The following is a 254105-nucleotide window of genomic DNA, read 5'->3' on the forward strand; positions in this document are numbered from 1 at the left end:
CATTAAATTTTATACATAAAGGTATTAACTCATATTTTCTCTTATTAAATCCTATATTTAAATTAATTTTCACCAATAAATGGTACTAATTAGATATATGTCAATATTTTTAATAATATAAATCCATATATTTTAAGACTAGCTAAAAAACAAAAACATTCTTTATCCAAGTGATGACAGGGCGTTAGATTGCACTTTTCAGACGTCTAAATCTAAAAACGTTGCTTTTCAGACCTCATACTCGTTTGATTTCTTATCTTAAACTTGATATAAATTTTGTTTTCAGATCTAAAAACTTTAGAGCGCAAGCCGACTCTTAATGTGCTTAGACGCATTTCAGAGCCGGTGAATAATCGAAGCTACCCTTCCAATCTTTTGGAAATGATGCGCGCTACCCCTGATTAACCCCAAACTCAAAAAACCTAGTCATTTTCGTGTTTTCTTATGGAGGAAGCGCTACTCATGAATCCAAGCTCCAGGAAGAATGCCGCTCTCTCTCTCTCTCTCTCTCTCTCTCTCTCTCTCTCTCTCTCTCTCTCTCTCTCTCTCTCTCTATTGTCTTCCTGCCACCATCGTTGCAACGACGATTCAGTGAGTAATAATAATAATTATAATTAATTATTTTAATATTTTTATTAAATATTAATTATTTTTTATTAATTTTACTTGTATTATTTATTAATTATTAATTATTTTTATTAACTAGTAAATTTTAATTACTTCATTAATTTTTATTTGTGTAAATTATTAATTATTTTAATATTTTTATAGTCATTAGTTATTTTTATTTTAATCATTTCATTTATTAATTTATTATTTTTATTTGTATTGTTTCAATATTATTTTGAGTTTAAAAAATATTTCTTATGAGATAATGCAAATTTAACTCAAAATTTCCAAATAATATGTTCTAGGGGTAAAAGAGTAAAATCAGTAAATTTCAGATGGTAAAGGGTTGATTCAACACAAACTAACTTTTCGGTCATGAGCTTCTAAAAAGTAGAAAAGCACCTATGCTTCTTTTCAAATTTCAGGCATAAAAAATATCTTTTTAATTCTTCAAATATGAAATTTCAGATTTATCAAACGCCACCTAAGCAATTCAACCATTCAAATCAAATTGATAAACCTATAAAGTCATAGTTAGGTAATGAAATTTTTAAATAGAAATAAATATAAAAAATTACAAAAATGTATAAAAAATTAGACACATTTTTATACCTTTATTAATTAAATTAAAAAAAAGGAAATTGTCTAAAATTCACCATGACTTTTCAGCATTTCTCTTTAACTCACCATAACTTTTCAAAATGTCCAAGGAACCTCATGTCATTAATTTGACCTTAAATAGACTAATGGGTGTTACTAGATTGCATTTTACCCTTTATAGAAAAATGTAAAATACACACATATATATTTTAACTAAAAAGACATGAAAAATGGAAAAAGGTTTAAAAATATTTTAAAATATAAAATACATAAAATCACATAAATTGCAAAAAAAATTAAAACTATAGAAATTGCAAACAAAATAAAATTATTGTTAGATTATAGAAACCACAGAAATTGGCAAACATAATCAGAAAATAAAAATTGTAGAAAAACACAAAAAAGTATAGAAAACATAGAAATAAAAATAAAAATAAAAATACATATTTATAATAAAAAACAAAAAGCATATAAAAAGTGTAGATGTAGTTTGAAAGACTTTTTTTGATACATTATTACTATCATTATCATCATCTAGAATTACCACATGCAAAACACATGCACACTTACTAATCTAATAAAAGAAACAAAAGATAAGCTTATTTATTATAAACATACATTAAAATATATAGGCTGATTTTGCCTTTTAAAACATTCACTTTCTTGATCATTAATAAAAAACAAAAATAATATAACATGCATTATTCTTTTAGCCCCACCAAATAATTAAAAAGTTTCAATCTGGTGACCAAATCAAGGGTGAAATTTAGGTAGGTTCGAGTTAAGGATCTGTTAAAATTTGCATGGTTTTAAAAATTCAATCGAACAGAACTGTTTTGTCCACTGGTTCTCACTTCTCAGGTCAAATGGTACGACCATCTAGTCTGAAGCCCAATCATACATTTTTGGGGTTCAAAACTGGATTTGGAATCATAACCATTTCTTGGGCCAACCGATCGTCTGGTCCAGTCTAGTCCAATCTGACTTTCAAAACAATGAAAATTTGAATGGGCTTGGCCAAAAAGTCTAACCTCGTTTTTGTGTAATTTGTTTAAATCAAGAATTTATGAGCTTTTAGTCCCAAATTGTTTAAATTTTAACAGATACTCAACCTAAGCTCACACCCAAACCCTTGATTCTTGGAGATGTTAGTTGGGTTGGGTTGCCTAATTTAAAAATTTTCAACTACATTAGACTCGGGTTTAAACCTATTGAGATTTAATAAATTTCCAATCCAACGCAAGATGCGCCTCTAATATCTCAGGTGGAGATGTTCAACGTTTCCATTCATGAGTATGTACAAACCGTTAGATTATACAAAGTTTTTTGATAAGTGCGATCAGAAGTTCAGAACCAAATAGAAGGAGACAAGTATTTAGCAGATAATAACACAACAAAAGGATACCCACCAAACAACATCGTCCGACCTGGATGGTAGGGATAAAACACCACCGCATAGTTGTCAGTTAAACATAAAAATCATAAAAAAAAGGGATAAGTACAGATACACATGATGCAGAATTCTAAATTCCAGCCCCCCCCTACTACTAGCCCTCTTCCCCCCTATAAACCACATCCTGCCCGTGAATTTGGCATTCATTCACGGTTAGAATGCATTCCCCCTGTACTTTGGGGCTATAAAATTCTGATCTGAGCTGATTGGTCATTCTCCCTAAAAAAAATCGAGATCGAATATGGTAGGAATATTCTTTGAGCATACCAAGTACATGATCATTTTGTTGAAATATGTCTGGGTTAAAAATGGATTGGATCAATAATTTGGTAAAGGGAATATCCAATTCGAATTCTGATTGATCCAAATTTGATAATAATTTATCAGATTATTAAAATTATGATTTAAATTTTAATCCCATTCAATTCGAATTGTAATAAAAATGTTTGGTGATATAATATAAATAATGTATCATATTATTTATATAACATAATAATATATTTTAATATATATAGTTATATAAATAATATATTAATATATTTAGAATATAATATTTTATAACTAACGGATCAGATTATATCGTGATGGGATAAATCAAGGTACATTCTAATTTGATTCGTTCTAAATTAGTCAACTTTTTCGATTCGATCCAAATTGTTAGGATCCAGTGAGGTATTTGAATCAGGCATTATCGGATTGAATTTGGATTCAAATCGGTTCTAAACCAACTAATTTAAACTCCAACTTATATTAACCACAAAGCTCCTTCTCACACATACCCACAAGACACTACAGCCACAAAAAAATATCTCCCCATAACATCTGAGATATTCCCAACATACTATCTATGGTTTTAAAAACGGCATTGATTGGACAACCAGACCATTCAATTCGGAAACCGGTCATGGCTTTGGGTCGATACCATTTTTAAAACTTGTAGGTATCATCAGATCCGGAGTCTGCTTACTCAGTTTCGTTACCAAATGTGTGCATCGGATCCAATTTTGAAAAAACCGGGATCCAGAAATTTTATTAAACCACCGGTTTGGTATAGGTTCAACCAAAAAAGCTAATCCAAATGTAGAAAAAACCATAATCCGCTCACATCCTTGTGATGAAGAGATACGGTCCAAAACACATGTTTCTAGGGGTTTCGAACCCCAATTTTTTGTAATAATAAAAAGCATGCTAAAAGCTTTCCAAAAAACCAAAATGTGAAAAAAAAAACTAAAAAAAAAGTTTTAGCCGTTTGATTCGATACAACTGAAACTCATATCGTATCGATACTTTAAACCTTGATCAGAATTATTTTATTGAGTTTTCAAAATTAGAATTGATGGGGGTGGAAGTGACCTCCAATAAGAGTCAAGCACATGGCAACATTAGGAACATCCATGACTTCGCCTATTGAATGACGCTACCTCGGACCTACGTAGGGCACCCAAGCCGACCTCAATTTAGCAAGAGTTGATCTCGTCTCAGGTGAACTACTGTTGAACCATCACAAAGGGTAAAAGACAACTCAGCCAATGAGCCCTATACGCACAAAAAAGCACAGTTCACCCAGACGAGCTACGCTAAGAAGAAACACACCCTGGCAGCATCGCCTGACAGTCTCATCATAACATATGCCCATCCTATTAATCAATGGGCCTGGGGCTACCTCCACACGTGAATAACATGATAGATGCATTTATTGAAAATTTATTGAAAACTAGAATGCGAATGTATGTCTTTATGTTGATGACATGTTTATTATTGGCACTAACATAATTGGCCTAAATGAACCAAAACCTACTTATCCTTTGTTATCAAGATGAAAGACTTAGGAGAAGTAGCTACCGTCTTGGGAATCAAAGTTAAGAAACATAGTAAGGTTTGTGCACTAAGGCAATCACATTATATTGAAAAAATACTTGAGAAATTTAGACACTTAGGATTTAAAGAATATAGTACACTATATAACTCTAGTATAAAGTTAATAGAGAATTCTGCTAGAGCAATTGCACAACTTGAGTATGTTAGTATAATAGGAAGCCTAATGTATGCTATGCTTTGTACTAGATCTGATTTTACATATACAGTAAGTACAATTATTAGGTTTACAAGTAATCTCAATGTAGAGCATTGGAATGAAGCTTAATGGATTAAGAATTTATTATTAAAAATAAAATTGCGGCCTAATCCTATGCCTCTAATTTCCACCTCTTGTGATAGTGAAGCAACTCTATCGAGAGCCTATAGTAATACCTAAAATGGTAAATTTAGACATTCAAGTCTAAGATACAAATATGTTAAACAATTGATTCAGTATGGAGTTATCACAATAACTTATGTGAAGTCAAGTAAAAATTTAATTGATACTCTTACCCCTAGGGAATTAGTAAGAACTATAACTAAAGATATGAGATCAAAACCCTTTGCCTACTCACCAGTAATGGTAACCAAACCTGAACTGAAATTATTAGTATTAGGTTTAGTAATAACAAATTACTACAATGTGACTGTTAGCATTAACATTGAGAGTTTTACCATCGCAACATAAATAGTGTTATCTGTTACAATGATAGGTGAGTTAAACTCTTAATGAAATTATAAAATGTGTCAAGTAGCAAGACATATATTGGAACTTCACCTATGTGAATATAGAAGTGGTGCCGCTTCTCATGATAGTTTTGGTTTTATAGAAATAGGACATTTTATGTGTATTGGTATTCACAGTCTATCTTCAAAGTAATTGTTTTAAGGTCTTATGACCAATGATTTTGACAAAACTTTGAGATATCTATGCTAATTGAAAGTTTAAGTAATAAAATACCTTCTTGTATACATAACCATATCACAATATTTGGATTGAGAGATACCCATGTAATTGGTCAATCAAAGTGGGGGATAGTTGGACGTTAATCTCACTAGAAGATTAAAAACCAGTGGGTGTTTGATTGATAAATTAGTTGGGGACATGATAGATTGCATCTTTTACTTAATTTGTCCTGGGATTTCTCTTCTCTTTCTTTGATTTTTTTTACTATCTTCATGGAATTTTTGTCAAAACTAAACTTTTGTTCTCATGACCATGTTGCCCCAAGTTTGGATGGAGGTGGGTGAGTATTCCTCAAAAGGACCCTAGGGTAGGTAAAAGGGTAAAAAGCAAAATATTTTTTGAATATTTTGGGGTTTTCCTTTTTTTTTTTAAGAAAGGTTAAGGTTTTCGAAAAGAAAGAATAGGTCCAAAGTGACTTGCAAGGGATTAATGATGTGATAATTGGTGGCTTAGGGTAAGTGTTGGGCCAAGGGTGGCCTCCTCTTTTATGGATCCCTTAGGTTGCCCCTTTTTCTAAGATATAGGAGGTTAACTCAAAGAATCATTGACTCATGATTTTTTTTTTCTTTTTTTTCCATGCTGTTTAAAGAAATTGAGAAGGTAAACTACCCAATTTAGGAAAGAGATTTGGGGTCAGATTTCATGGATCAAGAAGGAATGGGCTTAGGTCCACTCATGGGTCGCAAGTGGTGAATGTCTGAACATAGGTTGCTTAGTGGGGTGATAATTGGCCCAAGGTGGTCTCTCTTTTAGTGAACCTTAATCAGCTACCTTGCCCCTACTCTCAGAAGAGTTAGAAAGGGATGGAAATGACATTTTTCATTAGTTTTTGTTTTTTCTTTTTTTCTCTTCCTTTTCATTTTTCTAGGCACTTTGAGCTTTGGAAGTCCATTCATACGTAAATTGATGACACACCTAGCACTTGCTGGATATGACTATCTTGATATGTCATGCTAAGGAGTAGCACTAAGAGTTGATAGGCTAACATGTCATGTTAAGGATCTCACGATGTTGATCTATCATTCTGATCAAATGTCTTGACATGATGCGAACCATAGTGACTTGTCATGCTAGTGACTTGCCTTGTTGTGGACTAGGACTTATGATTGATGATATGCCAAGTGTTGATGAGTGTGCTGATGATGACTCTGTTGACGATGATCAATGATGTTGCGCTTTTGTTCTTGCAATGATTCCAACACTTGGCCAACTTTCCTTAGTAGGTAGCCGTAGACTTCAACATTTATTAGACCCATTTGATCTTGAGTATGTAGTTTAGCTTTGCATGTCAATAGGTTAAAAACTTGCTTCTAGAGACAATGAAATCCCAACTTCTTTTTTCGAAATAAATGAATGAAAGCTCTTTTGGATTTTTGAAGTTTTTTATTTTTTTTCTTTTTGGTTTTTGAGGATTTTTCTTTTTCCTTTATTTTGAAAATGTTTTATTTTTTTATTATGAAACTTTTTTATTTATTTTCTAGTTTTTAAGGAAGTATTTGATTTTTTTTTGTTTTCCTTTTGAAAAATAATTCTAAGAAAAGTTATCCCCTTTTGAAGAATGTTAACCACCTGGATCAAAGATAAGATAAAGAACCCCAAAGATGGATGTTTAAGGAAATTCATGCACTTTAAATCAAGAAATGAGTCTCTAAGGTTGAAGATGAATGTACTTGGAGGAATAGTTGACTCATTATATCTAATGGGGGATCCTGGTTGAATTAAGTGAAAAAATGCAAAAAAAAATTGAATATGAAAACTGTTGAGTAGGCCACATAAAGGGATGAAAGTGAAGATGAAAAACAACCACCAAAAAAAGGGGATCATGCATGACTTAGTATTTTGCTTGATTGAGAGTGTTGATGTATTGGGTGAAGTTGATATAATTAGATCATGTTTTCTTTTTCTGGTAGTGTTTTCATCCTGCAAAATGTGTAAAGGCTCCAAACATGGGCCAGAGTTTGTAATGGATCGTTGGTCGGACCGCTTCATACTTAAACAATGGGAGTTTTGCTTAAAGTTCAGATGTACCTAGAAGCTGTGTGGCCCTAGATTTGGGCCTATGCCTCAGATGAGTTGAAGATTAGCCCATGGTGAGTCAAGCAATTTTGAAAATTTGTGAGGCCTTTTGATTGAGCCAAGGACAAATGTGGGCTTAAGTCTAGCCCTTGGTGGATCTAGTGAATCAAGTTGTTGCAAAAAATTGTGAGGCCCTATACTAGGGTCGAAATCAAATGTGAGCTCAGGAATAGCCCATGGTGGATCGGGTGAACCGAGTGATTGTGAAAACTTATGAGGCCTTTGGCTCAGGCCAAAGTCAAATGCGGGCTTAAGACTAGCCCATGGTGCATCAATGTTCAAATTACCCGTAGTTAGATCGGGAAGCAGGCAACCTTGCTCAAGTATAAGGAGTCTTGAGGCCTCAGACTTTGTTCTTGACCAAAGATGGACTTGGGTATCATCCATGGTGTGTCAGGAGGCTTGAGAAGCATACCTTGTTGGTGATCCAAGAGTTCTACCTTGATGTTTGGGTTAATGGCAAGATCTGAATCAGTCCAGCCTAGGAGAAGCTTGATTTGCTTAATTTCTTGTAGGAGATCCATGGTCATTTCTTCTGTATTTGAGTCATAGATGGGTTGAAGATCAGACTAATCCAGATCATGGCTATCCCATTCTACATGATGGATCCATGTTGCATCTCTAGACTCAAGTTGTCAGTAACCCCCAAGTGAGATCGGTCAGGGCCATGGTTAACTTGATCTTTGTGCTGCTTGCCTTCTAATTTTTTGCCAATGGTGGGGTTTTGGTCAACCCAGTTTTGGCTTCTCTTGACTTGTCTTTTGCCCTGCCGATCTTTTATTTCTATGATGAGGCTAGATTTTGGATTGTTCTATTGAGGCTCTTGACTTACCTGCCCTGTGTCATGCCAATTTTCTATGTCTGTGTTTGAGATGGGCTCTAGGTCAGCTTGTTTTGGCTCTATATTTTACTGTCTTGCACCATTCCAGTCTTCTGATAAAGTGATGGTGTTTTGATCAACCAGATTTGAGTCTTGCTCCAATTTCCACGTACCATGCCATATGTCTATGTCTTGCTTCATACCATGTTGATCTCCTATACCAAATACAGAGGTGGCCTACTGAGATTCTAAGGTAGAACTTTGTCCCTGGTCTAGACGTGTACTAAGATTTTCTTGCCTTCAATTTGTAGGAATCACTTGAATTGATGCAATATAACCTTATTGTAAGTCTAGTTAGTCAGATTGCACATTATGTTCTTATTTTTGAACCGGTTCGTTGATGTCTATTTGCTTTATGGACTTGATGAATTGAGTTGGATCAAATGGTTGATCTTCTTCAATTTTTTGCTACATTACAGTGATAATGTGCATTACCATTTTGGGGGGTTCTTCTCCTGACCATTGAATCAGCTTGATGAGTTTTGTCGGATCGAAAGCCTCATCTTCCTTGTTTATTGATAACACCTTCATAGACTGGATAGGCCTAGTGTACTTGGTGGGATCAAATGGTTGACTCTTTTGAGGTATGGTGCTGACCTGATGATTTGTTAGGGCTTGTTGCTACTTTATTAGGCCTTGACGATTGACTTGATACTCATCTTCTAGGGCTTGGGTCAACTTATTCTCACAGATTGTTTGTTGAGGTTTACTGTTTGGATGTGATGCACTATACATCGCTCACTCCCTAGTTAGTCCACCTCATTCTAATGGCTCAACATCTATGATTTGAATTGGCATGATGAGTTGGGCTAGATCAAAAGCCTTGTCTTCTTTAGCCTTTTATGCAACTTCCACTGATTGGATGGGCTTGATGTACTTGGTAGGATCAAATTGTTGGCTCTTTTGTTGCATGGTGCTAACATGATGACTTGGTAGCGCTTGTTGTAGCTTTGCTAAGCCTTGAGGATCAATTTGATGTTGATCTTCTAGAGCTTGGATCAGCTTATTATCACATATTGCTTGTTGAGGTTAATTGTTAGGAGGTGATGCACTATAGATTGTTGCTTGAGTTCGAAACTCACTCCCTAGTTGGTCCACCTCAATTTCTAATGACTCGACATCTATGATCCGCTCATTGTTAGATGAGATGGCAATTGCTGGTGATACCTCGATGGTGGATGCATTATCGGCTATCAGAGAGTCTTCCACTTGGCAACCTACACTAACTAAGGCCTAAAAAGTAGGATGGTGAGTCAAAGTCAACCTACTGGCATATTATTTATTCAATCTCTTTAATACCAATGAAATTTGGTCATCCTCACTAGGACTCTTAAGGACTTGGGCTTCTTGGGCCCTCCACCTAGTTATGAAGTCTATGAGTGATTCTTCTAGTCCTTGCTTGACCAATTCTAGTTTATGCCTTGACAATAGGATGTTTATGTTATACGAGTTGTGATTCACAAATGTGTCAACTAGGCTTGGCCAAGTCTTTACTAGGCTAGGGTCAGTGTTCATTAACCAAGTTGTAGCATGTCCAGTTAAGCACCTTAAGAATGATTGGGCTAGAAGCTCATCAGTTAAGCCCATGGACCTTAGTAATTGTTGATACATTTTGATGTGGGCCCTTGCGCATCCTATCCCATCATATTTGTCCATGTCAAGCCACTTAAATCCTAGAGGTAGCTTATGTCCAGTAGTCAAGTCAATGTCTGCTAAGTCAAGGTTGTTGCCTTGCAACTTGCTTAGCCTTTGCTCTATGCGGTCTAACCATTGGTTTAACCTTAGGTTGATTGAGGTAACGGGCAAGAAGGTTTCCCCTTGCAAGGAATTTTGGGTTGGTGGATGTGTTGGAGCATAGGACCAGGGTGTTTGGGTTTAGATTGGTTGGGCTATTGTTGTCCCTTATATTAAGACTTGGGCTTCATTGAACTAGGCTTGCCTAGACTAGATTGGCATTGGTGAGGGATGGGTTGGATAAGAATACCCTTGGATGGGTTGCATTGGGATTGTGGCCCATGATGGTTTGGCTTGCCTTGGATGGAATTGAATGGGTTGAATTGGCATTGATGGGGCTTGGGAAAGTTGAGCTTGATTGTATTGCCCCTGGTTGGGTTGACCTAGGGTCCATGATGGTTGAGCCTGTGTATTTTGCCCCTAGTTGGGCTGAACTAGCATAGATGTGGCCCATGATGGTTGGGCTTGAGTGATTTAACCTTGGTTTGGCTGAATTGGCATGGATGAGGTCCATGATGGTTGATATTGAGTGATTTGCCCTTGGTTGGGCTGAATTGGAAAGCATGGGGACCATGAAGTTTGGGCTTGGTATATAGCCCTTGGTTGTGTCGGACTGACATAGATGTGGCCCATGATGGTTGGGTCGGGGCTTGATCATTGGACCAGAGCAGTTTGACTTCACTCTTGAACAAATCTATTTGAGTTTGAAATTTTTTCATATGGTTTTGGCGGCACATCTATTCAATAACCCTTAGGTATTGTGAGAAGTCCATACTTGGGTTAGGTTGACCTTGGATTGTAACCATGGTTTTGGGTTGTGTAGGCTTTTATTTGAAAGAAAATGAAGAAGTGTACCTGAATAAACCCACAATTGCTCCTATCTGCTTGCTTAAGCAAAATCAAGAACAAGAGTACAAATGCAACAAAAAGATAGATGCAGGATAGCAAGAATGCTAAATGCAAGTAAAAGACAAAAGCAAATAAGTACCAATGAAGTAAAATTCATAGTTGGGACTTCTAAGGACAGTTGCTAAGACTCTACATGCAATGGAGTGGGTTTATTTCTATAGGCTCATAAGGGATATAAGGGAACCTTCGTCAGGTCAGGATACCCATATACCTCAAGACAAGTCTTGGGTACGTTGTCAAGGCCTCACCTCATTTATCAAGAGCCACCAACCTTATTCAAGTAGTGGATGGATATGCCAGAGGTAAGAGAGAAGGGTCCTCCCCTTTCTAGGATAGTTATCCCTAAGCAATCATAACGGGGGCTACCTATAGTCGAGTCAGAAGGACAAAATGCAATGCAACATGAGTGATGTGTGTGCAACATGTGTGAAAACCCAAAACTAATTAAATAATCCTTGGAAATTGGTTTTTTGAGTTAGGTCCTCTTAGAATGTCCCTAGTGGAGTCGCCATTTATGGCTACCTGACCTGGAAGGAGGGACGGATTTGGATATTGAGTTTGGAGTCGCCACCTAAAATTTTCAAATTGGGAATTTATGAAAACTCGGGATTTTTCAAGAAAAACATTTTATTTTCTTGGTGAATCGTTACCCAATGGGGATGAGATTCTTAGGGTCTGGGGACCAAGGTACGGTGCAGGAAGGTGTTAGGCACCTCACACACTCCCGGTTAAACCAGCCTCTACTTCACCAATATTGCAAGGATTATTCATAATTTTGGACTTGAAATTTTAATTAACACACACACACATATAAATTTGTCAAGATGTGAGAGAAATGAAATTTACCAAAAAAAGCTAGAAATGAAATAAATTGAATCCTGGAAGAAGAGATGAATAAATTACACAAACAATTAGCTAATTTGAAGAAGTTGTGACTGAAACAAAACATTATTATTACAAGTTGAAATAAGAAAGGATGTGACATGTTGGAAAGTGGTGTGCTGTCATAGGCACCCAAAAATAAACCTCTACTCGTAAAGATGGAATGTAGCAGTGCGAGTAGGGATCGTACTCCCATAGGGAGTATCTAACCTAAATTATGTGCTACGTGAATCAAAGATGGAGGGGGTGTATGTAATGTAAATCAGATTTAAAATAAAGAAAATAAAAATTAAAGAGAACGAAAATTTAAATCTCTTATCTTTCTAGGATTACAATTGACAATTTAAATCTGATAAGACTCTCTTTCTTAAGATTACATTCAACTGCTATTCTAATGGGACTCTTGGTTCTTGAGTTTGAGTTGGGCTTCTTTGACAACTTGGGATGCTTCCAGGCTCTTCTGCGAAATGGACATCAGTTGTGAAATGGGCTTTGCTGTGAAATTTCTCCGACTTTGGGCCTGAATTCGTCTTCGATTCAAGCTGAATCCGTCAAAACCCAAAATATGAAAGTTGTGGGTTTTTTCCTTATCTTTCTAGTTCTTTTTGAATTATCCAAATCGGAGTCTGGAATCGAGAGTTATGCCCAAATCACTGAATGGTGCCGAAACTGTATAAAATCATCCGATTAGCCTTGTTTTGCACCAAACGCCTTTTTTCGTGCCCTAAACCAAAATATGAGAATAATGAGTGCATTTGGACATAAAATAAATATAAAATAATAAATATTAATTGAGAAAAATATGATATTTTTTGTTTTCATCAAATCCCCCACACATAAACCTTGCCCGTCCTCGGGCAAGTCAAAATTCAGGCAAAAACAAAAACACGGACAGACAAACTATCCAACCAATCCTTAAACTCAACTCTCTTTCACCTTTCTCCACAAATATTCTAGGTTAACTATTGCAAACTATTAAATCAACACGACCGAGTTATACATGACTCATCTATCAACCAATCCCTTTTTTACTATTACAAACCAGGTAGTAAACTAGGGAAAACATTTTTACTTGCTCACTCCCTTTTTTATTTTATTTTTTGTGGAAGTGAGTGCATTATATGCTCCATCTCACTTTTAGGACTTAGTCAGTGGGTGCATTTTATGCTCCATCCCACTGTTAGGATTGCTTGGTCAATAAGTGCATTTTATCCTCCGTCCTACTGATTGAATTGTTGGCTACTAAGTGCATTTTATGCTCCAACTTACTATTGAATTGTTTGGCTAGTAGGTGCATTTTATGCTCCGTCCTACCAATTAAATTGCTTGGTAAAATATTTATTCTATTTACTTAAACCTAAATTTAGGACTAGCTTAAGAGGGATGGCTTCAGATGAATGGTGTACTCCCTGATCATATTTTTTTACTCAGTTCACAAGAATTTTCCCAGAATATTATTTCAATTGATTTCAAAAGAGTTGAGTTTTTTTTTTTAAATGTAGAAAAACACGACCTAAATCAAATTTTAAAACATAACCTAAATCCCCTCCCCCACACATAGAACTTTCATTGTCCCCAATGTGAGATGAGATGCAAAGAAAGGGCAGAAAAACTAAACTAGAAATGCAAAAACAAAAAATATATATATATAAAAAACAAAAAGAAAAAGAAAAAGGAAAAAACAAACTTCCCTATTTTTAAGCATTACAAACCAGGTCCTCTAAGTCCAACTGTTCCACATGCTCTTCCCGGAAGCCTTCATAGAAATGTTTGAGTCTATGGTCATTCACCTTGAATGCTTTGGAAGTTGCTAGACTTTGAATCTCAACTACACCATGAGGAAAAACATTAGTAACAACAAAAGGTCCAATCCACCAAGAATGCAGTTTACCCGGAAACAGACGAAGCTGTGAATGGTAAAGAAGGACTTTCTGACCAACTTTAAACTCCTTCCTGGTGATCACTTTGTCATGGAAGGCTTTCGTCTTTTCCTTGTAAATTCTTGCACTTTCGTAGGCATCATTTCGAATCTCCTCCAGCTCTTGTAGTTGCAACTTACGGTGTTCCCCACATTCATCCATCCTCATATTGAGACACTTAATAGCCCAATAAGCCTTGTGTTCCAGCTCGACTGGAAGGTGACATGGTTTCCCAAACCCCAATCGATAGGGCGACATACCAATGGAAGTCTTGTATGCAGTCTTATATGCCCACAAAGCATCATCCAGCCGCAAACTCCAGTCTTTTCTACTTGGATTGACCATTTTTTCAAGGATCGACTTGATCTCTCGATTTGACACTTCCGCTTGTCCACTAGTTTGCGGATGGTAGGCGGTTGACACTTTGTGGGTCACATGGTATTTTCGCAGCAAAGCCTCCATAGTTCGATTACAAAAGTGAGTGCCTCGATCACTTATCAGAGCTCTTGGGATCCCAAACCTGGAGAAGTTGTTAGTCTTGATAAAACCTATTATAGCCATAGAATCATCAGTCTTGGTGGCTTTGGCTTCCACCCATTTCGAGACATAACCGACAGCAAGTAAAATGTAAACATAACCGAATGATACAGGGAAAGGTCCCATGAAATCGATGCCCCAATCGTCAAAAATTCCGCAAAACATTATGGGGGTTTGTGGCATCTCATTCCTTTGGGATATATTACCTGCCTTTTGACAATGTTCGCATGACTTACAGAAAAGATACGAGTCTCAAAATAACCATGGCCAATAGAAACCACATTCGAGCACTTTTCTTGTTGTCCTCTTATCTCCAATGTGACTTCCACAAGCATAAGAGTGGCAAAAGGTTAGAATATAAACAATCTCATTTTCAGGTACGCACCTTCTTATCACTTGATCTGCATAATGCTTCCATAAGTATGGGTCATCCCACACATAGTATTTGGCATAACTTTTGATCTTATCTCTTTGGGTTTTAGATAAATCGGATGGCAAAGCATTAGTGACCAAATAATTTACAATGTTCGCATATCAAGGTGTTGTCTCATTCACCGAGAATAATTGCTCATCAGGGAACGTCTCTTGTAGAGGAAGTTCATCCTCCACATGAACCAAACAACTCAAGTGATCGGCCACATGATTTTCTGCACCCTTTTTGTCCTTGATCTCCAAATCGAATTCGCTCAAGAGTAGTACCCATCTTATTAATCTTGGTTTCGCCTCTTTTTTCATCATCAAGTAACAAAGAGCTGCATGATCATAATAGACAATGACTTAAGTACCAAGCAAATAAGACCAAAACTTTTCTAATGCAAAAACAACAGCTAAAAGCTCATTCTCAGTGGTGGAGTAATGTTTCTGAGCATCATTCAAAGTTTTCAAGGCATAATAAATGGCATGAGATGCTTTCCCAATTCTTTGACCCAAAACGGCGCCTACGGCATGGTCACTTGCGTCGCACATGATCTCGAAAGGAACATTCTAGTCGGGGGGCTGAATGATTGGGGTAGAAGTCAATAATTCTTTCAGCCTATCGAAGGCTTTCTTACATGCCTCATTAAACTCAAAAGCCACATCCTTTTGTAGCAACCTGCATAGGGGTAATGCTGTTTTGGAGAAGTCCTTGATGAATCTCTTGTAAAAACCTGCATGTCCAAGGAAGGAATGAACTCTCCGCACACTAGTAGGATAAGGTAAAGAATAAATAATATCAACTTTAAATTTATCTACCTCAAATCCCCTAGATGAAACAACATAACCCAAAACTATACCTTGTTCAACCATGAAATGACATTTTTTAGAATTCAGCACAAGGTTAGTTTCTATGCATCTTTGAAGAACAAGTGTAAGGTTATGCAAACAGTTGCCAAAGGAGTCTCCATAAACTGTGAAATCATCCATAAAGACTTCTATGATGTTTTCAATGTAATATGAAAATATGTTTAGCATACACATTTGGAAAGTGGCTAGGGCATTCCAAAGGCCAAAGGGCATGCGGCAGTATGCAAAGGTTCCGAATGGGCATGTGAACATTGTCTTTTCTTGATCTTCTAGAGCAATTGCAATCTGAAAGTACCCTGTATAGCCATCAAGGAAACAATAGAAAGAATGACCAACTAACCTTTCAAGCATTTGATCAATAAAAGGTAAAGGGAAGTGGTCTTTGCGGGTTACAACATTCAATTTTCTATAATCTATACAAACCCGCCACCCATTTTGGATACGGATGGGAACCAATTCATCATTTTGATTTTTCACCACAGTTATTCCTGTCTTTTTGGGGACCATTTGAATCGGGCTAACCCAACTGTTGTCCGAAATGGGGTAGATCACACCATTTTCAAGAAGTTTGAGGATCTCCTTCTTCACTACATCCATCATGGGCGGGTTCAACCTTCTTTGTGGTTGATGGGAAAGTTTTGCTCCTTCTTCAAGCAAGATGCAGTGCATGCATGTGGACAGGCTGATTCCCTTGATATCTGGAATCGTCCAACCGATAGCCGTCTTATGCTCCTTAAGAACTTGCACAAGCTTCTATTCCTATGGTGCGTTAAAGCTGCTAGAGATGATCACCAGTAATGTCTCTCCATCTCGAAGGAATACGTACTTGAGGTGACTAGGGAGAGGCTTAAATTCTGGAATGGGGGCCTGCAAAATAAAGGGTAAAAGTCTCTTATCAAAAACCAACAACATAATATTAGGAGCATTACCTAACTACGATAACTTCGGGGAATTATCCAATGCTGCAATCGTTTCCTACAAAACAACATTCAACATTGGCTCCTCTTTCTCAAGGTGCTTACTAATGGAAACTTCTAACTCATCATTCCCTTCAAGTTCAAAGACCTTCTGTGCCAAAGAGTCAATTGCGTCCACAGAACAGATAGGATCATCATCAGTTGGATATTTCATGGCATCATAAATATTAAAGTTAACAATTTCACCATCAAATTCCATGGTGAGTGTGCCACTATAAACATTTATCTTAGTCTTGGATGTCTTCAAAAATGGTCTTCCTAACAAAATAGGAGTGGTTTGATCATCATTATCCATATCAAGCACATAGAAATCAGCTGGAAAAACCAAATCATTTACCTTTACAAGAACACCCTCAACTACACCCTTAGGATAGGCATTTGATCTATCAGCTAATTGGATCACAACACCAGTTTTATTTAAAGGTTCAAGTTTTAAATAAGCATATATGGAATACGGCATGACATTGATAGAAGCTCCTAATTCTAACATGGCCTTCTCAATTCTAGTGTTGCCTATCACGCAGGGGATAGTGAACATACCTAGATCCTTGCACTTTGTAGGGAGTTTTTTCTTTGAATAACTGTAGAAACATTCTCCCCTACTCTCACATTTTTGCATCCTTTTAGTTTCTATTTCCTCGTGTGTGCACAATTCTTTCAGAAATTTAGCATAACGAGCCACTTGTTTAATAGTGTCCTAAGAGTAGAATGTTTACCTCGCATCTACGAAAAGTTTCATAAAATTCTTTGAACTGCTCATCCTTCCAAGTCCGTACTAAAGCATTAGGAAAAGGAGGCACTGGTTTATAATCAGAAAGAGGAGAAAACTTGCGCTTAGGTACTTCATCGTTATCGGGAATGATGTCTTTCTCCTTTCCTTGATTCGACACTATGGGGACTGCCCTTGCTGGAGTCTCCACCTCTTTACCACTTCTCAAAATGATCGCACTTGCATTTTCTTTTGGGTTCACAACCGTTTGAGAGGATAATTTCCCTGAACACTATGCCTCTAACCGATTAATTGTCGTCGCCATCTGGCCCATCTGATTATCCAGATGTTGGATACTGGCCCTTGCCTCTTGCTGAAATTGTTTCATCTCCTGTTGAAATTGCAAGGTGTTAGTGGCAAGAGATTTAACAATATCCTCTAAAGACATACATGTATTGGAAGTTTGGGTTGGTTGTTGTCTAGGGGGGTGCGGCTGATATGGCTGAAAAGTTTGGCGGTTTTGGGGGTTCCCATAGCTGAGATTGGGGTGATCCCTCTATCCTGGGTTATATGTGTTTGAATAAGGATCATGTTTCCTTTGCGGTTTCCCTGGAAAACCACCTGTCGCATTCACTTGTTCAACGGTCTCCTCTTGAAGAGTTGGACATATATCAGTTGGATGCCCTACTACTAAACATATCCCACAAGCCTTCACCGTTTGCATATTACCTACAGCCATTTGATGGACAAGAGAGGTCAGACTTGCAATTTATTGTTCTAAGGAAGAGATGTTTACATTGTTAGCATGCTTTGATGGAGGGTTAAGCCTATAGCCGAACTGCTGAGAGTTGGCCGCCTTATTTGTAATAAGATTTCTTGCGGCCTCGGGGGTTTTATCTACTAAGGCCCCTCCACTAACAGCATCGATCATGCTCCTATCAGTAGGTTGAAGTCCCTCATAAAAATACTTAATAAGTAGTTGCTCGCTGATTTGATGATGGGGACAACTTGCACATAATTTTTTAAAACGTTCCCAGTATTCATGTAGGGACTCCCCGTTGTATTGCCTAATACCAAAAATTTATTTCCTGATGTTGGCCGCCCTTGAAGCTGGGAAGTACATTTCTAGGAATAGCCTCTTCATCTCGTTCCATGTGGTAATACTCCCAAAGGGTAGATAATAGAGCCAATCCTTAGCCGAATCCTTCAGAGAAAACGGGAAGGCTCTCAATTTGATTTGCTCTTCAATTACCCCCATGGGTTTCATGCTCGTGCATACCACATGCAGCTCCTTCAAGTGCTTGTGAGGATCCTCATCTGCAAGACCATGAAAAATGGGTAAGAGATGTATCAATCCAGATTTTAATTCGAAATTAACATCAGCATCTAAAGCAGAGAAAGTTATGCATACTACATTGATGTGCCGCCAAGTTGGTTGGAGTGGCCTGTCTCAGCTACCAGGGTGAGACTTGAGGTACATGCAGAGCAGGTTTTCTTGAAACCCTGAACCGGACCAGAATTTCAGTATTGCCCTGGACCTTGGAGATTGATGGGCAAAACTGGAATGTTACACCTGACCCCTAGACTTGATTATGATACTGCACTAGGTGTCGGATTGGGCTGTCTTTGATATGCCAATCAGTGAGATCCTTAGAGGGGGTCAAAACTTGGGTATGTTCGGACAGTTTGAGAATTCATCTGAGTGGGTGATCATAGTGACAGGATCAGCCCCTTTGTCGGACAAAGTGAATGATCGGGGATGCACTCTCTCTAATGGAAACCAAAGCTGCCGACAGCCAATTTCAATCGTTGAAATTTGTTTTTGCAAAATATATATATATATATATATATATATATATATATATATATATATATATATATATATATATATATATATATATATATTATGGTTTCAAAATGTTTGCAAAATGTTTTAATTCCCGGGATCCATGTGAGTAGAGAGTGCAGCACTGTTCCTTGCAGCCGAGGGAGAGGTCATCTCTTGTCGGGCAGTGTTTGATCATTATGGCTAAGAGGTTAAGTGTAAGACCATTGAGGGTAATGCCTGATGGGCCAACCTTACGGTCCTTGGGTTTTTATAAGGTGGCTTAACCCAGGGACCACTTATTGTAAGTGTTGGGCCCATTAGGAGCCTATGGTGATGGGTCAGAGGTTTACTGTTTCCTATAGTGAATTCGGCCAGGCCTTGTAACAGAGGCTAGGCTGAACCCATGTGGCTGATGTGTAGATCAATGTTTAGGTCCCACGCCATACAAGGATACCCAATTGGGCAACAGTTTGAAGGAAAAGTGAGCACGTGGATTTACTGGGCCTCAAATCGAACTGGTTTAATTTGATTAATTAAAGATGGGCAGTTTTGGGATTTAGATCAGCAGATAGGATAGGGAGTTATCCCTATCCACTCAGAGAGTCTAGATCCAAATAAAGATTTGGATTAGGAAACTCCTAATAAGATTATGAGAGCTAATCTTTATCTGCAGATAAGATAAGGGTTTATCCTTATCTCTTAAAGAGAGTCTAAATCCAAATAAGATTTGTATTAGGAAACTTCTAATGGGATTAGGAAAAGCTCTCTTTAAGGCTATAAATAGAGGAGGAGGGTGAACCCCAATACACTCAACAAGATTACAGACTCAAGAGAGAAGACAACTCCAGTAAGATTGACCCCATCTTCTGCTCTTGACTCCTTCTATTGCTGCTGCCATAGCCAGTTCGATCTCCACCTGTAAGAGCGATCAAGAAGCGTTCTTGATATCATTTTTTTGTGAAAAACTGATCTGAAGTCATGCTCACTCACCCTCCATCGAATTATTGTTGAAGAGTTCGGTTCTTGCTGAATAAACACCTGCTGATTCTGTTCCACCCTACGTTGTGTCATCTTCAGTGGGAACAGTCTTTGGCATTTTCCTTGGGCGTGAACACCTTCGTTGGGAGTTACTGTTACTCCGTATTAGGTACGTCCCTCTCCTACCTTTTGGTTTTAGATATGGTCTGGTTTAGGGTTCAAAATTGATAATTGAAAATGCAATTTTCTAAAACAGGGAATGTGATTCCCATATAGGAAAGAGCAATTTTTGAAATTTCGTCCTACCTACCTGCAGGGTTCGGCTATCCATTTGATGGATCTCTTATCCCTTCATTTATAGATTTTTTGAGAGAGAAATAGAGGGTTGAGATGGGAGACAAGGGGGATCAATGGCTGAGGTTTAAATGATTTTTGAAGGGAGATTGATTGAGAGAATGGCCTATCAAGATAGCTTTGTGAGAGATTCTCTCAATCAATCAAGACCAAGAGTGAAGATTTCACCAATTTACCTAAATTGGGCATTCCAAGTTTAGGTGATTGGCTTGACTGATTGGAAGCTATAGCTAGTCGAATCTTAGATTTTTAAGATGTTTCTAGAGGCTGAGGGAAAGTTTTGGTCGTGGAATGACCTAGGTTTGAAGTTATTGTGAAGAGGATTGTAAACAGATGGTCCAGATGGAGTCTAACTTCGAGTCTCAAAATGGAGGGGTTAACAGTGTCGGAATTAGACGATCTTGGTGCCGTTGGACTCAGAATTTTGAGCTCTACCTATCTATAGAATTGGATTTTAGATTTTATGGGGGATAGGATTTAGGATCAGAGATGATCCCAATTGGGCGATCAGAACCAGTTCTGGCTTCAGGTCTTGAGACAAAGGGGTAAGAGGTGTCGGATTTGGGTGATATTGGTGTTGTCGGACTTGGATTTTTGAGATATACGTACCTATGGTGTTGGATTTCTGATTTTATGGGGGATAGGATTAGGATTAGAGATGATCATGATCAGACGATTGGAAACAGTTATGGTTTTGGGTATTGAGATGAAGGGGTAAGCGGTGTCGGATTTGTATGGTCTTGGTGTCATTGAATTTGGATTTTTGGGCTCTATGTACCTATTGTGTTGGAATTCTGATTTGGTGTTAAATGAGGTTTAGGATAAAAATGATTACAATCAAACGATCGGAATCAGTTTCAGCTTTGGGTCTTAGGATGAAGGGGTAAATGGTATCAGATTTGAGTGATCTTGGTGTCATTGGATTTGGATTTTTGGGACCTATAACCCTTGGGACCTTTTGTGAAAATAGTGGGGCAAGGCATTGGGCACCTAAAACCCTTAGGATGCATAGATCTCAAAAATTTACCCAAAAAAAAAGGATTTGAAACATAGATCTAGAAGTTTGCATACATGTTTAATGTACAACCTTTGACTCGGCCGTTGAGTCAAATGAGTCAATGGTCCAACCAGTCAGGTCGGATGGTTTTTTATCCTGTTCAATGATTTTTTATAAAATTTTGGTTTTACAAAAACCAGGCCTGGAATTATGGCCAAGTTACAATTCAAACGGTTTATCTAACCGAGTCAATGGTGGGTTGAAAACACTACTTGAAGCATAAGACAAGGGTATGCATACATACATATATATATCCAATTAATTGCCCATTAAACCAATAAGGAAACAACATAGGCTAAACTATCTCTATCCCCCACTTTCTCCAAAATTATCTCTAATTCTTATTTTTCCTCTCCTCCACATTTAACAAATTATTAGTTCATTGCTAATAAATAAAAATAATAACTAACGATTGGTATTTAATAATACTTAAACTAGCAAATAAATTAGTAATGATTTCACAAGTACATTAAAAATATAATAGTTTTCAAAAATATAAATAAATAAATGTTAACTATTATTTAATTAACTAAAGCTACTAAATCAAAAATTAATTTAACTATTCAAATAAATTAATAATTAAATTGGCCTGGTCAGGTTGGGGAGTCGGTCACCCGAAATTGACTGACTATTAGTGAAAACTGGCCAATTTGGATTGTATTTAATTTGGATTGATTTTCAATTTGGTCGATCAATTCAATAGAAAATTTTAAATTTAAATTTAAAAACATATCTGTTTACAAATGGCCAAATCGAAATTGACCCAACCTGGTCAGGTTGGGAAATTGCTGAAACAAAGCCAAGAGGAAAATACTATAAAACTGACCAATTCTTCTTCTTTTTCTTCTCCTTCTTCCTACTCCTTCCTCTGTTTTCGTCTTTATCAGTCACCACCACTGCTTTTTGCAATGGCGGTTTCTCCGCCTGCCCGCGCTCCCTCTCTTTCTTCTCTCTCCCTTCTTCTTTCCCCTTTCTTTTTCTTTTTCTTCTTCTTCTTCTTTTTCTTCCTCTTTCTTTTTTTTTCTTGGATTCACTCTCTCCTGTTACTTCCCGCTGTTGCAGCTTCAAGCAGCGGTGGTTGCACCGTTCATTCTTTCCCTTCTCCATCTTACCATTATTTTCAAGACCAAAAATCAATCAAATCCACCATCGACCCTCTCTCCCTTATCTAGATCAAACCAGCATTTGCTCATCTTTGAGACGGCTACTGCGAGCAGAGGTTTCAACATCGAGTAACAGCGATGACTACTCTCTCCTCCAAATCAGAACCTCTATCTCCCACCTAATGTCTCTGCGACAACCTCCTTGACGTGCATAGGGGCTTCCTTCTGAGCCCTTCAATTAGGTTGCCTCTGAGCCGTCTGAACACATAGGGATTTTCTCCCCGATGATTCAATCGCCCCAGGTTGTTCTAGGATCGAGGTAGGAGTGGATCACGACCTCCCCTTTCACTTGAATCAGTTACAGAACCTAGAGGTCAGATTGTCGCCATCTGATGAGCACAAGCTTCCAAGTCGCCTTAGATGCAGAGAGATAGCAGCAACACCGGCACAATTATCACACCCTCTTGAGTCCCAACGGTTATTTCTTCCTTCCGACTCTCCCAGTTGTAGCAAACTTTCCTGTTTTAGGCCAAAATACAAATCAGGTAACCCCCTTTTTCCTCCTCTGTATTCAACTCTATATCCTCTTATTGTTTAATTGTAATTGGGAGTCATGAGTGGGGAAGAGCCGATGAAACTAGTTTGTTGAGTTTCTGTAAGATCTGTACCCTCCCTGATTCTACCATCGGTTTTGTTAAGTTCATATTCTATTATGATTGTTGTCTTCTCATTGCTGATTTCTTCAGTATCTGACGGATACAAGTAGGGTAGATTATTTTATCTCAACCCTGTCGAGTGATTGGTAGAATGGTATTTGCTAAGACAGAAAACTTTTATGTTGATCTTGAATTATTTCATTTGTCTCTGCCATGCCAAAATAATACAAATGAATTAGTACGTCCAATCCTCTAATGCATGTTTTCCCCTCTTTCCTATCTTCACATCTTCTTTCTTATCATAATACGGATAACATGTTTACCCTCTCCTCTAGTCGAAATCCAATCAACTAAAGATTTAGGTTCTGTTTATTTCTATTTTTATTATGTTGGATGCTTTTTATTCCATTTTATTTTATCCTTTTTTTTATCAATTATGTTTGTTTGATCTGATAAATGGTTTTGTTTCTAATCTGCCTAGCACGGTGAATGATAGTTAAGATGAAAGATTTTCTAGGGAGATGACTAGACATTGTTTCTCTTGCAATTTATTTCCTTTAATAATGTAATTTTGGTTTGTGAATATTTTGGGCTTGTTAGGAGTACCTTTTTTAGGTTTACTTGCATTTACTTTTAGAACCCTGTGTCGGCCCCACCTATTGGACCCGGGAAAGGGGTGCCTAACCCCTTTCCTCTCCCATCCAAGTCTTAACCAGGCTCGTTAGCCGGTGCCTCGGGCTATTGGAGTCACCATTGAACCAAAATGATTTTGATACCATTCTCGTAGGTCTCATCACCTCCATTTTCTTAATTGATGGGTGGCGACTCCATTTCCAGCCCAAGTGGCAAGTGAGCCATTTTTCGACTCTCACAACTATTTTAAGACATAGAAAACACTTTATACAACTTCTCCTTGAAATCCTAAATCTGACGGTAGTAGAATTATTTGAATCCTCAATGAATGATCCATTTGTGTTGGAAGTTAGACACCATGTTATAAAGAAAAGAAAGAAAAAGTCATTTCCCTTAATGTGATGTAAATTGTTTATAACAAAGAGATTAATTACAAGTGATTAATTGGGTTGTTTTGACTTAATTATCACATAATGGGGTGATCCAATAACTTAGGCCTTTAGGATAGTAAGATTCTATGTGTTTTTAAGTGTTTAGACACTTATTAGGCCTAATTAGTTAAGCCCATAACAATTATGGTCAAATCATCCTATAAAGGATAATTAAAATGTTAGTGTTGGCCCCACCGGCTTGTACAAATCAGTGACATATTGGCTCTCCCATTGAATTATGGGCCCCACACCATACAAGTTGTAATCTCCTAATTGGATAAATATCTTTTAAAAATAAAAAGTGATAATAGATAATTAAGAGTCATACATAGGAGTCCTAGTCAAACTATGCGTTAAATAAGTCTAATAAGACTCAGATTTGACTAGTTTGACTAGTTAGATGGATTCCAGTCTCATGGCTGATTTAAGAGAGCTAGACTCTCTCTAATTTTATCCTAAATGAATTAGGACTTGTAAATATATTTGGAGATGGACCTTGTAGCCTCCCAAGTCTATAAATAAAGAGGAATGAAAGGGGATCAAATAATGCTTTATTTTCTCTACTAGTTGAATTTGATCCCCCTATCGTATGACATTTAAATTAGGTTTTGAATCCCATTCGACTAAAGCTTATATCCATTGGTTTAAGCATTATTCCAGTATGCTTTGGGTCAAGAAAATTACCTAAAAACGTGACAAAGGTAGGAACCTTGCTGCTATACATTCTAGAGGAGAAATCCAAGACTACAAATATACAATTACACCATTTTCAACTTGTTATAGTGTTATTAGGAGGATTCAAGCTTGGGTGTGAACACAACATCAAATTATGCACTTCTAGACTTCAAAATCAGGTAATGCACTCAATCTTTATCCAAAAATATCTGATATTTCATGGTGCAAGAACAAAATCGGCCCTATGAGAAAAATCAGTTTTCTCATATGTACAATTTCATCACTAAGGTTTTGTGAATTTTTAAAATCCTACCTTTCTCGTTGTTGGGATTTTTGGCACAACATGATCATTAGATGGTCATCTTTCACATTTAGTGTCTTGTTGGCACCTATGTTAAGTACAACTATAAGGTATTGTAGGCACTCGGAAGCCCTGTTAGTTTGGGTCTTATTAGCAATTGTGTAAGTCCAACTAGTTTAGGTATTGCAAGCACCTGTGAAGTCCCATTATAAAGGTTTGGTTGGCACTTAGGAAGTCCAATCGATTAGTGGAAATCCTCAGTAGCAGTCTGCGGTAGAGGACATAGGCGGGGTTGGCCAAACCTCTATAAAAATATTGGTGTGCCTTATGTTCATTGTTTCTTTGCTTTTCAAATTTGTAGTTCATTTCTTTGTGTTTATTCTTCTCGTAACTAAAATACTTGATACCTTGAGATCTTGCAAATTTACACTTTATTTATTTTTTCTTTTCTTTTACATCTACAAGATACAACAGTAGGTTGTACAATTACTAAGTTTTAACTTAACTAACCCCACTAACTGCACTAATTTTACTAACTACTGCTTTTATTGGTATGTTATTTTCATTTATTATTCATTTACATTTTACTTATATTTACTTTTCTATAGTTAGTTTTGTTTACCTTGGTGGCTGGTCCATCTCTTAGCTATCTAAGTGTAGTAGGTCCATTTCTCTGTTACTTGTTAGTGGTTACTCCTCTTTCTCCTACTACTAAGACACACACTACCAGGTACAACTGCTATTTACATTTGAGTTTATTTATTTTCAATTGCATGTTACTTTCTACAACTATTTACATTTATTATTGATTACTCTTTTATTAATTGTAAAACCACTAACCAAGATAGCAAGCTGCAATTCTTTATTGTTTAATTTATCTTCAATTGCTATTTTCTTGTTAGTATTCTTTATTATAGTTGCTTTATTGTTGAATGCTAATCTATGTAGCTTATACTACTATACTTATTTGTTTATTTTGTAGCTATAGGTTTCTTAGTTCAACAATAAAGTTATAAATCTTGATTAACTACTAAACCTAACTAACTAAGCCTTCAATCTTCTACTACATGTTATTTGTTATAATGCTTAGATTTAGTTTGAGGGGAAGGGTTTTGACATTGATTGTCAAGAGTGTAAGGGTTTGAATTGAATTCCAAGACAAGCAGAGTTTTACCCAATTCACCCCCTCTTGGGTAAGGCCATTGGTCCAACATTCATTTCTTTTGGGATATGCTTTCCTATATTGGTAATAGGTGTACAAAACCCCCACGAAGATGTTTCTTATGACACTAATAGAGGACACACTATAATTGTTGTTGTTGATTGTCTTAGTTGGTTTTGCAATGTTGTCACCGAGAGTGGGAGGTTGCTAGATTTGCAGCAATAGCGAAGTGGCATCTTCATAGTGGAATAAGATGAATAAAAGAGGGGCTAGAGAGAGAGGTCAATGGTGGAAGTTAATGCAAAGTGGTATCTTCATTGCAGAAGAAGATGAACATAATAGGGTCTACAAGAGAGAGAGAGAGAGAGAGAGAGAGAGAGAGAGAGAGAGAGTATGTGAGTGAGTGAGTAAGTGAGAGAGTTGATGGTGGAAGTAGGGATGCAAACAGATTGGATCGGATTTGAATAAGGGTATATTCGAATATGATCCAACACTGTTCATGTCAGACCCAATCCGATCTGATAAGACTTGATTTGAATTCGAATCCCATCGATAAGTCAGATCTTTTGATTTGATCCGATCCGACTTGCTTTCTTTAAAAATTAATAAATTATTAAAAGAAACATAAAATATACAAATTTTAATAAAGTAAAAACAAAAAATACAAATATTTTTTAATTATTTTCATCATATATATACATGTTTTTTTTATAAAAAATAATATAACAAATTTATAGAAATATAATATAAAAAATATGTTTATAAATAAGCATATAACTTATATATGCATATAAATATATAATATATCAGATTGAATAGGAGGTGATCCAAATCCAAAGATTCAAACAAGGTAATCTAAATTTGACCAAATAGGATCGGATGGGATCACAGTTGCACCCCTAGGTGGAAGAAGCTAACTCACACGGGGAGAGGAGGGTGGAGGTGGAAGAGAAAGGGGAGAAGAAGATAGTTAGGGCACGAAAAGGAAAATAGAAATAAAAATAAAATAAAACAAATGCAAAAACTAGTCTCCTTAGAATTTGCACATGGGATAGAATTAAGGGTTGTAAATAAATAGAGCGACAAAATTAAGGGTCATTATCAAAACATCCATTATAGTTTGACAAAATTGCTAAACCCTGCCTTATAATATGCATTTTTCTAAGGAAAGACCTATGGGAAAGACATGCCATTGAAAGAGCTTTGACTAAAACACCCCCTGTGAATTGACATATACCACCTAATTGGTTATCACTTTTATGATACCTCTTAATTGATTATAAGCTTTTTTGGTATCATAATCGAACCCTTTAGTAAAACACCTCTTATATTTTGCAACCAATTTACTTAATTCATCATGGAAAATGATAATTTTAACCCTAATATCATTTGAAGAGATTTAATTAAATGGAAATGTCATTCTTGCCTTCCTAGGTTATGTAAGTTTATATTGTATTATATGGCCTTCCTATTAGGTTATGTGGTTATGTGACTTTCCAACGGCAATACAAACAGTTAACAGAAGGTTGTTTTGGTAAATATATGAAACTAGGGGGGATGTTTAGTTAAACTAATTCTAAAATCAATCCCGAGCCTAACCCAAACTTCAACGGAGACATCAGTTGGCCCATATTTCTTCAAATTCAGACCTTCAACCTAGACGGGGCCAGACGCCTCTTTCGACCAGCTTCCTTTCTGAACCTGAAGCTGAAGGCAAGGACCCTGAACCCGATAAAGAGGCCCTGAAGCTGAAATGAAGGCAGAAGGCATTATTTAATGCAGATAAAATGGCGATTTCTCATGCGACAAGCAGATTTTCCCGTGTACAACTACAAACTGCGATGTAGTTGATGACTGTCTCTATCGACTGCTGCACAGTGAATGCTCGATTAATCCCCTGCTCCCAAGTCCCAACTCCCAACTATCGAAGTACATTCAAGCTTGTCTGAGAGGGGGACGCTAGAAAAAACAAAGAGCGGATAGCGTGCGGAAGAATGGGCGGCAAGAAGAAGAGTGACTTGACGCAGCAGCAAAATGAGGAGGGCAACACCGCCATCGGAGGCAGCGCCGGCGGCGATGGTGATGGAGCAGCGGCACCAGCGGAGCCTCAAGATGAGGCTGTGGCTGGGGTAGTGGAGCAAGAGGAGGAAGAGAACGACGAGGAGGGAGAAGAGGAAGAGGAGGGCGGTGAGGAAGGTGCTAAGGGAGGAGTAGAAGCTGAAAGGCCCAAGCTCGCTGATGGCTTTTACGAGATTGAAGACGTCAGGAGGAAAAGGGTTCGTAAGGTACCCCACCATTACTGGTTGTCAAACCCTACCGTACTAGTCTGAGCTCTTCCTTTTTTGTTCTTGTCTTGTTTGATTTTGAATCCCTTTCGGTTTTGTGTTGCTTTCTGCTGCTGTGGATGGTTGGGGCGAAAGGGGCAAACCCAATATCTCATCAAATGGTGAGAATCGGAGCTTTATTTACTATTGTTTTTCTCAAGTATCACTGGCGCACCACTATATCTGCGTTCTCTTCTTGCTGTTAAAGTGGCATTTCTGTGATCATCTTTCAGGCGTGGTTGGCCGGAGACAGCAAATACCTGGGAACCTTTGGAGAATCTGCAATCCTGTTCCGACGTTATCGAAGCATTTGAAGAGAGGTTTTCTCCCTTGATTTTCTTTTCTCTTCTTCTCAAGTTCTCCTTTTTTTTTTTTTATTGTTTCAGTATCGTGTTTGATTAGAAAATGATTGAGGTGGATCAACGCTCTAGTGTACTTATTTCTTTAAGTGTTTTTGTTGGGTTATAAAGTCTGCGTTCGGGCAGGAGTCGTTCTTCTCGTAAGCGTAAAAGGAAGTATGGAGGTCCTCATACTCAGCCCAAGAGGAAGCAGCGCGTGGGTGTTCTACCTGGTCTTAAGTTCAGCGGTGAACCTCCACCTCTGCCCTCGGATCCTCTTAACAAGTCAAACCTTGGCAGTCCTACGCCTCCTGCTTCTGATGGAACAGAAGCGGGTGAAACAAGCCAAGGAAAGCATTCCAGGGATGAGGGAAAGAAGCAAGGAGATGCCATGAATGTGGCGGGGACTGAGCGCCCAACTAATAATGGATCTGCAAACATCTCCATTGAACCTAAACTAAACAAAGAAGTAGATGAAGCTGATCCTAAATTGAGTGAGCTTAAAGGAACAATGCCTGCAGATGAAGCAAATGCTAGGAAGTTTTCAATAAGTTTCCCTGATACCAAGAATACTGAGGAAGATGGTCCTATGAATGGGATTTCAAAAGTTGAGTCTGTGGAGCCTGCTCAGAGCAGTCGTTTCACGGGTGCTAAGAAGAGGAAGTCTGGGTCTGTAAGGAGGTTTAAACAGGATTCAGCCTCAGGTGAACCTGATGATGCTCAAAATCCGATGGCAAGAAGCACACTTGAATCTCGTGATAGAGTCGAACCACCAGGGATGGATGATGCCGAGTCCATGGGGAATGATGTGGGTAACAAGAACAAGTTAGACGATTCAACAAATCCATATTCTATTACAAAGATCATCAAACCTATTGGATATTCAGCTTCCATATTAAACGATACCCAAGATGTGTTGGTAACTTTCTTGGCAATGAGGTGATTTTCAACTCCACCTTCTTTTCCTTTTCCAATTTTCCCTCTTTTGACTAACTTAATATCTTTCCTTTAATTGAAGTGAGGATAATGAAAAAAAATCTTATTAGAAGTTGCAGTGTAATAGATTTAAATTCTGATTTATGCGTTTTTAAAATTTCTTGAAATACTCTTCTTGATACATCCTACTCAGTTAACATTTATCATGAAGTGACTGACTTAAGAGGGGATGGTGGTGGTTTGGGGGGAAGTACAGGCAAACTATATGTAGGGATTACTGGCCTTTATTTGGGGATATCCTGTGTTACTTCAAGTTCAAAGTTCAAACATCTGTCTGTCCTCATGCTAAGATAATGTCAAACTTTGTTCATTTTGCTAGGCAAATTTGGAGATGGGGGTAGGGAGGGTGAAGGCATGAACAGGTCAGTGGCTCTTATAAGCACCTTATCCTAAAATCATATTTCCCCGAGAAATTCAGTTCCTACTTTTTCCCATTTTTGAGTAAAAAATAACTTAAATTTTCTCTATATCTAATATCATTTTTCAGGATGAAAAAGTGTCAGTGAGCTCTCCCCTACTCTCAAATCCCAACTCTTAGGTTCTTGCCTCCTGCATCCTTACTCCTACAATGCCATTAATCATGAGCACTCATTGATGTTTACCTCTGGAACCACAGCAGATGTCAAGTAACCTCCCTCTCCCCCCTCCCTTCCTCCCTCCCTCCCCCCAACACAAAAGATGCCAAGAACCTCAAGTTCCTATTTACACACTAATGCTACTGCTGACTTAACATAAGATGGTCAACAGGTGCTCTGATACCCAATTAATGTAAGGCAATCTTATAATGATCAAATATCCCACAAATTAATAATGAAAAATATAGAAAATCAATTCATTAAGTGAAGAAGATGATAGTAAAGGTAGCGAAATCACATTTCTGTTCCTGAATCAAGCATGGAACTATTCTAACTTAATACAATGCTTTCCATGGAGTCATACCAAAGAAGAAAAATTCTTGAGCATCACATCCAGAGAAAAGAAACCGGAAGACAAAATTTTGTTCTAATTCTCATAGCCCTCATTTGCAGTTATTTATGGAACTTGTATAGACTTATTTCTTTAATATAAAGACTCATAATCAATTTCTAACTCATAGCTATAATTGGAACAACTTAGAAATTGACTAGAACTTCTAAAAATTCTTAAAAATTTGACTTTTTCACCCACTAAGAGTTTGGTAGAAATTTCTGGTGAGGAAAAAATGCTTCTCAAGTTGTCATTTTCCAAAACAAAAGCTTCTCAAAGAACACCTATGACTATAATCATTAGAACTTGAATTCAAATATTCAGATGACCCAAAAACTGGAAATCTCGTTATGGATTAATGGTTCTCCACAAATCATTCAGGACTCGTATAATTGATACTGCACAATTATAGTCTTTTTGGATAGGTAATTGAAAAACCTATCTAATGACACTAAAATCAAATCAAACAGTAAATTTTCATCCTTCAAATTTAGGCCACAAGTTGGGTAATGGAACTGAGTTGGTTCTTTCTTGGATTTCAAGTTGAGGTCTATGTACATCATCTATGAGTTTGAATATCATCTCCTTTTGGCCTTTTATCATGATTCCAAATGGCTTCTTTGTATCTGTGATTGATTAGAAGGTTTCATGGGAAAGTTTCATTGTAATCACTGACTGATGGTATTACATATGTTGGCTTTATCAGAGTAGAATTAGCACTTTAGGCTACGTCTGTTTGGGGTGGAAAATTGAACCGGGGTAAACTTTACACTCCGGTTCGATTTTACTAACGTTTGGTAAACATGTAATTTTGCATCGAAAATTGGTGTAAAATTACATTTTAATTTAAATTTACATAAAGAATCGATGTAATAAATACATCGATATTATTACATCGTTCTCTCTTTCTCTCTCTCCCCTCCTCTCTTCTTCCTCTCCTTCTCTCTCTCTTGCTCGCTCTTCTTCTTCTTCTTCTTCTCCTTCTCTCTCTCTCTCTCTCTCTCTCTCTCTCTTCTCCTTCTCTCTTCTTCTGTTCCCCCCCCTTTTTTTCTCTTTCCACCGCTGCCACCAGCCACAAACTTTTCTTCTTCTTCTTCATTCGTGCTCTGGTTTCTCACAAAACCAAGGCATGTGCCACCGCTGCCTCGCTGTCAGCAATGGTTTAATCTCAACATTCAGTTCAGTCGTTTACGTTCCTCAAATAGACAATATTATTATATGAATACGATTTGACCAACCGGTACGACTACCATTGCTCATTTGCTCTAAACAGATTTATGGAGACGATCGTAGAATATAGGGGGGAAGTGGGGACGGACCGAGCGTCAATGGTCTGAGTGTGGGAGTCTGGTTCCTGGTAGGAGCAGTTGTTCATTCTCTCTTTCTCTCTTCACTTCCTCCTTTTTCTTCTTCTTCTTCTTCTTCTTCTTCTTCCTCTGCTTCCCTCCTCCTCTGCACCATCTCCCGCTACAACAAACCAGAAAACGTAAACTCTATTTACGTTGATGTAACCAAACAGGATGAGTGTAAATCAGCACAATGGCCGGTTCACATTTTACACTCTCACCAAACCATTGTGTCTCAACTCCATTAGTGTAAAAGAACATTTACACGGAAAACAAATGTAGCCTTAGTATTTATTGGGATTCCATTAGTAGAATATCTAATAGGACATTCAACAAGTTTTTCCCAAACTAATTTCAATGTAACCTCTTGACAGTGTAGCCGGCCAGAGATAAGTGGAAGAGGAGAGAAGAGAAGAAGAAGAGGAGAGAAGAGAGAAGGTTTGCAATGTAACATTACTGGCGGCGCCAATGTTTATTTTACTTTATATAGGACGACAAAAATAACAAGGGAAAAGACCCTTGTGCCCTTGAGTACAATAACAGACATAAACGAAATAAAAAAAACACTTTAATTAGCCAAACAGGCCCTAACATATGCAACTAAGTTATTTTAACATTATTCCAACACTCCTCAAGTTGGAGCATAGATGTCAATCATGCCCAACTTGTCACACAAATCTTTGTGCCGCACATGATGAAGACCTTTGGTGAAGATATCTACAAGTTGCTCTTCCGAGCTGACATATGGTGTGCACACTTCTCCACTTTCAAGTTTCTCTCTGATAAAATGCTTGTCCACTTCAATGTGTTTCGTCCTATCATGCAGAACTGGATTAGTAGCAATATTGATGGCAGCTTTATTGTCACAGTAGAGTGACGTAGGATTGCTTACTGTGAAACCCAGTTCACTTAACAGATTTCTTATCCACATGATTTCCACAACCCCATGAGCCATCGCTCTATACTCTGCTTCAGCACTGGATCTAGCCACCACACTTTGTTTTCTGCTTCTCCATGTGACAAGGTTTCCTCCTACAAAGGCACAATAACCACTGGTAGACTTTCGGTCATTGACTGCTCCTGCCCAATCCGCATCAGTATATACTTCCACTTTTAAGTGATTGTGTTTCTGGAACAACAAATCAGCTCCAGGAAACTTCTTGAGATATCTCAAGATCCTCTCTGCAGTCTCAAAGTGAGTTGTCCTCAGGCTACGCATGAATTGACTAAGGACACCCACTGCATAGGCAATATCAGGCCTGGTCATAGACAAATACAGAAGTCTCCCCACGAGTCTCTGGAACATCTTTACATCTTTCAAAAACTCTCCCTGACTTTCTCCCAGATGGTGATTAGGTTCAATAGGTGAGTCAGATGGTTTTACCCCCAACTTGCCTGTATCTTCTAGTAGATCTAGTACATACTTTTGTTGGGAAATAAAGATGCCCTTGTGAGAGTGGGCAACTTCAATTCCAAGAAAGTATCGTAAGGGGCCTAGATCCTTCACCTCAAATTTAGTGGCTAAGAATTTTTTTAGTCTCTAGATTACCTTCACCTCTTTTTACAAACAGGGTATGATCTGACTGGCATTGTTTGAATCCCATCTGTTGGACTGCTAAATGGAACTTACTAAACCAAGCCCGAGGTGATTGTTTCAACCCATATAGGGACTTTTTTAACCTGCACACCTTTTGTTCACTGCCTTTGGCACAGAACCCTAGGGGTTGGGTCATGTACACCTCCTCTTCCAAGTCACCATTCAAGACGGCATTCTTGATGTCCAATTGGTGAAGATCCCAGTCAAGATTTGCTGCCAAGGAAAGGAGAATCCAGATGGAGTTCATCTTCGCTAGTGGAGCAAAGTCTCTGCATAGTCCACTCCATCAGCTTTGTGTTTCACTGTGAACACCCACTTGCACCCCACTGGTTCCTTCCCCTCAGGAAGATCTACCAACTCCCACGTACCATTTTTGTGTAAGGAATCAATTTCTTCCTGCATTGCATCTGTCCATTCAGGTTTTGACAAAGCTTCTGCCACGGTCTAAGGGATGGGAACACTATCCACAGAAGAGAGAAAGGCACCGTACGAAGGTGAAACATGCTCATAGGACACAAAGTTAGAGATAGGATGATTAGTGGTACACGATCTAACACCCTTTCTCTTAGCAATAGGAATATTAAAATCATTGGGGGACAGGTGAATCAACATTTAAAGGAGCAATGGGAGCAAGTGTACCTGGCTGATGAGACGGATCTGCCTCAGGTGAATCCGATGATATTGGTTGCATAGTGTCCGGCTCCACGGCTCTTGAACTCTGCTGGCTCTTATGGCGACGATGAAAAACCCGGAACGAAGGAGGATCGAGTAAAGGAGGTAGTTGAATCTGAGTCGTCGCCTGTTTCTCCTCAACCCTACTCTCCCCCCGAGGAGAAACCAAGAAGAACGGTTGACTCTCAAAGAATGAGACATCAATGGAAACATAGTACTTGCGGGCAATTGGATCATAGCAACGATACCCCTTTTGAGATGAAGGGTAACCAAGAAAAACACAAGGAATAGCCCGGGGGTCAAGTTTACCACGAGTAGGTGACACGTTGTGGACAAAACAACGACACCCAAAAACACGCATCAAAATGGTGGACAATGGGGCTGTAGGGAACAAGAGCTGTTGTGGGGCCTTATACTCTAGTAGCCGAGAGGGCATGCGATTGATGATATATGTCGCACACAATACTGCATCCATCCAGAGCTGTTTTGGCACATTCATATGAATCAACAAGCCACGAGCAACTTCGAGAAGGTGACGGTTTTTTCGTTCAGCCACACCATTTTGTTGGGGTGTCCTGGCACAAGAGCTTTGCTGAAGTGACCCACTCGAAGCAAAGAACTTCGTGAGATCACTATGGAAATATTCCTTTGCATTGTCCGACTGGAAAATATGAATTTCCGTTTGGAATTGAGTGAACACCATGCTTTGAAAATCTTTCACAATTTGCGGCACTTCATCTCGAGATCGCATAGGGTAAACCCAAGTGTATCGAGAATAATCATCAATCAAAGTAACAAAATACTTATATCTAGCCGCAGTAGGTAGAGTAGCAGGGCCCCAAACATCAGAATAAACAATATGAAATGGAAATTCAGATCTTTTATTTCTTAAAGGTAAAGAATTTCTACAATGTTTTCTCAACTGACAAGTTTGACACTGTAACTAACTCACTGACAAGGACTCAAACAACTTTGGGAACATAGCTTTTAACGACTCAAAAGAAAGATGACCTAAACGACTATGCCATAAATAGGCTTGACTCTCACTCGACGAACTTGTGGACTCAGTCGCCATTAGACCAGCATTATTCTCCATCACGTAGAGACCATCCACCATGCTTACTCTACCAATCGTCTTCCCCGAGGTCGAATCCTGAAACACACATGAAGACGGAAAAAAGGTGACTGAGCAGTTCGAAGAGTGAGTAATACTACTAATCGACAACAAATTAATAGGTACTTTCGGAACATGCAGGACATTAGGAAGAGTAAGGCCAAGTGGGAGAGATATGGTGCCTCGGCTAGCTATGGTAGAAAAAGAACCATCAGCCAGTCTTACCTTATCTCTCCCAGAGAGAAGGTTATATGTCTGGAACAAATTTGACTTACCGGTCATGTGATTTGAGGCTCCGGAGTCAATAATCCAAGGTGAAGCAGTTAGTATGAGATGACACATGGAAGGCTGTGGCATTACCTGATGTAGACGCAAATGAGGTAGAAGGAGTAGGCCCAGAATCCACCTGGCGGAGAGTCCTACCATACAATTCCAAATGTTCACAGAAGGAGTTGATAATATCTTCTTTAGGGTCAGAACCGAGATGTCTCTTGAGTTACGGAAGGAGTAGTCTTTGTCGATGCCATATTAGCTGAGTTACACCTTTTTTGATTCTGCTGGCCTAGTTTTTTGCCCTGATCCGGTGCTGACTTCTTACCCAGATCCTGTGCCCATTTAGGTTTTCCATGGAGATCCCAGCATGTATCTTTAGTGTGTCGTGTCTTCTGGCAGTGAGTGCACCAAAGCTTGCTTTTATCTTCTGAGTTTTTCTGAGTGTCACCCCTTTTAAAGCCACCTCCGACATTTGTATTTGAATTTCCCCGGACCGCTAGGGCAACTGACTCCCCTTCTACACCATTCATCACACTTCTTCTGCTTTCTTCTGACTGCACCAAGGCATACACCTCCTGGACTGATGGCAAGTCTTTACTACCTAAGATCTGTACCCTGATGGACTCATATGACAAATTCAGCCCTAGGAGGAAGGCAAACACGCGTTGCTGTGATACAAGTGACTTATAGGCCTTTGCATCTTCATCACACTTCCAATTCACATTCTAATAGTGATCAAGTTCTTTCCATATTGATGTCAAATCAGAATAGTACATCGAGAGACTCCTCTCCCCCTGCTTGCAAGTAGAGGATTCAGCTTGTAGTTGATATATCTTGGCATAGTGTCTCTGTTCTGAATAAGTGGACTTCGCTTGTTCCCATATCTCACAAGCAGTTTCAACCCACATAAAAGTCTTCCTTACTTGTGGCAGCATTGAAACCAAGAGCCAAGACATCACCATACTGTTCTCTTGGTTCCACCTATCATGCTCAACACTTCCATACTTCGGTTCCTTTATTCTCCCATTGGTGTATCCTATTCACCCCCTAGCAGTGATGTAGAGTTTTATCCCCCTAGACCACTCAAGGTAATTCAGACCATCAAAGGGAATGACAGCCATGGGAAAGCTCATATCCATTCCCCCACTCACACCATTGTAGCTCCCTGAGATCTCTGAAGTAGCAGAATTCTCAGTCGACATGGTCAAGCAGTTAATCAGTCCCACACACCGGACTTAGGACCCCTCCTTACTCCACAAAACAATGCTCCACTCAGTCCACACCCACACACTCGGGTTTACCAACCAGATTGAGCACAAACAGTATCAAATTCCGGACAAAAACTGAGGTAATATTCAGCAGATTTCAGACCTGTATAGTTTTATCAGTCCCCACCTACCAGAATTCCAGAATGTCTAATAGCCACTAATCAGCAGGAGAGATCCTTCTTACTTATAGTCAACTCAAACCATTGAGAAGACAGGTCAGCATTGACCTACAGTTGTCTTAACACATGAACAGGATCACACGATCCAAGAAAAGTAGGGTTACACAGGTTCGGCAGCATTCAACCGCCCCAGATTCATAGGGTTTTCACTCGGCACATGACCAAGAAGAGTAAAGAAGAGAAAAAATAGGTAGAACTGTACCAGTCGTAGTTATTCTGTAGTCCAGAATCAGATTTCTTTTCTGCTAGTCTGTTCGATCTGTTCTTTGGGTTGGTCGATCTTCTTTTGACAGTACGGTTAATCGATCTGCTCTCTTTTAATCAGCATTCCCGCTCTGATACCATCTTGACAATGTAGCCGGCCAGAGATAAGTGGAAGAGGAGAGAAGAGAAGAAGAGAAGAGAGGAGAGAAGAGAGAAGGTTTGCAATGTAACAGTACTGGCGGCGCCAGTGTTTATTTTACTATATATAAGGCGACATAAATAACAAGGGAAAAGACCCTTGTGCCCCTGAGTACAATAACAGACATAACAGAAATAAAAAAACGAAATAAAAAACACTTTAATTAGCCAAACAGGCCATAACATCTGCAACTAAGTAATTTTAACATTATTCCAACATAACCCAAACCACAGCAGACCGCCGCAGCATTATCTTGCCTAATCATTCTTCATGACTGCTAACTCAATCTATTGAGGACTGAAAAACAATTATGGAGGACCAAATAAGAGATAAATATATGTAATTCAGTCACCTAAAAGAGTGGGTAGAAACCATAGTAAGAAAGCAATAAACAAGTTAGGATCCCTGATATCAAGTGTCAGGTTTAAAGCTAAGAAAAAAATAGAGAACTAGTCTAGAATATTGGGGTCCTAAACTCCTAATATAAGATAGGCATAGAAACCCTTCCCCTAGCCAAAGTATATGCCAGTAAGTTAGCTGAGCTCTGGTCTGTGTTTGGTTTGGTAGAAAATAAGAGAAACAGAAGGTTGGGGGAAAGTTCTTAAGTATTTTTTTGGAAATTCCTTAAGAACTCCTCAACTTTCTGTTTTCCTCTTATTTCTATCAAAACAAACATAACCTTAGATTATTGATCAATATATATGAACAAGATGCTCACTTTGGAGGGGAGGTTTCATTTCTCTGATCCAATGTCTTACAATCCAAGGGCCCTGAGACCCATCTTTGCATCCACCCAATAATAACTCAAGAGTCCCCATCAATAGAAAACATCAGATGAAAGCTGAATATATTACATGCAGACAGAAAAAATTGTGGCAATGTGTGAGGGGTGCTGTGCTTTGGGGACTCTGGAATGAGAGGAATAATAGATTTTTTAATGAAAAATACAAATGGGTGGAAGAAGTGATTGAACTAACGATGATAAGGACTGTGCATTGGGCTTTGATATGCAAAGAATTTAATGGTGTTACCATCAAAGATGTGCTAAGAGGATGGGATATAATAGCGGGTTTTCAATCTAGGTGCCTCAACAAGTAGTGGAATGGTCCCCTCCAGGAGTAGGGAGATGCAAATTAAATTTCGATGGGTGCTGTTTAGGGAATCCTGGAGAATCTGGAGTTGGGAGTGGTTAGGGATTCTGGAGGCAATTTAATGCAGAGTTACTCTGGTCCAGTTGGGCATGGAAATTCATTGTGAGCTAAATTATTGGCCTTAATTCAAGGACTAAAGTTGAGCCTGCAACAGGGCTTGGTGTCTTTAGAAGTAGAGGGGGACTGTCAAACAATCGTTCAGTGGATGAATTCTCAAGATTATCTCATGGCAGTTCAGATATTTGGTGAGATTAGCTCACTCTTTAGGTGTCTCTTTGAATGCCTCAATCAACTGGGGGTCCCAAGGAGTGCTAATTCGTTTACTGATTTGTTGGCAAGAAGTGGAGTAGGTAGAGATAGTTTGGACTGGGGATGCCCAGGGCCAGCTTGTAATTTGTAAGTCTTTTTTTCTTATTGTTGTTTTTTGGATTTGTTGGTGCTTTAGGCTTATGGGATAAATCAGTTCATATTGTGCTCATTGCTTTGAGTCATATTTTGTTCCTTATGTTTGTTGTTCTTTCCTAATGAAATTTCCTGTTGCTTCTCCAAAAAAAAAAAAAGAAAAAAAAGAAAAAGAAAAAAAAATCAGATGAAAGCCTTAGAATGAGAGAATGATAGAGTTGTTAATAAAAAAAACCTTGGAACAAATCTCAGCTGTAAATGGATCACCATCAACAATCGGACCTGATTGGGGTGAGAACAAATAAGATGCACAATCATTGATTGAACTAATTAAGGTGAGAATAGCTCATTGGGTGATGGCTGTAAGAGTTTAAGGGGTAACATTGGATGAAGTGATAAGAGGTTAGCAAATATTGGTGTAAGTACATGGGATTGGGTACTGTCCTGCTTGTGGTAAGTGGTCCTCTGAGAGCTGGCATGGGTAGCCAGCGCACAGATAGAAATAGTACAATAACACATCGGGATGGTCACAATGATTTCCCAGTGCAGACACTTCCTACAGATGCACTTATTACCCTCACAACTCCTAGTGCAAAGAGACTGGCAATATGCCATGTCATGATCACCCAGCGCATCTTCTAGATGTAGAGGGTGTTTGGGAAGTCTTTTTAAGGGGTCTTTCAGGCTTTTCAAAGCTCAGAAGACCTTGTACTGAGCTTTTTTGTTTGGCAACCACAAGATAGAAAGCCAAAAAGATAGGCCTCCTAAAATGCTCGAGAAAGCTGAAAATTGTACAAAATCCAAAAGCTTCATTTGAGGCTTCTGGTCTTTTTTGGCTTATGAGATCTTTCTTCATTCGAAAAAAAAAAACCCTTGTTTCACTCTCACATTCCACCACCGAGGAATCTGAACACATAGGCCTCCTAAACGAACGAACCTCTGCACATTTGTATAAACCAATGTGTGGGTGGGGCCCATAAGTGTTAAATACACATTTGAATGCATTAGTGGGTCCAACACATGACATTTCCAAGGTGTATTTCCATTTAAATGCTCAACACTTATTTGTTGTGCTATATGTGTTTTCTAATGATCTTTGGGTCTTTTTGCTTTTAAGAAGATCTATGAAAAAAATTGCAACCAAACAGTCTTGGGTCTATGAAGATCTACCCATAAAAGCTCATGTCTTTTAAGGTCTTGAGCTTTTGGAAGATCTTAAAAAGACTTGCCAAACACCTCCGTAGTCTACACCACAATTGCAATCTTGTGATGCACCACTATGCCCTGATCCTGCATCATAGGATTGTCATAGTCCTGTGGCAAGAATCTCTTCCCTCGTAGTGCAACTCCGTAACCTTGCCCTGTGGACACACCCTTCGGCCTCACTCCTTAGCTTCTCCCTTGGAAGTACCGGTTGCAGATAAGAACTCCAACACTGTCCCGTGGAAACACTTAGTGGCCCCATCGCATAGCTTCACCAACACATAGATGTTTTCAGGCCAATCTCTAATGTCTCCCATAGTGCACATGATTGGATTTCTAGAAGGGGAGTAGCTGTACTCATGCTCACATGTGGATACCAGGAGAAGTGGGAAACATTGTACCGGCATAACTGCAAGGATGCATGGCAAAACCCCAAACCTATTGCCAATCTCAAATCCAATAAACTCGGAACTGCTTTCCCAAAGCAGATAAGTTTCCCTCCTTTCCTCGAGGAAACCTCCATAAATAAGAGACATCACGCAGATCCATTACTAAAGTTCTGCATAAGCTCTACTACTCTGAAACCCTAGCCTCCTTCTCTCTCCCGTTCTCAGTCCTACAGAAAACCTCACCACGTCTTTTAGGAAGACACTCTCTGTGCCCCTCACCACAGACCTACAATTGGCAGGTGTATCTAGAAGGAAACAATCACGAGTTGAGAAGTGGGATCCTGTTTTTTATGAAGAATAGAAATAAAATTTTATTAAATGAAAGAGAAACAGAGAACGGGCGAAATAGGGTGATGAGAAACACCCAAACATACAAAAATAATGACCAACATCCAACAGCCATACTCAAAGCATAAAAAAAAAAGAGAAACAGTCTTCCAGAGTTACATCTTCCTTAATCATGTCCTTACAGTTCCTCATTCCCATCACCTTCCTCATTCCGCACCTCACCTCCATCCCCTGCTACAGAACTCTTCAACCTCTCTTCCCGTTTACTTCTTTTGAATACTTCATAGGTCCTTCTAGCAAACTCTTCTCCACCCCAAAAGGACAACCCCAAGCTCCTGCCAACTTTAACACTCCTGTCCGCCAAATCCTCAATCCTCACTCTGCCTTCCTTGTCCTTGCAAGCTGATTGAGACTTCTCAGAGTTCCCCTCTAAGTCTCGGGTGCCCTCCTACTTATCCTCTGACCCAGGTTGCCTTTCCAAACTATCTCCATGAGAAACGGACATTTGCTCATTCTCCCCAACTGAATCATTAAGTTCTTCTCCTTGCCCCTCTAACACCTTCCTTTCAAACCTTTTGTTTTTATCCTTTTTTCTTATATAACTCTCTTATATTTATTTGTTGGACCAGCCCCAATCAAACCATCTTTTAACCTTGAGAAAACTTTTGATATATGAACAATATGGGGCGGACTTGAGTCTCTCGCTATCTTAACTTTCTCTGAAATAACAGCCACACCTTCCTTACTCTCTGTTTTTCTTCTTTGGCCTAGATCAATTCCGAGCCTGCCAACTGTTACTTCAAAAATTGAGTATTTCTCACCTCTTTCAAAAATTGAGTATTTCTCACCTCTTTCAAAAATTGAGTACTCCTCTTCAGGACAAACTTCCACCTTGTTCTCAACTTCACTCGCACAGAGTTTCTCTCCTATCCCTCTTTTTTAATTCCCCCATCCCCCTGTCATCTTCCTCCACTCCTTCCTCCGGATCTGCCTCCTTATCTTCCTTTCCCTCCTTCTCTAGCTCAATCCTCACATCAACCTGCTCAGACTTATTGACCCTCCCCTTCTGCGATGATTCAGGAATAACTTAAATAGCAAAGCTCCAAAATGAATCACTTTACCCACCTGCTCTTCTCCCTCTTTGAGCTCCTGTCACTCTGCGCCCCTGACTCATCCTTGTTCTTGCAACAACCAAATCCTCCTGAAGATGGTGGTTTAGTTTTGATGGGTTTAGTCTTGGCAACCCGGAGAATGTGGAATAAAGGGTGTGGTAATGGATGGAGGAAGAATATCATTAGCTTCTCAGGACCAGTAGAGCTAGTCATATCTTTAAGGCTGAGCTAATGATAGTAACACGAAGCTTAAAACTGGCATCTCTAAATAATTGAGGAACATAATTGTAGACAGAGACTGCCAACTATTAATTTCATGGCTGTGTTTAGAAGTTGAAGTTCCTTGGAGTGTCAGATTTACGGTTAGAGAAGCTTAAGCAGTAAGAAGAAGTCTGAACTTCTCATTCAGATGGATTCACAGGTCTGCAAATGTTCTAGTGAATTTTCTAGCAAAATCTGGGGTGTCAAGGCAAATCTTGGTTTGGGGATACCTAGGACCTGGAAAAAAGAACTATCGTTGTGTCAACTTGAAATTATTTTGTATTTGCTCTTGGTATCTAAAATTTGGATAGCAAGAACTTCTGATAATGAGTATATCTTATATTGTTGACTACCACAAAAAAAGGACAACATTAAAATCTCTCGTCTGTGCCTTTTGAATGAGTCTCCAACACTTTCACTTGCAGTTTGCCTGAAGGGAATCTTCAAAAAACTGAGCTTAAGAGCTCCTTGTAATGGAGTTTCCTGCTCCTGAAAGGCATAATGGATCCCAATCAATGATCTCACTGTGGATCTATTTCTCCTTCTAACTAGTAAGTTGTTGATAAATCCCAAATCCATCTCCTCGTAGGTACTCCTTAGGGTGGTTACATTCTTATTCTAGAGATGCATAACCATAAGGACCCACCAATTACCTTGGGGCCCTCAGCTTGTTATTGAAACTTAGCTTAGGTTTACCCAACAAAAGTAGATGGACATGTACAAGGTTTTAAAAGCGAACCTGGATACATTACTGTTTTGGCCCCCGGTTTCTGGGTCAGTGGTTTGACCGTACGGGTTGAAAAATTGAACCCTTAGATTGGAATATTAGGTTAAAATGTATTACATATATATTTATGTATGTATGTATCATTAGTCAAAGGAAGGAAGAAGGACGAGGACGAGGACGAGGACAACAGATCTGAGATTTCTCTCTCTTTGATCTTATATCTGAGATCTTATCTCAGTCCCTCCCCCATCTCTCTCTCATCTTTTGCTCTTTAATCCTCCCAGCAAAAAAAAAATCATTAAACCGTGAACTGTTGTCTGGGTTGAACGGTTCAGCGGTTCAACCATCTGGGTCAGCAGTTCTCTGACCAAATCAACATTTTTTTTTCTGAAAAAGCGGTTTAGGCTAAAACCAGACCCAGAGATATGACCAGTTCCCAGGCCAAATGGTCTGACCGTCTGGTTTTCAAAACACTGGACATGTATTATATCAAAATCAAGAAAAATAAAGGAAAACAGATGTGGCTAGAGAGAGAGAGAGAGGGAGGGAGGTTTTAGGTATATATACAATAATTATAAATAAAAGCTAGATCAGCACACTGGGTGAAAACATTGAACCTCTTTAGAGATGTTTCTACAAATAACATTATGGAATTGGACTGAAGTGGTACAGACAAACATACATAATGAAGATTCATAAAAAAAAAAAACATACATAATGAAGTAGTGAGAATGGTTTGGAAACCACCAGAGGTAAATAAGCTGAAGTTAAATTTTGATGGTAGCTCCTTTGGCAATTTGGGAAGGGCAGACATAGGGGGAGTTATCAGAAACCATCAAGGAGTAGTAAAAGCCCTCTTCTCCGGACCAGTAGGCTTTGGAGACTTGGTTCTGGCTGAAATCACGGCCCTGCTACAAAGTTTAAAAATAGCTTCGCAACTAGAAGTTAGAGATTTGGAAGTGGAAGGAAATGCTCTTTTGGTTATTTCTTGGGCAAAGAATATAAAGTCAGCACCTGGAAATACAGATTTGTGGTCAGGGAGATTGATCATCTTGCAAGAAAGGTTAATGCAAAGTCTGGATGGGTAAGAAGAACAGCAAACAGAATGGCAGATGCTTTAGCAAAACAGGGGGCTGATAGACCAACCTTATTTTGGACAAAGCTGTAATTGCTGCAGTGAAAAAGAAACTGGATGGCCTATGTACTTGAAAGCTTTTGTTTCCTTGTAATTTGGACAACTCTTCAGTAAAAACAATTCTAAGCTTACTCCAAATTAATAAATAAAGTTTATTTGCTGATCAGAAAAAATGAAAAATTATTAATAGAAAAGAGAATACATCTGATAGTGATGAGATGTCACCAGAGATGCAAAGCCACAGAAGAGTACAAAACCAAAACAAAAGAGTACACTCAAAGGAGCGAGAAGATCTACAAAAGCCAATAACATGAGAAACTTTTAAACCAACTCAAGAATGTTCCAAAATCCAGAACCAAGGTCTTCTTTTGTGACTCCTTCAAACTCTGGGAGAATGAGAACCTAGTCCATTATCCTTTTACCACAAAGTAGTATATAATTGCATGTCCCTAATTAAGTTGTAAAATAGCACATATAGGAGCTTTCTTCTTTAGACAAGTAAAATATCCTACATGCCTATTTTATTGATGAACTCTAGTTCTTCCTCTCAAATTGGAGCATATATGTCATATATCTCTAGCTTATTAGAAATGTGACCTATCCCTTGGATTCTTTTTCTTTTTTTTTTTTTTTATCAGCAAAGAAATTCATTGATTGATTTGAATCTGAAATTAAGATTCAATACTTTCCAAAGCAAAGTAGTTTACAATACTGCCCAAAATAAAGATGGTCTATTAGCTCCCTGCTTGTCTAACACATCCGCTAACCCATTAGCTTTCCTTTTAACCCAATTGAAAGTAGAGTTAAATCTCTTTGCAAGTTGGTCAATCTATCTAAAAGTGAATCTTAGCTTCCAAGGTACTAACTCAATTTGCTTTGCCCATGTTATAATTTAGAAGCTTCAGTCCTTGCCATAGAGCCTTTGATTCAGCTTGAATCGAGTCTGCAAGCCCGATTGGTCCTGAGAACAAGGCCAGCACTACTCCATGATGGTCTCGAAAGACTCCCCCTACTCCCGCTCTTCCTGGGTTGCCAAAGGAACTCCTATTGAAGCTTAGTTTCAGTTTATTTTCCCCTGGTGGTTTCCACTCCACTCTTATGGTTTCTCTATGTGGTTCTGAGAGTGCCACTTCTGTCCAATTTCTTAAGAAGTCATCCGTGGGAATATCTTTGAACAATTACAAGGTTTTGACCCAATGTACTGATCTGATTTTGATGGCTTCAATCACCTCCTCTAAGGATTTACTTTTTCCATTGAAGATCCTCTGATTTCTCTCTTCCCAAATAGACCAAACCACAACAACACGTATTGTCTTCCACATGCATCTTCCCCTTTTCTTCTGTTGACTTAGGAAGGTTGGGTTGAAGAGACTCACTATGTCTTGTGGGGGGTCCATCTGCATCCAAAAAGAGAACAGAAATAGTCCCAAATAAAAGAAACAAATGAGCAGGAGAGCAGTAAGTGAGAAAGGGTTTCACCACAAGCCTTACAGAGAACACACACATGAGGAGAAAGGCACATGTTTGGCCTTTTTTTCTATAGCATGTCACAGGTGTTTACCTTCCCTAGAAACATTTCCCAGCAAAGAGCTTGTACTTTAGGAGGAATTGGTTTACACCATATTTCTCTTACAGGAAAGTTTATCCCCACGCTAGCCGACTGAGCAAGTATGTTGAAGAAAGAACAGGAAAATAAACCATATGAAGCTGGATGCCAAATTCTATTATCATGGCTATCTTGGTCCAGGTATACCACTTCCAACTTTGACAAAAGGAGAAGGTGAGAATCAAACTCATTATCCCTCAACCCCCTTCTAAACCCTAAATCCCAGTTTAACTTTAACCCACATTCTGAGGTTGTAGCTACTCTTGCCATAGGTTCAACCTTTAGGTTTGATAGAGCGTAGAGATTAGGGAATTGCAAGCTAAGAGGTTGGTATCCAAGCCAAAGGTCTTCCCAAGTAAGTTTTTGTTCCCACACCCAACATCAATATGAATGAAGTTAGAAAACAAAGGTAAGATTTCACAGATTTCTTTCCAAGGGGAGTTAGAAGCTGCATTAGCTACTACTTTTGCATCCCAGCCATTAGCTGCTATGCCATGAATGTTTTCAATGACCTTGTACCACAATCTATCTTCCTCATGGGAGAACCTCCATAACCATTTTCCTAGAAGGGTTGTATTCCTCTTCACTAAGTTCCCAACCCCTAGTCCTCCCTGCTCTTTGGATCTACAAACCTGTTCCCATTTTACTAAATGGTCCTTTTTCTCCTCTCCCAGCTCCCATAAGAAGTCCCCCATTATCTTCCCTAGCTGCCTAGCTATTTTTGCCAAGATCCTAAAGGTGGACAAGAAGTAAGTGGGCAAGTTTGCTAAGGTGAACTTAATCAAGATAATCCTTCCCCCCAAAGAGATGTAATTTCTTTTCCACATGTCTAATTTCTTGGTGAATCTTTCTATGACAGGTTTCCAAAAGCCCTCATGTTTTGGGTTTCCACCCAAAAGGCAAACTAAGGTACTCCAGTGGCCATCTTTTCACCTCACATCCAAGTAGTTGTGCCACTGATTGGCTTTCATCCTCTTCCATATTAACTCCTACCACACAACTTTTTCCACAATTTACCTTTAATTTAGAGATTTTTTGAAATTCTTCCAACAACACTTTCAAATTCCTCAAGCTATAATCATCAACCTCCTTACAAAAAATGATAATATCATCTGCAAATTGCAAGTGAATTACCACCACCTCTGATTTCCCTACCCTCCAACCTTTGATAAGACCTTCTAGATCAGCCTTTATGATTTTCCTACTTAGAACCTCAGCCACAAATGTGAATAAGAAGGGAGACAGAGGATCTCCTTGCCTAATTCCTCTTTTTGCTGGGAAAAAAATCTTTTGCCACTCCATTGATTAGGATTGGAAATGCACCGAACTTAGACAGCCTTTGGTCCATTTTCTCCATCTTCCTTCCAAACCACTTTTCTCTAACAAACATAAGAGGAAAGGCCAATCCACCATATCATATGCCTTCTCCAAGCCCAGTTTACAAATAATGCCTTTCCCTCCCTGCTTTATCTTTGTTGCCATGCACTCATTTGCAATTAGGATTTGGTCCACAATTTGTCTCCTTGCAACAAAGGTCCCTTGGTTTTGGGAAACTACTAAGGGTAAAACATCGTTTAGCCTTTCTGCCAACACTTTTGCAATGATTTTGTAAAGGCTACTAATAAGACTTATAGGTCTGTAATCCTTGGGGGTTCTAGCATCTTTTTTCTTGGGAATTAATGCTAGGAATGTAGCATTTGCTCCCGGTGAGATTTTCCCTCTATGATGAAATTCTTCGATTACAGCCATTAAGTCATCCTTTATGATGTAGATTTATCTTACTAAACAAATCAGCAAACTGGTCTTTAGACTTTGAATATGATGTAGATATAGCAAACGTAGCATTTGTTCTCCACTAACCTTTTCCCTCATAAAGTGGCTGTCTAGTTCAATATGTTTGGTTCTTTCATGGAACATTGGGTTAGATGCAATGTGTATAGCCATCTGATTATCACAGAAAAACTCCATGGGTCCTACAATTGGAATTCCAATCTCATGAAGTGCTTCAACCGCATCAACTCACAAGTGCTACATGCCATCGCTCTATATTCTTCTTCAGCACTGTTTCTTCCAACCACATTTTGCTTCTTGTATTGTTATAAAAAAAAGAGATACAAACAAGAGCCTTTAATAGCTGAGATGTACGAGTGACTACAGATTGTGTTAGCAAGAAATTAGCAAAGAAACAAAATTGATCTATCAAAAATCTGCTGTGCTCTTAAGGATTTGAACTCCTTGTTGATAGACAGCCAAGAGCATAGCCTTGTCTCCCTGCTTATTGGTTCCTTGATTGTGGAAGATCCTAATATTCCTCAGTAATTAAATAAAAAAAGATCCTAATGTTCCTCTCCCCACACACCAAAGCAAAACCAAAGGCATCAAATCCCTTACAATTCTCCCCCACTTGCTCAATCCACCTATCTGCCAGCTCTGCATGAAAGCCAAGACTGGATATGGAAAATGTCCTACCCATCCAAATATAGCCAGAAACATTCTCCATATTTTGGCTGTATAGGAGCAGTGCAGAAAGAGATGTCTTGCTGTCTCTATCTCCTAAGTACACATAACACTCTTCATCCCATCCAAGAGCATATCTCTCCTCTGCAATTTGTCACAAGTCAAACACTTCTCCAAGACTGCTGTTCAAGCAATGAATTTAACTTTGGATGGAGCAGCAGAGCTCCAAATCTTAAAAGCATGGAAGTCAAGGAATTCACACTGATTCAACTGTCTGTATAGGAGAGCTTTCTTTCTCCCTACTAGCAGGTCCCTTATTCTGTTTCATTTATAGAAACACTAGTGAATGAGGTATACTCTAGTATATTTTTCTTGTAAAAATACACCAATGAGTTGCTTGTAGCTTTTCAACACATTTTTTATTTTATTACAGGTACTTCTTTTGAATTTCTTCTCTAGGATTTTATTGTTGATCATTCTCTCTTGTAGCTTTGCTTTCATCAAGTCTTATTCTTATACGCTTCAGTTGTAAATTGGGGATAGTTTATTTTTCACCTTGAATATGTTTTTTTAACAACCACTCTGTAACTTCTTTTCAGAAGGACCTATTTTTCTTGAAATTTTGCTTAGTTGTTGATATTGTAATTTGCATTGAAATTTATAGGTCAGATGGTAAAGAAGTGGTGGTGGATAGCAAATTTCTGAAGACAAATAATCCCCTCCTGGTATTTGCCCCTCTACATTCATTTAGGATTACACAATTTCAAAATACTGATATCAGAACTAATGTCTTCTTATGAGTTTTTCTTATTTTCCAGTTAATAAGCTTCTATGAGCAGCATCTCCGCTATACTCCTACATGAAACAATGTACTCATAAGGTATGGAATCTATGGATGTATAGAGTTTGAATCAACAACTTAAAGGACTACAAAGTATGGATTATTGGTTGATGAAAGTGAAAGTGATTATTGAATTGATATTTAGCATGTCAGTTTGGTAAAACCCAAGGCATGTCCTTTCATTTGTATGTTTCAGTTTCAGGACACTTGAAGGAGGCTTTACAGAAGTGCTCTATTGGCTGGAAGGTCACAATTAATAGTCTACCGGCAGGCCAAGTTTTGTTTATCTGCATGTGTGCTTCTTAAGGTGCCTCCTGTGCAGTACTGTTTTGCTATACCATAATTAGAAACCTACTCAAACTTACACAAGTTTCATCAGTGATGCACTTCATCCCTGGTGGCTACTTTTGTTGTAATATGTTCCTTGGCTTTTGCCTTCTTGTATTCCATAGTTTTGATTATTCCCATTAAACTGGGATAAATCTTCACGACGATTGTCATCCTCAACTATGTAGACTTTATCATGAGCCTTAATACCGTTCTACATGGGAAATAAGATCTCGTGGAGGTTCAATTATGTCCCTTGAGAACTTGAAGGAGAGGAAAAATAGGATATTTGAATTGAAATGCATTTCTAAGGAAGCCTTGGGAAATAGAGAGAACAATGAGATCAGCAGTGTCTCATTTTGAAGGAATTCCATGGTGGTTGTTTTGTTCAGCATAGTAATCATTGGAAGGATTTTCTTTTCAATGAAACTTTCATTGTTAGGTAACTTATGTATTTCATAGGTATAATTTTATCTAATTAACCTTTCCATGTATTTCTGAGGTGTGACCCCTCCTTTTGCCTCTTTATTAATAACTTTCACCATTTATCAAAAAAAAAAAAGTTCTGTTGAGAATGCAGTGATTTTAAGCAGATATGATTTCATTAGTTGCATTTTTATCGTTAACAGATCAGAACAATTTAATTGCAGACAGTGAAATGAAAATTTGAGCTACAATTAAAGGAAAGAAAATAAGAAAAAAAAAAACTAGGCTGGATCAAGCTAGCCTCCCCATGCACCCCAAATCCAGAGAGAGAGAGAGAGATGTATTTCTTCAGTAAGGCAGGCTCATATGCTAGGTTGAAATTTGAATACCTCGTTAAAGTGGATTCCTAGAAGTGCCAATAGCTTGGCTGATGCATTAGCTAAAGCTGGAGTAGTTAAGGAATTTTTGGACTGGGGTGAACCAGGGATGGGAATCAATCTGTAACTCTGTAATTCAATTGTATTATTGACAAGCTATGCTGGCTTTGTACTTCTTGGCCTGCTACTCTATATGGGTAATTCGGAATTTTCTTGATGAAATACTGTTATTAAAAAAAAATAATATCACTCTTGCCAAGTTAGGTATTGCTTGGTTTGCTTTTTAATTGCTCCAATATCCCACTTGGGGTACTGATTTTGGTGCTTTAGATCATATGACTGGGTGGTCACTTATTTGTCTCAGTTACCTACTTTCCAGTCTATTACTCTTGCATAATTAGTATCTAGTACATGCAGCTTATTATTTGACTCATCTTTATTATATATTCATATATTTCCTAAGTTTCCTTTCGGTTTGATTTCTGTTAATAAATTGATGAAGTCTCTTAACCACTCATTCACCTTCCCTTCATATTGTGTTTTTTAGCATCTCAAAATGGGGAAGATTAGTGGAGGGCATGAGATTGGGGAATTGTAAGGTCTGGGTGAAGGTGTAACATAAACAGTTCTTCAGTCTTCTCTTACACTGTATCAGTGGCATTGTAGGCTGGGGCGTCCCTCAATTCGAGTCTTGAAGTGTTTGGTTTTGTCTTGAATTTAGTTTTTACTTTTTACATTAAGTTTAAGTCTTGTGAACTTAGCATTAGTGTGTCATTTGTTCCAGCGTTGCATGGGCTTGGACACAGGAGTCAGAACCTGATATATCCAGGAGTCCAACTTGGTGAACCAAAAAAAAAGTAGGATTCAAGAATGTGTCTCACAGAAATAATATTTTATTTTATATATATACATGTTAAATATTATGGTTTTTAATATTGTTTGAAAAATTCATAGAACTATAAGCATAACAACTTAAATAGTCAAACTATTTAAAATATTTTTACAATTGACAAGTTACTTACAGCCTTTGTTTATTTCTCATCTAGCCACACTAGTTGTTTTTTTATTGTTTTCCTAATTTTGATGTTAATTGGAAAAGATCCAAATCAAACATTGGCCCGTTAAGTTATGTGTAAATTGGAAAAATACAAATACTAGAGTGCGGATATTTTAAGTGGTTGGACCATTGTTACAGTAGAGGTGTTTAAAGTGAGGATTCATAATTTTTAGAGTCAAGAGAGCAGCATTTTGGTAAATCTGTCTAATTCGCATTGTAGCTGAGTCTGTAATGTATTTTAGAGAATCATTTTAAATAGTTGGGCACAATTATCAAGGAGATGCCTAAGAGACAAGTTACCCTTGGATGGTTGCCTCACCCAAGCACCTACATGTTTCTGTATAAGGTGCCACATAATGTTTATATATATATATATATATTTTATGATATGTTAATATTAGAATAGAGACTTGCTATCCAAAGCTTTACCTAGAGTTACCTCTGACCATTGTCCCATTGAGATAGGGCAAGAACCTTTCAGGAGTGGACCCAAACCCTTTAGATTCGAAAATATGTGGTTGATACACCCAAATTTTGTAAAAAAGATTGAGGAATGGTGGAATCGAGAAATGAGGGGGGTGAAGTGGAAAGGGGTAAGGTTTCATAAGAAGTTGAAAAGCTTGAGGGAGAACTTAAGAGAATGGAATAAGGACATTTTTGGGAGAATAGAGGAACAAAAATCCAATATGTTGACCCACATAGAGGACCTGCATGAGAAGGAATCTCAACAAACCATGAATACTCAAGAAAGGGAATTAAGGTGGAGGTTGAAAAAGGAATTAGAGGAGGTTCTTTTGTGAGAAGAGACATCTTGGAGGCAGAAATCTCTGCATAAATGGATAAAGGAAGGTGACAGGAATACCAAATTTTTCATGAGATGGCCAATGGAAGAAGGAAAAACTTGGTGACTAAACTTGAAGTGGATGGTGTAGAGTTGGACTCTCAAGAGGAAATAGCCAATTGTTTTGTAATGCACTTCAAATCTATATTAAGGAAACCTCTAGCTAGTCGAGTGGAGTTGGTTGGGTTGGATTGGCCTACACTATCTGGAGAGATGTAATTGTGGTTGGAAAGCAGTTTTGAGGAGGAAATCTGACAAGCAAATTTTTCAATGGATAGATCTAAGGCACCAGGGCCAGATGGCTTTTCTATGGCTTTCTTTCAAGACTGTTGGAACATAATTAAAAGAGACTTGTTAGAAGTTTTCAAAGAATTTGAGGAACAGTCTGTCATTAGCTATGGAATAAATGCCACTTTCCTAGCCCTGGTCCCTAAGAAGAAAGAGGCCAAACATCCCAAAGACTTTAGGCCAATCAGCTTGGTAACAAGCATCTAAAAGATACTGGCAAAGGTCTTATCCTTGAGGATCAAAAAGGCTCTTCCCCCCATCATAAGTCAAGCTCAAGGTGCTTTTGTTCATGGTTGGAAAATAGTTGACCAAATTTTAATGGCAAATGAAAGTGTGGAAGAGATGAGAAGATTGGGTAGGCAAGGTTTTGTTTGCAAATTGGATCTTGAAAACGCCTATGATTTAGTGGATTGGAGTTTTCTGCTAAAGGTGCTTAGAAAGTGTGGTTTTGGGGATAGATGGTGGAAGTGGATAGGTGATTGTCTGACGTCTTGCCATTACTCAGTTATAGTAAATGGAGAGTAAAGGGTTTTTTCCCTGCATGTAGGGACTTGAGACAAGGTGATCCATTGACCCCTTTCCTTTTCACATTGGTTGTTGATGTTTTTAGTAGACTTTTGTCAATAGCAGATAGGGTTGGATTGATAAGAGGATGGAGATTAGGAAGAAATCAAGTTCCGCTTACCCACCTTCAGTTTGCAAATGATATCATAATCTTTTGTGAGGGATGTGATTTGTTGAGGGAAAGGAATCTGAGAAATCTAATAACCCTCTTTGAGAATGTCTCAAACCTGAAAATAAATCTTGAGAAGAGCTGTTTGGTGGGGCTAAATGTGGAGGGAAGGGAGTTGGAGTCTATTGCTGCCTGCTTAGAATGCCCTATTTCTGCTTGGCCCTTGACCTATCTAGGACATCCCCTAGGTGCAAATCCAAAGGAAAGTAGGTTTTGGATCCTATTGTGGATGCTTTTGTTGGAAAGAATATAGCTGCAGACAGCAGCAGTAATGGGCGTTAGACTCAGTGTTCCTATCTTATCTTATCTCTTAGCTAGATTCAGTGTTCCTATTAATTAGGCAGTAGCATTATTATTTCCTATGTCTTTTAGAAAGTTTCTTAATGTTTCTTTAGAAAGTTTCCTTTTAGAACGTTTCCTAATGTTTTTTAGAAAGTCTCTTTTTAGAAAGTTTCCTTAAGAAGGACTCTTGTAATTCCTATTTAAAGGAGCAGATGTTATTCAATAAAACTATCGATAATTTCAGTCAAGAAAGAGCAGAGGAGAGTTGGTGATCTCTTTAACAAATCACCATAAAGGCGCTAAAGATAGGTTCCTCGAGAAAAGGGAGAAACAAGGGAAAACAAGAAGTTTTCCCCGTTAACCGACCTGTGACGAGATCCTATTCGCGAGCCCTTAATAGATCCCAGTGGTAGAGAAGTTTGAAAAAAGGCTAGTGACTTGGAAAAAAAAGCTATATCTCTTTAGGGGGTAGAATAACTTTGATTAGGGCCACATTTGCAAACTTACCCATCTACTTTTTGTCTACTTTTAGGATATCTGTTAGGGAAGCCAAGAAGATAGAAAAGTTGATTAGGGATTTTTTGTGGGAATCGGGTGCAGAGAAAAAGGATCATTTGATTAGATGGGAGGTGGTGAGTCGAAGCAAGGAACAAGGGGGCTTAGGGTTAGGGAACCTAGTAAATAAGAATGAAGCTCTTTTGGGCAAGTGGTTATGGAGGTGGCCTTTGGAAAGAGAGATTGTGGCATGAGGTGGTGGCTAGTATCCGTGATTGCTTTGAGTCTGGTTGGGATGCCGGGGTATCTCAACAGGCCACACTCACTACACCTTGGAAAGCGATTTTTGACATCTTCCCAAAATTTCTCAAGTTTGTAAGGTATGATGTCTGCAATGGTAATTCTATGCTTTTTGGGGAAGATGTTTGGGTGGGCAACCAACCATTTAAAGGCCTAGCCTGTTTTGAGGTTTCTTTCTCCCCCCATTCTCCCATTGTCTCTTAATTGGGATTTTGGGTTCCATAGAGGGTTGAGGGATGAGGAATCAGTTTCTACCTCTGAGCTCTTACTTTTACTTGATTCTGTTTGTTTGGACCCTCCTAAACCAGATAGAAGAATTTGGTCTTTGACCTTGAATGGCTCCTTCTCTTGTTCTTCCTTCTTTAAGTCCCTTTGTTGTACTCCTTCCCCTTTGTTGTTCCTAGTTAAAGAAGTCTGGTCATGGCCAATTCCACCTAAAATTGCTGGTTTTTGTTGGGAAGTGTGTTATAGTAAAATTAATATTGTGGACAATGTACAATAAAAGAGACCTTGTTCATGCTTATCCCCCAATTGGGGCATTTTATGTAAAGTGCAGAATGAGGATTGTTATCACCTACTGATTTCTTGCTATTTTACAGTAAATATTTGGAATTGGGTTTTTATGCTGTTTGGGTACAGGTGGAACCTGCCTCCTGAAGTAAATCTGCTTTTTGATTCGTCTTTTTTTGGTTGTCCAACAAAGAGAGGGAAAGTAATATGGAAATGTATTAAGGCAGCCCTCTTATGGACCATTTGGGAGGAAAGAAATGCCAGGATTTTCTAGGAGAAGGAGAGAAGGAGAGAAGCATTGCTGAAATAAAGGATTGTATACTAACAAGGGCAATCCTTTGGCTAAAAACTACTGATCTCTTTGCGGATTACCCTAGTGATGACCTTCGAAGGAGTTGGGCAGTCGTGGCCTCCACATCATCCAAGAAAAATAGAACACAAGCAAGTTGGTTACCCCCTCCGGAAGGATTTGTAAAGTTGAACCTTGATGGGAGCAGTCAAGGCAATCCAGGACCTTTGGGTATAGGAGGGATCTTGAGGAATAAGGATGGCAACATTCTGTCCTTGTTCTCAGGTCCAGTGGGTTATGGAGACTCTACAAGGGCTGAGACATTAGATGTGGTACAAGGACTACAGATTTCCAACCAACTTGGAGTGACTAATTTGATAGTTGAAGGAGACTCTTAAGGTGATAGTGGGATGGATGTCGAACCCAAAAACTGTTGTTTGGGGATACAAGGACATCATCAAAAAAGTCAAATGGCTTACGAGAACCATGTCAGTTAGCTTTCAGTGGATTAGTAGATCGGCAAATGCTTTGGCAGATTCTTTAGCTAAACAAGGGGCTTCAAGGGATTCTCTGTTTTTGGCTAACTTGTAACTGCAATCTGAAAAGAGTTGGGTTTGGAACCCACCCTAAAGGGTTTGGAACCACCTTTAGTGTGCTTCATGCTTGTACTATTTCTATCTCTATTTAATAAAATACCATCCCTTCATCAAAAAAAAAAGAATAGATATTAAACTAAATTAGAATAGATGTTAGACTAAAAATAATAACGGAATAGATATTATTGCACTAAATTATTCATTTTGTTGGTTTATAATATTTTTGTTATTCTTATACTAGTCTCTTTTATTATTTTCTTATTTGTTTGGGTTCAACTGACATATGAGTTGGTGTTGTACGCTTGAACCGTAAAAGCTTCAAAACCTGTAACTGATAAGAAAAAACTCAAGATTTTATCCAATCAACACACAAGAGCACGAGTGTAGGGCTTAGCCTCTATACTTTCTATATTCTCTTCTTTTTTATTTTTCTCCTCATAAATATGTTGATTTTCTATGTTTTGATATGAGGCTTATACTTATTTCATGAGGTTTATGGTAATTGTTAGCTAAATATTATCGCTAATTACTATGAGATCTAGGGAACTACCCTAGGATTTATAATTTTTTATTAAAAAAACCGTTTCACCTACTAATAAAAAAAAAAGAAAAAAAGAAAAATAAAACTTAATACCTAGGTGACACCTAGACAACTAGGTGACCCCCCCCCTTTCGCCTGGTTTTGCTTGGCACCTTGAAAACCATGTCAGATACTTTGACTCGTAAGTTCCCTCCAAATGTGGGGTGGGTATCAATGCAACATTGATTTGTTCCTAGTGTAGAAAATAGGGTGTTGAGTCTTTCATCATGTTCATTCTGATGTTTGGGGTCAGAGTTTCAGAGTTGAGTCATTTCATAAAATGGGTTTTAAGTATTTTGTAATTTTCACTGTTGATTATTCAAGAATGACATGGATTTATTTACTGAAGAGTGTTTATATTATAGGCTACATTTTAATATTCACATGCTGAGTAGAAATCAATTTGGCTTTTGCATTAAAATATGTTGATCTAATAGGATACAGGAGTATTTCCTTGGTTTCTTTCAAATTTGTTTAACTCAACATGATATTATCAATCGGATTTCATTCTCTTACAAACCACAACAAAATGGTGTGCTAGACTGCTAGTGTGGAGAAATCATCATTAAGTGAATGTTGCTCACTCTTTATTAATGTAGATTCAGTTCCTATATTATATTGGATTGATATATTTCTTGCATCTTATTATCTTATAAATCAAATGCCTAACATTGTTATTTCTACTGTATTTCCCTTGTATCATTTTTGTTGTCCACCTCAGGTCTTTAAATACTCTAGGACCCAAAAATGTTGTAATTGTTAGTCCTACATCTGATACACTGTTGATGTGCCAAAATTTTACTTTCTTTGAGTCTGTTTCATTTTTCTCAAGTGACCATTAGTCATTAGATTTAGACTTCCTTCATATTCCATTACCTCTTTGTGTTAATCCAATATTGTTTCAGGAGTTCCCATCCTTTTGCCCATTGAGAGACCACCTATTAAAAGAGTGTAAAAACATTGCAAGGTTACAGAGAAAATTCTTTCTCCACCAGCATCTTCTTCTCCATTGACAGATCCAATGTTTTATTTTTACCCAAATCTTCCAGTTGCTCTTTGCAAAGGTAAACCGTCCTATTTAACATTTTATATTTCTTCTTTCTCATTGACAGTTTGTGTCACCATTATTTGTTCCTAGTCCTTGTTCTATTTAGGAAGCCCTTGCCCCCTGGATAGAAATAAGCTATGGAAGAGGAAATTTTTCTCAAGTCAGTATTGTATGCAATTAAGTGCTATAATTCATAAGTAATTGGCTACTGTACGTAATTTTCTTCAGTAGCATACTAAGAATATGGTATACAACTTGATGTTATTCTATTCATTAATGAAGTAAAGATGGAGAAAATGTCATAACTTAAAAGTGACAAAAAGGCAAGTTGGGGTTTCTGGCTCATCATCTGAGAGGAAGGTCAAGTGACAATTTCATAGTGGCAAGGGTAAGTTGGTTACTCATAGTGAGAATTGAAATTAAGATAAGTCATAAAACCAAGAATTAAAGAGAGTTGCAACCCCACCAACAGCATCACTGTACCTCTGTTGTTTGGTTAGATTTTCACCTGGGATAACCTTACAATCCTCACATGTTAACTATTCTATTCTTCTACTTAGAAAAGAATCTTTTTAGTCACAACCAAGAATTCAAGACAGACAGTTGCAAGCCCACAAGTTAATGATATCTTTCTTTCTTTCTTTCTTTCTTTTTTGACAAATAAGTTAATGATAGCTTCTTCCGAACTCCTTTTCTTCTCAAAAAGATGAGAATTCCTTTCAGAGGGATCACTGCCCAGGTTGCCTTTACAATCCTGTTAATATCCAGAACATATTTGCTGTTAAGATTTGCGACCAGAATTAAAAAAAAAAAAAAAAAACTTCCACCAAAGTAGGGTAAGCAAATTTGCCACTGGATAGCATTTGGATAACGAGTTCTAAGTCATAAACAGGTGATCAGAAGACTCACACTGCTACACATAGGACACATCAAGTTGCTCAGATCCATACCCCTTATCAGGAAAAGAATTTTATTTTTGATGGAGCCACAATGCCCCAGATTTCCTTATCAGGAAATTCAGGTCTTCCTACCACAATCAAGTTTCTGTATAAGGATTTCACAGAGAAAACCCCAGAATTGTGCCACTTCCACTTCCTCACATCCTTGATCTGATAATCTTTCATCAAATAAATATGAACTTCATATCAGAACATAAAAATTCAAGGTATTCATGTTCCGGAAAATAAGAAAGAAAAGAGAGCTTAGAAAAAATAAAAGGCTGACCCCTATTTTTGTCCTAGGAGAAGAAGAATCTTGTATTTTGATTGGATAAAATCTTTCAGTTCTCACTTATTGGTTCAGGTTTTGAAGTGTTAAAGAGTTCAAGAAGGCATGCACTGATATGAAAATGTTGTAAACCCACAAAATGAATAATTTAGTCTAATAATGTCTATTGTAATATTATTAATATCATAAAATAAAAATATAAAATTTTATATGACACCTTGTTCAGAAATATCTAGGTGCTTGGGCGAGGCAACTCACTCTGGGTGCCTTGTCGCTTAGGCATTGCCTTGACAATTATGTTATTCAATTAGTCTATCTAGCAAAATTTTCTTCAGGCTTTCATCTATCCTTTTGAGGTGCATAAACACTAATTATGTCAATAATATCTTCTTCTGAAATGAATTTTATCGATATAATTCTATCTGCTTTTTGTTCAACTTCTACTTCATGTTTTAAATCTTTGTATGTTTTAATATTCTCACTCCATTTTTATCAATATCTCTACTGAGTTCTATTCATTAATCTCCTACTTTTTTAACTTCTCCATCTTCTAACTTGTAAACATTTTATGTGAATTTATCTTATTTTTTCATTCTATTAACTAGGTCTGTGCTTATACCAGTCAAGGTTCTGAGGATCCATGCTATTATATGAATTGTCTTTTGGACTAATTTCTTTACCTTACCCGTTGAAGTGCAAGAACCCTTCCTTATATATCATTACAGCACAGCATACACATTTATCACTGCAGTCTGTGTTGGTGAAATGTGTCATCAACTGGAGAATACCCTAGCATTGCACAAATGATTCAAGATCTGTATTCATATTGGATTGTCTCAAGGTCAGCTGCCAACCTGACACAATCCTCTTCCTTTATTTGAGCTTGGGACCAGCAGTGTATGACAAGCTGCAATAGTGGAGTTGTGCTTGTGCATTACCTCCACATCCTCATCTTTGATGGGTTGGGACCTACCCAGATGACTTTCGATAGAAACCGGGTTTGGGGAGAAGCCATAGGGCAAAGGGCTAAAGAGGAGCTGAAGGAACTAAGAGGAAAGCCTCTTCCAAACAGGACAGAAGCTTAATTGCTTCTTTCACCATATTTATGATAATGAGTATTCCTCCTAAATCCAAAATTCCAATGGAGACCCTTGGAAGGAAGGCAAAACTGGAGGTGGGACAATTCTTGATAGATGAAATGGAGTAAATTCTATGGAGCTTTTATCTTTACAGGGATATTTACAAATCTCCTCAATACCTGTAGCAGACCAACTAGATTTTGAGATTAGCAGCTTAAAGTCAGACATGATCCATGTCTCTAATCTCTATACAAGGACAATGAGACTTTATTTTAACGTCTTTGACTATCCCCTTGATGCTCAAAACATCAGGTCAGCTTAAGAGTTGTCTAGTTTAACACCACTTAAATACTAGCTGTACAAGACCCCAGTCCGTTAGTACACTATAGCTCATTATTACATTACTTGTTAGCATCTGTACTTAGATGCCATTAGGCATACTACCCATCAGCATTTATCATGTTTGTAGCTATGACTTGTGTCACTCAGCATTAACCGACTGCAGTCTGTTACTCATTTGTGCCTAACTATCGCCCTCGATGTAGTCGCATTCACTTCGTGGTCATTTATTCTCATGTTTTATCGGAAAACATTTCGTTATTTCGTATAATCGTGCATCCTTTGCAGAAGGCTATCTGCCGGTTAACTTTCATACTTGACAAATGACATTTGCATTTGATAAACCATCTAATCACATTTTGGCAAATCTTTTCAACTGGTCTACATGCTAATCCTTTCAGCCAGAAGGTAATAAGAATCCATTTTAATCAGAAACCCACCTTGATTAAGCTGGTCGATTTACCTAGCATCTTTCATGGCCAACCAAATGGTAAGAGTTTCATCTTGATTAAAGCATTGGAGTCAAATTCTCAAATCAACAGTTTGCAAAATATTTAGGATTTTATGGAAGTTATTCCTTAATTGGCATGTGCAGAACTGAAAATGTGACGGCAGGCTTACCAATGATTTGTCAAGCTTCGATTTGTTAAAACAGGACAAGTGCACTGAGAGAGAGAGAGAGAGAGAGAGAGAGAGAGAGAGAGAGAGGAACAAGCATGCAGTTCAGCAGCTTGCTTGTAACTTGTTAAACAGTTCAAATTACCATTAGATCATGGAAAATGGAATTTGCATCGCCTCGGGAACGTGGTTTGATTTTGAATGTCATTTTCCTTCCATCTTTCTTTGATAAATCCATTGAGAAATTAAAGGCATTGCTTGGCAAGTTTTTTAGAAAGATCTTTCAATAGCTCTTAAGGCCAAAAGACGTATTTAACTTTTGGAGTCTCGTCTTTAAAGACAAAGACTTATTGGTAAGCGGCTTGGCCTATTGGGCTTTTAAAAACCGTTTAGAGGTTATTTATCACGTGAAAAGTTTACAAAGTTCCATTTGAAGTTTTCTGAAAGTTGGCGTCTTCAGTCTTTTTTGGGTCTTTCCAGCTTTTGTTTATCAAACAGACAGAAAAAAAAAAAAAAAAAAAACTGATTTTTGGTCATTCAAGCTTGAAGGCCAGAAAACCACATGGAAAGAGTTGCCAAATGCTGTCACAATAATCTTGATAATCCATACCACTAAGCCATCTTCCTTCTTATGATAATAAGTGAAATAAAATAACTTTTATTAACTTTAGTATTTACATGTAATTCAAATAAATAATACTATTTTAACAACAACACTAAAAATTTAAAAAATAATATTCAAAAAAATTTAAAATAATATTTTTTTAAATTAACATTTTATAAACTAATGGAATAAATAATCTAACAAATCTATATTAAAATCAAAATGTTTGCAAAATATCTGAGAATATAATATTAAATTGGATCTATCTAATCTACATTTATATCAAAAAATGATTTCTATTTTTAGAAAAATTATAAAAACAAAAACATTAATAATGGAATAAACATTTTAGTAATTAAAAGTTATGAATTTGCATATGATATGTATTTTAGAAATTTTAATAGATTTGATATATTTTAAATTGAGATGATATGCTTTTATAAATTATTAGTTGACATTTTGATTTACGTTTGAGAATTTAATATTTGGTTGATTTTTTTAATAATGTAAAAAAGTAAAAATAGTAAAATAAAAAATAATTGATATAATAGTTAAAATATAATATGTATATATGTTTTGTGCTTAGGACTCTTAATTGATGCATTATCAATAAAATTGCATGATATATATGCATCCTGCTATATTAATTGTAATATAATTCATATACACCATTAAAATATATATTTTTTATGTATTTATACATTATTTATGGTTGTTTGATCTTAAATTGAGTGTTATTGATATGGAATTTGTACTAGTTTTTTTAATGTATTTAAGCATTTTCATATTTTTGTCCATACCCATGTGTTTCCAAAATGTATCCATATCCGTATCCATATCTGTATTTGAGTTCCAATATGATGCCTGATACCGATACCGATATTGATATTTTGATCCTTGTGAAGACATGAACTAATCAAGGCTCCCTTTCTATATAAGGGCATAAAACCTAAGGCTACATTTGAATGCAGAGTAAATATAATTTTACACCATTGGAGTTATACACTGAACAATTTAAAAGTTAGGGCCTATTCGTTTCCTCTTAATTCTTATTATTTTAATTTTAAGAGAAAAATGGGTGTTTATTTTCTCTTATTTCTTATTTTTTAAAGTGCAATCATATAATTTTTTGTTTTCCAATGATACCCCCAAAAAGACACAAAAACTCTCATATATGGGGTCAAAATAGATATTTGATAATTTTTAGAATTAGGAATTCAAAACAATATTTTTTGCATTTAGAGTTCAAAGGAAAGAAAAATTCACCAATGCCAATGTAATTATTGCACTTTCAGATGTTAGACTTCAAAGCAAATGAATAGACCCTTACACTCAATGTAAATGAAACTTGAGATTATCGATTTAAATGTTTACATCGTTTTTATCAAAAACAATGTTGACATTGATTATCAATGTAAAACTCAACGTGAGTGGAGTTTTACATCAATTTTTAGTATTTAATTACACTTCATCCAAACAACTACAAAACCATACCGGAATGTAATATAACACTAGTCCAATATTTACACCACAAACAAAAGCAGCTTAAGGTATGACATGGTAGAACACCTTACCTCATACTTACACTCTACGAGCTCATAGTTTTGCCTTCCTCTGCTCTTCCTCTCCTTGTTTGACTTGAGCGCTCATATCTCACCCCAAGGAAAGAACTCTGAGGTCTCTAACATTGTTTTGTGCTTGTAGGTTGCTAGAGTCAAAAGTCTTTCATCCTTCTTGTTGCAAATCTTAGTAACAAATGGTGTTGTTTATGACAAATGATTAATATAATGCTCATGGCACCTAGAACACAAAACACTTAGGCCCCGTTCGCTTTTTGATAAGTTACTAATCCGGGTAAATGCAGTTTACCTAGGTAAGTTTTTCTTAGGAAACACTTACCCTATAAGTGCATTTACCCATGTTCTTTTGTTTCTCGTGTAAACAAGGCAATGACCATTTTAACCATAAAAATCCATTATTAAAAAGGGCATTTTTGTACCATTCAAGTGTTGGCAACTTTCCCCTGGGTGGAAAAGTTATTTACCCACCTAGGAGATGGGTATCACTTACCCCTAGGAAAATAAACTTTCCATGATCCCCACATAAATCTGAAAAAAGAACATGGGATTCTTGGTCAATGGGAACCAAAATCCCATTGACCAACTGTCCCCCCTCTCAAAATCCGAAAAAAGAGCACCCCCTTAAACCTAAATGAAGTCACAAAGAATGGCCTGAGCTGACCTGCAAACAGTTGTCTCGCATGTGGTCAACCTGTGTGACAACATCCACAAACAACCAACAATGTCCATAAATGGCCAACCTACTTGACAATGTTTGTGAAAGGCCGACTTTCAAACAACCAACCTATGTGACAATCAAGGTTTGAAGTATCGATATGATGCATTTGATACATCAATATATCTATTAGTATCAACTATAACTGACATGAGATATGCTACAATTGGAGGTGTACCCTACCAGTCATCATATATATTGGAGGTGTATCCTACCAGCCAAATTGGCTGGCTGAACCTAGACCGACCTGTTAGCCCAAAAAGATAAATGGACTACTTGGTACTTCTTTCAGCCATGCCAAAATTACTGACTTGACTGATGAGGAATGAAGAGATTAGCAAGGGACACATGTTTATTGTGGACCATGATAACCTAATAATGGAACCATTAGTGCGACCATTTTGGGAGAAGACTGAGCCGATTAAGGCTCCCCTTATATGAGGGCACAGGACCTAAGAAACAATTAGACATGTTCATGAGCCGGGCTCGGACTTGGCTTTTGAAAATTTGGATGAGGCTGGCCCAAAGACCGAGCCCGATATAGTGTAAGTCAGGCCCGAAGCCCTACCCGTAAACAGGTCTAGAAATGACATAGAACACCTCAACTCGTACTTACACTCTATGAGCTCATAGTTCTACACTTCTATCTTTCTTTGTTCTTCCTTATTCATCTAATTAACTTGAGTGCCGGAGAGCCCACCTCAAGGAAAGAAATCCAGGGTCTTTGACATTGTTTTGTCTTTACAGGTCGCTAGAGCCTGAGGACTTCCAGCCCTCTCCTTCGTTGCAGATCTGAGCAGCATCCACCATGAACTTCAAGACTTGGTGCTGGAAATGTTTACATCGCTAGATTCAACCACTGATTTAAGAGAACCCATTCCAAAGAAAACAATAAAAAATAACTTGTAGAGCTAAAACCGTTTCTCTTGTGCTTCATTTGGCCTGCACATAGTGAATTTTCGTGAAATAACGTTTTTTGTTTAAATCCTATATTCCTGCAGTGAAAAAAAAAAAAAAAAAGCTTTCATCTAGGTAGGGGTGCCAATGGACCAGTTTTGGATTGGACCCCATCCAAACCAAAATCAATTTAGACAGATTGGACAGACCAACAAGATATATTGAATTGGATCAGTCCAGACTTAATGTTACAAAGTATTTATTGGATTGAATCAGACCCAGCCATCCTTAATAAATTTATACTAGAATTGGATTGAACTGGTCTGTTGATAGAAAATAAGAATATAGGTGTCAATGGATCAGGTTTGGGTTAGAATCAATCTAAATTAAAACAAATTTGAACAGACTAGATGGTCCACACATTGAATTGGGTCGGTCCAAAATATTCATTGGATTGGATTGGACCTGGTCCATTTGTAATGGACTGACATTGGACTGGATCAGATTGGACCAAATCGAGTCCAATTGACACCCTTACATCTAGTATTTTCTCTAATTTTGTTGTTATTTTCTGTTTAGAGTGTTACTCTATAACAATTAACAAGCTACAAATTTAATCTTGTTTATGCATGTTGTAGGATTGAAAGTGGCAGCAGATCTATCTAAATGAAGATATCTTTCGATCTTTGATAAACTTTTTTTATTCATTAAAGCAAATGTTGTTCTTAATTATTAGAATCCACTACCCTTAAACGGTTTTTTTACAGATCTCTGATAAATCTCTTCTATTTAATTTAGGGTTGGATTATGATGCCAAAAAGACATGATACCAGGAAAACTTAGGATCAACCAATGGTATCATAAAAGTAGTAACTAATCAGGTGGGTTTTCGTCAAAATTTAGGGGAGTTGTAATTGGTCAAAGCTTTTTTGGTACGCATCAGAGATTTTCCCATTTAATTTAATGGTTTAACTATGATGCCGGAATGATATGATATCCCAAAAACTTATCACCAATCAACCAGTTTCATAAATGTATTAATCAATTAGATGGTACTATTAAAATTCATGAATGGGTTTTCATTGGTCAAAGCTCTTCTAATATCATGTCTTTCTAGCATCAGATTTTCCCTTAATTTAATAAACTTTCATCGTCCTTCTTCCAATCTTTGATAAATCTAATAGAATGGGTTTTTACAACCATTGTTCTTTTATTTCATTTATCAAAATATATGTTCTGAAAAACTATTTCATTTATGGTCAAATTCAAATCGAATATTCTATTATAATTAAAAAAATTCGAATTCAGTTATAATTAGTTTTTACGATTCATCAGATATCCACTCATATTTGAAAAACTATTTCCTTATCGAATTTCAATTTGTCTTGATTCGCTTTGAATTCCCTCTGTCTACACCTCTACGGTGGTCTGAAGTTGGTATGCGAAATTTACAATATTATGAACTAAAAAAAAATAGCCAAAGCTAAATACTAGATACTAGAACAGACTGAGATGCATGGGCTAGTCTTAAAAGATGCTCATGTTCTATAAGAGAGTGATTACATTTAAGTGATGTTTGGCATTAATGCCAATTTTTCCTTAGGCTGTCTTTCGTGGTTGTACAAATCTATTTGCACTAGTATAAATGCATGGGAGTGCAAATGTAAAAAATATAAATTCTTGTTTAATTTTGTTTTGGATTTTACTTTATTCTGTTTTATGTCATAATTTATTTCATATTTACTTCAATCAAACCAAATAAATTAAAATTTGAAACAAAAATAGGTCAGAATTTACACTCAAATCATTTGCACCGCCATGATTTTGCATCAGTGCAAATTTATTTGCATTGCAACGAAACACAGCCTTTTGGATTAATTGGTGTTTGGTATCATTTCTGCTTTTAAGGGCCGATTATTTTTGCATTAGAGTTATTATTCAATACCATGTCAGATGCAGTGTCATCCTCAAAAAAATTGGAATCAGCTGGAAATCGGATAAATTACTAAAAATAGTGATCCTTGAAAAAGGATTGCTTTCAAGAATCAATTTTTGGCCGATTTCCCCGAAAATCACCTAATCAGCCAACCAAACAGAAATTAGTTCCAACATGACAGTGATTTTCAGGACCATGTTGTTAAACACCTCCTAAATTGGTTGTGGGTAAGTTTAAATAACCCCATCAATTTTTTTTTTTTTAATTTCGCAAAAATTACAAAATTCTAAGGGGCTGGTAAGCAACGCAAGAAGAGAGAATAAGCCGACAGACAATGTGTTTTTATGTATATAGAATAGAATAGGTTCTACAGGAGAGAAGAAAATATTCATCAACTCAGCGATGGACAGTGGCGCAGTGTGTGGTTAGTCAAGCTTGTGAGATAGGTCTTCGGTTGTCTACCCAACCCCCAAAGCTTAATGAAGGAAATTACGTCAACTAAGAAGAACTTTCCACTATAGTCTATATATGGAGGATGATCTAACAATCAATTGTTTAACAAAGGCAGGATTCCATGACAAGAGGAGCGATGGGAGGAGTTTGAAAGAAATCTTCTGCAAGCCTGCAACTCATTAGAATTTTTGTTGAATTAATAAAACAGTAGTACTCAGTTGATCTCTGTAGATTGCAAGTTCCACATGTGATGATTCCAAATGACCCCTCCACAAGGCTCTCTCAGTTCATGTGGTGTTGTTAAACTGTTGAATCAAATGATGGGTAACGACTGATTACCCTTCTATTAGAAGACCAGCCAAGCAACAGCCCTAGTGTGTATCAAGGTTTTAAAAACCGATTTGGAACTGGAACCATTCTGGCCACTAGTTTAATGGATAGCTCATTTCAACTTAAAAAAATAATTAAAATAAAAAACAGCTAAAAACCCTTGAACAGGTTGAACGGGTTGACGGTTCAACCACCTGGGTCAGTGGGTTACTGACCAATTCAACAGTTTTTGACCAGAAATTGGGTTTAGGGTAAAATGGAACGATTCATGGGCCAAACAGTCCAACTGTCCGAATCAACGGTGATTCAAAAACACTGGTGTGTATCATATTGGTCTTTCAATAAGAATCCTAAAACTTACCAAGAAAGATCAGAGAGCTCTTTAACTGACAAAAAAAAAGAAAAAAAAAACAGAATAATTTGATCCCAATTATTTTGAAACAATGGGTACTTATACCAACCTCATTGGTTTAACTTAAATAGTATTCTTCTTTTTATTCAATACTCCTAACACTAAGCGATCAGTAAAGGTTGTTCCGTGTTTGTCAAAATGGACAACTCTTCTATTAGGAAACAACATCAATTCTGTTTTCAGAACAAAAATAAGAAACTTTAGAAAGATAGGTCTTCTACAATGATCAACTTACATTGATTACCAAAACATGTTTCCTAAAGTGTGCACAACATAATATTCCACAAAGGAAATGGCCTGTCCAAGGTTCAAAGTATCAGCATTGCAAAGAGTATAAGAAAGGAAACGCTAAGATACCTATTAAGGATACCCTAATGCTGTGTTTGGTTGCAGTGCAATTTTATTTATATTAGTACAAATGCATGAGAGTGCAAATGTAAAAAATACAAATTCTAGTTTTGTTTTGAGTTTTATTTTATTCTGTTTCATGTCTTAATTAATTTCATTTGTACCGCAATCAAACAAAATAATCTGAATTTTAAAATAAAAATAAGTCAGAATTTACAGTCAAGTCATTTGCACCATGATTTCAAAACCGGACCGGAAAAATGGGGAACCGGGTCAGGTGACCAGTTCCTTTTCTCCCCAAAACCGGATTTTCTCAAAAAAAAAAACATTGATTTTGGTCAGCAAACCACTGAACCAGGGTGGTTAACCGTTCGAATGGTTTTGACCATTTTTTATTTATTTTTGTCAGAACGGGCCGACCATTTGACTCGGTAACCAAACCCCTGACTGGTTCAGTCTCCAAGTCGATTTTAAAAACCATGATTTGCACTGCCATAATTTTGTATCAGTGAAAATTTATTTACATTACAACCAAACACAGCCTAAGGATCATGAAGTGATTAGGATATGCATGAATATAGTAGATAAATTCATACAAATCCCCAATAACACCAAATCTAAGGTTCAAAAGACCAAATCAGGTATAAACACATATTCTAAGAGTTTATGTGAAATGTGAACCGTTGATACTTATAAGATGCCAATTTTAATGATTACATGGACAACTTATATTAATGATCACTAAAAGTGATCTAACAGAAATCTTAACCGAATGTGAGTTTTGGATAATAAAACTTACTTACCAGGGGCTATCTAGAGGTTTTGAAAAGTCATAATAAGTTTTAGATAATATCATTTTTTTCTTTTATTTTCTAATTGATATGAAATGAGTATTTATCCATATCAATCAATGCCATCTCCAACAGGGTTGAGGGGTTGAGCTCAACTGCTCAAATCTCCCACCTACACTGCTCCCACATCCATACTCACATGACACTACAAGCATACATTGGGAATATCTCCATTGTCATTTACCAGGAAATGTTCCCACATACACAGCCATAGTGTGTGAGTGGCAGCCATATTGTGGGGCAGTTGGGTAGCCTCATGAAGCCAAAAAAAATTCTGAATGTGTCCCAAACCCCCACTTATACCATATTGCCTCCTAAATAGATTCTCTCACCTGTCACTTTTTTCAACTATATAAAAAATTTTATGACGTGGAAAATTAAATAATAACACCCCCAAAAAAGAAAATGCTCATAAACGCTATAATACCTACCGATATGATTCAGTACATACTCTATGCCATATTCGTTGCATCCCTTAATATAACAAAAAATTAGTCCCTCATTTGTGATTTGTGGCATACATCCAAAATTTAAGCAATCCAACAAACCAATGTATTGTGTTAAAAGGTATAAACAAGGTAAAAAAACCGTGGTTTTCAAAATCGGACCGGATTAGATGGTTGGACCAAAAAAACTATGAATTGGTTGGGTGATCGGTCTCGTTTTTCCCAAAAATTGTTGATTTTGGTCAGCAAATCGCTGACTTGTGCGGTTAATCGTTCGAATGGTTTTGATCGTTTTTTATTTTTTTGTCAAAACAGGCTGACCATTTGGTTCGAATGGTCGTACTGTTCGACCTAGTAACCGGACCCCTGACCGGTTCAGTCTCCAGGTCGATTTTAAAAACCATGAAAAAAACCACCATGTTGGTTTCCACTTTACCTTGAGGATTGAGAGATTAAGTATGGCAAGACATGATAATTCTATCAACAAAAATAAAATTGAATTTAGAGATCCTACAGCAATCAAGAAAATATCAAAAGTAATTGAATTTCAAAAAAAAAAAGTATTTAATTATACTAAGAATTGAAACTATGAACTCAAGTCAGATTCATTGGCAAAACTACAAATCACATCTGCCAATTTGGCTAGAGGAATATATATACTATGATGCAGGAAAAAAAAAAGACATGGTATGGAAAGAGTTTTGACCAATCAAAACCCACCATGAATTTTGATAAATAACACCTGATTTGCTACCACGTTTATCATTCCAGTTGATTGGTCATACATTTTTTGGATATCATGTCTTTTCCATATATATAATCCTTCACAAGAATGTTAAAATAAAAATAAAAATATTAAAAAGAATGAAGCATTAATTAATCGATACACATCAATGTCCAAGGTGTTGACATCGTGTGTATCAATATTTTGATCTTTGATTGAAATCACGGACTCTGTGTGCTAGATCTCATATCTGAGTTCATGTCTTAGATGCTCATTTTCTCCCCTCTCTACAATTTTCTTAAACCACGAACCACTGTCTAGATCAAACGAGTTGACGGCTCGACCGCTTAGGCCAGCAATTTTTTTACGAAGTCAAAAGTTTTTTACCCAAGAATGGGTTAGGGGTGAAACAAAACCAATTGCTTGGATGGTTTCCAAGCTGAATGGTCCGACCGTCCGGGTCAGCGACGATTCAAAAACATTGATGGAACGTATCCCCCTTAGGCTATTAAAATACAAAAATTAAAAAAAAAAAAGGAGAATATAGTCAATCAATATTTGATGCATCAATATCTAAGGTGTTGGTTATCATGTGCATGGTTTTCAAAATCGGACCGAACGGTCAGACTGGAAAAACCAGGAACCAATCAGGTGACTAGTTCTGTTTTACCCCAGACTGTTATTTCCCCAAAAATCGTTGATTTGGTGAACAAACCGTTGACCCGAGCAGTCAAACCATTCGAACCATAACGATTTGGTCATTTTTTCTGTCAGAACAGGCCATCTATTTGATTTGAACGATCGAACTGTTTGACCCAGGAACCAGACCCCTAATCGGTTTGTTGTATGGTTCAGTTTTAAAAATCTTGATCATGTGTATTGATATTTTGATCCTTAATTGAGAGCATGAAGTTTTGGAACAAAACTATTCCCCTCATCAACCACTCACTCTACCATTCTTCCATCACTCATACATACAATTTTTTCCCTGTATCCAAGGTCACGGAGACTCGTGGATTCGTTGAAATATTGAGTTTGAGGCAATGTTTTAAAAGATCGATGAGTCCCACCCATTTAGTTGAAGGGATTAGAGATCCATCATATGGATGGCCAAACCCTGCAGGTAGGTTGGGCGAAATTTAAAAAATTTTCTCTCCCCTCATTTGTGAATCACATTCCCTGTTTTAGAAAATCTGCATTTTCAATGATTAATCTTGAACCATAAACCAAACCAGATCTGAAACCAGAAGCAAGAGAGTGATATACCTGATACAGAGAAGCAGTATCTCCCAATGGAGGTGTTCACGCCCAAGGTAGGAACCAAAGACTGCACCCACTGAAAATGGCGCAGTGTAGGATGGAGCAAAATCAACAATGTTCGTCCAACGAACCGAATCCTTCACAAGAATTCGCTGGAGGCTGTGAGCACAACTTCAGATCAGCCTTTCCCAAAGACTGATATCAAGACGCAATCTTGATCGTTCCTACTAGAAGGAGGAAATCGAACTGGCAGTAATGGCGGCGGCAAGGAGAAAACAACTCAGTCTTACTAGGTGTTGTGTTCTTTCTTTGAATTTTGAATGTGATGATCTTCTATAGCTACCACCCCCTTTCTCCTTTTATAACCTTAAGGGGATCAGCTCCTAATCTCATTAGGAGTTGCCGATCCAAATATGAATTCCCTTTAAGAGATAAGGATAGACCATTATCTTATCTGCAGATTAGATCAGCCCTCTCCTAATCTTATCAGGAGGTTTTCATATCTGAATCTGTATTCAAATTTGGACTCTCTGAGTGGATAGGGTAAGACCCTATCCCATCTGCTAATCTAATCTCAGATTCGCCCCCTCTTCAACTGATCAAATCAGCCCAGTTCGAAGGGGCTTTAGGCCCAATAAGAGTATGCGCACACTTAGTCTTCCAAGTTGTTGCCCAGTTGGGCTTCCTTGTATGGCGTGGGACCCAAGCATTGATCTACACATAAGCCACAAGGGTTCGGCCCAGCCTTTGTTACAAGGCCTAGCCGAATTCACTAGAAAGCCCAGTGAGCTCCCTGAGCCCATCACATGAACTCTGTGGGCCCGACACTTACACTAAGTGGTCCCTGGGCCAAGCCACCTTGTAACACTAAGGGACTGTGGGTAGATGCAAGATTAGCTCATCAGGCATTACCCTCAATGGTCTTACACTTAACCTCTCAGCCCATAATGATCATACACTGCTTGACAAGAGAGGACCTCTCCCTCGGCTGCAAGGAACAGTATTGCACTCTCTTCTCACATGGATCCAGGGAATTAAAAACTTTTGCAAACAAATTGATACCGTAATATATATACTTTTATATCCGAATATTAAATATATTTTGCAAAACAAATCTCAACGATTGAAATCGGCTGCCGGCAGTCTTGGTTTCCATCAGAGAGAGTGCATCACCGATCATTACCTTTGTCCGACAAAGGGGCTGATCTTGTCACTATGATCACCCACTCAGAGGAATTCTCGAACTGTCCCAGCATACCCAGGTTTTGACCCCCGCTAAGGATCTCACTGATTGGCATATCAAAGACAACCCAATCCGACACCTAGTGTAGTATCATATCCAAGGTTCAGGGCAATACCGGAAATCTAGTCCGATTTAGGGTTTCAAGTAAACCTACACTGCATGTACCTTGGGTTTTATCCTGGCAGCTGAGACAGGCCACCCCAACACTTGGCGGTACACCAGTGTCAGCCTTAGCAGGATAAATCTCCCCAGACTTATCCAATGGCTGTGAACATTCTAAACTAACATGAGTCTCATTAAGTGTCCAATTTAAGGGTATTACACAGAAACACACCACAAGAACATGAATCAAATATGCATTTTATTCATTTACAATAAATGCCATAAGTACATCAAACTGATTGGAGCTAAGGGCATACAACTGTCTAACAGCTCCCACTTGCACTTAGGTCCAATCTGGTATAAACCGGAGTCCCATACTTTCCACGTGTTTCTCAAACACTTTCTGTGTTAGTGGCTTAGTCAATGGGTCTGCTACATTCTCCACTGATGCTACCCTCTGAATCAGGACGTCCCCTCTACCAACAATCTCCCGTAGTACGCGGTACTTCCTCTCAATGTGCTTGGACTTCGAGTGGGCTCGTGGCTCCTTAGCCTGAGCAATCGCTCCATTGTTGTCACACAACAACGGGATGGGTGATATGTTGGACGAAACTACTCCCAATTCGTGAGCAAACTTTTTCATCCACATGGCTTCTTTGGCAGCTTCACTTGCGGCAATGTATTTGGCTTCGGCTGTGGAGTCTGTCGTGGACCCCTGTTTGTTGCTTTTCCAGCAAACAACACACGATCCTATCATGAAAACATACTCAGATGTAGACTTTCTATCATCTGGATCCGATTGGAAATCGGCATCAGTATACCCCTGGATCTATAATGAGCTACCATTGAATACCAGACAAAACTCTTTTCCTTCGAAGGTACTTAAGTATATTTTTCACAGCGGTCTAGTGCTCTTGCCCTGGGTTGGCCTAGAATCTGCTTACCACACTCACCGCCTAAGCAATGTCAGGACGAGTGCATAGCATGGCATACATGATGCTCCCTATGGCTGAGGCATAGGGAACGTCCTTCATGCCCTCAATCTCCTCAGAAATCTTGGGAGACATCTTCTTGGAGAGAGTGACTCCGTGCCTGAAAAGAACATTTCCCTTCTTTGAGTTCTCCATGCTATATCTCTTGACAATTTTGTCAATATAAGCAGATTGGGATAATCCTATTATCTGCTTCGATCTATCTCTATAGAGTATTTAGTATGCCTTTGAAAGTATGCATGTATTTAGTATGCAACCCGTGACCCATTCATCGGATCGAATAAGTCAATGATCGAACCGACCGAGTCGAATGGTTCTTAACCAAATCAATAGTTTTTTACCATTTGACGGGTATTGATTTGACCAAACCCGAAATTCTAATCGGGTGACGGTTTGAGCGGCTCAACCGGTTAGGTCAATGACAGGTTGAAAACATTAGTCCATTCCATTTAATACCATACCCATTGTTACATAATTGATACTTAAATCATTTCTTAGTACTTTTACCCATCTAAGAAATGATACTTAAATTATTATTAATACTTAAATCCTATTTCGCCAGTCCATGCCACGTCAGATAGCCTCTCCTTGCTCCATTGCCCCAATGAAGCAATTCTAGAGGGGGTTCAAAATTGCCTTTAGAAGCCCAGGGAGTTGCCACCTCAGCATGACTTATCTCCCTTTTTCCTCTCATTTAATTAAGAAACTAACTATCCCCAACTTTCTCCTAAATTATCTCCATCTCTAATTCCTATTTATTATCTCCCCCACTTTTCATCTATATCTATCTAAAGAAAGTTTCAATTAAAAACTTTAACAATTATTTAAGCATTATAACAAAATTATGTAATAACAATAATTCTAAAATATTTATTAAAAACATAAAAATTAATTATAATATATTTAATAATATTCATATTATTAATAACTTTATATTTTTATGAAATTCATAACGAAATTATGTAATAACAATATAGATTATAATTTTATGGATTACTCAGTTAAATAGTATTTTAAAATATAAATAAAAAATTATTTAAATGTTATTCAAATAATAAAAATTAAAATTAGAAAATAAAATATTATTTAAATATTTCAATAGCTAAATAATTGTATAACAAAATATTTAATATTAGGTAATAACTCTAAAAGAAATAAAATTTAAATATTTTACATATTACTAAAATATTTTAACATAAGCAAATTTTAAATAGTTAAAATAATGAAATTATTTAACAAATTTAAAACATTTCTTCATAGTAGAAAAATAATTATATACATTTCATAATTTTTGAATTAATAATAATTTCATATTTTACAAAGTTAATAACAAAATCATGTAATAATAGTATAAATTACAATTTTGTGGATTATTAAATTAAATAATTAATTAATATTTCAAAATTTAAATAGTAATATTATTTAAATACTTAAACAATATTGTAAATAACTAATATTTAAATACTTTAAATATCAAAAAAATAATAACTAAATCATATTTTATATATTATTTCAAAAACAAAAATAGATTAAATAATGAAATCATGTTATAACTTTAAAAAATGATCAAAAACACAAAAATAATTATAATAGATTTAATAATATTTGATAATAAAAATATAAAATATAAATAATTTTTAAAAATAACTAAATAATATTATAAATAACTAATTTTTAAATGTTTTAAATATAAAATAATTAATACTAAATCATATTTTAAGTATTATTTACAAAGCAAAAAGAAAAAAAGATTACATAATAAAATTATGTAATAACTTTAAAACTTTATTAAAGACAAAATTATTGGAGTGCTATTAGTTTTTTATTGTATTTTCACTATAATTTTTCAATAATTATTGAAGATTAAACTATTGTTATTTGCTAGAGATTATACTATGAATTTAGTTGAAATTAAGAGTGATCATTAGGTGGTTTAGTTCGGAAGCAAATTGTTTGGCCAACCAACTCAAGTTGTATCAGTAAATGTTTTAAAAACCAACTAGACAACCGACCCACTTTTGCATCTGGGTCGTAGTCATTGGTTCAACAGTCCTAGACGAATGGGTTAGACCATTCCACATCAACACTCTATATATTTAAATAAATATATATTTATATACATATATAAATGTGCATATATGTATGCGTGCAAATGCATATTTTATCAATAAATAGTGTATAATTATGTTTTACATATAATATATGTATTATTTGATATTTTATTTATATTTTTAGTTCAATTTAAATTTTTTGTTTATAGAAATATTAAAAATTACGATTTGATGATGAAAAAAGGGTTTTTTTTCACAAAAATAGCGGGGCAAAGAACCCACAACACCTTAAAACACATAAATCTTGAAACGTTACCCAAATCCAAAAACAAAAAAAAAAAAAAGGAATCACTTCAAGTGCAAAGTTATGGCCTCCAAAAGTTTGCACATGCATTAAGCATGTAACCTGTAACCCACTAACCGGATCAAATGGATCAACAGTTAAACCCTCCAAGTCAGGTGGTTCAATAAAACTAGAATCAAAATCAATGTCAAGTGATGGTTCAAACGGTTCAACCGGTCATGTCAATGATAGGTTAAAAACATAGGTATCTTAAAAAAATAAATTACATTTAAAAAAATACAATGATATTACTAAAAAAATAAATTTAAAAATTTAGGTTTACAATATAAAATATTTTAGACTAAGAAATATGAGAATTTTCCCACTTTCATGTATTAAAAATATATATTTATAATCGGGTCTGTTCAGTTTTGGTCAATTTATAAATAACCAAGCCAAAACTAATCTAAATTGGTCAGGTTGGGAAATTGTTGAACCAAAGCTGCCAGAAATACTAGAAAGTGACCAACTCAGGTCGAGTTGGGTCAATTTCATCAGTTTAATGAACATCCCTAGATGAAATTAATTATTGTTATTTTTATATTGCAAAAATAATATATAAAATATAAATAATTATTAATTATTTAAAAATTAAATTATAAAACAATTGTCTACTCTTATGTATTTCTATTATTTAACTTTCACTTAACAAAGTTTGTGGTCCCTGCTAATTTCTTCTAAGGTCTAACCTTTGCCCTTCTAACCCCTTCAACTTATAACAAATCAATTCTTATGAACATTGTTGGACTTTTATGTCCTTAACCAAATTTTCTTCATCTACTTTCTCTCATTTTATCACACCTACTAGAATCACCCTTAAGGGCTTATTTGTTTAGTCTTAACTCTTATCTCTTAGGAAGAATCTTTTAACTTTAAGAGAAAAATGATTGTTTGTTTTCTCTTATCTCTTAAAGTGCAATCATACAATTTTTTGTTTTCCAATGAAACCCCCAAATAGACAAACAAAAATTCTCATATATGAGGTCAAAATGGATATTTGGTCATTTTCAGAATGCATATCAACATTCTCTACATTCAAAATTCAAAGGAAAAAAAAAATTACCAATACCAATATACCTCTTAATATAATTATTGCACTTTCAGCCCTAAGTTCCTACAAGTGATTTCATTTCTAATTAATCCCTTCTAATTTTTCCACTGATCAATCTCGGCAAATGCATTTCTACCACTCATTTTCAAGACATGCCAACTGCTCAACACTCTTTCATGTAACATAGATGCAAGCCTTACAATGGTTTTATAGGTTTTCCTTTAAGTCATTAATGAATGAACAACCCGGATAAGTGTTATTGATCAAAAAAGAAAAAAGAACAAACCGGATATATTAATGAAAATGGTGAGAGAAAGGGCCAAGGACACAGAGATATAGATATAAATTGACAAAACCAGATGGCATGATCAAACAAAACACTAGCAATGTAGTAGTACATGTGAACCCCACCCCCCAAAAAAATCTCCATACAAAATTCACCCTGTTAACTCCTTTGACATCACAATGTTTAGATGGGATCATCACTCCAAAGTAATTTTGTCATACATCAAATCCTAATGGGAATAGGAGGGCAATGAACTCTCCAATGCTCGCTTTCAGCAGTGGAGGTTCACCGAGTTTAGTTCACCAAAGATGAATAAAAAACCAAAAGCAGATGATCAAAGAACGTTACCCAATGAATCCACCAGCATATTGTGTTTCTAGATATTCTGCTCATATTTAAGGGCTTCCATCTTCAAGTCACTAAAGACCAAGCCCCCAATTTCCTCCCAGCCTGCAAGTCTGTTCCAGTCAAGGAGATTTTTCCAGAATTCACCATATCATCCAACATCTGGTCTACTTGACCATCAAGTATGAATGTGATATTATTAGGGATAAAAAAAATTGCTTTTGTATCTAAACAGAACACCTGCTTTGCAAAACCTCCAAGGCCATTTACCAAGCATACATTATTGAATGATTAATAATCCCTTATCCTAACATCACCTTCTCCACCAAGTGATGTGGAATTCTTTTCAAATCATTAAGTGCACTGAAACATGTTGAAACTAACCCTTCATGATATCAAATTTGAGAAAAGCAACATTTAGAGGAAAAGGTGAAAGATTATTTCCTGTTTTAAATGAGTACTATTGTTTCCTCCATGACATCAATTTCATATGATACCTTCTCTATCAGTAAAATTCATTTAATATCTCTACTACCGAATACCAAAATGATGTTGAACAATAAGATTCCTGGACTGATTAGTAGATTTTCTACCACCACCTTTCTAGCAAGTTCGTCAATCTACTGGCCTTCAATTTCCAACCACACTAATTATTTCCATTTAGTAAATTGCCTATTTTCTGCACAACAACTAATGTTATAATGTTGATTGAAACTTCTCTTTAGTCCTGCAATATTTCCACTTAGTAAATCAACTAAGTTTTGCACAGCAATAAGATATAACTTAATTGAATCCTTCCTTCAGTCCTGCCATGAATTAGATCCATTCTCCTTTCTTCATCCCATTGTGGACACACCTTAATAAAATCCATTAGAAACTTTGAATTTTATAAAGTTTTATGATTATTTATTTTACAATTGCACCTAATCCATCATCTAAATTGATGAACAGTACCAAGTACCACATAACTTAATAATGGCATATGCTGATAAAAAACAAAATTCTGCCATGATAAACCATTACAATAGAATAATTGTTACAAGAAAAGCCATCACAAAGACCTGCTATATTAGGTGCAAATTACATTGCAAAGTTGCCCATATTATCTTTTCATGGTTTTGCTACTAGCTGACTGAAGTGCAAACACCAGAAATCACCCAATCTGAATGCATGTCAAAGAAACAGGATAAAAACAACAAGACTTTAGGTACAACTGGAAAAATGGGCAGCTATATATACCATAAAAAAAGATATGTTGATGTAGTTCATCAAAACAAATGCTGAAAAAAAAACCACTAGTAATGAAAATTGCTAGCAAAAGATAGTGATTGCAATGAAAAAAAAAAAGTCAGAATTATATGAGATGGCGATTAAAAGGTTAAAATAAAATTTGTATTTTTCAATCTGAAAAAAAAAATCACTCTGAAATAGTTCGGTTATACTCCCGCCCTGTTGTGGTAGAAACACAGTTTTCTGCCCCTTCTACATTGACAAGGCACAGCCTAAAAAATGCCAATAAATAAAATTCTTCTTGGTACAAGAGAATGTGTAACCACAACAATTTATGGATGTAAGAACTGTATCTACAGATTACAATACAAAGAAAGGTACACATAATACATGTTCAAGTGCTGAAACAGACACAACCATCATTATAGACACCAAAGAAAAACCTCGTTACAGCTTTAGAAGGAACATCTGCTAAGCCCTCCTCAGTCCTCTCCTAAGATTTGCAGTCCCACCACAAGAAATAAGAAGGGAAGTAGCGAGTTCTAACACACCCAAAACTCCTAATACACTTGATAAAAGAGAGAAAATAAAAGAGAAGCAATTAACTAAAACAAAGAAAAAGCTTCTCTCTATTTCTTAAAACTGCCACGGACACCGGGGCGTGGCTTAGAGGATTCGACGACATGGCTTGCGTGCAAGTTGATGAGCTTCGCCTCGTCGAAAGGCGTCTTAGGGTGCTTAGCATCGTGGTGTATCTGCATAGATTTCACATCAGGAGCAGTAGTCTTACAGTGGGGGCATTCATATTTGGCGTGGCCACCCTTGCCGACCCCAGAACGGTCGGCAAGACCAGCTTTGCCGCCTCCTCTGTTTGTAGTGGCGGCGTCGACCTTCGCAGCAATCTCTTTGGCGGTGTGCTTCTTGGGCTTCGCTTTTCCGGTCATGGCTGGCTCTCTACCCTTGTATGACGATCGATCACCTGAAAACCCTAATCATAGATCAGAATCCAGAACCACGAACTCATGGAAGAGTAAGAGAGGAACCATGTAAAGGATATATAAGTGAAATAACAGGGAAAAAACAACCAAAAATAAAGAAATTCACCGAACACCCAAATCAGCTTCAGACCATCAATCATCTGTTACTCCTCTCAATCCATGGGTCGGCCGGTTATCCATCAAAAATGAAAGCTAAAACAAAAGATATAAGAAATAGGGAAAATACCGATATTTGCCGAAACTCAGAGGAGAGATATGAATGTTCTGAGCCGCAGTGAATCCGTCTAGTTCCGAGGTTGGAAGCCGGAACGCAAAGGTAGTGCGATCGCGAATTCGAGATAACCACCCACCACCAGCAGCTTCTCCGCCCCGCGGCGCTAACTCGTTAAAGCTTCTGGTTGGATGGATATGAGCTTAAAGAAGAGTCCTGAAGCGCCAATAAAGGGAAACGCAGGGGCAGAGAAGAGAAGGGACAACTCTAACCTTTATTTATTATAAAGCGTCCAATCTCTTTAATATTTATCATGTCTGTAGTCCGTATGTGGTAGCCCATTGTGTTTAGGGAGAATGACCAATCAACCCAGATCGGAATTTTAAAACCCTAGAGTACAGGCGAATGCATCCTGACCGTGAATTGATGTCAAATTCACGGACAGGATGTAGTTTATAGGGAGGAGAGGGCTAATAGTAGGGGTTGGAATTCACCTTGTTTTTATCCTGATGGGATTGATTCTTCTTCTTTTTTTTTTTTATTGAACGATACATGGTGAGATTGATTGATCATCCATTCATCCACGCAATGGTTTGGGGTTTTAGCTATTTGATATTGATTGATCATCCATTCATGTATCAATGTTGAGCATGCGGTTGATGGTCGAACCATCGACTTGGTTAAAATTTGTTGGACCCAGGTGGTTTGGCCGTTGATCTGCATTATTCAGTCATTAAACCATGAATTGCAACTCATAGCATATTGAAAACTTTCAAATGCCATAAGTTTGTATTTGGTTCTTTTACTGGGGTTATCTTTCTTTTATTTCGATTTTAGGTAATTTTTCGAGATCTATACTTTTTAAGGAATCAAAGGTGTCTTGTCCTACTTTTTTTTTCTTTTGTCAAAAATATGACTTTTGGGCCTTAAATTTCATTTTTTTAGTTTTTTATAAAAAATAAAAACTATAAAAAATGACTCGGTGGCTGAACCGTTTTCCCTCCTAGTCATGGGTCAACAGATTAACGGTCTGAGATGGATCAAACTGTGACACATCATCATGTGTGTGTATATGTATAAAAAATTATATAGAATAAATAATAGGGCCATTTACTAGAACACCCCCTATAGTTTGCAATCAAATCGGTCTTCTATTAGATAACAGTGGAAAATGATAATTTTGACCCTAATGTCCATTTGAATAAATTTAATCAGAAAAATAAAAATGAAAATACTATTTTTGCCCCTAGTAAGACACCATCAACCACTCTATTTGGTCAATTTTGTTTTCTCTACAAAAAAGTGTTAGAGCTACTTTTGGAATAAATAATCATGGGCCAATGCCCTTGAACATTTTCCACACTAAGTTTAGGTGATCATGTTACCATTTTCATATGGCAAAACAAACACTTCTTAGGGAAAGGTCAATTAAGCAAAAAAATTATACTACCTATAAAAGAGCAAATGTCCCTTCCTTCTGGAATTTTCATTGGACGTTTTCTACCCCTTATCTAAGCATTATACAACGGGCATAAAGAGGGCATATTTGTCCTTTACTCTCACTCCAAAAACTGTCCACTTATAAACTGTCCACTTATAACTCTTCAAAAATTGCCCATGAATTGTATACTAGAAAGAACAAAAAGAAGATCACACCAATGGAATAACCGAGTGCAAAGTTATAACTTTGGAACTTTGCATATTTAAATCAAAACTTGTAACCCATGACTTATTGACCAAGTCAAGTGGATCAACAATCAACCACTTAGGTCAAATGAGTTTTGAACAAGTTAACATTTTTTAGGTTGCTATTTGAGGTTGACCCAAATCAAAATTATGGTCAAGTGATGGTTTTAATGGTTCAGTCGACTAGGCATCTGTTTGGCATCTGATGAACCTACAATTTATCTATATTTTATGAGGTTTTTGCATGAAATTTTTTGCTGGTTTAATTAGATTTTGCCATATTTTAGCTTGATTGCAAGAAAGATTTCAGGGGGCGCCAAATCAACAAAAAGAAGGCAAAAGCAAGAAAAGAAAGCCCAAAATTTATCAAGTTCAGCCCGGCCCAGCCATGAGAGCAAGGGAGTTTCATTCGGCCCAAGTAGTGCAAACTAACTCTTTGGAAAACCCAAGGGAAGAAGCCTAGCAAGAAGGAAATTTCGGCCCAGCCCATTTTTAGCCCAAATAACAGCCTAGAGTGTAGCCCACATGAGCTCAAAAGCAAGCTAAGTTGTAGCCCAAATAGCAGCCCAAAGGGAGCTAGGGGCGGCAACTCCTAGAAGTTTCTTGAAGAGAAGGAGGGAGCACTCTAGAAGGTTCATGAGGGGTGTAATACACCCAATTCTAGAGACTTCAAGAAGGGGCAAGAGCCCCCTTGAAAAACTATATAAGGAGGCCTCTAGGAGGGGGGAGAGGTGTTCAATTGCTTGAGAGGAAGGCACTCCCACTCTTAGAGGTTCGGCCACCTTGAGAGAAGAGAAGAGAAGAAGGCTAGGCGCAAGGAAGAAGAAGAAGAAGGGCTGAAGGAAGTTCAAGACAAGCAAACTAGAAGAGAAGGTGAGTTCGAATTGAGGGTTTGTGATTCAAAGATCTTTTGTAATAAATCATTTGTAGTTTCATTCTCTTTTGATTTGAATTCAGTTTCTTTGTTATATTTTCTTTCTTCTTTCTCCTTGTTTCCATTCTTCCTTGATGTATTTCAGCTTGTAAAATTTCAGTTCAGCAATCTAATTCTTTTTTATTCATTCAAAGGGTCATGAATTGTACTTGAAGTTTCTTGAATAAGGGTGTTATTGTAGATTAATTCGGCCAACTAACCTTCAAAACTCATATCTGAATTCTCAGATCTGAGATTGCAAGATCTGAATTGCTTGAAAGAGAATTCAGATCTGCAATTTTCAGATTGGCCGAATGGATCTAAAGCTTGGAATTCCTAGAGTGCTTGAGAGAGACTCTAAGAATTCAGATCTACTATTCAATAACTGAATTGAGTGCAAGGTTAGAGATAACTTGCACAATTCAGTTGGTGATCAATTCAGACTTGAATTGATGCCTCGGAAGTGTTTGAAGAAATGCATGCATGGGGATTAGATTCTTGCTAGAGATAGAAGAACCGTCACTCATGCATAGGATGAACATGCGCTTGAGAGAGGCTGTTCATGACCTTGGGGTTTCACCAACCCAAGGCTCAATCATGATTTATTCGAATGATCCAAATTGATAGATTGCTGAATTCTGAGATTGACATTTACTGCTTACTCTTCTAACCTGATTTGAAGGCAATTGGGCCAATGATTTAGATAGATTTTAATTTAGAATTTTTTAGCTTTCATTAAAGTTTTGATTTATTTGTTGAACAGATAAGAAGTGCTCAATTTAGTATTGGTAATTGTTTCCTAAATCCTCGTGGGAACGATACTTCACTCACTACTTTATTACTTGAACGGCTAGTGCACTTGCTAGTGTCACAATGAGCCACACATCATCATCATTGCCATTGCTCTAGAAAATGGTGACACATTAGCACCACGTTGGAAAAAATGGTGCTCCAAGAAGTGCTTGTTTGTTTGGAACCGTTTTTCCATAAAAAATAGCGCTCCAAGCCACACCTTGGAAATCGAGAAGACGTGGTTCGAAGTAACACCAAATTTGGCATTTTCTGGAGCTGCAGCTCATTGTTGCCAACAAGGACATGAGGTGACAGTGATAGGGACATGATGTAGCACTGGATAATAGGTACCAATGTTGTAAACGTTTCCTAGAGCATTGGTACCAAACAAAAAACGTTGTTGTTGCTCCAAGAAACGTCCTACCTGGTAGCAATTTTTCCAAACAAAAAAAGACACCTTTTTAAGAAAACGGTGCTTCCAACCAGCACATCAATAGCATCGTTTTCTGATATGCAGCATCGATGCCAAACATATACTAGGTCAATGGCAATTTGCAAGCACTAGTCTTTAAGTATATGTTTGGCACCGATGTTGCTGATGTGTGGTTGAAAGCACCGTTTTGTTAGAAAATGGTGCCTTTATTTTTGTTTGGACTGCCAGGTAGGACATTTCCTGGAGCAACAACAACTTTTTCTGTTTGGTACCATTGCTCTAGGAAGCGTTTTCAACACCAGTACCCATTATCTAGTGCCACATCACTTCCCTATTGGCAGCAACGAGCTGCAACTCCAGGAAACGCCAAATTTGGCGTTACTCCAAGCCATGGCTTCCCAATTTCTAAGGCGTGACTTGGAGCACCGTTTTTTATGGGAAAATGGTTCCAAACAAATTCCCATTTCCTAAAACACCGTTTTTTCCAATGTGGTGCCGTTGCTCTAGGAAATGGCAATGATGCCAAACAGCCCCTAAGGGAGCCAATGATCAATCCAAACTCAACATGACCTATCCTATTGGCAACAAGGGTGTAATCATGGTTTATGCCGAGCTAGAGTTAACACCTATAATAAGGGCCAAGCTAGGCCCAAGCTTGGGCCTATGCACACCCAAGTTGGGTTGAGCTTAATTCTAGGCTTATGAATTTTATGTATAAAATTTTAAACATATATAATATTTCATATTATGTGCCTTATAATATGTGTACAAAATTAATTTTATATATTATGATATATTATATAAATTAGTTGGGACCCGTGCAATGCATTGGTTTTGTTAAAAGAAATTGTGGCATAAGGATCATTGTGATAGTAAAGTTGGTCTAAGCCCAATACAAGAACTTTTTTTGGCTATGTTTTTTATCACAATCCAAGTTGCACCATCTTTTATTAAATAATTTTAAAATTTTATTAATGTAATTTAAGTGAACAATAAATTGATTAAAATTAACTTTGATATAAATAATTTTTATTTTATTAAATTTTCTTAATTTGTATTATTTTTTAATGAAACTTACATAGTTTTGTAATTTTATTAATTTTAGTAAATATAGATTTACTAATATTATTAATTAATTATTATTATAGTTACATAAACTTATGTGAATATTTATTATACTTTAATTTATTTTAGTTTTTACTAATTATTAATTTATAATTTTATTTCTATTGGATCAGATTCAGATATACCCCAATTTCGAATCCAACTTTGGCATATACGGGTACCGAAGTGATTTTGGCTCCAAGGCGACCGAGCACCCGAGCTTCCCGATCTACTAACATGGCACTTCGCTCTGAGTTGTCGTCCTACTGGCAGGCCATGTCCACATGTCCTTCACTTACTAGATCGGGCCAAATCACCCCTCATCGGGAATCAAATAAAAGATTATATAGCACCTAAATTTAGCCACAGCAATTAAAAACAAAATGACTCACCATTCAGTCCCTCCTCTTCCCATGTGCCCCATCTGTAACCAAGCAAAACAACCTACAAAACCACTACCAAACATACCAAATACCACATATCGTTGTGTTGATCCATATATTTAGAAAAGCTTACTAAATGGCTTCAAATCTCCATCTTCACATGTCAGAACTTGACTGAATGGCTTTAAACCCAACCAAGAAAAGAATTAGGCCACGTTCTCTTTTTGGTAAGTTATTTACTCAGGTAAATGCAATTACCTAAGTTTTTCTTAGGAAACACATACCTAGGGAAGTGTATTTATCTATGTTCTTTTATTTTCTAAGTAAAAAAAGGAAATGACCATTTTAACCATAAAAATTCATTACTAAAAGGGCATTTTTGCCCCATTCAAGTGTTGGAAACTCCCCCCCCCCCCCCAAGTGGGAAAGTTATTTACCCAGCTAGGAGATGGGTATCACTTACCGAGAAAAATAAACTTTCCCTGGTCCCTACATTAATCTGAAAAAAGAACAAGAGATTCTTGGTCAATGGGAGCCAAAATCCCATTGACCAACTTTTCCCCCTCTCAAACCTTAGATTGATACTTGGAGAAGTAAAGTAATTGAAGGTGCCAAGATATCCTCTTTAAGTTGTTTGGATAACAAAGGATATGATCTCAAGAGATGAAATCCCAACAAAGTCTTTGCAATTGTTCCAAACCTAGTTCAAGCTTTGGAACTCAAAAGATTGGGATATTCGACTCTTTATTGTTTTTTCAGTCTCAACCCATATGATTGTAGTTTAGAGTCCAAAGCTTTTAGCTTTGGAAAATAACCCTTGTTAATAGCAAAGAGTTATTGCCTTAGAAAACAATCCATCATTTAGTATATGGAAGCAAATAGATTAGAAGGCATTCACCTACAAAGGTGGGTTGACAATAGCGTGAAAATTATTCAAGCCATTTTCAGTCATCTTCTTTGCCTGATGACAAAATGGGTCCTATGAGGCTGTGATGACTCGTTTTGTTCTCTAACATTTTTTGAATGTATTGAAGCTTTTTTTTTTCATTTTCCAATCATTTCTAAACATTTGAACTGCTAAATAAAAAATTGCAAGGTTTAAGGTCTCAAATTTAACCATTTAAGCTATTAATGGTTTGGACCATTTCATTTTACTAAATAGAGAGATTTGAAGTTGTTTTTTAATCATTTATATAGATGGTATCTAAAAAAATGAAGTTTAAGCTTCTACCTCTGTTGTAGTTGATTGCAAGCCTTAATCTACACTTGATTACATTTGGAAACTTTAAATAAACCAAACAAAGAAGTGAGAAGCTGGAATGACTAATGGACTAAGGCATTTAGATATATAAGAACCTAAACATTTGGAGGAGAACCTATTGAAGCAAAAACGAAATGAGATCAAGGATGAATATGGTGAGAAATTTTTTATTGCAGAACTTGCTTACCTTATACATGGAGATTGGTCGAAAGTTGAGAAGAATAGGTTGAGTTGAGCTCAAAAAGAAGGAAATGTTTTGCTTTCCTCCTATTCTTATATTTCCAACGCAGGAGACATTTAGCATTCATCCTTCGAAGGCAAGTGTCTCCAATGAGCTTTTGATGCTAACATGGAATTTCTAGAGAAGAGAAAAATAAAAAATTCAGAAAACCAGAAAATTGGAAAGTGACAACTTGGATCTTTCCATTTTAATATATACATATAGATTATAGGTGTCATGTTTAGATATATATATATATAAGGTAGGATAAGATGATGTAGTTACCACTTTATATAAAAAGGAATTGAAGTAGGAGGAAAGGGATGCAAATTTTGCACTAGTTTTTGTCATGCGAACTTTGCACTACCAATGAGTGAAAAACAGATAAACATTACAAGTTTTATATTAGGTCAGAATTCAAATAATAACTATAAATAAATAGTGCAAAATTGAACCAATACAAAATTTTGGACATGGTCAAGCTTTTTTCTTTACCCAAAAAACTCAAAACTCTCATTGGAAATGAATACATCATAGCCTTGGAGAACTTGAGGGCTTTGAAAGTTATTTTCATCTTTTTTATATGTATTTTATGTTATAGGCCCACGAGGCAGGCTATTTCACTTAGATGAGGTGATCTTATTATAATCTTGCGAGGTACCTCATGAGGTCAAAGTTTTGCGAGGCCATTTTTCGCAAGATAAGGTTTAGTTTGTTGGTAAGGTGGATTGTTACAATTTGGTGAGGTGATTTGTGAATCATAGTCTTTTTGAATTGTCATTGACTTGGATGGTCAAATCATCCAGTCTGGGAACCATCTAAGTAACCAGTTCCATTTCACCCTTAATCCGGTCCTTGGCAAAAACTCGTTAACTTGGTCAACGGCCCATTGACATAGGTAGTCGAATCAATGACCCATTCAACCCAGACAACAGTTTTTGGCTATTTTATTTTAATTATTTTTTTTTTATTTTTTAAGTTGGAATGGATTGTCCATTCAAATCAGACAATCGAACCGTTGACTTAGAAATTGATGGCCGAAGAGGTTTTGGTTTTGGATCGGTTTTAAAAATCTTGTGAATCCAACCCAATATTGCTTCATGAGGCAATTTCCACAATTTGTAAGTCCTGCTCGCTATTGCCTTGCGAGGTGACTCATAATTGATGTCTGGTATTGCTTCACAAGGTGACTCATGAGTCCCATCTTCTACTACCTAGCGAGGTGATTCTCGACTTCCATTTAATGTCACCTTATGACATGAATCATAGTAGTATTAGAATATTTCCTCTTTATAGGATTGAGTCAACTTCATTCCATGTGTGATGTTATGAAGTGTTCGTTATCCTCATCATGTATTTTGATGAGGATTTACTTCTTTGCCTCGATCGAGACACATACTATCTTATAGTTGGAGTGATAAATCTCAAAAATTTCTTCAAATTTTTAGTACTAAAATGGTCATGCATAGGCGTTCCCATTCCTTGCAACTTGAGCAATCAACAATTGGAGATAGTGGATCTAAATTCTAATCTATGCAGCAATTCAATTGCTTTGGTCTTTGCACAAATGGGTTTGTTTAAATTCGTTGTTTCTCAACAAATGACTATCAACTCGTCTTAAAACTTTCATTAGGAATTCAAAAAGAATTTACAAAAAAAGAAAAGGTAGAATCTCATTCTAATAGGAGGTATACATTTTCAAATAGCAAAACATAGAACACCTATCATAGGAGGAGTTCAAATTTGTGCCCCACAGGCACATCTCAACGTGCATTGGGAACATTTCCCGTAGTTGTTCCTAATATATGGTTGGGATGTATTGTGGGGCGTAGATGCAAATTCTCGTAGGAGTTGGCACCATCGTGATTAGAATTCAGTGACGACAATTCAAACATACATAACCTAGTTCAACAACAATAAACAACCAAAACCAAAAGAACATTCAAACCAAACACCAAACCCACACTTTAAGCCAGCGTTACTTTTAGATGGCGTTTTTCCCTTCCATTCATTATTCATTTAGGTGATCTTGACCTTAATGGTCTTGGGCTTATTGGGCTCCAATGGAGGTTGCTTTTCAGCAGTGAAAGTAAGCACACTGCCTGAGAGATAGCAAAGATGGCATCAGTGTTGGCATTCTCAAAGATCATGGACTTTCTTATGAACTTGTTGTTGAGTTTTATTTTGAAAATTTGAAGAACAATGATGGGCGAAATCCATCACAAAAGGGTAGTTTTGGAATTAAGAGAAAATATAAGTCATGTGATATCACATGCAAACGAATTGTAGCTACAAGGAACGATTTTGTCAATTATCATAAAACTTAAAGAATACTTTAAGTGATTTTTCAAATAGTAGAGTAAGTTTTAGTCCATTTGATAAACATAGTGTAGTGGTAGTTTAAGTATTTTACCCTAAATTATTTGAAGAGGATGACATGGACAGGATGGGCTCCCCACAAAGCATGCAACATGCAGACCCCACAGTCCATCCCTTTGCAAATTAGGAACATCTCCCATGATAGGAATGGGAGATGTTCCCAGTGCACATGGAAGATGGGTCGTGAGGTGCCTGTGGGGTGCGCTCTATGGGGAGCCCATATGATCTTGTAGTAGACAACCATTCAAACATCTAACTAACTATTGGCTTGGGTTCCTTAAGCTTTTCAGTTTTTCACTAACATAGCTTAGGATTTATATGTTATTTGAATGTCCGTTTGCAAGGGACCGAGGGCTACCTCAAAGCTGCTACCCTATGTAGTGGTGGACACGAAGCTTAATTCGGTTTGTCTTAAACCAAGCTTTAAGCCCCATATATGGGCTCATTTGCTAATTTAGCTAAGCTCGAGCCTAATAAAGCTCAACTTGTAAGGCTTGCAAGCCTAGGGGTACAAATGGATCGGATCATGATCTAATCCAATCCGAAGTTTGATCCTTTTTTTGGATTCAAATATCCCCATTTCAGATTTTCAGATTGGATCATGACCCCTATTCGATCCAAAAGGTCCACTTGAAGTTTGAAGATGAAGAAATAGCACACAAGCAAGGGGTTCACTTCTATTATGTCCTCAGTTACTGAACCAAGTCCTAAGAAGTATGGTCCTTGGATCTTTGCCCTCGATAACCTGAACACTCTAAGAAAATAATATTACTCTCCTTCTGATTGGAAGAACAACTAGATAGGGTTCCAAAATGGGGTTATGACAACATTAAACTAGGTCAGACAACAAAGAGGAGAAGAATACAGTAGTTTGTCACTAATGGGAACTTCCCCGTTGACTACTCCAATCAAGGCCCTCATTGGAGACGAGTTAAAATGGGCTCTTGAGATTTTGAATGACATGATAGGACCAAAACTTTATGTTTCCTAAGGCCTATTGACTTCCACCAATCACAAAGGAAGTAAGCCTTTTCAAATCAGAACGTTTTAAAACATTGGAGTGTATATCAAGGAAAATCATAATGCAAGAGGCTCGATACAGGTTAGCAACCTTAGACGAGATAGAATTGGCATTGAACTTTCCAAGAAGATAGCAAACTCTCATTAGGAGCCAAATATTCAAACAAGCAAAATGGGGAGTAAGCTTCAATATGGAAACCTTCCTAAAACCAATAGTACAGACAAAGGTAAAAATGTTCTACAACATGTGGTTCCTGAAGAAACTTTATCTGGGAATCACCCAAAAGGGGCTAAGGTGGCAAGTAATGGACATATATTTGTGGGGTTAGGAGAGGTCCAAATAAGAGGCAATGGACCCAAAAGAGCTGATGAAGGAAATGTTTGGGGAAAACCCAAGCCAATGAAGATTGATGGGCTCTCCCCTAAGAGAGACACAAAGTTAGCACCAAAAGCAAATCCAAGAAGCCTAGCTAGAACCAGACATGCTCTGGACTTCACAACAAGTGGAAGTATGGAGCTTGTGCTAGAAGCAAAGAAGTTGAAGTTGTTCATGGTAGATGAAAGTGGTGCTCCCTAGTCAAAACATTTGGAAAATTTGCCAAATGAAAAATTGTCCTCTAACCAGGTACTTTTCCTTTTAATTACTAATAACAGTGCTTCATTCATAAAAAAAAAAAAAATCAAAATGGTTTTACTTCCTTTAACTCTTGGGTGAATCCAAAGGAAGTCTATAAGGATCAGAGAATGGGGGTGTTTAAATTTAAGCTAAGAGCACAATCTATGCTACAAACACCAATGTCCTTGAAGACTAAGCACAAACTTGAACATGTTTTATATTTGTTAGGAGTGTTATTTTCCTCCCTCACTGCATCTGTAGATTCAATGTGTTGGGAAATAGTCCCTCAACATTCCCCAAGTGATCCAATGAAGATATTGGCCTGAAACTACCAAGGAATGGGTGATCCTTGAGCAGTTCATCTGTTACGGAACCATATCCACACCCATCATCCAAACACCAATTTTCTTTCAGAAACCTAGGTTGAAGTACACATTGTTAGGAAAAACTTAAAGTTCATGTCTGGTTGGTCATGTATTGGTGTAAATTCAAAGGGAAAAAACTGGTGGCCTTTGGTTGGCTTGGTAGATTGACATTAATATAGAAGTTATTGGTTTAAACTGTTTTGGCATTAACATCCGAATTATTGGACATGAATAGAGATAATTCTTCTATGCTCTTGTTTATGGAGGTCTAAATGATTGTAGAAGATCAATTTTCTTTTACCATATCAAAAAAATAGTAGACTCAATCCATGCCCCTTGCCTCTATTTTAGGGATTGGAATTTCATCAACTTATGATAGTGATAAAAGAATAGGGACTTTTAACAATAGAAGATGGATCAAAGAAGGCCGTTGATTCTCTCATCAACAAAAGTGGACACATAGATATTAATTATATTGACTATCTTTTTACATGGCAAGGAAAAAGAAATGGAAATCTGGTAGAAGAAAGACTAGATATATGTTATGCTAATGCTGAATGGCTCACCACTAATGAGAATAGCGTGGTCCATCATTTAATGCTAGCAAAATTAAACCATCCATTTTGATCGATACCTCATTCCATCAAGTGTGGAGGTCACATCCCTTTAGATTTGAAGAAGCCTGGACCTAACGTAATGATTGTGAAATAATTGTTCAATAGGTGTGGGACAAAGGGAGAGGGAGTGGTCAAAGAACCAAGCTTGTGACCTAATCAACAACCTAGCACTAGCAATGAAAAAGTTGAATAAATTAGTTTTTAGAAATATTCAATAGAATATCAAGGAAGCTAGGGAAAACCTTGGGAGGGCCCAGGCCAACCCAGATTTGAACTCTAGTCTTGGTCTAATTCAAGACTTGGAAAAGAAACTTGACACCCAACTTAAGAAAGAAGTTCATTGGCATCAGAAGTCCAGAGTTAATTGGATAAAGTGGGGGGACAAGAACACTAAGTTCTTTCGTGCTTCAACAATTTCTAAAAGGAATAGAAATCAAATTCAGGGAATCTAGAATGATCAATAGAGATGGATTACTTCTAATTCTAATCTTTATAATCATATTAGTAACTTCTTTTTAAGGTTGTTCATTAGTGAAGATATTGATTACATTGAGGAAGTCTTAAGGCCTGTGACCTCAAGAATCACAATTGAACAAGCGGCTAGGTTGGAAAGATAAGACACAGAGGATGAAGTGTTGACTACGCTTAACTAAATGACTCCTTCCAAGGCTCCAGGCACAAATGGGATGCCAAACCTTTTTAATAAAAAACACTAGCATATAGTTGGTAGTGTAATGGAGGCAATTAAAGAGTTCTTTAATATCGACGCATTGCTTGCTAAATTGAACAACACCTTATTTGTTCTCATCCCCAAGGTTGATAGGCTTAAGGTTGTTTCCCAATTCATACCAATTAGCCTTTGCAACACAACTCATAGTGAATGTTTTAGTAAACAGATTGAATGAAGTTATCTAGATCTAATAAGTCCGATACAGAGTGCCTTCATTTCAGGAAGGGTTATCTCTGACAATATTTTGATTGCATATGAGACTATGTACCACATGAAAACCTCTAAGAACCATCAGAATTTTATGGCCTTGAAGCTAGACATGATGAAGGCCTATGATAGAGTTAAATGGAATTTTATCAAAGCTATACTAGAGAAGATAGAATTTGGAGAAATTGGATTAAGCAATGTGTCTCCACAATCTCTTATAAAGTTTTGGTGAATGGCTCTCTGGGGAGAGAAATTATTCCCTCTATGATGGAGACCCTCTCTCTTTACCTTTATTTGCTTATATCAGAAGCCCTTTTAGCTAACATCCAAACCAACCTTTAAGAGGGAAACCTAACGGGCATTAAGGCAAGCAGATATGCACCCCAATAACCCATTTGTTAGTTGTTGACAATAACTGTATATTTGACAAAGCCCCCCTCCTGAGTGTAGTGAAATTTTGAAAATCCTAGACAAGTATAATGTAGCCTCATGTCAAAAGGTCAATTTGCTAAGTCATAAGTTTTCTTAAGTAAGAACACTCCTTCCAAGTTCCAAAGAATTCTAGCTAGCATGCTAAAGATGAAAAGGGTAAGCAAGCCTAGTGTTTACCTTGGACTACCAATGGAAATTCAAAGATCCAAGGTTAAAATCTTTGACTTTGTAATCAACATAGTGGCAAGGAGGCAAAAGGATGGAAAGAAAAATTCATCTCTCCAGCTGGCAAAGAAATCTTAATCAAATTAGTGATGGAGTCACTACTAGTTTACTCTATGTTTTTCTTCCTTCTTTTCCAATATGTTTGCAATTCAATCTCTAAACATTAGAAATTTCTGATGGATTGGGTTTCAAGGATCCCCACGTATTTAATCTTGCTCTTCTGGCTAAGCAAGCCTCATCCTCACCAATCCATCCTCTTTATTGGCCCAAGTTTACAAAGCCAAATATTTTAAACATGGAAATTTCTTGGAAGCCAATGTTTCAAAAGGAAACTTTTGGGGATGGAGGAGTCTTTATATAGGCAAGGAAATTCTTTAAAAATTTTGTTATTGGAAAATTTGAAATGGCGAGAAGGTAAATATTTGAAAAGACCCTTGGCTTCCAAACTCTCCCAATTTTTGGATTTAGATGGACCAACTAAACGGCATAATTTGGATTGTGCTGCTGATCTTATACCTTAAGAGAATAATTCTTGAAACCTCAGTGGTCATAGAAATTTTCCTGCCCTAGATAATTATAAAAAGCAGTAGAATTTATATGGTGTTGGGTTTTGGATGGAAAGGGTAGGTACTTTGTTAAGGTGACTTATAGAGTCCAAAAGAATATAGTGGATGGTTAGTTCGGTCTTTCAGATACGGACTCTTCTACTCAAAGATCCAATTGGTCTTTCCTTTGGCACCTTAAAATTGCCCCAAAAAATTAAATCCTTATTCTAGAAGCTCTCCCACAATGGGGTCTTTGCAATGGAAAATTTGGGAAAGAGGATAATTGGAATTGGAAATCTATGCCCTTTCTATGAGATTAGGGTAGAGTCAATAAGTCATGCTTTGCTTTATTGCTTTGTAGTAAAAAATATCTGACTTGCCTCTCCTTTGGGACTCAAACTAGATGGTAATGAACCTAAGTCTGCTTTAGATTGTGTTAAAAGTTGGATGGTTGATACTTCTATTTGTAAACAAGATACTGACAAGAATTGTGCTTTATTTATCACTTGGTCTATTTGGATTAGATGTAATAGGAAAGTTTATGAGAACAGTGTTTTCATGCCTTTAGAAACCATTAATTTTGCTTGCAAGATTTATCAAGAGTTTTATGAAGCATTGATTTTGGGGAAGCCAACCTAGCCAAATCTAATTCAGCCAATCAGACGATATGTAATCCGAAGTAGGCTTGATCATGCACGTTTTGCTAAAATATGGATGGATGGTAGTTTTTTACAAAATGGTCAAGTTGGTTATGGTGTGCTTATCACAAGCTCAGGTGGTGGATTTCTGGTGGCTCTTTCAATTTCAGACATGCCTAGGTTGACAATCTTATTGGAAGCTTTTGCACTGCTTCTTGGCTACTAGTTAGCTATGAATCTTGGCTTGCATTTTGTGGAGGTCTTTAGCGACAACAAAGCTTTGATGCAAGCTTTGGATGAAGAATCTTTAGATATCCCCTCAGATATTTGGACTTTGGTTTCTTTTTGAAGATATTTTACATTTAGCTAGTTTGTTTTGTTTTATCAATTGGTGCTTTTCTAAAAGGTACTGTAATGGGGTGACTCACCTCCTAGCATGTTGGAATTATCAAAATGGATTCTGGTTAGGGTCCCCCCAAGATGGTTCCTTATCCAGATATCCTGTAGAGGGGCAATTGGGCAAGGGAAAGCACTCGCAATTGTATGAACTCCTTTGTTTTTAGTAGTAATGATAATGCATATTTTCCTCTTTACAAAAAAAAAAAGTCTAACCAAGGAAAGGTTCAACAAAGGTTGTGTTGTGTACTCCAAAGGTGAACACTTGAGAAATTCCAACTGGTTGTTGTACTTTATTTAAAGAGAAGCTACCAAAGTATTGTGTTGCGTAACCCATGGAGATGCTCAACATAGGGCGGTTGCTTCCATCAAATCTCTCGAATACATTCCTTTAGTCATAAATAGGAAAGTGACTTGCACTTTTGTTTGTCAAACACACAAGCGTAAGTTATCGATTTTCCTATTGGTTTATTCCCATATATAGTCTTGATAGTTTTGGTTAGGTTTGTCAATGGTACTCAAAAATCCGAGTTTCGATCCGACATCTAATCCAATTATCTCGGATTTAGATGATGTATTTATGTAGTCGGATCAGATTTAGATTTAACCCCATCCAATCCAATTATAATCCAAATATGATTATATTATAATATTTATTGATTTTAATATATAAATTTTATATAATTATATTTAAAATTATAAAAAATATATTCTATATGAATATATATAATAAATTCAATATGCTATATTTGCATTAATTTATTGTATATAAAAGTTGAAAAGTAATTAAATTTTTAATTTTTTTGGTATTTTAAAAAATTAAAGTGAAATTGAATCCAATTCCAAGGTCTTTAAATCTGATTAGATTCAGATGTAGGTTTTCAGTAGTAAGATCGGATGCAAATTTTGTTGAATCCAATCTGATTACAACCCTAGTACTAGTATTGATTAAAAAGGATGTCACTCGTCGAGTCTGAATGAAAATGCTATAGAGATTGTTGTCACGTGATGAGGAGCTTTAGGGAGTGGTTAAGAAATAACTTCAAGAGGGAAGAGGGATTGCAACAAAAGGAAGCAACCATCCTTGTCATTCACAGTTTGACACCATAATCAAGGGTATTTTAGGAATTTTTAAAAATATATCAGTCACGTGATGTCACATGTGAACGGAGTGTGATGGAAAGTAAATGGCAAGGGAGGTTTTAAACAATTGCTAGAAAACTTAATGGTACTTTAAGACAATATGTAAATAGTAAGGGTAGAGTTAGTTAATTTCTTAACCATAGGGGTACTTTAAAAAAATTACCCTAATAATAATAATAGTTTATTATAAAATAGTAAATATATATGTGATGAAAATATTATATATAATATTTTTAGTTTTTATATGTATAGTAATAACTAATTTATACAATTCTTAATTATATATATATTTTTTATTTTTATAGAAAACTTGGCTCTCTCTCTCTCTCTCTCTCTCTCTCTCTCTCTCTCTCTATATATATATATATATATATATATATATATATATATTAAAACTAGTCCTGCCATGTCAGCATAGCTTTCCTTTGAGATAACTATTTATCCATTTTCTCCTTTATTTGAATATTTTATTTTTTTAATTCCATGTCATATATATATATATATATATATATATATTAAAACTAGTCCTGCCATGTCAGCATAGCTTTCCTTTGAGATAACTATTTATCCATTTTCTCCTTTATTTGAATATTTTATTTTTTTAATTCCATGTCATTTTTTAAACAACCAATGAGATACATTTTCCCAATAACCTAAATAATCTCTTCTCCTAAAATTTCTTTTAAACTACCTCTCCCACTATCCCTCACTTTCTCCAAAATTATCTCTAATTCTTATTTATCGTCTAAATTATCTCTAATTCCTATTCATCGTCTCCCATACTTTTTATCTATATCTATCTAAAGAAATTTTGGATTAAAAAAATTAAGAATTATTTAAATATTCTAACAAAATTATATAATAACTTTAAAATATTTATTAAAAACACACAAAAAAATTATATTTTACAAAATAATATGTAATAGCTTTAAATAAATAAAATTAAAATAATAAAAACTTTAAATATTTTATAGATTATTTAAATACTTAAATAACTAAATAGTTAAAATAACAAAATTCTGTAACAAATTAAAAAAAAATTCTTCAAAGTAGAAATATAATTATAACATAATATTCAAATTAATAATAATTTAATATATTAATAAGGAAGTCTAGAGCCCACCATCACTTTTCACAAATTCTCTTAAACTCACCATCACTTTTCACAACGTCTAAAACTCACCATGTAAGTGAGATAATGGTAACTTGACTAAAGAGCATTATTAATTTACTATTTTACCCTTCATAACCAAAAAGACAACGTTATTCACAACTTATTTCTGTCTTTCCTAAAGTCATATACGAACTTCACACTACTCGATGCCACAGTTCCTCGAACTAGAGAAGAACCAAGGACTTTCCCTCAATCTGACTCGATTAGTGAGGTGATCCTCGGATTTTTAGACACGAGTATCTGGCCTGAAAGCTTGAGCTTCAACGACAAGGGACTCGGACCTGTCCCTAGAAGTTGGAAAGGCGAGTGTGATCGAGGGAAAGTCACCAGAACGAATGGCAATGAATGGGGAGGAATTGGTGGCGAGGCAGGATTTTAGCGAATACTGCAACAAATTGGGAAGAACTGGTGACCGACACACACCTGTTGTTGACGACTATAGTGGGTAAGAAAACTAGACACAATTACACCGATGGTGGCACCAGGTGTGAACAAATTAGATGGTTGGTCTAGCGCGGTAGAAACTACTATTGCAAGGAACTACTGCTATTATCACCAGTGGTGGTAGCCTTCACGTGCGACACCATGGATACGCAAAAGAGTTGCCACTGCAATTAGAGTAACTACTTGCTCTTGCGTGGTGTGAACTGCCACATGAGGAACTACCGATTTTATCACCGGTGGTGGCATCTTTCACGTGCAATGCCATGGATATGCGAAGGATCTGCCTCTATGAGGAGAAACTTCATGCAGTCCCGTTTGACACCCATAGAGTGGAGGAACTATCGCTGCGACCACCACAGTGAAGTATATGCAGACATTGATGAACGTGGGCACTCCGGTGACGTATAAGGTGTTTGTGGCATCGCAGGTGGAGTTGGTAAAGATCTTGGTTGAGTCGAATTCATTGGCCTTCAGTCAACCAAATGAGAAGAAAACGTATCCGATGGTGTTTAAGGGGGGTTCAATGCCATCGGGGACAACTAGCTTTGCTTGTCTTGAGTAGTCGGATGGGAAGCATGTTGTTGAGAGAAAGAACACTCTGGGTTGAGAGAAAGAAAGATTTTCAGAGAGGAATTTCAGTCAAAAAACAACTGACTCACCATTAAGGGGCAGTTTAATCATGAAAAATGCATTTAGATTGATGCGGCATTGAATTTTAACGGTGTTCTAACGGATGGTGGATTTTAGAAAATAAAATCTAACTAATATAGTGAGTTTTGGACGTTTTGAAAAGTTATGGTGAGTTTAAGAGAATTCATAAAAAGTAATGGTGGGTTTTGGACAATTTCCCTTTCCTAAAATTACTCCTAAACTTCCTCCCCCACTTTCTCCAAAATTATCTTTAATTTCTATTTATCTTCTAAATTATCTTCAAAATTATCTCTAATTTCTATTTATCTTCTAAATTATCTTCAAAATTATCTCTAATTCCTATTTATCCTCTCCCATACTTTTTATCTATATATATCTAAACAAAGTTTGGATTAAAAAATTTAAGAATCATTTAAATATTCTAAAAAATATAAAATAACTTTTAAAATAACTATTAAAAACACAAAAAATAATTTTACATTTTTACAAAATATATCACGAAAATATGTATTAACAATTTAAATTATGTTTTTTCAGATTATCAATTTAAATGTTTTTTAAATATTTAACAATATGCAATAGCTTTAAATAAACAAAATTCAAATAACAAAAAAACTAAAATATTTTATAGATTATTTAAATATTTAAATAACTAAATATTTATCATAGCTAGATTTTAAATAGCTAAAATAACGAAATTATATAATAAATTTAAAAAAATTCTTCAAAGTAGAAAAATAATTATAACATAATACTTAAACTAATAATAATTTAATATATTACAAAATTAATAATGAAAATATGCAATAATCATATAAATTATGATTTTATGGATAATTAAATTAAAAAAATTAATATTTAAAAATTTAATTATTTTACATATTATTTAAGTATTTAAATAACTAAATATTTAACATAACTTTATTTTAAATAGTTAAATTAAATAAATTATGTAATAAATTTAAAAAAATTTTAAATAATAAAAAATAATTATAACATAATATTGAAATTAATAATAATTTAATATTTTTTACATAATATTGTAAATAATTAATTTTACTTATATCAAGTAATAGTTTGAGAAAATAACCTTCAAAAAAATAATATTTATTAATAGTAATTTTAAACTCTTAATCTATGTTTATTATATAATTATATATACCGAAATTAATATTTATTGTCTTTTGTGGTAAATGTATTTCCAATGATTATGTATAAATTTATGTTGTTTTGTTATTTAATAGAAAACTTTCAATAATTATTGGAGATTAAATTAATATTATTAAAAATTTTAAATTTAATTTGTTGTATTTTTGTTTTAAGTTATTGATTAATATTTAGTAGAGATTAAACTATTATTTGAGATTATACTATTTATTGAATAAGTTAATATATCTTTAGTACTTATTGTATTTTTGTAAATATTGTATTTTTCATTATCAATATATTTTCAATAATTGTGTATTTTTGTTATAAATTTTCAATAACTATTGGAGATTAAACTATTGTTATTTATGAGAGATAAGATTATTAATTTAGTTAAAATTATGAGTGTTCATGAGTTTGTTCGATTCGGTCGTAGGCTATTTGGCCAACCAAATTGACCTAGTTAGTTGGTCAGCTGAAACCGATTAACCTTTTATGAAAATCGATCCACTCAAGTTGTATCTATGGTAATGTCGTTCGATTTTGGTTGATTTACAAATGGCTAAAGTGAAACTAATCCAACTTGGTCGAATTGGGAAATTTTTGAACCAAAGCCAACCTAAAATACTAGAAAACCAACAAACTTGAATCGAGTTAATCGGGTTGGTTGGTTTCATTAGTTTGATAAATAAACCTAATTGAAATTAATTATTGTTATTTTTGTATTATAAAAATTTTATTAGAAGACACTATAGGGTAGATTTTAGTAAATCCATGAAACTACAAGGGATATTTTAATATATGACCCTTTCTATTATTTAGTTTTCTCTTAATAAATACCGTGTATCTCACGGATCCCGCTAATAATCGAATTTAAGCCTAATTGACCTTATTTTTTATACGTATATATATATTTTAATTTTTATAAAAAAGGTTTTGGCTTACTCGAATTGAGCTCGAACTCAACTTGAGCTCGAACTCTAGTCTCGTGAAACCAAGCTAAAATTGTCAAATATTCGGCTCGAATCCACCCCCTGCGCCGTCACCGAGCACTGCGGAAGAGCTGAACCAGAAAGAAGGAAACGGAGGATTGTAAAATTTAATCGGACTCAGGTAATCAGATTGGATGTGGTTAAGAGACTCACGACCTCATGAATCCCGATCTGATAAAAAGCCTGGACCGGTATCGGGTCGATTATCGGATTTTTGAACTCCGTTGACAGCTCTAAAAAGCGCTGATATCTGCGTGGAACCGCGGAAGAACTGAACAAGAGGGAAGGGGAGAAGGAGAGGTAATCTCAATATATAATACTTCTGTGATTTGTTTGATTATACACTCAGTTTTTGACTTTTTCTTGTAGAATTGATTCTTTTCCCAGTAAAGAATCACTTATGTTAGATTCTGGGTTAAACGAAACTTCCAGGTTTGAGGCTTTCAGCTTGGACTGTACATTTTTGAGGACCTGTCTCTTATGATGAGGGACGATAATGGAAATATCTTGAAATTTTAGATGTTCATCAGGATAATGTATTTCTAATCAATTGTTTACCATGATTATTTTGTGCTTGTTATTTCGAGAATTGAGACAGAATAGGAAGTTGGGGTAACTGGTTCTAAATGCCATTTTACTTGGATTCTTTACTTTAAGCTTTCTTTCTGAACTAACAGTGGTGTAGTAATTGTGAGCAAATTGAAGAATTCTAGGGTAGCTTCCAGTTGTTTCTTTATTCAACGAGCCGTTTGATCATTATTGACACCTATCTTCTTTAGTTCCTAGGAAGAAAGGGGTGGCGACTTTGATAGATTGCAGGCCTAATTGTGTTGCCTTGATCACATAGAAGATAATGGCTAAAGTTCTCTCTTGTTTAAAATAGGTTTTAAGATTTGTGGTGGTGCAAATTAAGGGGCTTCAATGAAGAGTCTCCACATACTAGATATTGTACTCATAAGTAGTGAATTTTTCATTTTGTACTCCACAAATTAAGGGGCTTCAGTGTGATTTTTTTTTGGGTAGTGTGTACTTTTCATTTTTGGATGCACCAGCATTACACATTTTTTTGATGTTATCACTTATCAGTAATAAGGAAAATTTTCATCAATCATGAAAAAGTTATACAATTTTAAAGAAGCAAGGAGAGCAACAAAAAGTGAGGAAGTGCATCTCTGAAAGAAAAAATGAAAAATAAAAAGACGCCCCTCAAAACATCAAAATAGTTCTTGTCAATATCAACCTTTCTGAACCTTGTAAGTTGTCTTATAACTAGGGCCTGATTACACCCATAGAAATCTTTGCATTGACTTAGCTTCTTCTTCAAAAATCCTTCTGCTTCTCTCTGTCCATTTCCCTCATGAAAAATGCATCTCTAATGGTTGGTTAGGCATGTACAATCTCTTTGAAATAAAGAAAAGATAAAACTCCCTGAATGCAGCTAGCAATACAACAATAGATGAACTAAAACACCTTTTTTTGGGGCACATCATGCACATTTGCATGGTTGTCATCTTTAGTTGCCTTTTATTCAGGTTCTTTCTCAATATTGTTATCCAAGTTAAAGCTTCCACTTAGTAGGAACTGAATTTCCCCAAAATTTCTCAAATACCCCATTGTCAATTTTTTGGAGATTGAAGAGGCTGAGAACATGCATTTGTAATACCTGCACCCAGTGTTACTGGACTCTGACATGGGTTTTGGAATCTGACTTGTGTCCAGGAGTTTGGCTTTGCAAGATGAAGCAACAGGTAGTGTTTAGAAAATCAAACTGGATTGGCCGGTTGGCCCAGTTGAACCATGACCCGGGGACCTTGGCTGGTTCGGTCATACCCCAATAACCGCTTTAATTAAAAAGCTGGTGAAAACCGGCTGACTGGCCAGTTTAACTGGAAAACCGGTGTTACCATTAGTCCACCTCTTATCTTGTGTTAATTAATGACTCTTTATTGTACATATTACCTTATTACACATGTATTTTAAAGAAAATATAAATTAAGAGACTTGAACCCTAATCATTTGCTTTAAAACATAAGGACCTTGCCATCAATACACCATATTGCAGTATATTAAAAACATTAGCAACAAGGGCTGTCTATGACATCCATTGAAAAGTATATACTGTTAAAATAGTCTTATATATTTTAAAATTTAGCATTATCGACCTATAGAAAAAAATGTCATATAGAAGTTTCTTTCAAGAATTCATGGAGTGTTGGAGTCCAGTACCTGATCAACATGAACACTTCATCCATCTAGGAGGGTCCATGCAATACTGCCAGCACCACCTCTTAATAAATAAAAATAACATAAAATGGAGAAACAATGAGAAAGATCACTTAAAAGAGTGGAGGGCCTCCTTCATCCTCAACAAGATCTGTTTTTATGGTTAAACTTTTCAACACCTAAAAGTCAAACAGCACCTACAATATCTAAGAGAGTGCGATTCCTAAGCCTAATTTCTGTATCAATCTATTACTCAAATAAGACTCCTACCTAATAAAACTACTAATTAAATCATAAATGAATCCATGAAATCATAATCTTACTGTATCCATGTTCACACACTATTATAATTTAACTAAAGATACCGATATCTAATATTTTTGATGAATACTCCATTCATCAAAAATAAAATAAAATAAAATTTCTGACCATAAGGTCCATAACATTCTGGCTTCATTAACTTACACCTTTCCATTACTGTCCCAAATCTCCAATTGGCATTTCTCAAAATCTTTTTAGCAACATTAGGCACTAATGGAGTACTCATCAATCTCCCTCCTGTTATTTAATTGGTTAAATGCGATATTATTAAGAAAATAATTTCCTAGTTGAAATAGTCTAGACTCTAGATCAGCCATGTGTTCGATCCCCATTACAGTATAATTCATATTCCCTGCATTGTATTCACATTCACCAAGTGATGTTAGCTGCCCAAGGTCTTGTTCTCCCCTCAACTTTTCTGGATATGTGCCAAGGGTTTTGACACTGAAATCCCTATAAACAAAAGGTGGACAGAGGATCATGTGGGGCCCTTTTGGGCTCCAACATCTTGCAAATTGGAAAATCTCCTGGATGATTTAGGTTTCTTTGCTTAAGAACTCAACTAGTAGACCTGCTCCCAAATTTTTATATTTAAGTTTGTAGTCCAATATCTGTCATGTACATGCCAAACACATCATCAACAATTACCACGATAACATATGCAAGCATTTAATATTTGGGAAATAACATGAGCTTCATTGTTTAACTTCATTAGATTCAATCATAATGGTTGCTACATTATTTCTGTGTTTGTAGTTTGTACAGATAAATGATTAGAATTTTATAGGTTTTGGATTATTTAGTAGTTCCTTTTTCTTTTGATTTCAAGGTTCAATTTCTCATACATGTTTCCTTGTTTTTGCAGCCTGGGATTCATGGCAGGGTTGGGGAGCTCCATGCTATACTCATTTTTGCTATTTTCTGTCATTCTCTCACTTCAGGAAACGTATAGGAAGAAATTGGCATCTTCAGAGTTATTTACCATACTTGGAGGCTTCATTAGCTCTCTCATTTTTGCTGTATTGCTAACAGTAAGTTCTTAAAATCACTCAATGTCCTACTATACTTTCCTATTATGTAATCTTTTTATTTATTACAAGCTGTCTTAAATAATTTGCTGTTTGTGATCTATTTTAGTTTTTCTCATGGGCAACAGTTAGTTGTTACCATATGTAGAATGTCTTTGAGGATAGTTTCTGGATGTACCACGGCATAGATGTAATGCTCAGCATCTTGCAGAAACAAGGATACTTTACCTTATTTTATACATATATACATGTAACTTTATATATTTGGGTCCTGAAAGAAAATGTAACAAGGATACTTTACCTTCTTCCAAAAAAAAAAAACAAAAAAAAAAAGAAAATGTATGTAATAGGGATTCTAGCCTTGTGTGTGCATAAAAATGTCATTGTGGTATACTAGATTGAATTGAACTATAGATTTCTGCAAGATTTTGCAGCTTTGCTTTTGTCATGTGTTATAACTCCATTCTTTTGTTGATGTACCTCCAACATCAGTCCGTGCAAGGTGGGCTAAGCTTGTTCCAGATCTCCTTAGAACTATCTTATTCATAACTCTCTATTAATTTATCTTTGTTTTATTACTATTTTATAACATTGGCCATGGATATTCCATTTTTCTCCAGTGAAAGTTTTTTTTTGCCATCCCTGTTAAATCCCTATTGATCACTACTTTCCTTTCCAAACCGAAACAATTGGCCAGCCTTGAAGTCACTGACCATTTTCTAGCTGTCAGCCCCAGTCTTGTGTATTCCCCTGGGAATTGGTTGTTGGCTAATCAAGATTTATCTCAGTTATGTACTGGTTGTTTATTGTACTTTTCATGTATTTGTGTATCGGTAGGAAGGAGACTTTAACATTGTCTTCTCATGTCTGCTTCCTTTTTAAGACTACTAATCACCTTCCTATCTTCTTTGAATATCAATATTATCAATGTGGTGAAGCAATGACTAATTGCTTTGCGCTGTTTGGTCAATACAATGATTAGTCAACCAGAAAGGATATGTTCTTGTTGAATATTAACTATTAAGGTGTGTTATGGTTTTCTTAATTATGTTATGCAATTAAAGGTTTGACTATAATTTGCATTCTATTACCATATTGATCAATGAAGTAAGCGATCAGATTCTGAATCACACCCTTTCTCATGCACACAACTCTCTTTTCTTTCTTTCTTCTAATCCCCATTATTGTAATAGTTGGTTACTCGTGTGGGCGTTTATTTTATGTTATTGTATTGGCTATTTTCTGTGTTGTTGGGCCGTAGTTCCTTTTGTTATTAGTTAAGTGGCATTGGTGTCGAGGAAAGCACAGTACTGGAAGAACACCCTCAAGAAGAATGGAAAGCTATCCGTAGCTGAGATGAGATTTAACGAAGGTTTTTAAAACCAAACCGGACAATGAACCAGTCAGGGGTCTGGTTCCTGGGTCGAACGGTCCGACTGTTCGAACCGAATGGATGGCCCGTTCTGACAAAAAAAAAAGGCCAAACCGTTGGACGGTTTGAACACTCGGGTCAGCGGTTTACTGACCAAATCAACGGTTTTTGGCGAAATAGCGGTTCTGGGGTAAAACGGGACCGGTCACTTGACCGGTTCCTAGTTTTTCCAATCTGACCATCCGGTCCAGTCCGGTTTTGAAAACCATGGATTTAACTCTAAGGGCTGGTTTATAATGTTAACAGAATGGTTTAGGGAGGGGAGAAAAGCAGTTGGTCTTCATTTCCTTGGGAAAACAGAGTAAGTGACGGATTATGTTCATGGAAGCCATGCAGGAATTCCTTTGGAGAGGAGGTGTTCAGATGACCCAAAAGATACAAAATTGCAAAAGCCAATCGGGGAAGGAGGTAAATGAGGAGGCAGGCCAGGAAGAAAGACAGAGATACTTGGAATGACATAAAAAATTTGTAGTCTACATTAATAGACAAGTGAATTGCTGGAATTGTACTGCTGAGGCGATCAAAACTAGGCTAAGCCTTAAAGTTCCCTTCGATTTATGTTCATTCCAAGAAGGAAAGGCCCTACTAGAAATGAGAGATGAGGAGGAAATACATGTGTTACCAATCTAGACTTCAGAAGGATTAGTGGTGATCAGACAGTGGAGTCTGAGTGCAAAAAGGTGGAATGGGAGGGAATCCCTCGGTTAAATGTGCTAGGGCTCCCCTTTCATGTTTGGACTCAGGATACTTTCAAAAAGTTAGAACCTTTGTGTGGCGGAACCATGGAAGATCTGGACCTCTCAAACCTCAATGAAACTTCCTTTAGACTGGTTGGGGTAAAGCATGATGCTGTATACCCAGAGAGGTGAAGATGGAGATCGACGGAGAAATCTACATGATCTGGTTAAGATGGAGATTGACAGAGAAATCTACACAACCTGGTTGCTTTGGTCCATAGAAACTCGGCTATGGAAAGGGTTGCAGGAGGAAGAAGATGTTGCTGACGTGACAATGGTCAAAGGGGATGGAGACTTGAGGAAGAAGATTGAGTCGACAGCTTTGGAAATCGAACGGGTCAAGAATTTTGAAAAGGCGCCATTAAGAGACCCGACGAGTGAACTGAAGAAAATGTTTGGTCTGAGTGAGTCTAAACCTAGGTTATGTGACCACTTAAAGGGTCAGGTGGCTGGTTTAGTCCAAGGGGCAGGGGACACTACTTACGGTCTATCATCTTCTCAATCGACCCCAAAGCCCCTTGCTGATGCAGCAATGATGCCTACTACCAGGAAACCTCCCAAAGCTTTAGGTAGATTGGTTGAAGCAATTGTGGCCTTAGACTGCAATTGGGTGTGGAAACCGGTGGTGTCTAACAATGCTACAACCCTAGACAAACCCAACCCAAAGTTTTATAGGGAGGAGCCGCAGGAGCATGATGACTTTGAAGAAGATAGTGACTGGAAGGATCTAAGACAGGAAGAAGACTACGGGGTAGACCAAATCCCTAGCATTGGAAGTGTTGATACAACTAAAGTTTGCAAGGTGTGGGATGATGAGATTTTGGAAATGGAGCTCCTATTTGTAGACCCACTTAGCAAGACTTATTTGGTTTCCAGAGAAGAGGGTTTCGAATTTCCTAGGGCATTTCTTGAGGTGGACTCAAATGTAGCTGAAAGAGATCTTGGAAAACAATTAGAGGTGAAGAAGGCTCAGGGTGTTCGTACTTCGGATCTTGGTCTAAACACCAATCCTAGTAAAGAAGCGCTAGGGGAATAGTCAATGGATGCCGTACCTGTGCTACCTAACAAGGATCCTTACTTGGTGGAAAGCTCACAAAGGAAGGCTTATGATAGTTAGGAGCAGGGAGTCACTACCCCTTCCCCCCCTCTATTCTTGCCCCTGTTTTTGTTTTGCCTCATATTGTAGATTCCTCTAAAGGCTCTAACGTTATTCCCCTTGCCTAGCAGCCTTGGCATTAGAAAAGGAGTCAGTGGGGCTTGATATAGACCACCCTTCCTCCCAATTTCAGGACCTTTGTCAAAATCCGAATGAGTCTCAGGAGGGCAAGGCAAAACCAGATCAAGAAAGGAAAGAAGGGGTAGGGGAAAGGAGAGAAGGGGAAACTAAAGTTTATTGGAGGAAAAGTGGTAAGCAAAGGAAAAAGAAAGAGGAATGAAATTGAAAAACTGAAGTGTGGTATAAACTATGGAAAGGAGGAAAGCAAGAGAAAGGGAAGTTTTGAATTTGACATCTTTATAGGGACTCTCTATCTGTTGAAATGAAAATAATAAGCTGGAATATGAGAGGTTTAGGAAGTGCAAAAAAAAAAGAAGGCTAATCAAGGAAGTCTTCAGAAAAAAAGATCAGACATGGTTATGATTCAGGAGATCAAGCTGTCAATGCTAGATAGGAAATGCATAAGAAGTATTTGGGAAGCCAGGGGTCTCAGTTGGTCCTTTGCACCCTCATGGGAAGCTTTAGGGAGGATTCTTACTATCTGGAAGAATGAGGAAATGGATTGTATGGAGGAGCTAATTGGCCAATATTTAGTTTCCCTAAAAATCAGAAGAGCGTTAGATGTTTGAAAGTGGGCTTGAACAAATGTTTATGGACCTAATTCGTATAAAGATAGGGCCTTGTTCTGGGAGGAGTTATTTGCTGTTAGGGGTCTATGGGAGGGTCCATGGTTTGTGGGTGGTGATTTCAATGTTATTAGATTCTTGGAGGAAACAAATAATACTAATCATGGAATCACTACTAGCATAAGGAAATTTAATGAATTAGTTGGCTCCCTCGAATTGAGAGAGCTCCCATTGTTGCAAGAAGATTTTACCTGGTCAAATTTCCAAAGCTCCCCTAACTTGCTCTAAACTGGATAGATTCCTCTTTTGTCATGAATGGAAAGAAATGTGGGCGACCCTAATATCATTGTCCCATTTGCATTGAGAAAGAAGTCTCAAATGGAGGTCCTTATCCTTTCAGATTTTAGAATATGTGGTTTGAAATAAGAAGGTAGTGTCCTTTGCCAGAATGCCAAAGAGATTAAAGGAAAAAAAAATAAAATTTTGGAGTAAAGAGCAATTTGGAAGGGTAGAAGGAATCAAGGAGAAACTGATCTCAAGGATTGAGGAGTTGGATAGGAGAGAGAGGCTCTTAGAATTTTGTCAAAAGAGGAAAGAGAGGAAAGATGGAGCCAAAAGCAAGAATTGAAAAAACATCTTAAGGAAGAAATTTGCTGGAAACAAAAAATGTAGGTGTAAACGGCTTGTGGAAGGGGATGGTAATACCAAGTTTTTTTTCATTCACTTGCAAATGGTAGAAGGAAAAACACCATTCATAGGGTGGAGGAGAGGGCCAGGAGATAAGAGAAGGTCAGGAGATTAGAAGGGTTTTTGTGAATCATTTCAAGGCTCTCCTTTCAGAATCAACTAGGGTGACATCAAGATTGCTAGTTGTGGATTGGGACAGAATCTAGAGGAATAACCCTTGATATTAGAAAGGAATTCCTCCATGGAAGAGATAAAGGAAGCTATCCTCTCAATGGAGAGATCCAAAGCCCCTGGATTGGATGGATTTTCATTGTCTTTCGACCAAGAGTGTTGGGATGTTTTGAAATCAGACCTCCTGGAAGTCTTTGATGAATTATTTCATAAAGGGGAGATTTCACCTGGGGTAAATCCTACTTTTATTGCATTGGTGCCAAAAAAATAGAGGCTAAAACCCCAAATGTTTTCAGACCAGTAAGTTTAGTTGGGAATCTCATAAAATCATTTCAAAGGTTCTGTTGAAGAGGCTTAAACAGGTGTTACCCTTGGTGATCTCACCCTTTCAAGGTGCTTTTGTGGAAGGTAGGCAAACTGTGGATCAAATTCTGGTGGCTCATGAATGTGTTGTAGAAAAGAGGAGGAGAGAAGTGTTTGGAGTTTAGTGGACTTGGAGAAAGCGTATGACCTAGTGGATTGAAAAGTCCTTCTAGAAGTACTAGAGAGGCTTGGTTTTGGAGAAAAGTGGAGATTGTGGATTAAAGGGTGTGTCATCTCAGCTCCATTTGTTACTCAATTCTTATCAACGGTGTGGCAAAGGATTTCTTCTTGGCCAAGCGAGGAATTGGGCAAGGAGATCCCCTATACCCTTTCTAACTTTGTGGGCCCGACTGGTTTGAGGATTAATTGGAGTAAAAGTGGAATATAGGGATTAAACTAGAAGAGGGTGAACTTTTGGGGTTTGCTGAATTATTGGAGTGTGAGGTTAGAAATTGACTGGTTACTTAGGAAGCTAATGACTGGGATGCTAAAATTGCTCCCTACTCTTCCTCAACTTCTCCTTGGAAAGCTATTCTTGAAGTCTATCCTACTTTTCTTAATTCTAGCAAGTTTGATGTGGGAAGGGGTGATAAAATATGGTTCTGGGAAGACATGTGGTTAGGGGAGACTCCACTCAAGGACCAATTTCCGAACCTCTTTGCTCTCTCTACTTTTAAGGGTAAAGACATGTGGTTAGGGGAGACTCCACTCAAAGACATGTGGTTAGGGCAAGTGTTCCTAGATCCTTCTCTTGAGGACTCTAGAGTTTGGTCAGTTTCACTGGATGGTCTCTTCACTTGCTCCTCTTTCAAAATCCTTGCTTCGCCTAACCTACAAGGGGTGGATTCCCAGTGAAAGACATTTGGAGTACAAAAACTGATTTATTATAATAATAAAGAAAATGTACAAAGGGGATAAGGGGAGAGATAAACTCTCTTAACTCTCCCAAATACAAACAACAAAATTACAATATTGCCCAAAATAAATGATCCCTTCCCACCCTTGCTTTGCTAATGTGTCAGTGAATGAATTAGCATTTCTTTTCACCCGCTGCACATTGATTTCCATTCCTCAAGACAACCAAGTACTCCTTTTCTTGTTAATATGGCACCACCATCCAGCCTCCTCTACCTTCTTCAACCACTCAATAATTAACTTTGAGTCTCCTTCAATTACTAGCTTCTGAATGTTTAGCTCTGTAGCCCTTTGAAGACCTTTCATCATAGCCATTATTTCAGCCCTCAAAGAATCTCTACACCAATTGATCCCAGTTAGACAGTAATGGTTCTTCCTTCCTCATTTCTAAAGACGCCCCCTATGCCTGAGGGATCCGGATTTCCTTGACTACTCTCATCACATTGAGGAGGGGACCAAATTGGTCTTACTACAGCCTTACTAGGAGCTCAGTCAGCAACCACTATCGAAAAGATCAAGAGACTTCACCCAGTGGATCACCCTAATTGTAATGATTTCAATTAGGGCATCCCTACTTCTCTGCTTATCAAGAAAGGTTTTTTGATTCCTTTCTTCCCATGCTGTCCAACACACAACCGCCTTTGTACATCTCCATAAATATCTTCCCTTGTTCTTTGGCCAACTAACAAAGTTAAAGGTAAACAAGCTTTGCACATTCATATATTGATGAAATAAAATGGTAGGAGATTAATAAGTGGTAGCAAGACTCACCATCAGCCTTACAATGAGAACACCAGTTAGGGGATAAGCACCAATTTGTTTTTTTTTTTTCTGTGAAGAAATTTGGAAGTGTTGACTCTCTCCAAATAGGCTTCCCAACAAAAAGCACCCACACAAGGTGGGATAGGCTTGCTCCAAACCTCCTAATAAGAAAAGGCATCTCCAAACTATCCCCTGGTTGAATTAAGGCTGAAAAGAAAGTGGCACAAGAGAATGACCCAGAAGAAGTAAGAGTCCAAATTCGACTATCCCTTCAACCTTTGGAGAATAGACACAACAACACTCATTTCTGACTCACAAAGCCCTCTCTTGAAGTCCCAGTCAAACCCAAACGGCAAATAGAAAGCATAGTGGAAGAAGAAATGGGCTTATCCTTACGATTGGAAATAGGATAAAGAGAGGGAAATTGCTCCATCCAAGGAGAATTATCCAACCACACATGATCCCAAAATTTGACATAATTTTTAGAACAGGTGTTATACCTGACAAATGGCAAGAGGGATGGTAAAATTGTATGGATGGACTTCTAGGAGGGAGAAACTCTAGAGGCCCTAGCCAAAATCCGGGAATCGCAGCCATCAACCGCAAACCCATGAATAGTAATGATAACTTTTGCCCGCAACTTTTCTCTATCCTTAGGTAATCTCCACAACCATTTCCCTAACAAAGCAACGTTCTTCTTTTGGATGTTCCCTAACCCTAATCCACCAAACTTCAAGCTAATTGCTGGGAAACTTTCCTTGATAAGGTAAACACTTGTGACATGTTGCAAATAAGAAGGCCTTATACTTGCCTTTCTCCTCACTAGTGTTTCTTATGTAGGTAGTCTTCTCTAGGGGCTGAGACCTAAATAATCTATTAAGACTCAAGCCTTCTCACTGGATGTGAGGGCGGAGTGAGGAAGTGAGGGCTCGAGCCTTGGCAGTGCTGTGAGGGAGTCGGAAGATGAAGAAAGCTGGTGTGAAGATCACTGTGGATGTCAGGAAAGTAGGTAAGATAGAAGTCTGATAGGATGAAGGTTCTTCACGCAAGTTTGATAGGAAGAGTGGTGGGAAGAGAGATGGAGACTGAAAACATTGAGACCTTTGTGGCATTAGAGTGGGGGAAAGAGAAGTTGATGGGAGTGAGAAGGTTGAATGCAGGTCTTCTTCTTTTTATGTTTCACAATAGGAAAGCAGCAGAATGGGTATTGGAATATGGGAAGACAAATGAGAGGGAGTTTGACCTAAGATTAGATTGGTGGTTTCCGGCGGCTGGAGAGCTAGTTGCTGGGAGAGCGATGTATTCGATTTGGATTGGAGTGGTCAGAATTCCTCTGCACGCTTGGAGCATCTTGGCGTTTGAAGAAATTGTTGGGGCTTTTGGTAGATTTGTGAATTAGGATGATAGGAATAGAACTTGGGAGAAGCTCGATATGGCGAGGATTTTAGTCGAAGTCAGGGGCTTTGTTGATATTCCAGATAGGTTGATATTGGAATTCGCAGGTGAAGCCTATGAACTGAGATTGATTGTCAAGGGAGCTGATGTCTCTGTTCAGCAGCAAGAGTTTGTGAATCAGTCGAATAATTTGGTCAGTAATTATTATGCTAGAGAAGTGATGACAACAGAAGAAGTTGGGGAATCAAAAGGCAGGGATACGCAAGAAGTCAGAACAGAGAGTATGGCAGAGGGGAAGGAGACAAAAGGTCAGGTGGGAGAGAGAGGGGATGATGAGTTGGCGGGTTCTAATAGCGGTGATGTACATGTGGACAAAGCAGAGATAATGGGGCGGGGCAAGAAGGAACATATGGTGGGAGGGAGGTTGAGCTGGAGGGAGGGCAAAAGTCTGAAGGGAGGGAGAAGGTTTGAAAGGTTTCGGGGAGAGGAAGAGTTCAAGAAATACTAGAGTGAAGAAATAGGGTGGGGACCACCGCCTCAATCGGTTAGCGGTTGATTTTAAAAGGAGGTTTAAGAAGAAGAAAAGGTAGTGGGTGAAAGGCAGCAGTGGAAAGAGGTTTGCCTGTTCGAAACAAGGGGAGTGTAGCTTTTTGAAAACCATTCGAGCAAGAAGCTTTGGGGATGTAGTCGAAAAAGAATGGATCTGGGTGGTTATATACGAGAAAGGGAGGAAAGTTGCTGCTCATGGTGAAGAGAGAATAGAGGGATCTTCTTCCAGTTCAGGTGATAAAGAGAATGTGATGAGCTCTGCAACGCCGGTGGTGAACGAGGGCTCCAATCCTACTCTACAGAGAACTAAGGACTCAGGTTTTGTGTGCTGCACTCTATCCCAAGGAAGCCTGATAGCGTTGATGATGGAACTTCGAAGGAGGACTTTGGGTTCCCTTCCGAGCTGGCTGAAGTGAAAAACAAGGCCCTCTCTGTTATCCCCACCGAGACGGTAAGTCTGGAAACCCTGTCTTTCCCCTCCTCCCTGCCCTCTGTAGTTCCTGCTTCCCCTTCTTCTCTTGGAGCTGGAATCTTGAAGGTTGTTGGAGCTGGGGTGGGCAGGGAGTCTGAAGATGTGGGAAGGAAGGGAGTTATCCGGAAGAGGAAGAGGAGTGGGGGAGAAGCTCACAAAGTGTATAATAGAAGGCAGTATGTAAAGAGGGAGAATTCAGAGTTGAAGAAGGGTGGTGAAGGGTTGGGGGAAGGAAGAGAAATTTCAGCGGAGGTTGAAGAAGGGAAAGAAAAAGGGGAAGAATGTTCTGAGAGAGGGAAGGTAGATATTGGTAGCTTGGTGGAGAGACAGGTGAAGGTAGGTAAATCTCTCAAGCTGTTTTCCCTGGGAGGGGAAGGAACAGTGAGGAGAGACATAGAACAATTAGAGAAAATAGAAGGGAAAATCATAAAAAAAAATAATTGTTTCAGGGGAGGGGGGAGAGGTGTGGAAAGAAGGGGAAAGGGAGGGACGATGGTTTAGTCGATAAGGACTGACAGGCATAACCACCTTTTAGGGTTCGGGGGGAGAGAGAGGTTTCAGAGAATGATTCTGGTTTCCTGGATTGTGAGGGGGCTGAGATAAGAAAGAAGAAGAATAATAGTCATGATTGTATTAAGAAAGTTTGCACTAGGTGTAAATCTTCTGCAGGAATCAAAGTTGGAGGTGTTTGAATTGAAATTAAAGATCAATTTGTGGGGTACTAATAGTGGGGATTGGGCAGAGGAAGCTTGAAAGTTTGGAATATTAGGCTTTTAGCCAGAATCTGTTGCGGAAAGTTTTCCTTCACGGCCAAAGTTGAGGGGAAGCAAGTAAGCTAGATTGCTCTGGAGTCGTATCCCGCTTGTAGGTTGCTGGAATGTTTGAAAGAAAAAGAATCGAAGAATTTTTGAAGACAAGTATGGGAATATAACTGAGAAATTAATAGAGTACAAAACTTATCTTCAAGCTTTACCTTATTCTGATCGTTCAGAGGGCGATCGCGGAGTCACCGAATGAAGTCCTCCGTTTCTTTCGGAGGTGCTGACCCTCAGGGAGGCAGAGATGACTAAGTGACATATGGAATAAATATGGCGACGACAACAGCATGTCGTAGAAGGAGATAACAAGTGGAGCCAACGACCCACCAAGACTAACGTATCTACAACTACATCCCCGAGCGGCAGTCAAACGGGGGCGTGAATGAGAGATGCCAGCGGAATGATCGGCCGGACAGAGGCTAGGGCTGCTTCCTTCCCACCGCGTCCTTCCTTGTGTGTCGGAGATACAAAGCGAGTGCACCGGAAAAGAATGGGAACTGGGTTGATCTATTCTATGGCGAAGCCATCATTGTGTCTAAAGACGTTGAGAGTAAGGCCGCCCCTAACGAGTAAGGTAGCGTGGCGCAACAAGATGTTGTTCTCTGATGCTGGATACGAGTTCCCTTAGCTATAGACATAACTTGGTGTCTTTGTCCGAGGCTGACGGGATGGTAGGTCCGCCTGGAGAGGTCGTCCACAGAGGCGTTGAGAAAACACTTGCTCTTCATAGCGCTCTCACTCATCAGTCGCTTCAACCATTCATTCCATTTTGCTTTTCCTCGTTCCTTGACTGAGCGTAGCGGGCTCCGCGCCCTAGCTTCTAATGAAACCACCTATTATTGATTCCTCTCTTGGCTAAACAGAAGGTTAGGCTTCTTTGTTCTGTTATAAACTCATCTACTGCTCGTTCGGTTCTCAAATGATTGAATAATACTGTATTCAACAGCTCTTGGCCGAGCTCGCACTGTCTAAGTGCCCCTTTTCAAAATTCCCATAAAGTATGGCCAAAATATTTTATAATCCATGGAGTCTCTAATCATCATGCTTAGTCATTTCGAGTATTAAGAGCGATTCGTAATTCAGACATCTCTCTTTAGAATTCCCCTTCCTTCTCAACCTAACGGGAGGCTCACTAGGACGACTTCACTTTGTTATTTCCTTTGTCTATCTTTCTCCCACGCTTTATGTTGGTCAACAACCAACCACAACTCTCGTTTAGACTTCACTACTCGGACAGGCGTCCAGGCGTCCAGAGGGAATCATTTTTTCTCAATCAAGAATGCCTCAACTGTATAAATTCACTTATTTCATCTTATGGTCATGCCTTTTCCTCTTTATGTTCTACATTTTAATTAAATTAATTTTTCTTTCCTGTATTACAAAATGTCCTTCCTCTCGAGTGTTGCACCTAATAAGTACACCGTTGAAGGATCGCTTGTACAAAACGTCCCCTAGCATGACAAAGCGACGTGAGAGGTCACGCAACGCTCTCCTTTGTTGAGGTGTGGCAAAATCTGGGATGAACTTGTCCTTCTGATAATTCTTGATATCGTAATACCAAGGGTTCCCGGCATCTTCATATTCTTCCTCGGCTGGTCCCTCTGCTAGGGTCATAGTCGAATTCTTTGCCTCCTCGCCCTTCTTTAATAGGGCTCTTCTTTCGAGGATTATTGTTGTTTATAAATTAAATACTTAAGGATGTGTTGATGTGAAAACTGGTAATTGTGGTTATCTGGTGTTCATGATCCCCTTTAAATGGATCTGGCTTGGCATTTGGAAGATTAGAAGGTAAAGAATTGCAGAAAGTAGGGTTAGGATGCTAATGTTTGCTATTTCTGTTGGGGGTAGGATGTTGATATTTGCTGTCTGGTGCCATTTTCCATGATATGATACTTTGTTGTTGTTAGATTTTTGGTAGGCAAATGGGCTAGACAACAGGGGTAGCCCTCCTCAAAACCCCAAGCCCCCCAACCTGGGTGAAGACTTGATTCTAGGTTTGCTACCACCACCCATAGACTTTAATAGCAAGCTATTCATTACCATAAGGATAAAATATCCTTTTAGAGCTCAAGGATGATTAACCTGACTTAATCATATATTTGGTGTAGTTAATCTTTAGAGGCCATTACTTGGTGTAATTGTAAAATATGGGCTGCCAAGCATGAGAACACAGGTTCAAGTCTGTGGGTGGCCACTTTGTGTAAAAAATGCCAAAGGTTAGGACTGTACCCTTTCTACCCCTCCCAAGACCCCAGATAGCTGGGACAAACAGTGGGCATTGTCCTTTTTAGTTAATCTGTACCTATCAAAATGTTGAATGAATAAAAATAAACTAACTTCAAAAGCTCAAGCAGGACATTATAAATCGGTTTGCTGCTCATGGTATTGAGTTACAACAAAACTAGGATGATCGCTAGTATGCATTGTTATCCTGATCATTTGTAAATTAAATAGAAGTCTACAACAAGAAAAGGCAGGTCATGTGGGCTGTGCTTTTCTTGTTAGACCTCACTTACATTGTATAGTATTATGCATTATGCCATATAGAACAATTTGTTATTATATGGATGCATTTACATGATCAGTTAATTGGAATACATTACTTGTGCCAAGGGCATTGCTGCAGTTTGATTTCAGTTGGCTGCTTATCTTGCAGTTTATAGGGAATTTCCAGGAAACATGTGGCATCAGAACTGGATGGGGTTCTGGTAAGTGAAATTTGACTTGTTATTTTCTTTTACTCCTTCCCCTCCTAATTTAAATGAAAAATATCTTAATTTAGCATCCAAAAATTGCCATTAGGAGTGGTATACAAATATGCATAGGCATATAATGTCTATTAGCTTTATTTTTACTTAAGAATTGCATTTTGTTGATTAAGAAGGATGGAAAAGGCTGGGATAGAGAGTGATAGAAAGCATATTAACAGTGACCGAAAGATCTAGAATATAAGGGATTAGGGACCTAAACCACAGGTATTCATCCCTCCTTCAGGCTTATGCAAGAGAAAAAAGAGTATTTTATCCATCCAAAATGAAGTTGCTCATGTAGGAAGAGGATGTAATTGTTGATTAAACGGTTGAACTCAGCAATCAATTCCCTGGGGAGAGGCTTAACAAAAAAATTGCCTGTGGGGAGAGTAGTTAGAAGATCAACAAAAGTGGCTAGGTTTCCGAGATACTTTTCTTGGGGGAAGAGGACCAAGTTTGTGTTTAGGCAGTTGGAAGAAAGAGAAAGTTATTTGCAAATGAGCAAGTGAGGATGCCAACTGATGCTGATGCGTTTATGACATGAGTCAATATTTATCTTGCTGAGAGGTTTGGAATCTCTGAAGTATGATGTGGTAGGGACTCTAGCATTTAGGGGGAATGACTGACAGAAGCTTGAGGAAGGGTTTGTTGAAGGTTCTAGAGGCAGGGGCAGAAGGGGGAAGGTACAGCTTGATCCCTTCAATAAGTTTATTAGATTGGGAAGGAGGGGCATTTGGGGGGTTAATTGTGTTTTTGGTTTGCTGGAGGTGTTTCTATGCTTTTGTGTCTCTTATTAGATTTTTGGGGCTATTTGATAGGTTGGGTTGGAGGGTTGCTATTTGATATTCTTGGTGGAGTTGTCTAGCCAGTAGGGGTCAGAGGGTTGGGGTTTTTCCCATCTGCTGTATAGAGGTTATTGTACAGGGCATGTGAATGTCTGAGTGTGGCTTCCTTTTACTGTAGGGGGTGCAAGTCGGGCACTTGGGCTGGGTTAGCTGGGATTTAAGTAAACTCTAACCCAAGCTGAGCTGTTGAACCTCCAATCCTAACCCTAATACGACCCATGGTTTTTGGGTTGGGATTGGGCTTGGTTCAGATTGAGTTTTGGTTGTCCTCACTTTTCTACTTCCTTTTGTCAAATGCTCTTTTTTTCTATACTCGAGGGTTGAAGTCAATTCAGTTTTTTAGCATTATTATATATAAAATAACACAGTTATCATGCTTTAGTAAAAGAAAATTTGCCTTTAAAGTTACAACTGTTGACATGCATATAATTCATCAAAAAAAAAAAAAAACTGTTGACATGCATATAAACACTCGTACGCATATTTATAGATGCATCGTGCATAGTTTCATATATATGTACATGCATATAAACACTCGTAAACATATTTATAGATGCATCATGCATAGTTTCATATATATCTACATGCATACATGCATATAATAATTATACATAGAAATATGAAATTAAGTTGGGTTCGAGTTGGCTAAGGCCTCAACCCTAACCCAACCAGAATAGGGATGCAATTGAATTGAGCTCTAATCAAATAGTTTGGGCTCGAGTTCGATTCTAATTGAGATTGAATTGAGTTTGAACCTCGGGGTAAGCTCAATTAGTTATTCAAACTCAAGCTCGACCAATAAAAAGTTCATCTTGAAAGCTTGCAAGCCTGGCTCGATTAATGTAAAAATATATTTTATAATACATATTATAAAAAATATTTTTATAATCTATGTACAATATAAGAATATCCTATATATTATAAAAAAATATATCATATATATTTATAAAATATAAAAATATATTCATTTTCGAGCTTTCCAGCCAAACTTGAGCTCATCGAGTATTTAATCAAACTGAGCTCAAACCAGAAAATATAGTTTGAATCGAATTCAAACTCGAACTCGAACTCAAACCTAGTAATATTTTAGTCCAAGTGAGCCAAAATGCCAAAGTTCGGCTTGGCTCGGCTCAATTGCACCCCTAAACCTGAAGTTAAGTTGGGTTCATACTTTCAACCCTAACCCTAACCCAAACTTCAAGTCGAACAGGCATGATACCTAAAAAGATGATAGCCAATCAACCAGTATCACTATCACAGAACTGGTATTCATCAAATTTCATGGAGGGGTGGGTGCTTCTGATTGGTCAAAGTTCTTTGGTGGTATACCCTTCTGGCATCATAGAAATTTCCATATATAATATAGATTATACACTCAAAGGGGCAAAATTGTAAAATAGGCATTATTCAGAGAGGTTCCAACATTCAGAATATTGAGTGGATACATAACTTCAGATAAGCAGAAACATTATTTTTGATGGTTGAGAAATCAGAACTGTTCTTAAGAACTTTTTTTATTTTCAGAGATCAGAGATCAAACTTAGCGAATGCCACCTAACACTGTTATAGATCTATCCTTAGTCCTGGCCGGCATTCCCCATTCTAAAGCACTTCTGTTCATACCAATCCTTGCAAAATTATCAGCCAAGCTGTTGGCCATCCTTGGAATCCACCTCAAAAAATTCTTGGATCTTTACCAGTAAAAGCCTAAAATAAACATAAGTAAAATTTATATGATAGGATGTCTCAAAACACATTAGTAAGAATATTACAACAAGGTGCTTGCCTTGTAATTTTTGTTACCTAGGTGTCTCCTTATTACCTAGATGGGTGTCTTTTCAATAGAATCCATAATGTTTAGACTAAGCACCTTTGGTATGCCTTGTTGCCTAGGCAACATGTTGGCAACTAGGTCATCATCTGCTATATCTTCAGCTTCAAACCTTATTCTTCTTTACTTACACTTTAAGGGTTAATTAAAAAGTATAATAAAGATCATAGGTTCCAAAGATTTCCAGTAGAGAAGATAAAAACCATAGAATCACTTACCAAGTTGGTAGAAAGAAGAAACCACTCAAATTCTCATTCATCGATTTGTGAAATCAAAACAAGCATGTATTTGTGGATCAGATCCTAATAGCTAATGGGTGTGTGGCAAAGAAGAAAAAGAGGGGTGGAAAGGGCTTTTTGTAAGCTGGACCTAAAAAAGGCTTATGATATGGTGAATTGGTCATTTCTCCTTGGCATTATGGAAAAAATGGGGTTGGGAACCCATTGGAGGAATTGGATTAAAGGTTGTATTAGCTCTGTACACTATTCAATTTTGATAAATGGAGTAGCTAGGGATTTTTTCTTAACAAAAAGGGGCTTGAGACAAAATGACCCCATATCCCCTTTACTTTTCACACTATTTGCTGAAGTTTTAAAGTATGTTGATAGTAAAATTGACTTGGCAAATTCCTTTAGTGGTTGGAGGGTGGGAAGGAATGACGTAGTTGTGAGCCACCTTCAGTTTGTAGATGATATAATTGTGTTTGTGATGGTTGTGATGAAGGAAGCTTGAGAAGCCTAAAGGAAATAGTTAATACCTTCGATAGGGTTTCTAATCCAAAGGTGAATTGGGGAAAAAGTTATGCTGCAGGACTTGATATTAGCGAGGTTGAGGTTCAGGCAGTGGCAGGGATCCTAGGATGTGAGGTTAGAAACTGGCTTGTAGAATACCTTGGACTACCTTTGGGAGGCAACACGAGGGCTGAGAGTTTTTGGAAACCAGTGGTGGAAAATGGCTGGGATGCAAAGTGGCTCCTGTTTTGGGAATATTTGTGGCTTGGTGAATTCCCCTTGAAATTGCAATTCCCCATGCTCTATTCTCTTTCTACTTATAAATTTGAACTTATCTCAAAGTTTGGTCCTGCCTCCCTTCAGGGTTGAATTGGAGGGGCTTGAGGGATATTGAATGTGGGGCTCTTGTATTGTTATTAGCCAAGCAGGATAATATTTTCCTGGATCAGAACTTAGAGGACACTACAATTTGGGCTCCCTCCCCTAGTGGCACCTTTTCTTGTGCTTATTTCTTCAACCTTCTCATTCAATTTGGGCTCCCTCATTTACTTATTTTGTGTCCCTTTGTGTTTTATATTTGGGAGTATCTGCTCTCTCATTGGTTGCAAATGGGTTCCCCCTCAAGATGTGCTAAGCCTATTCAGTCCCAATTTTGTGAGGCAGCCAAAGAAAAGTGGGAGAATTATGTGGAAGGTCAAGGTAGTACGGGCAGCAGTAGTCTGGTCTATTTGGGAGGAGCAGAACCAAAGAATCTTTTTGATTTGAGCAGAACCAAGGAGGAGTTGATAGAAGGCATTACAATAAGATTTGGACATTGGATAAAAACCTTGGACTTCGTTCGATCATTCTGTCATTGATATTGTAAATTCTTGGACAGTAGTGGCACAAACAGGAAAAAGGAAAAGGTGCATATGAATTGGACTCCCCCAGCTGACAGCAAAATAAAATTGAACTTTGATCGAAGTTCCATGGGTAATTCGGGCAGAGCAGGTATAGGGGGTGTATTCAGGAATCACTTGGGTTAGGTGATGGCATTGCCCCCAATTGGTAATGGTGATTGAGTTAGAGCTGAACTACTGGCACAGTTGCAAGGACTAAAACAAGCAAAACAGATTGGAGTCCAAGAGCAAGTTGTGCATGGGGATTCAAAATTAACTATCTTGGACAAGGGAAATTAACTCAGCTCCTTAGATGTACATGCATGAATTTAGGGAGATTTTGTACCTCTCAAGAGAACCCAATGCTACCATTAGTTGGGTAAGAAGAACTGCAAATGGAATGACTGATGTAATTGCTAAACAGGGAGTTAGGCTGCATTTGGAATTCCTTATTTTAAGGACTTATCTCCTTTTTGCAGTTAAAAACTCAGTGTTCATAGGGGCATTTTAATTGCAAAAAGGAAGTAAGTCCTTAAAATAAGGAATGCCAAATGCAGCGTTAATAGACCTCAGTTGTTTTGAGCAAAAGTTTAAGTTTTGACTTATGCCTCTTAGGTCTTGTTGGAAAGTTCCAAACCGTTGTACTCACCTTAATTTTATTTAACGATTAATGAAATTCCTTGCTCCCCTTACACACTTGAGAGGGATTGGACAAGGGGACCCTCTCTCCCCTTTTTTGTTTACTTTGGTTGCAGTAAGTGTTGGGGAGATTATTATCCAAAGCAGATTCTAGGGATTCAATAAGAGGATGGAGAGTTGGAAGAGACAACATACCACTTACACACCTACAATTGGCAGATGATACAATCCTGTTTTGTGAAGGAGGGGATATCAATAGGATTAGAAACCTGAAGCTCGCTATACAACTTTTTGAGCAAATGTCAAACCTTAGAGTAAACTTTGAGAAGAGTTGTATGATTGGAGTCAATATGGGGGAGGGGGAGGTTTGTGAGTGTGCATACATTTTGGGGTGTGTAGTATCTAATTGGCCCTTAAACTACTTTGGTTTACCATTGGGAGACAATCCTTAGAAAAGTGAATTTTGGGCCCTTGTGGAGAGGTTTGAAAAAATGACTTGCCAACTGGAAGAAAAATTATTTATCTCTTGGAGGGAGGATCACTTTGATTAGGTTTACTCTTGCCAACCTTCCTGTTTATTTCCTATCAGTCTTTAAGATTCCGGCTAAGGTAGCTAGCATGCTGGAAAAACTAATGAGAGACTTTCTTTGGGATCCGGGGGAGGAGAAGAAGGACCATAGGGTTAGGTGGGAGGTGGTATGTAAATGTAAGAAGGATGGGGGTTTGGTAATTGGGAATATAAGGATTAGGAACTTAGCACTACTAGGGAAATAGCTGTGGAGATTTTCATTGGAGAAAGAAAGACAGTGGGTTAAGATGGTGGGAAGTATACATGGACTGGCAGACAATGGATGGGACTTTGGGATCCTAGAAAGGACTATAAGAGCTTCTCCTTGGAAAGCTATTCAAGCCATTTTTCCCTTGTTCTATCCACAGGTCAGGTATGATTTACACTCAGGTAATCTCATTAAATTTTGGGAACATGTGTGGGTTGGGGACTCCTCTTTGAAAGATCAATTTCTAGGCCTCTTTGCTATTTCCACCCTTAAAAATGAACCGATTTCCTCTTTCCTAGTACCTTCTAATTCACCTTTTGGATTCGGTTGGAATTTGAACCTGAGAAGAGATGTTAGGGACACAAAGTTAGCCTACATTTTAGCCTTACTATCCATTCTTGAAGGGGTCTTCATTGAGCTATCGAAGTCAGATAGTAGAATACTAGAATATGGACACTCACTCCCTTGGGATCCTACACTTGTGCCTCTTTTTTCAAGGCCCTTTTACCCCCTTCTCCTGTTGGACTATCTTTTCCTATTAAAGAAGTGTGGTGTCGACCTATACCTCTAAAGGTTGGGAGCTTTTGTTGGGAAGCCTTTCTGGAAAGAGTTAATACAGGGGATCTACTTCAGAGAAAAAGACCCAATAGTTGTTTGTCTCCTTTTTTTTTGATCAATAACACTTTCATTAAATCATCAATAGAAGATTTACAAGGGGAAGACAAACACACTTATCTTCCAAGAGCAACAAAGAACCTCAAGAAAAGGAAAAAAAAAAAAGAAAAAAAAAAACACTAAAGTTACAGCTTAGCCCAAAACAGTGAATCCCTTTCTGCCCCTTGTTTAGCTAAACCGTCAGCTAGGGAATTAGTCGATCTTTTAACCCAACATGTCTTAACTTCCATCTCCCGCACCAGCCACTTGAATTTCCTCCTCTCATTGTTGTACTTCCATAAGCCATTGTGATCTTTAATCAGCCACCCTATCACCACCTCTGAATCCCCTTCAATTATGAGTTTCCTGATGTTCAACTCCTTAGCTTTCCGGACTCCTTCCATAACTACAAAGATCTCAGCTTTAAGGGAGTCACCCACTCCAATTGGGCCTGAGAAAATGGCAAAAATGACCCCATTTTCATCCCTAAAAACACCCCCAATCCCCGATTGTCCCAGATTTCCCCTACTACACCCTCAAAGTTTAATTTCAAGAATCCACCAGGTGGAGGGGTCCAAGCCACACTCATTACTGTCTTGGTCTATGTGCAATTTGTAATTTCACCCCACTTCCTCAACATGTCATCCACAGTGTAATCTGTGAATAGCTCCAAAGATTTCAACCACTGTATCGCCCTAATATGTATGAATGCCCTCAGATCTGCTGCTCCTCTCTCAGCTTCTGAGAATATCCTAGAGTTTCTTTCTTCCCAAAGTGTCCAACATACTGCAGCCCTTAATCCTCTCCACATAGTCCCTCCCTTTTTTATTCGCCACCTGAAAAAAGAAGGGGAAAAAAGACCTTGCAAGTCTGATGGAGGATTCCAGCTACATCCAAATAGGGAGATCACCAACTACATCCAAGTAGGTGAAAACCAGTCTCCCCATCCGCTTTACAAAGAACACACCATTGAGGTGACAAGCAAGTATTGGGTCTCTTCTTTTGGAGTAGATCACCAGTGTTGATTCTTTCTAGATAGGCTTCCCAACAAAAATTACCAACCCTAGGAGGTATTGCTTTGCACCAAACCTCATCAACAGGGAAAGGGGGGAAAGTAGGACTGGTGGACTAACTTAAGACTTTGAAGAAAGAAGCACAAGAAAAGATGCCATTGGGGGTAGGTGTCCAAATTCTAGAATCTACCCTAGTGGGGTCTAAGACAACGTTATCAAGAAGTGCAATAAGGCTCGAAATACTGTCGAAGTCTTAGTCCCTCAAATCCCTTCTTAGACCCAAGTTCCACCCAATCCCAGAAGTGGAAGAGGACGGGGTGGTGAAAGACGAGATTGGCTCATTTTTCAAATCAGAAAGAGCATACAAAGAAGGAAACTGATCCTTTAGAGGGGCACTCCCCACCCAGGTTTTTTCCCAAAATTTTATGGAGTTACCGGAATTCAAATCATACTTGATATTAGGGGAAAAAACTAGTAGCATGTCATGAATGGCTTTCCAAGGAGAATTGCTTGTGGTCCTAGCTCTGATTCCAACGTTCCATCCATTGTGCTCCAACCCATGTATACTTGCCACTATTCTATCCCATAGCTTCTCCTTCTCCATAGGGAACCTCCACAACCACTTTCCCAACAGAGTCATATTCCTTATCCTAATACTCCCAAGCCCCAAACCACCACAAGTCTTACTCCTACACTCTATCTCCCAGCTAACACTATGATCCCTCTTCTCCTCTCCCGGCTCCCACAGGAAATCTCTCATTAGCTTCTCCAATCTGTTAGCAACCTTCACTGGGATTTTAAACACCGACAGGTAAAAGATGGGTAACTTAGCAAGCGTGGCCTTAATTAGTGTAATTCTCCCACCAAGAGAGAGGTAGTTCTTTTTCCAGGATACCAGTTTTTTTCTGAAAGCTGAATCATTGTAGTCGAAGTAGTAGAAAAGAGGAGAAGAAGAAGAGATGCTGGAATGTTGAACTGTACTAGCCAGTTGACCATGCTATTATTTATATTTGAATGTAGTACAAGATACAAGAAAGTACTGGAATGCCCCTGATTAGTGATGGGACACCCAGTTAACTTAAAACATTAAATAGGCTTAGGCCCATTAACACAGGCCCAGTTACATGATAACTTAAACTTAAGTATGGGCTAATAAGAACTCTTATCAGCCGAACATTCATACAAAGAGACATCATTCTAACATTCTAACACTCCCCCTCAAGCTAAGCATGGATATCAATCATGTTTAGCTTGCCAAGTATGTCCCTGAACTTTGTTGTTGCAGTCCTTTAGTCAATACATCTGCAATTTGCATCTCTGATGGAGTATAAGGCACATAGAGTTCTCCTGAAACAATTCTCTCTCTGACAAAGTGTCGATCAATTTCAAAATGTTTTGTCCTGTCATTCTGCACGGGGTTGTTGGCAATGTTGATAGTAGCTTTATTATCACAATACAGCTTGAGAGGACTCTCAGCCTTAATACCAAGCTCATTAAGAAGAGTTCTGAGCCATAACAGTTCAGCAACCCCGTGTGCCATAGCTCGATATTCTGCCTCTGCACTTGATCTAACCACAACATTCTGCTTCTTACTGCGCCATATGATCAGGTTTCCTCCCAAGAATGTACAGTAACCCGAGGTTGATTTTCCGTCTCCAACAGACCCAACCCAATCAGCATCAGTGTAGGCTTCAATTTCAAATCTGCTGTTTTTCCTGAATAGAATTCCTTTCCCTGGTCAAGTCTTCAAGTATCTGGGAATTCTTTCCACTGCTCTCATATGAGGGATCTTTGGTGAGTGCATGAATTGATTGACAACATGCACTGCATAGGCAATGTCTGGCCGAGTAAGGGATAAGTATATCAGTTTTCCTACCAATTTTTGGTACCTCTCTTTATCACAGTATTCCTCACCCATTGATTCTTGTAGTCCATGGTTTGGTTCTATTGGAGTGTCTGCTGGCCTGCACCCCATCATGCCTGTTTCCTCTAGGAGATCAAGCACATATTTCCGCTGACATATGTAGATTCCTTCTCTTGATCTAGCAACTTCAATCCCAAGAAAATATCTCAGATTTCCCAGGTCTTTGATCTCAAATTCTGAAGCTAAGAACTCCTTCAGCCTCTTCATCTCTTCCACATCATTTCCAATAATCACCATATCATCCACATAAACAATGAGAGCCGTAAGTTTGTCATCCTGTCTCCTTGTAAACAATGTATGATCTGCACTGCTCTGTGTGTACCCCACTTTCTTCATGGCCATACAAAGTCTCTCAAACCATGCCCGGGGAGACTGCTCCAAACCATATAATGCTTTCCTTAGTTTACACACTTTCTTTCCAACATCATAGCCAGGAGGAGGTTCCATGAATACCTCTTCATGAAGATCACCATTTAGGAAAGCATTCTTCACATCTAGCTGATGGAGATCCCAAGAGAAATTTGCTGCTAGTGACAGTAGAACCCTGATTGTGTTGAGCTTTGCTACTGGAGCAAAGGTTTCCTTGTAGTCAATTCCTTCCTTTTGTGTAAATCTCTTTGCCACAAGTCTGGCCTTGTACCTCTCGATTGACCCATCTTCCCTGTGCTTTATTGTGAATACCCACTTGCACCCAACAATGCCTGCTTTCATTAGGGCTTTCATCTCTTCATTCATAGCTTCTTTCCACCTTGGGTCAGATGCCGCCTCAGAGTACCTGGAAGGGACACATACAGAGGAAAGAGCAGACACAAATGAGTGATAAGCAGGAGATAAGTGTGAGTAAGAAACATAATCAACAATGGGATGCCAAGTGGTACAATAACGAACAGGCTTACGGAGAGCAATAGGAAGGTCCAAATCCGAAGTGAGTGAGTCAGAATTACCTTGGATTGCAGAGACAGATTGATCTGAGTTCAATTGGTTGCAATCATGAGATTGAGGGCCCTTCTTCCTTCTATTGTATGTAAGTATCTCTTTCTCTTGCCTACTAGAACCTTCAGGAGCATCTGCTGTATTAGGAGAAGTAACTGGCACAGTGGGAGCCTCACTAGGTTGACCTGGAATGTCATAGCTAGGAGTAGTGGAAGGTGATGAAAGGGGAACAAAAAGGAAGGGAGAATGAGAATCCTCTTCCAACCTACAAGTCTCCCCCTGAAGAGGATTCTGGGAAGACTGGAAATAGGGTTGAGACTCAAAAAAGACTACATCTCTGGTGACATTTTTTATTGGAGACAGGATCATAACACTTATACCCCTTTTGTGTAGGAGAGTACCCCAAAAATATTCCCTTCGTAGCCTTGGGGTCCAACTTGGTTTTCTTTGGAGCCTTCACATGTATGAAGCATGTACAACCAAAATCCCATGGTGGAAGAGGAAATTCTGGAAGAGTGGGGCACAAAACAGAGAAAGGAGTCTTCATACCCAATACCTTAGATGGCATCGATTTATCAGGTATGATGCAGTGAGTATAGCTTGAGACCAATATTGCTTAGGCACTTTGTGCTGGAAAAGTAGGGCTCAAGTTGTCTCCAATAGGTGCCTGTTCTTGCGTTCAACAACCCCATTTTGCTGAGGGGTGTAAGCACATGATGATTGGTGTAACATGCCTGCATCTCCCATGAATGAGTTCAGGGATCTTTCAAAGTACTCAGCTGCATTGTTCGACCGAAATTGCTTAATCTTCTTCTCAAATTGTGTTTCAATCATCTTGCAAAAAATCATGATTATCTGTGGAACTTCATCACGTCCTTTTAATAGATAAATCCAAGTGCATCGAGAATAATGGTCAATAAAACTGATAAAGTAACGGAAGCCATCAATGGAAACAATGGGTGAAGGTCCCCAGACATCAGAATGAACCAAATCAAAAGGAGCTTGAATTTCATTACTAGAAATTGGATACATTGTTATACATTGTTTTGACATTTGACACACATCACAAATTAAACTTTGACTTGGAATTTCCTTACATAATTCTAGAAACAACATTGCTAAAGAAGAGAAAGACACATGACCTAGCCTAGCATGCCACAGGTGCAACCTAGCTATTGACTCCACACTTTCCGGACTAGTAGTAGCAGAAGCTTGTAGGGCTGAGCTGATGTCTGCATCAAAATAGTAGAGGCCCCCATACTCATGACCACTCCCAATCGTTCTCCTCGTCAATCTGTCCTGGAAAACACAATGAGAGGGAAAAAAAGTTATACTGCTGTTCAATTTTTTTGTAAGCTTTGAAACAGACAACAGATTTGAGGTAAGACTAGGAACATGTAGGACTGATTTGAGTGAGAGATCTTTGCTTAGGTCAACCACCCCCTTTCCAGAGATGGTGGAGAGAGACCCATCAACCACTCTCATCTTATCCTGGCCAGACAACAAATGATATGAAGAGAATAAGGAGGACATATGTGTCATATGGTCAGTGGCTCCGGAATCAATCACCCAAGAGGTAGAATTAATGGAACTAGTCACACTAAATGCAGAGGCTGTACCTGATTTGGCAAGAGAGGTGGAAGCTAAAGGATTGTTCTTCAGACAGGCTAATGCTTGGTTGAGAACCTCTACCTCACTAGCTGTGAAGCCCAAAGTACTTGGTCCAGAGGAGTCGGCAGCCTACCCTGTGGTGGAAGAGGACACTGTCGGAGTGCTCTGTGAGTTGTCACTATTGTTGTTGGTGGCAAGATTCCCACTTGCTATGTGACCCTTATGTTGCCTTTTGTCCTTTCTCAAAGCAGCTGGCTTCAGATGAGGATACAAGACCCAACATTTCTTCTTTGTATGTTTCTCACCACCACAATGGGTACACTTGAGGGACTTCTTGTCTGAATATCTATTTCCCTTAGCTAGGGCTGAATGTTCTCCAGATAGTCCAGTTGACTGTGTCTAGGAGTCAACTTGTGTCTCCCTTCTCCTGACTTCTTCATTCCTCACCAGGTAATAGACATGGTGAAGCTCCGGTAATTCGTCTCTCCCTAGAATTTGTGACCTTATACCCTCATATACTGGGTCTAGGCCAGCCAGGAACTTGAAGGCTCTGCTCTCTTCAATTTGCTTATCATGTCTCTCCTTGTCCCTGGCATTTTCCCAATCTAATATCAAGTGGTGGTCAAGTTCTTCCCAAAGACCTTCCAGAGTTGCAAAGTATGTTGCAACTGTCATATCACCTTGCCTTAGGGCAGCAATGTCTTGATTCAATTTGTAGATTCTAGCATTGTTTTTCTTCTGTCCATAGGTCTTAGACACCTTTTCCCAAATCTTGGCTGCTGTAGGAAAGTGATGAACAATCCTGGCAACCCGAGGAGTCATAGAGGCAAGCAGCGAGGACATAACTATGGCATTCTCCTTGTGCCACCCAGCATAATCTGCACTGCCAACGTCAGGTTCCTTCTTGCTCCCATCTAGATAGCCTGCGAGGTCACGGGAAGTAATAAACAACATTGCAGAAACGAACCACTCCCTGAAGTTGTATTCGTCCAGTAGTACACTTGTAATCTGCAGGCTGTGCAGATTAGGATTTTCCACATTTGAAGACCTTGCCGCAGGTCTGTTATCCCTAGAAGAAACATATCCAGATATTGAAGACATCTTGACTGCAACCTCTGTGTGGATGGCACTAATTTGAGACTAGCTGAAGCAGTTCTGAAGGTTCTGAATCAGTTCTGATGCAGGTTCTGATTAGCTGAAGTAACCTCAGCAGGCCCTGACAGCTCGCCACACAGTTTCAGACTTGCCGAGACTGTCACAGTTCTGAAGCAGTTCAGTTACAACAACAAAAGGTGTTCTGGGCTGGTAACCGACCTGTGCTATGCAGACTCCACTTGAACTTCGAGTATTGCAACTGGAAAGGGAGTTCCCCTCCTTATGGACAACACTAGGACTGCTGAAATCAGTCCTCAACTAGGTCTGTCCTATACAGACCTCTTCTTAGCAGCCGAATAGCTGCTAACTACTAGAAACTAGTAGGACTCTAGCTTCAGGGTCTTACCTCCCTTGCGCCCTACAACCAAGGGAAACCCTAGGTCGAACCTTGTGTTGTTCTCCTGCAACCCTAGGGTTTCACAGCAGCAACCCAGATAAAAAAAGAAGAAATACCGCAAGAAAGAGGAGATGGCGTCGGCTATAACTAGGAAGGTGCTCAATGCTCTAATACCATGAAAGTTGAACCACTGTAGTCGAAGTAGCAGAAAAGAGGGGAAGAAGAAGAGATGCTGGAATGTCAAACTGTACTAGCCAGTCGACCATGCTATTATTTATATTTGAATGTAGTACAAGATACAAGAAAGTACTGGAATGCCCCTGATTAGTGATGGGACACCCAGTTAACTTAAAACATTAAACATGCTTAGGCCCATTAACATAGGCCCAGTTACAGGATAACTTAAACTTAAGTATGGGCTAATAAGAACTCTTATCAGCTGAACACTCATACAAAGAGACATCATTCTAACATTCTAACATTTTCAAACCTTTCCACCACTGGGTTCCAAAAGCTCTATCTCATAGGATTATCACCTAATGGCAACCCTAAGTAGTTCAAAGGCCACCCCGAGACTTCACACCCCAACACTTCAGCACTCTCCCTGATCTCTCCCTCCTCCAAATTCACCCCCACTGTAGCTTTTCCCAAGGTTAACCTTCAAGTTAGACATTTGCTCAAACAGTTGTATCACCGACTTCAAGTTCCTGATAAAGCTCACATTACTGCCTTCACAAAACAAAATCGTGTCATCAGCAAGCTGTAAGTGAGTGAGAGGGGTTTCCACTCTCCCAACTCTCCAGCCTTTAATGAGCCCCCTAGAATCTGCTCTGTGAATCAGTTTCCCCAAAACCTCCACAATTAGAATGAACAAGAAAGGAGAAACGGGGTCTCCTTGTCTTATACCCCTACTGGCTGGAAAGAAATCTACCACTGTCCCATTCACTAGCACTGAATAATGACAATTCCGGACACAACCCATGATCCACTTACACCATCTAGCCCCAAACCCAAATTTAGTCAAAACTTTCCTCAAGAAATCCCAGTCCACCAAGTCATAAGCCTTTTCCAAGTCCAACTTACAGACCACTCCCTTCTTCTTATCCCTCTTAAAGTTCTCCACACTCTCATTAGCAATTAAAATCTGATAAGTAATTTGTCTTCCACTCACAAAAGCTCCTTGATAGTGTGCAATGATATCTGACAATACCTTCTTCAGCCTCAAAGACAACACTTTTGCAATGATCTTATACAAGCTATTAACCAAGCTAATTGGCCTAAAATCCTTCGAGTGGGATGCATCTTTCTTTTTTGGAATTAAGGCTGTAAATGTAGAGTTCACACTCGGATTGACAATTCCTCTCCTGAAAAACTCCTCAAACACCCGCAAAAGATCATCTTTCAAGATATCCCAACAGTCCTGATAAAAAGCCATTGTGAACCCATCCGGCCCTGGAGCTTTTGTTCTATCCATAGAAAACACAACCTCCTTGATCTCTTCTAAATTAAAGCTTCTTTCCAACCTTCTCCTGTTCTCCACCCCTACATCTGGCCAATCCAATCCTTCTACCCACACCCTTCTACTCACAGGCCTTCTTAGAATAGATTTGAAGTGCTCCACACAGGCCCTGACAATCTCCTCTTGTTGTACTAACTCACTCCATCTACTACCAATTTGGAGATAAAGTTCTTCTCCTGCCATCTGCTAGAGAGTGGAAATACCTAGTGTTTCTGTCTCCAGCTTGCGACCGTTTACATTGAGATTTTTGCCTCCAGCTAATTTCCTCCTTGTGTAGGTAGTCTTCTAACTGTCTTCTCAAATCTCTCATGAGATCATTGTCTTCCTCTCCAAATTCTCCCATTTCTTCTTTAGAGTCAAGGCTTTCAATCTTATCCATCAGATCTCCCTTTCTTTCTTCTATTCTCCCAAACTCCACCAAATTCCACTCCTTGAATTTTGCTTTCAAGAATTGTAGTTTCTTATGGAATCTCATCCCCTCCCATTCCACCAGTGGGTTACACTTATACCACCACTCCCTCACTTTGTTAGTAAACCCTGGATGAAGTAACCACATATTTTCAAATCTAAAGGGGGTAGAACCTCCACACCTTCTTTCCTTCTTACATAACACTATGGGCCAGTGATCCAAGGTCACCCTTGGGAGAGCTCTAGAAGCCAAGGTTCCCCAATCTTCTTCCCAATCCAAAGAGAACAGGAATCTATCCAGCTTAGAGCAAATGGGTCTAGATTGGAGATTTGACCATGTAAATGTCTTATGGGCTAGGGGAATCTTTTTAAGCACAAAGGCATCCACAAAACTGTTAAACTTCCTCATGCTTTTTGTCACCCTCAGATTAACCTTATTGGATTCCTCTGAGAATCTGATCACATTGAAATCCCCACCCATGCACCAAGGCCCATCCCACAACCCTCTAACATCAGCCAATTCCTCCCACAACTCCTTCCTCTCTTTGTAGTCATTCGGTCCGTAAACATTTGTGAGTACCCACATATAATCATCCTCTTGCTGCTTAAACTTCATAAAAACCGAGTACTTTCCGGTCAACTCCCCCAAACCTTCAACCACATTGTTACAATCCCCCCGGAAGCACCCCACGAGGGGGCAGCCACCCAGCTAATCCCCCTGGCTTTCCATAGCCTCCTTGCCCATTTGTTATTAAACTCCATTCTCTTAGACTCTTGCAACAACACAATGTTTGGGTCATACCGTCTTATTACCTCTTTTATTGTTGCTCTCTTCCTTGCACTCCCAATTCTCCTCACATTCCAACTAAGAATCTTCATTCCGCTTCTTTTCTAAACCCCTTGCCACTTACCCACTACTTTCCCCTTTCCTTCTATCTCCTTTTACCCCGAGCTTCTTGTCTCCTTCTACATCTCTCTTCAATCTCTCTACTTCACTCAATCTCCTCTTCTTTCTTCTGATCTCCTTCTTCCTCTTTTGTAAGCTTTTTTTCAACACATTCAAATCTTCCAACCTACAACCCAACTTCCCTACAAATTTTGCTATCATGTCTTCTCTCACCAAGTCCTCCACCCCTACCCTTCCTACAGAATCTCCTCCATCTCTGTCCACCTGCCCTTTCTTCCTCTCCTCTGGTCTCACCTCTGTACTTTCCTCTCCATCCATCCTCCCTCTCCTGTTACCTCCCTCCTTCCCTGTTCTCTCCCCGTAATCCTCTCCATCTCTATCCTCATTCCTTTCCCTCCTCTCCACTAACCCCTCCCCTCTTCCTTCTTCCCCTTCCCTCCTCCATATCAACTTTCCTTCCACTTAAACACTTTTTCACTCCTATACCTTCCTTTCCGCACCTTCCCACTTTCCTTCCTTCCCCTCTCCCTCTCCTCGGAGAGCCCACCTACTAGCTCGGCTGCATATTCATGGGCTATAGGACTTGGAGTGGAAGACACAGGAGACACATTAGTAGCACAAACCGAAATCACTTGGTTACTTGGGACTGATGGACAAGCTAGAAAAGGACTGCTCCCGACCTCCCTTTCTTGTTCCAGAGGTTGGTAACCATCTATCTCTCTGAGTTGGTTGGGAAGTACTTCTATCCTTTGGTCATCCTGGTGATCTTTCCACTCTACCCCTGGTTCACCCCTAGATGGTGTGTTCCTGCTCTGCTTCCGGTTCTCCCAGTTTGCCCCTTCTGATAATCGTTGCACACTCTGTAGTCTTGGGAATGAGTTAAACCGATTGCAATCTTCACCCTGAAATAAGCTTGCAATATTCCACCCATCCATGTCACCTCCAGCACAACTACCTTCGTCGTTTACACTGCCCATGCTAGTACCATCAACAGAAAAGTCCTCCGGTTCTTCATCTCCTTCACTGCACTGCACCCAACCTTCATCCTTCTCTTCCCTCTCTTCAGTTCTTTCCCTAGTGTATCTTGGATTCGGCTTCTCTGAGGAGCGTCGCAGGGGGCTAAGCTTCTCTAGACTTCGTCGGGAAACCCACTGCAAATCCAGCTTCTTCTCCATTTTCCGCCGCTGTGCGCATTCCCCCCCCCCTTTCTCGCAACTTGGGACGATGATAGACCATTAACATCGTCTATCAGTGACCCAAGAAGAGTCCCCATACCCCAACCCACGTGACATTTTAAGTTATCACGTGGGTCCTTCAAGTGGAGCCTCCTTTCAGTGTTACACCCACTCGACCCACTCGTGTGACCTTTTAAGTTGTCACATGGGCCCTTCCAACGCTGTCCCGACTCAACCTTCGCCCCACCTGACCCACCCGCCACTTTCAACGGCTTGGACCAAACCTTTCGGCTCCCCAACCCATCCTGCCTCTTCGCCACATCAGCATAAGAAGAAGAGCCCACCATTAATTTGTTTAATTCAAACCCATTTGAATTAGTTTCCTTAATTAGGTTGCTTGTCGTTTGGTTTTCCCCAACCGGCTCAGTAACCCCAAAAATATCTTTCATCTGCTCCACCTTTTCATCTCCCAACCTCTGCCCTCCACGTGTCCACCACCCAGCCAACTCATCATCTTCTACCTTAGGAGCACCTTCCCACCACGACCGTTCAACTTCGTAAGCCACCCACACCTTGTACCAGGCTTCATCCGAACAGATTTCCAAGAACCTCGGCATGTTCTCATGCCTTACACCAGCTACTTGTAACTCCACGGCACCCAGATTTCGTTTATCAGCTTTCACCAAGATACCTCCCAGTTTGCACGATGTGCTCAAGAACAGAGTCTCGCCAGAGGTGAAATGGAAGGTTTACTGGTGTCCTTTGTAAATCTGATGGTGAGTCTGGATATCACTTATTAATTTCTTTCCACTTTGTTAAAGTCATTTGGGAATGGTTTACTTCTTTGTTTGGATGTAGGTGGACTCCACCTTCGAATGTGCAAATCTTATTTACTTCCATGCCTAACTGGTCAACCAAAAGGGCCAAGATCATGTGGAGATGTGGTAGTGCTGCAATGTGTTGGACTATTTGGGAGGAGAGAAATTCAACGGTATTTCCAAATAAGGAGAGAAGTTTGGAAGTAATCCTGGAGACTATCCACATTAGGGTGATTCATTGGTTGAAAACCTTGGAATTGTTTGCAGTGTTCTCAGTTGATGAGATGACCAGAAAGTGGAAGGAGATTGCAGAGTTAAGCTCAATCAAGAAGACCTCAAATTCCTGCTGGACACCTCCACCTCATGGGTTTACCAAACTGAATTTTGATGGTAGCAGCATGGGCAATCTAGGGCCCTCCGGAGTGGGGGGGAGTGATAAGATAAGAAAAAGGGAATTTGTTAGCTATGTATTCTGGCCCAATTGGGGTGGGAGATTCCTTGAGGACTGAGATCCTAGGAGCTCTTGAAGGGATACAAAGGGCCAAGGAAATGAACTTTAAAAAGTTGATCATAGAAGGTGATTCTGAAATTGTAGCGAATTGGCTAAAAGAAGACAATTCTATGCTCTGGAAATACAGCAATGAAAAGAGGAAGTTCAAGTGGCTCACCAAGGATATTGAAATTCGCTGTACATGGATAGTGGGAAGTGCTAATGCAATGGCAGATGGTCTAGCTAGGTCAGGGGTGAACAGAAACTCTATGTTTTGGGCTGTTTTGTAATTGTTCCATGGTTGGGGCTTATAGGATATTAGGGAGTTAAGATTCTTTAGCTCCTTACCTTGTAATTCTGGTTTTCCTATCTATTAATAAAATCCATTGTTATTGATCAAAAAACAAAACAACCATGTATAGAGGCTCCAGAGTCGGCAATCCCTATTACAGATTGTATGAAGGGTTATATTTGTTTCTATAAAAGGCCATATTTGTTTCTATATGAAGGAAAAGTAAAAGAACTGTTGGTTATTCTCTTTATTTGTTTCTCTCCTGCAGTTTTAGTAGCAGAAGCTATTGCTTTAATTGCAGCTGGCACTGTTCATCGAGTTTGTGTCACAACATGGTAATGTTATTTTATATTATTCTGATCTTACCATTTATTTCTGGGTTGGTATTGTATCATGTTTTCAATTTAATATTAGAAATTTAGAATCACCTATCATTATTTGGTTGGCATAAATGTGTGGTTTTTCTTTTCTTTTTTATATTAAAAGATGTGTTCAAGTAAGTGCAAAACCCAAATACCCAGCAAAAATTTTTCATATAAAAAGGTCTGGTTTTGAGGTTCAATTGTTCATGTTCTCTCTTTTCTTTACAAAATACACTAAAACATGACCTTTGTGGCTGGACTTTGGATTCATAGTAAAATTCATTTATAAACCATTATAATTACTCCATTGAGAGCCTTTCATTGAAAAGGAAGTAGTAATAAAATAAAGAGATGAAAAGCTTGTCAAATGTTGAAAAATAACTTAATGCAAAAAATTCATTTTCTTTCCTGATTGTAGACTATGGATTATTCAAATGTCTCTGGATTATTGATTTGCTTTTCTGTTTAGTCGTAGCACCAAAAGATTTACTCTTTTGGGTATCTTCTTGGACTGTGAATGGAGGTATAAGTGTTGGAGGGAGTGTTTCCTCTCTGTTTTAATGGGGTTCAGATCTGAGAAGTGTTTCTTCATTCTGGGGTTTTGATCTAATGAACCTAGTACAAGGGTATCCTTGGTGGACAGCAAGTGCTGCTGGTTGGGTATTTAATCTGCACTGCAAATTGATTGCATCTGCATTGTGGTTGTTTGGACTGCGAGGGTTGGCTGCATATTTCCTTTTTTGTCTTGGAAAATCTCTTCAAGTACATGTTCTAGTCTGAGGCCAGGTTGTAACTGATGTGTTTTGGAAGTTTTTTTTTTTCCCTACTCAAGTATTGCTGTGATAGGCTTGTTGAAGGTGTTTGATTGCTGGCCTGAGACAACAGTAGTAAGTTATTCCTTCCTCATTTCTGGTGGTAGTAAGATTTAAGTTAATGCTGTTTGAGTTAGTGGTTCTCATACTTTGACCTCAGTATGGCTACAGAGGATTCTGCTATTACAGGGATTTAGAGAGGTCAACCTGTTTTCAGTACTGGTGCTGGAAGTGGAAATTTCCCTGTTTCTATCACCTCTTTGGATGGACTAAATTATTTTGAGTGGACTAAAGGAGTTAAATTGTTTGTTGGTGGTAGAGGAAGTTTGGGGCTTCTAACCAGAAGTGTTGTTGAGCCTAAAGAAGCAGGACCTACTTGTGATAAGTGGGACCAGGAAAATTATATGCTATTGTCTTGGCTTTTATCCACCATACAGCCCACTTAAAAAAAGATTCATGTGGGATAATATGGATAAAGAGATTTGCAACCAAGGTAGAGCCACTTTTTTTTTTTGAACAAAGAATTGTGCTTATGAAATATTGGGAAGCAAGGAACTTCACTGTCTTCAGGAGGTGTATTCTCTTGTTGAATTTAAGGAGTGGGAGGATAGCTATGAATAAGGAGAATGAAGAGGTTGATAAGGAATGGTGGTAAGAAGTCTGAGGTGAATGAGGAGAATGAAAAGGTTGATAAAGACAAATTGTGGTACTCTCATGGACTCATTGTGGCCAATCTCATTATACTGAGGAGACTCGTTGAGACTTTGTAGGGAAGCCTAAGAATTTTCAGAAGAAGCCAAAAAAAAAAAAAGCAAATGAATGCTCTCTAGGTCCTGCACCAAAGTAGGAAATACTAAATGCATTGAAAGATCAATTGGATGAATATGGTAGGGCACTTCGTCATCTAGAGGAGACCTTTATTATTCCCTCTATGGCTCTACCTCCTATGCAACCAGTTCAGGTAACCAGGCCTTTGTCTTCCATGTATCCGCTACATCTCAAACCCCTTGGATCATTTATTCTGGGGCTTCTAACCATTACAATCAGTAATCCAAACTTGTTCACCTCATACCATTTATTTTCTAGTAGGGATAACGTGAGGTTAGTAAGTAGTTCTCATTCTACCATTGCTGGCCAAGGAACTGTCTCTCTCCTAATTCGAATCAATTTGGACCCTATTCATCATGTTCCTAAGGCTCTGTTTGGGAAGAGTTCAAATGCTGGTTCAGTTTTGCTAGTGTTTGGTAAGAGTGCATTTATGTCTTGAAAATGACAGCAAACACATATATCAAGGCATGGTTGCATTCAAAATAAGAGCTTTGGAAGAGGTCATTGACGACATAAAACCGAGAGTAGCATTGTGGATAAAAACCTTGGACAGTTTTCAAGTTTTCTCTGTAACTGACATCCAAAGGGCATGGAAAGAGATAGCACAGTCCTCTAGGGGCAAGGAAACTATAAGAGTCAAGTGGAAACCACCAGAGGTAACCAAAGTAAAACTGAATTTTGATGGAAACTCTATGGGCAACCCGAGAGTGGCAGGAATTGGGGGAGCAATCAAAATGAAGAATGCAAGATATTGGCTCAATATTCAGGGCCAATTGGTATTACAAACTCAACAAAGGCTGAGTTATTGGCATTATTATAAGGCCTCCGATTGGCAAAGCAATTGGGTTTTCATCAAGTGGAAGTGGAAGGGGACTCAAAAGTTGTTATCTCTTGGGCAAAATGCAATAGACATGTCCCATGGACCCTCAAGCATATCTTCAGAGAAGTGGAGAAATTAGCAAATGATATAAATGCTGATTTTAGGTGGATCAGGAGGAGTGCAAATGGGTTAGCAGATACTTTAGCCAAACAAGGGGCTGCAAGGAAGCAACTATATTGGGCCTCATTATAACTTGGGTTGTAATCCTTGGGGATGACTATTGGGTCATCAATTTGTAATTAACTCCACATTTTAATTAATGAATCAATCTTTTTTGCAGATAAAAAAATGAGAGCAAAGTTGATCAATGTTAAAAAGATGTATTTCAATATCGGGATTTGTGTTTGTACCTATCACAACCAAAAATCATTTGGCAAGAGTACAAAATTATCTTTACAAAACTAAACCAACTTTGTATTTTCATGAACCAGACATATTTGCATTTGTACTGATCATTTTTGTATTTGCACTCTTTCCAAACAGAGCCTAAACTTCTCATAAACCTTTTGTCTATTAGTTGCATCATTAAATCCTTAAATTGTTGTGCGACCTTCTTTGATTTTTGTGTGTTCTAGGGTTTGACTTTGGGGAGAACAATTGGTAAAGGACATGTAGTTGGCAGCCTGTACATATTAGGAGATGAAGCTGTTTTGAAGGCAAATAAATCTACTAGTCTCATGAATCAGTCTGTTAGTCCTTGTAATAAAACTCAGATATTATTATGGCATTGTTGTTTGAGTCATTTCTCATTTTCTTTGTTAAAGGTGCTGTTTCCTGAGTTGTTTAAGTCTATTTCTCTGTATTCTCTTCAGTGCCTTACATGTCAAACAAACAAACATTGTAGAACAAATTTTTTGCCAAGTAATAAAAGAGTGGATTTTCCTTTCTATGTTGTCTATTCTGATGTTGAGGGCTCCACATTTGTACTTGCTGAGGGCGGATATAGATATTTTATCAGTCTCATTGATGATCATTCACAATATACATGCATTTACTTGCTTGAGTTGCAAGATGAGGTTCCAAAGATAATACAAGACTTCCATAGAATAATTTTCATGCCATTTCATGTAGATACCCAAATTTTCCACTCTGACAATGCTTGAGAATATTTTAGAGGAGATGTGAATCACTTTTTTTGTTGAGAATGGGGCAATACATCAAACCTCCTATCCTAGAACACCTCCACAGAAATTTGTTGCCAAAGAAAAAATAGGCATCTTTTAGAGGTTACTCAAGGAATAATGTTACATGAGTGTTCTTAGGAGACTTTGGGTAGATGCTGTACTCACTATTGCATATTTGATCAACCACATGTTAACACACATTCTCCAGTGTTCTTAGGAGACTTTGGGTAGATGCTGTACTCACTATTCCTCAACCCTTGTTGTTTTTTATTCCTATTGGGACTTTTGGACGCTGTTGCTTTGTTCATTACTTAGCTGTCTTGTGGTAAGCTTGATCTTCCTATACCATGCATTTTCCTTGGATATCCTACTACTCAGAAGGGGTAAGTGTTATGACCCTGCTTCTCAGGGAATTTATATATCCATGGATCATAGTTTTCATGGTACCAAGGTGAGGCTAGGTAGGTGACAGGGGAGCACCTTGTTGCCTAGGCGCTGGATTTTTTTAAGTGAAAAACATATATCCTAGGGTAGTTCCCTAGGTTCCATAACCATATTTCCTTAATAATTATCCATAATTTTCATAAGAAAAGTATAAACTTCATGTTGAAGTATAGAAAATCAACATGTTTGTAAGAAAAAGAAGAAAGCAAAGAAAATTCAAAAAATATGGGGTCTGAACCCCTATTTTCTTATAGGAAAAGTAAAAAAGAAATACAACATTTAGCAATGTTTGCGTTGTTTAAACCCTAACAAATAATAAAATAATAAAAAGAAATTAGTATATAAACACACAAAATGAATATTATACTTTAATAATGTCTATTTTATAATTATATAATCTCAAAAAACTAAGAATATAAAAATATTTTATAACACAATGCACAAAACTGCTTGGCAATTAGGCGAGGAAAACCTCCAAGGGCCTCTTGTCACCTAAGCATCACCTTGACAACTATGCCATGCGTGTGTCTAACTTCAAGCCTCATCCCATTTTTTTCTACCTTAGGGGGAAAATAATAAACTTGAGGAGAGAGAGGCAAACTAAACTCTCAATAGTCTTTCCTCAATCCTCATCTCAGCTGTTTGATCCTTCTATTTGTTGTGATTCTATTCCTAGTGTGCTGGTCCTATATCAAACAATGATCATGTGAGAAAGTGACAATATGGCCATGTTCAACAAGTTGACCAACAGATATTAAATTGGTAGTAAGCTTAGGAACAAATAAAATTTGAGGCATTTGAAAGGGGGAGAATGAGAGGTAGACAAGAATAGATCGTTACAACCCTCAATATCAATTTTCTCGTTATTGGTTGTAACTATATGCTTACTAGAAGGGAGGGGGTAAGAAGACTGACAACTGGTCCCCATCATATGATTGGAAGCACTAGAATCTATGATCTAGAGATGACTAGGGGATGCACAATAATAGGTACACTCACCAGACAAGCCAAAAGCAGAAATGAATTGTTGAGGACACTCACCGAATCTTCTCTTCAGTCATAACATTAGTAGTGTCACTCTTGATCTAAGCAATGGAAGATGATGCATTATCTAATCCCTCAACAATAGTCTAGTAGGCCCTGCGCTGATTTTTCTTTCCTCTAGACTGGTTTCCCTTAGGTGGCCTAGTAGGACATTCGGTAATAATATGTCCATGCTTGCAATAAGTGTAGGTGTTCTTTCTACAGTGAGATATCACATGCCCAAACTCCTTACATTCATAACATTGTACTTTTGATAAGTCCTTCGATTTGGACTCATCTGTTGCTATTTGCTAAAAAACATAGTCTCCACACCATCAATCATAGCATTCATTTCCAACTGAGTGATCATTCTAGTTTCTTCCTGAAGCAACTCACAAAGGATAATATCAAGGGTCGGTATAGTGTCCCTACATAGAATATTTGATCTTACTATTTCATATTTAGGATGGGGATGCATAAGAAAGTGCATTACTTTTCTCCTGTCAAAAGTACTCCTTTAGTGCGAACAAGTTCATACTCTGTCCAAATATTAACAAACCCAGTAGTGGTGCCATCAAACTTAATGGGAAAGTACATCATCTCTTTCAGAAGCCATTGAGAGCAATAGAGTGAAGAGGACAATCACAGGAAGGCTGAAAATAAGTGAAAGTCCTTTGACAATCCAAAAAGGTAAAGTTCTCAGAGAAATCAAACAAGAGAAGGGATCATAACCCTAGAAAAACAGATCTAATCTTCACCAAAAAATAGGGGCTGAAAGAGCAGCCTAGGATGACACAAGATCTCGGATCTTATCCCAAACTGATCAGCCACTTGAGAGAAACCAAAAGAATATTGACCTAAATGGTGTCCTGGTCCAGAAAAATCAGATCTTGTTGATAGAAACAGTCCAAGAAGATATGCTATACCAGTGCAATTAAGCAAAAAAGAGAGACCTGGTCGATGCTTAACAGAAAAGAAAGAGGGTTGAAATCAATAGCAAGAGAATTGAACCTACTCTGATACCATGTTAGTGTAGTTCGAACTAGAGAAGATGAACAGATTTGAGGTGTGTCTGATGGGTTGACCACACCAAGAAAATAATGTTTATATTATTGTGAAGTAAAAGGACAATTCTTTCCCTAAAATACAAGAAGTATGATACAAAATAAAAAAATGAAAGAATATGTACAACAAGAAGTAAAATTACAACTTTAACCCTCACTGTCCCTGTCTCTACATGTTCATCACCCTTAGCTTTTGAATTCCCAAACCACCAACAATTTTAGGAATAAAAATCTTGTCACATTCTACCAGATGGAATTTTATGTTGCTCCCTCCACCCCTTACAAAAGATTTTTGTTTGTAACTTTTTCTAGCCTTTTAGTCATTTTTTGCAGGTAAGGGTAATATAGATAAAAATATGTGGGAAGTTTCGTTTCCTCCCTTAGGTAATTTCCCTTCCACAATGATAATCTTCTTTCTAAGTGCTCAACCACTATATCTCACAATGAAGTTGAAGTTCCCTAGGCTCCTAATGGAAATTGACATGTTTGACACTCAACTGACATATTTCTAAGGGAGGAAATGTAACTTTCCACATATTTTCTACAGTGCTTTCTCAACTGACATGTTTGACACAAAAAACAAAGTATAGACGTTTAAATAAATCTAGGAATAACTACTTTAAAGACTCAAAAGACAAATGACCAAGTCAACTATGCCACAAATTGACTTGTTTTTTATTACATTGACTCATGGACCAACTTCAAAATAGAGGGCTCAACTATATTTGGATCAATTTTATTCTCCAACATGTAAAGGCCATCAACCATGTTCCCTCTACAAATTGTCCTCCCCGAGTCAAATTCTGAAAGACACAAGAAGTAGGAAAGAATGTTAAACAACAATTCATTATAATACTACTGATAGAAAAAGGTGAATGAGTAACTTGGGAGCATTTAGAATGTGTAAAAGGTCAAGGCCATGGGGGAAGGATACAATTCCTTGGACTGCAATGGTGGAGAAAGAACCATCTATAAGTCTACTTTATCCCTTCCTGAGAGAAGACTATATGAGGTAACGGAGTTGGACTTACCAATCTTGTGATTGGATGCCCCTAAGTCAGTAATCCAAGGGAACTCGGGTCTCGGGGGTAATAGAGGACAACGAAGGATAGAGGGATTTTTTTTTTTTCTTTTCAATACATTGTAACATTAGAATCTTCTCTTATTCTTTTGTACACTATATACACTTTTTGTACATTGGGGACTGAATGGCCCTTTCATCATTTAATGTAAATACTTTTCTCTGGGTGTTGACTGTCACTTTTTGACACACCCAACACTTACTGTTTTCTCCTTCTCTCTGTCTCTAGATCTGACTCTGACATTGCAATGGTGGAGAAAGAACCATCTACAATTCTAATTTATCCCTTCATGAGAGAAGACTATATGAGGTAAAAAAGTTGGACTTACCAGTCTTGTGATTGGATGCCCCTAAGTCAATAAACCAAGGAACTCGGGTCTCAGGGGTAATACACATTGAAGGCAGAGGCAATATTACTTGATGTAGATGCAAAAGAGGTAGAAGGAGGAGAAGATACTCCCTCCAACTACCACAAGGCTCTATCACATTGCTCCAACTGCTTTCTCAGATAACTAATGATATCTTCCTCAGCGTTAGAATTTGTAGGGTGCTCTTGAGAGGAACAAGTAGAACCACCACCACCTTGAGACTCTTGGTAGCCACACTACCTGCATTGAACTTCTAAGGGGCTTGGTTCTTTCCAGGTTTCTGTCTTCCCAACAAGGTTCCGGCATGTTTCTCTAGTATGCCTAGGACACTTATAATGACCATAAAAAGGCTTGTCCTTTTTGGTCTCGCTCAATCTTTTTGCTCCCATCACTCTTCTTATAGCCACTATTACCACCCTTGGCTGCCAAGGCAATCTACTCCCCCTCAAGAGGATTCATAGAACTTTGTTTGCTTTCTTCAGACTGAGCAGGGGCATATACTTCTTGGATTGAGGGTAGCGCCTTACTTCCTAATATCTGCACTCGAATAGGTTCATATATAAGGTTGAGACCAGCCAAGAAAGCAAAAGCTCTATTTTGTAATATTTGCTTCTTGTAAGCCTTTGCATCCTTGTCAGTTCTCTTTCATTCAATAGTCTTGGTCCATCACTTTTCACATGGAAATGAGAATCGAGTAATATGCAGATAAGCTCTTCTATCCCTGCTTGCAAGTAGAAGATTGTGCAAGTAACTGATATACTCTAGCATAATGTCTCTGCTCAGCATATTTAGCTTTCACTTTCTCCTAGATTTCATGAGCAGTCTCTGCCAATATAAAATTCTTTCTCAGCTGGGGTTGCATAGAGGAAAGCAGCCAAGTCATGATCATGCTATTCTCCTAGTCCCACTCCAAGTAGTTTAAGCCATCAAGGGGTATGATGGAAGTAGGAAAACCAGCATTATCCATACTGCTATTAGGTGTGAAGGATGGGAAAGTACCCCCAGAAGCTGCTACCAAGTACCACGAGCCCTGGAAACTAATGCAGCTCAATACAAATAGCCCCCTAGCCCCCACAGGCCTTAAAAAGGAAATTCCAGAACTGAAATACAGCCCCAACAGTTCAGCCAATTACTAAAACAATGTTTGTAACACCAACCAGCCCTTATCACACTCTATGTTGCAGAAAACATACCGAGAAACCTTCTAAAGGACTTCGAGTATACACCTCTTTGCCCAAATCTTATCATACAATCCACGAAAGGAAAGAGTAGCCAGACAGCCCCCTTATACCACCATTATAAACCAAGGAGAGAAGAAGAAAGGGAGAAAAAAGAGTTTCAGATTAGATCGAGACTCTCCTCTGATCACCAACCAAAAAAGGAATGCCCAGTTGAGGGAAGAAGGAAAAACCTTGATCACTTACAGTCCCTGCTTTGGTACCATATAATCCAGCACAACAATCAAAGAAAGACAAGAGGAGAGGAAGATAGAAGGATAGGAGAAACAGCTTATTATTTATATTAGGGTGGTCTGACAGAATATAACAAAAGTTAAAACAACTAGAGTACCCCCTATTGCTATTAGTACATGTTACAACTTATGTATTTTACAATTTTAATTAAATTAAGCAAGACATAAGTTTTAAGAAATTGACATTGAACTCCAAAAGTTAATAAAAACGTGATATTAGCATTCTTTATTGGATAATGTACCCATATCTGTGTATAGGATTTTAGGAAATTGATAGTCATTCCTGTTTCTTATATTTGTTTCCGTGTCAATATTTGTGTTTGGGTATCATAACTCAGAAGTCATTGTACAAATGGAAAGACATCTTATGATCCAAGTTATGAATAGATGAGCTCTTTCTTTCCATCATTCCAATGATACCCTGTGTGTTTTTGCACCTTTCATTTATAAGAACTTGTTTGAACTTGGGATTACTCGTTATTAAAATCCACATTTTGCTTCCTTGTATTGGTCTAATTCCTACTTCCAGTGCAGTATGCATCTAGAGCTTCCATTTCCATAAGCATTAGTACCTGTTTCACTTGGGTTGAGGCAAAGCTTCAATGAGATTGGTAGCCATAGGTACAAATACACTAGTAGTAGTAGAGATGAACTCCTTATGAGAAAATAGAGTACTCTTAAGAGATTGTAGCATGGGCAGCAGTGCTGTATGGACATGGACAAGGGTGTTGGAATCTGGTGCATATCCAAGAGCCTTGACTCAGCAAGATGAGAAAGCATAGACTCGTGGACACATCTATGGAAAATGTTTTTGAATTCTAACATCATAAGCCTGCAAAAAATGTTGCCTTTGTTACAAGTAACATTTGATATGAATAATGGTGTTCATCTTGTACATTAGTTGTCATTTATGTCAGATAAGTTAGGAGATAAAAAGGGATTGTTACATAGGAATGTCCTCAAGAATTCATGGTCTGAGGCATGTTGGACATTGACACATCCATTTGGCCAGTTCATGCAACACTGATGAGCTGTCATGTATGAATTAACTAACTTTTCATTTAAAAATAGCTCCTGCTCCTCCAAACAAGGATCTGAATTACATTGGGTAGATATTTTACCAGAAAATCTGCTGGCACCACCTTCTCCTTTGGGAGATCAAAGGTTGTATTTGCCTCTTGAACCTTAGTGGGTTTTCTTTTTCTTTTTTTTTTTTTCTTTTCATTATTAATATGTTTCTAGTTTATCCATTTTTTGATATTGCACAAACATGCACAAGAAAATGTTACTGATGATTATATTATGACATTTATAAAAGAACAATGTTACTAATTGTTCCCTTTTCCCTCTTCCAATACAGTTTTTTGTTCTCTGCCGGACTTCTCTATGAGATCAACAAGCTCTCGGGGATGATGCTTTTGAAAAATGAGGTTAAAACAAGAAGGCATTAAGTAGAATACTAATGTATTAAGTTTAAAATGTCAGCCTTTACTGCTTGTGAACTTCTTAAAGATCTCAAATTCAAAGGCTATCGAGAATTAAATACTGCCCGATTTTCCTTCTGCTGTATAATTTTGTTTTATCATACTGCTATAAATTTCATAAGTAGAAAGAATTGTTTTAGCTGAAGCGTGGTATCTCTTTTGATGAATAAATTCTAAGAGTACAGGAATTTGTTTTTTAATGAAAATATAGGGCATGTTTGGCTCCATTGTCTTTTGAACTTGAAATACTGCCACATCAGTACCAGTTAGGCATTTCAATGCCAATGGCTAGCTTCTTGCTAAGAGAGTCTTTTAGTATTCAAAACATTAAAAAAATCAGAATGCTTGGGCATTTCTAGCAATGAACAATCCTACTTGGCATGAGCTGGAGTCTGATGCGGTGGTGATGACATGTAAATGATCTGGTGCATTGCATTGCTGGGCTTCCAGTCATGTTGTCCAACTTGAATAATTTGAACTATATCGAGTTGGATTAGGCTTCAGACCCGTCGAAAATTTAACAAATTTCCAATCCAAACCCGACCCAAGTTGCACTCCTGCATGGCACCGGATGCCACACAACACCCATGACTCAATTAAAGTATTGAATTAAAAAATAGGGATATTTTAATCCAAAAGGGCTTCACAAGCTCATTCATACCTTTAATGGCAAGGATATATAGATAGTCTTTTTCAATTTGTAATATTTAGACAGCTCAACCTAATTTGTAAGATCTCATCTCCAAGTGGTTGTTATTGATGCTGACATTTTATTGTTTATTTATTCTTCTCACCATACACATTTACATGTGTAGTTGTTACTTGTTAGTTGTTACTAATACCCTACATTCAGGGATTTGGGATCTCCTCCCAACAACTATCCCAGCATGATTTGCATCCACACCGCACCGTAAGACTGGGATCCCCCATGTATGAGATGTGTGGACACAGCATGTTGAATGTGTTGGAACTTTTTTTTGTTGGGTGGAAATCTATGCAAACAATCTGGAATTTTTAGGACATTTTTTTGTTGCGACTGGGACACAATTCCATCTCATCCTATTCCTATCTTGCGCCCCAATGTCTTGTGACTCATTCTCATTTCGCACCTCACTCTCACTCTGATTTGCATGCTTATAATGTTTTGCATCACTACCTCCTTACATTAGCTCCTTGCTCAACATTTAACAGTAACGCCTGATATTGAGCATCATTTAATTGTTAATTGCAATTAATAACTAAAAGGTAAAACTGCAATTTTATGCTCTTTTCTTCTTTTTCATAGTGTGCATTGTTTTTTTCTGTACAACTTCATAGATATTTTGGAGAAAGGATTCTAAGATAAGGGTCTACATGCAACTGTATAAGAAAGATGGAGAGAGGTGATTACAATTGCCAAACTTAAGAGGAGGTTTAATATCATTTTAGGAAAACAATTGTGCTTCTACCAAAAAATTAGGAACTAAATAGTTTCTACGTAAGCGTATATCAAAACAAGGCAACTTTATGACTCTTGAAAATAGACCCCATAAAGGGTCTTTATTTAGGGGACGTTGGACATAGCCCCCAAGCTTTCCCAGTTTTTGATCGTTCTGAAAATTAGCACCATATAAGTTAACTTGAATTGTCAAGAATCACAGAATTAACCCCAAGGCCTCTAAGGTTTTATTTAAATTAGCCCTCTTATTATTGCCTTTTCTTTTGTTGATTATGATTTGTTGGGGAATGGAAATATATTTAAATAATTAACATTTTTTCTGCCTTTTTTTTGGTTGGGGGGAAGGGGGTCTGGCATCTTTGCACAGACGAAGGTTGCAGGAAGTTAGGAACATCCGTCCCTCTTGGTTACAGCATAGCATGTAGGTTGACCAGAACCACAAGATCCACATATACAAGTTGCCAATATCATCTAGGCCATATTAATCAAATCTAATTGAAACTTGACCAGGTTTACTGCTTACATATTAAGCCCCATTGAAAGGACAGGTGAAACATCGTCAACTGTCTTCATCGTTTCACAACAGTTCAATCTGCGTCATCAGCACTGAAGTCAGGTTCCGGAGGCTTCTGCAGCTTCACTAATTCTCTGGTACCCTTTGAATTTCGAAGTCTATGGACCCCTCGCATAGCGTTAGCTGCAAAACGAGATGCAAAAATTGTCGCACCAAGACTGGTTGAACCCACAGCAGTAGCACTCTCACTACCCGCCCCATCTGACTCTTCATCTTTACGTCGAAGCTCTGCAAGTTTTCTCTTGGTATAACGACGCCATGCTGCTTGTATAAAGCAGGCAGCCCATGTCCTCCATTGCTGTGAGTAGAAACGGAAAGTGTGCTGAACTTGTCTGCTGTGAAGGCGTCTAAACTGACTAGCAACAAATTTCAACTCTTCTGCTATCAAGGCAAAAGCCTCCACCTCCGTCAAAGCCTTGACTGTACGGGTAGAGGATGGGAGGTTAGAACCAGACTTGGGATCCAATGCCCAGGTTAAGAGCTCCTCTCCACAGAAATCTCCCTCCTTCAGTAGACTACGGTTAAAAAACCCACTCCTCCCACCATCGGTAGTCACACTCTCCAGGCGACCGCGTATGATAAAGAGCATCTCATCCACTGGATCACCTTCCCGGACGATGTAAGTTCTCTCAGTGTACAAACTTGGTTTCAGCCGCTCACAAATGGCATCTAGTAATCGCTCATCCATTTTCTCAAACAAGGGTACCTGACAACATGCAAACACAATGAATGCGAGATAATGACAAATAAAGTACTTGGATTAATGTTCCAGCCGTCCAGGTAATATAGGGTGTATAATATATGTATAAAAATGCTATAATTGTATAAATACAACATTATTAAATAACGGGCACTTAAATCATATGTTATAATGTGTATTATATGGTGTATAACATAATAGTTGACCGTTTTGTTCTGTCTAATGTCATGTCCATTATTAAATTGTGGGCACTTAAAACATTTTAACTACTACAATCATCCTTCTTAGAAGTATTGTTGGTATGGTCTTTGCACATGACAAACCAAACCATCTTAGTCTACTTTCTCACATTTTATTACCTATTGAGTTACTCTTATGTTCTTTCAAATGGCTTCATTTATAACCTTATCCTTTCTAGTTTTTCCACTCATCCATCTCAGCATACACATCTCTACCACTCATATTTTGGACATGTTTTTTCTTGACTGCACGACATTTTGCTCCATACAATATAACTGGCCTTACAACCGTTTTATGATTTTTTCCTTCAATCTAAGTGGTGTTCATCTATCACACAAGACTCCAGATGCACCCTTCCATTTTACCTGTCCCGTACTCATTCTATGGGCAACATCCTCCTCAATCTCTCCCTTGTTATGAATTACTAAACCAAGTTATCGGAAAATGTCACATTGTGCTATCTCTTGATCTCCATTCTCCAATCCTAAGTGTATCCTCATTTGCACTCCTATTATTATTAAAATCACATATCATATATTCCGTTTTAGTCCCACATATTTTAAAACCATTTGTTTCTAGGGTAAACTTAAAAAATGTTTTTTTATCAATAAACTTAAAAACCGTTTTAGTCCATTTGCATTTAATTCTTCATTAGTTTCATCAATTAAAACAATGTCATCAACAAACAGCAAGCACCATGGGACCTCCTCCTAAATATGTTTAGTCAATTCATCTACGATCAACGCAAATAAATAAGGGCTAAGTGCTGAATCTATGGAGATCATTCTTCTCTCTGAACTTATCTATCAATCGTCTCAAAGAAAAATATTTTCTATTGTTGATCTCCCTGGTATAAGCCTAAATTGGTTCTTTGATATACTTGTTTCATGATATAACCTTTGCTCAATTACTTTTATTGATCAGCAAAAGAGATATTTTATTATAATTGCTTATAGATTAAGATTAGTACAAGCAGATGAAGGACTGTCATCCCATAAAATCAATAACAAAATTACATAGAAACCCAAAACAATTACTCAATTATTCTCTCCCAAAGTTTCATAATATGATTTATGAGCAAGGTTCAAAGTATCGATACATATTGCCCATATCGGCTGATACGTTCATGCCGGTGGATTCCCGATACGCCCCTACAGGGGGAGTATCGGGGTTCTGACTGGTTCAGGGGGTGAAGGAGCCTTAAACCGCCCCCCCCCCCCCTGAACTGGTTTTGAAAAAAATAAAAAAAGGCAAAAAACAACTACCGATATCGCCTGATACGCCAGTAGGCGTATTGGGTGTATTGATATTTTGAACCTTGCTTATGAGGGCTGTTCATGTGTCAGTTTGGTTCAGTTTCACTTAACATTGCCAACCAAAACAAAACTATCGGGTTGATTTAGAGGTCAACTGAAACTAATCATTCCAAAGTAAAGCCAGCTTTAAAATTTTAATTATTGACATAGGTTTTGTCAGTTTGAATTAAACAGAACTGAAGTCAGTTGTTGCAGCTTTTAATGCTCTATCTTGGGAATACAAAAATTGACTTTAGCATTTTCACCTACTTAATAAGGGAAGGGGACTCCAAATCTCCAAGACATTGATTAAGGAAAGAACCTTGATTCTTGAGCCCTGTTTCTTCAACAGTTCAGAGTCAGCTTATCTTATGGTGGAGCACAGTGCAAAGTTTGTCTTTAGAATTTTTCATTTCTGATTTCAGTCCTTTTTAATATTATAAGTTTTTGGATTTCAACTTTTTGCACGTCAGAAAAATGGGTACAGCAGGCTGGCATCTAACATTTTCCTAACAGAAACCAACTTCTTTTAAAAGCAGACTGTCTCGGGTTGAATCGGTCCGGTTTGGTCGGTTTAATTGGTTTGTAAAATTTTGTTAATAGCCCTAGTTTAATTCCCTGGTAGTTTTTACAACTTTATATATCACCTTTGTTCTTAACTATGGGCACCATACTACTCTTTCTCCATTCATTTTTTTCTTTTATTATCTTATTAAATAGCCTAGTTAGCCATAATAAGCTTGCCTCTCCCATACTTTTCTGCACCTCCATTGGAATACCATCTTGTCTTAACACTTTTCTCTTCTTCATCTTATTAGCATCTCTTTTACTTCAGCAATTCTATTCTTAAGAAGGTACATGTTATTTCCAACACTATTAGTATGACTAACCTCTCTTCTGCTAGTGCTCTCTACATGTTCATTTAATAATTTTTCAAAATAGTTTTTCAATCTTTCCTTGATTTCCTCATCTTTTTTCCAAGTTTAATCCCCTTTGTGTAAATATAAAATATCATATAATATATTTTACTTGTGATTTTATAATATTTATATATAACTTGTCATATAGTATAAAATAAAACAAATATATGCATGTATATAAAGTTTATATATGTAGTATACTAGTATATAAATATATAGTAGGCCAAGCCTGGCCCTGAAATTTGTGGAACAGGTCAGGCCAGGCTAGAAATGATCACCCATACTGACTACCCCCCTCCCCCCCAAGAGAGAGAGAGAGAGCGAGCGAGAGAGAGAGAGAGAGAGAACATGAAACAGTTACCCTTCTAACTAAAGCCAAGCAAAGATGCCGTTTGATATCTCTCCTAAGGTCCTTTGGTAGGCTCTGAACCAAATTCTCTTCATCTACCCCTCGTGTTTCTAACCATTTGTACTGATCATACCGTCTAACTCGCTCACGCAGATCTTGTGGCAGCAATCGATGATGCATCCACTGTTCTGAATCACGCCTTTTGATTCTCATCTCCTCAAGCCGAATTGTAAGAGATTGAAGATACGTCTATACAGTAAAGCAAGTACCAATATGAGCATCTTCACACAACAAAAATGTTGAACAGGATAACAGTTACTCCATAGATGACAAGTAGACATACAATCAATATAATGACTTGTAAGCATACTTTCAGTAGAGCCTTAGAAAATAAAACAGTATTTATAGCAGAACAATTAACAACACTTTGCATGAATGCTGATATACCCTTCACTTACACCACCTCCAAAGAAAAATTGAAGAAAATAGCCAATAGATTATATGTTTATTTCTAAAACAAATCCCTTGAATAATACATTTTATTTTCTTGTTAATTAGACCAGATGTGATATGTAAATCTAGAATATCTCCAAAGCAAAATAAAAACTATGGTTGAAAAGAACAAAAAAATCTTCTGAATGCCTTATTGCTTTATCACTGGATATCCATGTAAAATGTGACAGCGAAAAAAAAAAAAAACCAAAAAAATGTTGAACAGGATAACAGTTACTCCATAGATGACAAGTAGACATACAATCAATATAATGACTTGCAAGCATACTTATAATGCATAATTCAGTAGAGCCTTAGAAAATAAAACAGTATTTATAGCAGAACAATTAACAACACTTTGCATGAATGCTGATATACCCTTCACTTACACCACCTCCAAAGAAAAATTGAAGAAAATAGCCAATAGATTATATGTTTATTTCTAAAACAAATCCCTTGAATAATACATTTTATTTTCTTGTTAATTAGACCAGATGTGATATGTAAATCTAGAATATCTCCAAAGCAAAATAAAAACTATGGTTGAAAAGAACAAAAAAATCTTCTGAATGCCTTATTGCTTTATCACTGGATATCCATGTAAAATGTGACAGCGAAAAAAAAAAAAAACCAAAAAAATGTTGAACAGGATAACAGTTACTCCATAGATGACAAGTAGACATACAATCAATATAATGACTTGCAAGCATACTTATAATGCATAATTCAGTAGAGCCTTAGAAAATAAAACAGTATTTATAGCAGAACAATTAACAACACTTTGCATGAATGCTGATATACCCTTCACTTACACCACCTCCAAAGAAAAATTGAAGAAAATAGCCAATAGATTATATGTTTATTTCTAAAACAAATCCCTTGAATAATACATTTTATTTTCTTGTTAATTAGACCAGATGTGATATGTAAATCTAGAATATCTCCAAAGAAAAATAAAAACCATGGTTGAAAAGAACAAATAAATCTTCTGAATGCGTTATTGCTTTATCTGGATATCCATGTAAAACGTGACAGCAAAAAAAAAAAAAAAACCCAAACCGAAAGAGGAACCCACAAATGGAATAGTACTAACAAATGTTCACAAATAAGCAATAATCCACTCACAGCATTGAACAATAATCCATTGAAATAAGAGACGGTAAGCATCTCTTCACAGGAACAACATAAAGAAAGGACCTCAACTATTGATAAAAAAAAGAACCTCAGCCCTATCTGATTCCTTCAAATGGACGTGAGAGAGAGAGAGAGACTTATTGCATTGTTTTTATTGATAAAATAACTGAATAATATTTGAGTGTAGTGGTCGACCCAACTTCAGCTTCAGCCATTAAAGAACTCACAGCCTCCTTAGTCTCAAAGACAAAACAATGCCATTCAATTTAACCACTTCTATCAAAAGCATGGTTTAAAATGTCCCTAATTTCCCTAATATTTCCATGGAATATTTCCATTTCCATGGGTAGCGACACGAAATTTTACAGGAATCAACATTTCCCCAATGAACACAACCAACACTATGTGGAGTACAGCAAATAGTTTCTCCATTTCCATGGGTAGCGACATGAAACTTTACTGAAATCAACATATTTCCCAGTGAACACTACCAATACTATGTGGAGTCCAAGAGATAGTATTATAACACAAGTTGCTACAATATTGTAAATATGTTAAGTAACAATTTTATTGTCTGCCTAACTTACATGATTACCACTTTGAGCTATTTCAATATTCATTTCAAACATGAAGTTAAATATTAGTTTTTTGTTTATCTATTACAATCATTTACATTTTCTATGAGTTAAAATTTTGCTTTAACTCATTTTATCATGAAGCTCTGAATCTTAAAGTTTACAGGGCAACTTCAGAACGTATTCTTTTGTCTATAACCTTAGTTTCTTAGCTTTGTTTAATGATTTGCAACAAGATAATAATTTAAAAAGGTGTTCCCATGTTTCTTTTATCATTTCATAAAATATTTTTCTATATGTTGCATATTTTAAAATGTTTCCAACATGTCTATAATTTTTACAATATTTCCACACGATATTTCCGACATTTCCCACATGTTTCTTATATTTGTATGACCGATATTTCCACCGACATCAACATTTTAAACCTTGATCAAAAAGCCTCTTGGTAAATCACAAAACTGTCCCAATACTCAAAACATATACTTCAACACATCCCCTTGAGATTGTGAGTATGTATCATGTAATCCTTCCAACAAATAAAATCTACCTAAGGATGAATCAAAAGCTTAGTTAAAGGGAAAAAAAATCTGCCAACTAATTGTCAGAAGATATATGTAGTACATCCTTGTCAAGCAGCTTCTCAAGAACATAATGACAACCAAATCTGCCATGTTTCATTCCATAAAAAAATGGATTAGAAACAATGTACATACTAGCCTCATTATCACAAATATAAACTTCTTTTTATCAATAACTGTGAAAATTTATTAAGCTAAAAACAATTAAATACAAAGAGGCATGGAAAACGAGAGTGACAAGCTCTCTTAACTCTCCCCATTTAAACACTCAAACAAGTTATAGTAGAGCACCAAACATTTGCTCTCTACCCACTCCTTGTTTGGCCAGTACATCAGCAAAAGAATTAGCACTTTCTAACCCCATTATTGTCTTACTTCCATATCTTGTCTCTGCCCTTACAGAGAGCCATCTACATCAATTGGACCTGAATAAAGAGCAATTGTTCTGCCCTCCTTGTTTCTGAAAACACCTTCTATGCCTAAAGGACCCAGTTTCCTTGCACTGCTACCATCAAAGATGAGTTTGATAAAACCATTAACTGGCGGAGACCAACTGGGATTTGTTAAAAGGTACTAAACCTCCCACTTCCTTCCAGCTTTTATACAAATCAGCCGTTGGTATGTCATCAAATAAATCCAAGAACTTTATTCAATGGATCGCTCTGATGGCGATAGCTTCAATAACTGCTTCTCTCCTTGTCTGAAAAAGTTCTAAGGTTCCTTCCTTCCCATATAGTCCAGCTAATGGCAAATCTTGTACATCTCCACACTATTTTTCCCCTTTTATTTGGCCAATAAAATGTTGTATTGTCAACCAAGCTTTGCACATTAACTCATACATGGTGTGTTGTGTTTTATACCCTAGTATTCAGTTTCCGCACTTAACCCAGCCACAACACTCAACTTCTTATTCTTCCATGCTTTTTTGAAGATAAATAAAAAAAGATATTTCATTAATGAAGAAAGTAGATACAAAGGGGTTGGGTGACAAGGCACATCGCTTGTAGCTACAAAGAAAACCACAAAATAAACAATAAAAAACAAGCAAAACAACCACTCTTAATACAATTAGCATAGATCCAAAGTGTTCCAAAAATCAGAACCAAAATCTTCTGTTTTGGGATCCTCAAAATTTGGAAGAATCAGCATCCAGTCCAACAGTCTTGATCCAATGTCAACACACAAACCCTCTTTCTTTCCCCCATCAATTGCTGGCCACTGCTTAAAGATTTCCTTAGGTGACCGGGGTGCCCACCCTTCCACCTTAAAGTGTCGAAAGAAGAAGATCCAAATACATCTAACAAAGATGCAATCAACCATCAGATGAATTACATCTTCAGATTCAGACACGCAAAGGACACATCTACTTGCCAAATAAAAATTTCTTTTCTATAAGTGATCATGGGTAAGTATGCTGTCCATGGCAACCAGCTAAGCAAATGCTTCAACTCTAGGAAGAATTGGATTGCCCCAAAGACCTCCAAGGAGATGTCTTTCCACTTGATTTCAAGCCAGAGCTTTATAAGAGGACTTGACTGTAACCTGCCATTTTTACTCTCCTATCACCTCAATTGATAGGAGCACAGCTAGGCCCATTACCACTGTTCGGCCCAGCAGTATGATACCCATACAGCCTTATTCAAAGACCTACGTGAGAGGACCATGCCAGCCAGTTAGTAACAACTGAATCATACCCATGTGATGTAATGGGCTATAAATAGTAGAATAGCAATAAAGGGAATTACCTTTTGAGCACCAAAAACCATCTTCTCTTCCCTTCTCTTCTGTAGGATGCCTGAGCTCCCTCGAAGAAGCTCTTGAGGTAGGCAGAAACCTACCAAGTGGCATCAGAGCCCAATCTTGGGTTGACACCATGGTGGGGACGAGAGTGTCCATTAGTGATGAGCGTATCGAAAAACTAGAAGGAGATATCATTGAGATCAAGGCGGCACTATCAGTGGTCTTGGCCAAGCTGGAGAAGGTGACTGTCAGCGAGAACACGGAAGGCGAAGGAGAAGGTAGCAGCCAGCCCAGCAACCGGTCTGGAGGAAATGGAGTGTTGCGGCAGACCAAAATCACCTTCCTGAACTTCTCAAGTGAGGACCCTGTACTGTGGATTTATAGGGCTGAGAGGTGCTTTGAGTACCATGAAATACTAGGAAATTAGAGGGTTTCAATTGCCGCTATCCATCTGGAAGGAGAAACAATTCTCTGGTTCCAGTGGTTTCGCCGATCACATCCCCAAGTGACTTGGGCGGATTTCACCGATGCTATATGTGTGCGGTTTGGACCCACTGGATTCAAAAACTACGATGAACAACTAGCTAAGTTAAGACAGACTGGTACAGTGGGAGAATATCAGGTGGAATTTTTGAGTGTTTATCTTCAAGGGTACAGGGGTGGTCGGAAAATGCCCTGTTGGGCAGTTTTATCGGAGGGTTGAGGGAGGATATTTGAGTGGAGGTGAAATCCATGCAACCCCCGACGGTCATGGATGTTGTAGGCCTGGCCTGGCTTTATGAAGAAAAATTCAACAGACTCAGAAGACCATTGAGTTGTCTTCAGGGACCCCTCTTGAAGACACCTATGTTGGAGTGTGGCCCTGAAGACAGAAGCGGCCCAGACTTAGTCACTACTGGACCCGCTAAACTAGAGAACCAAGTCTTCAAGCCCAACGTCCCCTACAAAAGGCTGACATGGGCCGAGATGCAGGCCTGTAGGGATAAGGGCCTATGTTACAACTGTGACGAACGGTTCGGCCTAGGTCACCGATGCAAGGCCCAACAGGCTTTCCTGCTATAGACAAATGGGCCTGAAGAGGGAGAGCAGGCGGTGGAGGGCCTTGAAGAAGACAACCCAACTAACCTTGATATGATATTTGGGCTTGGCCCGCCCGAGATTTCCCTGTAGACCCTCACAGGCCTCACGTCACCCCAAACCATGCGTGTCATGGGTAGACTGAAGGGCTGGGAGGTATCTATTTTGGTGGATAGTGGGAGTACCATGAATTTCATTTTAGATGACTTGGCCATCCAAATGGGGGTGACCATTAGACCTACCTCTAAGTTCAATGTCCAAGTTGCCAACGAAAGTCAGATACCATGTGAAGGGGTCTGTAAAGACATGGAGCTAGTCATCCAAGGGAGGTATTTTGCGCTGATTTGTACACATTGACCTTCAGTGGGGTCGACATCGTGCTTGGGGTACAGTGGTTGCAACAATTGGGTCGGTGGTTTGTGATTGGTCCAAATTGACCATGGAATTTCAAAGGGGAGATCACACCATAACTCTAAGCGACTCCAGGCTGTTGGTTCCACAACCAGCTACCCTCAGCTCTATAATCAAAACCAATTGGGACCTAAACCGGCCCACCTTGATGCTCTTAGGGGCCTGGACTCCTGGCCCACATCTGAAGCCCACGATCAATGAAGGTAGGATAGGCAGTCCAGATCCACGACTGCAAGCAGTCTTGGTCAAGTACCCTGACGTCTTTCAAGAACCACAAGGGCTCCCTCCTGAGAGAGTTCATGACCATCGGATTCCCATTGTACTGGGGGCAGCACCAGCAAATGTACAGCCCTACCGGTACCCATACTATCAGCACCAAGAAATCAAGCACTTAGTCCAAGACCTACAAAAGGGGTTCATACAACCCAACAATAGCCTATATTCCTCCCCAGTTATACTAGTGAAGGACGGATTTTGGCGGTTTTGTGTGGATTACCGAGCATTGAATTCCATCACCGTTAAGGACCGGTTCCCAATTCCCTTGATCGATGAGCTACTAGACAAACTATGGATCTCAGGTCTCTGAGTCAACAGTGACGATGTGCATAAGATGACTTTCAGGACTCACAATGGCCACTACGAGTTCTTAGTCATGCTGTTTGGTTTGTCCAATGCACCATCAACTTTCCAATCACTCATGAATGGCATATTCAGACCGCCCTATCTTCATAAGTTCATTTTAGTATTTTTTTGATAACATTCTTATCTATAGCTCTAATTGAGAGCAAACCTTCTACATTTGAAGCTAACCCTGGATGTGCTAAGACAAAATCAGCTTTCGGCCAAGCCCTCCAAATGTGTCTTTGGGCAGGGTCGAGTACATTATCTTGGTCATGTGGTGGAGGAAGGGGAGGTGAAGCCCGACGCTTCATCATCAGAACCGATCTACAGTCCTTAAATGGCACATTTGGAGGGCACCGCTACCTCCTGGGTCGACGTTTCATCATCAGAACCGATCAACAGAGCCTCAAATATCTGTTGGAACAGCATCTCCTGACAGAAGAACAGCAAAAATGGGTGTCCAAATTGTTGGGGTTTGATTATTTGATAGAATACAAAACTGGAGCTTCTAATCGGGTAGCAGATGCCCTGTCAAGACAAAATGAATTACACTTGATGGCAGAATCTAGACCCATGTACCCACTATTGGAGCTACTCAAACAGGAGATATTGAACGACGAAGAGTTGGCGGCTATCAAAAGAAGATGGGCCGAGGACCAACCGAAACACTGGGCTACATCATGAAGACTCCCTCTTGTACTGTAAGGGGAGATTGGTCTTACCTTCATCGTCCTCACACATAAGGAAGCTTCTACAGTTATTTCATTCCTATGTTGAAGGCGGTCACTCAGGGGTACTAAGGATTTGTCGGCACATTGCAGCACACTACTATTGGAGGGGAATTAGGAAGCATGTGCAGGCCTTTGTGGCCGGCTTCCCAACCTGCCAACAGCAGAAATATGATACTCAACAACCAGCTGGGCTCCTTCAGCCCCTTGAGATACCAAATCAGGTCTGGGACGATGTCACCATGGATTTCATCACCGGCTTGCCACCCTCTCAAGGCAAGACAGTGATCATGGTGGTGGTAGACAGACTTAGCAAATATGCCCACTTCTCAGCCTCGCCACACCCATTCACAGCAGCACAGGTAGCAGATCTGTTCGTGAGAGACATCACAAAACTGCATGGAACACCAGCCTCCATCGCATCTGACCGCGATCCTCTATTATGGGATGATTTTGGCAGGAGTATTTTAAAATCCAAGGGACACACCTAGCTCATTCCACAAGCTATCACCCCCAGTCTGATGGGCAGACAGAGGTAGTTAATAGGTGCATCGAGACTTATTTGAGGTGCTTCGTGGGGCAGAGGCCAAAACAGTGGTTGAAGTGGTTATCTTGGGCAGAACTGTGGTATAATTCCACCTTCCATGTGACTACCGGTATGACACCTTTCAAGGCCTTGTATGGGAGAGAACCACCCTGCAATTCTCCCCTACGAGACAGGCTCCACTACTGTAGCTGCAGTAGACGAATACCTCATAAACCGAGACTTAATCTTGCAGGAGCTTAAGAACAATTTGCAGCGGGCTCAGCAGGAAATGAAGGATACATATGACTGCAAGCACCATCCCTTGGAATTTCAGCCCGAAGACATGGTCTACTTGAAGCTCCAACCCTACCGACAAACCTCAGTAGCCAAGCGAGCAAGGCAGAAACTGGCTCCCAGGTTTTATGGACCCTTCAAAGTCTTGGAGAGAATCGGGTCAGTCGCCTACAAGCTAGAACTTCTACCATCCTTCAAACTCCACTCCGTCTTTCATGTATCCCTACTCAAGAAACAAGTGGGTCAAGGGACAAAACTCAGGCAACCCTCCCAGCCTTCACTGATGAGGGAGTCATGGTCATGGAGCCCCACAAGCTGGTAGACTTCTGTTGGGTACACAAGGGAAGGTACTACATAGAAGAAGCTTTGGTAGTGTGGAGCAGCCTGCCAGAAGAAGAAGCCACCTGGGAGGAATACTCTTGATTGAAGCATGAATTTCCCCACATCAATCTTGAGGACAAGATTGATCTCAAGGTGGGAGGAGTTGATAGGAGCACGGCTAGGCCCATTACCACTGTTCGGCCCAGCAGTATGATAGCCATACAGCCCTATCCGAAGACCTACATGAGAGGACCACGTCAGCCAATTAGTAACAACTGAATCATACCCATGTGATGTAATGGGCAATAAATAATAGAATAGCAATAAAGGGGATTACCTTTTGAGCACCAAAAACCATCTTCTCTTCTCTTCTCTTCTGTAGGAGGCCTGAGCTCCCTCGAAGAAGCTCCTGAGGTAGGCAGAAACCTACCATCAATTGTGAGCTCTCTGGATGAATCTCCACCTCTAGAAGTCTAGACAGCAGCACCACACATTCTTCCACCTCCCTATCAAGTAAAGACATTCTGAAACTGGGACTCCAACAAATCTCTCCCTGCCTCCATTCAAAGCATTGGGCTATTGTTACCTCCTTCCTACTTAACCTGTATAATCTTGGACAAAGCTCACAGAATCTTCCCACATTCAGCCACTCATCCTCCCAAAATCTAATGCTAGACCCATCCCCTGCCTTCGAATAAACAAATAGTTTTACCAACTCCTAAAACTTCATGTTCCCATTCCAATTTTCGAAACACTTGTCCAATAAGACGAAGTGACTTCCCAAGAATCCCACCCAAGAAACAAATGGTTTTACTGTTTCATGTACTAGATCAACACCTAAAAATGTAAAATAACCTGGCATAGATTGTCTAAGGAAGAATATGCTCAATCAATATCAGTGAAGCCCAAGATCCTCAACCTGAAGAACCTTTCAAATACCTTAATATATGATAAACTGGCTAAAGATCATGATAGTAATGGTCAACTATAAATGAAATATCATGATAGTAATGGTCAACTATAAATGAAATATCATGATAGTAATGGTCAGATAATTTAACTTTTCAGCCAGCCAATACATGCTAGGGTCATCAACTAATTCCTCTTGGCATGCAACAAATTTAACACCAGGATCTATAGGAGTAGGGCACAACTTGGACCCTAGATCTTTGTCTCTAGGAAATCAAGAAAAATTTACATGTTGATGTGAGTTGAAACCCTAAGAAAATATTGCCACTTCCAAAGTCTTTTTATGTGAAACCTCCCCTGAAGAAGAGACTAAGTTCATTGATATCATATTCATCATCTCTTGTATAACAATATCACCCATGGAACAACCAAGATGATCTGGTCAGAAGAAGAGCTCTTATAAAATACTAAGTTATTTGATTAACACTTCTTCAAAGAAAAACCAATCACATCTTTACTAAATTAGGCAAACTAGAAAGCTAACATGGCATAGGGGGGAAAGGCATTTCACAATGGTCTATGCCATATATTTGTGTAAGCCCATTGGCAATTTGATGAACCTCTAAATGCTCCAGAAGATACTTGACAAATATAAACCCAACGCAACAAACAAGGTTTTCTTTTTATCTTTTAGAAGATAACTAAAGAAAGAATTTCATTAAATATAAAATAGATAATAAGAATTTCTGGTGACAAGGTGTCACCAAACCATCACAAAAATTCAAATATTTCTTTAGAACATTTTACATCAAGTAATATTCATAGTACTCCTAAAATTCAAACCAAAATCTTCTCTTTTAAAGCCTTCAAGTTGAGGCAAAATTAGCACTCAATCCATTAGATTTGCTCCAATGGTTGCACCTAACCTCTCCTTACTCTTCATTTTTCCTTCAAATTTTTTTCTATTTCTTCCTTTCTAAACTTCCCAACCTTCTTATATTTGTTTCTTTCCAAACAAGTGTCTTTTTTTTTTTTTTTTTTACCTAGAGGAAGAGACAAGTTCCACAGTATAATTTTATTGTAAGGTTGATGTTTCTTCCTATATCATTGTCCTCTAACCTGTTTTAGATATAGGCTAGACTTCCTAAATAAATTAAAAAATAACAATAGATGACAAAGAAATATAAAACTACAAATAATAAGAGAAAGAAGCACATAAGAAACAAATTAATGAGTAGTATAAGCGGTAGATGACCTTTTACATTTACGAAGTAATAGGTAAATCCAAACTCCTAGACACCAACATAAAAGATGGATCCATAGACTCAAAAAATGTTGAGGAAGGACCAATATTATTTTGTTGCCAAGTGTATACTGGAGTGATTGGTTGCTTAGGAGGCTACTACACATCCAAGAAAGAAATAGTAGGAGGAACATGCAAAGGAAGCAAGAGGAAACGAATTTTCATTAGAAAAGGATGAAATAGATTCAATGAAAGGTGCAGTAGCACAGATGAAATGGCAATAACACTTATACCCTTTTTTATGTATGAGAGTAGCCCAAAAACATATACATCCAAAGTGGCAAGTTGGAAAATGAAATAATGGAGTACTAGTAACACAAGTGATTTGACCTTTAAGAATGAATAAAGCCATTCAACTTATGAGATAACATACAATAAGGATAAAATCACCCCAATATAATTTAAGAACCTACATATGAAACATTAGAGTACAAGCAACCTCCAATACATGTTTCACAACTTCAGGAACAAGCCTTTTTATGCTTGAGGATAGCTGCTGACCAAAACATATAAATCTGAAGAGGGAGGAGGAAGACAAAATAAGGGAGTATTACGCAACAATGGAAATTAGGAATTTAACCTTTAAAAATGAACAAAAAGACGTTTACTTTTCAAAAAAAAAATGAATGAACAAAGACATTCTATTTATGAGAAAAAAATACAATGAGGACAAAATCACTCTGACACATTGGAGCACTCATAATTTGACAACGGATAAGGCACTAAACAGAAAGGAAAAGTGAAACAGGGTTCATGTAGCCAACCCCATGTGGTTGGGATAAGTAGATGACAATGGATGAGTAGATGACGGTGATGATGACATATGAAACAAGCAACCTCCAATAGGTGGCAATTATTTCTTTCAGCCACATGATTTTGCTAAGGTGTTTTAACATACACAGTTTGGTGTTTTGTACATTTGCATCAAGATAATCATTAAAACATCTAAGATGTAGAGCTCAGCAACATTATCAGATTGTAATACACAATTAGTAGAAGTAAGTTGTTTCTGTACTATAATAAAAAAATTAAATATGAAAAGCAATTCAAAGCTATCTTTCATTATACATACCTGTCATTCAAGAATGATCATCTACAGAACAGAAGTAACAAAATAATGAATTACTAAATAAGAAGTAACACACATTGAACCACAAATGTCAAAATAGACCAACTGAAACAACTTGGACACATGACTATTGAGTCTAGGGAAAATGATACAGAATGCTTATTAAATTGATATGCATCAGGCCAAAAAGACTCTAAACTACAAAGAGAAGGAACCAGCAACTTCAAATTTTGCAACAATGAAAGCTTCCAAGCAACAATGATGCTAATGTAGAGATTAAAATAAAGATATACTGCAAACCACCATCAAAATAGTAAAGGCCAACTCATACTTTCCTATATATTGCTTTATCTTTAGATGTTCAAAGACACAGAAAGTGTGACAAAATGTAACCGAACAACTTAGAGGGACTTGATTGGTTTGCTAATAAACACGAGGCGAAAAGGAAACTGAGGAACATACAAAACATAAGAAAGATAAATTAAAAGTTGGGAGATCATGGAAGAGAAAAGAAGTTCTCTCCCAATCAGCCCCAACTCTTTTTTAATAGAGTCCACACTTAACATGAACCAACCACTAAATAAACAGTAAATTACAGGTTTACAGCAACCAGAGGATGGGATTTTAATGTCATCAGGTTTATAACTGAAACAAGTAACCCCAACCATAGGATCACCTCAAGTATGAGGAAGTTCAACCGTTGTGTGGATTCTTTTGAATTGAGGGGGCTACCACTGGTGCAAGCTGATTTTACCTGGTCTAATTTTCAGGAAGAACCACTTTGTTGCAAACTAGACAGATTTTTATTCTCTTCAAATTGGGAGCAAGTATGGGGTGGTTTGGTGATGAGGGCACTACCTAGACCTACGTCGGATCATTGTCCAGTTAGACTATCTCAAGAAAGACTAGTAGGTGGACCTTGCCCCTTCAGATTTGAAAACATGTGGCTGTTACATCTAGACTTTCAAAAGAAAGTGAAAGAATGGTGGGAAGATAATCAGGTGGAGTTTAGAATGGAAGGGATATAGATTTTATAAGAAGCTACAAAAGCTAAAAGCCAAGATCAAAGCTTGGAACAAAGAAGAGTTTGGTAGAATTGAAGACAGAAAGGAGGCTATTAGTAAAAGGATTCAAGAACTTAATGTTGCTAAGGCAGAGAGGATTGAGGCGTGAAGAAAGGGAAGAGAGATAGAAGTTGAAACAAGAGTTGGAGGAAATTCTCAGAAAAGAAGAGATAAGCTGGAGACAAAAATCAAGAAGCAAGTGGTTGAAGGAAGGAGATGGTAATAATACAAGATTTTTCCATAACTTGGCAAGCGGAAGAAAGAGGAAGAACATAGTGGAAAGTTTGGAATGGAATGGGGCAATGATGACAAGAGAGGAAGAGATTGCAAAAGCTTTTGTGGAGCATTTTAAATCCATTTATGACGGTCCCAGTAGAGTAAGAAAGACTCTAACCGACTTTGAGTGGCATGCTGGAGAAAGGGAATTGTTGGAACCACTGGAAAGACCGTTTGAGGTTCAAGAAATAAAGGAGGCAGTTTTCTCTATGGAAAGATCAAAAGCCCCAGGCCTGGATGGATTCACTATGGCTTTTTATCAAGACTATTGGGACAACTTAGGTGATAACCTAGTAGAGGTCTTCTTGGAACTCTTTGAAAGAGGAAAAATAAATGCGGGTGCAAATGTTACTTCCATAGCTTAGATCCCTAGGAGGGTGCCTGCAGTTCAGCCCAAGGACTTTAGACCAATCAGTCTGACTGGGAGTCTGTATAAAATCATTTCTAAAGTTCTTGCACTAAGACTCAAGAAAGTCCTTCCTTAATCTCACCGAATCAAGGGGCCTTTGTGAAAGAGAGAAATTATTGATTAGATTTTAATACCCAATGAATGTGTGGATTAAAAAAAAAAGAAAGAAAAGGGGTTTGATATATAAACTTGACTTAGAAAAGGCTCATGATTTGGTGGATTGGGATTTCTTTCTAAAAGTGTTGAAGAATAGAGGTTTTGGGGAGAGATGGTGTAAGTGGATGAAGGGTTGTATTACCTCTTGTAACTTCTCAATCTTAGTGAATGGAGTAGCTAGGGACTTCTTTCCTGCAAAGAGGGGCCTTAGACAAGGAGACCCTTTGTCACCTTTCCTCTTCACCTTAGTAGTGGATGCCCTAAGTGTCTTGATTTCTAGGGCTGATTCAAGAAATCTACTGAAAGGATGGAGAGTTGGGAGGCAACAAGTGATTGTCACTCACCTACAATTTGTGGATGATATCATTCTCTTTTATGAAGGGGAAATTGAGGAGATGGATAATTTGAGATTGGTGGTGATGCATTTTGAGAGTCTCCAATCTGAAAATCAATTGGAACAAGAGTTGTGTAGTGGGGGTGAATTTACGGGATGATGAAGTGCAATTGGTAGCTAGGGCTTTAGGTTGTGAGGTAAGTGGTTGGCCTCTGGTATATTTAGGTCTGCCTCTGGGGAGAAATACTAGAATAGAAAACTTTTGGTACCCAATTTTAGAAAGACTCACTAAATTTAGGGGGTAGAATCACTTTAATCAAGTCCACTTTGGCCAACCTTCTGGTGTATTTTTCTGTCTACCTTTAAGCTTCTTGCCAAGGTTGCCAATAAGTTAGAAAAGCTCATGAGAGGTTTTTTGTAGGAACCGAGTGACTCAAAAAAGGACCATTTAGTGAAGTGGGAAGTAGTTTCTAGGAAAAACGAAGTGGGGGGTCTAGGCAATGGCAATATCAGATTAAGAAATGTAGCTTTATTAGGAAAGTGGTTGTGGAGATTTCCTATGGAGCAAGACAGTTTGTGGCACTTGGTGGTGGCAAGTATTCATGGGATGGCAGCTAATGGATGGGATGTTGGCGTCGACCCTAGGGCTTCTCATTTCTCCCTTTGGAAAGCAATTGTTGGAGTCTTGTCTTTCTTTCAGCCTTTCATCAGATTTGATGTGTGCTTAGGTAAGAAAATTTTGTTTTCGGAGGACCTTTGGATTCGGAACACCCCCCTTAAGGATAGATTCCCGGTAATGTATTCTCTTTCCCTAAATAAATTCAAAACCATCTCCTCACTTCGTGTGTCTGAGGGGACTTGGGATTTGGATTTGAGAAGAGGGTTGAGGGATTCAGAATTGTCTTCTGCAGATAAGTTATTCATTATGTTGAATTCAGTTTTCCTAGATCTTTCCTACCCAAATAATAGAATTTGGAAAGAGTCATCTTCAGGGACTTTCTCTTGTTCATCTTTTTTCAACGCCTTAGTTCAGTCTTCTTCTGTGTCTGTCTCTTTTCCTAGTTCAGTCTTCTTCTGTGTCTGTCTCTTTTCCTGCTAAAGAAATATGGTATTCTCCGGTGCGGCCAAAGGTTAGGGATTTTTGCTGGGAAGTGGCTCTTTAAAAGATCAATACTATGGATGTACTTCAAAGAAAAAGGCCAGACTGGAGCCTTTACCCACATGTTTGTTATCTTTGCTTAAGAAATGGTGAGACAGTGACTCATCTTTTGATTTCTTGTCCTTTTGCTTATTATTTGTGGGATTGGTTCTCTTCTTTGTTTGGTTATAGATGGAATCCCCCCTCGGGTGTGCTGAACCTTTTTGACTCTAGCTTCTTCTGACAACCAAGGAAAAGGGGCAGGGTAATGTGGAGAATAACAAGAGCTTCCATCCTATGGTCAATTTGGGAAGAGAGAAACAATAGAATCTTCCTAGGGAAAGAAAAATCCAAGGAAGCACTTGTGGAGGTTGTCACCATCAAGGTTTGCACTGGCTGAAAGTACATCACATTTTCAAGGATTTCTCCTCGGCGGACTTAATTAGAAATTGAAGTGCTAAAGCTATATCCTCGCCTTCCTCCCCTATGGTAAAAGATTGTTGGGTATCACTTCCTCAGTTTAGGTTGAAGCTAAACTTTGACGGAAGCTCCTTGGGTAATCAAGGTCAGTCGGGAATCGGGGGTGTGTGCAGAAACGAGGAAGGAAAAGTTTTGGCCCTTTACTCGGGCCCAATTGGGGTGGGAGATTCACTAAGGGCAGAAGTAATGGCCTTACTTCAAGGTTTGAAACTGGCGAAACAATGGGGAATGCAGCAATTAGAAGTGGAAGGAGACTCTAAGCTGGTAATAGGGTGGATGCAAGCTAGAAACCTGGGAGTGTGGTCTCTTAGACAGCCTCTAAGAGAGATTATTAGCCTAGCAAGGGAGATTGGGGTGCATTTTAACTGGGTAAGAAGGTCAGCAAATGGAATAGCTGACACTTTAGCTAAGCAAGGAGTTACTAGTGAGCATGTAATATTTTCAATTATCCAATGAAAGTTATTGTTTCCTATCAAAAAAAAAAAAAGGTTTACAGCAATGTCCTCTTTACTAATGCCCTTTCTAAACTATAAAACTGTCCCAATGCTCAAAAAACGTACTTCAACAGCATTAAAATGTTGCAAGGAAAACTTCACCATTTATATGGAAAGCTTGTGGTTGTAAGCAATAGAAGTTCAATTTAATCAGTAAAGAAATTAAAACTTCAAATTAAAAAAAAGTTATTTAAAAATTTAGTCCTTACAAATAAACAAAATCAATTCCAATGGGAAAGATCTCTAACCAAATACTAATTACCAATGAATGTGTGGAGGATTTCAAGAGATCTGGGAGAAGGGGCATTGTTTGTAAACTAGACTTGGAGAAAGCCTATGATTTTGTGGACTGGGAATTTTTTATTCGAGCACTAAGGAACTGTGGTTTTGGAGTTAGATGGTGTAATTGGATCAAAGGATGTTTACAATCTTACTACTTCTCAGTGTTGGTCAATAGAATAGTGAAGGATTTCTTTGGTGCCAACAGGAGGGGTGAGACAAGGGGGCCCACTATCCCCTTTCCTATTCACTATCTTAGAAGAGGTGCTTAGTAGACTGAAATCGAAGGTGGATGAAGTGGGATTATTAAAGGGTTGGAGAGTAGGAAGGGAGAGAGTGGTGGTAACCCACCTCCAATTTGTAGATGATATATCATTTTTTTGTGAAAGTGGGAATGAGTCAGATGCAAGGAATCAAAGGATGTTGGTGAACCTCTTTGAAAAAGTGACAAATCTGAAGATGGACCTCAATAAGAGTGTGGTGGCCGGGGTCAACCTAGACCAAGAAGAGGTCAATTTGTGGCCAGGAGAATTAGATTGCTTACAAAGTGAATGGCCAATGTTTCTAAGCAATCTAATTTTTGAAGAAAAGAAGATGCAAGGAAGAAGTAACAGAAAGGATTCTGGTAAAGGTAACATCATTGGTAAAGTCACTGAAGTTGTTTTCAGACTTTACAATGAATGACATAATTAGGAATTGGAGGGAAGTTGCTTCATCTTCAACCGTTAAGAAGGTCTTAAAGGAATAGGACCCCCCTGAATCAGGATTCCTCAAACTGAACTTCGATAGAAGCAGCCTTGGCAATCCGAGAAGATCTAGAATTGGAGGGGTATTTAGAGATGACAAAGGAACTCTAGTGGGGCTATTCTCAGGCCCTATTGGTATGGGTGATTCCATTACAGCTGAACTAAAAGCAATGGTATTTGGGATCCAAAAAGCTAAGGAGATGGGGATGTAAAGCTTGTTGTGGAAGGTGACTCCAAAATAGTGATAAGCTGGCTAAAGCAAACTGGAAATATACCCTGGTTGCATAGAAATGATATCAAGAAGACCAAAAGCCTCTCCACAGGACTTGCAGCTATCATTTCAATGGACTCAAGGGCGGCAAATGGATTTGCAGACCAGCTAGAAAAACAAGGGGCAAACAAGGATCAATGTTTTTGGGCTCAGTTGTAAGAATGAGAAATCATAACTGATAGGTGGCAACTTAAATTTTAGTGGGGTAGCTGAGGCTACTCATAATCTGTAATTCATATTTTCTTATATTAAGGAAATTCTTTTTACTTATCAAAAATTTAAAAAAAAAAAGTCAATACCCAACCTATTATCAGGATGGTTATTAATGGAGGCCCCAGCCCAACCTCACCCAGCAATACCTCTGCTCTAGGCTTTCCATTATGGCAAAACAAAGCCCTTCTCCCTGGTGAATTTTCAAAGTAGATCTTTTGACAACCCAGCAGGCCAGAAGACACTGAGCTTTTTGGATCTTTTCTTTGAAGACCAAGACTATTTGGTAAACAACTTAATCTACCAGGCTGTTAATAACAAATTTGAAGGCTATTAAAATCGTGGAAAAGATCAAAAGCTTCATTTGAAGCTTCCCAGTTTTCGACTATTTTGGTCTTTGCACATGCTCATCTTTGGGCCTTCCAGTCTACAGGATACCAAACGGAAAGAAGACATTTCTTGGTCTTTTGAGCTTCCTACAGACCAAAAAACACACCTATGATGCTTGTTGAGTATAGAACCAATGTGGACCAACAGACAGCTAATCTATGGATACACATGCATGAACAGACTCATAGACATATACCATGGTTGAGAATCTATGGTAAACTAGATAGTGACATTAGGGTAAACTGTTCAATTAGAGTAACTAGGGTAGCACATTATTAGGCCTGGGCAGTTTGTACCCCTACTAAATAGTGTTCTAGACGAAGGAATTAGTTTCCAGATCATGTGAAGTCCATCCAATTATTCCAGTTACATCTGTGAAAACTATTATGTCAAGAGCATTCTTGTCCTTGAGAAAAAGACTTGTTATTAATGGTGAAATAACAGGATAATGTGGGATGGTCACTTTCCCATTCTACCTCTGTTTCAAGTATTGATTTCTTATTCTCTTTTTCTTCATCTTTTTCATCATTGCCTGATGTCTTCTTCTATCCATTTTACTAATCACAAACAACCTTAAATAAAATAAACAAATAAGTCCTTACCTGCATGTTACCAATCAGAAGCGCAAATAGGATAAGTCCAAGAATAGCCAGTGCAATGGAAAAGATAACCTCTCCAGGATACGTACTAGTTTCTAGGCCCTGGCCAAGAGTGCTGTACAGAGTAAAGGCCAATGAAGTTAGTGTTAAAGACTGAAAAATCAAGCAGACCTAGCACAATATGAGTTTAACTAGTGACTTATCTTCATACCAATAAAATATCAATGGGTTGATGAAGACAATAACAATAAAAAGTACAACTTCATATCAATTGACAAATTTTAAGCAAATGAAAAATGGCTAGAAAATTTGTGCATGCAATTTGGGGGAAACATCATCAGAAATAATCAGTTGAAGGCACGAGTTATGTTTAGTGAAAAAACAATGTTGGAAAAGTAAATGTTGATTGGATAAGCAACAACAATTAAAACATTTTATATTTGGAGAGTGATTTGAGCAAATCTGATTTTTGATGTGGGGACTGGAAATTCAAGGTGATACTGGTTAAACTTAATCTGATCACTTCATACAACTCTAATGTCAAAACCATGGACATTAAATGCTTCGAAGATTTTGAAACTCATTTTCTTTATCTTGGTGTTCAATGCCAGCCTCTCGTGGATATCCGAACCACGTTTGAAACAGTTTTATCCACCTTCAGGTAAGAGAAGGAAGATATGTGACATTATAGTTAGGCAGCTCTTTTACATGGTATGAAATGAAAATATGTATGAAATTAAGAGCACTCTAGGAAATGGAGATTCAACAATAGACACTGATTGACCTGATTACATTGAGGGTTATTCATTGGCAGTATGTGTCCAAGGAATCATCCAGCAGGCAAACTGCCCCATCAGAGATGACCCCCCCCCGGCGGCAAGCATCAAGGTGACCCTAAAGTGAAGCCTAGAATTTTATGTTTACTATTGAACAATTTTTAGAATTTCTAGTCATAAGGGTACTTTGGCCACTTCACATTTTTTGATATGGGTTCAGTCATTGTTAAATTAAGGCATTACCAGAATGCATTTAGACATAAGGGTACTTTGGATTTTCTTGCTCTTAGAACTTGTGTAGCAATTCTTTCCCCAAGCCCTGAGTTTCTTCTACTTCTCAGCAAGGTGGCCAGAGTTACTGTTGCCATAATTACGAAATTGCCACTGCAAAACACAAACCCAATTATTTTGAATCTTTGAACCAACCTCACAATTACCTAACAAATAACTTCCAATGACTGGACCCTACATCAAAATGTGTTAGCGTAGGGGTATTTCTGTCTTTATACCTTGATTAGTGCTGCTGATCTGTAAGGTTGTGTTGGAACAAGTGCTCTTAACTTAAGTAAGGGCACATAGGTCTTTTCAGTTATGTTTTAATAATAATATAAATACTTACTGGCCGACTAGGAGAAGTCAAGTTGACTCTTTCAGTTCGAACCAGAATTCTCTCTTCTCTCTTTCTCTCTCTCTCTCTCTATCACCTTTTCTTCTTCTACAAAACAGAACTCAGTAAGGCCGAACTCTAAGGCAGACCTGAATTTCATCATGGTATCAGAGCATCTTGAATCTGCCTAGATTTCTGCTTGCCTAGGGTTCATTCTCTGCGCACCCTATCTAGGGTTTTCCTCTTTTTTTCTGTGTTCGATTGGAGATAAGGGAAAGGGCTGGAAAGGAGTGATCGCCCTCTTCCCTTGGAGGTCTCTATGCCTCCAGTCAGGTCGTATGTGGTCGGTTGCTGTGATTTCTGAGATCGCCCTCTCCTAGTAGAGGAAGAATAGAGGGCCGAACAGTGTGGGCAGTGGCTGTTGTGTGTGGTTGTTGTGTGTGCAGCAGCTGTTGTGTGTGGACTGTTTTCCTGCTCGTATGGGTGTTACTTCAGCAATAAGGTAACGGATTTCAGTGCACGATATCTGTTATGGATTAAATAGGAGGTGTGTTTCAGACCATATGCTAGGGTTTCAGCCAGTAAGTTCTAGGGTTTATGCTGGTTTCTTTGTGCATTTTGAAGGAAGAGATATGATCATATAGTGGTGAAATTTCAGGTAGTTGTAAGAGTAGGGTTTGTGATGTGAGCACACTTTTCAGCAACAAGTGCTGAAATCAGTGTGACAGGTTTGATCTAGGGTTTGTGGTGTAAAGAGCACACATTCCAGCAACAATAAGTGCTGCAATCAGTGTGACAGGTGTGACCTAGTGGTATGTAGTGTGCAGATCTCAGTGATAATAGAATTCAGCAAGTGTGCAGAATCGGTGATAACATAATGGGAGACAATAATGATTATAAACCTAGTGTGATGGTGCCTACAGACTACCTGAATGTTCAGATGACCTCCATTAAATTAAATGGAGAGAATTATGTGCCTTGGGCTAAATCTGTTTAAGTCTTTCTGAAGGCAAAGAAGAAGGTAAAACACATCAGAGAGGAGAAACCCTCCTCTGACTCTCACGAGTATGAAGACAGGAAGCAAGAGGATGCTCAGATCATCACATGGTTGAGGAACAGTATGGAACCCAGGATTAGTGTGAACTTCATGTTCCTTGATACTGCCAAAGATGTGTGGGACCATGCGAAGAAATTGTATTCGGGGCAGGACAATACAACCAGAGTTTATCAGCTTTATCAATAGTACTTTAACCTGCAACAAGGCAATCAGAGTCTTGAGGAGTATTATGCCAACATGAGGAACATACGTAATGAGTTGAATGTCTATCATCCTCTCACTTCTGATGTCATGATTCAGCAACAACAGAGAGAGCAGCTTGATGTGACTAGATTTTTTGTGGGACTAAAGTTTGAATATGAACCAGTACAAGCCCAGATATTAGGGGGATCAGCTCTTCCGTCCCTAGAAGAGGTATTTGCTCGACTCCGGAGGATTTCTATCGGATCTACTAAGAACTCTAATATCTCAGATAGAACTGCCTTTGCTGCATCGAGAGGTCGCGGTGTTAGAGGTGGAGCTCGGGGAGCTCAGTCTGGCCGTGGTGGTGGTAGTGGTTCTGCATATGGCCGAAGCGGCAATGGTGGGTCTACTCATAATCGTGGTGGTGGGAAGCAAGTTGTTGGTTGTAAATGGGTTTATACGGTTAAGTATATGCCTGATGGTAGTGTTGAACGCTTGAAAGCGCGATTAGTTGCAAAAGGGTACTCCCAAACCTATGGTATTGACTACACAGAGACCTTCTCACCGGTTGCTAAGATAGGGTCAGTTCGTGTAGTGATCTCTCTTGCAGCCATGTATGAGTGGCCACTATATCAGCTTGATATCAAGAATGCCTTTTTGCATGGTGACTTACTCGAGGAGGTCTACATGGAGCAACGTCCAAGGTTTGTTGCTCAGGGGGAAGATGGTAAGGTGTGCAGACTAAGGAAGGCTATATATGGGCTTAAACAGTCTCCTCGAGCAAGGTTTGGTAGGTTCAGCGAGGTGGAAAAGAAGTTTGGTATGAAACAGTGCAAAGTTGACCATTCTGTATTTAGTCATGACTCTCCGGGAGGAAAAATACTGTTGGTGGTGTATGTAGATGATATTGTTATTACTGGGAATGATAACATTGGTATTGACAGGCGGAAGACTTATCTGCAGGATCACTTTCAGACAAAGGATCTGGGTAAACTGAAATACTTCTTGGGGATAGAGGTAGCGAGATCCAAGTATGGGATTAACCTGTGCCAGAGGAAGTATGTGCTTGATTTGCTGGAAGAAACAGGCCTGTTGTGTGCCAAACCAGCTAACACACCCATGGACACAAATATCAAACTAAGTAGTGATATGGGTGAAGTCTTTGAAGACCCTGGCAGATACCGACGACTTGTGGGCAAACTGAACTACCTAACCATTACCAGACCAGACATCACATTTGCAGTTACTGTGGTAAGCCAGCTCATGCAAAAACCTCTGATTCCTCATTGGAATGCAGTTCTGAGAATTGTGAAGTATCTAAAAGGGACTTCGGGTCGTGGCCTGATATACAAGAGTGGGGGAAAACTTGAAATATAAGGGTATTCTGATGCTGATTGGGTTGGGTCTATGTCTGATAGGCGGTCTACTACAGGCTATTGCACATTTCTGGGAGGTAACCTGGTGACATGGAAAAGTAAGAAGCAGACGGTTGTGGCAAGAAGCAGTGCAGAAGTAGAATATAGGGCTATGGCGCACACCGCTTGTGAATTAGTGTGGCTAAGGAACCATTTACAAGAAGTAGGGTACAATACTAACACTCCAATGAAGCTCTATTGTGATAATTAGGCTGTAGTTCATATCTTCTCTAATCCAGTGTTTCATGAAAGAACCAAGCACATTGAGGTTGACCGCCACTTTGTGAGGGAGAAGGTGTTGAATGGAGAGCTAGACACTGCACATGTTAATACAGGAAATCAGTGGGCTGACTTATTTACAAAAGGCTTGAGTCGGGGAAGAGTGGACTACATATGTAACAAGTTGGGAGTATATGATAAATACTCACCAACTTGAGGGGGAGTGTTAGCATAGGGGTATTTCTGTCTTTATACCTTGATTAATGTTGCTGAACTGTAAGGTTGTGTTGGAACAAGTGCTCTTAACTAAGTAAGGGCACATAGGTCTTTTCAGTTATGTTTTAATAATAATATAAATACTTAATGGCCGACTGGGAGAAGTCAAGTTGACTCTTTCAATTCGAACCAGAATTCTCTCTTCTCTCTCTCTCTCTCTCTCTCTCTCTCTCTCTCTCTCTCTCTCTCTCTCTCTATCACCTTTTCTTCTTCTACATAATTGAACTCAATAAGGCCGAACTATATGGCAGACCTGAATTCTATCAAAATGTAAAATTACAAAAATTACCCATATGGCTCAAACTTAAAAAAAAAAAAAAAAAAAAAAAAAATTACGACCACTTTGATGCCTGAAGTATTTCGAGCAAGAGTAGAAAAGATATGAGAGAAGACAGGAAGAGAAGAGTGAGAAAATGGGGTGGCAGTTTGCTCCCTGTCCAGCCCAGGATAGAATTTAAATGAAACTTAAAACATGAGAAAGTACAAGATTGCCCTTTATTAGGTGGGCTGCATATAAACAGTCTTTAAGAGAAGAATAACTTAGGCCCAGTAGACCCAATAGGGAGTAAAGTAAAATAAGAAACAGCCCAGCCCATACAACATTAAGACTTACAAGTTACAACACTCCCCCTCAAGTTAAGCAAAGATACCGTTATGCTTACCTTGCCTAGTAATTCATGAAATCTTGATTTGGGCAATCCTTTTGTAAACATATCACCTAGCTGCTTTGCAATAGGTAAATAAGGAGCATACATCCCTGGAAATGATCCTTTCCCAAACAAAATGTCTATCAATTTCAAGGTGCTTGGTCCTATCATGTTGGACAGGGTTATTGGCATGATTGTCATTTGTCACAATATAGCCATAAGGGGCCATTAGTTTGAATCTCCAACTCCCTGAGTAGAATCCGAACCCACAAAAGTTCAGTCTTCAGTCAGACCATGAGCTATAGCCCTATACTCAGCCTTTGCACTGAACCTAGCCACAACTATCTACTTCTTGCTTCTCTAAGTAACTAGAATTCCACCACAAAGGTACAATATCCTATGGTAGATCTTCTATCCCCAATAAACCCTATTCAACCAGCATCTACAAAGCTTTTTTATAATCATTTTATCATGTTTCTTGAACAGCAGTCCCTTTCCTAGACATGACTTGAGGTATCTTAGAATTCATTCAATTGCTCTCACGTGAAATTTTGGGAACATATGTGTTTTTTTTTTTTGATCAATAACACCATCTTCATTAAATTAAAAGAAAAGAGGGAATATGGATAGGGAATATGGATACAAAAGGGGAGATAAAATAACTTAGCTCCCCAAAAACAGAAAACAAAGGGAATGCAAAGAAGAAAGATTAAAAACTAGCCCAAAAAACAAACTCCCTATTCACTCCTTGCTTGGCCGACCCATCTGCAAATGAGTTGGCACTCCTCTTCAGCCAGCTGTACTGAATCTCAATGTCCCTACCCAGCCATAAGAACTGTTTTTTCTCATTGTTAAAGTTCCACAAACCACTGTCCTCTGTCTTCAACCAACTAACCACCACCTTCGAATCACCTTCTAGGATCAAATGGCTGATATTTAATTCCTTTGCTCTTCGAATTCCTTCAAGCGCTGCAAGGATCTCAGCCCTAAGAGAGTCACCTTCTCCAATAGGGCCAGAGAATAAAGCAGTAACAATCCCTTCCTCATTCCTTAAGACTCCTCCAATCCCAGAGGGCCCTGGATTCCTTACACTGCTGCCATCAAAATTCAGCTTTATAAAGCCCGAGGGGGGAGGGGACCAAAATGGACAAAGAGTCCTCTTGCATCTAGCAATGGAAGGAATCTCTTTCCAGTTTCTTAGCAAGTCATCCACAAGAAAATCTGAAAACAACTCCATAGATTTTAGCCAGTGGACAGCCCTTAAAAGGATTTGATCTAACAATTCTTCCAATGTTCTTGCCTTGTCGGAAAAAATGTGTGAATTTTTTTCTTCCCACAAAGACCAGCATATTGCTGCCCTAATACACCTCCACATAGTCTTCCCTCGCTTCCTAAGCCAACTGAAAAAAGGAGAAAACAAACCTTGGACAGTCTTCGGAGGATACCAAAAACACCCAAAACGGGAGAAAACCCACTCCCAAACAGTTTTAGCAGCCTTACAAGAGACCATGAGGTGGTAGCCAGATTCCCCATCAACTTTACAAAGAGCACATCTATTAGGAAGTAGACAATAGTTGGGTCTCTTTCTTTGAAGCAAGTCTAAAGTGTTGATTCTTTCCAGGAAAATATCCCAACAAAAATAACCAACCCAAGGAGGAATAGGCCTGCTCCATATTTCCTTAACTGAAAAGGACAACCCAAAGAGGATAGGAGGCTGAGTTAAGGTTTCAAAGAAAGAAGCACAAGAAAAGGTACCAGAGCTAGAAAGGGTCCAAAATCTGGTGTCTTCCTTAGCAGGGTTTAGCAAGATAATCTCAAGGGAGGCTAGCAAAGTTACCAAGCTATCCATGTTTGTATCCCTAATTGCCCTACACAGGCCAAGGTTCCATCCAAAGCCAGAAGTGGAGGCTGAAGGGACCAAGAAAGAAGATATGGATTCATTTTTCAAGTTTGATAGAGCATACAAGGAAGGAAACTGGTCCTTCAGAGGAGAATCCACGACCCAAAGTTGTTCCCAGAATTTTATTCGGTTACCAAAGTTTAGACCATATCTGATCCAAGGGAAGAAAACTTGAAGCAGATTGTGAATGGATTTCCAAGGAGAAGCAACTGAAGCCCTTGCCAAGATTCCAGAATCCCAGCCATTGTCTTCCAGCCCATGAATGCTAGCCACAATCTTAGTCCACAATTTATCCATTTCCAATGAAAACTTCCACAACCACTTCCCCAGTAGAGCCATATTCATTTTCTTGAAATTACCAATCCCAAGACCTCCTAGTATTTTACACCTAGTGACCACCTCCCAACTCACTCTATGATCTCTCTTCTCCTCTCCAGGCTCCCAGAGAAAGTTCCTTATTAATTTTTCTAAAAGATTTGAAACCTTTAGGGGATCTTAAACACTGGCAGATAGTAGACAGGTGGGTTAGCTAGGGTAGACCTAATGAGAGTGACTCTCCCACCTAAAGAAGGATAATTTCTCTTCCAGGTCGCCGGCCTCTTCTCAAACCTCTCTGCTACCGGAGCCCAAAAGCTAACACTCTTAGGATTATCTCCTAAAGGGAGGCCCAAATATGTCAGGGGCCAGTCCGAAATTGCACAACCTAGCTCACCTGCAAATTCCCTTAGGTCCCTTTCGTTCACATTCAATCCCGCCAGACAACTCTTATCAAATTTTACCTTGAGGTTAGATATCTGCTCAAAGAGTTGTATTGTCAACTTTAGATTCCGGATCCAATTGAAGTTCCCTCTTTCACAGAAAAGAACAGTATCATCTGCAAACTGTAGAAGTGTTAAGGGAACCTCCTCCCTTCCTACTCTCCACCCTTATCAAATTCTTCGAGTCTGCTCCATGGATCAATCTCCCAAGCACATCAACAATCAGGGTGAAATGAAATGGGGAAAGAGGATCTCCTTGTCTTAGACCTCTCAACGCAGGAAAGAAGTCAACCACAGTCCCGTTCACCAGGATAGAATAATGACAAGTCCTAACACAGCCCTAGATCCACTTACATCACCTGTCTCCAAAACCAAACTCCTCAACACCTCCATCAAGAAAGACCAATCAACCAAGTCATAAGCCTTCTCCAAATCCAATTTGCAAACCACTCCCTTCTTCTTTGACTTCCTAAAGCTATCCAAACTCTCATTTGCAATGAGAATCTGATAGGTGATATGTCTTCCCTCCACAAAAGCACCTTGGTTGGGTGCAATAATAGAGAGGAGCACCTTCTCTATCCTGAGAGAACACATTTGCAATGATTTTGTACAAGCTAGTTACCAGAGTAATAGGTCTAAAATCCTTTGGTTGAGAAGCATCTTTCTTCTTTGGGTCTAAAGCAATGAAAGTTGAGTTCAAGCCCAGGTTTATTACACCCCTCCTATGGAACTCCTCAAAAACTGATCTAAGATCATTCTCCAAAATATCCCAACAATCCTGGTAAAAGGCCATTGTGAACCCATCTGGACCCGAAGCTTTTGTCCTATCCACTGAAAATACTGCTTCCTTTACCTCCTCCATATCAAACCTTTTTTCTAACCACTCTCTCCTCTACACTTAGAGTCGGCCTATCCAATCCCTCCAACCACACTCTCCCATTCATAAGCCTTCTAAAAATAGATTGAAGTGGTTTACTATAGCCTCTGCAATTTCTGTCAGATGGGACAACACTGCTCCATCAACTTCCAAATTAGAGATGAAATTCTTCTTTCTCCTCCCATTTGCCACTGAATGGAAAAACCTTGTGTTTCTCTCTCCCTCCTATAGCCACTTACACCTGGATTTTTGCCTCCAACTGATTTCCTCCTTAACTAAGATGTCCTCCATCTGCCTCCTCAAAACCCATCTCAACTTCCTTTCTTCCTCTCCAAAGGAACCTCTCTCTTCCTTCAGGTCCAAATCCTCGATTTGCTCCACCACAACTTGTTTTCTCTCTTCTAATCTTCCAAACTCCAGCCTATTTCACTCCTTTAATTGTGATTTTAAGTATTGGAGTTTCTTGTGGAACCTCATTCCCTCCCAATCAACTACCGGATTAGCTTGCTCCCACAACTCTCTAATCTTCTCAATGAAACCCGGATGAGTCAACCACATGTTTTCAAACTTGAAAGGGGTAACCCTAACTCCTCTTAATTCCTCCTTGACCAACACTATAGGTCAGTGGTCTGAAGTAAGTCTTGGGAGAGCCCTAGAGTTAATATTGCCCCAATGTTCCTCCCAATCTGTTGAGAACAAAAAATCTGTCCAACTTAGAGCAAATTGGCCTTGATTGAAGGTTGGACCAAGTGAAGTTATTATTTAGGAAAGGAAGTTCTTTGAGTTCAAAAGGATCCACAAATTGGTTGAACTTCCTCATACTTGTTGTCACTCTCTGTCTGGGGTTGTTGGTTTCCTCTGTAAATCTCACTACATTGAAATCCCCTCCCACACACCAAGGTCCATCCCAGAGGCCTCTAATGTCACTCAATTCTTCCCATAATTTCTCCCTCTGCCCATAGTCATTGGGGCCATACACATTTGTTAGTACCCATTCATATCCATCGTCCACCTGTTTGAACTTTAGGGAGACAGAATGATCTCCAATTAGCTCCTCCACACCTATGAGTAAATCTTCTTTCCACAGGATCACAATCCCTCCTGAGGAACCCCACGAGGGAGCAGCCACCCACTTTATACCCCTAGAACTCCACACACTCCTTGCCCATCTGCAATCAAAATCCATTCTTTTGGACTCCTAAAGCATTACCACATCCGGATTAAACTTCTTAATTACCTCTTTAATTGCCGCTCTCTTCCTAAGGGTGCCCAACCCCCTCGCATTCCAACTTAGGATTCTCATTGAAAACTCTTAGCCTTAACCCTAACTCCTCCAAGAATTATTTAGACCCTTTTCTTCTAACCCCTTTCACTTCAAACTTCTTGCCCCCCTCAATATCTCTTTTTAATCTCTCCACTTCACTCAGCTTTCTAATCTTCATCTTGCTGTCCTCTTTTTTTTGCATGTAGGCTTTTAAATCATTCGGGTTCTTCAACTTGCACCCCAACTTTTTCACAAACTCTACAACTGACTCTCCCCCACTAGTTTCCTCTTTTTCTAAAGATGCACTCTCCTCACTCCAAGGAAACTTCTTGTTCCTTCTCACATTACCTCCAACTACAGCCCTTTCTGTCCCCTCCAAGCTCCCTCTCTGCAATTCCTTCCTCTCCACTTCACCCAAAAGGCTCTCTAAGATTTCCCATATTTTTGTCTCTCTACAAGTTTTCTCACCCACTTCCCCCCCTTGTAGATGCACTGTGGCTTTTAGACCAAGGGCCTCTGACTCTTGGTTGGGAAGAGAATCTGGAACAAGGGACACAGAGCGCCCATCATTAGCCAAAACTGAATTGACAGAGTTGAGGGATTTACTTGAGGCAGAGAAGTGAGGAGAGAGCATAGGCGAAGGAGTGGTAGTCACTTTCATTTTTGAGAAATTAGATCACTCTACCTCCCCGAGTTAAGGGAAGAAAATCCCTATCGTTGCATCAACACAAAGACCCCTTTCTGTACCCAAGTATGTACCTCTCTGTGAGGTACCCTTGTTCTGCTCTGAGAAGACCCGAGCTACCTCCTTTTCGGCCTCTTGCAAAGCACTAGAACTAGGGGAGGGCTCAGCCAAATTTGGGTTAAGATCATTCACCCGCTCCTCCCCCTCCTCCTCTCCCTCCCCCACCGAACCCCCTATGAATAAACAATCCAGGCTGAAAGGATCCCTGTTCTGATCTTTAGATAGAGCTTCATCAGCCTCTTCCTTCTCTTTTGTTCTACCTCTCGAATAGCGTGGGTTCGGGCGATCAGAGACGTGTTTTTGCGCGTAGTCGGCTGTCCGTCGGACCCAGCACAGAGGACGGAATCCTTATGCCTTGCTCGCCATCTTAGCCCCTCCACAGTCGAGAGGGCGAGACCTAGACGATGATAGATGAATGTTGCCATCTATCGTCGCCCCATGCCTGCCCCGCCCCACGTGATGACTTAAGTTGTCACGTGAGCTTTTAAAAAAACAACCCGAAGCCTGCCCCGCACCACGTGAAGGCTCACCCACTGACCCGTCCGGCCCAACCTTCCTTAAAGCCGGTTCAGACAAAGACTTTGAGCACAATCGAACCTACCCATTTTAGCCACGTCAGCATAGGACGGGCCACCCTCTTTAAACAACCCAACTTCAAAAAAAAATGAATTAGAAGCCTTAATAGGAAAGCTTCGAGACTTGGGGCACCCTTGCAACTGTTCCCCTTCCTCTGTAGTTTGCCCACACGCACTAGGCTTTCCCACCAGCCCCTAAAGGCCACGTGTACACCAACTTGCAGACTCGTCAGCTCCTTCAACCTTTGTTCGTCTTCCCCAGAGTGAGGCTTCATCTTCTGAACCTAACTAGACCTTGTACCAAGCATCTTCTGAGAGAACTTTGAAGGCACGCGACAAGTACTCCGACTTGATCCCAGCAACCTTAAGTTCCACAGCTCTCAAGTTTCTTAAGTTAACCTCCAACAGAACTCCACCCAACGCTCTGACAAATTTCCTTAGTATTTGATCATTCCAAAGGTTGAAAGGAAGACTGAGAAGTTTAATCAAGAAGCTACCAACTCTAGATTCAACTTCGTTGCAAACTGGAGCCCAGTCCTGGACCTGAATCAAACTTCCCTCTACAAGGAAAGTACTGAAGATCAGTTTCTTATCTCCAGTATCTAATAAAGCTTTCTTTTCAGCAAAAGACAACAACACTACATCTTCATCTAAGCCCAACCTCTCTACAACTACTTCTAAAACTTTCGTCCAATCTTCTATCACCCTGTCTGCCACTAGGACTACCCTCTTCTCCCAGCTCCCACTCCCTTCTTCCAAGGCTACTCGTCGGAGGACAGTCGAGCTAGACACCAAAACTTCAAGGTAATGCTTAAAGCAGGGCACCTGATTACACAAGACAGAATGATTACAATCCTTCAAGCCAGGGGCTTCTTCCACTCTCCCTTCGACCTCCAAAAGAAAAGCATGAAGATTAAAAGCGAAGGAAGCCCACCCTCTCCGCTTCTGGCCGTCCGGAATACACAACACTTGCCTTTTGTTATTACCAAAGAGTTCGGTAACCATTATAAACCACCGTTTCCCTTCCTCTTTAGCACAGATTCGAACCTCTTACTCTCACAGGTCAACAAGTTTCTCCAACCTTCTTCCCGTAAAGAATTAACAGTTCCATCTACAAAACCTTTCAACCACACACAAGCCTCCTCTAGTAGGAGAATCATCGCCCTACTCCCTTCTCTGATTTTCAAGTGAGCCTTCCCCTTTGTCCTTCCCTGCTCGAATAGGAAAGATTTGGCTTCACTGATCAACTCCAGTCTCCATTTCCCCGCCAGCTTGAACTTCCTCTCCTCTCCCATTTGGCTTCCTAACTTATTTTCACCTCAATCTCGTTGTTGTAGTGGAACATATGTGTTTTGACTCACAATGTGAACAACATAAGCTATATCCAGCCCAATAAGAGATAAATACAGAAGTTTACCTACCTACCAGGCATTGATACCTCTCTCTCTATCATTAAACAACTAATCTTCTTCACTTTCTTGCAATTCATGGTTTTGTTCAATTAGAGTATCAACAGGTCTACTCCCCAACTTTCCAATTTCCCTTATTAAATCCAAGGTATATTTCCATGAGGCATATATAAATCCCTTCCCTAGATCTTGCAACTTCTATTCCAAGAAAGTATCTTAAATGGCAAAGGTCCTTAATTTCAAATTCCTATGCCAAAAAAACCCTTTAATGTTTGAATTTCTTATGTATCATTTCCCATGATCACCATATCATCAAACACAATCAAGTCAGCTAATTTCCCATCTTTCTTCTTATAGAATAAGGTATGGTCAGCATTGCTTTGCTTATACCCCAATTTTTTCATGACTTTGCATAGTCTCTCAAACCATGCTCTTGGAGATTGATTTAATCCATACAAAGCTCTTCCTAACCAGCACACCTTTCACTTCATGTCATACCCTAAAGAAGGATCCATAAAAACTTCTTCCTAGAGACCACCATTTAGGAATGCATTCTTGACATCAAGATTCCCAAGAGAAGTTTGCACCTAAAGAGAGAACCCGTAAGGTATTCAGCTTTGCAACTAGAGCAAATACCTCCTTATAGTCAACGTCCTCTCTCTTCACCGACCTATCTGACTTGTGTTTTACTATGTAAACCCACTTGCAACCCACCATTTTCTTCCCATGTGGCAGATCCACTTACTCCCACGTGCCAGCTTTCAAAAGAGCTTTCATTTCTTCATTCATTACTTCTCTCCATTTGGGGTCAAGAATAACTTCTGAATACTTGGAAGGAGTTGTAACAAAAGACGAAGTAGACACAAATGAATAATAGGTGGGAGAAAGATGAGAGTATGAAATAAACTTAAATTTTTGTTTTTTTTTTTCGATTAATTGAAAACAAACTTAGATATTAGGTGCAAAGTACATGGGCAAGTTTGCTTTACATAGAGCAATGGGTAAATTCAAATCAGATTTAGGAACAATACCTTTACCAAGTTGAGAGCCACCCAACTGGTCATGGACTTCAGCTGGAGGATCTCCATCATGGGGCTGATAAGTAATTCTTTTATACACATTCATCTCCATTCCATCATGCGTGATGGGCTGAATGGAAACAAGGTCAAGAGCCATAGAAGTCTTATCATGGCAAGACAGATCAAAGAGAGAAGGTGGAGAGCATGAAGGTGAAGAATCAAGATGAGGCTAAGGTAAAAAAGGATTCACCTCAAAGGAAACCTTTTCCACCTTACTAGCCTCCCCCTGAAGAGGATTCTGGGAGGGGGCTCAAAGGATGATTGAGATTCAAAAAATATAACGTCTTTGGTAACAAATTTCCTTCCAATATGAGGATTAAGATACTTATATCCCTTTTGAGTGGGAGTAAGAGAAGGTGGAGAGCATGAAGGTGAAGAATCAAGATGAGGCTAAGGTAAAAAAGGATTCACCTCAAAGGAAACCTTTTCCACCTTACTAGCCTCCCCCTGAAGAGGATTCTGGGAGGGGGCTCAAAGGATGATTGAGATTCAAAAAATATAACGTCTTTGGTAACAAATTTCCTTCCAATATGAGGATTAAGATACTTATATCCCTTTTGAGTGGGAGTAAAGCCAAGGAAACACCACAAACAGCCTTGGGTCCAATTTAGTTCTCCTGGGATCTGTGACATGGATAAAACACAACCACACAGCTTGGGTGGTAGACAAACCTTAACCTGAATGGGGTCTACATGTCCAACACCCTAGATGGCATCCTATTTATTAGATAAGAGGCAGTAAGCACTGCATGTGACCAAAACTTCTTTGGAACCTTGTGTTGGAATAATGAAGCACAAGCAGTTTCAGTAATGGCAATTTTTCCTTTTTGCAACTCCATTCTATTCTAGAGTATCACTACAAGATGACTGATGGAAAATTCCTTCGTCTTTGAGGAATATAATCAAAGAACTCTCGAAGTACTCAGCTGCATTGTCTAACCAAAACTACTTTACTTTCTTCCCGAACTGTGTCTCAAATATATCCATATACATCAAGAGAAATGATCAATAAAACTAACAAAATAGCGATGGCAATCCACAAAAACTAACAGAGAAGGAGCCTACACATAAAAAATGTACTAAATCAAAAGGATTGAAATTTTCATTTATAGGTTCCCTTACAAAGCTTTGACATTCAATAGCCTTCACAAAAAGAATTTCTAATGAAACTCTTTCAAATAGCTCAGGAAACAAAACTTTCAATGAAGAAAAATACAAATAACCAAGTCTAGCATGCAACAGAAAAACTTTAGTGTCTAACTCTTGACTATTGTTGTTCCCACCACTTTTTGTGGGAAAAAAAGTTGCACATCAGTCTAGGTCTTTGGTAATTTTAGACACAGACAACAAATTAGTAGTAAAGGCAAGAGCATGCAACACAGATTTCAAAGATTACCAAGCATAATGTCCCCTTCTCAAAAATACTAGAAAGAGAGCCATCAGAAATTTTTACTTTGTCCTGACTAGAATAAGGACAATATAAGTTGAACAATGAGGATACACTATTCATACGTCCCAAGGCTCCTCGGTCAATACTAGAAAGAGAGCCATCAGAAATTTTTTACTTTGTCCTGACCAGAATAAGGATAATATAAGTTGAACAATGAGGATACACTAATCATATGTCCCAAGGCTCCTCGGACAATCACCCAAAGGCAGGAGGAAGAAGGGAGAAAAACATTAAAGCTAGAAGCTATACTCGTCTTAGCAAATGAAGAAGTAAATGAAAACTATTCAAGCCGAGCCATAGCTCAATTAAGAAGATCAACCTCCTCAGTCATAAAATTAGGGAGACTGGAATAAGAAGTAGAAGTTTGTCCAGAATGGAAGGAAGCACTTGGAGTAGTATTCTTTTTACCACAATCAGCCACATTTGAACTTGCAACATGGCCAGCACCATTAGGACCTTCAGATGGCTTCTTATCATTCCTTAGAGCTAGGGTATAAGGTGGGGATACAAAACCCAACATGTATCTTTTGTATGTTTCTCTCATCCACAATGGGAACAGTTCAAATGTTTCTTGTCTCCACCCTTATTTCCTTTACCCGGAGCTGAAACAAGGGCTGATTGTTCAGTTGGCTCAACCTGAGCCTCACTCCATCTATTTTCTCCTCAACTCTTCACTCCTTACCAGATAGAAGACATGTTGAAGATCAAGTAGCTCATCCCTTCCCAAAATCAAAAGAGCAAATGCTCTCATAAGAACAATTCAGACCTACAAGAAACTTGAAAAATTCTCCCTTCTTCAACTTGTTTGTCATGGTTCTCTTTATCCTTGATACTCTCCCAGTCCAATATTAAGTGATGGTCAAGTTCTTCCCAAAGGCTTCAAGGCTTGGCAAGGTGCGTTAAGTAAGTTCTCCTTGACACATGGCTGCAATGTCTTCAGAAATTTATTCTAATATGCAGTACCATGGTGCTGCAAAGTCCTAGTAATCTTAGGTGTCATGGAATGGAGAAGCCAAGACATCACAATGGCGTTCTTTTTTTTTTTAAGAATAAATGTAAAATTTTATTAAAATAAAAAGAGATACAATAAGCAAGTGATAAGATATCACCAAGAAAAGAAAGACAACATTAACAACACTTTGAAGACCCACTAACCACACCACTAACTAAACAACAAACACCCAATCAATTCCACACAGAGAACGAGGAAAAGACCCCTTACAAATCCCCATTGAACATAAACCAACAGCTCATTAACTGACTAAAAACGCAAACCCTCGTTGCCACAGCCAAGACTCCGGTCTTCATCTATGTGCGTGTCATCCTGATTTGACTCATCCTCATCCCAATGAACTCTTTTGTTCAATTTCTCTTCCTTTCTCCTCCTTTCAAAAACCTCAAAATCCCTTCTAAAAAAACTCCTCACCAGCCCAAAAAAGACCCAAGCTTTTCCCAATTGTGACCTCTCTATCCACTAATTTCTAGAGGGTCACCTCACCTGGTTCATCATTATTACCATCATTATATTGCGACCCCTGTCTCAAAACGAACCACTCACTTTGTTCCATGATGCTCCTTCGACGTAAGGGAGATTTTTTTTTATAGATTTCGGTGTAAGGGAGATTGGTGACTGAACTTGCATCGACGCCCCCCTGATCATTACCACACGTCCTGCTGCCTCTCAATCTTTTCCTTCTATAAACCCATCTATATTTTTTTATAGGTCCTGCTCCTGCAAATACTATGATTTCTTGAACCATGTGGTTTCACGCTAATTATCTCATTAATCATTTTCTCCTTCCTTGTCTTCAGGGTTGTTCCTTCGACCCAAGTCAACACCCAACCTTCCGATCTTCACCTCTTCATAGTGCAAAGCTTTCTCAATGTAGCTTTAAACATGGCTCTCGGTCACTTCACTATCCCCTAAATTTTCCACACCTCCAATCTCCCCATCACTCTCAACTCCCAACACCAGCACAAATATTCCTATTTCCACCTTCCTCGACCCCCCCCCTTCCAACCTCTCAAAATCAACTAAGACATTCTTATCCAATATCATTGAAATTGGATTTTTAGATCCAAATATGAGGCCTAGTGTCACCAAATCTCAAGCCCCATGATTGGGGAAGGTGCAAGCCCCATCCGAACCACCTCTATTCTAAGGTCAATCTCCAGACTCTCCTGTTGCCAATGAAGTCGTACCATTATCGAAGATCTCTCCTATTTCATCAACAATCCTCTTCTTCTCGCTCTTATCAAACTTAGAAATCACCCATATCCACCCTTCTCCCTTTCTAGCTTTAATCTCTGTCGAAACACTCCTTCCTTATGTTCCACTTCTTTTAATAATTGGTCTATTAATCCCTAAAAACCTTATCTGAACAACTTTTCTTTTCCTCACCTGATTTTCCTAGTTGTCGTTGTGCCCAAAGCCATTGCAGTTTTGATCTTCATTCAAAATTCCTTCTAGGCAAGCTTAACACATCGGAAAAGCATGCTGAACTGAGGTAGATGAAGACCCTTTTGCTCAAGTGCCATAAAGCTTTCAAGAATTAATTGACCAGGTTTTGCTCATCTGTCCCATATCTCGAGTTGGTTCCAACTATTGTCCTCAAACTAGTTCAGACCATTCCCAGCTCGAATTAATATTAACTAGTAGTCCCGATGACTAAGATGACATGGCTCCACACAGTACAGTCTCTACGTAAGACTTTTTGTTTACCCCTTGAGAACCTCTTTCAATGGATTTTGATTTCCAATCTACCCCGCGTGCATCCTCCTCATTTTCCTCCAACGGTTGGCAGATAGCTCTTGACCCTTGGCCTTTCTTCTCCTTTCCACGTGTAATCCATCCTTTCGAATCCCCATCGTCTTCTTCCTTGGTACACTTCGCTCACAGAGACGCTTCAGCTTCCATCAGAATCCAGAACTTGAGCCAAACCTCTTCTACAAGCAGGTTTAAGCATCTAGGAACTTCTTCAGGCTTCCGCCCCACAGTTTTAAATGCTATTAGTGTTCCACCCATTGTTTGGATCAACTTTTCAAGGGTTTCCACATTCCATAGGTTAAAGAGAAGACCCGCCAATTGAAGAATGATGACTTCTTCAAAGATTGGAATCTAGTTACAAGACATGTGCCAACATTCCACCCTTGCCTTACCATTTGAGAATTCCACGGTTTCCTCGGTGGGAAGCATAACATCTTCGTCTAATCCAAATAACACTGCCTTTGAATCCTCAAAGGGCTTAATATTCACTGAACCTTTCAGACTAAAACGCTTTACAACTGCTTCCAAGATCCTTCCCCAATCTATGGTTTTTTTGGTTGTTGTTAAAATAACTTTCTTCTTCCAAGCTCCTTTTTCCACATCTATCAACATCCTTCGACTTTTGGTTTCTCTACACACTATAGTTTTTGGAGCTCCTTTCTTTGAAATTACCTTCTTCGAGCCTTCATGATAACGCTTTTTATCACTGACTTCTGGACCATTGCCTTGTTTTGGATTATGTCTTCCTTCCACCTTCAATAGAAACTCCTGTAATATGTCTGCAAACAATCTCCAACCTGATCACTTTCTGCCCTCCGGCACACATAACAACTGTTTTTTTTTGTTACCAAACATTTCCATTATCGCTACAAACCAACCCTTCTCGTTTTTCCCCATCTCCACTTCAAACATTTCCCATCCGCTCCCATTGCACCCTTCCTCCCTTGTTTCTTAATGGAGAAAGTCGTCCCATCCATGAAGCCTTTCATCCATCCAATCACCTCCTCAGCTGTGTAAATGGTGGTTCTTTTTTCTTTTCTGATCCTTAGTGACCACCTACCCTTGTCTCTTCCTTCTCTGAAACTTAACTTCTTAGCTTCAACATCTACTTCTCTTCTCCATTTCACTGTTGATGAAAACCACCTACCCTGAAGATTGTCAATTCCTTCAAAATCCATGACCCTTCATGCAACCATAGTGTGATGTAGGAATACTTTGCTAAAGTTGCCTATGATGCAACCTGGTATGCTTAAAAGCAAAAACTCCGAAAGGTGTACTCATTATGCCAAAGTCTAGCTGAAATGGTCCACTCTGCAAAGGTGTACTCATCCAACTTGATGTTGATAATATGTAGGGTAAGGTATTCAAGATTGGGAAGGCCCTCCCCTAACATGGTCTCCTTACAAGAGACCTTACTATTAGAAAACATCTTTATAATGGAAGTACAACTCCAACTCAAAACACCAGCAGCTCAAAACAGCGCCCCAAACTGACTGCCTACCTTAAGAAGGCAAGAAACAGTACGAACAACAAGTTTGACAGCAACTGTAATCAGTCCAGAAATCTAGAACAACTGATAACAGTACCAAAATATCTAAATAACAACTGTAAATAGCCTAGGAATCAGTTCATACAAATTCTGTGTGCAAGAACAGCAGAACATAGAGCTTCTTCACCTTCTAGTAGGTCTCCTAGAGTAGAACTTCACTGTCCAGCATCCGCCAATGCATTTCCTTCTACTGTACAGTGTTTTAAAAGCACAAGGGGCGCAAGGTGTAAGAATAGTTCAGTCAAACTAGGTTCAGAGATAGGAAGGAGAGAGAGAAGAAGAAGAAGAAGAAGAAGAAGAAGAAGAAGAAGAGAGAAGAAAAAGAAGTGTCAAACTGAGAAGTCAAAAAGACTCCCTGCCGACCATGTATTTATATATCAAAACAGTGTACAAAGTAAAATGTGCCCCAACTTAAGTATGGGACATGTAATTAACATAATACTTTTTTATCAATAACAAATTCATTAATTCAACATAAGAATAATTACAAGGAGGAAGACAAACTTTCTTATCTTCCAATTACAACTTGAGCCCCCAAGAAAAGACAAGAAAAAAAAAGAAACAATAAAATTAACTCTGAGCCCAAAACACTGATTCCCACTCCACCCCTTGTTTAGCTAATCCATTAGCAAAATAATTAGCTGATCTTTTAACCCAACTAATCTTAACTTCCATCTCTCGCACCAGCCACTTAAAGTTCCTCCTCACATTGTTGTAATTCCATAAGCCACTGTTGTCTTTATTCAGCCACCCTACCACCACCTCCGAGTCCCCTTCAATTATGAGTTTTCTGATATTCATCTCCCTAGCTTTTTGGACTCCTTCCATAACTGCATAGATCTCAGCTCTGAGGAAGTCACCCACTCCAATTGGGCCTGAGAACAAGGCAGAAACAACCCCGTTCTCATCCCTAAAAACACCCCCAATCCCTGAGTGTCCAGGATTCTCCCTACTACTCCCATCAAAGTTTAGTTTTAAGAATCCAACAGGTGGGCGGGTCCAAGACACGCTCATTACTGTTTTGATTTAGGTACAGTTTGCAATCTCACCCCACTTCCTCAACATGTCATCCACTGTGTAATCTGTGAATAGCGCTAGGGATTTCAGCCACTGTACAGCCCTTATATGGATTAGAGCACTCAGTTCTTCAGCACCTCTCTCTACTTCTGGGAAAATCCTGGAATTTCTTTCTTCCCATAATGACCAACATACTGCAGCCCATCCTCTCCACATAATCCTTCCCCTTTTCATACGCCACCTGAAAAAAGAAGGGGGGAATAGACTTTACAAGTTTGATGGAGGGTTCCAACTACACCCAAAGAGGGAGAAAGCCCACTCCCAAATTGACTTTGCAAATTGGCAGGATACCAGTAGGTGAAAACCAGTCTCCCCATCAGCTTTGCCAGTGAGGTGACAAACAAGTATTGAGTCTCTTCTTTTGTAGCAGATCACCAGTGTTGAATCTTTCCAAATAGGCTTCCTAGCAAAAACTACCAATCCTAGGACGAATTGGTCTGCACCAAACCTCATTAACAGGAAAAGGGAGGGCTACAGGACTGGTGGACTGGCTTAAAACTTTGAAGAAAGAAGCACAAGAGAATGAGCCAATGGGGGTGGGGGTCCAGATTCTAGAGTCCACCTTAGTAGGGTCTAAGAAAATATTATCAAGAAGTTCAAGGAGACTCGAAATACTGTCGAGGTCTGAGTCCCCCACAGCCCTTCTTAAACCCAAGTTCCACCCAAACCCAAAACTGGAAGAGGAAGGGGTAATGAAAGAAGAATCTGGCTCATTTTTAAAATCAAATAGGGCATACAAAAAGGAAATTGGTCCTTTAGGGGGGCATTCCCCACCCAAAGTTGTCCCCAAAATTTTATGGTGTTACCTAAATTCAAATTGTACCTTATAAGAAGGGAGAAGACTGGCAACAAATCATGAATGGCTTTCCAAGGTGAAGCGCTTGTAGTCCTGGCTTGGTTTCCAACAACCCATCTATTTTGCTCCAGCTCATGTATGCTTGCCACTATTCTAGCCCATAGTTTCTCCTACTCCTATGGGAACCTCCACAACCACTTCCCCAGAAGGGCCATATTCATTTTTCTAATGTTCCCAAGCCCCAAACCACCACAATTTTTACTCCTGGTCACCACCTCCCAGCTTACTCTATGATCCCTCTTCTCCTCTCCCAGCTCCCAAAGGAAATCTCTCATCATTTCTCCAATCTACTAGAAACTTATACTGGGATTTTGAACACTGACAAGAAATAAATGGGTAAGTTTACTAGAATGGCCTTAATCAATGTAGTCCTCCCACCAAGAGAAAGGTAATTCTTTTTCCAAGAGACAAGTCTCTTTTCAAATCTTTCCACCACCGGGTTCCAGAAGCTCGCTCTCATGGGGTTATCACCTACTGGCAACCCTAGATAATTCAATGGCTAGCCTGAGACTTCACACCTTAGCACTTATGCACTCTCCCTAATCTCTCCCTCGTCCAAAATCACACCCACTACACAACTTTTCCCAAAGTCCATCTTCAAGTTTTAAATTTATTCAAAGTGTTGTATCACCAATTTCATGTTCCTGCTGAACCTCACATTACCTCCTTCACAGAACAGAATCGTGTCATCAGCAAACTGTAAATGGGTAAGGGGGGGTTTCCTCCCTTCCAATTCTCCAACCTCTAATGAGGCCCCTAGAGTCTGCTCTATGAATCAATTTCCCTAGAACATCAGCAATTAGTGTGAATAAGAAGGGAGATAGGGGGTCTCCTTGTCTTATACCCCTAATGGCTAGAAAGAAATCTACCACTGTCCCATTCACTAACACATAATAATGACAATTCCGAACACACCCCATAATCCATTTGCACCATCTTGCCCCAAACCCAAATTTGCTCATAACTTTCCTCAAAAATTCCTAGTCCACCAAGTCATAAGCCTTTTCCAAATCCAACTTACAAACCACTCTCTTCTTTCTATCCTTCCTGAAATTCTCCACACTCTCATTAGCAATTAGATTTGATCAATAATCTGTCTTCCACTCACAAAAGCTCTTTGATTTGGTGCAATGATATCTGGCAGTACTTCCTTCAATCTCAAAGATAATACCTTTGCAATAATCTTGTACAAGCAAATTACCAAACTGATTGGCCTGAAATCCTTTGGATGGGATGCATCTTTCTTTTCTGGAAACAAAGCTAAAAAGGTGGAATTCACACCCGAGTTAACAACTCCTCAAACACCAACAGAAGGTCATCTTTCAAAATATCCCAATAGTCTTGATAAAGAGCCACTGTGAACCCATCCGGCCCTGGAGCTTTTATTCTATCCATAGAAAACACAGCCTCCTTAATCTCTTCCAAATCAAACCTTCTTTCCATCCTTCTCCTGTTAGCCACCCCTACATCTGGCCAATCCATTCCTTCTACCCACACCCCTCTACTTACAGGCCTTCTTAGAATGGATTTAAAGTGTTCTACAAATGCCTCGGTTATCTCCTCTTGTTGTGTTAACTCAACTCCATCCACTTCCAATTTGGAAATAAAATTTCTCCTCCGTCCATTTGCCAAAGAATAAAAAAGCCCGATATTTCTATCTCCCTCTTGCAACCAATTACATCAAGATTTTTGCCTCCAGCTTATTTCCTTCTTATGTAGGCAATCCTCTAGTTGTCTTCTCAAACTTCTTCTTTGTTCCTTGTCTGCCTCTCCGAATTCTCCCCTTTCTTCTTTAGAGTCAAGGCTCTCAAGTTGGTCCATCAGAGCTCTCTTTCTTTCTTCTAACCTTCCAAACTCCAATTGATTCTAGTCCCTAATCTTTGCTTTCAAAAATTGTAGTTTCTTATGAAACCTAATCCCCTCCCATTCCACCATTGGATTACACTCATTCCACCACTCCCTTACTCTTTTGGTAAACCCAAGATGGAGCAACCACATATTTTCAAATCTAAGAGGGGAAGGTCCTCCACTCCTTTCCTCCTTGCATATCACTATGGGCCAATGATCAGAGGTCACTCTAGAAAGAGCTCTAGATGCTAAGTTCCCCCAATGTTCTTCCCAATCCAAAGAAAACAGAAACCTATCCAGCTTGAAGCAGATGGGACTAAATTGGAGATTTGACCAGGTAAATGTCATGTGGGCTAGAGGTATCTCTTTGAGTTCAAAGGCATCCATAAACCTGTTAAACTTCCTCATGCTAGTTGTCACCCTCTGATTAGTATTCTTGCTCTATTTCAAGTTCTCCCGATTTGCCCCTTCTTTTGCACCTTGCACATTTTGAAGTCTTGGGGATGGGTTATTCCCATTAATGTCTTCAGCCCTACTTGCTTCAAGAAGTCTAGGTCTTCTTCCATCACCTGTCTGATCTTTCCGGTCGTCTGTTTCACACCTCCACTTTTCCTCTATGTCACCCTAAAATAGGCTTGCAATGTTCAACATACCCATGTTGCCTGCACCGTAACCACCATCGTCGTTCACACTTCCAATGCTGGTACCAAAATCGAAGCAATCATCTGATTCTTCATCATCTACACTACATTGCACCCACCATTCATCCATATCCTCCCTCTCTTCAGCTCTCTCTCTTGCATACCTTGTGTTCAGTTTCTTTGTGGAGCATCGCACTAAGCTAAACTTCTCAAAACTTCCACGAGGTATCCATTGTAGAAATCCATGTTTATCTTCTCTCAGCCGCTGCAACTTCCCCTTCACCTAACTCACTGAGTTCGAAGATGATAGACCGAAGGTTCGATCAGCTGTCGTAGCTTGTTTCAAACTCTTGCCCCGACCCACATGAGCCTTTAAGTTATCACGTGGGTCACAAACTATATTGGGCTTAAAACATGGGTTGTTAACAGCTGAAGAGTGTTTCAGGCCCATGTCCCGACCCACACGAGTCTTTAAGTTATCACATGGGTCACAATCTGTATTGAGCTTAAAAAGTGGGTTGTCGATAGCCAAAGTGTATTTCAGGCCCATGTCCCAACCCACATGAGTCTTTAAGTTGTCATGTGGGTCATTAATTTGCACCCGAGTTTGGTAGCCGGCCCACCCAACCATTTAAGTGGCTCAAACCAGGTGTTTCTACTATTAAGTCCTTTTAACTTCCTCGCCACATCAGCAGAAGATAGATGGCCCGTCTTAACTGTGGTTAATTCAAATAAATTTGTGTTAAGTACATTAGCAGGCATGTTTGTCGTTTGGTTTACCCCAGACAACTGATTAAATGCCAAATTAATTTCTCCCTGCAGTTCCTTTTCGCACCCCACTCTCTTCTCTCTACATGTCCATCAGCCTACCACCTCACCCTCGTCTTCAACCTTGGGATATATTCCCCACCAGGCCTGTTCAACTTCTAAAGCCACCCATATCTTATACCATACACCATCTGAGCAAATTTCAAAAGACAAGGGCAATCTCTCATGTTTGATTCTGGCGACGTTAACCTCCACGACACCTAGATGACTTCTATTCGTCTTCAATAGCACCCCTCCAAAACTCTGAACAATTTGTTCAAGAACAAGGCCCCGCCATAGGTTGAAGGGAAGGCCAATAAGCTTCAGCCGAGTGCATCCATCTTGAACTGCAACTTCATTATAGCTTGGGCTCCAGTTCTGGACCTGTATAAGGTCTCCCTCCACCACCGTTGCTTTGAAACTTAACTCCTGATCGTCTACATCAAGAACAGCCTTAGTTTCTGTAAACGGGAATAGCATTGTTTCATTACCAATGCCTAACTCCCCTGCAACTACATTCAAAACTTCCTTCCAATCTTTAACTCCCTTATTGGCCACTAGTACCGTTATTTTTTTCCATTCATTTGTCCCTACTCCTACCCATATTCTCTTATGAGTAGACGAACATGCAACCACCAAACCAGAAGGCCCACAACCTTGCATCTTAACACTCCTAGTAGTCTCAGTCGTACCTCCCTCTTCCTAAGTCTTTCTGCCTAAATCCTTGAGCTTCATATCAGATGCATGCATGTCCTTAATCTTCTTCCTAACCGAGGCAACAAGGAACGTTTGCAGCTGCTCCACAAAAGCCAACCACCCTCTCTATCTATTCCCTTCCGGCACACACCATTTGTTTTCCATTTCTTCCGAAAAACTCTGTCACAATTATGAACCAACCTCTGTTGTTCTTTTTCAATTCTATTACAAAGGTCTTACCAAGAGCAAACAGAGTTTTTTACAACCTTCCTCCTTACATGAGTTAATAGCTCCATCAACAAAAACCTTTCACCCATACTATGACCTCCTTTGTTAGCAGTAATGCCGCCCAATTACTCTCTTTGACCTTCAAGAAACCCTTTCCTTCTTCGAACTTAAAACTCTTCGTTTCAATTGATACCTCAGACCATCGTCTTCCAACAGCTATAAAGTCCTTCTCACCCATCTTCTTCTCCCCTCCTCTACTATGATGTTTAACCTCTTTGCCAGCCACCTTATCTCTTCCACAAAACAAATCACCAACTAAGGCTCATATATTGGAAGACACATAACTATAATTTCTGATTGCTCCATAGAAAAACTCTTTGCAATCTACATGTAATTAACATAATACTTAAATAGAAATGATTGAAATGCCCTTCCTTAGCTGACTCTAACACTCCCTCTCAAGTTGGAGAATATATATCTTATAGTCCCAGCTTGTTACATATATAGCTCACTCTTCCTGAACTCAACCCTTTTGTGAATAGGTCTTCCCATTGATCACCTGTTCTCACATGCTCTGTACTTATGATACCATTAAGGACCTTTTCCCTTACAAATGGCAATCTACCTCTATGTGCTTAGTTCTCTCATGAAAAACTGGATTAGATGAGATGTGAATTGCAGCTTGGTTGTCACAGTATAGCTTCATGGGTTTGCTTATTGAAAACCCGATTTCCTGCAAAAGATTTTTCAACCACACTAGTTCACATGTAGTGCACGCCATGGCTCTGTATTTCTGCACTACTCCTTGCTACAAACAGTCTGCTTCTTGCTCTTCCATGTCACTAGATTTCCTCCAAGAAAGGTGCAATAACCTGTAGTGGATCTCCTATCTGATACTAAGCCTGCCCAATCTGCATTTGTATAACCAATTATTTCAAGACCACCTCCTGGCTTGTAAAGTAACCCGCGGCTTGGAGCCCCCTTCAAATACCACACAATTCTAAGAATTGTATTCCAGTGTGGAACTCAAGGGCTTTGCATAAATTGGCTTACCACACTGACAGCAAATGAGATATCAGGACTAGTAATAACGGCAATTCAATTTTCCCACTAGCCTTATATATCTTCCGGGATCATCAAATAATTCACCTATATCACTACCCAACTTCACATTCGGTTCCATGGGAGTTTCACTTGGTTTAGCACCTAATAGTCTTGTTTCTTCCAATAGGTCAAGAACTTATTTCCTCTGACATAGGTTTATGCCTTGCTTCAATCTAGCAACTTCTATACCCAAGAAATACTTCAACTTCCCAAGATCTTTTGTCTGAAAGTGATCTTGTAAAAGGACCTTCAGTCCATCAATCCCAAGTTTATCACTGCCAGTGATGACTATGTCGCCTACATAAACTACTAGCAAGACCTTCCCGGCTTCAGAATCATAGCTAAATACTGAGTGGTCAACTTGACATTGTCCCATTCCGAACTCTTTCACTACTTCACTAAATTTACCAAACCAAGCATGAGGAGACTGTTTGAGCCCATAGATTGCCTTCTTGAGCTTACACACCTTACCATCCTCCCCCTGAGCAACAAACCCTAGTGGTTGCTCCATGTATACTTCGTCTAGAAGATCACCATGAAGGAAGGCATTTTTAATATCGACTAAAACAGAGGCCAATCATTCATGACTGCTAAGGAAATCAACACTTGTATTGAGCCAATCTTAGCAACAGGGGAAAAGGTTTCCACAATCTACACCATATAGTTGAGAATACACTTTGGCAACTAAACGGGCCTTTTGTCATTCCACTCTCCCATTTGGTAGATATTTAATAGTATACACCCATTTACAACCAACAACATGCTTACCTGGGGGAAGATTGAAGTTCCCACATATGATTGTAATTAAGGGCAAAGATTTCCTCTTCCATAGCTTTACGCCACCCTGGCAAGGTAAGAGCCTCCTGGACATCCTTGGGTGTAGGTACAGAGGATAACAAAGAAACAAACTGGCAATGAGAAGCAAAAAGGTGATAGACAAAAACATAATTGGATATGGGGTGTAAGTGCAACTATGTTTACCTTTCTACAATGCAATAGGAAGGTCAAGGTCAGAAGGCATCTCGGGTGTGGAAGAAACTGGATCTGTAGAAGGAGTAGAAGCGGGAGGAGGTGCTGGTCTCTGTTGGTGAGTATAAACTTGATGGATAGTGGCCTTTCAACAAGTTCCAGCATTGGGGAAGGTGGAGACTCAATCACAATGGGAACAACAGGAATGGGATTATCAACTGGAAGAGGAAGAGGAACATCTTTGGGAGAAGGAGAAATATCAAGACCTGAGAAATACAACACATACACAAAGAAAGTGTCACCGGGATAGACAAATGATTTCCAAGTAATGGGATTGTAGAATTTATACCCTCTCTGAGTCATAGAGTAGCCAAGGAAGATACACTTAATGCATCGTGCATCCAACTTGTCTAGACCAGGACCAAGATTCTAAACAAAGCAGACACACCCACAAATCTTTGGAGTCAAGGGATATGGAGACAAAGTGGGAAACAAGATAGAGAATGGAGAACGACCATCAAGAATGAAGAAGGGCATGCGATTAATGAGAAAACAAGCAATAAGCACTACATCACTCCAAAAACGTTTGGGAACATTCATATGATGAAGAAGAGACCGAGTTGTTTCAAGTAGATGTCAGTTCTTCCTCTCAGCCACCCCGTTTTGTTGAGTATTTGCACAGGATGTCTGATGAATAATGCCATGTTGTTCCAAATGTTGTTGAAAGGAAGTAAGAAAATACTCTCTACCATTGTCTGAATGGAGAATTTTAATGGAAAAACCAAATTGTGTACGTACTTCTTTTTTTTTTTATCAATAACACTTTCATTAATTCAACAATAGAAGATTTACAAAAGGAAGACAAACACGCTTATCTTCCAAGAGCAACAAAGAATCTCAAGAAAAGGAAAAAAGAAAGAGAAAAGAAAGAAAACACACTAAAGTTACAGCTTGGCCCAAAAAAGTGAATCCCTTTCTGCCCCTTGTTTAGCTAAACCGTCAGCTAGGGAATTAGCCGATCTTTTAACCCAACATATCTTAACCTCCATCTCCCGCACCAGCCACTTGAATTTCCTCCTCTCATTATTGTACTTCCATAAGCCATTGTGATCTTTAAGCAGCCACCCTATCACCACCTCTGAATCCCCTTCAATTAAGAGTTTCCTGATGTTCAACTCCTTAGCTTTTTGGACTCCTTCCATAACTGCAAAGATCTCAGCTCTTAGGGAGTCACCCACTCCAATTGGGCCTGAGAGCATGGCAGAAATGACCACATTTTCATCCCTAAAAACACCCCCAATCCCCGATTGTCCCAGATTTCCCCTACTACACCCATCAAAGTTTAATTTCACGAATCCACTAGGTGGAGGGGTCCAAACCACACTCATTACTGACTTAGTTTTTATGCAACTTGCAATTTCACCCATCAAAGTTTAAATGTGTACGTACTTCAACATGAAACTTTTGGAAAATGAAAAATAATTCGCTTCTTTCATTAAATAAATCCATGTCATTCTTGAACAGTCATCAACAAAAATAACAAAATACATGTAACCATTACAAGACTCAATTCTAATTGGACCCCAAATATCTTAATGAACCAAAGCAAAAGGACTCAACATACGACTATCAACTCTAGGACTAAGGGAAACCCAGTGGTGTTTCCCATACTGACATGACTTACACTACAAAGAAGACAAACGACTCAATGACGGAACAAGTAGCTTGAGAGCTTTAAGAGATGGATGGCCAAGTCTACAATGCCACTAGAGAGGAGTCAAAGAAGTTTGAAGTGCACCTATAGAACCACCACCATCAAGGTAATACAATCCACTAGCTTCATGCCCTCCACCAATCTTCCTCTTGGTCTTGAGATCCTGAAAAACACAGGAAGGGTAAAACATGAGGGAACAATTGAGGGATTTGGTTAGTTTACTAACAGACATAAGATTAAAAGGAAACTTGGGTACATATAAAACAGAAGACAAAGAAAGAGATGCAATGTGAAGTAGAACCATTGGCTAGAGTAACATTATGTGATGTAGAGGTCAGAGAGAGAGGAAAACACACCTGGAGCCCCGGTCATGTGATCAAAGGCTCCAGAGTCAATTATCCAAGGGGAAGGTTTTGATGTCAGGCAAGCCATACCTAAATAAGCAAGGGTGGCAGTATTCTATTGTGAAGTAGCCTAAAGGAATCTCTCATACTCATCTCTTGGGATACTCACCATCTCCTTCCTAGAAGTAGTTGTTATTGTAGAAGGTGTTGGATCAACTAACTTATTATCAATAACTTCACTACCACCAACAGTTGCATGATTGGCCCATGTGGAGGGTGGTCCATGCAGATCATAACAGAAATTAACTATGTGTCCATCTCTTCCACCACAATGTGTACATTTCCTAGTAGTATTTCCCCTTCCTCTGCCACGGCCTCCCCTTGAATCACGACCTCCACCATTGCTACGACCAAACATAGGGTTACCACAGCCCCCCTAACTGTACGACCACCTCCTTTGTTCCCATAAGTTCCAACAAGTGTTGATCTGTCAGGAGGTATGGTACTCTCTATGGGACCAAGAGAGATCCTACGGAGATGGGCAAATCCACCTAATACCTGTGCTCTAACAAGTTCATACTCTTATTTCAGCCCCACTAAGAACTGGGTAACATCAAGTTGTTCCCTTTGTTATTGCTGAATTTTGACATCCAGAGTTAAGGGATGATAAACATTAAGTTCATTCCGGAGATTTCTCATACTGGCACTTCAAGGGTCTGATTTCCCTGATGTAAATTGAAGTACTCCTAATAAAGCTGATAAACTCATGTAGTGGTCTTGTCCAGAATAGAGTTTCTTGGCGTGCTCCCAGATATCCTTTGTTGTGTCCAAGAACATTAAGTTAACACTGGTTTTAGGCTCCATATTGTTCCACAACCACGTCATGATTTCAGCACCCTCCTGCTCCCAATTACTAAAACCGGAGATTCAGCAGTAGGTTTCTCCTCCCATACATGTTTTACTTTCTTCTTAGCCTTAAGAAACACTTCCACCGACTCAGCCCATGGCACATAATTTTCACCATTGAGTTTGATGGATGTCATCTGCACACTTAAAAAATCAGAGGAAATCATCACACTCGATTTCTGGTCACCACTGACATCTCCCATTGACGCCATTTCAATCTACGAAACAGATTCTGCCCGTCCTAAAAAAACAGTCCCAAACACTTCGACTATTGTTCTTTGAGTACTACAACACACTCATTACCGTACAGTGTCTTCTCACTCAATCACCATGATTCTGCCCAAGCATACACTCGGCCACTTCTGTTAACATACGATTTCATAACCATCATAAAAAAATACCCCTCTTGAAACTGCTCAATAGAGGGTTCAGACCACCACAACTACAACCACACGAACACCAAGGCTGTCACGCATGGTGACAGCAGTCCAGAAATTCTCCACTAGGGCCGCCGTACTCCCTCTTCACCTGTAACTAGGCCACTGTAACACTAGGAACGCCTGAATAGGTTGCCACAGACTTCTGAGGAGTGAGGATTACCGCAGCCTTCTCCACCACTTACTCCAGATTGTGCAGATCAGAAAAAAAAAATATATATATATATATAGAACAAAAATTAAAAAAAAAAAAAGGAAAGAAAGAAAGAGGAAAGAAGATCTGATTGAATGAAGTTGTGCTCTCTCTCGTTTCTCCTTTTAGCAGCGCTCTGATACCATGTAAGAATAGTTCAGTCGAACTAGGTTCAGAGATAGGAAGAAGAAGAAGAAGAAGAAGAAGAAGAAGAGAGATGAAAGAAGTGTCGAACTGAGAAGTCAAAAAGACTCTCCCAGCCGACCATATATTTATATATCAAAACAGTGTACAGTCAAATATGCCCCTACTTAAGTATGGGACATGTAATTAACATAATACTTAAACAGAAATGACTAAAATGCCCTTCCTTAGCCGACTCTAACAAGTTCATACAAATTCTGTGTGCAAGAACAGAAGAACATAGAGCTTTTTCACCTTCTAGTGGGTCTCCTGGAGTAGAACTTCGCTGTCCAGCATCTGCCAATGCATCTCCTTCTACTATACACGGTGTTTTAAAAGCGCAAGGGGCAATTTGCGCCCGAGGCACAAGGTGCAAGGCAAAAAAAAATGCTAAAAATAAAAATGTCAGAAAACTCAAAAAATGCAAAAAAATAAAAAAAAAAAGCATAATATTGACAAAAATATAAACTTAAATTTTAAAATAAATGTTTTAAAAAACCTATTATCTAAAATTAAAATACAAAAACATAACATGTAAAGCGTAATCAAATGAAAACTTTAAAAACAAAATCAAACATATAAAGCATTTTCAAGCATGTAAAACCCACAATCTCTTTTTTTCCTCAATTGCATTACTTCAAGTAGCTAATGTGATGCAAAACATATTGCATTCTTGATTCTACGAGCCACCTTTGTACCAAGCCCCTCGAGGCAAGCACAAACAAGCCCATGTTAGGGTCTTAAATTCTTAATTCTTGCAAAAAAACTAATGATTTTATAATTTTATTTGCCTGTTAAGAAGATACTTTATTAGAATGAATGAATGAACAACATTAGAAAATAGGGGGTCTTGTTTGGGCTTTGCTTCAAGGGGCATGGCCACGGTCCAAGAGCGGAGCCCCTAGCCCATCCACTAGGTTCAAAAAAAGCAAAAAAGCATAAAATTTTCAAAAGGCACACGCCTGGGTTAAGGTGCACCAGGCATGTGCCTTTTGAAAGGGTTGTGCCTAGGACCTAGGTAAGGCACATACCCTATAATGCGGCTCACCTGTGTGCCTAGGTGCACCTCCTAAATCACTGACTGAACAGTAAGTAGACCTGAAACTAAGATCTCTCTAGCAATCCACAAACTGCTCTCCTTCTTCTTGCCCTAATAGGGAATAACCAACGCTGCTTAGGTTCCCTTGGTCTCTTCACCAAGGAAGAAACCCTAAGAACAAGATGTGGGCTCCTTAGTGACTAACGAACAAGTTAGGATTTTCAGTAGCAATGCTTTGAAAATCGTTATTGTATGGTAAACTGTAGAAAATTGAATCAAATTGAATTGTAAACCATATTGTAAATCGTAAAATTATTTCTATTTAAACAAACTTGTCAAAAAATAAATATAGATATATTAAAATACAAAATATATATAGGAAAGTGATTTTACCCTATTTTCAATCCATGACTACCACATATATACCTACAACAATAGAACTTACCACTTGTATTATAGAAGCCCAAGATGATATAATCAAGTTTGACTTGAAAGTCAAATAAATTCACATACAATGGCTCTTTAACCTATATATGATGCAAAATAAATTCAGCAATGATCTGATCTTAAATAACGTACATAAATCATTTTCTAAAACAACAGAATTTACCATTTATATAATAGAAGCCCAAGATGAAATAATCAAGCTTAACTTGAAAGTCAAAAAAATTCACATGCAATGGCTCTTTAACCTATATACCATGCAAAATAAATTCAACAATGGTCTTAAATAACGTAAATAAATCATTTTCTAGTAAAGGCTTTAAAACAAGTCTCCCTTGACAAAACTAGATATAAGAAAAAGACAAAGTAGAATACTAATTATTAATTGAATTTATTGGAATCACAATGAATCATAGAAATCGTATAAATCATAAGAATTATGAATCAAAAAGTAGGATTCAAACAAAAATCGTAAAAGTTTTGCACAAAATGAATCAGACATAAGATTTGAATCGAAATCCTTGGAATTCATGATTCAAATCATGAATCATATCGTAAGTCATAAGATTTCGACAACATTATTCAGTAGAACAAAGTTCCAGAGAGAGAAGAAGAGAAAAGAAGGAAAAAACATGTTTTCATCATAAGAAAACTCCTATTTCCCTGATACCATGAAGTATTTTGAGCAAGAGTAGACAAGAAATGAGAAATGACAGGAAGAGAAGAGAATGAGACAATGGGGCAGCAATTCTCTCTCTGTCCAGCCCAAGATAGAATTTAAATGAAACTTAAAGCATGAGAAAATACAAAATTGCCCTCGATTAGGCGAGCTGTACATAAACAGTCTTTAAGGAAAGAATAACTTATGCCCAGTAATAGTAAACTAAAATATGAAACAGCCCAGCCCATACAACATTAAGACTTACAACAATGCCCATATAATTTTCCCCTAAAAGAACTTGACCTTGAGTTCAAACATCCCTTTTCTGATAGAAAATGCTAGAGAAGTTTCTGAACAATTATTATGCTTTAGAGTACTCTTTTAACATACCAAAAAATGCTTTTATACCAATATAAACCAATAGAATACAAGCAATTTACCAATTAAAAGAGAAAATAGGGAGACAGACAAACAGACAGGCAGACAGACAGAAACTGAACTCCCAACGCTGTTAACCTACATTACAAGCAAAGAGCACAAGGGGTGATTTACCTCAAGTTTTGTAGCCCCCACCACAAACAGTAACAGTATTTAGACAGGAATTTCTTGGATGTAACAATTCCAGAGGACAAAGCCTGTTGGTAGATTCCAAAATCAAATGGTGGATTATCACCCTCTGCAGGGCATTTATTGTTAAGAACTTCCTTACTGATGTTAAGCCAGTTACTGTAACTTGGCCCATTCCAATTACCACAATACAAGTAATTTGTATCACATTTTATGGGATTTGATTCAGTACAAGCTTCCTGCCAGCAAGCATCATTGCGCTCAACAGCTAACAAGTACCAGAAAGCTCCAACTATCTGCAGATATTCCACCTATAGAGGTTAGATGTGTTTCATAAACTCTTAAGAGCATGTATGTTGTAGTTTAGCATACAAGACCAAAAGCAAGAAGGGGTCCATCAGAACATACAATAAAATCTCAGGCTGTCAAGCATAAATAATGCAGGTTCAAGTCTCTGAGTGGCCACTTTGTGCAAAAAATTCCAAATGTTAGGACCGTATCCAGTCCACACCTCCCAAGCCCCAGATAGTCAGGACCAACATTCGGTAATGGCCTTTTTTTACATGTTACAAACATGCAGAAGTGTGATAACTAGTGGAAATCTGTGCAAGAATAAAAAAATAAGAGAAATAAAAAATATAGAGAAAGAGATAGTTTAGTGGGGAATAATTGTGTTGGTTAATCATATCCAACACTGCTTTTTTTTTTTTGTACAAGAGGGGTCTATCATACCCAACACTCCTTTATTATATATATATGAGTTACAAGTGATATGAGAAAAGGATGATTACACCTTTATCATCCCCCTCAAGTATAGAATAGTTATCCAACACACTCAGCTTGCCAAGATTGACAACTAGTTTTGACTTTAGAATGCCTTTGGTAAGGAAATCAGCCAATTGATTCTTAATCTTCAAAAAGGGTGGACAAACTTGTTAGGCATTCTCTAATGAAATGCCGGTCCTCTTCGACATATTTGGCACAATCATGTTGAACTGGGTGTGTGCAATGTTGATTACTACCTTATTATCAAAATACAATCTCAAGGGTTGTTCAGCATTTATTCCCGAATAAACTAGAACATGCTTCACCAATAACCAACAATAACTCTGAAATAAGAACTTGCTCTATATTCAGCCTTGACACAGGACCTGGGCACTATAGACTGTTTTATATTTTACAAGCAACTAGCCAACAAGAGTACAGTACCCTAAACTTGACCATTTATCACGCACAGAACCTGTCCACTCAATATCAAATAAACTTCTACCCAGAAATGACCATGATTAGCAAACAATAGATCTTCTCTGATTAATTTCAAACATGGAAGCCAAAAGCTGCTTGAATGCCAAGACTTCATCTAAGAAGTTGCTTGTCAAGACAATCCAGGTTCAAATGGAATTGTGAAAACCCAACAGTTGGCCCATCATCAGAAACGCATGTATGTGCATATAAACTCAGAGATACGCACAGATTTGGCTTTCCTTTTTTTTTTTAATTGGTATGCAATAATAAATATTTTCAAATAACTCAATATGATAACATTTAACTGATATCATGCCAAGTTAATATACATTAACAAAAGAAGATAATCCAAACAATGAAATACTGTACAGGAAGGAAAAAGAAGCTAACCAACATAAAATATCCACCAAATTACATTAAGACTTACATGACTAGCAAGCATATACCACAGCAAATAGTATGCAGCACCAGCAAAAGCAGATTCAGCAAATACACCAGCAGTCCTTTTCAATTCTGAAGTCAAGGGTAGGATTCGGTAAAACCTAGGTATGTATTGAAGCATCACAATAAAAAGCAGTGCCTGTTTTGTAGCCAGAACATCTGATTTTTGAAGAAACTTCCAAACTACAATCTGCACACACCAAATAGTAATCAACCAATTCAACCAGCTGCTCCTTAAAACACAAGAAACAGAAAATGCCAAAATACAGTAAGAAAAAAAAATGATATCTACTCGACAATTTAAATAGAAAAATGACCCTGCAAATAGTTTGTTCCTTCCAAAGAACTTTCGCTTAAATGTGCATGTAAGATATATTAAAAAAAGCACCTATACGACAAACAACACTAATAATATAAACTTTTTTCATTCAAAACTAAAAAATAATAGAAAGCCAGTTCACAAGTTGTCACTTTACTATTATGAAAATGTTCAGTTATACCATTTTTATTAGTAATAACAGGACAAAAAATAATATTTAACAATAAAAACTATGTTGAATGGTAAAACAGGAAAGGAAGAACTTGAACAAAATGGAGCAAAGCTCAAAATATAACATATACAAAACTTCACTATCAATAATATTATCCCTATTCCTGCTTCCATCCCATTGAGACCCTTCTTTTGAAACTAGGTTCAAGTAAGCACTCTTTCCACCATTTGAGGCATTGAGCATTCCTTCCACCATAGTTCATCCCTTGAATGAGCTGAAACCTTCACCCCTTCCAACTTCTCCAAAAGTGCAATACAGTCCCCATTTTCCCTGTCCAGTACAGGCCTTCTGAACCTTGGATACCAAACCAATTGCTCCCCTCTCCTCTCAAAAGTCAAAACAGTGTAGAATGTCAACTCAGCCTCAGTCAGCCTGTATAACCTTGGACAAAAATCACTCAGCTTTCCTACCCCACACCACTCATCTTCTAAAAACCTAATTCTTGCTCTACCCTCTACTAAGAAGCTGATTAGACTTCTGAACTCCTGATTAAAATTCATTATCCCTTTCCAAACACTTACCCCACAAGAAGAATTCACCTCCCTTGACTCCCACCCAAACCTCACCACCCCATATTTCCCCACCACCACTCTCCTTCATGGTGAGTTTCTCTCTCCACAACCATTTTGCAGTCAACGCCTTATTGAAAACCCTCACCTTCTAAACCCCAAACCACCCCTTTCCGTTGGTCTACAGGCATCTTCACATTTGACCAACATCCAGAGTGTTCCCCACATCACAGGAAGAGATATTCAGACCCATGTTGGTTTTATCCCATCTTCTTTACATGTCTATGAGTGTAATCTTACAGTTTCCATGCAATAGATGTTAGTGATAAAAGTATATGTACAAGTCATTTTAATGGCTTTAACAACTACAAAATAGACAAATTGTTCTGGCCAGGATAAGCATATTCCACTTTTCAAGTACTTCCAGATAGCAGATGCATAACATAAATTGGAAAAAAAGAAATCATGGAACATGAATTTCAAAAATTCAAACTAAAAAACGCAACCTCGGAAGCTGAATAAAATTGCAGACTTGGAAAGAAAAGGAGAAACTTAAAAAGTTGCTCTGGACCTGTGGTATTGGTAGCACAGCAAGAAAATCAACAATAAAATACCATCGCAAATATCGCTTAGCTATTTGTGCAGGATCTATCACAAGTTCACCTCGACCAAAAACCCGAGATGATGGTGCAATGTAAGCTGTGCGGAATTGGAGAGCCATGTGAATAACATAGAAGGCATCAATAATTGTCCGCAGTGTTGTCACTGTAATTGCTAACTTTCGATCTATACTCAAACAGTTTGAATCACTATTGATAACTGGGAGATAAAAAAATAAAGGATCCACTGATACTGCAAGAATACATGATATGACAAAGAGCCTATTCCATATCTGGAGGAATTTATCTTGAGGGTCAAATATCTTCTTCTCTGACACTTTAAGATCTTCTGGAAATACTGCACGAGAAACCCCAAACCGAAGTGATCGACCAAGTGATTTAAGTCCTTCAGACCCCTTTCTCATTCCCATCTTGAAGGATTTTGATGAAGTATCAGTTGCACGACCAGCACGACCCAACCCCTCAATGTTAAACCCACATCTGTTCAATCCTCCCGCATCAGATGATGACGATAACCTAGAATCCAGATCATCCAGCCTGAGAAAAGCACAATTACCAAAATTAGCTGATTATTTCACAATATTACCAAGTATAACATGTAACAATTTATAACCACTCAGCCTAATGTTCTCATCAATCAGAAAGAAAGCAAAATATCGCATCCATTTATTGATATACATATCCAATTAAAAAAATAGCTGATTCAGTGGTAAGAATCTTTTTTTTCTTTCTTGCATCCATAGAATTAAAGTGGTATTTTCTTTACTTAATAATTTATTAGGAAAAGACAAGAACAAAAGGCTGGTAAAAATAAAAGCATATACCAAGCCAGGCTTGAGCGAATCCCAACAAGGCCATCAAAGAAATCCCAGCAAAGGGGCAAAAGCACAAATCAATCAAAAAAGGGGGCCAAACAGTTAAGTCCAACAGAACCAATGGAATATTTCCCTTGTCCCCAAACTTGTCAGGTGAAAAAAAGGCAAAGATAATGTGGAGTGTCATCTGTTCACAATGAATCAGGGTGTTTAGACTTTGGGCAGTGTTGACAAGTTGGGCGGCTTGGGCATTACAACTCTACAATTTTATGTTTATTTTTATTTATGGGCTGTCAGTTGTCTTATCTATATGGGCCTAGGGCCTGTTTGTTTTTTATTGTTTCTTGTAGCTGCAGCCTCTTACTAATTAAGGGAGTAGTCGATCAAGCCTACAATCAGCCTTGAATTCGAAAGCAAAAAGGAAAGATTTCAGAAGAAAAGAAGAAGAGAGGGAGAAAAGAAGCACACAAAGGGTTTTAGAAAAGAGAGAGAGGGTTGATCTTAATGATCTGCCAACCCACTCTTAATATTTATATATGTTGACTAATTGTAGAAGGGCTGAATTGCCCTTATTGCTTACATGGCAAACAAACTAATAATAACGCTGAAATAACAAGTTGTAACAACAAACTGAAATAACTACCAACTAACACTGACATAACTAACAAAAAACATAGGCTATGCTGCCATACGAACATAGTGGGGACCACAGCAGTGGGGTCTACATCAGTGTTCTCTACTCTCCCCCTCAAGTTGGGAATAGATATTTGTCATTCCCAACTTGCATAGGTCTACCTCTAATTTCTTCCTTGGAACAGCCTTGGTGAGAAGATCTACGAGTTGCATGTTGTAGGTGATATACGGGAGACACACTTCTTGAGACGAAACCCTTTCTCTGACAAAATGTCGGTCGACTTCGATATGCTTAGTTCTGTCATGTTGTACCGGATTATGAGCTATATTGATAGCAACCTGATTATCACAATACAACATCAATGGCTTCTCATAAGCAATACCCAACTCCTCAAATAATGAGTTCAGCCATAGGATTTCAACCACACCATTAGCCATAAATCTATATTCAGCTTAAGCACTAGAACGAGAAACAACACTTTGTTTCTTACTCCTCCAGGAGATAAGGTTACCTCCTACAAAGGCACAATATTCGGAGGTAGACCTTTTGTCATCAACACTCCTAGCCCAATGAGCATCTGTATAGACCTCTATCTTCATGTGATCATTATTCTTGAATAATATACCTCTTACTGGACATCTCTTCAAGTATGATAATATTCTCTCAACTGCAAGGAGGTGAGTAGTTCTAGGAGATTGCATATATTGGCTGACAACGCTGACTGCATAGCTTATGTCCGACCGTGTGAGACAAAGATAGAGGAGTTTCCCAACCAACCGTTGGAACATAGCTTTGTCTTCAAGAGCCTCTCCACCCTCTACACTGATCTTGTGATTCTGTTCAATAAGTGTATCTACAGGCTTAACACCCAACTTTCCAGTTTCTACTAATAGATCTAGAGCATACTTCCTTTGAGAAATAAAAATCCCATGCTTAGATCTAGCAACCTCAATACCCAAGAAATATCGTAGCTCTCCCAAATCTTTCACCTCAAACTCTTGATGAATGAGCTTTAAGAGACTCAATCTCACTGTTATCATTCCCTGTCACTACAATATTATCCACATATATAGCAAGCAAAGTCAAGGAAGAGTCCACTCTTTTAATGAACAATGTATGGTCTGACTAGGCCTGTACATAGCCGAATTTTTCAAGGGCTTGTCTGAATCTATCAAACCAACCTCTGGGGGACTACTTTAGTCCATACAAGGCTTTATTCAACCGACAAACCTTATTACCTGTCTCTGCATCATAAAATCCAGGAGGTAACTGCATGTAGACTTCTTCTTGTAAGTCTCCATTGAGGAAGGCATTTTTAACATCCATCTGGAACAAGGGCCAAGAATAACTGGCTGCAAGGGATAGCAGAACTCGAACAGTGGTCATCTTTGCTAGTGGAGCAAAAGTCTCCAAGTAGTCTATACCAGAGTAAATCCCTTTGCAACTAACCGGGCCTTATACCTTTTAATGGAACCATCAGCATTATGTTTCACAGTAAATACCCATCTACATCCAACCGGTTTCTTTCCTTTAGGCTGGTCAACTAGCTCCCAAGTATTATTCCTCATAAGGGCATCCATTTCAACCTTCATTACATCTTTCCACTTAAGAATTGACAAGGCTTCCTACACTATTCTGGGAATAGGAATATCAGCAACGGATGTGAGAAAGGACTTGTAAGAGGGGGACAGGCGATCATAGGACAGAAATTGGGAAATGCAGTGAGTTGTGGATGTGGTGCAACACCGTTTGCCTTTACGGACTGCAATGGGGAGGTCAAGGTCATCCAAAGAATGTAAAGTAGCAACTGTGGAAGGTATCTCAGGGGGATCTGGATCTGATAAAGAAACAGTGGTACCTGGATCTGGATCCGAGAAGGAACTGGGGCTGGCCTGAACTGCTGATGACCAAAATCAACCTACCTCCACTGCCTATGATAAACTCTCAAATCCTGACACCTCTGACAACCCTCCCCATTACATCCCTCATCACTCAATGGAAGAGGTAAAGGAACTTCTGATGAGTTAACCACACTCTCACTACTCTCCCCCTGAGGAGAAACCCTAGGATAATAGGGTACCTCCTCAAAAAAGTAACATCCATCGAGACAAATCTCCTCCCAAAAGTAGGTTCATAGCAGCAATAACCCTTTTGAGTTTGTGCATAACCGAGAAAAATGCATTTGGAGGCCTTAGGATCAAATTTGGAACGATGAGGTCCAAGAATCTGAACAAAGCAAGTGCAACCAAAGGTTTTAAGGGGAACAGTAAATAATTCTTTATCGGGGTATAGAAGGGTAAAAGGAGGTTTCATGTCAAGAACCCGTGAAGGAACTCGATTAATGAGATACACTGCTGTAAGAATAGCATCGCCCCAGAAACGGATAGGCACATTGGAGTAAACACAATGCTTCTAGCCACCTCCAATATGTGCCTATTCTTCCTCTCAGCAACCCCATTCTGTTGTGGTGTATAAGGACAAGTACTCTGGTGAATAATCCCATGATCAAGCAGATAAGAGGCCAATGGCTTGGTAAAGTATTCTTTCGCATTATCGGATCTGAAGATTTTGATTTTGACCCCAAAATGGGTTAAAATCATCTGATGAAAAATCTGGGTCAGAGCAGGAACCTCATCTCGATAACGCATAAGGTAAACCCAAGAAAAACGGGTATAGTTATCAACAAACAACAAGAAATATCTGTATCTCCCCATAGAAGGGATTTGATACGGGCCCCAAACATCGGTGTGCACAACATCAAAAGAATTACTACTTTTATTACTCAAGGAAAAAGATGTCCTACAATGCTTTGCAAGCTCACAACTCTCACATCTCAAATTTGACATTTGAACAGACTCAAATAAATTTGGAAACAAACTCTTCAAAGACCGAAAGGATAAATGACATAACCGATTATGCCAAAGCATAACCTGACTAACAGGTTGAGAAACAAAAGACTTCCTATCTTCGTGATCTTCCCAATGAGAACTCTCTCCATGTAGATAGATCACATTCGTCTCACGGCCAGTCCCAATCACCTTCCTTGTCTCCAAGTCCTGAAAAATACATCGGTCAGGGAAAAAAGTTACTGAACAATTCTAATGTTTTGTAAGACTACTGACTGAAAGCAAGTTAGTATCAAGCTTAGGAACATGCAGAACTGAAGATAAGGAAATGATATTAGACAACTTGATGTCTCCCTTGCCAGAAATGGGAACAAGGGAAAATGGACACTTTATCTCTACCAGAAGACAAGTGATAGGTAGTGAACAGTGATGGCAAACTAGTCATATGGTCAGATGCACCTGAGTCTATTACCCAACAATGTTCAGTGTTACCTGGAGCTAAAGCATGGTAAGCTGAGGCCCGAGTACCTGAATGAGCAAAGGCTGATGTGGAAGGAGTTGATGATGACTGAGATGATTGAGTTGAATTCCCAACTTTCTTTTCCAACTGAGTTAGGGCAGCCTGAACAGTAGCTAAGGTGTCTAGAGGCATGCATTTTGTGCCCGATGAAGATGCAGAATCGATATTAACAGTCATATGGGAATTACCCCTTTTGTTCCTCAGCTTTGTTGGGACTAGATGAGGGTGCAGCTTCCAACATGTGTCTTTAGTATGCTTAGGTTTTTTGCGATGTTCACACACTAGATCCCGCTTATCTTCCTTCTTTATATCCCTCTCCGTATCACCCCAAGACTTAGGTTTAACTACTGCCAAGGCTGGTGGGAAGGGCTGATGTTGCATCATAACCTTTCTCCTAGTATCTTCACTATGCACCAAGGAGTAGGCTTGAAATAAGGTCACACTGTCCCTTGTTAGTATTTGTTGTCTCACAATATCATAGTCAGGATTCAGACCAGCTAGGAATTCAAAAACCCTATTAGTTTCAACTTGCTTTCTATGAGTTTGTGCATCCTTCTGACTTTCCCACTCAAGTGTTTCTAAGTGGTCAATTTCATGCCACAAAGATTTCAAAGTAAAGAAGTAAACCGAGACTAGTTTCTCTCCATGCTTAAGGTTATTAACCTCACACTTCAATTCATAGGCCCTAGCAACATTAAGGGGTTGGGAGTAAGTCCCTTTCACGACATCCCAGATTTCCTTGGTTGTTTTTGCCCACAAATAGTTCCAGCTAATATGTGGCTGCATAGAGTTGCACAGCCATGTCATAACCAAATAGTTCTCCTAAACCCATTTGGCATATGTTTGGTCCTCCTTAGATGGTTCTTTCACATCTCCAAATAGGTAGCTAAGTTTTCCTCTACCCCCAATGGCCATCATGGCCGATTGGGCCCATTCTAAGTAGTTGGATCCATCAAACTTCACAGTTGTAATCTGAAAGGCATTCTCAGACATGTTACCAGAATTGTTAATCCTAAAAACACCTTCCCCCTGATTCTTGAACTCCATTCTTGGTCAAAAATTAACAATAAAAAACTTTTGAAGCTACTGTAATAGAAAACAGCACCTAAACAACTGATAACAACCGGCCTAGGTCTTCTAAAAAATAAGGAAAAACAGAATTTTGTATGAAACCAGTTCAAATCTGATCTGAAACCAACAACAGTTCTGAATTTTAGGGTTTTCTCTCAAAACCCTAGAAAGAAAAAAAAGGTTTTCCAGCCGCACATCTCAGAGTAGACCAAGATGATTCTTTCAAGGTTATTCTCAAGCAAAAAAAAAACTTACTATATGAAAGAAAATCTCTAGCTGCCACCTTCTGTTTGATGCAGAACCCAAATCTTGAATTCGAAAGCAAAAAGGAAAGATTTCAGAAGAAAAGAAGAAGAGAGGGAGAAAAGAAGCACACAAAGGGTTTTAGAAAAGAGAGAGAGGGTTGATCTTAATGATCTGCCGACCCACTCTTAATATTTATATATGTTGACTAATTGTAAAAGGGATGAATTGCCCTTATTGCTTACATGGAAAATAAACTAATAATAAAGCTGAAATAACAAACTGTAAAAACAAACTGAAATAACTACCAACTAACACTGACATAACTAACAAAAAACATATGCTATGCTGCCATACGAACACAGTGGGGACCACAGCAGTGGGGTCCACATCAGTGTTCTCTACAAAGGGCAACTATGTAATTTTAATCCTTCTATTAATGAGTATAAAAGTCAGTGGGACAGCACACTGCTTCCCAGTTCCCATGATTTGATCTTCTCCCAAACCCTTGTTTCTCTTCTCCCTTCCCTCTTTTCTTTTCTATCCCTGACCTGTTACAGCTCTAATAACCAGTCTTTTATTGTTTTTTCTCTCTTATCTCTGCTGTGATCACCAACTTGGTATCAGAGCAGGGGTCTCCTTGCATTCTTTTTCCAATGCAAGTCTAGGATCAGTGGGCTGCATGGATTTCTAAAGGGCTGATCAGAAGTCAGAACACTAATACCTGGCCTGGTTTTGTGGAGTTTTGGGAGATCAATTGATGCTGTTTGCTATGCCCGAAAAAAGTCTCAGAAAATCTGCTCAAAAGTGAAAGATATCAAGGAATCAATTTTGAGTTAAGACCAAGAGTAATGTTTGATAGTGGCTTTTTTATAGGAAACGGTAACTTACATTAAACTTTAAGGAAAAAGTAGTAGAACTGTCACCTTCATAAGCTAGGTGACCCTTCAACATAAAATAGATTACAGACATGCCCAGAAAAAGTTTTCCCTACTAACTCCTTGCTTTGCTAAGGTATCGGCCATTGCATTGGCTGACCTCCTAGTCCATTTATAGTGTACTTCATGCTCCCTTATTAGGTGCAAATTTCCCTTACTGGTTGTCTAAGGGACCAGGTGCCCAAACTGTTAGTTTGCATCCAGCCTACTACCAATTTCAAATCATCTTCTACTTCCAAATGTTGAAAACCCAGTTTTTTAGCCAAATTTAGCCCCTGTAGGAGTGCCAAGACTTCTGCTCTAAGAGAGTCCCCCAAACCTATCAGGCCAGAAAACAGGACCAGGACTCTTCCTTCCCATCTCTAAAAACACCCCCAATTCCAGAGGGGCCAGGATTACCTATAGAGCCGCAGTCAAAATTCAGCTTAACGCCGACAATTAAAGGAGAGTCCCCCAAACCTATCAGGCCAGAAAACAGGGCCAGGACTCTTCCTTCCCATCTCTAAAAACACCCCCAATTCCAGAGGGGCCAGGATTACCTATATAGCCGCATTCAAAATTCAGCTTAACACCAACAATTAAAGGAGGGGACCATTACTCTTGAATTGCTATCGAGGAGCAAGATGAACTCGCTATCATGCTCCAACCTCTAACCAAAGCATCTACAGAGAAGACTTTGAACAGGTCCAACGACTTTTTTTTTTTTTTGAAAACGGTAACTTTCACTGAATTAGTAAAGGAGTACAATGCCAATCAACACAGCTGAGTGTTCACCCCATATATTATCCCAAGATTTATAGCACATCCCAGAAAGGATTTTCCCTTTGTGTTCCCTGCTTTGCCAAAGTATCAGCATTCAGCCACACTACTGGCTGACCTCCTTGTCCAAATAAAGATAACTCCAGTTTCCCTTGCTATACAATAAATTTCCCTCATCTGCTGTCTAAAAGTCCATACCCCCAGACTTTTTGCCTGCAGCCATCCTATTAATAGCTTAGAATCTCCCTCCACTTCATAATTTTGGAAACCCATTGCTTGGCCAGCCTCAGACCTTGAAGTAAGGCCATAATTTCAGCACTTAAAGAATCGCCATACCTATTGGGCCAAAGTACAGTGCTATTAGCCTGCCCTCCCTGTCTCTGAATACTCCCCAGGGTCCCAGATTGCCCAAGAACTTCCATCAAAGTTCTTTATCCCTTGGTGTGCTGCTGGTAAACATTGAGGCTGACCCACATCCTTAGTAGTAGAAAGATTTTCCACCGTCAACCAGCCTCTAAAAATGTTCTCCACTGAATAATCTTTGAATAATTCAGTTGATTTCATCCAATGTAGGACTTTAGTAAGTATGTTATCAATGACTTGTTCCTTGGACCTTTCTTTCCCTTGAAAAATTCTGTTATTTCTCTCATCTCATAAAGACGAAAGGATAGCATCTCTGCTATCTCTCCAAATCACCCTACCTTTTTTCTTAGGTAGTCTAAAGAAGCTTGATTCGAAGAGGCTTGCCACATCAGAATGGGGGGTCCACTTGCAGCCAAACAAAGAGGAAAACCAAATCCAAACAAAAGAAGCAAAAGGAAAAGACAATAAAAGATGTGTAATTGTCTCACCACAGCCCAAACAAAGACAACAAACATGAGGCTGAGGGGAAAGGTAGCAATTTGGTCTTCTTTTTTGTAGTTTATCCAAAGTGTTAATTTTCTGGAGTACTACCTCCCAACAAAAAAAAGCCCTTATCTTCAAGGGTACAGGGTTACACCAAACTTCCTTTGTGGGAAAATAACCTGCAATGTTAGAAGACTGAAGGAGGGCAGTGAAGAAAGAAGCACGTGTAAAGTAGCCAGAGGATGACACCAACCAAATTCTGCTGTCCAAACAGGAATGATCCAAAAATACTGAACTGAGAAGGGAAATGAATTCATCTACTAACCTCATTTCAGGCTCCCTTAACCCTCTCCTTAGTCCCAAGTCCCAAGAATTTTCAGTACCAAGAACATTGGAAATTGTTGCCCCTTGGTTTAGGGAAAGGGAATAGATAGACAGAAATCTATCTTTAAAAGAGGACTCCCCTCGGCGGAAGGCCGATCCAAGCCTTGGTGGACACTGGGGCCACCCATAACTTCATCTCTCTTGCGGAGGCAAAGTGACTCGGCTTGACCACCACTAAACAAACAGGGTGGATCAAGGCTGTCAACTCAGGGGCCAAGGCAGTAGAAGGCATAGCTCGTGGGGTAGATCTCCAAATTAGGTCATGGAAATGACCCATCAATCTATCTGTAGTACCTTTGGATGATTTTCAGGTTGTCTTGGGAATGGAGTTTCTCGCACAAGCGGCAACAGCTCTCATGCCACACATAGACAGTCTGCTCATCTTGGACGAGTGTTCTCCTTGCATGATTTTAGTGACAACAGCCTTGAAAGTACATGGGAAGCAACTTTCGGCCCGGCGATACTATCAAGAAACAGATACCCACGAAGCTAGCGTCGTGCCTACAAGGAAGACCCCGTCTCAATCATCTCACATCAGCACTGGGACGGGTAGGGAATTCATCACCAGGAAGAAGTCTCCCCCAAAGTCGTTCCAACATCAGCACCAACGCCAGTACCAATGTCAGCAGCAGCACCAGCGCCAACGTAGAGAACACTGATGTGGACCCCACTGCAGTGGTCCCCACTGTGTTCGTAGGACAGCAGTATTTGTTTCAGTTATAGTAGTGTCAGTTTGAGTCAGTTTGCTAATTCAGCTGTTATTTATTTCAGTTTTATTTACTTTCTTTATTATGTAAGTACCAAGGGCAGATGTGTCCTTTCATCATGTACTAAACATAAACCTATAAATATTAAGAGAGTGGCGGCGGCAGACCTGTTAGAATCTGTCCCTCCTTTCAGCAACTTGTGTTCTCTTGCTTCTCTTCTATTCTCTCCCTTTTCTCTCATCTTCTTTTCTGTTTTACAAACCTAAAACCTTTTAGGATTCAAGACTGATTACAGTCTTGATCTTCTACTTGGTATCAGAGCCTATCTAGGGCTTCTCATGTGTATCTAGTCCAGCCGATCATATGAGAACTAGCTAGGGCTGGAAGCCTTGAAGAAGTTTTTCAGCGGCTGAATCTTGGAGATTACCAGGAGAGGTTCGCAGCAGTTGAAGACTTGCCACAGCCTGCAGAGAGTTGGTAATCAGGAAGAGGCAGCGAAGGTTAGGGTTCAGGTAACCCCAGAAGACAGTACACCGAAGGCAGGTAATCAGTAAGTAAGTTTGTTTCTTTACTGATTTTTAGAGATTGCAATCAGCCGAGATAGGTTGGACCTATCTAGAAAGAGGGGTCGAACTGTGTTCAAGTTTGCTCTAGGGTTTGGCTTGCCGAACTGTGATTTAGTTTGTGTCTAAGGTTTGATTGTTGGGCCGAACCCTCCTCTTCAAAGGGGATTAGTTTTTTTTAGGGTTTCACAGTGCCCTACGACAAGTCCTACTGATGCGGACTGCTTGGAGAGTGCAGCTGAGCACTTTAGTGATTTCAGATCACTAATTTTCTTCAAACCTACAATTGAAACCCTATTTTTGCTCTAACGGTAGTGGACCCCACAGTAGTGATTTTAGAGAACTGCATCTCAGATTGATAGGCGATTGATTTCAAATCAGTTTTGTGTTGGTATTCCTGATCGGATCAGACCAGTTTCATATCAGTTTTAGATCGGTTTTGTGTTGGTATTTATGATCGGATCAGATCAGTTTCAGATCAGCTTTCAGACTTACTTCCTTGACTCTGTTTTCTGGTATAATTGCTCTAACAGTTTGTAGCCACTGAATCTTGATCAAAGATGGAGTTTTGGGAACCACAATTATGATAATGTATCTGAAACCGGGTTTCAGATTACAACTATGAGATTGATGGGTCAAATTATTTGGAGTGGGCACAATCAGCCATGATGGCTATTGGAGGAAGGGGAAAACTGGGTTACCTCTTGGGAGATGTAAAAGAACCTTCCAAGGAGGACCCAATATACACCAAGTGGGTTCAAGAGAACTATTTAGTTATGGCATGGCTGTGTAATTCCATGTAGCCACATATCAGCCGAAATTACTTGTGGGCAAAGACAGCCAAAGAAATATGGGATGTTGTAAAAGAAACCTATTCCCAACCCCTCAATGTTGCCAGAGCCTATGAACTGGAGTGTGAGGTGAACAGCCTTAAACAAGGAGAGAAGCCAGTTTCTGTCTACTTCTCTACCTTGAAATCCTTGTGGCATGAGATTGACCATCTGGAGACCCTTGAGTGGGAGAGTCCCAAAGATGCACGGACTCACAGAAAACAAGTTGAGACGAATAGGGTATTTGAGTTTCTGGATGGTTTGAATTCAGAATATGACAATGTGCGACAACAGATATTGACAAGAGATAGTGTGACCCTTTCTCAAGCATACTCCTTGGTGCATAGTGAAGAGACTAGGAGGAAAGTTATGATGCAGCCTCAGCCTTCTTTCCCAGCCTTGATAGCTATTAAACCCAAGCCAGGGAGTGACTCAGAAAGGGACCGGAAGAAGGAAGATAAATGGGATCTGGTATGTGAACATTGCAAGAAACCCAAGCACATAAAAGATACTTGTTGGAAGCTACATCCTCACTTGGTCCCAGCAAAACTGAGAAATAAGAAGGGTAATGCTCATATGGCAGTGAACACTGATTCAACATCCTCATCAGGTACATCCCTGGAGACTTTAGTTGTTGTTCGGGCTGCCCTCATACAGTTGGAAAAGGAAGTTGGAAGTTCAGCTCAGCCATCCCAGTCCCCATCAGCTCCTGCTACATCTGTATTTGCACATTCAGGTACTCGAGCCTCAGCTTACCATGCTTCAGCTCCAAGTAATACTGATCACTGCTGGGTAATAGATTCAGGTGCATCTGACCATATGACTAGCTTGCCATCTTTGTTTAATTCTTATCACTTGTCCTCTGGCCGAGATAGAGTATCCATTGCTGATGGCTCTCTTGTTCCCATTTCGGGCAAGGGGGACATCAAGTTATCGGACACTATCTCTTTATCTTCTGTTTTGCATGTTCCTAAGCTTGATACCAACCTCCTTTCAGTTAGTAGTATTACCAAACACATGAACTGTTCAGTAACATTTTTCCGTGACCGATGTGTTTTTCAGGATTTGGAGACGAGGAAGGTGATTGGAACTGGCCGTGAGACGAACGGGATCTATCTGCTTGGGGAGAGTACCCGACGGGAAGAGTTAGTGGATAAGAAGTCTTTTGTTTCCCAGTTTGTGAGTTCGGTTATGCTTTGGCATAACCGATTAGGTCATTTGTCTTTTAAGTCTTTGAAGAGTCTGTTTCCTGCTTTATTTGAGTCTGTTGAGCTATCAGAGTTGAGGTGTGAGATTGTGAGCTTGCCAAACATTGTAGAACCTCTTATTCTTTAAGTAATAAAAGGAGTAATTTCCCTTTTGATATTGTGCATACTGATGTTTGGGGGCCATATCATATCTCTTCTATGGGTGGGTACAGATATTTTCTACTGTTTGTTGATGACCATATCCGGTTTTCTTGGGTATATCTTATGCGTTCTCGGGATGAGGTTCCTGCTCTGACCCAAAACTTCCATCAGATGATTCTCACTCAGTTTGGAACTAAAATCAAAGTTCTCAGATCTGATAATGCAAAGGAATACTTTGCTCAACCATTGACCTCCTACCTTCGTAGCCATGGGGTTATTCACCAGAGCACTTGCCCTTATACACCACAGCAGAACGGCGTTGTCGAAAGGAAGAATAGGCATATCTTGGAGGTGGCTAGAAGCATTATGTTTACCTCCAATGTACCTATTCGCTTTTGGGGTGATGTTATCCTCACGGCAGTTTATCTCATTAATCGAGTTCCTTCTCGGGTCCTTGATATGAGAACCCCCTTTTCCCTTCTTTACCCAGACAAGGAGTTGTTCATTGTTCCCCTTAAAACCTTTGGTTGTATCTGTTTCGTCCAGCTTCTCGGGCCTCATCATTCCAAGTTTGACCCTAAGGCCTCCAAATGCATTTTCCTTAGTTATGCACAAACTCAAAAGGGTTATTGCTGCTATGATCCAGTTTCAGAGAAACGGTTTGTCTCTATGGATGTCACCTTCTTTGAGGAGACACCCTACTATCCTAGGGTTTCTCCTCAGGGGGAGAGCAGTAAAAGTGGGGTTGTTTTGTGTTTCTTTCCTCAGGGGGAGAGCAGTGAGAGTGGAAGTGGGGCTGTTTTGAGCAGTGAGAGTGGAAGTGGGGATGTTCCTTTACCTATTCCACTGGGTAATGAAGGTTGTAGTGGTGAGGGTGGTCAGAGGGAGCCGGAGTTGAGAGTCTATCACAGGCGATGCAGGCAGGTTGATCCTAGTCTTCGACAGTCCCGGCCAGATCCAGAGCCTACTGAGATACCTCTCGTTGTTGCCACTTCCCCTCCTGTGGATGACCTTGATCTCCCTATTGCCATTTGCAAAGGGAAACGACATTGCACCACTTCTACAGCTCACAGCATCTCACAGTTCCTATCCTATGATCGTCTATCACCATTTTACCGGTCCTATTTCACTTCCATTGTCGACGTCCCTATTCCAAGAACAGTGCAAGAAGCCTTATCGGTTCCAAAATGGAAAGATGCAATGCAAGTCGAAATGGATGCCCTGTTGAAGAATAATACCTGGACACTGGTTGACCCACCAAAAGGAAAGAAACCGGTGGGATGCAGATGGGTATTCACTGTAAAGCATAATGTTGATGGCTCTATTGAAAGATACAAAGCCCGGCTGGTTGCAAAGGGATTCACTCAGACTTATGGTATAGACTACTTGGAGACCTTTGCCCCAGTAGCCAAGATGACCACCATTCGAGTTTTGTTATCCCTTGCAGCAAACCATTCTTGGCCCCTGTTTCAGATGGATGTTAAAAATGCCTTTCTGAATGGAGACTTACAAGAAGAGGTTTACATGCAGTTGCCTCCTGGATTCTATGATACAGAGACAGGTAAAAAGGTTTGCCGACTGAACAAGGCATTGTATGGTTTGAAGCAGTCACCTAGAGCCTGGTTTGATAGGTTCAGATTAGCCCTTGGAAGGTTTGGTTATGTATAGGCCCAGTCAGATCATACACTATTTATCAAAAGGATGGAGTCCTCTCTGACACTACTAGTAGTATATGTAGATGATATTGTGGTGACAGGAAATGACAGTCATGAGATTGAGTCTCTCAAGCAGCTCCTTCATCAAGAGTTTGAGGTAAAAGATCCTGGTGCACTACGGTATTTTTTGGGTATTGAGGTTGCTAGATCCAAACAGGGGATTTTTATCTCTCAGAGAAAATATGTTCTAGATCTGTTGGCGGAAACTGGAAAGCTGGGTGTTAAGCCGGCCGATACACCCATCGAACAAAATCACAAGATTAGTGCAAAGGGTGGGGACCCTCTTGAGGACAAAGTTATGTTCCAACGATTGGTTGGAAAGCTTCTATATCTCTGTCTCACTCGGCCGGATATCAGCTATGCAGTTAGTGTTGTCAACCAGTACATGCACTCCCCTAGAACTTCTCATCTTCTTGCGGCAAAACGAATATTAGCATACTTGAAGAGATGCCCGGGTAGAGGTATATTACTCAAGAACAATAATCACAAGAGGGTGGAAGTCTATACAGATGTCGATTGGGCTGGAAGTGTTGATGACAGAAGGTCTACCTCTGGATATTGTGCCCTTGTGGGAGGTAACCTTGTCTCTTGGAAGAGTAAGAAGCAGAGTGTTGTTTCCCGCTCCAGTGCTGAAGCGGAATACAGGTCAGAGGCTAATGGAGTGGCTGAAATCTTATGGCTGAGGTCACTACTTGAAGAGTTGGGTATTGACTATGAAAAGCCCTTAATGTTGTATTGTGATAATCAGGCAGCTATTAATATAGCCCACAACCCAGTGCAGCATGACAGAACTAAACATATCGAAGTTGATCGACATTTTGTGCGAGAAAGAGTTATATCACAAGAAGTGTGTCTTCCGTACATCACATCCAATATGCAGCTCGCGGATATCCTCACCAAGGCTGTACCGAGGAAGAAGTTAGAGACAGACCTATCCAAGTTGGGCATGATAGATATCTACTCCCAACTTGAGGGGGAGTGTAGAGAACACTGATGTGGGCCCCACTGCAGTGGTCCCCACTGTTTTCGTAGGACAGCAGTATTTGTTTCAGTTATAGTAGTGTCAGTTTGAGTCAGTTTGCTAATTCAGCTGTTGTTTATTTCAGTTTTATTTACTTTCTTTATTATGTAAGTACCAAGGGCAAATGTGTCCTTTCATCATGTACTAAACATAAACCTATAAATATTAAGAGAGTGGCGACGGCAGACCTGTTAGAATCTGTCCCTCCTTTCAGCAACTTGTGTTCTCTTGCTTCTCTTCTATTCTCTCCCTTTTCTCTCATCTTCTTTTCTGTTTTACAAACCTAAAACCTTTTAGGATTCAAGACTGATTACAATCTTGATCTTCTACTATCATCAACAACGGCACCAATGTCAGCGCCACGAGCCGACAACACAGAAGACTCCTAAAACACCCAAGGTCGTCTCCAACCACAACCAGTTCCATTATGACCATCATCGGGGAGAGCGAGTACCACCAAATCCACTTAGGTACCCTATCTGCCACCACAATGATCAAGCCAACCCTCATAGGAGCCTTGTGAGGAACAATCCTTGGGAAAAAATCATTAGGGGGAACAATACCCAAAAAATCCAAACTTTCATTTTGACCTAGCCCTGGCCACGACCCTTCCTAACACCAAAGCAGAACAACCAAAATCCTACCTTGAAGCAACCAAGCAAAGACTTAACGTAGGGACTAGCCATAGGTTTTCCAACCATCCAGAACACCCTAAAGACTTCCACCCATCATCATGCCCGGGCCTTGAAAGAGATAAACTTCGTGGAGCAGCCAAAGAACCCTCCTTCATCAACAGCAGATCTGAGCCTCGAGCAGAAGCTAGTCTTCGAGGACGAAGACTGTTCTCTTCGCCGCACCATCAAGTGCCATCCATCATGCCTACGGCCGCCACTCCAATGTCCAAGTGTGTGTCATGGGTGGGCTAGGCATGTATTTTTGTATGGGGGATTTCTAATGGCATTCTTGTAATTACCTAGCATGATTTTTCATCCTTTTGATGTATCTTTATGTCACTCCCCCAAAAGCTTAACGTACTCTTTGAGGGTAGGTAGGTAATCGAGTGAATCAAGAGCCTATAAAGGTTAAGCATGAGATCCCCTCGACACTGAACTGTGTGCTTATGCTTGCCATCCATTAATGCAATACAAGTTGCCTTTTGTCTAATTTGTGTGCCATCTTTGTTGCCTTTTCTTGTGTTGTTGCTTGTTGCTTAGGCTTACTCGTCGCATTCGAGTGCCGCACGGAGCCCCAACGACTAGCCCCATGACACTAAGCTCAAGACCAGCATCCTACCCAACAAGTCCAGAGATTTCAGCCAATATATAGCCTTGATGGCGATCCCTTCTATGAGTTTATGTGCTGTTTTCTCTTGCCCTTGGAAGATTTTGCTATTTCTCTCTTCCCACACTACCCAAATAACCCCTGCCCTCATTGGTCTCCACATCACCCTTTCCCTTTTCCTTGGTTGATTAGACAAAATTTTAAGTTCTTCCCTTGCTTATTGGTTCAGGTTCTAAAATCTTTGAGGATTCAATCAAGGATCAAAACTTCAATACGATACGCCCTGTATCGGGTGTATTGTATTGTATCTTTGGCACCCCAATACACATGTTTACAGGTGTTTTCGGGAACCCAATTTTTAAAATAATATATAAATATAAATTTAAAAATGAAATTGAAAACAAAAGAAAAAAAATAGGGGGAGTATCGTTATAAGTACTGATACACCTTTGTCGATACACAGGGGTGTATCAATACTTTGAACCATGGGTTCAATACAGCAGTTAGCGATGTTAAACCCTATCAAATAAGAAAATAATAAAAAATAAATTAGCACATAAACACATAAAATGAGTATTCTAGTTTAATAATGCATATTTTATAATTATAATGTCAAAAAATCAAAAATATAAAAGTATTTTATAACATAGTGCACAAAACTACTTGGTGACTGGGCAAGGCGAACCTCCAAGGGCGACAAGCACCTGCCTAGGCGTCACCTTAACAACTACGTTACCCATGCAAGTATCGTACCTAATGAAAAAAGAGAAAAGGCAGGCAGGATACCAATGATGTCTTTCCACGAGGAGGAATGAGAAGCCCTAGGATCAAGACCAGCATCCCATCCAGTAGCTGCCAATCCATATATACTACATATCACTCTATGCCATAAACATTCTTGCTCCTTGGGAAATCTCCATAGCACTTACCTAACAATGTTGTGTTTCTTAATCGGACATTTCCAATCCCTAATCTCCCTTTGTCTTTTGTCCTAGAGTCCACTTCCCACTTCATTAGATGATCCTATTTTGAATCCCCAAGTTCCCAGGGAATATCTCTCATTACTTTTTCCAATTGATCTACAACCTCAACAAGTACTTTGAAGGTAGACAAGAAGTACACTACAAATTTGATAGTGTTGACTTGAATAAAGTGATTCTACCCCTGTTTGATGGTAGCATATCATTCCAAATAAGTTTATTTTTGTTTCTTTCTGAGATCCATAACCATATATAAGGGCATTTTTGTGTCTGGTGAAATCAACAGCCCTGTCAAATTGTGTTCCAGGTTGGTGTTCACACTACAGTCAGTCTCCAAAAGTGATTTCTGGCTTTAATACTCGATGCTTGGGATGGTTGGTTGTTTTTGTTCTAGATGAAGTCATCAGGAACTGATCTGAAACAGATCTTTGATCAACTCATGTCCCAGGGAATGCTAGGGAGTTCCCTACTGCCTCTATTACCTCAGTCTGGTTGGATGGAACCAATTATTTAGAGTGATCTCAATCCATTAAAATTTATATTAGTGGACAAAGGAAGATTGATTACATAACTGGAGACACAGATAAACCTGCATACAGAGTCTTCTTATGCTAAACGTGTGCAAAACAATTACATGGTGGTGCCATGGCTTATTACTACCTGCTCTACCGACTACCTCTAATTCACCATCTACTTCATCATTTTCAGACCTTGACCTTCATGATGATCCTCCAACTGCTTCATTATTACCTACTCCACAAGTTACCTTTGATTCACCATCTACTTCACCATTTTCAAACCTTGACCTTCCTATTGAGTTTAGAAAAAGTAAATGGCATTGTTCTACTACTCACTGCATTTCTAAACACTCCTTATAACTAATTTATCTCCTTCTTATAAATCCTTTCTTCTTTCCATCTCCAAACATTTTTCATTCCCAAAAGTGTTACAAAGGCATTTTCTCACTCAAATGTGGCACAGAGGTGCATGTGCTTAGTAGGCTAAAAGAGTAGCTACTCTTTTAAAAATGTGGAACAGTTTGGGATATAAAATTAATAACATCCCAAGCTGCGCAAGATGAAATAGCTACTCTTTTAAAAATAATACATGGGAAATTGTTGACCCACCTGATGGTGTTTACCATCAAATATAAAACAGATGGCACCATTAAGAGACATAAGCCAATACTAGTTGGCAAGGGTTATATTCAAACTTATGGGTGGACTATACTCAAAGGCTTGTAGGTAAATTTTTGCATCTATGTATGACTTAACCTGATATATATGTATATATATATATATGCATTCCCCAACAGATTCACACATGGCAGTTGCTGAAAGAAGATTGACTTACTTGAAAGGAAGTCCTAATAGAGGGGTTCTATATGCTACTCATGGATATACTGACATACATGCATTGAAGTTATTGTACTCTCCTTGGAGGCAATCTAGTTTCCCACAGGTAACAAACAAACTATTGTGGCTCAGTCTGCATAGAGGCAGAGCATAGGGCTATTGCTCATGGTGTATTTGTGATGTTATGGCTTCAACTTTTCGGAGAGCTTGGAATTGAGTATGATAAACATAGTTGTCAAGGCATCTAGGCAACTCTAGGTGACATCAGGGAGACTAGGCAATAAGAACTTTATGATATAAAGGACTAACTTTTGGTTAGTTCCCTAGTATTTTATACCATTCAGCATGCATATTAATTGAAAAAATAGCAATTCTCTTTATTAAAAACATTAAATTTCATTTAAAAATGTGGCAAATCATCATATCTAAATCTTTTAAATATATTAATCTTATTATTTTCAAAAATAATACAACTATAATATGCATTTAACACAGCAATTTCATCAACTAGCAAGTAAATAAGGTTATTAACTTTATATGATAAAAATCAAGATGGAAAGGAAAATAGAATTAAAAATGATGCAGTTTCTATTTTATTTAATTGAAGAGAGAGAGAGAGAGAGTAGGAAAAAAAAAGAAACACCTATATACTTCTTTTCTTTGATCTTTCTTTCTTTCTTTTTCTCTCCTCAAAATCATCTGATCTTTTAAATTTCAATAGTAAAACATTAAAACAAAATAAGAATGATATACTCTGCAACCACGCGAATAAGGGAAAAGGAACAGGTAGCTTTGGTAAGAGGAGGAACAAGACCCACACTCTCTAATGTGAGGTGCAGATGCCACAGCTTTCACCTTCCGAAGAGCACATGTGCTTCCTGTGGGTTTCCTTCAAGTCGCATTAAGAAATATAACTGGAGCATGAAGGTGATTCGAAGGAAGACCACTGGAACTGATCGGATGAGGTACCTCTGTCACATTCCGCACAGGTTCAAGAGTAACTTCAGAGAACGTACTCAAGCAGCCCCAAGGAAGAAGGGAGCCACCTCCTCTTAAGTTAAAGATTGCAGGACGTAATTCTGGTAGTCGATTATCATTTCAGACTCATTAAATCCTGGATACTAGTGTTTTTGCCCACCCCCTGATGAGTGTCTTAGAAGTAGAAGTTTTACCCTGAAGATTTGTGGATTATAATTTTTATTGGTTTTTGTTGTTTTATTATTGGAAGCAACATATTGATTCTATTTGATGCAATTTGGATGTTAAGTGCCAAAGTACAATTTCACTTTAAAAATAAAAAATGATAAAATGATATATATTATAGGTAGTATTCACAAACATTAAGATGCATTTTTTTATTGGAAACGGTAACTTCATTAAATATATTCCAAAGTCAACTGTCAACCCAAAGATTATGGTGTTGACCAAAGTTACATACTCATTACAACACTACCCAAAACATGTTCTCCCTTACAGTCCCTTGTTTTGCTAAAGTATCCATTAACTCATTACCTAACCTTCTTGTCTACTTAACGCACACACCATATCATCTATCTATATTTCCATGCACCCAAGCAACCCAACTGCATCCAACCAATTAGCAACTTAGAGTCCCCTTCAATCTCAATTTGATACAACCCCAATTGTTTGGTGTATCTTACAACTTGAAGTAAAGCCATCTCCTACGCTCTCAACGAATCTCCCTCTCCTATTGGCTCCGAAAACATAGCAATAGTTCTGCCCTCTCCATCTCTAAATACTCTCCCTATGCCCAATGGGCCTAGATTACCTATAGAGCTTCCATCAAAGTTCAACTTCGTCCTTTGAAGTGTTGGCGGGGACCACAGTTCTGTACCAAAGGCTTTAGGGATGTAGTACCTACCACCTCACCCCCCAACTTCTGTAGATGTCATCAGCTGAGAAGTAACAGCTCACTTGTTTTCAACCAGTGAATAACCTTAATAGTTACTCCTTCTACAACTTCCTCCTTGGATCTTTTAACATTCTTAAAGATCCTATTATTTCTTTCTTCCCATACCGACCATGGAACAGCTGCTCTTGTAGCTCTCCACATTCATGCCACTTTGGTTGCCTGTAAAAGTTCAGGTCAAAAAGGATTAACAGTTAACACATCCGGGGGAGAGGTCCACCTGCAACCAAAGAGAAAAGAGAAACAAGACCAAATAAAGGACACAAAAGGATAGGATATTAATAGGTGTGTGATTGTCTCACCAAAACCCAGGCAGAGGCTACAAATATGGGGTGAAAGGCATAGATTTGGCCTTTTTCTTTGCAACAAAACCAAAGTATTGATTTATTTTAGTTCCACCTCCTGGAAAAAAAGCCCGGATTTTTGGAGGTACAGGGCTACACCTAACTTCCTTTTGTTGGAAATTTCCCTGCAAGGTTAGAGGACTGAAGAAGGACATTATAAAAAGAGGAACAAGTGAAGACACCAAAGGTTGAGGGTTTCCAAATTCTGCCATCCAAGCAAGACCTATCCAAGTAAACCGATCCTAAGAGAGCAACAAGTTCATCTGCCATCTCCATTTTCTACTCCCTTAACCATCTCCTCAAGCCCAAATGCCATAAATTATTAATAGAAACTGAAGAGATTACTTTTTCTTTGTTGCCTAAAAGGAAGTAAAGAGTAGGGAACCTATCTCTAAGAGGAAACTCACCTACCCAAGCATCTTCCCAAAACAACACTCTATTCCCTGACAAGCATTAAATTTGAAAAAAGGAAGGATAGAAAGCAAGAGTTCATGAATAGCTTTCTAGGGAGAACATGGGTTCTCCCCAAATGGGTTAAATGTATGCTAACATGGGTTAGCACTACACACCCACATCCCAACCATTGCTTTCCGTCCATGTATGCTAACAACCACTATGCCATAGTCTATCTTGTTCCAGCAGCAACCTCCACACCCATTGGTATCTCTAAGCTCCCATAGGAAATCCCTCATAATCTTCTCTAAATGCACTGATAAATTGGCCAATCTTGACTTTAACTAGAGTTATCCTACCCCCCCCCCCAATGAAATATAATTTCTCTTCCAATTTGCATCAATATAAATGACTATAATAAGGTGCCCACCTTGTCATTTTTGTCACCTAGGTGGGGCACTTAGTCACCTAGATGGGTGCCTAGTTGCTACAAGTCAAGGCATTTGGGCGAGGCACCCAGCCATGGGCACCTAGTCACCTAGACGACGCCTTGACAACTATGATGATAAATCTATGATACCCTACTATACTGTAATAACCAAGCAGCTAACAAGATTGCTCACAATCAATTCAGCATGATTGTACTAAACATATTAAGGTTGATAGGCATATTTCATCATGGAGAAACTAAGAGAATGACCGCTAGAGGATGGAGAAGTGTCTTTGCCATTTGTAGCTTATGAAGAACAACTTGCTAACATGCTCCCCAAAGGAGTTGTGAAGCAATGACTAGATCATTATATGCATGCTAGGCATGGTTGACATTTATCCCAGCTTGAGGGGGGAGTGTTGATGAGTTGGGCCTTTTAGAACTCTAAAATTTTAAGTTTGCTTTTATTTATGGTTTGTCTTATTTTAGTGGGCCTTGAGCTTTTTTTATTATTATTCCTTGTAGCTTCCACCCCCTACTAATTAAGTGAAATTATGTAATTTTCATTCTTTTATTAATTAGTACAGAAGTCAATAGGACAGCACACTACTTCCCACAATTTGATCTTCTCCCAAACTCTTTGTTTCTCTTCTCCCTCTTTTCTTTGCTCTCTCTGACATGCTACAGCTCTAATAAACTGGTCTTTTATTACTTTTAGTTTCCTCTTTCTGTTGCTGTGATCGACAACTGAAGGAAAGGAACTTGCAGATTTTTTTTTAAGATCATTCTACAAGGAAATCAGTTGCTTTAAGTATGGCCATTGATTGTGGACTTAGATTTAGTTAGAATTTAAAGACTTGAATACAGAAAATTCTGGCAATAGTTTGTGGTAAACATTGGACTTAGTTAATAAGGGTATTTTAACTTGGACGCACATTTCTTTGTTGTATGGTAAAATCTCTTGAATGTAACCTTTTTCTTTTCTTTTAATAAAATTTCATTTGCCCACTCTCAAGAAAAAGTAACCCCTTACAAATTCCCTCCTAGCCCCCACCCTTACATGAAAGCAAGTGAAGTAGAAGCAACCAACCAGAACGAATCCTCCCTCCATAGCCACACACAATACAACAGATGCCTACCTCAACGTGCAATAGAAATAAAATGTACAAGAACCTACACGATGCTGAATATGCACCATTTAAAATCTTTTTTACAGATTATTTTCTCATTGCAGCCACTGCCCCTCTTTTAACATCTACCATCTTTCCACCTCCTTCCCCCCAAGGTATGGTTTAAAATGTCAATAAATTTCCTAATATTTCCATTTCCATGGATAGCGACATGAAATTTTACTGGACAACATTTTCCCCAGAGAACACTACCAGCACTATTCGGTGTGCAAGAGATAGTATTATAACATAAGTTGGTGACAATATAGTAGATATGTAGAGTAAAAATGTTATTGCCCGCCTAATGTACATGATTACCTCTTTGAGCCAAGTTTTTGTTTGTGTAATAGATTATTTGGTTGATCTATTAGAACCATTTGCATTTTCTATGAGTTTTAATTTTGCTTTAACTCATTCATGTAGTTTTACCTTTTGAATCTTAATGCTTACAAGACAACTTCACAATGTATCATTTTGTCTATAATCTTAGTTTCTTAGCTCTGTTTAATGATTTTGAACAAGAAAACAATTTAAAAAAGTATCAATGCTTCTTTTATCATTTAATAAAACACCATTCTATATTTTTGCATATTTTATAACATTGCCACCATGTCTATAATTTTTACAATATTTCTATATGATATTTCTGGCATTTCCAACATGTTTCCTATTTTTGGACAATTGGCATTTCCTCCACAGATTTTAAAACTTGTAATCCCCTAAAACCCTTGAATCCTAACCACCCAATTCATCAGATTGTCCATCTCCACAGGCCTTGGAAAAAACAATTTAGGTATGACTGCCTGAGCATTTAAACCACAAAACTCCAAAAAGGAAAAATGGTGTTAGTACCTAGATTATTATTGCATTTCTTTTTTAATGATATTTTTGTTATTCATCAAAAAAAAAAGTAAAAACAGAGCATGCATAACATCATCCCAAGGGCAACCAAAAATAAAATGGTGAACACCCTTTTTTCTTGAAGAATCAAGAAAGACTTTCATTAAAAGAAAAAAAAATTACATCCTAACACCCTTGGTTGTCTAGATGACACACCAAATACATTCTCAAAGCTTTAAAATTCCAAAGGATTCTGCATTACAAGGCAATAAATCAAGGAAATTCCAGAATTTTTCAATCAAATTAGCTTTGGGAACTTGATCAGATTGCCCATTCCTCCTATCAAATATTCAATGCTCCACCCATTATCCTACCTCCTTCTTCCTTCTCTCAAACCCTTTGCAAACCAGCTAAGAAACCCCAATTTCCTCCCCATCTACCTGTCTTCCCACCAACCCCAAGATCACTCAATCTCGTCCAATCCCTCCTCTTCTTCCCCTTCCTCGTCCCACCCCTTGATTTTTTCTATGTAATCTTCCCTTTTCTTTTTCTATTCTATTTTCTTTTTTTCAAACATCTCAAGTGCTATTTTTGCAAAGCCTTCCCCTCCCCAAAAAACCAAACCGAGAGACTTTCCTATATCGACTTCCTTCTCCACCAATTTATTGGTATTCACCTTCCCATTTTGTAGTAATTCCTTGACTTCTTGGTCCTTTTGACTCTGCCCTGCTCTTTCTCTCTCTATTCCTGTCCCCAATCTTTGAAACTTCTTCTCCTTGTTTTTCTTCTTCTGTTCTCCCAATCGCAACCTCTCTTTCCACTAATCTCTGGAGAACTACATCACCTGACTTGCCATCAATAATATCAGTACTTTGCAGCAGCCTGTTCACACGAGATTCAGGCTTGACCCCACTTATCTCACTTTCCTGTTGTTCCTTCATCTGAAGGGGGACCGAAGACTGAACTTGCTTCCCTATGATCTGTACCAGATGTCCCATTGCCTCTCATTCTTTTCCTCTTGTACACCCATTTGTAATTTTTTTGTAGATCCTGCCCCTGCTGAGCCGAGTTTTAGTCTTGAAAAAATCTGTAACATGTATGATGTTACGGTTTCTCAAATTACATGGCTTCTTATTGGTCGTCTCATTAATCTGTTCCTCCTCCTCTTGTAAATTGCTCCCTCTACCAAAATCAATGCCCACCCTTCCAACCTTAACCTCCTTGTAGGGCAGTTTATCCTCTACAAGGTTTTTGCCCTATCCTTTAGGGAATTCTTCACTATCAGACTGTTCCTTTCCTGTATCCTCACCTTCATTCTCCAACTCTACATCAGCACTTACATATCTTTCCGAACTATCTCCTCCCACACCCCCTTTTCCACCTCTTTGATTCTGCATAGACAAGAAATTCTGGTGTCATCACATCTGATTTTTCAGATTCACGTCTAGCCTCTAGGGGCAATTCAACTGTATCTTCGGACTTGGAGAAACCACGAATCCCGTCAATCTCCTTACTAACTTGAGGAAAATGCCCAACATCACCAGCCGCTAGAGAAAATTGGTACTTGTCGGAAGTCTTTCTTGTTCCACCTCCAATCCTCTTCCTACCATTTTCGTCATACTTAGCTATCACCCAAATTCACTCGTCTTTTTTTCTCTGGTCACATTCGAATATCTTCTTCCTGTTAGTCCACTCCTCTTAAAGTTTGGTTTGCTTAGCCTTGGAAACTTTCTCTTGTCGCCCTTCCTTCTCTTGAACCGATTTTTTGCCCTACTTTTGTGTTCTTCGGTGCTGCAGGCTTGAACTTTCTTTAGGATTGTTCTAGGCAGTATAAATTCTTCACGGGATAGTCCTGAACAAAGGTAGTCGATGGAGGTCGAGCGCCACTAGCCTTTAGCGGGTCTTCTGATCCTGAGGACTCACTGGGATTATCCTACAAGTTGCTAAAGGACCTAAAGATTCCGCCAAGTTCAGGGCTCTCATCCCTGAAACCCGACCCACTCTCTTTACCCGTATTATCACAAGACCTATTCGGGTCAAACAGGGTACCCAAATTTGAAGAGACCATCCTCTTCCTTTTCTCGAGCCTCATTTCCCCATCCTCTTCCAACTCTAGAACGTCTGTTGACAGTATCCTATCCAATCCATTGCTGCCACATGACCCCCACCCCACCACATTAGCATCATCTTCAACCTCTCAACCTTCCCCCCACAACAACGCTTCATGTTCCATCATGATCCAAACCCTCGTCCACACACCCTTCGATAAAACCTCAACTGATCGAGGGACGTCTTTTGGCTTCACTCCAATGATCTCCACCATTGCAAAGCTGAGATTCATCACATTGCAAGATATGAAGACTCCTCCTATCACTACCGTTATCTTTTTCATAACTGTCTTCTTCCAGAGGTTGAAAGGAAGTCCAAATAACCTAATAGCAAGGATTCCATTGTGAAGCTCCTTGCTATTGCAGGAGATTGTCCAGCTCTACACCAAAATCACACCCAACTCAGTTTCAGAGCTATCGAACTCTACTGTTCTTTCTCCAGGAACCAGTAATGCTTTTCTTTTATCAAAAGGGAAGACCGACACACCTGCAACCACTTGAAGTTTCTTTTTCACAACGTTCAAAATAATCCCCCAGTCCAAAACATCTCTACCTGCTTCCAACACTAGTCCCCTCTCCCATCCTTCTCTGTTTCCATCAGCTTTTGTACCTTGTTGACGCTGCCAACAATCACTTCATTTTCTAGCACTTCTTCTTGATTGTTCTTGGGATCTTCTCCTTCAATCAATTTATCATAACCAACAAGGCACTACACCCCTATAGCTCTACCTGACCACTCGACTATTAAGAAAAGAAGAAAAGAATAAACACATAGAGATGCCTTTCCATCTTGGCAGTTCCCCTTCCCCCAAAGGAACCATTTGGCATAGCAATGTTCTAAACAGATTTGGTATGATTGACCATTTAATATATTCTGATCCATAGAGAAAGGTGGTTCAACACAAATGCCTGCACTTAATCAGAAAGGCTTCTACCTTACCATCTAAATTGAATCAAGGTTCAAAGTATCAATATGATACGCCCCATATTGGGCATATCATATCATATCTTTTGGCCCCCGATACACCTGTTTACAGGTGTTTCCGGGATCCCTTTTTTAAATAATATATATGAAAGGAGTATCGTTCAAAGTACCAATATACCTCTGCCTATACACAAATGTGTATTGATACTTTGAACCTTGAATTGAGTATCTCATCAATGGATAACAAAATTGGTCAACCTTGGGAAATAATCTAGCCAAGAAAGGAATCTCTAGACTCTCTAGAGAGTAGAGTCACACTGTATAGTGGGCTTTATATGATCCATGCAATCTAACCTGCGGACCTCTTCTTGGTGTGACATTACTTTTTTATTCTTCTTTATTTTTACAATAAATTTATCACATCTCTGATACTTCGCAACATATATTATTCAAGTTGCAAACAAGACCCCCCACATCCACATAAAGAAAGAAAAATCTGATGGTAGAAAATACCCATACATTTTATACCTTAAAAATTTCTCTCTCTGGCCAGATATAAGTTGTGACTTGTAACCACAATCGAACATCTTGTACCTCTTGGAAATGGAACCAATACCAAATCATAGACCATCACAAGGTTTCCATCTGCAGATGTCTAAAATAGTTCAGTCTAATTGACTTATGGAAGCACCAGTTACCATCAATAACAGGACTCCTGCAATGCAAACTTAAACATGTCAGAGGTCAAATGCAACTAAGATGCCTCTCAAGCACTTATGGTGCACAATGAACCAGAATACCAAAAGGCATGCCTCAAGAATACGTAAATGCACTGCCAAGGCCCACTATAAGTGATTTAAGATATTGTAGGTTTCATGTTTAAACAGCTCAGCCTGTGCACGACTTGAAACTACAAGTCTACAACCTTCATATTAATAAAAATCTCTAACTCCTTGATCTTATCAACTTTTTGAATATATAATTTCTTTTAAATTTAGATTTGCATATTCTTACATGCTAAGATTTTTTTTCAAAAGTAGTACCACACTTTGTTCAGGTACACACCTCACCTTGTCCTCACACCTCAAGCTCTAAGAGCTCCTTGCGCTTCAGTTGTACTTTTTACTTCTAAAACATTACACTGAACCCTATCTAACTTCAGCTTCAATCCACCGTTCCAAATCAAAGAAGCTCATTATTTATACGTACTAAGACAAATGGAAACACAACAATCTCAGCAAGGACCGTTAAGGAATCTTACCTGATTAACTGATGAATTTTAGTCGATCTCAAACACAATGAAGATATTCCATGGTTCAACTGCACCTACACGTTGAGATAATTTCTCCAGCTATGCATGACGACAACCAATTTTCTTAAAAACCAGATAAAGTACTCTTTCCAAGAATGTCCCAACTTCCCAGTAGAAACCCCTCGCCTTTCAATTTCCAGAACCTGTAATTGTCATCAAAACTAGAACCAAATACAACACCAGAAATTAGTAAGCCCCTTTAACAATCAATCCAGATAGAACTGTTTCGAAGAAAGCTACATCGCTACAAATTACAAATGCCAACCTGTCTTCCCAAGTCTCTTTTAAAGAAAACGTCCAAATGAAATCGAAGCCATGAATAACTTGAAGATATAAGGGTTCTTCAATAGTTTCAGAACCCCGATTATGCTTTTCTGCTAAGTGGCTCTTCAAAACGCTGCTTTCGTTGAAGAAAAAAAAAATTAGAAACCTTTGCAGCCGAAGATCAAAATGTAACGATTACGGCAAATCAGTGCGACCACCGGTACGGATGAAAATTCCATCCGAACCAGAAGCACCGTTGAGAAAACAAATGAGATAGAAAGAAAAGGATGTTTCTGATCTTACATGGAAAGAAAAACCAGAGGAATATCCCCAGTCGGATTTCAAAGGATGATCGATGAAGTTTCGGGGAAGAAAACATCACCGGAATCAGCCATTATCATCACGAAACCCGCACTGGCGACGAAGAAGTATCTTAACTGGAATACAGAAAATAAATAACAACAAAACCAATATTTATCGACGGTTCTAGATCCGACCTCCACCGCTACGGCAGTCGGACGGTTTGCCGGCGGGATTGACGGTTGGTTCTTCTTCTGCGTCGATGATAACAGTGCTATTGGCTACATAGACGATTGAGCGGTGGGTCTACGACCCGATGATTCCTTGAAGTTTTCTTCGTACAAAAAACAAAAGACTAGTGTCGCATAGACAGAGCATGGGGCCAGAGAGCAGAAGCTGAGATGCGGAAGAACAGTTGGACACTTGAACCCCTCCGACTGGAACGAGAGTGGAAGAATCTAACTACTTGTAGGTCCCACCAGAAGGTCGGAAATTGTTTAAACCGTCTGATCCGTTAGATTATTTTTGAAACATCTTTCGCCGTTTGATTTCTAGACTATCTTTTGAAGATTAATGTCAATTTACAACCGTCGATTCCTAATTTTCGCTGTTTTTGGTAAATTACAAAAACCCCCCTTTGTACTATGTATCAGTGACAAAGATCCTATATTTTTTCGTGACAGATTCCTAAACTTTAGCAGTTAAATAAAGACCCATGTTATTATTCAGCTGAGTTGAAATTACAGGAATATAAGCTTTCTAAATATGAATATTATCAAGTTCTTTAATCCTCAAAAACATGGTTCACACGTTCGTTCATGGTTCTGCTTTCCTCTTTACAATGACTACTTCATTAGTTTTTTACGATGCCAGGTTTTTCAACTATCAACTTGGGTGAGAGTCGGACTAAGTTTAGGACGAATGCAACTAGAAAGCTAAATGTAGAAAGGCCAAATCTGATCTAAGTAAATGCAAGCACAATCAGTAAGCTCTGGGCAAGTTTTTGTGACAATAGACGGTGCGCTTACGATAGATCAGAGCTGCCTTTTTTCCGGTCATATTCATGGGAGGGATCAACTTATTGCTATGGGACCCGTCATCGCAATCGGTGCATTCAATCTTCCCTCTAGGACATTGATTTGTTTTCCAAGCAGGGGAAGGCCTAAGAATTTTTTAAGAGAAAAAGGGTAATGAAAAAAAAATGTATATAATTTTGATGAGTATTTTAGTAAATTAATATATTCCGCTATTTGACTTAACGGTTAAAGGGGTCTTTGTCTAATGGCAAAGTTTAGGAGATTTTTGTAACAAACAAAAAATAAGAGGGTCTTTTGTCACTGACCCATAATACAAGGAGGGTCTTTATTTAGAAAAAGGATAATTCAAATACTCGCTTTCCTGTTATGTGAAAACATATATAATCAAGTTTTTTTTGATAAATAAGGATTTGAGAGAAGGAAGCAAGACGAACAGGCCAGACTCGATTAGACCCTCTTAACAAATATATTAGTCAAGATTTTAACGTTACATTTTTATTGATAATATTTTTGTAATATTGATTTTGAGTGTAATTGGTAGAGCCTCGTGATGTCACTTTTATCAATTACACGCTACCGCGACTAACGTTGTCAACGGATTGGGTGCAACATGGGTCGGGCTCCCATGAGACTAATCAAACTATAGACCGATCCGAATTACACTAGATGATGAAGGGATAGTCCATCCTAATTTAGGCTATTTGGATCGGGACCCAACTCTAAAATATAAACTTCGGGCTTGTAACTTGTCAAATTTGAGGCCAATCCAGAGTTTACCAATCTAAGCTCAACCGGACCTTAATCCAACATGACTCATGTTAGTATAGGAGTGGGCACCCCTACCTCGTCTCTGGTGGCAGAGTGAATTAAAGGCGAGGCACCCACTCTCCATTAGGATGGAATTGGCAAATTTTCCTTGCCCCGATGCGACCACCTAAAAATATATATAAATTAGAGGTATTTTAAAAATATGATATTTGAAGTATTTATAATTTTGATTGGTAATGAAAATGAAATATATAATTTATAATTGATCAAAAATAAAAATTATTTTATTATTTAGCAAAGATCAATAATTCAAATTTTGGGTTAAACATGTTAACCTTTAAATACATAAATTTTGCAAAAAACATTTGGGCATGTGTATAATATCATAGATTTATCATATTAAACAAAAGGTAAGTGTCACATATTAGAATTATTTTTACATACAAAAATACAAAAAAGTTATAAAAATTTGAACACTTCTATAATTTTATATTTACACTATTATTAAAAATATGCATAAGATTGTAAAACTTTCTTTTGACTAAAATACTCATTTTTTAATTTAGTCTCTATTTAGTTGTGAGGTTCAAATTGTAAATTGAACTACTACTTTTCACCCTACTTAAATCTTACATTTTTTTGATATATAAACAAAAAAAGATACACAAAAAAAAGGTTATATATTATAAAAAGAATAATCTAGCCAAACAAGTAAGCCTATCAATGATACTTGAAACTTCAAAACTCAATCTGATTATTACATATTTGGATGAGGTATTTATGTAATTAGAATTGGATTTTCAATCCGCATCCAATTAATAACAAAAAATAAAAAATATATAAAGTTTATAAAAAAAATTGGATACATTACTATATTATTATTATCATTACCATCGTGTAGAATTACTACACGCAAAGCATACGTGCATACTTACTAATACTATTATAAAATGTATGAATGAGGGTGTGGAACTTTTATTGAGTACAATATCCACATTTGTTAATTAATCCATCTATAATTATGAAGGTTAAAAACATAATTTCAATTAATGCTTTTCACCCCATTTAATCCTTTCTCATTAATTAACTATTGCATTTAAGGTATTAACTCCCGTTCTCTCTTATTAAATTCTGTATTTAAGTTATTTTTCACCAATAAATGATACTAATTAGATTTATTTCCAATACTTTTAACAATATAAACTCATATATTTTAAAACTTAATAAAAAACAAAAACCACTCTTTATCCAAGTGATAATTAAGCAATTCAACTATGTGAATCAAATTAGCTAATCCATGAAGTCATAGTTAGATAATAAAATTTTTAAATATAAATAAATATAGAAAATTACAAAAAAGTAAAAAAAAATAGACATATTTATGATTTTTTATTAATAAAATTAAAAAAGGAAGTGTAATAAACGATAATTATTTTTACTGATGATGAAAATGAAATACACAATCTAAAACTAATCAAAAATTAAATTATTTTCCTGTTTAGAGGATATCAATAGTTCAACTTTTGGGTCAAATCTATCAACTTTTAATGTCATAATTAAATAATAAAAATAAAACAAAATATAAAACAAAAAAATAAAAAATACATAAAATTTACAAAAAAACACTTGGGCATAAGTATAATATCATATATTTATCATATTAAACAAAATATTATTTTTACACACATATAAATAAAATAAGAAAATTATAGAAAAAAATTGAACACATCTATAACTTCATATATACACTGCTATTAAAAATATGAATAAGATTATGAAACTTTCTTTTGATTAAAATACCCATTTTTTGAATTTAATCATATTTAATTGTGAGGTTTAAAATGTAGCTTGAACTACAGTTTTCACATCATTCAATTCTCGCTATTTAAATCTTACTTTTCTTATAAATGAACAAAAATATATAATAAAAAAATAAAGCATTACAAACAAAAGAGTTTAGTCAAGTAGGTAGACATATCAATGATACTCAAAACTTTGTAACCTAATATGAGGTGCTTACGTAATCAGATTCAAATTTTGCAATCTGCATCCAATTAATAATGAAAAACAAAAATATAAAAATTAAAAAATATATGAATTTTATAGAATATTTTGGATACATTATTCTTATCATTATCATCATCTAGAATTGCTACGTGCAAAGCATGTGTACACTTGTTTTCATATATGTATAAATATTTGCATAAATGCATACATATATGTACAATTTTACTGTGGGTTCATTGACCAACCCAAGCCCAGCCCGAGTGCATCAAATTACAGTGCAGGCTACGCTTGGGTTGGGAAGATCGGACTTGACATCAGGCCCAGTTTGGGCTTGGGCCTTAAGCCCAAAATTTAGGGTCAACCCTGGGTTGACCATAAACCCGACCTTACTCACCCGACTTGCACCCTAGGTCCTAGGGTTTTAAGAATCTAGAGGAAACTTGGGATGCATTTGGCAATCCTTATTTTAGCGAACTATCTTCTTTTTTAGGAGCATTTTAAAAGCAACAAGAAAATAAGTCCTTAAAATAAGGAATGCCAAGTGCAACCTTAGGGGTATTTTATAAATTAATGTTAAACCTAGGAATATTTTACTAGTTTACCATCAGATTCAAGGAATTATATGCAAATCCCGTCCCTTGCCCACACTCGATTCAAGGCAAAAACATTTTCCCCATCCCTGTTTACAATCAAGGAAAGCCCGACAAGTCGGGGCCCCGATTTCAAGGGAAAATTTGCCATCCCTAGGTTGGCCTCAGGTCGGGTTTGAATTTTATGGTTATAGTTTTGTACAATGATCATTTATTGGGCATTAAAAACCAACTTAGAAGTATAACGAGTTAAAAATATGTACAAAAATTTTATAAATGAATGTATATGTCTATATTTTATACAATACACATATTTTTCTATAAATAAGATGCATGGGCTACTTGAGATCTTAACCCAAGCTCAACTTGAGTTTAGGTCAAACCTGAGTTTTTTTGCCTAAATGTATACTAAAGCCCAAAACTAAGGTCTTACCTATGTAAAATCTTAAATTGGGTTGCGTTAGGATTGAGTTAGGGCTACCCAAGTGGCAACCCTATATAACCCCCAACTTGAATTTGCATGGGATCACCACAGTGCGCACCCACTTATCCCTCACATGCACATCCAATCGTGCATTGGGAACATCTCCCAAGTCTCTATTAGAACGAGTCAACAATTGTACCCACTAAGCTACCCACCAATTGATGCCTAACGATATTTATACCACTATAAAAAGTACAAATGATCTCACTTTTGGGTGGACATAAAATACTTAATCTTATTGTTACTTAGTACATATTAAACTAAGAGGGGGAAGTGAAACGTAAAATATTTTCTAAAACATGAGTTATGTTAGATAGGGGAGAATATATATATAACAAATACTATACTACATGGCCTAATACCAACTAACATTTTCACTAAGGTTATGTTTTGTTTGAAGGAAAAAGTAGGGAAAGGTAAGAAAACCTATACAAGATTTGTAAAGGTTTCCTTACTTTTTCCTTCAAACCAAATACAGCCTAAAAATCTAAAACACCCAACAAAATGCAACAGCCCAAACGCTTAATCTATACGACATACAACTCACATAACTCAATAGGCCCACAATATAACCTGGCCTTGTCCATTAAGAACTTACACATTGAACGACTCAACTCGCAATCAGTAGCCCATGAGATCTACCTACATGATACACACCATCCAATGCTTAATCTATGGGCCCTACCTACATCACACACCCAGCCAACTGATAATCAGTAGCCCATTGGACCTACCTACATGATACACACCGTCCAATGCAAAGCATGTAGCTCAAAGAACGATGCACTAGGGTCATAAGTCGGTGAAATTCATGAACGGCAAGATGAAGAATGAACTTGATACACAGTCGTGGTGTAGATATGCTTATTCTCTAATTAATTACTATTTTAGGCCTCGTTTGATTTACGAGAATAGGGGTCTGGAATTAGAATCAAAATGGGCTACTTCAATTTCAATTGTTTGGTTGGGTAGAATCAGAATCTCATTTCCATTACTATTTCATTACTGCTAGAATTATATTTCCTCATTTGAGGGAATAGCCATTATTTGTCCCTCTCTTACTAATGAATTTTCATTCTTATTGATTTTAATTCCCATTCTTATTCATGTCTGAACCAAACAGATTATGGATATAGACGACATCGATTCTAATTCCAAAGAATTTCGATTCCAATTCTGACTATAAACCAAATGGACCCTTAAACCTCTTCAGCAAACCCAATTTGCACCTACTTGTTTTTATATGTAGAGCATCTTCCAAATTCCACTTCTCCATGTACTTATAAACCAAAACTCTGTGGCCATTGCTCTCGTTGTTTCTGGTGCCTCTAAACAATGATTTCACAATGTTATCGGCCTTGACTCTCCCTAACATTTCCACCTCTGACCAATACACTCTATCTCTGGTTTCCCGTTACCTTCCTTCTTCAACACTACCAATTGTCTGGATTTTAGCCTTGCCCTATAGACCTTTTCTTGATCCTTTGTTTCCAATCAGATTTCCTTTGTTAGTGACACAAACACCAAATTGAAACTTAATTAGTGAGATGACATCCGCTTGCATAGTGATTTAGTTTATATTAATTAGTTTTTTTTTTTTTTTTTTTTTTTATAACTGTTGCTTTTATCAATTTCATATAAAAGATGCTATTGCTCATGGCCAAAGTTAGAAGAGAGGTATGTCTTTAACCTCTACTTTTTTTTTTTTTATTAAGGTTCAGTACGGAAGCAGTACAAATGCAAAGATGTATAGTGTAAATATATACAAAACAATACAAAATATAAGGTTTTGCACTTTACATATTTGCACTCTTTCCAAACTCAGCCTAGGTTCAATTTGGAAGGATTACAAATACAAATATGTAGAGTGCAAAACCTTATATTTTGTATGTATTTGCATTGTACTATATTTTGGAAGGGGTATAAATACAAATATGTACGATGCAAATATATACAAAACAATACAAAATATAAGGTTTTGTGCTCTCCATATTTGTATTTGTACTCCTTCCAAACTAAGCCTAAGGAGAACAAAGAGCAACACTAATATACCGCATCACTCCTCATCATAATGGGGAAAAATTAGAATTTTAATATTATATAAGATGTCTTGGGGTCATGGCTGAGCTGGCCTAGAGAGACATGTGGCTGCCCAGTCATAGCTCGGACATGTCATTTCAGCTCGACCACGTCAACTCAGCTCAGCCATGTCAGCATAACCTGGTCGAGCTATGTTACTACCGTGGTCCCTTGCCTTATTCCTCCAGCCATGTCAACTGCACACCACGTGGATAAGCCCAACTATGGATAAGGGTGGAAAGACAACTCTATCGAGGAGTAGGACTCTACCCCGATAACCTTGACGGAGTGCTCTATCCCGATTATCCTGGAACCCTAATCCAACCAAGAGACGGATCCCCGGCTATAAAAAGGTACTTCATGCTCGAGGTAAGGGCCCCAACTTCTAGCACTCATACTATTACTTTGCTCGGACCAGCACCCTCATTGCTCCGCCCGACCATTCACCATTGGTTCACTAACTTTAGCATTAGAGTGTCTACCCGAGGACAACTCCTCGTGCCTCTGACTTCTCTTGATCGCATGATACATAGCGCAACATCGTCCAGTTAGCAAGGATAATCTGGTTGCTCTCCTCAGTTCGTGCACCACCTTGGATCGAGCAGCATCAGATTGGCACCATCTGTGGAAACGCACAAAAAGCCTTCCCGAAAAATCTTTTGCCGCGCAGCCCAAAAACCAATCAAGATGCCTAAAAACCAGTATGAACGATCAGCAGGTCGTTCCCCATCTCGGGAGAACTGGCATCATGAATCCTCGCATCAGGAAGCCCCACAACCCTCGGTAGTCATGGACCCAATGCAGTTCCGAGCTATGCAAGAGAAGGTTGACAAGATCTTCGAGTTCATGCAAGCGCTGGGGTCTACCGTGCTGCTCAACAAGGCCATCCCCCCTCCCCGATGCACACGAAGGACGACCCTAGAACCGAGGACCCCAAAGTGTGTCGATCTAATGTGAGGGATGCGCGATCCGAGCGAGAGAGGCATGACACGACCCGAAGGCCCACTTTTACTGCCCGCTCCCGTGAGCAAGATCATCACAGCCAGACATGCCAATCGGCTCGAATCGCAACCAGAGAAAGGATCGGCAAGAGGACACCGCCTTTTGTGGTCTCCATTGCTGAGTCAAGCTCAGCAAAGGATCACCCTGCGCAACCTAAGAAGGAGAAGGCCACACACATTGCAGCCCCGAATAACAGAGATGTCGAGATCAAACAGCTCCGGCAACGTTTAGAAGAATTGGAATGCACTTAGACTCACAAGAAGATGACGCACGTCGTGGACCAGCCCACGCAGGCTACCGCGCATATCACCAAGGAGTTGCCCCTTGTCCAGGACATCATGGACGAAATACCCCCTACTGGATGGCGAGCCCCAAAGTTCAACAAGTACGACGGGAACTCCGACCCTTTCGACCATGTTGTGGCACTCAAAGCTCAGATTATGTTGCATAGCACATTAGAAGGACTGGTGTGCAAAGCCCTTGTATTCACCCTGCAAGGCCCAGCTATGGCGTGGTACTCCTCCCTACCACCACGGTCTATAACATCATGGGACCAACTGGAGGCCCAGTTTCTAGCGTAGTTCACCGCTAGCCAGAAGCACTGGAAAACTTTGGCCAAATAAGGAAGCACTCTAGGTTAGAGACTTGAACCAATCAGTCGTAGTTACGGCCATACAGCATGGGCTCCACCCTCTCCAAAAATCCTCCTTAGACGCTAGTTGCGCTAATGAGCCACGCGTAGAAGTATATCAACGCCGAGGAGGCTCAGGCGCAACTCAAAGACCAAGATGATAAGCTCGACAAGAAGAGGAGAGATACCAACGAGTGGAAGTCCGAGAGGTCGAACAGAGATCACAAGAGACAGGATCGCCGACCAGACCATAGACCTCGAACCCCTCTACCGACCTACCAGAATTTCATGCCGCTCAATATTCCGTGGTCTGAAATTCTGATGTAAATTTGTAACTGCAACTACGTCAGGTGGCCCAAGAAAATGAAGACGCAGAGTAAGAAAATGAATCAAGACAAATACTGTAAGTTCCACAAAGACCACGATCATGATACAGAGAACTATTTCGACTTACGCAACCATATTGAAGATCTGATCAGGCATGGTTACCTTAGTGGCTTCATTGACAAAAGTGAGAACCCAACTAAAGAAAAGAGGATAATGGATGAAGATCAACAATCGCCACCCCGAGGTCCCCCAACCGGCGTTATCCACGTCATATCAGGGGGAACCGCCGCCGGAGGGGAGAGCAGCTCGAGTCGGAAGAGATATGTGCGGTTGTGAGAGATCGACGATCAAGGTCATAGGAAGAAATGTAACGCATCTATTCCCTTCACCGATGACGACCTCCGGGGGGTCCAGACACCTTGGTCATCATGGCCAAGGTGGCAAACTTTGAGTTGCGGCAAATCCTAGTCGACACAAGGAGTTCTACCAACGTACTGTTTGAAGATGCATTCGAAAAACTCGGCATCCATAGCAAGCGGCTCATGCCGGTTAGCACGCCCTTGATGGGATTCTCGGGAGAGTCCCTCCTGCCCACTGGGAAGATAACTCTTCCCCTCTTGATCAGGGCTGGCGACATCACTGCGACGGCCATGGTAGACTTCACCGTAGTGTGTTGCCCCTTCTCTTATAGCGTAATCCTCGGCAGGTCGACCTTCAACGCCCTGCAAGCCACAGTCTCGAGAATAGCGCGACAAGTGATCACCGATGAAGTACAAAAACTGCTCGACGTCGGCTTCATTCGAGAAGTCAATTACCTCGGTTGTCTGGCCAACATAGTAGTGATGAAGAAGGCCAACGGAAAGTGGAGAATCTGCATCGACTTCATTGACTTAAATAAGGCATGCCCCAAAGATAGCTTCCCCTTACCGAGAATCGACCAACTTGTCGACGCAATGGTGGGACATGAGCTGCTGAGCTTCATGGATGCCTTCTCAGGTTACAACCAAATTCGGATGCAACTGGATGTCCAAGAGTGGATACCTTTTATCACCGATCACGGCCTGTTCTGCTATAAGGTAATGCCCTTCGGCCTCAAAAGTGTTGGCGCCACTTATAAGCGGCTGGTGAATGAGGTATTCAAAGAACAACTCAACCGGAATGTAGAGTCGTATGTCGACGATATGCTCGTGAAGAGCAAGAAGGCCGAGCATCACCTGGCTGACCTTCACGAAGTCTTTAACACCCTTAGAAATTACAAGATGAAGCTAAACCCAACCAAGTGCGCTTTTGGGGTCGGCTTTGGAAATTTCCTAGGGTTCATGGTAATACAGAGGGGGATCAAAGCAAATCCGGAGAAGATAAAGGCCATCCTTGACATGCCTTCCCCCCGGATCCAAAAAGATGTGCAATGACTCGCCGGGAGAATAGCTGCCCTTAATATATTTATGACCAAATCCGTGGACCGGTGCCTCCCTTTATTCAAAGCACTTAAGTGGCCAAAAGATTTCCACTGGACCGAAGAATGTAAGTAGTTTGGCTAAAAGATTTCTAGGGGAAGAGCTATTGCTCTACCTCTTAGTTGGAGATGAGGTCGTCAGCTCGGTGCTGATTAAGGAAGAAGACTGGGCATAGAGGCCGATCTACTACACTAGCAAAGTCCTCATCGGCGCAGAGACCCGATACTCCAACCTAGATAAATTAGCCTTAGCTCTCGTCACAGCCGCCAAAAAACTCAAACCCTACTTCCAGGCCTACAACATCCGAGTACTTTCTGACCAGCCCCTTAAGTAGATACTAGAAAGGCCAGAAGCATCTGGCTGCCTAGTCAAGTGGAGCGTGGAACTAAGTGAATTCGACATCGAGTACGCACCCCGACTGACGATCAAAGCCCAGTCCCTGGCAAATTTCATCGTAGAATGTACATTCACCACCGAGGAACCAGCCCCATTCCCCCCAGTATGGACTTTGTACGTGGATGGCTTGTCAAACCAGTAAGACAGTGGCGCCAGCCTCATCATCCTTGTTCTAGACGACGCAGTATTTGAACATGCCCTCATGTTCGAGTTCAAGCCGTCCAACAACAATGCCGAGTATGAGGCCTTAATTGTTGGGTTCCGCCTTGGACCTCGGGGCTCAAAGAATCAAGGCTTTCAGTGACTCGCAGCTAGTGGTTAACCAAATCCATGGCCAGTTTGAGGCTCGGGCCCCCCCCATGGCGAGTTCTCTACAAAAGGTGCAGGAGCTCATTCAGCATCTCGAGCACTTCAATATTTAATAGATCCTGCGATCCGAGAACACCTGAGCCGATGCCCTTTCGAAGTTAGCCAGCTCGTCGTTGGCTGACATTGACTCAACTGTTCGACTGGACACAATAGCCCAACCGAGCATCACACCAACGACCCTTCTTGTCCTCCCAGTACAGCACGACCCATCTTGGATGGACCCCATAACCGAGTATCTTCGAGAAGGCACTCGCCCAAAAGACCGAGCAAAAGCGAAGAAGCTCCAACATAGAGCGGCCCGATGTTGCCTAATACAGGGCCAACTCTATCGCCCCTCTCACACTCTCCCATACCTGAAGTGTCTGCCCCCAACCGAAGTAGACTATGTCCTCAAGGAGATACATGAGGGAATTTGCGGAGATAACCCTGGGGTGCGCACATTAGCCCATAAGGCACTCTGGCAGGGTTACTTTTGATTGACGATGAAGCAGTACACCGCCCAATTAGTTTGAAAGTGCAATAGTTGTCGGTGGCACTCCAATCTCTATCACCAACCCACGACCCCTTTGAAGCTGATCACCAGCCCGTGGTTGTTCGCCCAATGGGGAATGGACATCTTCAGCCCTTTCCCCACCGCGGTTGCACAAAAGAAATTCCTTCTCATAGCAGTAGACTACTTCACGAAGTTGGTGGAAAAGTATTATCTGCTGCTTCGGCATCCTTCGTGTGCTTATTACGGACAATGGGACACAAATTACTGACAAGATGTTCGAAGCCCTCTGTGTCGACATAAGAATCGATCATCGGACTACCGTAGTGCACCAACCCCAAAGTAATGAGCAAATCGAGGTAGCCAACCACACCCTGCCACATGGCCTGAAAACGCGCTTAGATCAAGCCAAGGGAAGGTGGGTTGAGGAGCTTCCGAGCATTCTCTAGGCATACCGGACGACCCTACGGACTACCACCGGAGAGACCCCTTTTAGGTGGGTTGAGGAGCTGTTGAGCATTCCCCATTGAGATAGGTTCCCCAATTCTTTGGACCGAGCTATTCAATGAGGGGCCGAATGACGAAGATCTACACACGGATTTGGAACTAGTAGAGGATGCCCGGGACCGAGCACATGTAAGAATGGTCGCATAACGACAAAGGATGGCAAAGCACTATGACTCCAAGGTCAAAAGACGCAAATTCATGACAGGCGACTTCGTCCTACGCAGAGTCATAGTTCCCGTGCTAGGAGAAGGCAAGCTCGGACAAACTGGGATGGGCCATACTGAGTCACCAGGGTCCTCGGACCGAGTACTTATAGACTTGAAGACCTCGAAGGCCGACCATTACCGAGGAGCTAGAACTCAAGAAATCTTTGGATGTATTAACAGTACATCTACAAGCAATAAAAATCTCTTTTCTTAAGCTACATCTCCAACCTACACATACATACACTCCGACCACACACACTACACATGCACAGTTGCATATCCTCCGTTGCCTTATACCGGTTGGCTGCCTCCTCGGCAGCCTCCTGCTTCCAAGGTTTAAAATTTCAATATGATACGCCTAATATGGGGCATATCATATTGTATCTTTTAAAAATAGATACGAGATACACATGGAAATCTTGTGTACCATCTTTTTTCATGTGTATCAGACCTGTATCGGGGGTGTATCGGGGTGTATCGGTAGCGTATCAACGAAAAAGATATGGCCAAAAGCCAAAAAAAAAATAAAGTGGAAAAGTAAGATTCTTTCACACCCCCCAATGACTCTAAAACTCCAAACCTCATTCCTAGAGTGCTAAATTTGCAAACTTTTGCAAGAAACAAGTGTGAATTGTTATTTTTTTGAATATTTTTCAAATTTAAAAAAAATATTGTAACAAATTTATAATTTTTTTTTTAAGTTTTTGGTAATATCTTATGATTTCTTTTTTCTTGAATGTATAAATTTATGTTAATCTACATTTCTTACATCCAAAATCACATTTTTTTGTGTTACCTGTAGATTTATGGAAATTTCATGAGATATTTGGGGAAATATAAATTAACAAAAAATTTGAAAATATAATTTTTTCTATGCGTATAAAGTCTAAATATGTTTTAGATCTATAGATTTATTTATTATATCCATAGAGCAATTGAAATTTTTTCTTTAATATTTTTAGAATAAAAATAAATAATAATTAATTATATTTTATCATTTGATCACAATGATTGAATATATTATAATTCTATGGATGATCTATCATATATTTCCCAAGTCAATTGAAATTTCTTCTTTAATAACTATTTTTTGAATATATTATATAATGCTTATTTGTTTTTTTAAAATTTTTGAAAATAAATAATAAATAATTATTAAGTATATTTTCACTTAGAAGTTGTGTTAATGCATATTTTATGGTTGGATAAGAGAGTTGGTTTTTTTCCATCCCATTAAACATTAAAACTTAAGAATTATAATTTATAAATTATAGTTAAGTATAGGATTTTTAATGAAATTATAATTAACTATAATATATTTCTTTTATAAAACCATTAAAATATATTAGTTTAATGTATATACACCTCATTCAGGTCTTATATTTAGTGTTGTTATGTATTTTTTTATTTATTAAAGTATTTATAGTGTTTCAAAGCGTATCTATGCATATCTTAGTTTTTCTCCAATACGCATGCTTATCCAAGGCATATCTTGACACGTCTCTTAAAATTGCCATTCTGATACACTTGGCGTTTCCAATACTTTAAACCTTGCCTGCTTCAGCCTCTCCCGCTTCGCCTTCAACGTAGAGATCTCCTACCTCAACCCCCGAACAACGCTGGCATGATTGGCCAGTTGCGCCTTAAGCTTGGCCACCTCTCTCTCTAGTGCGACCAATCGTTCTCCCGCAGCTTGAAGCTCAGCTAATTGCGCCTTCTGCTGTAGATATTTAGAGTGCTCCTGCTCGTACATTGATCAAACATCCCAGAGGCGATCGACCAATGTGACTGCTACACAAGCATTCTGCAGAAGAGAATGATAAGTATACATAAAAAAAAAATACAGCACAAGGGATAAAGGAACTCACTTGGGCAGCAGACCGCAAAAGCGCGCACTCTAAGGCTCCACTACCGACCCCAATCGACGCCTGAGTCATCAACATAGTCATAATCCCTCGAAGCAACTGCTCGAGAACCCCAGGCGTCTCCAAGCCATCATCGACACGAATCGAAAATTGCTGCATGTTGAGGCCCGAGCTGCTGCCGCCCATTTCCATCCCCAACGCGCCCCTTCAAGTTCAACCACGACAACATCATCATCCTAGGCCTCCCGCTGCCGAACTTTCCTTTGCTGACGAGCTGCCCTATCCGCAGATCGTGGTTGGTCCACTACCTCGAGACGAGCCTCCGACTGCATACCAGCTCGCCCCTGCCTCTGTAGAAGCACCCTTATCCGGCAAAGAATCTCTTCTTCGTTGGCCATCCTTATACCTGCAACATAGAATGAACGAGGCAGTAGAAAGCAAATAAGGGAATAGTGACACAGCAAGCAAATGGTAAAAGAAATAGACCGGCCACCCCCTCCATCAACCCAGCAAGCATCAGCATCTCCGAGCATGTGTACGCGATAACATCTATATCATGGATCATGCTTAGGGCTGACCTCTCCTCCCAAGTAAGCACCGTCCACTCGGGCTGCAGCACAATTGTCCTCGGCTCCCACAGTTTGACCGGAAAAGGGAGACCCCTGGGAATGCGCACAAAGAAAAATGACCTCTTCCAGTGCTTCCCAGAAGAAGGAGCCCCAACCAGCGACCGAACATTCCGCCTATTGGAAAAGTAGTAATAGCCCTGTTAATGGTGTTTCAGTTGGAGCAGAAAGCTCACTATCCCCAGGGTCAACTCAATATCACGGATTGCATAGTAGGACATGAGGCCGAGCAAGAACCTGAAGGAGTTTGGCATCAACTGCACTAGCAACACCCTGTACCAGCCCAATACCTCAAGCTATGCTCATACACACATATCCCGTCGGGTTAAGCATCAATGGCCATTTTTCCGGACTGCGGACACCTCATTTGGAACTCCATGGGAATAATGTACATAGCTCGTATTTGAGCTATATCCCTGGGTGCCAAGATGCAGGGCGTGGTGCCAAACAGATGACTTGCCCGTAAGGGGAGTTCTGCCTCCATCCCAGAAGGGCCAGCTTCAGCCTCCTTGACTTCGGTGGCCACAAAATCCCCCAACTCTAACTCATAGTTGGATCCATGGGAAGAGCTGGAATCGGAACCACTACTAGAGGACCCAGAAGAGGAAGAGAATCGATGGGATAGGGAAGACATGTCGAGCCAAGGAAGGCAAGACCGCCGAGCAATCACTATCGAGCAATCACAGCTGAGCAATCGCGCCACGTTCCGTTGAGCAAAATGAGCTACCTTCCTCACAAATGACCCAAAGGGGGGGCTCCCCCCTTTTCTTTTATAGTCACCACGAGCACAAACTGAGAAGAGATCAACGATACAGATGAAACACCTCTAACAATGCCTCGAAAGACCAATCGACGTGACCAATAACGCATGCGCAAAGCATTGGAAATCGAAGCGACGCCCCCAATAGGCAATGATTACGACCATTAGTGTTGGTCTAACCACTGACCCGGATCCTTGGTTGGGCCGCCCAAGGACGCCGGCCTAAATGGAATGCCCAGTACTAACCTCAACCGAACCCTGGCACCAAGCAAGACTATACGGCCGCGCAATAGTCTGACCGAGCATTACCCCTCCTCGACAATAGAACTAGGGGAGTGGTTCAGGAACCAAAATTTTGGTTCTTACTTAAGTTTTGCAGCCGAAGAATGGAGGACTCCTCGGCAATGACCAGCGCTGCGCCAACAATATGTATGCTTAGAAGCTCCTCAGTCAACCAACGAGCCAAGGGAACCTCATCGCTCGACTTTGGAACTAGAGGAGTGG

The 254105-nt window shown here is 38.8% G+C and overlaps 3 protein-coding genes, 1 non-coding gene and 3 pseudogenes across 14 annotated transcripts; 5 read left to right on the top strand and 2 right to left on the bottom strand.

Moving 5' to 3' along the window:
• The first annotated feature begins 18382 nt into the window (after positions 1-18382).
• LOC148845841 (small nucleolar RNA R71) lies at positions 18383-18489 on the top strand. The gene has a single exon (XR_016102685.1). It is a non-coding gene; the product is annotated as a small nucleolar RNA R71 (small nucleolar RNA).
• A 9624-nt stretch (positions 18490-28113) lies between these two features.
• LOC148845842 (chromo domain-containing protein LHP1) lies at positions 28114-50500 on the top strand. Of its 6 annotated transcripts, none has more exons than XR_016102207.1 (8): positions 28234-28856; positions 28992-29017; positions 29129-29215; positions 29366-30172; positions 30549-30591; positions 49503-49563; positions 49657-49718; positions 49876-50500. XR_016102207.1 is itself a non-coding variant. In XM_088954827.1 (7 exons), exons 1-6 carry the CDS (start codon positions 28566-28568, stop codon positions 49699-49701), a joined length of 1317 nt encoding a protein of 438 aa, XP_088810953.1. In that variant the 5' UTR covers positions 28114-28565; the 3' UTR covers positions 49702-49718; positions 49876-50500. The 6 variants fall into 6 exon arrangements, 4 of the variants coding, with proteins under 4 accessions (XP_088810953.1, XP_088810957.1, XP_088810955.1 ...); XR_016102208.1 differs by having other exon boundaries at positions 49882-50500; XM_088954827.1 differs by lacking the exon at positions 30549-30591 and having other exon boundaries at positions 28114-28856.
• Positions 50501-79607: 29107 nt separating this feature from the next.
• On the bottom strand, positions 79608-80655 carry LOC148845843 (protein METHYLENE BLUE SENSITIVITY 1 pseudogene; annotated as a pseudogene). Of its 2 annotated transcripts, none has more exons than XR_016102084.1 (2): positions 80515-80655; positions 79608-80269 (listed from the first exon to the last, which is right to left on the bottom strand). The product of XR_016102084.1 is annotated as a protein METHYLENE BLUE SENSITIVITY 1 pseudogene, transcript variant X1 (transcript). The 2 variants fall into 2 exon arrangements; XR_016102085.1 differs by having other exon boundaries at positions 79608-80278.
• A 20291-nt stretch (positions 80656-100946) lies between these two features.
• LOC148845844 (uncharacterized) lies at positions 100947-147498 on the top strand. The gene is made up of 5 exons (XM_088953958.1): positions 100947-101311; positions 104421-104586; positions 117383-117434; positions 136681-136747; positions 147230-147498. The coding sequence occupies exons 2-5, from the start codon at positions 104431-104433 to the stop codon at positions 147318-147320; spliced, it is 366 nt and encodes a 121-aa protein (XP_088810084.1). The 5' UTR covers positions 100947-101311; positions 104421-104430; the 3' UTR covers positions 147321-147498.
• Positions 147499-149087: 1589 nt separating this feature from the next.
• Positions 149088-238439, bottom strand: LOC148845845 (putative cyclic nucleotide-gated ion channel 5). Of its 4 annotated transcripts, XM_088954779.1 has the most exons (11): positions 238004-238435; positions 237702-237833; positions 237386-237597; positions 236653-236839; positions 215982-216054; positions 209080-209665; positions 207435-207638; positions 205748-206058; positions 171500-171611; positions 152882-153118; positions 149088-150071 (listed from the first exon to the last, which is right to left on the bottom strand). In XM_088954779.1, exons 6-11 carry the CDS (start codon positions 209536-209538, stop codon positions 149379-149381), a joined length of 2016 nt encoding a protein of 671 aa, XP_088810905.1. In that variant the 5' UTR covers positions 209539-209665; positions 215982-216054; positions 236653-236839; positions 237386-237597; positions 237702-237833; positions 238004-238435; the 3' UTR covers positions 149088-149378. The 4 variants fall into 4 exon arrangements, with proteins under 4 accessions (XP_088810905.1, XP_088810904.1, XP_088810903.1 ...); XM_088954778.1 differs by lacking the exon at positions 215982-216054 and having other exon boundaries at positions 238004-238439; XM_088954777.1 differs by lacking the exon at positions 215982-216054 and having other exon boundaries at positions 236644-236839.
• LOC148845846 (large ribosomal subunit protein eL37z pseudogene) lies at positions 227954-229163 on the top strand (annotated as a pseudogene).
• Positions 238440-253473: 15034 nt separating the features above from the next.
• LOC148845847 (CBS domain-containing protein CBSX5-like) overlaps positions 253474-254105 on the top strand; it is a 3643-nt pseudogene continuing 3011 nt past the window's right edge.

This window comes from Nelumbo lutea, chromosome 7 (genome assembly GCF_056320005.1).
Source record: "Nelumbo lutea isolate HS-2025 chromosome 7, American lotus-T2T, whole genome shotgun sequence".
Lineage (NCBI taxonomy): Eukaryota > Viridiplantae > Streptophyta > Magnoliopsida > Proteales > Nelumbonaceae > Nelumbo > Nelumbo lutea.

Bases quoted from the DNA above. Each gene is read 5' to 3' on its own strand.
- LOC148845842 (XM_088954827.1), top strand. From the start codon at position 28,566: ATGGGCGGCAAGAAGAAGAGTGACTTGACGCAGCAGCAAAATGAGGAG. The intron at 28,857-28,991 runs GTACCCCACCAT...TTGGGGCGAAAG, and splicing joins GGAGGAAAAGGGTTCGTAAG to GGGCAAACCCAATATCTCAT. The intron at 49,564-49,656 runs GTATTTGCCCCT...CTTATTTTCCAG, and splicing joins AGACAAATAATCCCCTCCTG to TTAATAAGCTTCTATGAGCA.
- LOC148845845 (XM_088954777.1), bottom strand. From the start codon at position 236,711: ATGTTCGATTGTGGTTACAAGTCACAACTTATATCTGGCCAGAGAGAG. The intron at 209,666-236,643 runs GTATGGGTATTT...TGCTTTTCTCAG, and splicing joins AAATTTTTAAGGTATAAAAT to GCTGGATGATCTGGATTCTA. The intron at 207,639-209,079 runs GTCCAGAGCAAC...TGGTGTGTGCAG, and splicing joins CTGTGCTACCAATACCACAG to ATTGTAGTTTGGAAGTTTCT.
- LOC148845844 (XM_088953958.1), top strand. From the start codon at position 104,431: ATGGCAGGGTTGGGGAGCTCCATGCTATACTCATTTTTGCTATTTTCT. The intron at 104,587-117,382 runs GTAAGTTCTTAA...CTTATCTTGCAG, and splicing joins TTTTTGCTGTATTGCTAACA to TTTATAGGGAATTTCCAGGA. The intron at 117,435-136,680 runs GTAAGTGAAATT...TCTCTCCTGCAG, and splicing joins CAGAACTGGATGGGGTTCTG to TTTTAGTAGCAGAAGCTATT.